The 266,534-nt window shown below is 43.0% G+C and overlaps 6 protein-coding genes, 1 non-coding gene and 2 pseudogenes across 11 annotated transcripts; 4 read left to right on the top strand and 5 right to left on the bottom strand.

The window, feature by feature from the left end:
* Positions 1–13,760: 13,760 nt before the first annotated feature.
* LOC120854751 lies at positions 13,761–15,011 on the bottom strand (annotated as a pseudogene).
* A 2,198-nt stretch (positions 15,012–17,209) lies between these two features.
* Positions 17,210–18,641, top strand: LOC120855144 (annotated as a pseudogene).
* A 54,030-nt stretch (positions 18,642–72,671) lies between these two features.
* EYA3 (EYA transcriptional coactivator and phosphatase 3) lies at positions 72,672–168,581 on the top strand. Of its 4 annotated transcripts, XM_040229777.1 has the most exons (18): positions 72,672–72,850; positions 94,307–94,407; positions 106,453–106,496; positions 111,154–111,233; positions 115,944–116,010; positions 118,538–118,674; positions 128,633–128,770; positions 135,260–135,345; positions 137,681–137,864; positions 140,968–141,107; positions 145,158–145,241; positions 146,379–146,468; positions 148,536–148,594; positions 150,840–151,000; positions 153,051–153,165; positions 154,135–154,256; positions 160,305–160,405; positions 164,728–168,581. In XM_040229777.1, exons 2-18 carry the CDS (start codon positions 94,375–94,377, stop codon positions 164,806–164,808), a joined length of 1,722 nt encoding a protein of 573 aa, XP_040085711.1. In that variant the 5' UTR covers positions 72,672–72,850; positions 94,307–94,374; the 3' UTR covers positions 164,809–168,581. The 4 variants fall into 4 exon arrangements, with proteins under 4 accessions (XP_040085711.1, XP_040085713.1, XP_040085712.1 ...); XM_040229779.1 differs by lacking the exon at positions 128,633–128,770; XM_040229778.1 differs by lacking the exon at positions 160,305–160,405.
* LOC120855131 (coronin-2A-like) lies at positions 101,476–103,225 on the bottom strand. Its single transcript, XM_040229792.1, has one exon. It carries the CDS (start codon positions 103,153–103,155, stop codon positions 101,578–101,580), a length of 1,578 nt encoding a protein of 525 aa, XP_040085726.1. The 5' UTR covers positions 103,156–103,225; the 3' UTR covers positions 101,476–101,577.
* A 2,427-nt stretch (positions 168,582–171,008) lies between the features above and the next one.
* Positions 171,009–178,082, bottom strand: XKR8 (XK related 8). The gene is made up of 3 exons (XM_040229811.1): positions 177,709–178,082; positions 175,028–175,224; positions 171,009–172,558 (listed from the first exon to the last, which is right to left on the bottom strand). The coding sequence occupies exons 1-3, from the start codon at positions 177,999–178,001 to the stop codon at positions 171,849–171,851; spliced, it is 1,200 nt and encodes a 399-aa protein (XP_040085745.1). The 5' UTR covers positions 178,002–178,082; the 3' UTR covers positions 171,009–171,848.
* Positions 178,083–178,483: 401 nt separating this feature from the next.
* SMPDL3B (sphingomyelin phosphodiesterase acid like 3B) lies at positions 178,484–211,245 on the bottom strand. 2 transcript variants are annotated; one of them, XM_040229803.1, is made up of 8 exons: positions 210,637–211,218; positions 196,397–196,610; positions 193,440–193,537; positions 185,476–185,619; positions 183,684–183,856; positions 181,844–182,024; positions 181,559–181,692; positions 178,487–179,220 (listed from the first exon to the last, which is right to left on the bottom strand). In XM_040229803.1, the coding sequence occupies exons 1-8, from the start codon at positions 210,695–210,697 to the stop codon at positions 178,855–178,857; spliced, it is 1,371 nt and encodes a 456-aa protein (XP_040085737.1). In that variant the 5' UTR covers positions 210,698–211,218; the 3' UTR covers positions 178,487–178,854. The 2 variants fall into 2 exon arrangements, with proteins under 2 accessions (XP_040085738.1, XP_040085737.1); XM_040229804.1 differs by lacking the exon at positions 185,476–185,619 and having other exon boundaries at positions 178,484–179,220; positions 210,637–211,245.
* A 12,620-nt stretch (positions 211,246–223,865) lies between these two features.
* TRNAG-GCC lies at positions 223,866–223,937 on the top strand. Its single transcript has one exon. It is a non-coding gene; the product is annotated as a tRNA-Gly (tRNA).
* A 2,289-nt stretch (positions 223,938–226,226) lies between these two features.
* RPA2 (replication protein A2) lies at positions 226,227–247,903 on the top strand. The gene is made up of 9 exons (XM_040229831.1): positions 226,227–226,600; positions 226,860–226,966; positions 231,637–231,738; positions 231,859–231,972; positions 238,258–238,332; positions 238,800–238,916; positions 244,480–244,587; positions 244,754–244,848; positions 246,974–247,903. Exons 1-9 carry the CDS (start codon positions 226,588–226,590, stop codon positions 247,056–247,058), a joined length of 816 nt encoding a protein of 271 aa, XP_040085765.1. The 5' UTR covers positions 226,227–226,587; the 3' UTR covers positions 247,059–247,903.
* A 996-nt stretch (positions 247,904–248,899) lies between these two features.
* On the bottom strand, positions 248,900–264,067 carry THEMIS2 (thymocyte selection associated family member 2). The gene is made up of 6 exons (XM_040229771.1): positions 263,957–264,067; positions 261,377–261,517; positions 257,654–258,064; positions 254,683–255,755; positions 251,190–251,348; positions 248,900–250,763 (listed from the first exon to the last, which is right to left on the bottom strand). The coding sequence occupies exons 1-6, from the start codon at positions 264,048–264,050 to the stop codon at positions 250,713–250,715; spliced, it is 1,929 nt and encodes a 642-aa protein (XP_040085705.1). The 5' UTR covers positions 264,051–264,067; the 3' UTR covers positions 248,900–250,712.
* Between the last annotated feature and the right edge of the window lie 2,467 nt (positions 264,068–266,534).

The raw sequence follows: 266,534 nt of genomic DNA, 5'->3' as shown, positions 1-266,534 counted from the left end.
CTGCATTTGCTAAGTGCTCAATAAAGACACAAATGTTTTTGAGGTGATAGCTTGTGATTGCCCCCTTGCTTCTCACAGAAAGTTGCCCCAACACAGAAGCCAGGACCTCACTCCCACCAAGGCTCAGGCCAGCAGTGGAGTATTTCAGGTTGTAGCTCATGCTATGACCCTGTTGATCATTATCTCTTACTCTGAACACAACCACCTTCCCCCACCGACCCCCCATGACCTCTGCCTGGTTGTGACCTTCTCAGATGCTTTCTCTCTTTTTGATCTAGCCCAGAACACCTCCTCCAGGTAGCCTTCCTGAATTCCTCCAGATGAGTTAATTGACCTAGCAGCACTTTAGGTCTAAGAGGGTGCAATTTTTTTTTATACCTTAATAACTATTGAAGTTTATCCATTTCAATGTATTCTTTCCTACCCTGGGGGCAGTAACTGAATCTCCTTCTATTGTTTTTTTTTTTTTTTTTAAAGATTGAAGTATAGTTGAAGGAATTGAATCTTAATCATCAGTGTATCCACATTTCTCACTCGAGGTCTAGAATGAGCTCTGTCTAAAAAGCATCCTGCTTCTCCAGGGTGTAACATGAACACACACTGAAACATACATGCACTTATTGTGAGAGAGTTTAAGAAGACTCCGTAGGGACACCTAAGAAAGGAATTTAATGTATATTTTCCCAAAGTTCTATTAATATATCTATATATTTTTTTAAGATGTCAAGGTTTTTCAGAGAATCGGAATTTTTGGAGATGGAAGGGTCCAATTCCTTCATCTTACAGAGAGGAACATGGGGCTCAGAGGTGCTACATGACTGTAGAAATTACATAGTGTGGAATGCATTTCTCGCAATGGTAACAGGGTTATGGAAAAAGCTGAGTTCTAATTCTTTCAATGAAATATCACCAGTCAGGATTTTCAAGCCGTGTTGCACATCAAGAAGTCCTCACCCTGCATTTCCCCCTGATCTCAGTCTTGACCCCAGGGAATTACCAGTGATCCCAGAGAACATTGGCTTAGGGAAGACCTGGCCCCTTACCGCATGCAGATGAATCATAGCCGCCAGAGTAGTAAGGGCAGGTCATAGCTGACTACAACGGGCACAGCTGTGCCTGTTTTTGCTCATTTCCATTACATCTGCGCTTAAGACCTGAGGCCACAAGCAGATATAATAAAACCCTCTTGTAAAACACTTGTTTTTTGAAAACTTGGTATTTCTGTAATACAAATCAAGATTCCCCTGACATATATATTTCAGTTCAGTTCAGTCGCTCAGTTGTATCCGACTCCTTGCCACCTCGTGAACTTCAGCATTCCAGGCTTCCCTGTCCATCACCAACTTCCAAAGCTTACTCAAACTCATGTCCACTGAGTTAGTGATGCCATCCAGTCATCTCATCCTCTGTCATCCCCGTCTCCTCCTGCCTTCAGTCTTTCCCAGCATCAGGGTCTTTTCAGATGAGTCAGTCCTTCACATCAGGTGGCCAAAGTATTGGAGTTTCAGCTTCAGCATCAGTCCTTCCAATGCATATTCGGGACTGATCTCCTTTAGGATGGACTGGTTGGGTCTCCTTGCTGTCCAAGGGACTCTCAAGAGTCTTCTCCAACACCACAGTTTAAAAGCATCAATTCTTCGGTGCTCAGCTTTCTTTAGAGTCCAACTCTCACATCCATACATGACCACTGGAAAAACCATAGCTTTGACTAGATGAACCTTTGTTGGCAAAGTAATGTCTCTGCTTTTTAACATGCTGTCTAGGTTGGTCAAAGGCTATGCCAAAGAATGCTCAAACTACCACACAACTGCACTCATCTCACATGCTAGTAAAGTAATGCTCAAAATTCTCCAAGCCAGGCTTCAGCAATACGTGAACTGTGAACTTCCTGATGGTCAAGCTGGTTTTAGAAAAGGCAGAGGAACCAGAGATCAAATTGCCAACATCCACTGGATCATGGAAAAAGCAAGAGAGTTCCAGAAAAACATCTATTTCTGCTTTATTGACTATGCCAAAGCCTTTGACTGTGTGGATCACAATCAACTGTGGGAAATTCTGAAAGAGATGGAAATACCAGACCACCTGACCTGCCTCTTGAGAAATCTGTATGCAGGTCAGGAAGCAACAGCTAGAACTGGACATGGAACAACAGACTGGTTTCAAACAGGAGAAAGAGTATGCCAAGGCTGTATCTTGTCACCCTTCTTATTTAACTTATATGCAGAGTACATCATGAGAAACACTGGGCTGGAAGAAGCACAAGCTGGAATCAAGATTGCAGGGAGAAATATCAATAACCTCAGACATGCAGATGACACCACTCTTATGGCAGAAAGTGAAGAAGAACTAAAAAGCCTCTTGATGAAAGTGAAAGAGGAGAGTGAAAAAGTTGGCTTAAAGCTTAACATTCAGAAAACGAAGATCATGGCATCTGGTCCCATCACTTCATGGGAAATAGATGGGGAAACAGTGGAAACAGTGTCAGACTTTATTTTCTTGGGCTCCAAAATCACTGCAGATGGTGACTGCAGTCATGAAATTAAAAGACGCTTACTCCTTGGAAAGAAAGCAGAGACGTTACATTGTGAACAAAGGTCCTTCTAGTCAAGGCTATGGTTTTCCCAGTGGTCATGTATGGATGTGAGAGTTAGACTGTGAAGAAAGCTGAGTGCCGAAGAATTGATGCTTTTGAACTGTGGTGTTGGAAAAGACTCTTGAGAGTCCCTTGGACAGCAAGGAGATCCAATCAGTCCATCCTAAAGGAGATTAGTCCTGGGTGGTCATTGCAAAGACTGATGCTAAAGCTGAAACTCCAATACTTTAGCCACTCATGCGAAGGGTTGACTCATTGGAAAAGACTCTGATGCTGGGAGGGGTTGGAGGCAGGAGGAGAAGGGGACGACAGAGGATGAGATGACTGGATGGCATCACTGACTTGATGGACAGGAGTTTGAGTGAACTCCAGGAGTTGGTGATGGACAGGGAGGCCTGGCGTTCTGTGTTTCATGGGGTCACAAAGAATCGGACACGACTGAGCGACTGAACTGAACTGAGGTTGGTCATAGCTTTTCTTCCAAGGAGTAGGTGTCTTTTAATTTCATGGCTGGAGTCACCATCTACAGTGATTTTGGAGGCCAAGAAAATAAAGCCTGTGTCTGTTTCCCCATCTATTTGCCGTGAAGTGATGGGACCAGATGCCATGATCTTAGTTTTCTGAATGTTCAGTTTTAGGCCAATTTTTTCACTCTCCTCTTTCACTTTCATCAAGAGGCTCTTTAGTTCTTCTTCACTTTCTGCCATAAACGTGGTGTTATCTGCATATCTGAGTTATTGATCTATCTCCCGGCAATCTTGATTCCAGCTTGTGTTTCATCCAGCCCAGCATTTTGCATGATGTACCCTGCATATAAGTTAAATAAGCAGGGTGACAATATACAGCCTTGACATAACTCCTTTCCTGATTTGGAACTAGTCTATTGTTTCACTCATGGTTTAACTGTTGCTTCCTGACCTGCATATAGATTTCTCAGGAGGCAAGTAAGGTGGTCTGCTATTCCCATCTCTTGAAGAATTTTCCAGAGTTTGTTGTGATCCACACAGTCAAAGACTTTAGCGTAGTTAATGAAGCAGAAGTAGATGTTTTCCTGGCATTCTCTTGCTTTTTCTATGATCCAGCAGATGTTGCCAATTTGATCTCTGGTTCCTCTGCCTTTTTAAAAATGAGATTGAACATCTGGAAGTTCATGGTTCACATACTGTTGAAGCCTGGCTTGGAGGATTTTGAGCATTACTAGTGTGTGAGATGAGTGCAATTTTCCAGTAGTTTGAACATTCTTTGGCATTGTCCTTCTTTGAGACTGGAATGAAAACTGACCTTTTCCAGTCCTGTGGCCGTTGCTGAGTTTTCCAAATTTGCTAGCATATTGAGTGTGGCACTTTCACAGCATCATCTTTAGGATTTGAAATAGCTCAACTGGAATTCCATCACCTCCATTAGCTTTGTTCATAGTGATGCTTTCTAAGACCCCTGACATAATTACCAGTAAACTGTCCTCCCATCTACCCAATCATCTGTCCATTTGTCCGTCCATCCATCTACTTATACATGTCTCCATTCACCCATCCATTCAGGTAACCAACAAACACTTATGGAATACCCATTTTGGTCCAGTAGTTATGCTAAGCAGTTTTTAATCTAATATCTCACTATAGCTTCACACCCTCCTTGAAAGGTAGGTGATTCAATTCAATCCCCATAGAAATGAACACAATAAATAAGGATCCAAGCTGACTAAACAAGACAGTGGATGCCTCCCAACTACTTGTCACAAAAGGAAGGGGCCTACTTTTTGTGAGCCCCAGATACTTGCTTGCCGCTTTCACAGATCTTATCTCACTGATTCTTCACAACCACTGTATAGATTTATTTATTTTCATGTCCATTTTCTAGATGGGGAAATTGAAGCTCAGAGGGCTTCAGGGATGTGTAAGTGTACTTGAGCTACTCAGTGGCAGAGTAATGTTCAAACCCAGATCTGCCTAAATAAATATGGGTCTGTTCCTTTTTCTCCTCTCCCATGTGACTGCACCCTGGCCCAAGCCCCTTTAGGCACTGTCCTAGCTTTGATGAGTGCTGGGGTAGGCATCTCATGAGGGGAAGAGTAGCTGGTGAGGTCCCTGCCTTTCTTCCTTGGGGCTTCTGTGCTCCCTATGAAAGCCCCCGTAGGGATGACTTTCCTGGGCTGAGGCTCCTGTGGTCTGTTAGGGAGGGCACTCCTGCAGTGCATGCAGGGCTCCAAAGAGCTTCTGAAGCCAGAGCGCCATTGTCACTGGAGCTAGAAGGTGACCTGGATCCTGATGTTTCTGCAGAAGGAGGGAAAGGGGTGAGTCAACAGCTGCTGAGCACAGAGCATGTGGCCGGCACTGTGAAGCGAATGTTAAGTCCTTACCTATGGATGGAATTGACTCTCCTCTGCGTGAATTACTTTGCCCCCAGATTTCTGTATAGCTCACTCCATTGCCTCCTACAAGACTTTGCTCAAATGTCCCCTTCTCAGTGAAGCCTGGGTTGACCAGTTCATTTAAAATAGAATCTGAGAGAGTCAAGTGCTTCCCCAAAGCCACTCAGTGATCAGCTGAGTCATGTCCAAAGGCCATGCACTTTCCTTTCTTCTGCGCTGACTTCCTCTGTCGACATCCTTCATGATATATGATGTGAAGGCTCATATCTTCCTATTTTCCTGATAAGAAAAACAAGTATCAAGGCATGAAATGACTTATCCAAGGTTATATAACAATACCTTGGTAGAACTGAGATGCAAAGACCCTTTTCTCACCTCCGTTTTTGCAAGATGCTGCTCTGGTCCACTTTTCCATCTGAATGCCAATCATTTTCCTTCATCTCCATTCTCCAAGCCCAACCCCCACAATAGTTCTAGTGTAGGCAACACATATCTTTGACTTTTATGTTCCCTTCAAAAATGTAGTGTAGTGTTATTTTCCATGCATATTGATTTTAAATTTACATAAAAGGCATGATTTACATAAACTGGGCTATGGGCCTCATTCTGGTTCTCATTTTTTGTTTTTTTCCCAAGCAGCATTGCTTTTTTAAAAAAACTTGCTTGCTTGGCTGCACTGGGTCTCTGTTGCTGCATGCAGTCTTCTCTAGTTGCCGTGAGCTAGGGCTACTCTCCAGCTGTGCTGCATGGAGTCTCTCATTTTGGTGGCTTCAGTAGCTGTGATACAGGGGCCTAGTTGCCCTGAGGCATGTGGAATCTCCTGAACTAGGGATCCAACCCACATCCTGTGCATTTGATTGGCAGGCAGATTCTCAACCACTGGGCCACCAGGGAAGTCCTCAGCATTGCTTTTATGATGTAACCTTGTTGAAGTGCTTGTATCTGGCTCATTGATGCAAACATCTGCCTGGCTCACCTCCATCAGGTGAATCTACATTTTTCTTACCTGTTCCCCTGACAATGGATACTTAGGTTACTCCTAAGTGTAAGGACATTTAGGTTACTCCTAAAAAAACTCCTTTTTCTCCAAACAATGATTTGAGGAGAGGCTTCCAGATATTCCCCTATGAACCAGTGTAAGAATTTCCCTGGAATGTATACCCAGGGAATAGCTAGGTCATAACCAGTGCTAGGTCATAAGCTACACCAAAACCTAACTGGGTGAAGAGCTGCCAAGTCAGTTCTGGAATGGCCTCACCAGGCTACATACCCACTCATGGTTACGGGAGAGTTTCTATTTCCCCAAATCTTCACTCACACTTGGCATTGTCCAACTTTCAAGCTGCTGTTAAGTATAAAGTAAAATCTTGTTTTTAGTTTGAATGTCTCTCAGATGACTAACGGGCAGTATTCTCGGGCTTCCCTTGTGACTCAGCTGGTAAGGAATCTGCTGGCAATGCGGGAGACATGGGTTTGATCCCTGGGTTGGGAAGATCCCTTGGAGAAGGGAAAGGCTACTCACTCCAGTATTCTGGCCTGGAGAATTCCATGGACTGTATAGCCCATGGTATTACAAAGAGTTGGACATGATTGAGCAACTTTCACTTTCTTTCTACTAACAGGCTTGTAATCATGTTCTCTTTAGTCATCTGAGTTTGTTACTTGCTCAGTCATGTCCGACTCTTTGTGACCACATGGACTGTAGCCTGCCAGGCTCTTCTGTCCATGTAATTCTCCAAGCAAGAATACTGAAGTGGGTAGCCATTCCCTTCTCCAGGGGATCTTCCCAACCTAGGAAAGTTTGCATTGCAGGGAGACTCTTTACTGTCTGAGCCACCAGAGAAGTCCATTCATTTGAGTTTGAATGCAGATAATTCCAAGTCCAAAGAATACACAGTGTCATATAATGATCAGTAAAGTAGCCAATGACACCCTACTCCAGTACTCTTGCCTGGAAAATCCCATGGATGGAGGAGCCTGGTGGGCTGCAGTCCACGGGGTCGCTAAGAGTCGGAAACGACTGAGTGACTTCACTTTCACTTTTCACTTTCATGCATTGGAGAAGGAAATGGCAACCCACACCAGTATTCTTGCCTGGAGAATCCCAGGGACGGGGGAGCCTGGCGGGCTGCCGTCTATGGGGTCGCACAGAGTCGGACACGACTGAAGTGACTTAGCAGCAGCAGCAGCAGCAAAGTAGCCTCAGGGTCCATATGAAGTGAAGTGAAACTCGTTCAGTCATGTCTGACTCTTTGTGACCCCATGGACTATACAGTCCATGGAATTCTCCAGGCCAGAATACTGGAGTGGGTAGCCTTTCCCTTCTCCAGGGGATCTTCCCAACCCAGGAATCGAACCCAGGTCTCCTGCATTGCAGGTGGATTCTTTACCAACTGAGCCACAAGGGAAGTCCTTGTGGGGTCCACATGGCCAGGGTTCAATTTCTGCCTCTGTTTCTTCATCTGTAAGATGGGAATAATTTTACTGTGAATGTAATAGTGTGATTTTCAGGATTTAAAGCTGCTTGGAACAGTGCCTGGCACAAAATAAAGGCTTACTAAAGGCCATGTCCTGCCCTGATAGAGTGCGTCATTCTCCACAGCCTCCTTTTCCACTCTAGGCCACAACCCCTTCTCCCTGGCTCCTTTTCATGAAGTTCAAATTGCATATTCATATGAATTTTCCTTAGAACTGTGAAACTGTGAAAGAGAGTATTAAAAACAAGGGCCAAAATGGAGTCACTTATGCTAAACCCCAAGTCACGAAACCAAGACCTAATACCTAACTTGATTGCAGGTTTAGCGTCTTCCAGTAATGGAATCTTAAACCAGTCCATCTGAAATCACCTGATTAGCAAGGTCATTAGCCTCATATACCCCTGCCTTCCCTGGCTCCTAAAGGAAGATGAACTTGCCACTACCAGTCAGTTTTTTGTTAGTAAAACTTCCTTGTCCTCACTCCCTTTTACCCATAAAAATCTTTCATTTTGTACTGCTCCTTTTTGCCTGTTAGATGTGATGTTGCCTGACTCATGAATTATTGAATAAAGCTAATAAGATCTTTAAAATCTACTTAGTTAAATTTTGTTTTTTAACAAGAAGAACAGAGTGTGATTAGTCTGACTTTCTTTTTAATATAAATTCCTGGGTCATTCTAAAATACATTCAGAGATGGGGTTTTTTTGTTTGTTTGTGTGTTTTTCGGTCCAACAAAAGTTTTCAAATATTTGTTATGGAACTGCATAGACGGCTAGTGAGGAAACACGAACCATCAGGAGCCAAGCATTCCATCTCTCCCATAAGCTGTTCAGACAGTTGTGATACGCTCAATACCGTGATTTGGTTAGTTAACATGCAAGTGACCTTAACACAGCATAAATGTGTGCCACTTCATATGTGAGGCTTCTTATAGACCCAGCTTGGTTCTTCTCCTGTGTCTTCTCTTGGAGTTGTACCTGGTATTATTACCAGTTTTCATTCAAATCCATTGAGGAATGGGATGATTCTGCTTTTGTTTTCTGGCCAGCTTGATCCTGAAAGTCTTGTGAGAAGACGTGGTGAAGAGCAAATTCAATGGTACATAGGATGGCAGAGAAGAGAAAAGAGGAGCTCAGAGAGGTTTTTAAGAAGAACTGCCACATACATGAGTCAGGGGTTTTGGCCTTTGGAAGGAAATGATGAATCAGTTCCTTAAAAGAAGGGATGGGACATTAAAGGACACTATCAACAGAGTTAAAAGGCAACCCATGAAAATTGCCTGGTGGTCCAGTGGTTGAGACTCTGTGCTCCTAACACAGGGGGCCCTGGTTTGATTCCTGGTTCCACATGCAATCAAGAGTTCAAATGCCACAACTAACAGATCCTGTATGCCATAACTATGAATAAAAGAACCCATGTGCCACAAGGAAGATCAAAGATCCTGAGTGCCACAACTAAGACCTGGTGCAGCCAAATAAATAAATATTTTTTAAAAAATGAAAGTGAAAAAAAAAAAACGAACAAAAAAATGAAAGTGACTCTTTCCACAGAGTCTGTCTTAAAAAAATAAAAGACAACCCATTGAATGGGAGAAATTATTTGCAAATCACATATCTGATGAGGGAGTGATATGCATTATATATAAAGAGCTTCTACAGCTCAACAATAAAAAACTAACAAGTCATTTAGGAGATGGGTAAAAGACTTGAATAGACATTCCTCCAAAGGAGATATATAGAAGGCCAACAAGCATATGAAAAAAATGCTCAGCGTCACTAATGATCAGGGAAATGCATATCAAAACCAAGATGAGGTGAAAACAGAAGGTAACAAGAGTGGGCAAGGCTGTGGAAAAATGGAATCCTTGTGCATTGCTGGTTGGAATGTAAAATAACACAGTTGCTATGGAAAACAGCATGAAGTTCCTCAAAAACTTAAACACAGAATTACCCTATGACCTCGTAATTCCACTTCTGGTTATATACCCAAAGGAACTGAAAGCAGGAACTTTAATGCCAAGGTTCACAGCAGCAGTATTCAGAATAACCAACCATGGAAGCAACCGAAGTGTCCATCGAGAGATGAATGGATAAACAAAACGCAGGTGTATACAAAACCAGGGGATATTATTCAGCCTTAAAAAAGTATGCTACATGCTACAGTATGAATTAACCTTGAGGACATCATGATAAGTGAAATAAGCCAGTCACAAAAATATGAATATTGTTTGATTCCACTTGTATAAGGTGCCCAGGGCAATAAATTTGTAGAAACAGAAAGCAGAATGGTGGTTATCAGGGTTGGGGGAGAGGTAATGGGGAGTGATCATTTGATGACTATGGAGGGTCAGTTGGGAAGATAAAAAAGTTTTAGAGATGGATGGTGATGATCATTGAGCAACAGTGGAAATACACTCAATGCCGCTAAACTATACCCTTAAAAATGGCTGTGAGAGTACATTTTATGTGAACACATACACACACATACCACTTGGGAAAATGGGAGGATTGGGTAGGAAGAAGTGGGGTGAAATGAGAGAAATTCAGCCTTCAAAGGAGCTTTTCTCACGGTGGGTTCATCATGTTCAAGGCGGGGTTGCCTGCTGTGGATTCATCAAACTCTGCTTGAGTTACTCTGTGTGAAAGGGCTGAGTCACTAAGATTCTATACACGTGATATTCTTGCTACATGTGACTATCTGAGGCAATGTGGCCTCGTGAAAAGAGAATGAGTGTCCTTCTTTCAGTCCCAACTTTTAGTGATTGCCTTTCGGTAGCCCTCTGCCACGTGCGGTGGGAGCAACAAAAGAAGTCTCTGCCCCTCACACTGTAGCAAAATGGCAGACATGTTAAAAACGCAGTGGCAGGTTGTGCTTGCTTTTCAGAGCTAAAGCCAGGTCATCCGGCTTGTGAGCGTCCACCGGGAGCATCTCTTCCCAGCTCTGTGTTCAGAGACGTCACCTTGCTAGCTTGACTGGGTATTTACACCACAGAAATCAGCACACGCTACAAATCTTTTGACTCTCAGCTCTGTCACTGGCTGTGCAGTCGCTTAGGCGAATCACTTAGCCTCCCCAGCCTCTGTTTCCTTATTTGAAAATGGCTACAGTAAACGTCGGTTCTTTTCTGTCTCCTAGGAAGAGAGCAGTTTGACACTCAGGATGCATCACTGCTTGTTCCTGGATGACAAGAGGCCTGTCTATCCTCAGACTAACAGCTGGTACCTTACCTCACCTCCTCAGTCGGCACCAATGCTGCCCCCCAGACTGAGGGTTGTCCAGAGGGGGCAGTAACTTACAGTGCCCGTGGGGTACACACTTATTATGTACCCAGGGGGCACTAAGGAGAGGGAGCGGGAGACTAGTAATGCAGGAGATGATAACTGCTTTGCGTAGTTCATTGTACCTTTACTTTTGGCTGTGCTGGGTCTTCGTGGCTGTGGGGGCTACTCTCTAGTTACGATCACCGTGGATCCTCTTGTGGCAGAATGCAGGCTCTATGGTGCGTGGGCCTCAGTAGTTGGGCCGCAGGGGCTCATCAGTTGTGGCTTTCAGGCCCTAGAGCGCGCAGGTTTCAGTAGTTCCGGCGCATGGACTTTGTTGCTCTGCAGCATGTGGAATCTTCCCCGACCAGGGTTTGAACACATGTCTCCTGCACTGGCAGGTTGATTCTTACCCACTGCACCACTAGAGAAGTCCCCATTGTTTCTTTTTTTAAATACATTTTTAAAAAATTGAAGTATAGTTGATTGACAATGTTGTATTAGTTTCAGGTATACAGCAAAGTGATTCATATATATATATATTCTTTTCCATTATAGGTTATTATAAGATAATCAATATACTTCCTTGTGCTATACAGTAGGTCCTTGTTGCTAATCTGTTTTTGTTGTTCAGTTGCCCGGTCATGTCCAACTCTTTGCGACCCTATGGAGTGCAGCACACTGGGCCTCCACATCCCTCATCATCTCCCGAAGTTTGCCCAAGTTCATGTCCATTGCATCGGTGGTGCCATCCAACCATCTCATCCTCTGACGTTCTCTTCTCTTTCTGCCCTTGTGTAAGTTTCTGCTGTACTATAAAGTGAAACAGCTATATGTACATATATATTACTTTCCTCTTGAAACTTCCTCCCACCCACTCTCATCCCACCCCTCTAGGTCATCACAGAACACCAATCTGAGCTCCCAGCGCTATACTACAGGTTCCCACTAGCTATCTGGTTTACACACAGCAGTGTGTGTATGTCAGGGCTTCCCCAGCAGCTCAGCAGAATCTGCCTGCAGTGCAGAAGACCCAGGTTCAATCCCTGGGTCAGGAAGATCCCCTGGAGGAGAGCATGGCGACCCACTCCAGTATTCTTGCCTAGAGAATTCCACAGACAGAGGAGCTTGACAAGCTACAGTCCATAGGGTTGCAAAGAATCAGACACGCTGAAGTTAGACACAACTTAGCATGCATGCACACAGTGTATAATGTCAGTCCTAACATCCCATTGCTTCATTGTTTATACTTGATCCCATGGCCTGCAATATCATGGATGTTTTACAACAACTGAATTTTAACTACAGTAGCAGCCAAAAATTGTTGAGAAAGGCAAGATGGGGCATGGGGAAGAACTCTGGCCTTGGAGTTATATCTGGATTTGTCTCCCAGTTCTGTCATCACTAGTGGTTTGGCGTTAGGTAACTGATTGCCCAAGTCCTAACTTCAGTTTCTCCCAACTGTAAAAATGGAGATGATGACAACTATTGCATAGATGTGTTAGATGGCAAGGGTGTTACAATGGAGACAATACCATTTGGCAATCTGTCAAGAACAATTATATGAACAATTATATGTGAGCACTGATATTGCCAGTTACCTAACATCTATTCTCTCCCTAGTCCAAAACAAAAGAACCTCTATTTTATTTGAAGTAAGGTTGCATCCAGCTCAGAGGCTACATTTCCAGGGCTTCCCTGGTGGTCCAGTGGTCCTGCCAATGCAGGAGACACAGGTGCGATCCCTGATCTCGGAGGATTCCCACGTGCTACCTGGCGACTAGGCTCCTGTGGCACAACTACTGAGACCATACGTGGCAACTACTGAAGTTCTCGGGCGTCCCTGTGGCTCAGTTGGTAAAGGATCCACCTGCAATGCAGGAGACCCCGGTTCAATCCCTGGGTCGAGAAGATCCCCTGGAGAAGGGAAAGGCTACCCACTCCAGTGTTCTGGCCTAGATAATTCCATGGACTGTACAGTCCATGGGGTCACAAAGAGTCAGGCACAACTGAACGACTTTCACTTTCAATGAAGCTCTCGTGCCTAGAGCCCATGCTCTGAAGCCACTGCAAAGAGAAGCTCGGGTACTGAAACTATAGAGAGTAGCCCCCACTCCCCACAACTAGAGAAAAAAGCCAGAGAGCAGCAGTGAAGACCCAGCATAGTCAAAAAATAAATAAATAAATCTTGAAAAAAAAGTAGTAAAAAAAGAAAGAAAAAAGACTACATTTCCTTACTGCTACAGGGAGCCAACCTTCTTTCTTTTTTGAAATTTTATTTTTTATTAGAACTCTTTAGAACCAGCCTTCTGACTAGGTTTTAGCCAATGAGGTGTAAGTGGAAGAGTTGAAAGGACTTCTGGAGACGTTACTTCAAGGGGTTGACTCAGTCAAATAAGCCTCTTTTGCTTTTCCCTCCTTTCTCTTCTCGCCTGGAATCTGATGCTCCAACAGCTGTATTTGGCCTTGAAGTGACCTTGAAAATAGAAGCTCTTAGCCATGATGGTAGAACAGTATGATACAAAGACCCTGGGTCCATGATATTGGTGGTGTACTATTCCTGCCCTTTTCTGCCTACCTCTGGACCACTTTTATTTGACAGAGAAACACAACTGTCTCTTGTTTAAGCTTCTGTTATTTGGGATTTTCTGTTACACACAGCTAAATCTAACCTGTATGAATACTGTTGAATGGAGCTGTGGGAGACACGAGGGGAGAGGGCCCATCTCATATGGACCACTTGCCTTGAGTTCAGATGTTTACATCTTTACGTGGTGTCAGTGTTCCCACTTGACTTCTCAGCGTTTGACTCTGTTAAGCATTCCTTTCTTCTTAAAACTCTCAGCCCCTGGCTTCTGTGACCTCACATTTCCCTGGTGTTTGCAGGGTCTCTCTCTCTCTCTCTTTTGAGTTTATATGCATTTTATTTTAGACAAACTACATGACGTATTTTTTCCCCTCAAAAACAATGCCTCCACTTCAAACAAATCAGCATCAAAATAAATGAAGAGCTCAAGATGACATCAGTCCCAGTGTTTTTGTGGATGAAAAACAGCAGCTGGTCAGTTATGACAACAGGTGATGGCTCCAAAGTCACTGCCAAGCTTGTTAACATTTTCCCACTTGTAAGCCATCCTTAAAATCATATATGGGGGAGTCACACCATCCTCATGGTAGTTGAACAGAGAAACCATGCCATCTGGATTCATGTTTTTGCTGATAAAAAATGGACAATCTAAAAAAATGTATTTATTTACTTATGTGGTGTTCTGGGTCTTCATTGCAGTGGCTTCTCTTGTTGCTGAGCACGGGCTGTAAATGCTCTGGCTTTAGTAGTTGCAGTTTGCAGGGTCTTGAGCTCCTACTGAGTAGTTGTGGCATGTGGGATCTCCCAAAGCAGGGATTGAACCCAGGACCCTTGCATTGGCAGGTGGATTCTTAACCACTGGACCACCAGGCAAGTCCCAAGAACTGATAGGTTTTGAAGTCAGCGAGGGTGTACTTGGTTTGTTCTGCAGCTCCTGTCATATAAAAGGTTTTACTCTTTCTGGTCTCTATTCTTCAAGTTTCCCTTTGATTGACTTCATGTCATCTTTGATGGACTTCTTGTAGGCTTCTTTCGTAAAGGTGGTTTCCTGCAAGTGATGGTTCATGACAATAGCGACATGAGTGATTACTGTGCTTTCAGTACCTTAGCCTTCCAAGCCTACAGTGAAAGCATTTCCACCAATGAGTGATTCATCAATGTTACCTTTTGTCCTGTTGATCACCTTCCCCTTCACCTCCAGACACAGCCCTCTGCGACCTCCCAGATCTTGTAGGTGTTGGAGAACATCTCATGAGGGCTGATGTGGTCCTGGTAGATGATCATGATGGCAACTGGAGGGACATGACTTCGTTGCTAGCTTCCTAGGAGCCTGGAGCTCAGAGTAAGCACTCCGAGCAGGTAGATTCTTAACCACTGGACCACCAGGTAAGTCCCAAGAACTGATAGGTTTTGAAGTTAGCAAGGATGTGCTTGGGGAGGCGGGGATGGGAGGAGAAAAGTGTGGGATCTCTTTTGATTATCAAGTGACAGAACCTTCTACTGGCTTCAACAACAACATCAAAAGAAGAGTCCAGGATTACATGTTCTGACCCAGTTGAATAGAGGGATTCAAACAATAGTATAGAGACAGAAGTGACATTTAAAATACTTAACAATTGGCATTGTGTTGTCATTGAACAGATGTCAGAGGAGGTGTCCTGGAAGTCTCCTGCTGAACCAAGCATTAACTCTTTAGTTACTGGATCATAGGGAAGTTCAGAGGTACCAGAAAGGTGACTAGGAGAAAGTAGGGGAAACTTTTACTTCCAAACAGAAATATTTCAACAATAATCAGCCATTCCAATGAGTACCGGATAAATAACAGCCCTGTGTTAGGATCTGGTTCAATTCAGTTCAGTTCAGTTGCTCAGTTGTGTCTGACTCTTTGCGAGCCCATGGACTGCAGCACACCAAGCTTCCTTGTCCATCACCAACTCCCAGAGCTTGCTCAAACTCATGTCCATCGAGCTGGTGATGTCATCCAACCATCTTGTCCTCTGTTGTCCCTTTTTCCTCCTGCCTTCAATCTTTCCAAGCACCAGGGTCTTTTCCAATGAGTCAGTTCTTCGCATCGGGTGGCCAAAGTATAGGAGCTTCAACTTCAGCATCCGTCCTTCCAATGAATATTCAGGACTGATTTCCTTGAGGGTTAACTGGTTTGATCTCCTTGCAGTCCAAGGAACTCTCAAGAGTCTCCTCCAACACCACAGTTCAAAAGCATTGATTCTTCGGTGCTCAGCTTTCTTTATGGTCCAGCTCTCATATCCATACATGACTACTGGAAAAACCATGGCTTTGACAAGATGGACCTGGTTACTCTTTTTTCCTTTTTTCTATCTCTCAGCTGTACTATCCCCTATAGACTATGTTCTCAGATAGTCTCTCTCCCCTGGCTGAGAGATGGCTGCCCAGTGACTCCCAGGGCTATGTTCTTCCTCATTCACATTCAGCAAAGACAAGTGAGGCTCTTTCCCCAGCAGCCCGAGCATGAAGTCTGAGATTTGCTCTGATGGAGCTGGCTGAGATCAAATGCACAATCTTGACTGATGAATGTGGCTTGGGGAGGCTTGGAATGGGAGACTGGCTTAGACAAGGTCTCCTACTCCACCACTGGTGCCTCAGCTTAGAAACAGCTTCCCTGGAGTAGGTAGGCTTAGAGTGGGGCTCTATCCCCCAGAGAAAAACTGGGTACTGTTGTCAGAAGAAGAGGGGGCATGTAACATGTAATGGCTTGTTACAGCACTAACAGGAAACTGCAAACACAGTGGCTTCAAACGACACAAATTATTCTGTTATAGTTCTGGAGGTCAGAAGTCTGAACTGAGACTTCGAGGCTGAGATCAAGGTGTTGGCAGAGTTGTGTTCCTTCAGGAGGTTCTGGGGCGAATCCTTTCCCTTCCTTTTTCTATCTCCTGGAGACTCCCTACTTTGCTTGGCTCATGATCATATCACTCTCACTTCTGGTTCTGTTGTTACATTTCTTTCTCTGACTCTGACCCTCCTTCCGCTCTTACATAAGGACCCTGTGATTTCACTGGAGCCGTCTGGATAATCCAGGCTAATTTCCCCATTTAAAAACCCTTGACTTAAGCATATCTGCAAAGTTCCTTTTACCATGTAAGGTAACATATTCACAGAGTCCAGGGATTAGAATGTGGGCATCTTTGGGCCAGAGGAACATGGTGAGAGGTAGACATTATTCTGCCTATCACAGAGTGGATTCTGGATCGTAAAGGTAATAAGTGTCTATTATCTCCTTTGCCTGCCAACTCTCTGACTACTCTTTTCTGTCTTTTGTAGATCTATCCTCTTTTACCTGACTTTGAATATTGGGTTTCTCAGCTCTCAGCTCTAGACCTCTTCTATCCTTGCTCTGTATTCTCTCCCCAGGCAAGCTCACTGAGTCCAGGGCGTGATTACCAACTATGGTTACATATTCACATTTCCAGCTCAAATATCTCTGAGTCCAGACCAGTATATCTAAATGTCCATTTAACACCTCCACTGGGCTGTCTTAATGGCCCACCAAATTCAAGATGTCTAAAACCTTGCCAAATCCAGCTCTAAGTCAGTAACTGGAGCCACCAACCCTCCAGTTATGGGAGTCCGAAACTTAGACAATCATCCTTAATTCCTCCTCCCAATCCAATCCTTCCCTGAGTCTTTTCGTTTTCCCTTAATACATGTTATCTACTTCTTTGACTGCAAGGTCTTGTCAGATCTGCACTGCAGCACGTGGAATCTTTTTGTTGTGACAATTTTACTCTCAGTTGCATCATGTGGGATCTAGTTCCTTGACCAGGGATTGAACTCAGGCCCTCTGCATTGGGAATGCAGATTTTAGTCACTGGACCACCAGGGAAGTCCTCTCTTTTTTATTTTTTAAATTATTTGATTGAATTTTATTTGTAGTAACAATAATCATTAAAACCAAACAAAAACAAACAAGCAAAAAACAAAACAAAAAAATCCTCCACACTGAATGGGAATAATACCCATTTCAAAACCCTTTGAAGTTTGATTGAGCTTTTTCAGTTTTACCTTCTTGATCTTAAACACGTCGACTTCTCTGTCTACTCATCTTTCACACCAAGCTACCACTTTTGTCTAAGCTCTTGTCTGGACTTCTGCACTGGCTGCCTAAACTAGTCTCTGGGTCCATTAGGATCCACCTCCAGTTTGTTTTCCACCCATTGCCAGGGTTATTTTTCCAAAATGCAAATCTGATCATTTAACTCACCCACTCAGAGCACATCACTGGCTTTCCATTGCCCTTAGGAGAGAGATCAAAATCCTTCCCCTGGTATCTCAGGGTTTACAGGGTCTGCTCCCTATCTGTTTCTCTAATCTTGCCTCCCTTCAAGAGTCTATTGGGTTTTCTGCCCCTATGGATGCCGCCGAGAAAGCATCGTTGACGTCTTCCCCAGCTCCACTGCTGCCATATCTATGTCACGGTCTCCCAAAGAGCCCTGAACAGCTGCGGAAGCTCTTCATCAGAGGACTGAGCTTTGAAACAACTGAAGAGAGTCTGAGGAGCCATTTTGAGCAATGAGGAACCCTCACATTTCCCATTGTGTGGTAATGCCGGATCCAAACACCAAGCGCTCCAGAGGCTTCCGGTTCGTTACGTATGCCACGGTGGAGGAGGCGGGTGCGGCCATGAACGCAAGGCCCCACGAGGTGGACCCAAGAGTTGTGGAACCAAAGCGGGGCGTCTCAAGAGAAGGTTCTCAAAGACCTGGTGCCCTCTTAACTGTGAAAAAGATTTTCGCTGGTGGCATTAAAGAAGACACCAAAGAACGTCACCTGGGAGATTATTTTGAAAATAATGGGAAAAAAGTCTGGGAAAATTGAAGTGATTGAAATCATCACTGACCAAGGCAGTGGCAAAAAGAGAGGCTTTGCTTTTGTAACCTTGGATGATCATGACTCCCGTAGACAAGACTGTCATTCAGAAATACCACACCGTGAATGGCCACAACTGTGAAGTGAGACAAGCCCTGTCTAAGCAACAGATGGCTAGTGCTTCATCCAGCCAGAGAGGCTGAAGCGGTTCTGGAAACTTTGGTGGCGGTCGTGGAGGTGGTTTCGGGGGGAATGACAACTTTGGTCACGGAGGAAACTTCAGTGGTTGAGGTGGCTCTGTTGGTGGCAGATATGGTGGCAAGTGGGGATGGTTATAAAGGGTTTGGAAATGATGGAAACAATTTTGGAGGTGGCAGAAGCTACAGTGATTCTGGCAATTACAACAATCGATCTTCAAATTTTGGACCCATGAAAGGCGGAAACTTTGGAGGCAGAAGTTCTGGCCCTGATGGTGGTAGATGCCAATACTGTGCCAAAGTATGAAACCAAGGTGGCTAAGGTGGTTTCAGCAGCAGCAGTATATGGCAGTGGCAGAAGGTTTTATTTACTGCCAGGAAAAAAAGCCAGAGAGGAGAGCCAGAGAAGTGGCAGAGACAGGTTACAACAGATTTGTGAATTCAGCCAAGCGCAGTGGTGGCAGGGCCTAGCTGCTACAAGGAAGACATGTTTTAGACAGTACTCATGTGTATGGGCAAAAAACTCAAGGACTGTACTTGAGACTAATTGTATAACAGGTTATTTTAGTTTCTGTTCTGTGGAAAGTGTAAAGCATTCCAACAAAGGGTTTTAATGTAGATTTTTTTTTTGGCGCCTATGCTGTTGATTGCTAAATGTAATAGTCTGATCATGACGCTGAATAAATGTCTTTTATTTTTTTAAGAGTCTATTTGTCTATTGGTCTCTCAATGCACAGATTGGGAGAAAATATTTGCAAATAATGTGACTGACAAGGGATTAGTCTCCAAAATTTACAAACAGTTCATGAGGCTTAATAGCATCAAAACAAACAACCCAATCAAAAAATGAGCAGAGTATCTAAATAGACATTTCTTCAAAGAAGACATACAGAGGGCTAAGAGGCACATGAAAAGAAGTTTAACATTGCTAATTACTAGAGAAATGTAAATCAAAACTAAACTGAGATATCACCTCACACCAGTCAAAATAGACATCATTTTAAAATCTACAAACAATAAATGTCTGAGAGGGTGTGGGGAGAAGGGAACCCTCCTACACTGTTGGTTGGAATGTAAATTAGTATAGCCAGTATGGAGAACAGTATGAAGTTTCCTTAAAAAAACTAAAACTAGAGCTACCAACAAAGAAGGAATTCACAGGGCCTGGACTCCATCTTAGGCCTGTTCATGCTGATCATGCTCAGCCACCTTTCCAATGGACTCTGAACTTTGTGTTTAGTGCCTATGAAGACAACAACAGAAGGATAAGACCCCCTCCAGACAGGGGAAACTTGAAGATCGTTATCTAGGTTACTGATTGCCTAAGAGAAAACATACACTAATCACCCCTTCCTCCACACAGGCCATAAATTTTTCTGTATCTATCTGAGTGTAACCTCAGGTTTATTGATTATTGGCTAATTGTTTGAGCACATGAGCACATAGCACGTGAATGATGGGGTTATGGGGATTGTATTTTCCTTGGTTTATGTAAGTCTCAAGGAATTTGGGGTGGTGGGTTCGGACACGTACTCATGGGGTATAAAAGATTTTCACAAATGCTGGTTGGGGTCCTTGGCTAAGAGGAGACTCTGCCTTGGGCCCGCCAGTGTAATAAACTGCACTCCACTATCTGCATTGTCCTTCTGAGTCAGTTTGTTTCCTGGAACGCATGACTACAACACCATCTGACCCTGTAATCCCACTCCTGGGCATATATCTGGAGAAAAATATGGTTCAAAAGGATACTTGCACCCCAACGTTCATTGGAGCACTGTTTCCAATAGCCAAGACAATGGAAGCAACCTAAATGGCCATCAGCAGAGGAATGGATAAAGAAGATGTGGTACATATACACATATTTTCATGGAATATTCAGTTCAGTTCAATTCAGTTCAATCGCTCAGTCGTGTCCGACTCTTTGTGACCCCATGAATCGCAGCACGCCAGGCCTCCCTGTCCATCACCAACTCCCGGAGTTCACTCAGACTCACGTCCATCGAATCCGTGATGCCATCCAGCCATCTTATCCTCTGTCGTCCCCTTCTCCTCCTGCCCCCAATCCCTCCCAGCATCAGAGTCTTTTCCAATGAGTCAACTCTACGCATGAGGTGGCCAAAGTACTGGAGCTTCAGCTTTAGCATCATTCCTTCCAAAGAAATCCCAGGGTTGATCTTCAGAATGGACTGGTTGAATCTCCCTGCAGTCCAAGGGACTCTCAAGAGTCTTCCCCAACACCACAGTTCAAAAGCATCAATTCTTTGGCGCTCAGCCTTCTTCACAGTCCAACTCTCATATCCATACATGACCACAGGGAAAACCATAGCCTTGACTAGACAGACTTTAGTAGGCAAAGTAATGTACTCTGCTTTTGAATATACTATATAGGTTGGTCATAACTTTTCTTCCAAGGAGTAAGCGTCTTTTGATTTCATGGCTGCAATCACCATCTGCAGTGATTTTGGAGCCCCCCAAAATAAAGTCTGACACTGTTTCTACTGTTTCCCCATCTATTTCCCATGAAGTGATGGGACGATCTTCGTTTTCTGAATGTTGAGCTTTAAGCCAACTTTTTCGCTCTCCTCTTTCACTTTCATCAAGAGGCTTTTTAGCTCCTCTTCACTTTCTGCCATAAAGGTGGTGTCATCTGCATATCTGAGGTTATTGATATTTTTCCCGGCAATCTTGATTCCAGCTTGTGTTTCTTCCAGTCCAGCGTTTCTCATGATGTACTCTGCATATAAGTTAAATAAGCAGGGTGACAATATACAGCCTTGACGTACTCCTTTTCCTATTTGGAACCAGTCTGTTTTTCCATGTCCAGTTCATATTACTCAGCTGTTAAAAAGAATGAAATAATACCATTTGCAGCAACATGGATATACCTAGAGATTGTCATACTGAGTGAAGTAAGTCAGAGAAGGAGAAATATTGTATGACAACCCTTATATGTGGAAACTAAAAAGAAATGATACAAATGAACTTATTTACAAAACAGAAACAGACTCACAGACTTAGAGAATGAACTTATGGTAGCTGGAGGTGGAGGATGGATGTGGGGAAGGGATAGTTAGGAAGTTTGGGATTGACATGTACATATGGCTATATTTAAAATGGATAACCAGCAGGGTCCTACGGTATGGCACACAGAACTCTGCTTAATGTTATGTGGCAGCCTGGATGAGAGGGAAGTTTAGCAGAGGGTGGATACATATATGTGTTTGGCTGAGGCCCTTTGCTGCGTACCTGAAACTATCACAGCATTGTTAATTGGCTATACGCCAATATAAAATAAAAAGTTTTTTTTTTTTACAAAAAAAAGTCTTTTGGTCTTTTATTTATTTTTTCCCCCTCAAACTTGCCATATTCTTCCTCATCATTTAACCATGGCATATTCTGTGTAGTCTGCTAGACCTCTAATTCATCTTTCCTATTTCCCTGGACCCTTTTCAATCTTCTGGACTAGATCAAATTCTCCCATTGTAAACTATCATTGATTTCCCTGATAGACTGTATATTTCACCTAGGTAGTGCTAACACAATTCTAATTTTCCATTTAGTTGTCTACTCATTTTATTAATTCTTGTTCTCCTCAACACAACCACTACGAGTCTGTAAGCTCCAGGGGAGCAAGGTCTCTGTGTCTGTTCACCATGAAATCCCAGCCCCTTGCTCTGGGTGCAGTTCTCATCTCTTAAAATCACAGATGCACATGCTTATCCTTGGATCAGGACACTAAGGTTTGTTCCGAGGTCATATACCCAGCAGGTGGGTAAATTCCAAATCTGACTCCCAAACCTGTCCTTTCTTCTTTACACTCTGCTGTCCTTTCAGGTGGGGGAAGGGTTGGGATTATGCCATTTTGGGGTGTGCAGTTCTAGAAACTTCATCTGCTTCCTGAAGTCTTTGAAAACGAATCTGAAAAAGGCTGACAGTTGGCCTGAACTCACAGGGCTGTGGGGTGGTGGTGGGGAGTTCTGCTTTCCCTTGTTCTTCCTTTTATGTTTTGGTTTCCACCCTCCTTCTGTTTTCTCCTTCCTTTCCTTTCCTCCTTCCCATTTTCCAAAATATGCACGAAGTTTCTGCTCATTGCCAGACTCTGTTCAGGAGGGTGATGACACAGAGGTGAATCAGCCAGAGTCTCTATCCTCAAAGAGCTCAAAGTCTAGTCTGTTAGAGTCTTGGTCAAGTAAATAAATTCCAATCCAGATTAATTTCCTCTTCTGTAAAACGGGCATTGTTCTTACTACACCAGAGTTTTTGGGTGCATGTAACTACACTCACTCTGGAATGAAATTTATTAGAAGGACACTGGATGGATCCCAGGATTGAAAAGAAAGCAGGAGAACCAGACCAGAAAACAGGAGGGTGGGCAGCTAATGGAGCCAAGGAACTTGCTTGTGAGGACAGTGCCCCAGCACCGTTCCCACTGTGACTGTCCCAGTTGTTCCCTTGTCTTTGCAACTGTCCCCCCAAATTCAAAGACCAGGTGGGAGCATCCCATGAAGCAAGCATGGGTCAGTCACCTAGCCAGACTCCAGATGCCTAGCTGTATGGACAAGAGAGAATTGCCCCCTTTCATGGAAGAATGGGAGTTGGCACTCAGAACCTCTGACACAGCTTCTCTCATTTCCCTGCGGTTCTTGGGTGACACCAGGGTCAAAGGATCTCTTGAGAGGTCATCTATCCAGCCAGTGTCCGGACAATGATCAGCTCTTAAGTAATAGGACTGGAACTTGAATTTGAGTCTAGCTGGCAGAGTAGCAGTTAGACCTTTTGGCTGCAAGCAACAGACACCACCTCTGCCAGTTTTCAGCAAAAGAGAATTTACTGGAGGGATGTGGTTGAGGCTCAAAGATTTATAGGTAGCTGGAGAAGTAAGTTAGGGGACAGACAGGAACCAAAGGAGAGACGGAGGGTCTAGGATCAGTGGGGAGACACACTGACACTTGAGTACTGCCACCACCAGTGTAATGAATGACCTCTAACAAGATCTCTTATCTTGGCTGCACTGTCTCTAAATTCAAATTCTCAGGAGAATGCGTTTGACAAGGTTAGTTTCCATCATGGACCTATCCTCCAGGGTGAGAAGAAGGATATGGTTTCTTTAGTGGCATGGGTCATTTGGAGTTACTTTTCCATCAAGGTCACAAAGAAAATTAATACATTGTTGAGGGGCATATCAGTTATCTATTACTGAAATGATAGTGCATAGCAAACAATCGCATGTTTCCAAAGCAAGCAACAATAAGCATATACTTCTGGTGGTCAGCTAGGCAGCGCCACTGATTTCGGTTGGACTTACATGTCTGGGGGCTTCCCTGATAGCTCAATTGGTAAAGAATCCACTTGCAATGCAGGAGAGTGGGTTCGGTCCCTGGGTTGGGAATATCTCCTGGAGAAGGGAAAGGCTACCCACTCCAGTATTCTGGCCTGGAGAATTCCACGGACTGTATAGTCCATGCACTTTCACTTTCACTACATGCCTGGAGGTTGCCTGGCTATTGGCTGATTTAGTCTGACCTTGTCTGACCTTGATTTAGTAACCAGTGGGTTACTTCTGATATGTTCTCGTGGGTAATGGCAGAGGCAGGAGAGGAGGCAAATCCTATCACACAAGTGTTTTTTAAGGCCCACCTTACATCACATTTGCTAATATCCTAGTGGCCAAAGCAAGACACGTGACTAAGACCATTTGAGTGAGCATTTGAGTGAGAGCACTGTGACATTTCATGGCAAAGGCTGTCGATACCGTTGCCTCTCTCTCCACGTCTGTATGTTCCACATTCACTGATTCAACTGACCATGGATCAAAAATGTTTGAAAAAAAGAATTTCAAAAAGGAAAATGACTTACATAGCAGTTACATTGTATTTACAAGTATTTAAACAGCATTTACAATGTATTAGAGATGATAAGTAATCTAGAGATGATTTAAAGTATAGCAGAGGATATGCATAGGTTGTGTGCAAATACCATGCAGATTTTGGTATCTGAATTGGGGGTGCAGAGTTGTGGTTGTCCTAGAACCAGTCCCCAGCAGACACTGAGGGAAGACTGTACTGGGAAAGGTGAAGAATTGGTGCCATTTTTGCAGTCCACTGGGAAATATGTCTAAAAGGAGCCAATGTCTGTGACAGACATCAAAGTCCACGTTCTTTCCATGTTCCACACCATCTGGGGCACCAACCAAAGGTGTTTTTCTCCAAGATGGGCCTCTGTCCTTATTCAATTGTATCACTTTGCACATCAGTTTCATGAGAACAGGGACGTCTATCTGTTTTATTTGCCGGTAACTCCATTGTCTAGAATAGTTCCTGATGCGTAGCGGGTGCTTAACAAATACTGGCCAAATGAAAATTACCTTGTAAATTTACCTTATGCATCTAACCAAGGTTTTTGCTTTTTTCAGGAGGCTGTGTATTATGGAGTAAAGGACTTAGATTTGGAGACAAACCAACCTGAGTTTTTATCTGGGCTTCATCCTTTTCTACCAGTGATCTTGGGCAAATTATTCAGTCTTCCTGAGCCTTATTTCCCTCTAGCAGAAACAATTTGGGTGGCTTTTCAGTGAAACTTCCTCATTTTCTGGTAATTTTCCCCCTCATCTTCACATATTTCCTGTGCTGGGGCTTCTATATTTTGTGACCCTGTCCCCCTCCTCCAACCCTAATTCAGCTGATTGGACAAAGGGAATGGATCTGAACTAAAATGGGCCAATTAGAGTCTGTCAGGAATTTGGAATTTCAGTCTTAGTCTGATTGCCCTCTTAAATGGAAGAGACAGGCACGCAGGAGCTGACTATGGCCACTTCACACCAGAGACAGCTGGTCTACAGCAGGAGAGAGGAATAAAGCCCTCATTCAAGATTTCTCAGGCCCAGTCAGCTATAAAACAGCTGGCTAGGCAGCTGGGGTAGTCTCTGGATCCAGACTGAACCTTGGTTCAGATTTTGGCTCTATCACTTACTAGCTGAGCCATTTCATTTCTCTGTGTCCTGGTTCTCATCTGTACAATGCGAATGATATTAATACCTACTTCATGAGGTTGCCGTAATGATTAAATAAAAGTGCACAGAAGAATATCTAATACATGAGAGTACTAATCCACATGCATGTATTCCAGATCATAGTTTCTGATTCTTAAAATTAATACTGCTTTCCCATCCCAACCCACCCCCTTTCAGGAAGCACTCATTTCAGTGGATTGCTGATTCCAGGGCAAAGAATCTGAAAGAATACCACTTTCACATGTGAAATGGGGAAAGTTAAGAATCTTCGAGTTCTTAGCGAGGATTCAATGAGATGAGCACAACTCTTGGCATACGTAGGTATTCAGCATTTGCAAGCTTCTCATCCTTCCTACTCTGCTTTCCTCAGGCTCCAACTGGGGCCAAGCACAGGAGACGGTGCTTCTTGTGTGGATGGTCTTGGCCACAGCTTGATTTGGCTCCTTTCTAAGGTGAGCCAGATCCGTTCTTACAAGATCCTTAGAACCACTGATCTCAATACCTCATTCTGCGCTCAGATGCATGACTCACCGATCCTCAGGTGCCTCCCCACAGAAGACTTCATCTCCGATGCACTCTAGATATTTTTCCTGCGGAGGAAGTGACCCAGGGCACAGCAGCTCTTGGTGGAGGCAGGGCTGGTGTGGGGAGCATGAGTAGACAGACAGGAAACTTACCTTGCTATTTGTCCTCTGCTGATACCATCTCTTTCCTGGTCTTTGGGAGCTACATGTTACTGTTTAGTTGCTAAGTCATGTCTGAGCCGCTAGACTGCTGGGGAAGTCCCTAGAAAGAGCTTCTTGATTCGTGTGATGGTGTTCCAGGGTGAACAAGTCCATGACAGGAGGGTTTTCTTCCTCTCGGCTGGCTTCCCCAGCCCTCCCAGTTCCTCCTTTTGAGGCCCCTACTCTATGACCACCCAGCTCAACACCTGCACCAAGGCAAGCAAAGGCAGAGTTATGGGGAAGTGTGGTGGGAGGTTCTAGGAACGTTTTTTTTAAAAATTGATGCATAGTTGCCTCACAATATTACGTTAGCTTCAGGTCAGCAAAATAGTAATCCAACAGTTAAATCCACTACACAATGGTCACCACAAGCCCAGTAACCATCTGGTACCATGCAAAATTATTACACTATTTTGACTATGTTTCTTAGGCTGCATATTACTTCCTTGTGGCTTATTTATTTTCTTAATATAATTGGAGGTTTGTATCTCTTAATTCCTTTCATTTGTTTTGCCCAACCTCCCACTCTTTCCTGGCAACCATCAGTTTGCCCTCTGTGTCAGCAACTCTATTTCTGTTTTGTTGTGTTTGTTACTGTATAAGTGACATCATACAATAATTGTTTTTCTCTATCTGACATGTCACTTAGCATAATATCCTCTAGGTCTGCCCATGTTGCTGTTAATGGTAGAATTCATTCTCTTTATGGATGTGTAATATTTCACTGGAGAAGAGCATGGTAACTCCAGTATTCTTGCCCAGAGATTCCATGGACAGAGGAGCCTGGCAGGCTACAGTCCATAAGGTCGTACAGACTTGGATATGACTGAAGCGACTTAGCAGAATATTCCATTGCATACATATATACTACATCTTTTATTATGCATTCTTCTACTGATGGACATTTAGGTTGCTTCCATATCTTGGCTATTATAGTGTTGCAATGAACCTAGGGGTGCATACATCTTTTTAGGATACTGTTTTTATTTTCTTTGGGTAAATACCCAGAAGTAGAATTGCTGGACCATATGGTAGATCCATGTTTAATTTTTTGAGGACCCTCCATACTGCTTTAAAGTGGCTGCACTAATTTACATTCCCAATAGCAGTACATAAGGTGGTCTTCTGCATCCATTTGCCTCTGGATTGGGGAGTGGGGGAGGAGAGCAGCAGGAGGGTGATTCCCCTGAGGTGAGACAGCAGTTGTCATCATCCCTGATCCTACCCCTTCTCTCCTGTTGGGGGGAAAAAGTTGTGGATGTGGAAAAGGCCATAAGGTTGGGAGATGCTGCCGGGGATCCATAAGTCCATGGTGCCGTGGGCTTCTTCTCCTGCTCATTGGCCCCAGTCCTTGACTGGGATTCTGCCTCCAATTCCCTACATAGTTCTCCACTTGCACATGAACATAGCTTCAGACTCTGCATATTACCTTCTCCTTAGTTGCACCAGTCAAGCATCTGCCAAGGCCACACCAAATCCCCACCCCTCCTTGAATCCCAGACCTGGCACTGCCTGACTTCCGGTACCGAATCTGCATGGAGCTGGGTCCGTGTTCTCCAGGCCCATCTACCAAACATCCTCCCCACCAGCGTCAGCCCAACATTTCACAAGCCTGAGTCCTCCACAGTGGTTATATTCTGAGTGTCTGTCAAACAGATAGCCTGGGGAGGAAGTGTAGGTCTTAGAATCAGACACCCTGGGCTAGGATTCTGGGCCCATTATCACTTATTTGCTGTGTGACCTTGAGCTGGTCACCTCCCCTCTCTGAGCTTCAGTGTCCATATCTGCCAAAGAGCCTAATGATGCCCTAACTTGGAGCTGACAGGTTCTAATGAGATGACCTATCTATAGACATCAGCACAACGTGGAGGCTTCAGACATGGTCGCCCTCAGCCTCTTCTCCACACAGCTCTGTAGAGAAGAAAGGAGCTGTATCATTGTTCAGTTCAGTTCAGTTCAGTCACTCAGTCGTGTTCGACTCTTTGTGACTCCATGAACTGCAGCACGCCAGGCCTCCCTGTCCATCACCAACTCCCGGAGTTCACTCAAACTCACGACCATCAAGTCGGTGATGCCACTCAGCCATCTCACCCTCTGTCTTCCCCTTCTCCTCCTGCCCCTTACCCCTCAGCTAAGTCATCCCTTGCACAAGCATTTCTTAAGCCTCTTATCAGATCAAGATAGCAGCATGGTGCTGAGGGTTGGGTCTGGGAACAGGAAGCAACCATGGAACAAAGGGTCACTAAGTCAGAGACCTGGCAGAAGCAGCTGGTAAAGCATGTGATTCCTGGGGGGAGGCCTATGGCCTGGGTGGAACCCCAGCTTTAACTCTGTTGAGCTCCACACGAGCCACAGTATTTCTTCCAGCCTCAGTTTCCCCATTTGGTATATGAGGGGTAAAATAGTATATACCACATCGGGCTTCCATGGTGGCTCAGGTGGTAAAGTTGGGAAGAGCCCCTGGAGAAGGAAATAGCAACCCACTCCAGTACTCTTGCCTAAAAAATTCCATAGACAGAGGAGCCTGGTGGGCTACAGTCTGTGGGGTCACAAAGAGTTGGACACTCACTCACTGAGTGACTTCACACTCACCTACAATTTTTTCTTTTTAAATTCTGGCTATGCTGGATCTTTGTTGCAGCGTGTGGGCCTAGTTGCCCCATGGCAATGTATGACCTTAGTTCCTGGGGCAGGGATCAAACCTGAGTCCCCTGCATTGAAAGGCAGATTCTTAATCCCTGGACTACCAGGGAAGCCCCGAGAATTGTTTCGAAAATTAAATGAGGAAATCTGTGTGGTGGGTATAACATGGGACCTGCCCCAAAGTGAGCACTCAAAACACCTTTGACAGGTAAGTCATTTTCAAGTTTTTGCTACTTTATTTTTTGTCTCTTTATATGATTGAATTACGGTAAAGTTCCAGGAGAGGAATTACAGCCTCCTAAAACAGATCGTCAAATTGCTTTTAAAAGGGCTGGGGTCTTTCAAAAGAGCCTGCCCTCTGTGGTCATGGGGTGGGGCGGGGAGGAAAGACGTAGGGGGAGGTGGGGAGGGCAGGAAGACGGGGGTTGGGGAGTGAAGGGTGAAAGGGTGGGGGTCGGGGGATGAGGGGTGAGGGGGTGGGGGAGTCGGCGGAGTCGCGGGGCTGGGAGGGAGGCAACAGGTGGTGAGAGGAAACGCGCAGCGGACTCGGTTGAGCAAAGCGGCCACAGCACAACCTCAGTTGGGCCGCGCTTCCTCCGCTGCGAACAGCAGCACTGGCGCGAGGTGTCTGGGCGGCGCTGATCCTGGGGACGCTGCAGGTTAGCGCTGTGGAAGGCCGGTGTAGACCGCGCAGGCCCAGTGGGTCTCCAGGCACAAGGAAGGCTGGCTCTAGAAAACTCCAGTGCTAACCCAACAGGGAAGACCCCAGGATGCACGTGGATCTTCCAACTGCGCGGTGAAACCAACAACTCTGGTTTCCTCCTCCGTTTCCAAGAATGGGACAGTCACCACCTGGAAACCTACAGCAGTCTTTAAAATGACAATATCCGGCATCTCAGTAGATACGACTTCCATCACCTTAGAGTCTACAATCCAATATAAGTGTTTCATTGTTGTTGTGCAGTGGCTAAGTCGTGTCTGACTTTTCTCCGACGTGGACTGCAGCACGCCAGGCTTTCCTGTCCTTGACTATCTCCTTGAGTTTGCTCAAAAGCATGTCCATTGAGTCGGTGATACCACCAAACATCTCATCCTCTGTCGTCCCCTTCTCCTTACGCCTTCAATCCTTCCCAGCATCGGGGTCCTTTCCAATGAGTAAAACATCCCAAATGTCACTGAACATCCACAATGACTGCAACCCACAATAGTTAGATGACATTTCTTTCTTCATTAGTAACAATTACAGCAAATTAATTTTAAAGAAAATAAAGGATTGGAAATTCTCTGGTGGTCCAGTGGTTAGGACTTGGCCTCGATTCAATCCCTGGTAGGGGAACTAAGATCCTAGAAGCCATGTGATGGGCACCCTCCCCCCCAAAAAAGGATTAAAATTTGATACTGGCAGTTTTGTTGGTGGTATTCTATTAAAATATGGAATTTAACCTATGCTTTACACTGGAATACAAACTGTACTCTTCAAGAAGAGGCATTGGTTACAGATTCATCTGTGAACGTGTTGCCGTCATTTAAGAAAATCCAGGGAACAATGGAAAGAAGAAAGGTTATGCAGCCCAGTCAATTAATTTAATATTCTCTTCTTGAAAATAGTATCAATAGGCCACTGCACACAATGTACAATGTATTCAGTTCAGTTCAGTTGCTCAGTCGTGTCCGACTCTTTGCGACCCCATGAATCGCAGCATGCCAGGCCTCCCTGTCCATCACCATCTCCCAGAGTTCACTCAGACTCGCATCCATCGAGTCAGTGATGCCATCCAGCCATCTTATCCTCTGTCGTCCCCTTCTCCTCCTGCCCCCAATCCCAGCATCAGAGTCTTTTCCAATGAGTCAACTCTTCGCATGAGGTGGCCAAAGTACTGGAGCTTCAGCTTTAGCATCATTCCTTCCAAAGAAATCCCGGGGTTGATCTCCTTCAGAATGGACTGGTTGAATCTCCCTGCAGTCCAAGGGACTCTCAAGAGTCTTCTCCAACACCACAGTTCAAAAGCATCAATTCTTCGGTGCTCAGCCTTCTTCACAGTCCAACTCTCACATCCATACATGACCACAGGAAAAACCATAGCCTTGTCTAGACAGACCTTAGTCGGCAAAGTAATGTCTCTGCTTTTCAATATGCTATCTAGGTTGGTCATAACTTTTCTTCCAAGGAGTAAGCGTCTTTTAATTTCATGGCTGCAATCACAACCTGCGGTGATTTTGGAGCTCCAAAAAATAAAGTCTGACACTGTTTCTACAGTTTCCCCATCTATTTCCCATGAAGTGATAGGACCAGATGCCATGATCTTCATTTTCTGAATGTTGAGCTTTAAGCCAACTTTTTCACTCTCCTCTTTCACTTTCATCAAGAGGCTTTTTAACTCCTCTTCACTTTCTGTCATAAGGGTGGTGTCATCTGCATATCTGCGGTTATTGATATTTCTCTCAGCAATCTTGATTCCAGCTTGTGTTTCTTCCAGTCCAGCGTTTCTCATGATGTACTCTGCATATAAGTTAAATAAGCAGGGTGACAATATACAGCCTTGACGTACTCCTTTTCCTATTTGGAACCAGTCTGTTGTTCCTTGTCCAGTTCTAACTGTTGCTTCCTGACCTGCATACAGATCTCTCAAGAGGCAGGTCAGGTTGTCTGGTATTTCCATCTCTTTCAGAATTTTCCACAGTTTATTGTGATCCACACAGTCAAAGGCTTTGGCATAGTCAATAAAGCAGAAATAGATGTTTTTCTGGAACTCTCTTGCTTTTTCCATGATCCAGCAGATGTTGGCAATTTGATCTCTGGTTCCTCTGCCTTTTCTAAAACCAGCTTGAACGTCAGGGAGTTCATGGTTCACGTATTGCTGAGGCCTGGCTTGGAGAATTTTGAGTATTACTTTACTAGCCTGTGAGATGAGTGCAATTGTCCGGTAGTTTGAGCATTCTTTGGCATTGCCTTTCTTTGGGATTGGAATGAAAACTGCCCTTTTCCAGTGCTGTGGCCACTGCTGAGTTTTCCAAATTTGCTGGCATATTGAGTGCAGCACTTTTACAGCATCATCTTTCAGGATTTGAAATAGCTCACCTGGAGTTCCATCACCTCCACTAGCTTTGTTCATAGTGATGCTTTCTAAGGCCCACTTGACTTCACATTCCAGGATGTCTGGCTCTAGATGAGTGATCACATCATCATGATTATCTGGGTCGTGAAGATATTTTTTGTACAGTTCTTCTGTGTATTCTTGCCACCTCTTCTTAATATCTTCTGCTTCTGTTAGGTCCATACCATTTCTGTCCTTTATCAAGCCCATCTTTGCCTGAAATGTTCCCTTGGTATCTCTAATTTTCTTGAAGAGATCTCTAGTCTTTCCCATTCTGTTGTTTTCCTCTATTTCTTTGCATTGATCGCTGAAGAAGGCTTTCTTATCTCTTCTTGCTATTCTTTGGAACTCTGCATTCAGATGCTTATATCTTTCCTTTTCTCCTTTGCTTTTTGCCTCTCTTCTTTTCACAGCTATTTGTAAGGCCTCCCCAGACAGCCATGTTGCTTTTTTGCATTTCTTTTCCATGGGGATGGTCTTGATCCCTGTCTCCTGTACAATGTCACCAACCCCAGTCCATAGTTCATCAGGCACTCTCTCTATCAGATCTAGGCCCTTAAATCTATTTCTCACTTCCACTGTATAATCATAAGGGATTTGATTTAGGTCATACCTGAATGGTCTAGCAGTTTTCCCTACTTTTTTCAATTTGAGTCTGAATTTGGCAATAAGGAGTTCATGATCTGAGCCACAGTCAGCTCCTGGTCTTGTTTTTGTTGCCAGTATAGAGCTTCTCCATCTTTGGGTGCAAAGAATATAATCAATCTGACTTCGGTGTTGACCATCTGGTGATGTCCATGTGTAGAGTCTTCTCTTATGTTGTTGGAAGAGGGTGTTTGCTATGACCAGTGCATTTTCTTGGCAAAACTCTATTAGTCTTTGCCCTGCTTCATTCCGCATTCCAAGGCCAAATTTGCCTGTTACTCCAGGTGTTTCTTGACTTCCTACTTTTGCATTCCAGTCCCCTATAATGAAAAGGACATCTTTTTTGGGTGTTAGTTCTAAAAGGTCTTGTAGGTCTTCATAAAACCGTTTAGCTTCAGTTTCTTCAGCGTTACTGGTTGGGGCATAGACTTGGATAACTGTGATATTGAATGGTTTGCCTTGGAGACGAACAGAGATCATTCTGTCATTTTTGAGACTGCATCCAAGTACTGCATTTTGGACTCTTTTGTTGACCATGATGGCTACTCCATTTCTTCTGAGGGATTCCTGCCCGCAGTAGTAGATATAATGGTCATCTGAGTTAAATTCACCCATTCCAGTCCATTTTAGTTCGCTGATTCTTAGAATGTCGACGTTCACCCTTGCTGTCTCTTGTTTGACCACTTCCGATTTCCCTTGATACATGGACCTGACATTCCAGGTTCCTATGCAATATTGCTCTTTACAGCATCGGATCTTGCTTCTATCACCAGTCACATTCACATCTGGGTATTGTTTTTGCTTTGGCTCCATCCCTTCATTCTTTCTGGAGTTATTTCTCCACTGATCTCCAGTAGCATATTGGATGTATTATGTACAATGTATTATAGGATTTTTTTTTTTTTTGGCTTGTCAGCATGTGGGATCTCAATTTCCCAAATTTCTGACCAAGGATGGAACTCTTGCCCTCTGCAGTGGAAGTTCAGAGTCCTCACCACTGTAGCTTAGCCAAGGAATTCCCGAAGCTTAGTAACATACGTGTTTTGTTTAGAAACAAAACATATCCCCCAAACAAAAACAACTCCCCCCCAAAACACACACACAAACAAAGCAATTAAACCTAGAAACAATACCTGGGCTTAACTCTTAGAAAGTTGTTGGAGAGTCTGTCTTTTTATTAATAACTTCTTTGGAGCATTCAATGGCAGTTGATATAATTATCTTATTTCTCTAATTTCAGTAAATTTCAATGTTTAACATGCTTATGTTTTAAGGACTTAGTTATCAGTTTTAAATAACAAGTTGGATTATTTACTACTGTGAGAATATTGTCACCACTGGCTATTGCTTCATTTCATATTTAGCTGTTAATTTTGTATTTGGCAACTATTTTTAAGACATGTACAGTTGTTTTCTATATATGGAAATGTTACAAATGATATGATGTAAACACACTGATAAGAATTCCCTGATGGCTCAGTGGTAAATAATCCGCCTGCCAGTGCCTGCCAATGCAGGAGACTTGGGTTCAACCTCTGGGTCAGGAAGCTCCCTGGAGTAGGAAATGGCAACACACTGTGGTATTCTTGGAGAACACTTTGGAGCCTGATAGGCTATAGTCCATGGGGTTGCAAAGAGTCAGACATGAGTTAGCAACTGAACACAGCAAACAAACTTAAAGAAAGAAAAAAAAGCCCATTATATCATTTCTAAAACTTCCAAAACAACGTTTAGAACTCTGAGCCATAGATGAATGCTGTGTTTATCAAACCAGGGTTTGTGGGGCTTCCTTTAGGCTACTGGGCTTCCCTGGTGGCTCAGAGGGTAAAGTGTCTGCCTGCAATGTGGGAGACCTGGGTTCGATCCCTGGGTTGGGAAGATACCCTGGAGAAGGAAATGACAACCCACTCCAGAACTCTTGCCTGGAAAATCCCATGGACGGAGGAGCCTGGTAGGTTACAGTCCATAGGGTGACAAAGAGTCGGACACGACTGAGCAACTTATGACTATGACTATGGTAGGCTACAGTCTATGGGGTTGCAAAGAGTCGGACACGACTGAGTGACTTCACTTAATTGTCTTTCTTTCCTTAGGCTACTACACCTACAGGATGAAAATGCTGCATTTTCATTCATGGTTCATTTTACTCAAAGATTTGGGGAGACAGCATTTTTATACTAAAACACCAATGTATCTTGGAATACATTCTTATGAAGTTTTGAGGCAGGAAGCATTCTACTTCCTTCTTTGGGTCTTCAGACTGCCCTTCTTCCTCCCTTGCTGAAGAGAAGGCACTTTCAGGTTTATTATGTTAATGGGGAGAAAAAGTACAGTATTGTAAGGACACTGGTACCAGCCAAAGTATTTTGCAGTGTTTTCAGTTTTATAGTTTATTTTGGAGCGTTGAAAACTCAGGGTCAAATTTTGAGAAAAGAAGTATTTAGTCACACTAAATACTAAGCTAGTGTATCTTCTATCTTAGGTCACGTCCAACTCTTTTGCGACCCCATAGACTGTATAACCTGCTAGGCTTCTCTGTCCATGTAATTCTCCAGGCAAGAATACTGGAGTGGGTTGCCATTTCCTTCTTCAGGGGATTTTTCCAACCCAGAGATTGAACCTGAGTCTCCTGCATTGCAGGCAGATTCTTTATTGTTTGAACCACCAGGGACGTCCCATGGTTAAAGCAAATCACACTAATTTCTGATAGCTTAACGATGAGCTAAGAATCCTAATGAAACTTCACCTATGTTTAACACGAATTAAATGTGACTCGTGATCACCTTTTAATTTTCACAGAATGCCATATGTCAAGAATTTTTATATAAAAGGATCATTTCTACTCACTATGCATTATGGCTGGTTGTGGTGATGAATATAGGTGATTAAAATATAGGTGATAAAGATATAGGTGATAAAAATATGGATATAATAGAATGCATGTGACGCATGTAGTGTGGAGGAAATAATATGCAACACACATGGTTTCCTTAGTTTGAAAGGAAATGTGACTGATAAGTTGCCCAAATTGATCTTTCAACCATTGCTTTCACTTATTTGCAAAATATACTTAAAATATATTGCAGAGTAATGTGGGCATCCGAAATCATTGTGGACGGTGACTGCAGCCATGAAATTAAAAGGCTCCTTTGAAGAAAAGCTATGACAAACCTAGATGGCATGTTAAAAAGCAGAGACATCACTTTGCTGACAGAGGCCTGTCTGAAAGTGAAAGTGAAAGTGAAAATGAAGTCGTGTCTGACTCTGCGACCCCATGGACTGTAGCCTATCAGGCTCCTCTGTCCATGGGATTTTCCAGGCAAGAGTACTGGAGTGGATTGCCATTTCCTTCTCCAAATCTTGTATGGTTGTGAGAGTTGGACCATAAAGAAGACCTAACGCCAAAGAATTGATGCTTTTGAACTGTGGTGCTGGAAAAGACTCTAGAGAATCCCCTGGATGGCAAGGAGATCAAACCAATCAATTCTAAAGGAAATTAATCCTGAATATTCATTGGGAGAACTGATGCTGAAGCTGAAGCTCCAATGCTTTGGCCACCTGATGGGAAGAACCGACTCACTGGAAAAGACCCTGACTCTGGGAAAGATTGAAGGCAGGAGGAGAAGGGGACGACAGAGGATGAGATGATTGGATGGCATCACCGATTCAATGGACATGAGTTTGAGCAAACTCCCGGAGATTGTGAAGGACAGGGAAGCCTGGAGTGCTGCAGTCCGTTGGGGTCACAAAGAGTCGGGGACACAGCTAAGTGACTAAACAACAACAAATGTGGGCCATTTAAATTTAACTTGATTTGTCTCCTGCATTCTTGATATTTTAGTACTTCAAATCAGTCAGAATATCGTGGATAGGGCTGCAGTTTTCTTGAATGCTTGTTTCTTTAGCATTTTAAAGATATAAAACCATTTTTTAATGCTAAATGTCATTATTTCCCTTTAAACTTTCTGTGGTTTGGGTTTGAAATAATCTTTTTTCTCTGCATATAGATTGTATAATTTGTTACTTTCAAATACCTTTTTTTTTTTTTGGTTATCTGCAAAAATTGGGAAAAACAGAGATGCAAACTAGAATTTCACTTTAGAGCACATTTCCTAAGCACGACTTTATCTTCCTAATTATGTTTATTTAAGCAAATGTTCTATTCTGTTTGCATTCTTTGAGAATGTGTTTACTTGAAGATAAAAACAATCTAGCTGTATGTCTAAATATTAGGCAGAATCCAATCTATGATTTTAAAATGTCCTAGGTAATCTATAAAATTAATAATTCAAAGACAGTTGGCAGTATATTATAATGGTAATTTTGTATTTTTAAGGAAAAAAATTAAAGCAAATTCTTGTTACCTTTTTTATTATAATGACCAGCTTTTGATATTTCATTGTTACTGAGATCTATTTTTAGAATAAAATTGTGTTCTCCATTAAAAAAGAAAATGCTTTTAAGAGGACTAAGTCAGTTACAACGTCACCAGCAAATTGTGTAAATACTAGTTTTGTCACACCTTTGCCAGCACTAACCATTATAATTACTTTAAGTTTTTACTAATATTTAAGGTGTCTCATAGTTGACTTAGTTTTTTTCTAGGTAAACAGGGTGTGCCAATAAGTAAAAGTTCATCAGAATAGAGAAGGGATCGCTTTTTGGAAGAGGGAACTTTGAAAGAAGAAAACAAACACACACTTTGTAGATATCTTGAAAATTGAGGATGTTGTTCTTCCTGTCAACTGTAGCTACTTCTTTATTCTGAGACATCTGTTTCTGTATAGCTTGTTCAGTTCCCTAGGCTTTGACACTTGTAGATGGAATGTGAAAGTACCCTGAATGATGATGACGATTTAACAGCTTGAGATAAACTTTTGATGAAGTGTCACATCAACTTCTATGCCTCTTTGATTATACATTTTCTCCTATGATAACTTTCCAATTCGGAGGAGAAGCTTAAATTTCTCTGGAAAATTATTGAAGATGATGAGACTCAGTTTCTGCATCTGTAAAATGGAAGAGGGCAGTTGGGAAGAGGTTGTCTTCAAAAAGCAACATCACAGGTTTGCAAAGACCTGCAAGGACTTGGTTGGCAAAACACGTCTTGAGAGGAGGAAGATTTAATTCAAGAACAAAATAGTATCGTGGTTCTTAATGTCCTGCTTGTTTGTCCCAGGAAATTTTTTAAATATAAATTTATTTATTTTAATTGGAGGCTGATTACTTTACAATATTGTATTGGTTTTGCCATACATCAACATGAATCCGCCATGGGTGTTCCCCATCCTGAACCCCCCTCCCACTTCCCTCCCCATGCCATCCCTCTGGGTCATCCCAGTGCACCAGCCCCTAGTATCCTGTATCATGCATCGAACGTGGACTGGCAACTCATTTCACATATGATATTATACATATTTCAATGCCATTCTTCCAAATCATCCCACCCTTGCCTTCTCCCTCCCAGGAAATTTTTGGATAACAAGGAGTTAAGTAACCAAGAGAAGGGAAGTGGAACTAGAGTAGACCAGAAGTCATAGGTCCTCTGTCCTCCACGCCAATCACATCTTTAGAGATACTGAGAGGAACTCTGAGTCACCCACTCTTCAGAATCTGGGAGTTCAAGTCAATCTTAACTTCCCAAGAATTACTGTTTGCTCCATTTCAACAATCTCTTGTTGTTGTTGTTTTCTCCTTCATTGAATTTATCATTTACATTATTTTGCATCCTTTGGCATTTTTACTTGTTACTATATGTCTCCCTTACTAGAATATAAATTATATGAAAGCAAGGAATACATCTGTCTCATTCATTACTGTATCTTCAGTTTTTGGAAGATGCTAGATGTTCAAGAAATATTAATGGAGTAAAAGGTGACCCTAGTGGGCTGGAGATGTGGGCTGCCATGCCTCTGGTTATGTACATTCATTTCCTGTCTAAAAATGGTCCTCTGCTAAGCTGCTGCTGCTAAGTCGCTTCAGTCGTGTCCGACTCTATGCAACCCCATAGACGGCAGCCCATCAGGCTCCGCCATCTCTGGGATTCTCCAGACAAGAACACTGGAGTGGGTTGCCATTTCCTTCTCCAATGCATGAAAGTGAAAGGTGAAAGTGAAGTCACTGAGTCGTGTCCAACTCTCAGCGACCCCATCGACTACAGCCTACCAGGCTCCTCCGTCCATGGGAGTTTCCAGGCAAGAGTACTGGAGTGGGGTGCCATTGCCGTCTCCGAAAAATGTCCTCTACCATATGTAATTGATTCCGGAATCCATGTGCTTAGCCATGGGACCTCTCGGCTATGCAGAGGAAGACCATGCAGCCGTTAGATCCACGTGGCAGAGGAATATTTATTGACATGGAAAAATAGTCACAATATGCTGGTGAATGAGAGCCTCAGGTTTCAAAATACAGAACGAACCATCCAGGGTGATTGGGAGGGTTAAATGAGTTAAGACATGTGAAGCACAGAAAACAGTGTCTCGGGACTTCCTGGTGGTCCAGTGGCTAAGACTCCATGCTCCCGATACAGGGGGTCTGGGTTTGATCCCTGGTCAGGGAACTAGATCCCTCATGCTGCAAGTAAGATGAGGCACATTCAGATAAACAGATACTAAATAAAAGGAAGACGACAGTGTCTAGCATATGGCAAGTTCTGGATAAGTGTTGCCCAAGTAGTTGATGAGCCATCTCTTGTCTTCATGGACTCTTAAGGAGAAATCAGGCCGCAGGCTACAGAATGGAGAAGCACCCTGCCGTCAGAGGACTGCCTCCCTAGGCTTGAAATAATGCCTGCTGTCCCTCTGCACCTCTCTCCCTTCCACTCCAGGCTGGTCAGATGGGGGAAACAGCAGTACAGACAACAACTCTTTCCAAGGATGTTGTTGTTCAGCTGCTAAATTGTGTCTGACTCTTTGTGACCCCACGGACTGCAGCACGCCAGGCTCCCCTGTCCACTACTTTCCAGAGTTTGCTCAGATTCATGTCCATTGAGTCGGTGATGCTATCTAACCATCTCATCCTCTGCTACCCTCTTCTCTGCCCATCCTCTCCAACGATATCTCTTCATCAAATCTCCCCTTTCTGCAGTCTGACAACTTTTTAATATCTTTGATCTGGCTGAGAGGTCTGCAAATGGGAAAGCTGGTTTGATACTTTTCTGCTGTGACTTCTACATAGGAGGTAGCCTCATGTTCAGTTTGGGATCGGATAACCATGCACTGACATCTCTGTAGAAACAGAGGAGAGGAGAAACCCCATGTCAACATCCTGTTACATGACTGCAATTATGACCTTGGGTTCTGGGAGACCCCTGAGTTCTCATAATAAATTCTTCCCTTTTAGTTTGAGTGGGTTCCTTCTATTAATACTTGCAAACGAGTAATTGCTCACTAAGGGACAGATCAGAAAGAACTGATCTTGGACGGGGTATTCCTCCTAAAGTGGGCAGGAATAAGAAGAACCAGAGCAGAGAATCTGAATCAAAATTCTCCACAAGTTCAAAGGCCTGAAATTGGGCAGAACATGGAAGTCAGAGTACAGGGTCAGGGCCAGGAGCCCAGAGCTGAACTGCAATTAGAGAGGAGGAGATCGAACTTGAAGTGAGGTGGTGTCCTGGGCAATGGCCCACTCCTGCTTTTCAGTTTTGCTTTTGGACTCCATAGTCTGTGATGTGTCAGAGAAGGCAACGGCACCCCACTCCAGTACTCTTGCCTAGGAAATCCCATGGACGGAGGAGCCTGGTAGGCTACGGTCCACGGGGTCGAGAAGAGTCGGACACGACTGATCGACTTCCCTTTCACTTTTCACTTTCATGCACTGGAGAAGGAAATGGCAACCCACTCCAGTATTCTTGCCTGGAGGATCCCAGGGATGGGAGCCTGGTGGGCTGCCATCTATGGGGTCGCACAGAGTCGGACACGACTGAAGCGACTTAGCAGCAGCAGCAGTCTGTGATGTGTAGTTGGCTTAAAGATACAAGGACAGGGACAGCAGCCACCAGTATCTCCAGGCCTCTGACTTTTGGTTTTGTCAGGTTATTTTGGAGTGGGATTATAGAGCCAGAAGTTTGACTTTTGGTATCAGCCACTGGTGACTTTATCTAAAACGGTGCTAATTAATCCCGCCATGAGCCACATGTGAGTGTATCTGGGCGTATGAAAGGGCAGAGTTATAGGCAAAGGACGGCCCAGGATGCTCCAGCAAGTTTATACCATGTTTTTCTTACTTCTTTGGACACACCGCACAGCATGTGAGATCTTAGTTCCCTCACCAGAGATCGAACCTATGCCCCCTTGCAGTAGAAGCATGGAGTCTTAACCACAGGACCACCAGGGAAGTCCCCACTTTCTAGCTTTAAGGGAAGGACCTGCTGCTGGTGGAGGAGCTGAAGAAGAAGCAAGTGGAGGGAGGCAGGCGCTTGCCCAGCAGTCGGCACTCCTGACATTACTTCGGCTTCCCTCTGCTGTGGATCTCTGATTCCTGCTTTGATTATTCCCAGTTCCTGGGCTGTGTCCTGTACAGGCTAGATTTTTTTCTAATCACATAAGGCTTTCCACCTTACCTGCTGGCCAGTACTCCATGAGGAAAGTTCACTGCTTCCTGCCCGTCTTTGCCTTGCCAGTTGGAAGTGGCTCCTTTGAGCTGCTGAGCCCATTCTAAAAGGGCCTGCTGGACTCTACTTGAAGGTACTATCTGGCTGGGCACCCCAAGCCTAGTCTAGTCTCTTAACTCTTAGGGAGGCAGAATAGAAAGACGGTTAAAAACCCCAGGACCTGGAGTCAGACTGCTTGGGTTCAAAGTCCCCTTGTTATGATCTGGGTAACTCAGGGGAAGCTATGAACCTCCCTGGGTCTCAGTTTTCTTTTCCACAGCATGGGGATGAGAATAACAGCACTTAACTCATAGGGGCGTCAATAGGGTTAAACTGAATTCATGTATACAGGGCCAGGGACGGTAAACTAACTATAAGAGTAAGATGGACAGTCCTGTACAACAAAGAACCATCCCACCTGTCATGACTTGTGGGCAGGTTGGAAAAGAATTTCTAGACAAGAGGCAGAATGAGAGGAGAATGAAGTTTATTAGAGTGGGAGACACTGTTAGAACAGTGGGCCAGCTCAAGGGAGAGTCGACCTCCTTGGCAAGCTGCTGCTGCTGCTAAATTGCTTCAGTTGTGTCCGACTCTGTGCGACCCCATAGACGGCAGCCCATCAGGCTCCCCCGTCCCTGGGATTCTCCAGGCAGGAACACTGGAGTGGGTTGCCATTTCCTTCTCCAGTGCATGAAAGTGAAAAGTGAAAGTGAAGTCGCTCAGTGGTGTCTGACTCTTCGCGACCCCATGGACTGCAGCCTACCAGGCTCCTCTGTCCATGGGATTTTCCACGCAAGAGTACTGGAGTGGGGTGCCATTGCCTTCTCCGTTGGCAAGCTAGTAACCAAATTTTATAGCCTCGAGACAGAGAAAATTCCTACTGGAAAGGTGGCAATAGGTAATTGTTTAGGATGCTATAGGGTGGGTATTTAACCTAATACGGGGTCAGAGAACAGAAAAGGTTTAGATCCTGAGGCTCATGGCAACAGTTGCTATGGGGCTTGATCAATTTCACTGATTTTCATCCTGTGACCTTGGTACAGGGCTCCACACCACTTAAAATACCATCAGTGCTCCTACTTGAGAAACCCTGGCTAAGAGCATGGAACTTGAATGCTTAGGTTGACTCACAGATCTACCATTTACTAGTTTGTGATCTCAGACACTTACTGAACCTTCTGTGCCTCAGTTTTTTAATCTGTAAAATGGGAGCAAACTATGATTTGTAAAATGAGAAAAATGACAGGTTGCTTTATAGGGTTGCCCTGAAGTTTAAAGGAGTTAATACGTACAAAGCTTTTAGGACAAGACCTGGAATAGAATCAGCTTTACACTTTAACAACTGTTACTATTATAGTGTGCCCTTATCCGATATTGTGGACATAACTTGGGGTGGCCTATGGTATAAGCATTTTTATCACATCAGAAAAAGTAAATCTCTGCTTCCTTTGAAAGTTCTCTGGAAGAAAAATTTCCCTTGGGAGGTTGTTTATTAATTTCTAGTATATTACTCACAAGGGAAAACACTTTCCTTAACACAGGGAAAATGTAACTGGTCATGTTCTAGATAGTGGTGAATTAGATCAGTCTGAAGAGCCAAGGTGTCTTAGTGAGGAACAGTTCAGTTGCAAATAACAGAAGCCTTCTCATACACTGGCTGAAGCAAGAAAAACATCATGGGGGTGGTCAAAAGGGGGGAATCTGGGTGAACATTTAGGGGCAGGAAGTAGACAGGTCTCATGAGGAACTAGAAACAGGAACTGGAAACTTCTAAATAGATCCAGACTCCCACTCTTGCTCACCATTCCTTCCATACCACCCTAGCCGAGCCATCATCAGCTCTCGCCTGGATGGTTGCGACATTCTCTCTTCATCCTCCCACGACTCATTCCTCACACAGCAGCCAGAGTGATCTTTTAAAAGTGTAATAAGATTGCATTGTTTCCCTGTACAAAGTCTTTCAGTGGTGTCCCTTTATACCTGAGGGCAGGCATTTGCCCCTCTGCTGTATCCCTTGGGTGTGGTACATGGTAGGGGCTCAACAGAAGTCTCGGGCTTCCCTGGTGGCTCAAATGGTAAAGCGTCTGTCTGCAATGCAGGAGACCCGGGTTCAATTCCTGGGTTGGGAAGATCTCCTGGAGAATCAATGGCAACCCACTCCAGTATTCTTGCCTGGAAAATCCCATGGGTGGAGGAGCCTGGTAGGCTATGGTCCATGGGGTCTCAAAGAGTCAGACACGACCGAGCGACTTCACGTTCACTTTCAACAAATGTGTTGACTGACTGAATGGAAAGGCACCAGTATTTGAGGCAGAACCCCTCTCTCCTTCTCCCTCTGAGGCAACAGGGTTTCTTGTCACTCTTTGTGAGTCTTCATGGTTCTCTTGGGTTCTCACCATTCCCATTCATATGACACAAAATGACTATCCAGTCTACAGCTATGTCATCTCTCAGCTTCAGCATCACCTGTTAACATATCCCAGAGTCCAAATTTCTGGAAGAGAGAAGTTGGTTCAACTTGGCTGAGGGGATCCACCCTATCCTTTCAGTTATGGCCGGGGACCGCTGACGCCCACTGCTATTGGAAAGGTGTTTTTAGAAAAGAGGAACATGGGCTGGCAGACCACTCTCAAAATTATGTTCCACCTCTAGGGCAAGGCTCAGGACCGGGGAATCCCCAGTCCTCAGGGAGTCCAGTACTAGGTTTGGGTGGGCAATTACACCTTGTCAAGAAGATCCCAAATATTAATACAATCCAGGATATGAAATACATATAATAAACTAGCTACAATCTTTATGAACAATTGAACCACATGCCAGGCATAGTTCTAAGAACTTTATAAGTATCACTTCTAGGTATCAAAACATATGATCTTCCCAACAACATTATGAAGAAGGTACTATTATCCCCATTAAACAGATGAGGAAATGGAGGTACAGAGAGATGGTCAGTGATGGAACCAGAATTCTAAGCTTTCCAACCACCAACTGCACCTGTTACTTCACCAGCTGAACAATACAAAGACATAATTCCCTTCTTACCATGAGGAAAATGAGGTTCAGAGAGATAAAGTTTAAAAATGTACATAAAGCCACCTGGCTATAAAGTAACAAACCCTTGATTGCAACAGATCTACAACTCTTAGGCCAAACTTCCTGCATCATCCTGCCTATGACAGTGGAAAAAAAAAAGCAGCTTTATTGAGATATAATTCACATTCACCTATTTAAGGTGTACAATTGAATGGTTTCTAGTATAGTCACAGATATATACAACTATCACCAAAGTCAATTTCCCCACTATAACTTTCTGCATACGGTAACTCTGTCCCTGAGAGGGGAAGTGACTAGCCAATAATCACACAGTGTATAGATGGCAGAACCCAGAATACTGTCACAACCATTACGACAATGTTTCTGGAAACCCCCATGTGAATAACAGTGTTTGTCAAAAAACGATGGCTCATTGTGGTGTGATGACATGGACAGCAGAGCTGGGAGGAGACAGGACAAGAAAGCCCCTAGCCCATGGAGACTGTGCAAAGCCTGAACTCTGGGCTCTGTGACCTCCCCTGCTTTGCCAGACAACCTCTTGTCTTGCTTCCCTTCTTTATTCCTCTGACAGATACCTACAGTCTTAAAAGCCTCAGTTCAGATATTTTCTCCTCCACAAAGACTTCCCTGATTCATACTCCAGGTTGGGCCAAATGCTCTGCCACGATGCCTGTTGGACAGCTTTCTCTATCTCAGTAGTATAGCTCGTCTCTGTCTTGGCCCCTCTGCTCTCTTCCCCTGGTGCTAAGTGCAATGACTTTGGAACTAAAAAGGCAAGGACTTAAAAATCCGTGCTCTGCCATGTCCTACCTAAGCAACCTCGGGAAAGCACATAGTAGGCCCTCTACAGTTCTCAGGTCCTTTTACCCTTCCCCTCTGGTTTCTCAGAGTGTGCTTATTAAGCCTTAGTTTGACTTAGAATCCCAGCGATCATGGCATCTGGTCCCATTACTTCATGGCAAGTAGATGGGGAAACTGGAAACGGTGACAGACTTTATTTTCTTGGGCTCCAAAATCACTGCAGAAGGTGACTGCAGTCATGAAATTAAAAGACGCTTGCTCCTTGGAAGAAAAGCTATGACAAACCTAGACAGCATATTAAAAAAGTAGAGACATTACTTTGCCAACAAAGGTCTGTCTAGTCAAAGTTATGGTTTTTCCAGTAATCATGTATGGATATAAGAGTTGGACCATAAAGAAGGCTGAATGCTGAAGAATTGATAGTTTTGAACTGTGGTGTTGGAGAAGACTCTTGTGAGCCCCTTGGACTGCAAGGAGATCCAACAAGTTCATCCTAAAGGAAATCAACCTTGAATATTCATTGGAAGAACTGATGCTGAAGCTGAAGCTCCAATACTTTGGCCTCCTGATGCAAAGAGTTGACTCATTAGAAAAGACCCTGATGCTGGGAAAGATTGAAGGCAGGAGGAGAAGGGGACGACAGAAGAGGAGGTGGCTGGATGGCATCACTGACTCAATGGACATGAGTTTGAGTACTGGGAGTTGGTGATGTACAGGGAATCCCAGTGTGCTGCAGTCCGTGGGGTCACAAAGAGTCAGACACGACTGAGCAACTGAACAAAAACAACCCCCAGGCTAGCCCAAGAAATAGTCCATTTTCCACTGTTACTCTTGTTTCTTTGGTGTTATTTTTTCTCACAGGCTCTCAAATTAGTGATTCCTTCAATTCTCCAAGTAGTCCTAACACTTAGCAGGTTTTACTGAGGTTTACTTCCCTGGTGGCTCAGATGGTAAAGTGTCTGTCTACGATGTGGGAGACCCGGGTTTGATCCCCGGGTGGGGAAGATCCCTTGGAGAAGGAAATGGCAATCCACTCCAGTACTCTTGCCTGGAAAATCCCATGGACAGAGGAGCCTGGTAGGCTACAGTCCATGGGGTCTCGAAGAGTCAGACACGACTGAGCGACTTCACGTTAGTGAAACAGAAGGAAAAGTTCAGCACAGTAGCATACCAACTTAAAGTTATTTATAAGACATCACTGTCCTAGAAGTTCATTGTCCATTACTGCCAAGAGGAACTTCTTTCTGGCTCTATCCTCCTTGGGAGTCAGCCTCACTCTAGCTTCATTCTAGTTTTCCATCTCCTCCAGCCTCTCTCTAGCTTCATTCTAGTCTCCAGCAGTCTATTCTAAAACTTTTCTTACTCTATAACTTGAAATATTTTCTTCTCTGCTCTAGATTAAGCCTCAGGGTGAAACTGACCCACTGAATACTCATTAAAGCGCTCTTTGAAGGAAAACCCTGGTTGTCCAGTAGTTAAGACTAGGTACTTTTACTGCCATGGGCCTAGGTTGAATCCTTGGTTGGGGAGCTGAGATTCCACAAGTTCCTTGGCATAGCAAAAAAAAAAAAAAAAAAAAAAGGCCCTTCGAAACAAAGGGTACTTGACAATTATAGAGTTCTTTTTTTGTTTTTCTTTAGCAAAATTAAATTCTTCAATTGGGCTCCCTTTCCACCAGTTTTAGGAAAGTTAAAGAGAATAAATAATTCTTCTGTTCCAAGCATTACTCAGGGATTATGGGATCCCTCCCACCACTTCCAGCTACACAATCACTAGCCGTCCCCACGTGTTTGTATACACACACACACACACACACACACACACACACACATACATAGGCCATGCCACGACACACGCAGGATCTTAGTTCTCTGAACAGGGATTGAACCTGAGTTCCTTGCAGTGGAAGCACAGAATTCTAACCACTGGACAACCAGGGAAGTTCTATATTTTCTAGTAACAATTTTATTTGAGATAAAATTCACATATCACAAAACTTACCATTTTAAAATGACTAATTCTGTGGTTTTTAGTACATCCACGCAAAGGTTGGCAACCATTGTTACTAACTTCAGAACATTTTTATCACCCCCCCAAAACCCTGTACCTGCTAGCAAATTCCTATTTCCCCCTCCCCCAGCCCCTGGAAAACAGTAATCTTAACAACTGATCTTAAGGTAAAACGTTCCATTTTTTACTGTTAACTACTATCGTGCTATCTGTGGGGCTTCTATAGATGACATTCATCAAGCTAAGAAAGAGCCTTTCTATTCCTAGTTTGTTGAGTGTTGGATTTTGTTAAATGTTGAATTTTGTCAAATTTTTTATGCATCTGCTGAGATAATCATATGTTTTTGTCCTTTATCTTGTTAATATGGCATATTACATTGACTGTTATGTAAATATGAGCATGTTTTTAACACACTCCATGTTGCTATGTTAAATCATCATATTGGCTTATAAGCTCAGGCAGTTGAACATAATTTAAAGAAAATTTGATAGATAATAATAGAGTTACACAATTATATGCTTGAGTACTTAGGTTACCTTTTTTTTTTTCGCCATAGTTTTTCTGAAGGAAAATGTTCACTGTGAAAGCATATAAAATATACTTCAAAAAAAGATATAAAATATCTTACAAACTATCTGTTGGTTTCTCTGATAGCTCAGTTGGTAAAGAATCCGCCTGCAATGCAGGAGACCCCAGTTTGATTCCTGGGTCAAGAAGATCCCCTGGAGAAGGGAAAGGCTACCCACTCAGGGATTTTGGCCTGGAGAATTCCATGGACTGTATAGTCCACGGGGTCGCAAAGAGTCAGACACAACTGAGCGACTTTGACTATCACTACACTATCACTGTCTGTTGATGTCAGTCTCTCTGCGGCTGAGGAAAGCCACAGCATGCATGATGACAGGTTGTCCTGGGCAAAATAGTCCCTAGTGCAAAGTCCACTGCCTCCGTGGGGCTTCTGCAAGTCACCAAGGCATCTGTGGAATATATTGCTGGCCTCTAGGGGGCAGGAGTCTCCTCTCTTGGGCTAGAAAATAGAATGAAGCTTGAATAAAGATAACAGGTCAAGAGTCTACATTCTCCTTCCGTCTTTTCTTTTAAAAAATTCTGTCTTCTGGGACTTCCCTGGCAGTCCAGTGGTTAAGAATCTGCCTTCCAATGCAGGGGACACGGGTTTGATCCCTGTTTGGGGAAACTAATCCCACAAGCTGTGGGGCGATTAAGTTCGTGCGTCACAACTACTGAGCCTGCACACTGCAACTAAGACCTGACACAGTCAAATAAATAAATAATTTAAATTTTCTCTTCTGGAACTTTCTGTGCTGAGAGAAGTCATTATAGCAGATCTTGGGGCAGATGGAGAGAGCAGTGCATTCAGCTTGGCCAGTTACCACGTTGAGGACATCTATTTTTGTCTGTCCATTGTTCTTTCCTTTGGGGAACTTCCCTCCCACCTCCACCCTATGTGACACTCACAGGGCTGCCAATCATAGCACTACCTCTCTGACCACAGGAGTGACTCAACTCTGAGTCAACTAGACTTTCTTAGGACTTTGCAACCTTGAGAGGAAACACTTGGGGATGGAAGGTAGTTGGTGCTGAATCATTTGATGTGTTTACCTGGAGAAGTAGTTCTTATATGTGGTCCCTAGAACACCAGCATCAGCATCTGGGAACTTGTCAGAAATACAAATTCCCGGACCCCACCCCACATCTTCTGAATCAGAAATTCTGGGTGGAGGCCCCAGCAATCTGTGTTTTAACAAGTCCTCCTGGTGATTCTGACCTAGAAGAGATGAGAGATTTCTGCTAGTGGGATTCCCAGAGTTGACCTGGATCTTGTCCTTTCCTAGAACTTGGCTGTAAGATCTTCCGTGGATGCTTTGATATCCTTGGTGTCCTTCTAATAAGTTTCTTTTTGGTTTTGCTGTGTTTAAGAGAGCCAGAGTTGCCTTCTGTCCAGGTTGCCTGCTTGGAACTTAAAGACTCTGACTGCTGGCCGTCTCACCTGATTCGTAGCAGCACAGACCCTTCTTCAACCATGGATCTTTGCGTCATATACAAGGTTGCATTGTTCAGTTTCATTTTGGTATTTGTGTTTAGCTGCAGCCCCAATTTTAGGCCAAAACAGAGCCCAGCAGGGCTTCTGACCGAGCTCTATCAATGCCCTGCCTGTTATAGTTCAGTTGCCTTCCCCAATAACACAGGCTTTTGTATTTTCCAAGAACTGTTTATAAAACCCTCTTCTCCCATTCCTGCACTTATTTGACCCCTCTCTTCTTTCATTTTAGCTCCTAACTCCCTTTCTAACTATTAATGACAACCATTAGTATCATGCAGTTTGTTTTCTATATTAGTTGAGGAATAGAATAGCTGTTTTAATAAAGAGATTACAAATACAGAATACTTTAAAATTATATACCTTGTTTAATAGTTGTTGCTGTTTTATCTTCTTTAAGCCTCTGAGTGGATCAGAGTGAATTCAGAGGTAAGTGGCTCTGCCCCAGGTGTCACTGAAGGACACCAGTTCCCTCTATCCTGTTGCTCTGCCTTTTCCTAGGACATTGTTATTTCTGTTTTTCTTTGTTTGTTTGTTATATATATATTTTCCTAGGACATTGCTGAAACAAGCTCTCTCTTGCTACATCTACATTCCCAGCCTGTGGGAAAGGGGGCAAAGAGGAAGTAGGTGGCTAACAATTTCCTTTTAGGACACGATGTAAAGAAGTGATGCTCACATCCATTCTAGTCACTTTGCAATGGTGAACACTTGCATGGCCACACCCATCTAGCTGCAAGGGAGGCTGGGAAATATGCTCTCGAGCTGGGCAACCATATTCCCTGCTAGTTCTTGGGGTGAAGCTTGCTTTGTTACCAGAAGAAAGAAGGAAATTATGGATAATGAAGGACAACTGGCAATTTCCTCACATTTTCTAACCCCAAGTTTTATAGTCATGTGTTGAATGCTCAGATGTCCTCATGGACTAGCAGATCATTGCTGAGAGAGCAATCCACGTGTAAGACTGGAAGGAGCAGGGTGACAGTGACTGTGATGAAGTGGGCAGCACCACGTCTTGTTTAAAGGCGGCAAGAGCTAGTTGCCTACTCAATGTCCCTGATCCTTTCTTTGCTAATAGACCTCCAAGTTTGGGTAGTTGTGCAACTAGGGCATATATCATGATTTTCAAAGCCAATCATGCAATTTCTGCTTCTTGTGTCCCCAGCCTCCCTCATAGCTGTGAATGTCCGTGTAACTCAGCCAATGAGAGAGTTAGAGAAGTATACTGGGGGACTTCTGGGAAAGCTCTTGCTTTCCTAGTAAAGAGTTAGCCATGACTGGAGCTTCCCCTTAGCTGTTCTTCCTTCTTTGAAAGTGCATGTGATGCCTGGAGCTGGGGCAATCATCTATGACTATGGGGTAGCAAGCATGAGGGGAAGGACAAAATTACTGCAGTGGTACTGAGCCAGAGAGAACCAAGGCCAGAGCTTACCTTAGCATCTTGTTATTTGAAAACAAGCAAACAAAAATCCCAGAAACACATACCTGCTTGTTTAAGCAATTTAAAATGTTCTTTTCACATCTTTTTTGATCCACTTCCTAGAGTAATGAAAATAAAAACAAAATAAAGAAGTGTGACCCAGTTAAACTTAAAAGGTTTTACATAGCAAAAGAAACCATAACCAAAATGAAAAGACAATCCACAGAATGGGAAAAAAATATTTGCAAATGAAGCAACTGACTGGGGATTAATCTCCAAAATACAGAAACTGCTCTCATAGCTCAATATCAAAAAAAAAAGCTGCCCAATCAAAAATGGGTGGAAGATCTAAAAAGACATTTCTCCTAAGGAGATATACAAATGGCCAAAAAACACATGAAAATATGCTCAATTTTTAGAGGAATGCAAATCAAATGGACTTCCCTGGTGACTCATACAGTAAGGAATCCGCCCACAATGCAGGAGACCTGGGTTCAATTCCTGGGTTAGGAAGATCCCCTGGAGAAGGAAATAGCAACCCACTCCATTATTCTTGTCTGGAAAACTCCATGGATGGAGAAGCCTGGCAGGCCCCAGTCCATGGGGGTCACAAAGAGTCAGACATGACTGAGTGGCTTCACAAATTTAAACTATAATGAGGTCAGAATGGCCATCATCAAAAAAAAAAAAAAATCTACAAGCAATAAATACTAGAGAGGGTATGGAGAAAAGGGAATCCTCCTACACCGTTGAATGTAAATTAGTACAACCATTATGGAGAACAGTATGGAGGTTCCTTAAAAAACTTAAAATAGGGCTACCATGTGATCCAGCAATCCTACTCCTGGGCATATATCCAGAGAAAACCATAATTCAAAAAGATACATGCATCCCAATGCACACTGCAGCACTATTTACAACGGCCAAGGCATGAAGCAACCTAATGTCCATCAGCAGAGGAATGGATGAATTGTACATATATACAATGGAATATTACTCAGCCATAAAAATTAAATAATGCCATTTGTAGCAACATGGATGGACCTAGAGATTGTCATACTGAGTGAAGTAAGTCAGACAGACAAATATGTGATATCACTTGTATGTGGAACCTAAAAAAAAAAAAACTTAAAAACTTAGAAACGGAGTCACAGATGTAGAAAACAAACATATAATTACCAGGAGAGAAATGGGGGGAAGGAATAAATTGGGAGATTGGGATTGACATATACACACTACTGTATATAAAATAGATAACTGGTAAGAACCTACTGTATAGCACAGGGAACTCTTACTCAATACTCTGTAATGACTGACTCTATGGGAAAAGAATCTAAAAAGAGTGGCTATGTGGATATGTATAATGGATTCACTTTATTGTACACCTGAAACTAACACAGCCTTGTAAATCAACTACACTCCAATAAGTTTTAAACAATCAGTTTATTTGAACCTCATGGCCATTCTGGAGAAGGCAATGGCACCCCACTCCAGTACTCTTGCCTGGAAAACCCCATGGACAGAGGAGCCTGGTAGGCTGCAGTCCAAGGGGTTTCGAAGAGTCGGACACGACTGAGCGACTTCACTTTCACTTTTCACTTTCATGCATTGGAGAAGGAAATGACAACCCACTCCAGTGTTTTTGCCTGGAGAATCCCAGGGACGGGGGAGCCTGATGGGCTGCCGTCTATGGGGTCGCACAGAGTCGGACACTACTGAAGTGACTTAGCAGCAGCAGCAGCATGGCCATTCAAAACTGATTAAATGCTTCCAGACTTTTTCTATATGTATATTTACTTTGTACAAATGTGAACTATATACACTATTCTGTAATCTGTAGATGTACAACAAATACTGTGCAATATTGTACAGTATTAAAATAATTGATGGTTTTGAACTGTGGTGCTGGAGAAGACTCTTGAGAGTCCCTTGGACTGCAAGGAGATCCAACCAGTCCATCCTAAGGGAAATCAGTCCTGAATATTCTTTGGAAGGACTGATGCTGAAGCTGAAACTCCAATAATTTGGCCACCTGATGTGAAGAGCTGACTCATTGGAAAAGACACTGCTGCTGGGAAAGATTGAAGGTGGGAGGAGAAGGGGATGGCAGAGGATGAGATGGTTGGATGGCATCACTGACTCAATGGGCATGGGTTTGAGTAAACTCCGGAAGTTGGTGATGGATAGGGAGGCCTGGTGTGCTGAAGTCCATGGGGTTGCCAGAGTCAGACACGACTGAGCGACTGAACTGAACTGAAACTGAAAATAATGTTCAACGTTGCAAGCGTCTTTTCCTGTCACTTACTATTGTTCCATATTTTTCACTTTTATGACAACAGATTCTCCACTGCAGAACTGTAGCATAATGCACTTAATCAACCTTTATTTATCACTGGACGTTCAGGTAGTTTACAGGTTAGCTGTTTTTGTTTCTGAGGAGGAGGTTTGCTATTATAAACAATTCTATAGAATATTCTTGCAACTAACTTACAAACTTCTGAACATATCCTTGTTATTATTTTTATGATTACTTCCTTAATTTTCTAGAAATGAAGTGATAGGGTGAAAGAGCAATAAATAGCACTCTTAAGAAATGTAATACCCTTGGCTTTGGTTCCATTTCTGCTACAGTGAGTAACCAGTCATTCATTTATTCATTATCCATTCACTTAACAAGTTTAAGAGGCCTGGGCTAGTCACTGAGGAGTACTAAGATATGAATAAATTGTGCTCCGCATCTTCAAGGCACTCATAAGGGTCTGGCAGAGACAGGCAGGGCAACAGGCAGTGACAGGAAGGAGTAGGAGTGATATTTGTAGTCGGCAGCTTCTGACAGGCTTCCAAATGATCCCCACCTCCTGGTATTTATGACCTTGTGTGACTCCCTACTTATGAGTATGAGCTGGACCTAGTCAGTTGCTTCTAATGAGTGGAATATGACCAAAGTGATGGGATGTCACCTCTGAGATTAGGTTACAAAGGACTGTGACTTCTGCTTTGCTGCCACTCTCTCTTTTGTCCTCTAATCTGCTTGCTCTGATGAAGCCAGCTGCCATGCTTGCTGGCTGGAGAGGTCTACATGGCAAGGAACCGAGGGAGGCCTCTGGCCAGCAGCTCTTCAGGAACCGAGGCCTAAGTCCAACAGCCTGTGAGGAACTGAATCTGCCAACAATCGTGTGAGCTGGGAAGCTGATCTCTTCCAGCTGAGACAAGACGAAACCATGCCCGGATGCTTGATCTACAGTGAGATAATGAGTATGGTTTTAAGCTGCTATATTTGGAGAAATGTATTATACAGCATCAGACAACTAATGCACAGGTGGAGCGGTCCATATAAGCACAGTGCACGAGTGAGAGGTGACAGGTGACAGGTGAGCCCCGGAACCACTGTGGCAGGGAAAAGCTGTATCTGGTGAGATGTCTAAGGAGAGAGCACACTGGTGTTGTTTTGCAGGCTAAAAAGGCATTAGGGGAAGAAGGCGTTGCCAGGCAGAGTTTGCAGAACAATCAAGCTTTGGGGCCATTTCCCAAATCTGTTAATAGCTCGCCTGTCTCACCATCGACTACAGGTAAATCTACTTGATAGAAGTGAAATCAATAGAGCTTCAGGGTCCCTCACCTGAAGTCCAGAAAGGGCCCTACTAGTTTTGTGGGGATAATTTAGCATTCTTTTAAATTTAACTTTATATTTATTTAGTTTTTTGGCTGTACCATGTGGCATGTGGGATCTTAGTTCCCCGACCAGGGATTGAAACCACACCCCCTGCATTGGAAGGCAGAGTGTTAACCTTTGGACCGCCAAGGAAGTCCCTTGCATCCTTTTTCATAAAGAAATTCCCCAACTTCAGGTTACTGCCTCGGTACTCTTGCCTGGAAAATCCCATGGATGGAGGAGCCTGGTAGGCTGCAGTCCATGGGGTCGTGAAGAGTCGGACACGACTGAGCAACTTCACTTAACTTTTCACTTTCATGCATTGGAGAAGGAAATGGCGACCCACTCCAGTGTTCTTGCCTGGGGAATCCCAGGGACGGGGGAGCCTGGTGGGCTGCCATCTACGGGGTCGCACAGAGTCGGACACGACTGAAGTGACTTAGCAGCAGCAGCAGACCTGCCAAGACCCATCCATTGCCCTCTCCCAGATTCATCCCTCCCTATCTATACCATCAATCTTCCACTATATATTTTTTGGTTTGTTTGTTTGGCTTCATCTCTTTGGAAACTGTTTTTCAGCAGCCCTGCCTTCCCCTCCTGCCCCCTGCCTTAATCCAGGTTCTGTAGTCTTTCCTCACAGGCCCTTTGCTCTAACTCTTTAATCATCTTTACTGCTGTCTTTTAAGTCTCTCAGAGTTTTCCCTTAGGTAGTGGTGCCCAGAACAGATGTGTTTTTCTAAGCAGCAAGTCTAGTTCCTGACCAGATGGCATCTAAGCAGGGCCACTTTGGGGCTGGCTGAGTCCCGGGACCACCTCTCTTTCCTGTGTTGCCCCACCCCCAACTGCAGAATGACTGAGTTTCAGAGAAACAAAAGGTGTAAGGAAGAGGTAGAAGATGCCAGAGGAGAGGGGGAGCCTTGCTATTTTCTTAGGAGTGGGACCTCTCTGTTAGGATCCTCATGGCAGTATTTTAAGATGGTGACGGGGCCTTCCCTGTGGTCCAGTGGTTGAGAATCTGCCTGCTATGGAGACACAAGTTCGATCCCTGGTCCTGGAAGATTCCATATACTGCGTGGGCAACACCTCATGGCCAGCAAGTGCAGGGTCAGGCCCCGCTGACTTGAGGCCTAGGCTCCAGCCCCACCTCATGACCCCTCCATCCTTTGCTAGTTCTCTTAGGGGCATAATCACCTACATTCAAGTTTTAGATAAAAACTGCTGGACATTGCAACAAAACTCTACCTGTGTGTGTTAGTTGCTCAGTCATCTCTGACTCTTTCTGACCCCACGGACTGTAGCCCATCAGGCTTCTCTGTCCATGTAATTCTCCAGGCAAGCATACTGGAGTAGGTATCCATTCTTTTCTCCAGGGGATCTTCCTCACCCAGGGATTGAATGCGGGTCTCCTGTGTTGCAAGCAAATTCTTTATCATTTGAGCCACCAGGGAAGCACAAACTCTACCTGGAAATAAGTTTTATAAATAAAAATGTCAGGCAGGCTAAATTCTTGTTCCTGAAGAACACCCACCAGTGAACTGGGACAAACCCGGGTTTGTATTCAATTCCAGAGAGAGAAAAAACAATTGACAAGAGAAGACAAGAGATTTCGGCCCCCAAAAATCAGAGTTGAGGGCTGGACAGATTACAATGTGGAGATAACAGTGAAAGTAAGAAAATAACAATTATTGTTTATAAAGTGCTTACAAAGTGCATTGCTTTTTATAGGTTAGTGCATCTTATTCTCACAACAGCTCTACTTTAAAGGTAGGGTTATCATCCCTAACTTTAGGTTAGAAGCCTGAAGATGAAGAAATTTACACACAGGTAGGAGCTGGCATCCTGCATACTTTAAAGGAGAACCCACTGAGGCTGTGCCACGCTCATCCATTGAGAGAGAGACTGCAGTCTGGCTGCCCAACACCCTGGTCTGCCTGTTGAAACGGGGATCACATTTACTTATGAAACAGATGTCATCTTAGCAAATTGCAGGTCTTTGCCTATGTTCACTTTATGCAGAAAGCTTATGGAAGAAAAATATGAAGAAAACAACAAACGAATGCAGGAACTGAGATCTCAGAACTTCCAGCGGCAGACTGTGGATGTGTTCCACGTGAGTGCGCTTCTGTTTTAAATTTTATGAAAGACCTTTTCTTGCCTCGGATTCTTCAGATTCATAGGGCCAATTGGGTAGGAAAGGGGGACAAGGTAGGGGAAAAAAACCATCCAGACCAACTTTGCCCAATTCCAGGATGTACTGAGATTTGTTTAGAGTGCTAACTGTAGGCCAAAAATTAGAGACAACACTATTTCACAGCAGCTGTACCAAGTACCTGCTGTTTAACAGTTACTTCATCAGGATGGAATGAACAGCTGAGTTAAAGGTATGACTTTGCAGAACAGATATATGTCTATCTAATTTTGAATTTCAGCCATGCTTTACCTCTCTAGTCCATTGTTCTTTTTGTCTTATTTTTTGTTCTTTCTCTCTTTATTTTCTGTCTCCTATCCATATCATCATACACTGTGTTAATAACTCCTTTGGCAAATTACCCTAGATATCCAATAATAAATAAGGTTGTAGACTCACATGAAATGCACCCCAGATTCATGTCCTCTGTATCCCAAGCACCTGAATAGCAAATACCATTCCCTAATGGTTAAACATAGGAGAAGGCAATGGCACCCCACTCCAGTACTCTTGCCTGGAAAATCCCATGGATGGAGAAGCCTGGTAGGCTTCAGTCCATGGGGTCGCTAAGAGTCAGGCACGACTTAGCGACTTCACTTCCACTTTTCACTTTCATGCATTGGGGAAGGAAATGGCAACCCACTCCAGTATTCTTGCCTGGAGAATCCCAGGGACAGAGGAGCCTAGTGGGTTGTCGTCTATGGGGTCGCACAGAGTCGGACACAACTGAAGTGACTTAGCAGCAACAGCAGCAGGCAGCTGTGACGAAGGCAATGGCACCCCACTCCAGTACTCTTGCCTGGAAAATCCCATGGGCGGAGGAGCCTGGTAGGCTGCAGTCCATGGGGTCTCTAAGAGTCGGACACCACTGAGAGACTTCACTTGCACTTTTCACTTTCATGCATTGGAGAAGGCAATGGCAATCCACTCCAGTGTTCTTGCCTGGAGAATCCCAGGACACGACTGAAGCGACTTAGCAGCAACAGCAGCAGGCAGCTGTGATGCAGGGACTTGAACAGTGGTATATCTGGCTCCAAAGCCATTGCTTTTATCCATTCAGCTTTACAAGGTAAAGGCAAATGGGAGCAGGAGGAACCTACTTTCTGTGGATGAAGTTAACATCCTAAAGCAGGGGTTAGTAGGTGCCATAACTTGGGAGGGTGTGGCACCCAGTTCTTGTGGGTAGCAGAAGTGACTCAGGAGACCCTGAAGAGCCAGGAATTGAGTGCTGTGGAAGACGTCCGCAGAGGAAGCTCCTGGTCCAGAGTGGGCAGAGAGGAGTGCAGTCTTTCAGTATCCATTGACTGCTCTCTGGATTGGCTCAGGAACTTGAAGGGGAGGGGCTTAGCCTGTGGGATGTAGATCTGAACCAGGAAGCTGGAGCTCACTTGCTCTCCTGGAGTTACTGCCCCTGAGCTGTAGTCACATGTCTGAGTTTGGATCCTGCTCCTCTTCCTGAGTCTTCAACTTAGAGATTTAACAATCTTGAGCCCCAGGTTTCCGTAAAGTGCAGATGATCAGAGTATATATAGTCAAATAACATATAATAATTTTGCCTCTCGGGATTCCTCTCCAGTCGGTGCCGGGGCCTAAGACCTCTTGTGGAGTCGAGGCCGGAACCTGAGGATTGCTCTCCAGTGCTGACATGGATCTTGGGGTACTTCTGGAGTCTCCACAGGGGAGTCAGTCCTCGTCTCGAGTGGGGACATGCACGTCCGCTTTCCTCCCGAGCTGGAGCAGCAGTGTCAGGCTTCCCGTCGCGTTGATACAGGGATCTGTGGCTTTCCCTCTAGGCTTTCCCACGAGGCTTTCCCACAGGGCTGTCACACGTGCCACCGTGGTGTGAGTCGATACTTGGCGTGAAAGTCGAGGCAGTGCAGGGAAATCAGGTTCCTCTGGAGTGGACTGAGACATTTGGGGGACTTTTGGAATGGTGGCACGATCCCTGGAGTTCCTCTCGACTTTCCTGTTGAGAGCGCCTCCTCTTGAGATGCGATGGGAACTCCGGAAATCCTTTCCCGACGAAGCAGGCAAAGGAACCCTCTCTCATGTTCAAATTCCCTCAGTTGATACAAGAATGCATTTTATAGATTTTTTTTCAGATCAAGATTGAATCAAATGTCACTCTGGTTTTAGGATCTTTTTATTCTCTTTTAATTTAGAGCTATTCCTCTACATTTTTATTTTTATTTTTCATGTCACTGACATTTTAATCCAGGCTAGTTGTGTTACAGAAAATTTTGCATTGTTTCCTCTGAATTGCTTTTTTTTTTGTATAGTATTTTTTTATTGTGGTAAAATATACATAACATAAAAGTTGTCATTTTAACTGTGTTTCAGTGTACAGTTCAGTGGCATTAACTATATTGGCAAGGTTGTACACCATCACAACTATTTCCAGAACTTTTTCATCATCCCAAACAGAAACTCTGTACCAATAAAGGTAACTCTCCACTCTCCTTTCCCCCAGCTCCTGGTAACCTTGGTAACCTCTATTCTGCTTTCTGTCTCTATGAATTTGCCTATTCTAGGTGCCTCACCAAGTGGAATCACACATTACTTGTCCTTTTGTGTTTGGCTTATTACTTGACATAATGCTTTCAAAGTTCCTCCATGTATCTGAATTTCATTCTTTGTATTGTTTTTTAAACTTAATCTGTTAGAATTTTATATTTAATTTTTTAATAAGATAACTTTTTATAACTTTTTCACATGAAGGAATATTTTTAGATGCATTATCAAATTTAAGAGAATTTGCCTAAACTATTATACTGGTCAAGTTAATTTAGATCTAGATTAGTGGGGTCATAGTCAGGTGGTTAGTTTATCACCAAACTGGAATAAAATTAAACCTTCTATAACAAACATAATTTACAGCTTAGATTAATAATCACTTGTTTTCTACAACAAACAGTTTTTAAAAGGTAGTTTTCTATAATAAGATTTATTATCTTCAGGGCTCTAACCACTTACTGAAATTATTAAAATAAACATTCCAATATTACACAAAAGCTGTTTGTCTTTTTAATTAAGAGATGTAGACAGTCTATTTTTATAATTACATGATTCAGAAGTCATATGGATCTGTTAAATTTTATGGTAACCCTTATGTAAAAATTCATTAGCCTTCTTCCTTATCTTTCTAAACAAAGGAAGATGGATAATCCAGTGCTTGGCATCCTCTAATGCACTTGGATTAATAGCTTCTCGTCTTCTCAAGTTTCCTGATAAAGATCAGGACTTTAGGGTTTATTATCGTTTTTGTTTCTCTATCTCTAAACTCCTGAAAGCTTCATAATGTACCTTCTATATCTTCATTCTATTCGGATTTTTAATCACTTATATAGATATGTACTATAATAATTCTAAGCCACTTTACATATTTAATCCTCATACAACCCTCTAAGGGCTTTCTTCTCTCTCTGTTTCCCTCTCCTCCTCCTTCTTCTTCGATAAGTATTCTTTCAAGTTTCCATTTTACCAGATGAGAAAAGTAAGACACTGAGAAAAAGTATTGATACTTGACCTGCCCAAAGTCACACGACAGTGGGAAAGCCAGGGAGTTCAGAGAGAGCAGACAAAATCTCCTTCCAGAGCCTTTGTTCGTAATCTCTACGCATTCTCACTGCTGCTGCTGCTGCTGCTAAGTCGCTTCAGTCGTGTCTGACTCTGTGCAACCCCAGAGATGGCAGCCCACCAGGCTCCCCTGTCCCTGGGATTCTCCAGGCAAGAACGCTAGAGTGGGTTGCCATTTCCTTCTCCAATGCATCAAAGTGAAAAGTGAAGGTGAAGTTGCTCAGTCGTGTCCGACTCTTCGAGACCCCATGGACTGCAGCCTACCAGGCTCCTCCGTCCATGGGATTTTCCAGGCGAGAGTACTAGAGATGCATTCTCACTAGAGTTAAAAAAAAAAAAAAAAAGCAAAGTTTACAGATACATATAACATAGAAATGAACAGTCTCTTTAATCCTACTCACAAGAAATATTCATTGCTAACAGTTTATGTTTATGTACTCAAATCTAGAGTACAAGTAACATAACTAACAACATTCTTGGGGGAAGGGATAACCATAATTAAAAGCAAAAAATTAATCCATTTTCTGGTTGGCAGGAAGCTTCCAAGAGGCTGCAGTTTGACCCAGCTCCAGCTCTCCAACTGGACAGGGCTAAGGGGTGGGGATGACTCAGCTTGGTTGTGGGTAGCTGGAAATGACCCTCACAGCAGGTGACCACCTGAACAGGAGGGGGACCACAAGTGGAAACAGGGGACCAAACTGGGTGAGATTAATGTTAAGTAGGGTGAAAGCAGGGGCAGAAACCAGGTATCCCAGGCAAGTCCAGCCAGAAAGAATGACCCAGCAGCAATAAAGCAAGGGACTGGATGGCTCTAGCATTGCCCATGAAGACAGTTCATAGTTATGTGGAGTCCCAAGGCTGTGCCAAGACAGCTGCTACTGGACATCTGTTCCAGAAGATACTGTCTCAAGCATGTTAGTCAAAATAGAAAGGCATCCTCGTAGATGAGTGTTGGACACAGCAGGGGTATGACCATGAGTGGGAATCAGGCATCTGGAAATTGTTAGAGTGGGAGCCATTATAGATAGCACCAGAATGGGTGTACACAACAGTTCTCAAATGTTTTTGCTTCAGTACTTAGCACTCCTAAAAATCATTGAGGACCCCAAAGAGCTTTTGTCTATTTGGGTTATAGCTATTAATATCTTCTTTTGTAGAGATTAAAACAGAATTTTAAAATGCTATGATTTTAAAAATAAAGAATATACCAGCACATATTCCATTAGCCATCAGGGCAATGATGGCATCACAGAGTCTCTGGAAAACATGTTTTTGAGAGAATAAGGGTGAAAAATTAAAATGTTGCATTAATATTATCATCACTATTGTTTAAATGGATTATAATTGCTTTACAAGGATGTGTTAGTTTCTGCTTACAATGAAGTGAATCAGCTATATCTATGCATATATCTCCACCCTCTTGGACCTCCCTCCCATGTCCCTCCCATCCCGCCCAACTAGGTCATCACAGAGCCCCGAGCTGAGCTCCTTGTGCTATACTGCAGGTTCCCTCTAGCTATTTATATTATGTATCTATATTATTTATGTCAAACTTGATCTCCCAATTCATCTTACCCTCCCCTTCCCCCCAATCCTGTGTCCACACATTTGCGTCACTGTTCTGCCCTCAAACAGTAAGTGATTTCACTTACTCCTTGATAGGGGCTTCCCTATAGCTCAGATGGTAAAGAATCTGCCTGCAATGCAGGAGACCTGGATTTGATTCCTGGGTCAGGAAGATCCCCTGCAGAAGGGAATGGCAGCCCACTCTGAGCTTCCCTAGTGGCTCAGAGGGTAAAGCGTCCACCTTCAATGCAGGTAGACCTGGGTTCGATCCCTGGGTCAGGAAGATCCTCTGGAGAAGGAAATGGCAACCCACTCCAGTACCTTTGTCCAGAAAATCCCATCGACGGAGGAGCCCAGTAGGCTACAGTCCATCGGGTCGCAAAGAGTCGGACATGATTGAGCGACTAACACTACTCCTCCTCCTCCTTGACAGAGTCTCAGAAAGCTCCACACCTTAAGAACAGCTAGTCTAGATACTAGATAGCATCTTATATTTGTGTAGTACTGAAGAAAGTAGGGAAAACCACTAGACCATTCAGGTATGACCTAAATCAAATCCCTTATGATTACACAGTGGAAGTGAGAAATAGATTTGAGGGACTAGATCTGATAGATAGAGTGCTGATGAACTATGGATGGAGGTTCGTGACATTGTACAGGAGACAGGGATCAAGACCATCCCCATGGAAAAGAAATGCAAAAAAGAAAAATGGCTGTCTGGGGAGGCCTTACAAATAGCTGTGAAAAGAAGAGAAGCGAAAAGCAAAGGAGAAAAGGAAAGATATAAGCATCTGAATGCAGAGTTCCAAAGAATAGCAAGAAGAGATAAGAAAGCCTTCCTCAGCGATCAGTGCAAAGAAATAGAGGAAAACAACAGAATGGGAAAGACTAGAGATCTCTTCAAGAAAATTAGAGATACCAAGGGAACATTTCATGCAAAGATGGGCTCGATAAAGGACAGAAATGGTCTGGACTTAACAGAAGCAGAAAATATTAAGAAGAGGTGGCAAGAATACACAGAACTGTACAAAAAAGATCTTCATGACCCAGATAATCATGATGGTATGATCACTCATCTAGAGCCAGACATCCTGAAATGTGAAGTCAAGTGGGCCTTAGAAAGCATCACTATGAACAAAGCTAGTGGAGGTGATGGAATTCCAGTTGAGTTATTTCAAATCCTGAAAGATGATACTGTGAAAGTGCTGCACTCAATATGCCACAAATTTGGAAAACTGAGCAGTGGCCACAGGACTGGAAAAGGTCAGTTTTCATTCCAATCCCAAAGAAAGGCAATGCCAAAGAATGCTCAAACTACCGCACAATTGCACTCATCTCACACACTAGCAAAGTAATGCTCAAAATTCACCAAGCCAGGCTTCAGCAATACGTGAACCATGAACTTCCTGATGTTCAAGCTGGTTTTAGAAAAGGCAGCGGAACCAGAGATCAAATTGTCAACATCCACTGGATCATCAAAAAAGCAAGAGAGTTCCAGAAAAAAAACATCTACTTCTGCTTTATTGACTATGCCAAAGCCTTTGACTGTGTGGATCACAAGAAACTGTGGGAAATTCTTAAAGAGATGGGAATACCAGACCACCTGACCTGCCTCTTGAGAAATCTGTATGCAGGTCAGGAAGCAACAGCTAGAACTGGACATGGAACAACAGACTGGTTCCAAATAGGAAAAAGAGTATGCCAAGGCTGTATGTTGTCACCCTGCTTATTTAACTCATATGCAGAGTAGATCATGAGAAACGCTGGACTGGAAGAAGCACAAGCTGTAATCAAGATTGCTGGGAGAAATATCAATCACCTCAGATATGTAGATGACACCACCCTTATGGCAGAAAGTGAAGAGGAACTCAAAAGCCTCTTGATGAAAGTGAAAGAGGAGAGTGAAAAAGTTGGCTTAAAGCTCAACATTCGGAAAACGAAGATCATGGCATCTGGTCCTATCACTTCATGGGAAATAGATGGGGAAACAGTGGAAACAGTGTCAGACTTTATCTTTTTGGGCTCCAAAATCACTGCAGATGATGATTGCAGCCATGAAATTAAAAGACGCTTACTCCTTGGAAGGAAAGTTATGACCAACCTAGATAGCATATTCAAAAGCAGAGACATTACTTTGCCAACAAAGGTCAGTCTAGTCAAGGCTATGGTTTTCCCAGTGGTCATGTATGGATGTGAGCATTGGACTGTGAAGAAAGCTGAGCGCCGAAGAATTGATACTTTTGAACTGTGGTGTTGGAGAAGACTCTTGAGAGTCCCTTGGACTGCAAGGAGATCCAACCAGTCCATTCTGAAGGAGATCAGCCCTGGGTGTTCTTTGGAAAGAATGACGCTAAAGCTGAAACTCCAGTACTTTGGCCACCTGATGCAAAGAGTTGACTCATTGGAAAAGACTCTGATGCTGGGAGGAATTGGGGGCAGGAGGAGAAGGGGACGACAGAGGATGAGATGGCTGGATGGCATCACGGACTCGATGGATGTGAGTCTGAGTGAACTCCGGGAGATGGTGATGGACAGGGAGGCCTGGCGTGCTGCGATTCATGGAGTGGCAAAGAGTCGGACACGACTGAGCAACTGAACTGAACTGAACTGTATAGTTTATGAAGTGCCTTGAATCAGGAAAAGTATTTTCATTCCCCTTTAATAGCTTTAAAGCACACTGCTGGGAATTCCCTTATGGTCCGGTGGTTAGGACTCTGCACTTTTACTGCTAAGCGTGTGGGTTCGATCGCTGGTAGGGGAACTAAGATCCCACAAGCAACAAAAAAGCAAAGAAAAGCACACTTCTGTGCAGCAAGGGAGGGACTAGGCTGGTCTGTTTCTCAAGATGAAATGCTTGGTGGTACCCTGAGATCCTTCGCGTCCGTGATCGCACTCCCCAAGCATCAAGTGATTCCTGGGGCTTGCTCTCTGCTCTTTTGGCATTCTGCTTTTGGCTTTCTCTCTGCCGGGAGCCAGATCAGGTTCACCCTGTGCCTAGGAAGCTGTAGAGCCTTCTGGGAGGCGTTAAAGGCAAGAACATCAGATGCTCAGATTCCCACTTGAGGGATACCAAGGCAACAAACAGATAAATACGGGGGGTCTACCTAGAAGGCAGAGACAGTGGGAACTGAGCATTTCAATTTTACTATCATACCTTTTCAGTCAGTTTTCAGCGTAGGCAACATAAATCTTTCTAGGTGTTTAGGACAGTGAAAGTGAAAGTATTTACCGCGGAGTTGGGTCCGACTCTTTGTGACCCCATGGAGTGTAGCCCACTAGGCTCCTCTGTCCATGGGATTCTCCAGGCAGGAATACTGGAGTGAATGACCATTTCCTTCTCCAGGGGATCTTCCCAACCCAGGGACAGAAACTGTGTCTCCTGCACTGCAGGCAGATTCTTTACCACTAGCGCCAATTAGTTTCAGGAAATTGAATGCTTACAAAATCATTGTAAATCATTGAAAATCTGGAGAAGAGAGAATCAGAGGTCAACTCAGGAATGACTAATTTTAAGAATATATCTCTATAACTAAGACTCAGGGGTCAAGGGGTCAGAGAGCTAGAATTGAGTAACTCTGCCTTAGTGGACACTGTGGCAGCCATTGCCTTTCCAGTTCATGAAGCTGGAGACTGGAAGCAGAAAGATTGCTGCAGGAGAAGTCCAGGTCTCCAGTGATGACCCTACTGGCCAGTAGAAATGGCCAAAGAGCAGGAAAATGGTCTCTTCCTCATTTCCATCTTATAAATCTTACCCAAGTGCATCTAATTGGAAATACCTAAATTTCATCCAAAATCTGAGTTGTAAGGGAGCCTGAGAAACGCCATCTTAATATTCCCATTTCTGCAACATGGGAAGTCTCACTAGGAGAAAGTGGAAATGGATGTTGAACCCCAAGTGAACATACTCTACAAACACAAAATTTTCTGACTATGTCTTGCTTGGAATGTGAGCTCCGTGAAGGGGGGGATTTTTCTCTCAATTTTTTTCTGCTGTGTCCTCAGAGTCTAGAATTTACAGAGTAGTTACTAAATAAACAGGTAGATACACATCAAAATGAATGTTTCCTCAGGAGTTCTTTGAGTGAACATCAGAAAGCTAACCATAGTAGCAAGAGGTCCAAGTAACTGTGACAATGTCTAGGGGCTTGGTTGCGTTCCTTGAATCTAGATGAGCTTTATGATTGCTTTGACCAATGGATACAAGTGATGCTGTGTCAGTTACCAGGCTGGCCTTAGAGGACTAGCAGCTTTCAAGACCTGTCTCTGCCATGTAAAAAATTTAACTACCCTGATGGAGAGACCATGTGGAGAGGCTCTGACACTACACGGAGGGCAGCTATACCCAGGCATTCCCACCAAGTGCCAGGCATATGAGTAAGGCTGTGTTGGACCCTCTAGACCAACATGCCAGTTACAACGTCATCAACTAACTCTGACTGATGCCATATAGAAGAAAGGAATCATCCAACTCAGGCCTGCCCAAATTCCTGACTCAAAACTTGTGAGATATGATACAGTGGTTGTTTTAAACCACGAGTTTTGGAATAGCTTGTTACATAGAAATAGAAAACCAGAATACACTTCACGTGTGATCTTAATGAATACATAGCTACCTGCAGTAAGGATGAAGAAAATGCTCCATTTACTTTGCTGCCAAAATCTTGGCTCCCTGTGCACTAATGACAAATAGAAATACGGAGACAGAGATCTAGAGGAGAGAGAAAGAGTAGCTATATTTCTTTGCCAGGCGAAGAGGGAATACAGCAAGCTAGCACCTCAAGAACTGTGCCCTACTCTCTTCCCTGGAGAATAGGGAGATAGTCTCAAAAGTAGGTGGTAAGTCTCAAAGTAATGAAGGTCTTGCATTTCTTTCATCCTGCAAATTTACAGCTAAGGCTGGCATCAAAGCTGGCATCAAGTGGCTCAGCAACCTGGTCTTGTGTCCCTGAGGTTCTCAGCCTATGACCTTCTTTCTGAAATGAAGAACGCTGCAAAGGAGAGTGGTGGTGGTGGTGGTGGGTTAGTTGCTAATTCGTGCCCGGCTGTTTGTGACCCCATGGACTGTAGCCTGTCAGGCTCCTCTGTCTGTGGAATTTTTCAGGCAAGAATACTGGAGTGGGTTGCCATTTCCTTCTGCAGGGAGTCTTCTCAACCCAGGGATCAAATCCGTGTCTCCTGCATTGGCAGTTGGATTCTTTACCGCTGAGACACCAGGGATTTCCCACAAAGGAGAGTAGGCGGAGGAGAATGCTGGGTGCAGAGTATAATTCATAAGGAGTGAGAGAGTAATTAGCTTTATGAAGGACAAGTCTAGCTACAAGTGGATTTTAGTGGTAACAGCTGAAGAATAACCAAGATTTGTTTAACTCTTTCGGGCTTGTTCATGCTCTTTCCCTAGCCTGTTCATCGTTTCTTTATTTTCTTTGTTTATTAGAAAAGTCTCATTTCCAATTTTGCTGCAGCACATTCCGCACTGCTAGTTCACTCCCTTCATTTCAATGGAGAAAGGGAATCAAGCATTGTTCTCATCTGGCTGAGGACAAAGCTTCAGTATTATTCCATTTGACAAATACCAGTTGTCTGGCCCAGGGCACATCTATCTCCTACTTCAAAATCTCATGTAGATTTCCAGGGCTGTAGTTTAAATTCTGCCTGGTGAGGTGTCCTGAAACACCTGAGCTTTGTTCGAGAGTCATTCTCTGTAGTGCAACAGATCCTGAGTGTTTCCAAATGATAATGATTTATTGGGGAGAAATATGAACAATAATAGTAACCATGTGGAAAAGATGTCTGTGGTTAAACTGAAGATAATATGCGCAGGAGGCTGGAAATGCTTTGCTCTAAAGATAGCAAAGGTTACTGCACATCTTGGAAATGTGAATTTATCCCACTCCAAAGGCTTCTTACCTGTGTAAATTTGGACAAAACTGTGAAAACGACTCTAATAATGTCCATTCAGGGCCAAGTAGGCATAAAATGACCCACATCATTATTACAGTAATGACTAGATTACTGTAGATTTCTTTTTAAAAATTAATTGTTGTGGTAAAAACATATAAAATTTACCAGCTAAGCCATTTTAAGGGCTTTGCCGGTGGCTCAGTGGTAAAGAATCCACCTGCCCATGCAGGAAGCCAAAGAGATGTGGATTCAGTCCCTGGGATGGGAAGATTTCCTGGAGAAGGAAGAGGCAACCCACTCCAATATTCTTACCTGGAAAATTCCATGGACAGAGGAGCCTGGTGGGGTACAGCCCATGGGGGTCACAAAGAGTTGGACACAACTGAAGCACACACACAAAACCATTTTAAGTGTGCTGTTCAGTGTACACTTAACAGTTGTTTGAAGTATATTGATGTTTTTGTGAAACAGGACTCCTAAATCTTTTTATCTTACAGATTTGAAACTCTATACCCATTAAATAATTCCCCTTTGTTCCCTCCCTCCAGCCACTGGTATATTTAGGCATTTGACTACTTTAGATACTTTAGATAAGTGGAATCACATAGTTTGTTCTTTTTGAAGAACAATTTGACTAACATTTCACTTAGCATAATGGCTTCAAAGTTCAGCCATATTATAGCATGTGACAGAATTTCCTTCCTTTTTAAGGTTGCAGAGTATTCTAAAGTATGCACATTCCATATTTTGCATATCCATTCATCTGTCAATGGATATTTGGGTTGCTTCCACCTCTTGGCTATTGTGAATAGTGCTGCTATAAACACGAGTGTGCCAATATCACTTTGAGACTGTGCTTTCAGTTCTTTTGGCATATACTCAGATGTAAGATTGCTGGATCATATAGTAGTTTGATGTTTAATTTTTTGAGGACTGGATATACTATTTTCATAGCAGTTGCACCATTTTGCAATCCCATCAACTATAGATTGCTTTTAGAGGCTCAACTATCACGTATGCAATGAGGTATTGCTTGAAGTACAATAGAGAAATAAACAGAAACAAAACCTAGACTATTATACTCTAAGATCAACCAGGAGGGTTTAAGTTGATAACTATTCAAAACACTGATTCATTTATGTCTTTTTTAATGGAAATATATAATTTAGAGACCTTATTTTTAGATAGTTTTAGTGTAATTAGGTTTGTGTTTTGATTTACAATTGGCTTTTGTTTAGAAAGACACGGCTATAATACTTTTGGACTGTTTTAATAGCCTTTCTTTTGTGTTAAAATTTGAATGAAATATTTCCAAATCTACAGAAAGAGTATAGCAAATATCTAAATAGTTATAACTAGGCTTGAACAAAATCATATTTTTTATCTATTTCTTGAGATCTGTCCCCAGGAGTAGTGGAGTAGGGCAGGAAATACAACTCAACAAACATATCCAGTCTTGCTGACCATCACAGCAAGTAAAATTGTCTGAAGTCAGAGAAAAGAAACTTGTAAGTAAATGAATTCATACTTGCTCTGGCTGTTATTTGAGAGGCATCATGGACTCTGAAGTCCTGCAGACCTGGACTAAACTCCTGGGTTTGCTTCTTGCCAGTTGGGTGGTCTTGAGCAAGTTGTTTAACCTACCCCTGCCTCAGTTTCCTCATCTATAAAATGGAGATAATCATAGTATTTTACAAGATCACCGGCAGGATTTAAAAGAGAAACAGGAGTATTTATATTTACTGTGTATGGTAAGTAACACATAGTAAAGCTTCAATAACTATTAGTAAATATTTGTTTTGTTTATTGAGCACCTACTGTATGCCATGAATCTTTCCGAGCATCAGGGTCTTTTCCAATGAGTCAGCTCTTGGCAAAAGAAGGGAGCGGTAGAGCTCAGATAGCATTACTGACTCAATGGACATGAATTTGAGCAAACTCTGGGAGATAGTGGAGGACAGAGGAGCCTGGCATGCTGCAGTCTATGAGGTTGAAAAGAGTCGGACACAACTTAGTGACCGAACGACAAGTCACACTTCTAGTGCTGTGCTGAGAATTCAGCAGTGAATAAGAGTGAAAAAAGACCCCTGGGGCGCTTACTTTCCAGTGACAGACAATAAATTTAAAAAGTCATTTCAGACTGCGAAAGGGACCCTGGAGAAAAGATAAGGGAATGCAGGAGCTGCTTCAGCAGGAAGAAGTGGTTATGGTTGCCGAGGAAGGGGGGACAGGCTGGAGTAGGAGCTGTATGAAACTTTCAGAAGTGTTATTTCACCGAGAGAAACAGAAGGAACCATTCATGGAAGGTTCGGAGAAGAGTGTTGGAGAGAGCAGGAATAGTATTTGTTTAGACCCTGAGGCAAGAAGGCTGGTTTCGTACAAGCAGCGGAAAGAAGAGCAGGCTGGCTGTACGTGAGGGTTGTTGCTGTTGCTCAGTTGTTAAGTCTACAACCCCATGGACGCCACACTCCTCTGTCCTCCACTATCTCCCAGAGTTTGGAAGTGGAAATTCAAGAGTAAGGGAGGCTGGAAATGACATCTGAGAGTTAGGAAGGGAAGGCCCATAGGGCCTTGCAGACCATAGTATAGAGCTTGGACCTTATTCTTAGGGGACTATGAAGACATTGGAGGGTTTTTATTAATAGTAGGTCCAGCACTCTTTGCTCTGGGGAGTAGTTGGTGTGCTTTCCAATAGCTGTGTTTTAGAGTTGCGTGGTGCATGTATGCTCAGTCGTGTCTGACTCTTCACAACCCTATGGGCCATAGCTCCCCAGGTTCCTCTGTCCATGGCATTCTCCAGGCAAGGATACTGGAGTGGTTGCCATTTCCTCCTCCAGGGGATCCTCCTGACCCAAGGATTGAACCCGAATCTCCTGCAACTCCTTGCACTGGCAAGTGGATTCTTTACTACTGAGCCACCTGGGAAGCCCCACGTTTTGGAATTATGTGTAACTATATGCTTTAGGAAGAACTTCTCTGGGAATACCACATTGGTTACTCATGGGCTCCCCCCTGGTGGAGCTGGTGGCTCAGGTTGTATGGTTTTGGATGAGCCAAAGCAAAGTAAATGAGCAATCTATCCTTTAAGTCAACAAACATTTACTGGGTGCCCTCAACATGCCAAATTCTCTTCTGGTGCTGGCGTTTCTTCTGAAATACATCTGTGAACAAAACAGGAGCTCACATTCTGGTGAGAGGAGAATGGGGAGAGGGAGACTGAGGGGTGGGAGTAGAGATGTCAAACCAAATTCACTAGCAAATTGTTAGACAGGATAGCTGTTATAGAATAATTAAGTGAGGGAACTGGGCTAGGAAGTTCAGGAAGGATGGTAATGCTTCAATTTTAAATACAGTGTCTGGAAGAGTTTTCATTTAGAGGATGACATCTGAACAAAGATGTAAAGGTAGCGAAAGTGTGAATGATGCTGTTATCTGGAGGAAAAGCATTCTAGGCAGAGGGATCAGCAACCACAAAGCCCCAGAGTGTATGTGCAGATTAGAGAAACAGCAAAGAGGCCAAGGTGTCTTGAGAGGAGGAATAATGGAGAAAGTCGGAGATAAGGTTACTTGTACTGGGCAGTGTCAAATCTTGAGGGTCCTCTCAGCTTATATAAGGATTTTGGTTTTCACTTTAAAATAGGGATTCACTGGAGGAGGGACCTGGTATGACTAAGGCTTTAACAGAAGCCCACTGCTGCTGTGTTAATAGATCCTGGAAGGCCAAGGGTATAAAAACAGCAAATGGTCACATATTGACTATAGCTTGTACCAATAGAGGCAGGAAATAGTCTGAATCTGGACATATTTTTAAGACAAATTCTGCAGAATTTACAGATGAATTAGGTGTAGGGTGTGAGAGACAGGAGTCAAGGATCTTGGTAAATGACATTCCTTAGTAAATTGCCATAAGAAAAGGAGATCAAAGAAGATACAGACAAAAAATGTAGCAAAAAAGTAGTTCAGACATGCACGTAATAGTACTTGTAGTGCTTAATTCTTCCGGACTTTGTGTTATTTACGAAATTTTTAAAACTTGTAATTTGAGATTTCTTTTCTCACATTAAACATTCACTTTTTATACCTAACATTGTTATTTGCAATTGTGGATTTCCCTAAAGAGAGCCCTCCAATTGAATAAACTTCAGTTCAGTTCAGTTCAGTGGCTCAGTCGTGTCCGACTCTTTGCGACCCCATGAATCACAGCACGCCAGGCCTCCCTGTCCATCACCATCTCCCAGAGTTCACTCAAACTCATGTCCATCGAGTCGGTGATGCCATCCAGCTATCTCATCCTCTGTCATCCCCTTCTCCTCCTGCCCCTAATCCCTCCCAGCATCAGAGTCTTTTCCAATGAGTCAACTCTTCGCATGAGGTGGCCAAAGTGTTGGAGCTTCAGCTTTAGCATCATTCCTTCCAAAGAACACCCAGGGCTGATCTCCTTTAGAATGGACTGATTGGATCTCCTTGCAGTCCAAGGGACTCTCAAGAGTCTTCTCCAACACCACAGTTCAAAAGCATCAATTCTTTGGCACTCAACTTTCTCCACAGTCCAACTCTCACATCCATACATGACATTGGGAAAACCATAGCCTTGACTAGACGTACCTTTGTTGGCAAAATAATGTCTCTGCTTTTGAATATGCTATCTAGGTTGGTCATAACTTTTCTTCCAAGGAGTAAACGTCTTTTAATTTCATGGCTGCAGTCACCATCTGCAGTGCTTTTGGAGCCCCCCAAAATAAAGTCTGACACTTGTTTCCACTGTTTCCCCATCTATTTCCCATGAAGTGATGGGACCAGATGCCATGATCTTCGTTTTCTGAATGTTGAGCTTTAAGCCAACTTTTTCACTCTCCTCTTTCACTTTCATCAGGCCCCAACAAAACCTGAAATTAACCGTGCTCCTTGCCCATGAAGGGGTAGTAATTTAAAGTTAACGAAGCATGTAAAAATTTTGTTTCTGATAAATTACATAAAATATTGTGCACAAAATAAAAATGAATTGTAACCTCAATACAATATTAGTAATAAACTGATACTGGTAATAAAACCATCCCCTTGGTCTAGCCTCAAAAGTGCCTTCCAGAACTTCCCAGCCATTCATCCTCCCACAATTTTTCTAAATCTACCAAATACATCCAATATTTCACGTTCGTTTTAGAGATAGAGGGATTGCACACATTTTAAAAGATCTTCTTGAAACCTGAGCGCTGAGTTGTTTTTTTTTTTAAGCGGGCAGCTTGTGCCTCAGTGGTACCTTGGCCTGGGAGCTGCATGAACCAGTCTATCCACACACCAAACACCACCGAGACGCCGGGCGGAGCGTAACCAGGGGCGGGGTTCCCAGGACGGCCGGTGGGCGGAGTCTAGGCGTTTTCCCTGCCCCGCCCCCTGAGGCCTGACACATGCGCCCGAAAGCTTCTGGTGGAACGAGGTGTGGATTGTGTGATGACCCTGACCGCCGACTTCCGGTTCCTAGGGATGCGCATCCGGGTCACACTAACGCCGCCGTTTCCTCCAGCCGCTTGGTATTCCTGTGTGTTTGGACCAGTCCCCATGTCCTACTCTGGGGCCTCTACAGCCTTTGGGTGAGTCTCCGCTGCCGACAGGGTCTGAGTGCAGCCGGTCAAGTAACAGCCTGTAGAGGGACGGTCAAGACTATGTCCCGGTCTCTGTGGGTGGGGGTTCTTTTTGCCTGTCCCTTGTCCCTGCAGAGCCTCCTGAGCTCATTTCGTTCCTTTCTCCCACGCCGGCCTCGCCTCTTTCACCTCAGTTTCAGCCTGTGTCGTCGCTGCTCACTTCTCGCCTTGCTTTTTTTCCTCCGCCTCATCCGCCTTTTAAAAACCTTGGTTTTCTTGCCTTTTGCTTCAGCGCTTCCCTAAGGCACTGCCTATCGGTTTTGCCCATATTCACTTCACACCTCTGCTCCCCGACCTGTGGTCTCAGGATCTTGCTGTGTTTTCACCCAGCAGGGCGGCCCACCTCCTCGTTGTGCTCACCTTACTCCAACTGCGAAACTGAGCCTCTCTCAAGGGTCCTGGGTCTAGTTCCCCAACTTTCTTCACCCTTGATGCCTAGCTCCTCCCGGGACGAGTAGGTGACATTTGTGTTTCGCTTGGGGTTCTCCCGCCTTTTCTTAACTAGAGAAGGTCTTTGCCCAAGTCACCATCTGGGCAGATTTACCCGGCCCGGGGGAAGTTTTCCTTAAGGCGCTAGGTTGAATTGAACTCTGGTAGCTTCCGTAGTTAGGAAACAACAAAGGCGTTCCCGGTTTTTCGCTGGAGCACAGTTTAGGGGGCTTCGCTAAAGCAGGCTAACAGGTGGCAAGCACGCGGAACTGCTGGCAGTAGGGCTTGTGTAATCTTGTTAATCGACAGGTCATCAGGACGTCCTGTCATTTTCGTGTTCTCTATCCCATGAGAATGGATATGTACAGCTGAGGCAGAAATGCGGATGTCTTTAGACGATCGGCTCTGTTTTCTGTATGAAATTTACTTATAGAACAATTGCTGTGACGGAGGACAGAGTTTCTTGGGAGATTATTAGCCCCAGATTTATAAGTTTATTGCCAAAAATTTGAGTGTGCTGTTACTGAAAAGTTTTATGCTTAAGAGTTCATTATAGTAATTTCAAAGTACCTTTTCTTTTTTTGAACTCAGCATGCATATATCTTTGTCTGTTGTATATTGTCTCTTCATTTTTACTGTATTGACAAGTTTTCTGTTTTTCTTCTTGTTTCTTCATAAACCAGACATTACAGTATTTGATTACTTAGCCTGTTCTATTTTGTCTTTACTGTTTTCACCATAAACCATCTAATTGGCTAAACTGTTTCAGCCTTAGAACCATCTTTTTCTCATTTTTGAGGCTAGAGTGTCTTGTAAATTTCTTAAATGACTCTGTAGGCTCTTAGTCATCTCTGAATTGAAGGGTTGGTTTTAATAATAATTGTGTGAAAAAAAAAAATAATTGTGTGGTGTTTTCCAAAATTTGTTATCTGAGGTATGTTTTGAGACAGTTGGATAATTTTTATTTTTGTCTTTCTAGTGTTTATGGTGTATGTCTCACACTTGATTGTAAATGTTTTTGTGTGATCAGTTTCTGTACTCATGTAAATTGTGCTCTCCAATTTAGTACTTCAGCAAACAGAATAAATACAGCATTTAGCATCTGCTTTTCTTGTGACTAATAAGTTGTAGAAAAGTGTCCCTCATTATATGAGACATATGCAAGCATAGCATAGGCCTTGGCTTATTCCAAAATTGGGCTGATCCCTTAAGCTATTTTTAGCAAAAGACTTTGGAGCTTGGCCATATTAGTCCTAGAAGCCACAGAGAAGGACCCTTCTGGTTGGCTTGCAGGACTTTTTTAAATACTGAGGAAAGCTCTTTTGAAAGCTCCTTACTGTTACCTCCTCCGCAGCACCTAACACTGGAAAACTCTAGCTTCTGATCATTCTGACCTCATCATTTCCCAGTCCTTAAAATCTAACCCCGGTGAGTCTGGTCTGACACTCTGTGTTTCCTGATCTCCAGGATGGTGGGCTCTTTTTTCTTTTGTACACACACATACCCATATTTGGATTGATGCAAGGCTCTCTTTCAACCTTTTTCATTTCTGAACTTTTTACATCTTCAGCATGTCTTGAGTTTAAAACCTTGATTGTTTACTGTAGTTTACAGCTGGAGGGAACCGTAGAGTTCAAAGTTAACCTTCATTTTACAAAATAAGGAAATTAGGGTTTATTGGTGACATTTTTTCCAAGGTCATTTTTCACAAAAGAAGTCCTCTTCAAGCAACTAGAGAAATGGGTTTTAGTTCTATCAAAGCTGTAAGCTGGAGAGCACAATATTGTATTTAGTGATTAATTTCAGTAAATTTATGTCATAAGAATAAAAGTTTGGGGATAAGAAATATACGATGTGGAATTTAAAATTCAAAGTGAAAGTTGCTATGTTGTCTCCGACTCTTTGCGACCCCATGGACTATACAGTCCATGGAATTCTCCAGGCCACAATACTGGAGTGGGTAGCCTTTCCCTTCTCCAGGAGATCTTCCCAACCCAGGGATTGAACCAGGTCTCCCACCTCGCAAGTGGATTCCTTACCAGCTGAGCCACAAAACTGAAGACTTAAGTCATTTTGCCTTCAAAGAGAGACTTCAGAAAGAAACTGTGTTGTATTGAAGTAGAGGTTGAAAAGTCTTAGGGAGTCCCTTTTTCTCTTTTTTTCTAAAATCACTTTGCCTTATTATGATATAAATTCTGCATGAAAGCCCTTACATAAAACGAACATCCTGTGGTCTCATTGGAGCAGTTGTGTTCATGGTCCTGTTCTTTGCACAGAATAGTGATAGACTTTCCATTTACTGAAAAGCCTGCCCCTCTTACCTGCCAAAGGGAAAAAAAAAACCACTGGAGACAACTTAGTGTATGTGTTTTTAAAGTTGAGGACAGGAGTCACTGTTGGTTTTCCATAAGACTTTCTGCTTTAGTTTGGCAAAGTCTTAGTTTGTCAGCCTGTTTGCTCAATTTACGATAACATTTCTACATTTAGTTTTTTGCCTGCAGGGTTTTTCTGTTTTGATTTTGTTTGACTCTTTTTTGATTTTGATATTTTGTCATTTTACCTGTTACTGCACTTTGTTTTACATACTTTAATTTTTATCCTTGAACCCTAGGATATGTTTTAAGGAAAATACAGTTTAAAATTTTTTTTACTTTTACAATGTCCTGGTGATTTGTACCTTGCAGTATGATGGTTCCTGTGATCTGCATAAGCCACCCCATGACTTCATTCTTTTTGTTTTGCTTACAGACAAAAGACTCATAGATCATCTTTTTTGGTAGTTGTCTAAAAGATTTTTGTGTTCTGCATATAATAGCAAGATATTTTAGCTTATGTGTGATTTAAATGGAGGAAGAATAAAAATAGTTCAACATAGAAATAGTTCAAAATGTATTTAAGGTTATTAGAAATAGTTTTTTTTTTTTTTTCCCCTACATTCATTTAATTGGTTTATACCACAGGACCAAATTGTTCTATTTATAGTAAAGTGAAAAAATAGGTGGACTTTCTGTCTGCTGATTAACTTAATATGGCTTAAGCTATAAATTGTCTTATTGATGTTTTATTTGCAGAGAACATAGCAAACAATGGAACAGCAGCAACATCATTATCTTGATATTTTTACTTGATCCCAGTAACCCAAGTTCTAGAGTATCTAATTATTAAATGTAGAAATAATAAGGATATTTTATCTATTATTTATAATATATTAAAAAAGATATTTGAAATATGGGCTTCATCAAATTTATCTTTGTGTTTTTCCCCTTTTAAATATGTGGTACTGTTCTAAATCAGAAGAGGAATAGTAGTTAGTGCTGACCTATTGTAAGTTAACAGATCGACCCAAGGCAGTCCGTGCTTAATATCTTAAAGATCTTGCTACAGATTGTGTTGGATGCACTTTAACTTATTAGCTTGGTTAATATTTGTACTAGGTAGATATGTTTTTATTCACCCTGGAAAATAGTGACAATCTTTGTAAGACATTCAGCAAAAACTTTTGATACCTACTGTATGCTGCTGCTGCTGCTGCTAAGTCGCTTCAGTCGTGTCCAACTCTGTGCGACCCCAGAGATGGCAGCCCACCAGGCTCCCCTGTCCCTGGGATTCTCCAGGCAAGAACACTGGAGTGGGTTGCCATTTCCTTCTCCAATGCATGAAAGTGAAAAGTGAAAGTGAAGTCGCTCAGTCGTGTCCGACCCTCAGCGACCCCATGGACTGCAGCCCACCAGGCTCCTCCATCCATGGGATTTTCCAGGCAGGAGTACTGGAGTGGGGTGCCATCTCCTTCTCCGTAGTACAGTTACATTACATATATAGACAGTTCATATGAAGTAGGTGACATTATACAAGGCTGACATTTACACTTAGATTCTGAATGTGACTTTATTTGTATATATCTGAATTAAAATATAAGAGTAAACATAACTTATGGTGTAGAGGGAAAAAAATATTAAAAATAAAATAAGCTTTAATCCATCTTAGGAAAGTGTCATTTCTTATTAGTGCAATGGCACATGATTTTTTTTTACGTATTTTTATTTATTTATTGGCTGTGCTGGGTCTTCATTGCTGTGAAGACTTTTCTTCCGTTATGGTCTCAAGGGCAAGCGGGCTTTAGTAGTTGGGGCTCCCAGGCTCTAAAGCACAGGCTCAGTAGTGGTGTATGAGCTTAGTTGCTCTACGGCATGGGTTATCTTCCAGGACCAGGGATCTATCCGGTGTCCAGCATTGGCGGGCAGATTCTTTACCACTGAGCCACCAGTGAAGCCCCTGATTTTTTAAACTAGGTTTTATGATTTTTAATTTTCAAAATACTCAGTGATTTCACTATTTGAGATTCTTGTATTAATCTTTATTACAGCTTAATATAAAGTCATGTTCTTTCTTTATACATATAATTAAATAATTTTCATTTGGGAAACTTTTTCCACAACTGAACTGTGAAAATCTGTAGTGTTAAAACAGTAATTTTTAAAAAAAAAACACATTTTATGTAGCGCTTACTCTGTGCCAGGAATTACCGAACGGTTTACTTATAGTATTAACTCTTTTATCGTTACAACACTGTGAAGTAAGTACTATATTTTTACAAATGAGAAAACCAAGACACAGAAGTAACATAATTTGCCCAAAGTAACACAGCTAGTTGGCAGGAGAGCTGGATTTGAATTTAGTTTTTGTAGCTCCAGAGTTCATGACCTTTTTGTACAAAGTTCCACTGGTTTAATGAGTTCTTCCTTCATAACAGTTAAAAAATCCAGTTTTTCTGAAACACAGAAGAATCCTGCTTTTGGTTGGGAACTTTAAGGGTGGTTTTACCTGGTCGTTTTATAAATGCTGGCTTAAGGAAAATTGCAGACCATTTACTAGCTAGGTTTTTTAGATGACAAAAACCACAAATTAAAGCAAATGATATCCTTATCCTTCCCTCTTAAAAAATTATCATATGGAAGTTAATTACTTTTTAGGTATTTGGAGAAAAGGGAGTTTAACAAAATGTATTCTCTGTTACTAAAATGTTTACCTCTTGACATTAATTTTTTCACTTTCTCTGATTTGCAGAATATTAAATAAATTCATGTAATAGTCTTGAACTTTGAAATCTTACTGACTACAATATGAACTTAACAACTTTGAAATATAAAACAGAAAACTAAAACTGAAATTTCTGACTTATCTCTAGTCTCATTTCCAGTCTCATTTGGAAATTTGTGCAAAATTAAATGCACCCATCTTTTCAGGACTACCATATTTAGAGTAATACATTTAAATTAGTGTTTTTATTTTTACTTTAGAAAACTGTTTCGTAAAACAGTTCCTTTTTTAATTGAAAATGCAAATAGTTATTTAGAATATTGTTAATCATATTACTGCTACTCTTTTGTGTGCTTTTATTATTTCCAAATTTAAAAATTTTGTTGCCTCTCTGAGGGAAGGAGATGATTTAATATTAGTTGAGGTGCATGTGAATGCCAGAGCCTGAAACTTACGTGTGATGAGAAGTTATTTTTCTGAGTATTTCGAATATAACTGAGAATCATGGGATCTGGTTAACAAAAAAACTACATTTGTTTCTGGTCAGAAGTGATGCTTGGTTACAGGTACTGCTTATTTTAATTCTTATGTATTAATCCCCCTTATTAATTCAGACATGTTAATTAAGTATACTGTTTTTCAGTGGTAGTTTTTGTCTTGATTTTTTTCCCCTCTTTGTCAGAAAAGTATTATTAAGTGAAAAGAATAAAAGTATAAAAGCATAGCATTGCTATGGTGATTTACTTACTGGTATTTAGAATGTTCTTTGATTTAAACGTTTGATTTTTATTTCAAAAGGGGCTCTCTTTTATATGTGGGTTTGATAATCAGTTTCTAAAATTTCAATAATTTTCTTTCACATGAAATTTAATAATGTAGCAATTACTGAATTTAGGAAAACTGGCAGTTTGTTGCTGTCAGCACTGTAACTATGGGAATAAATTAGAATGATTAGCTCTTAGGTGAAATTGAACTTATTCTTTAGTTTCCATAGTAGTTGAAGAAGATTTAGGTCAGATTCACCTGTTCCTTTTTTCAAAATAAGAGGGCATTTTAATTTAGCACAGTGATATTAATTTTTTCCTACTAGATTGATGATATTTATGATAATCGCACTCTCTTTACTGACAGCATAATCCAAAATGTGTGTGTGATTTTCTTTTTTCTTGAAATATTTCAGAATTTAGAGAACAAAAGGCAAAAGGAGAAGTGGGCAGCAGAGGATTAGATGGTTAGATAGTATCACCGACTCAGTGGACTTGAATCTGAGCAAACTCCGGGAGGTAGTGAAGGAAAGGGGAGCCTGGCATGCTGCAGTCCATGGGGTTACAAGAGTCAGACACGACTTAGAGACTGAACAACAACTTAGGATACAAAATAGTACGTGTATATCTTATTAAAAAACATACTCTAGTAATTAACGTATTACTTCACTGAATTTTTCAAATCTGTTTTTCCTTTTCACCAGTTCTCAACTTTGCTATAGGTTCAGTTCAGTTCAGTCGCTCAGTCTTGTCCGACTCTTTGCGACCCCATGGACTGCAGCATGCCAGGCCTCCCTGACCATCCCCAACTCCCAGAGTTTTCTCAAACTGAGGTCCATTGATTTGGTGATGCCATCCAACCATCTCATCCTCTGTTGTCCCCTTAGGAAGGAGTGATTAGATAACACTGAAAAATAAATGTTCTTGAGAGTGAGTTCTATAGCTTTTGCTTATCTGTCATATTGGTGTGGTATTTAATAACTAGACAAACTGAAACTATCTCATTTCTGTGTATCTCCTGTTAGTATATATTTATTCAGTGTTGGTACCTCTCATTCTGTGAAATTGTTGTTTATTTGGAACAATTACGGTAAACTATTGATTCTTACCCAGATGGTTCCTTTTCCCCTTTTCGTTCATTTTCAGAGGCTTGCCTTAAAAAAAAAACTAATTTAGAGAATCATTAAAATTTTGAATGTTTTATCATGCGTAGCTTGAAGTGGATATTTTTCTCCTTTTTGACTAGTTTTTTTTTTTTTCTTAATCTTTGGGTAAAATGGCATTCAAACTCTTTTGATCACAACCCACTATAAGATGCATTTTTCATTGTTATCCAGTACTTATACACATATATGTACATACTGATATTTAAAATTGAAAAAAGTTTCATGAAACAATATTTGTCTTTAATGTTGGTAATGCATTATAATGTTTAATTTTGTTTTAGTTTTGGTTAATTGCATTGGACTTCCTTAGTGGCTCAGTGGTAAAGAATTCGCCTGCAATGCAAGAGTCACAGGAGACACAGGTTCAATTCCTGGGTCGGGAAGATCCTCTGGAGAAGGAAATTGCAACCCATTCCAGTATTCTTGCCTGGAGAATCCCAGACAGAGGAACCTGTCAGGTTACCGTCCATGGGATTGCAAGAGTCAGACACAACTAAAACCACCACCAGTTGCATTTCACTCAAAACAAACTATTAAAATCCACTAAATGGACATGATAATCTAATAATGACTTGAACCTACAGTTTGAACAATTCTAGTGACTACTAGATTTTTTTACAAGTATAAAATTTTTTTGGAATTGAAGATGCTTGGATTTATTAGTTTTTTTTTTTTTTTTCACCAAAATGTAACTTAAATAATTGTGCAGAGCAGCTGATTGAAGGAGACCTTGTTTATTGTTTCTGTCACCTCTGTCTTAGGCACGTCATTTGAAAAAACTGTGGTAATATAGAACATGAGGTTGGCTCTGCTTTGGTAGAGCTTCCATCATTAGAATCCTTTTCTAGTTTCCATCTTAACAGTCAAAGTTTAGTTTGATTAAATTGCTTTTACAAACTTTACTTCTGCTCTTGGCAACTGGTCAGAAGGTTACAAAGCTGCTTTATTCTGGCCCCCATCCAGTCTTTGTAAACCAAGAACAGAGAATGGAGGAGTGAAGCAGTTTGCTCCTGTGTATGTAGTCATATGAAAGCAACATGACTGAAGAGTCTTTAGGGTTTGTTATAGTGGATTTATTTATTATCCCTATTCATTTCCTGTAATCATAAAGGGGAAATATGGTAGAGATATCAACAGTTCCTAGCATATCACAACTATTAGAATAAGGCAGGGTCAGCAGGCAGACTCTACTATTTTTACCATTATCTCTTCTTAGCTCATAATGAGCACTTACTATGTGCCAGGCACTATTTAAAGCACTTCACTTGTATTAACTCCTATTTACTTAGGAGGCCTTGGAGAAGAACAAGAATGAGAATGATAAAGAAGAAAACTGGCCGCCTTAGTATCTTCTTGTTACCTAACTTGTGAATTCTGGCTGTTTATGACTATAGCACAGCATAGCATACATTTTTAGCTTGACCAGCTTTTTAAAATCATTAGTCCTGTCTGTGGTGGTCCAAACTGAGGCACATAGCTGTGGTTTAAAACCTCAGGCTTTAAAGCTAGGCTGCCTGGGCTTGAATTCCAGGTTGATGAGTTACTGTCTGTGCTGCAGTTTTCTCATCTATTAAATGGTAATAATAATAAATAGTGCATATCTTAGAGACTTACTGAGAGGATTAAATGAGTTGATATACATTAAGTACTTAGAACAGTGCCTGACCCATAAAACAAATTACATAAATGTTAGCTATCAATAACACACAGTTGAATCTCCTGAAAGTGTTTGTGACCATGATGAGTTCATATCACTAACAGGACATGTTTGACATTCAGTGTTCTCTTGCCAAGGAGCTTGACAACAGCTTTCCTTGAGGACTTGGAAGTTCTTGTATGGTGTTGGAATCAAAGCCAGTGACAAAGGTTATGAGCTGCAGACCCATTCTGTTGCCTCTCTTGCAGGAATCTCTTGTTACATGGACCTTGCCTTTAATAATATTAATATTTTGCCCTTTGAAAAACTAAGAGAAACTAGTAATGAATTGACTTTCACTCAAGACCAGTTTTCTGTCCTGGGTCTGTTAAAAAACACTTTTTTCCTTCAACAGTTATATTATGCTAACTATGTGCCAGACACTGTTCTAAGAGTTTTACAGATATTAACTCATTTGAACTCACGACAAGCTTTTGAGAAAGACACATTAGTATTTTTCCCATTTTACAGATGAAGTAAATGAGGCTCAGGAAAGTTAAATAACTTGTCTAAGTTCCCACACCACTTATCAGTGCCAGAACTAGGATTTGAAGATAAGTAGTCAGACTCTTGCCTGGAAAATCCCATGGATGGAGGAGCCTGGTGGGCTGCAGTCCATGGGGTCGCTAAGAGTCAGACACGACTGAGCGACTTCACTTCCACTTTTCACTTTCATGCACTGGAGAAGGAAATGGCAACCCACTCCAGTGTTCTTGCCTGGAGAATCCCAGGGACAGGGGAGCCTGGTGGGCTGCCGTCTCTGGGGTCGCACAGAGTCAGACACGAATGAAGCGACTTAGCAGCAGCAGCAGCAGTCAGATTCCATGGAGAAGGAAATGGCAACCCACTCCAGTATTCTTGCCTGGAGAATCCCATGAACAGTGGAGCCTGGCAGGCCATGGTCCATAGGTTCGCAGAGTCAGACACAACTGAAGTGACTAAGCAGGCACAGTCAGACTCCTGAGGTCATGCTCCAAGCTTGCTAAACCTGCCTCTTACAGAGGTAAATTATGTTGAAAAAAGTAAAATAACAAGTGTTAAAACTTACTTCACTATTCTTTACTCTCCACACTGAATGATTGGGTGATGATACACTGGGATTATGGTTGATGATGTTTGGGCTGATGGATTTTTGAAGGGGCAAATAAATTTGAAGTAAAATATTAATAAAAGATCTGAACCTAGATTTTATAGTCCTGACAGCTAGACTTATGTTTCAAAAGACTCAGTTCTGTTTATACAATGTGTAGTGAATTTTGTTTGAATACTGGAGAGTTGATTAATAGATGTGATGGGTAGATACATAGACTGCTATATAGGGTTTTGAGTTTAGAAAATGGATAGTGTAAGGTATAAATTTTTCTATATACCTGGAAGCAACACATTTATAGAGCATTCATGTTGGAGAATACCATGGGTCAGGCCAGAGCACCTATAGAAAAATATATGATTCTCTTAGAAATGTTAACTTTAGATTAAAGGAGGGTAGAGATAAAGTGTTGGAGGCTGAGAGTTCTATGGAGTCTGGATCTCCACACATTAGAGAAACTCGTGCTTTGTGAATGACATGACATGTTACTGAAACTGAAGAGAGATTCAGAGAGGGTTGGAAGGAATGTAGACCTGTGGGATTATTATTAAGGTCACTTTGACACTAATTTAGGTTGTCTCATCCCTTCTCAATACTTTCTACTGTGGTTTTGGAATTTTTCCTGTGGAATACTATCTCCCAGTTTTATTGAAAGCTTGTGGGGAAGAGTTTGTGTTCATTTACAGACAACTTCAAAGGATGATTTTCCAAGAAGTAAGGTTAGAAATTGTAAAAACAATGTTTCTTAGAGAATCTGTTCCTGATAAAATGTTTTTCCTATTAAGAATTTGGTACAGCCTAAATGTGTGTGTGTTGTTGTTTTTTAATTCTTTCTCAGTAAGTTCTGATTAGTGTATTTAGTGTAAAGTTCCTATAAATATTCCTTCAGCTGATAATACCATGATACATTAGTCAGGCATGCCTCCCAATAAAGTAGCCAGAAGAATTCACCAGCTTTACCACAGTCAGTTGACTGGGCTGTTTTGTTTACAGAAGGAGTTAACCAACATGATGATGGCTTTTGTACGTCCACATAAAGTCCACAGGCAAGATGTAGTTGTTTCCAGTTTTTTTTGGCCACAGAAATGTGATTTGTGCTGATGCCTAAATTGTGAGAGCTGAAGGGCTCTCTTATGGTTACTTTAAAGGGAACCTTAAGGGCAGCTGAGTGTAGGTCTGCTGGATATTTATGTCTGCTTCAGCAGGCTCCAGGGTACAGAGGACTGTTGAGTGGTTGTGTTAATGGGTAAGATAGATAAGTATTTTTTTATGAGGTAGTACTTGAGAAAGGTTGCCATCAGCTGGTGAGACTTTAGTGAATTTCTAATTGGATTAATAGGAGAAGAAATCATGCCATAAAGTATATGCAGAAGTTCAGAAATATACCAGACTCCAAGTAAAAGAGTATGGAGAATGGAAGGGGGCCTGGAGGTTCATCAGTTTCTTGGCCCTTACTCTTGATTTTGAGCATCTGGTGTTCCTCTCCTGGATAAAACTGAGAAGTGCTTTCGAAACATAAAACAGTCTACCCAGGGAGGGCTTACTTTATAGTCTCTCTTCTCCCCATGGCATTTGGCATATATAAATCAAATCACATCATTCTCTTGCTTGAGGCACCCATTACCTCCCCAAACTGCTTATCATGTGTTACAAGGCTCTGTGTCATCTCCCTGGTTGCCTGCTTCTTGGGACTCATTTCCTGTTACTTACAACTTGCAAAAGTCAGCCTTTTTGCTATTTCTCAGAAGTGCTAGGTTGTTACTCTTTTAGTTTCTTTACATTTGTTTCCTTCTGAAAGCCTTCCTTTACATCTTTTTATAGCTTTCTGCTTTGCTTAAATGTTACTTCAGAGAAATTATCACCTAATCTGAAATAGTTCCCCTGCAGTCATGCTCTATACTTTACTTTGTTTTATTTTCCAAAGAATTATTACTTTGTGAAATTATATTACCTTATGTATTTGTTTTCTTTCTGTGAGAATACAAATTCCTTGAGCCTGGGGACTTTGTGTTCATCACTGAATTCCCAGTATCTAAATTAATGCCTGGCACTATAGTAGACACTCAATAATTATTTTATAAATGAATGAATGAATTTTGAAGTTAGAAAGAAGCAAGCACAGTCTGAAGCAGCTACAGACTTCCACAACAAAAGCAGCAGAAGCAAAAAGCAAAGTGAGTAGCTAATTCAGTGTTTCTCACCCAGATAAAGCTATGATAGGTATTCTCTAGAGCAGAGTCCTGGTGTGGGAGACCAGATATATCCGTGGTAATTTACGTGATATTCAGAAGAGGCAGAAATTCATATCCAGAAAGCAAGTGAGCTGCAGACACTGCCTGCCTGCCTCTTTCATAGTCACTAGAAGTCAGTGTATATAACTAGAACCTGTATATGATAATAGATGAACAAAGATTCTTGGCCACTCAGAAAAAAATGCTTAGTTGAAACTCCTAACTACAAATACGAACTAATAATAACCTAGATTTATCAGCCACTTAAGAAAAATTGATACTGTGAAAGAGGTACCACATGCATCCAGCACTAAAGGAAATAGTGAACAGTATGAATTTAGTATAACGTAGTATAAATTAGTATAAAATACTGAATTTAGTGTAATGTAATATAGATTTTAAAGGTAAGAATGATTAGTAATTTCAGAGGAAATATGAAAGGAAATAAATATTGACATTTTAAGAATCAAAAAGGGTGAATAGCACATTAATAAGTATAAAGATGGAGTGGGATTCAAATGCAGAGGATATCAACAATAATGGCAGAGTAAGAACCTCTGAAAATTCTCCATAAAAGCAATGAGGATACTGCCAAAAATAGTCAACTCTTTCAGGATTCTGAAAATTAACTTCGGGCTTGCAGCAATCTGAGTGTTTAGTCAAGAAAAATAGCTGAATCTCAGCAAAAGCAGTGAACTTTGTAGCATTTTAGCTTGTATTGTTCCCATTCTCCTCTCTCTAGCTCCAGCCTTGGAAACCAACAGCCCACAGTCATGGTGAAAACTAGCATCCTGGAAGCCACTGGAAGGGGCAGAGCAAGAATGGAGCTCCTTCAAAGCCCTCTTCCCAGAGAAACATTATTATTTGACCTTCTAGTGGTTCCTTGAAAGACCTCATTTGCAAGACTGTATTTGACCTGAATGGGAACTCACCCTGTACAAATAGCCTTTCCCCTCTCAAATTAGAGATAGTTATTGAACGTCATGGATTCAGTACCAGAAAACAGATTCAACAGTACGTTAAAATAATACTTTACAATGCAAGAGGTTCATCTCTGAACTAAGTGCATTATGTGGTTCAATATTCAGAAATCTAGTAACATACTATATTGGTAGTAAAGAGAAAAACCATATGGTCATTTTTGTGGATGGCAGAAAATCACTTCACCAGTGTCAAGCTTAGCAGTGGTATGCAAGATGTATTCTTATTAAGGTGAGGAACAGGAAAAGAATGCTCAACAGTTAGCACTGTTACTTACTATTATAGTTGAAGTGTAAGAATATTATTAGGCAAGCAGAAGAAATAAAGAGGCTAATATTGGGGAAGGAGGAAGAACTATTTTTATGCAGATGGGGAAAATATATACATGAAACTCAAGAATCAACCATCTTCCTATTCTCATTGTTAGGAACAATAAGAGACTTTGGTAACATGGGAGATTACAAAATTAATGTACCAATATTAACAACTTTCCTATATATAAAAAGTAACTTCTTTAGAAAATATAATGGAAAATATAACAAAGCAAAAAGATAAAATGCCAGCACAAAGAAATGTAGAGGATCTGCTAAGAGACTAAAAAAAATATTAAGTAACTGGAAATATATACTCTGTTCTTAGATAGAACTCAATATTGTAAACTCATCCTTAAATTAATTTGTGGTTTTAATGCAATTTAAATTACAATTTTTTATAAACAAAACTTTCATAATGTTATCCTGAAGTTTGTTTGGTAAGCATATATACTTTTCTTTTAGTGATTTAAGTTTAATTTGTGTATCATCCTTTTTAAGTTGCATTCAGAGAAGATTCCAGAGTTTGAGACTGCTTGCCTCTGTAGATTTGATTCCATCATTTTAGAACAACCAGAAAGTAATAGCCTCTGGGAAAATTATTTCAGTTAAGAGTTTATCCAGGAAAAGAGTAAATTCCTAAAATTTACTCTTGTTTACTTTGTTGCTTGAAGTTAACATTAACAGTTTTTACTGGTTCAATTAATGAAGACTTTATATTTTTACTCTGTCTGATATATACAATTTAGTGTTTAGTTAAATGGCATTTTCAACACTGACATGAATTTTTGAAAGCAGGCAAAACACCCTAGTAATTATGATTCCTTTCAGAATATGTCTTAAATACCAGCATATTCTATCCTGTGTTCTACTTCAGTATTTTTCTTCTGGTTTCAGATATTCAATGAATATTTTATGTTGAGAAAGAATTCTAAGGCTGTATCGAGGAAATACAAAAAAGAGAGTTCCAAAGAAAGAAATACATGCAAAAAAACTAAAAAGGTATTTACTAAGTCAGAAAAGTCACATTTTTCTAATGACAAAAATTTCTGATTATCTAGTATCATTCTGTATAACCTATTTAGTAATTTTCTTGTTACAGTGCTTAGCATAGTGTTACAAAATTTTAAATTAAATGTTTAGTAAATGCTTTTATGAAGAAGCATGCTGCTCTCTGGGCTTCCCAGGTGGCGCAGTGGTAAAGAATCCACCTGCCAGTGCAAGAGATGCAAGAGATGTGGGTTCAATCCCTGTGTCAGGAAGATCCCCTGGAAAATGGCAAATGGCAGCTGGCTCCAGTATTCTTACAGTTGTTATTTTTCATTGCATTAAAGTATTACCAAAAAAATTGTAATTTAAATTGCATTAAAACCACAAATTAATTTAAGGATGAATTTACAATATTGAGTTCTGTCTAAGAACAGAGTATATATTTCCAGTTACTCTAAAATTGCATGGACAGAGGTGCCTGACAGGCTACAGTTGATGGGGTTGCAGAGAGTCAGACACTGAATGAGCAACTAAGCAGACATGCACGCATGTACAAACCTTAAGACATCCAAATTGTATCCCTTTGTATCTGCTTTTGAGTCTTATTAAACTATTATTATAACCTATAATCAGTGTAAAATCTTACCTTTTTTTTTTTCACCTTTTAAATGGGCTTGTATTGAAATAGGTTACAGCAAAATCCTTGGTGGTCCATTGGTTAAGACTCTACCCTTCCACTTCAGGGGGGTGTGTGTTTGATTCCCAGTCAGGGAACTATTATAAGATCCACATGCCGCTTGGCACAGCTTAAAAAAAATTTACAATTTCATTTAATACAGAATGTAGAATTACAGCTTAGGTAAATCTCTCCACATGTTGACTGTTTCTAATTTTTCATTTCTGTGAGCAAGAAACACTCAATTTTTAAAATAGATTTAGCTTTTTACCCCTGTATTTAATTTTGGGAGGAAAATCCAAGAAAAATAAATCAGGCCATGGGCAATTTTATGACATCTTTTATACTCTAGCCAGAGAACAGTCTGAAGATACATACAGTTTTACAACAAGGGCCTGACTATTTCTTTTCTTATGTCTCAGATAACTTTAGGTTTTGTTGTTTAGATTATTTTTTGTAGTTTAATATGTGTGAAGTGGGTTTTTTTTTTAATATTAAAATTTATTCAGTTAGTAGTGAGAATCTTTTTTCCCTGAGTGCTGATTTGATCTTTGTTGTTACCTAAATTATCTGTATCCTTTTGCCCCATAATAGAAGATGGGTAAATGTTGTAGACATTAAGTTTTATCTGTCATAATTACTGCAGGTATTGCTTCCATTTGTTTTATATCCTTTTACTCTTACAGTTGTTATTTTTCATTGCATTAAAGTATGTTTTACAAAACCAGATCTGTTGATTTGTTGCTTATGCTTTCTTTTATTGACCCAAATTTAATCTCTTTCCCACAGATGAGATAAATAGGCTCTTCCGTTTTCTCCAGTATTATTTGAATGCTTAGTTCTTCATGTATTTAGAATTACTCATAATGTGTAGTGTGGATATGTTTTTCTCCACATTATCCTCAGTTTTTCTGACAATATTTAAATAAGGATTTTCTGCACTTTAAGCACTTTTGAGATTTGATCATTATTTTGGTCTTTCTAGTCTCGTGGATCTTCTTGTATTTTTTTTAAATTGTGGTAAATATACATAACAAAATTAATAATTTTAACCATTTTCAGTATATCATTCCATAGCATTAAGTACATTTACAATGTTGCACAGTCATCCTTCACCACTATCCTCTACTATCCTTATTTGATATAGTTCTACTTTAAGCTGAAACACGATTGCTATTAACCTCAGGTTGTTTAAATTTCTGAATTCCACTTGCCCTGTCCATAGGGGATATAAAGATATACCAGTTGTGTTTTAAGATGGTTGTGGAGATAAAATTAAGTAAGACAACGAATGTAAAAATATGTAGTGGGTTTTACATGCTCAGTAATCAATAGGTCTCTTATCCTTCCCACTGTAGTTAGTTTTCAAGACTGATGTAGGACTGATCTTCCTTAATTGACTTTGTTATTCTCCTCCAAGGTACCCATCATTATTTTTGTCTAATTTCAGTAAGAAGTTTGTACATATTAGAATAAACCTTTATTTATTTGAAACATCCTATATAGATTCTATAGATTATGATACCCAAATTAGCATTTAGTATCATCCCACTGATACTTACTACTAAGTACTGTTCTGCAAGAGACCATTGATATGTTTTCTTATGTTTCTGGAGCCATTTTCGTTACATCTTTTCTGATTTTGCTTTATGAGGCCTCCTAGTTTATAAATTTAATTTGAAGAGATATCGTTAGGCTTTATGTTGGTACTTTGGGTGTTAGGACACTTGTTTCTAAATTAATTGATAGATCCCCTTTAGAAGATTTCAGTTACTGTTGAATAATAGTACTTGAAGCAGTTTTCTTCAAGCCACATAGAAGAGGGTATTTTGCTATTTGTTTTCATTCTTCATTGTATATGTGTAATTATATTTGAGGACAGCATAGTAAACATTTGCCAGTTACCTACTTCTTGATAACTTCTTCAGGCTACTGATGCTTATAACTATCCTTGCTGAGGTTTATTTAATTTGGGGAAGCAGGCTGTTCATTTTCCCCGGGGAAACTTCGATAGCCTTTTCTCCTCCAGGGGATCTTCCCGACCCAGGGGTCGAACCTATGTCTCTTACGTCTCCTGAATTTGCAGGCAGGTTCTTTACCACTGGCACCACCTTTAGTTATAGTTTTTCCAGATTTCTGCCCATGAAGGCATGTGGATATAAACTCTCTCCAAAAATGGTAAAGAGGTTTAATTAAAAGTCAGTAGTAAGAATTGAAACTGGAAAATTATGAAAAACTGTTACTATCCAAATGCTTAAAAATGAAAGTACTTGAAACAAATGCTTGAAAGTACTTAAAACAAAAAATGCACTCAGGATTTATTTTGTTTGACTGTTTGAGTAAGTTGTAATTACATTCATTTACAGTACATTAAGAATCTGCTTTCCACTTCCAAGTCAAGCCATTGTATATTATTGGATATTTTAATTCAGAAGATATTGAATATTTCAAAAAATGAGATGGTTGGATAGCATCACTGACTCAATGGACATGAGTTTGACCAAGCCCTAGGAGTTGGTGATAGACAGGGAAGCCTGGCATGCTGCAGTCTTCCATGGGTTGGAAAGAGTCGGACACAACTGAGCGACTAAACTGAACTGAATTTAAAAAGATGAATCTCACTGATTGTAAAATAATGTCAGGTTATACTAATGGTTAAAAGAAACACCCCCAAAACAAAAAGACAAAATATGCAGTTAAACTTCAGAGCCAGTACACGAAAGTAAGAAAACTAAGATTTGTATGGTAATTCTGTACTTTTATTGTTATCAAGTACTGGAGCACCTTGTCTGTGTTATACAGCACTTTCATTTGGTGGTTAGTAAATGTGACTTTCTATTGTAAGCATGTGCCACTTGTAGAAAATGATGTAAGGTCTTAATAGTAAAAGTTTTATTAGCACATTGATAAATGCTAGGAACATGATAAATACTTGTGTTCTTTTTTAGTATAGTTCACGTATTTAACAAATTATTGGAAAGAAGGAAGAATACTATACTGATGGAAAGTATCTTACATGGGTCTCCCCTGGTACCTCAGCTGGTAAAGAATCCGCCTGCAATTCAGGAGACCCCCGTTTGATTCCTGGGTCAGGAAGATCCCCTGGAGAAGGGATAGGCTACCCACTCCAGGATTCTTGGGCTTCCCTGGTGGCTCCGACAGTGAAGAATCCACCTGCAGTGCGGGAGATCTGGGTTTGATCCTGGGGGTGGAAAGATCCCCTGGAGGAGGGCATGGAAACCCACTCCAGTATTCTTGCCTGGAGAATCCTCAGGGACAGAGGAGCCTTGCAGGTCACAAAGAGTTGGACACGACTGAGCAACTAACCACAGTACATCTCAGTATCTTACACGCATGCTGCGATGGAATCACATATGTTATAGTCATTATTAAGATATTTTATATACAAGTGTACCAGAGTATGTTTACAGACTTCACATATATCACATGCCAGCAGAATCCCAGAAATTCTGCAGCACTAAGTCCTATGCATCCTTTGTAGTTTGCTTTTTTTGTTCATTGTAAAATTATTGGTGTTCATAGATTACTTCATTTTTAAAGTTTTTTTAAATGTAAAAATTATCTATGATCCTTTATTCTTCTCAGTTGAAAAATGAAAAAGATAAAGGTAATTTTTAAGATGGAAACAACCAAGGGTACTTATTTTCAAAGAAAAAAGTAGAATTAGAAAGGATTGTCTTCCAGCTGTTCTCTTAACGAAAGTTTTCTTGCAACCTGCCATAGGATTTATCTCAAGAAAACTAGGAAGCTATTCCCTTTCTGTTGTAAAATCACTGTAGTATTACCATATTTCTAAAAAGCAAAATTCAAGATTTTACCATTTAGTTTTGTATGGCTTGAGAATTTATTTCCCTGCTATTAAGAGTAGTATCTCTTTTAAAACCCATGACCCCTTTGATCTATAAAAGAGATCTGTGTTCTTTAATATTGTTCATATTTTTAAAATAAAGAAAATAAGGAAAGCACATGTTATTGAGTACAGTACCCTCTTTTTTTTTTTTTTAACACTATTTTTCTTCCCTTCCTCTTGCTCAGGAGTAGATTTATAACCCTTCCTTCGAGAGGAAGACTATCCCTTTACTCTCCTTTGCTGAGAATCTACTGATTAGAGATTCAATCATTACAGTTACAGCCTTCAATTAAGTAAGACATAGAATATTATCACTTTTTGTTTAGGTGAGAGCTGATCACACAAAATTTTAACAAATAGGGTATTTAAAGGCATTACATTTCTCTAATGATTTGGTGCTATTTTCCTGTTTCAGGATAAAGTCATATATGTGCATTATGTACACTGGCTCTGTAAAAATCCCATAGAGACAAGACATTTCATTTTAAAACTAAAACAGATATAAGCTGGTAAAACATTAAAACGTTTCATCTTTCATAATTGTGAATCAGTTTCACGTCACGTTGGTTATGCTCTCCTGAGCAGAGCAAAACAAGTGCAGGGGAGACAGCTCCTGTGAGCTTTAGTTGTTGCGCACTGTGATTCTGCAGCACTAGTCATCTACGTCATGTAGTTTGAGAACTTAGCTTTTGAGGCTCTGTGGACGAGCTACACGTGAGTGCATTGAGCATCAAGTGCTTCTGACCTTCAAACTTTTTTTTCTTTTGACATTTTAGATCAGGGCAGGGAGGAAAGCTGTGTCAGAGCTGGACAGTTGCGCATCTGATTGTATCCCTTACACGTGTTCTCTCTCCTTTCCCCATTCTGGAGCCCCTAAAGTATGTTGTATTGTACCAGGATAGAGCAGTAGAAGTGGAGTGGTGGTAAATTGGCACGATTGAAGTTTTTCAGTTCCCTTTTTATTCATTACATCTGCAACAAGATTCTCTACTTGATTTATTTAGCTTTGTATGTTAAGTTGGTTAAAGTGGTTGGTAAAAAGTGAAAACAGGTGTGACCTTAATTAAAAGCAAAAACAATCACGTGTTTTGGAGAAGTAGTATTCTCATTTTTGTTAAATAGAAATGAGGAGTTTTTAGTTTCTATAATTATGTCGTTTTCTAACATCTTTCTGTTCTGGCAGCAGGACACAATAAGGTGTTCTTACCAGTAAGTGTGGGCTCCCCGGTGGCTTAGCTGGTAAAGAATCTGCCTGCAGCGCAGGGGACCCTGTTTGATCCCTGGGTCAGGAAGATCCCCTGGAGAAGGGAAAGGCTGCCCACTCCAGTGTTCTGGCCTGGAGAATTTCATAGACATAGACTCTTTGGGGTCGCAAAGAGTCGGACACGACTGAGCCACTTTCACTTTCTTTTTTTCATCAGTAAGCGTGGGGCTTAGAGCTCTGTTTTTCTTCTTAGTCTGGAAATCAGAACAGGAAGAGCAGGGGCTGAGAAAGGAAAGGCTTTACTTTAATAACTGATTAAGTAGTACATTTAGTGGGGCTCGTAATTTCAGGATAAAATGGATCCTAGCTCTCATTTTTATTCTCCTTAATTCTGTGATTCAATATTTCACTTTATTTATTTGCATTATTAAAACAGATCCAAAAGAGTTGAATTTTCCTTTATGTTAATTACATATATACAGATGGTTGTGAAAGTATTCACTCGATGTTTCGGTTTACCTTCTATTTAAAGTGATCCTGTGTATGTTAGCAGTTATGTAAATAGTCCATGTTAAAGCAGGCTGGATGTTATCATAAGTTGTTGACTGGGTCGGCTAATGTTTAAAATTTTTAATATAACCCAGATTTTTAAAAAATTGTGTCTTAGTTCATTAACATGGCTGTTATAGTGTTTAATGCCTTGGACACTATAGTAACCATGTTTTAAGTACAGCAGAAGTGGTTCCACGTGTTGGCTTTTGCAAGGTATTATAAAGTCGGGTAAACCTACCTGACTTGGTGCAGCATGTCAATTTTGAAAAGCCACGTGCAGATTTGAGATTAGAGCTCACGTAGAAAGATTGAGGTAACAAAATATTTTAAAAATTATTCTCTGATGGCCTCAATGATAATGCTGTAAGAGTACATAAAGAGTTGAATCCCCGTTCTTTTTAAAACAGATTGTGAAGACCGCTGGAAGACACTTGCGATTCAGTCACAAAAGTGTATTAAAGAAATATTGGTCCTGATGGAAGAAGAGCAAGATTTACCAGAGCAACCAGTAAGTGTTTCTTTTAACAATTTAAAATTGATTGTAGAAAGGCTAATTTTAAGAGACTTTAAATTTATTCAGTTATACTACAGATTCTAAGTTAGAAATAAAATTGAGGAAAGGACTCCTTAATAATATTCTAAGAAAACAGTGTTCTTAAATTTATATTTTGCTGACTTCATGCCAGAGTCTGCTTAGAAAATTCAGCTTTACAAAATAAGTATTGTATTTAGAAATGCCATTTTAAAAAAGCAGTGGCTAATTTGCAGCAATGGATGGACCTAGAGATTGTCAAATTGAGTGAAGTAAGTTGGACAAAGAAGAAATATTATGTGACATCCTTTTTGCTGCTGCTGCTAAAACATGACTGTCGCTTCAGTCATGTCTGACTCTTTGGGACCCTACAGACTGTAGCCTGTCAGGCTCCTCTGTCCATGGGATTCTCCACACAAGAATACTGGAACAGAGTTGTCCTGTCCTCCTCCAGGGGATCTTCCCGACCCAGAGATCGAACCCACATCTCTTACGTCTCCTGCTTTGGCAGGCAAATTCTTTACCACTAGCACCACCTGGGAAGCCCCAACAACCCTTATTTGTAAAATCTAAAAAGAAATGATACCAATGAACTTACTTATAAAACAAAACAGACTCACAGTCTTACGGTTGTCTGTAGAGAAAGAAGGTGTGAAGGGATAGTTAGGGAGTTTGGGATGGACGTGTACACACTTATATTTAAAATGGATAACCAACAAGGCTCCACTGTATAACTCAGGGAACTGTGCTCAGTGTTAGATGGGAGGGGATTTGGGGGAAGAATGGATGTGTCTATATGTATGGCTGAGTCCTTTTGTTGTCCACGTGAAACTATCACAGCATTGTTGATCAGCTATACTCCAATATAAAATAAATTGTTGTCGTTTTTAAAGCAATGGTATTCTTCAAGTTTTTAGAAAATAAAAGAGGACGTTTACCAAACAGTATATACCATTTCTGCTAGAAAATCTAGTTTTATTTTTGCCTAAATTTCCCAAAGTAGTAATAGTTGAAGAAAATATAATTTGACCACTGGCTAATTCTTTAAAATAGATAAGCCCCTTGAGAATAAGTTGAATTCTTAATTTCTTTTAAATATTTAAGATAAATTAATTTTAAATTACTTGAATGCCTCAGATTTATTGCCTTACCATGGTTTCTTTCTTTTTTTTTGGTCTTTTTAAGTTTTTTTTTTTTTTTTTTTAAACCCATAGCATTTAAAAAAGGAAGACATAGTAATCATTCTCTTAAAATACTTTTTTGTTAAAGAATTTTTTCCTTTTAGTTCAGCTTCTTTTTCTGAAATAAGATAAATACTGATTCAATTTGCTCTCCTAAATAAGCCTCTTGCATTTTATTTTAAGAGAATAGTGAGTGGTACATTTTTACCTCTCAGTAAAAGTCCAGCCTAAAAAACTTTGAATTTTGAAAGCAAATAACAGAGTATGTTTTTCATGTTCTAGATGTATTCTTTACATCAGTGGAAGATGATCACCTGCTTCCATTTAAATGATAAAGTCCTCTAATATATTTTAAGTATTTTACTTCATGTTGAGACACGCATATTAGTGATTCCTTTCCTATTACTCTTTTAGTCCCTTCATTTGAGTATAAAGCTAGGAAGACCTAAGCACTTGGTAAAATGACCTTTTGAAACATTTAAAATGTCATTCCCCTATACCTGGTGGAACATTAATAATCAGGGAAATGGTAGGGTTAAAAATCATCCTCAGCGATGTATCAAAGATACACACTGTAAGAACAAATAGCTAAATTAGAGACACTGAATGTACCAAGGAAGATTGTGTCATTGAGTTTTTAATGTTGTAAGAAAAACGTCTAGTCATAGTTTCAAAAGGCTTATGTAACTATTGACATGCTGCTGAAATGAGTATTGTTAGTTGCTCCTTACCTATTTAAGGTAGTGAGAATTGTGAAGCTGACCTGTTGGTGAGTCATTTTTCCCCCTTCTGCTTCATTTCCTTGTCGTTCTGTTCAGTTTCTATAACATGATGTGCAATACCTGATTGTTATTTCAGAGAGAGGTGAGAAATTAAAGTGGTTTAAAAGCAGATTTTCTGGGAATTCCTGGTGGTCCAGTGGCTGGGAATCTCCACTTCCACTAACAGGGGCGTGGGTGTGATACCTGAGACTAAGATCTCACAAGCCACGTGGTACAGCCAAAAAAAATTTTTTAATTAAAAAAATAAAAATTTTCTGCTGACTGTAAATGGTGATTGTCATGGGACATATATATATATATTTTCAGTTGGTTTGTACCTGGGTCTTAATTTATAGATGTGACTGAGTGACAACACAAAGAGGTCAGTGCCATTGAGAGAAGAGTTGACTGTTACAATTCTCTTAGAAATAAGAGACATAGCATGCCACAAAGGGTCCCAGGGAGAGCACCAGTGTCATTCAGGAGGCAGAGACGCATGGAGCAATCCTAGAATGTATCGTAGGGGAATGCATAGGCCACAGTCTTAATTGAGGTTTCTAAGGGCAAGGTACAAAAAAGATCTTATGAGCCAGATAATCACGATGATGTGATCACTCACCTAGAGCCAGACATCCTGAAATGTGAAGTCAAGTGGGCCTTAGAAAGCATCACTACGAACAAAGCTAGTGGAGGTGATGGAATTCCAGTTGAGCTATTTCAAATCCTGAAAGATGATGCTGTGAAAGTGCTACACTCAGTATGCCAGCAAATCTGGAAAACTCAGCAGTGGCCACAGCACTGGAAAAGGGCAGTTTTCATTCCAATCCCAAAGAAAGGCAATGCCAAAGAATACTCAAACTACTGCATAGTTGCACTCATCTCACACGCTAGTAAAGTAATGCTCAAAACTCTCCAAGCCAGGCTTCAGGAATACATGAACCGTGAGCTTCCAGATGTTCAAGCTGGTTTTAGAAAAGGCAGAGGAACCAGAGATCAAACTGTCAACATCTGCTGGATCATTGAGAAAGCAAGAGAGTTCCAGAAAAACATCTATTTCTGCTTTATTGACTATGCCAAAGCCTTTGACTGTGTGGATCACAATAAACTGTGGAAAATTCTAAAAGAGATGGGAATACCAGACCACCTGACCTGCCCCTTGAGAAACCTATATGCAGGTCAGGAAGCAACAGTTAGAACTGGACATGGAACAACAGACTGGTTCCAAATAGGAAAAGGAGTACGCCAAGGCTGTATCTTGTCATCCTGCTTATTTAACTTATATGCAGAGCACATTATGAGAAATGCTGGGCTGGAAGAAGCACAAGCTGGAGTCAGGATTGCTGGGAGAAATATCAATAACCTCAGATATGCAGATGACACCACCCTTATGGCAGAAAGTGAAGAGGAACTCAAAAGCCTCTCGATGAAAGTGAAAGAGGAGAGTGAAAAAGTTGGCTTAAAGCTCAACATTCAGAAAACGAAGATCATGGCATCTGGTCCCATCACTTCATAGAAAATAGATGGGGAAACAGTGAAAGCAGTGTCAGACTTTATTTTGGGGGGGGCTCCAAAATCACTGCAGATGATGATTGCAGCCATGAAATTAAAAGACGCTTACTCCTTGGAAGGAAAGTTATGACCAGCCTAGATAGCATATTAAAAAGCAGAGACATTACTTTGCTAACAATGGTCCGTCTAGTCAAGGCTATGGTTTTTCCAGTGGTCATGTATGGATGTGAGAGTTAGACTGTGAAGAAAGCTGAGCACTGAAGAATTGAACTGTGAACTGAGGAATTGATGTTTTTGAACTGTGGTGTTGGAGAAGACTCTTGAGAGTCCCTTGGACAGCAAGGAGGTCCAACCAGTCCATCCTAAAGGAGATCAGTCCTGAGTGTTCATTGGAAGGACTGATGCTGGAGCTGAAACTCCAATACTTTGGCCACTTCATGTGAAGAGTTGACTCATTGGAAAAGACTCTGATGCTGGGAGGGATTGGGGGCAGGAGAATGGGACGACAGAGGATGAGATGGCTGGATGGCATCACCGACTCGATGAGTTTGGGTAAACTCCGGGAGTTGGTAATGGACAGGGACGCTTGGCGTGCTGCAATTCAGCACGCCAGGGGTCACAAAGAGTCGGACACAACTGAGCGACTGAACTGAACAGGCAAGGTAAGGCAAGGTAATTGTTTATTTAGGATTGGAGGTTTGAGGTACAGAAACTATCACTAGGTATCTGGCCCTGGGTTTATTTAGAGCAGGGGAATATAGTTCAGAATATGGTTCAAAATATAGGCTCTGGATTGCAGGGGAGATGTAAGCAACTTTGGCTCTTAGTTTGGCCCTGTGATTAATGGGTGCAAAATAGATAAATACAGAAAATGTAGAACATGTATTAACTGTTAAAAATAACTAGGATAAGAAGAGTTAATGTCAGATGTTGAGGAAAATTTTCAGAGACTGTAGTAGAGATCTAAAGCTTCAGTGGAAAGAATGGTTCTATCCCAAGTTGATAATGATAAAGTCATGATTTTTTTAAATTTGATTTTATTGAGGTGTGGTTGGTACATAATGTGTTAGTTTCTGGTGTACTGCAAAGTGATTCAGTTATACATATGTATAATACTTTGCATCTGTTAATCACCAACTCCCAGTCCACCCCTCTTCCACTCCCCTCTCCCTTGGCAACCACAAGTCTGTGCTTTATGTTTGTGGGTCTGTTTCTGTTTCATAGATAAATTCATTTGTATCATGTTTTAGATTCCAAACATATAAGTGATTTGGTGTCTGGTAAGGGCCTGCTTCCACATCTGACATTAACTCTTCTTATCCTAGTTATTTTTAACAGTTAATACATGTTCTACATTTTCTGTATTTATCTATTTTGCACCCATTAATCACAGGGCCAAACTAAGAGCCAAAGTTGCTTACATCTCCCCTGCAATCCAGAGCCTATATTTTGAACCATATTCTGAACTATATTCCCCTGCTCTAAATAAACCCAGGGCCAGATACCTAGTGATAGTTTCTGTACCTCAAACCTCCAATCCTAAATAAACAATTACCCTGCCTTACCTTGCCTGTTCAGTTCAGTCGCTCAGTTGTGTCCGACTCTTCGTGACCCCGGCGTACTGAATTGCAGCACGCCAGGCCTCCCTGCTTCATAGACTGCTATATTTTTGCTGTATAGCAAAGGAGGTCTCCTTTATAAGGGCACTAATCGAATTCGTGAGGGCTTCACCCTCATAATCTTATCACCCCAAAAGTCCCACTTTCACATTTTATCATATTGGGGATAAAATTTCAAAATATGAATTGGTGGGGGAGGGGTGAGGGGAATACATTCAGTCTGCAGCATCCTGAACCAGGGAGGGGAAAAAGACTAGTGAATATTTGTGTGTGAATCTACCATAGTCTTTTCTTCGGTTCACCTATTTGATTTTCTGACGTAAAAAACAATATGTGACTCCTTTCCCCATACATTTCTCTTAAGAGAAACAGCCCCGAATTCCATCTATTGCCACATCCAGATCAAGTCCAGGATCTGATGCTCACTAGTTTCTACTGGATCCAGTTGTGACCTCTTTTGAACTGGTAGCCTGTGACCTTGAAAAGACATATTTCTTGCCTCCCATTGCAAGTCATGCTCCATATGCAGTGATGGAACAGGCAGTTGTCTCTGACCCAGGTATTTACCTTTCTAGTCATTTGAAATGCTTATTCTCACCCCCTATATGCTGATTTCCTTATGTCAAGTTCTGGAAGTCAAATTAATAATTAGATGACTATTGGTAAGGGCTTCCCTGGTGGCTCAGATGATAAAAAATCTGCCTGAAATGTAGGAGACCTGGGTTCGATCTCTGGGTTGGGAAGATCCCCTGGAGAAGGGAATGGCAACCCACTCCAGTATTCTTGCCTGAAGAATTCCATGGATAGAGAGCCCTGGCAGGCTGCAGTCCACGGGCTCGCAAAGAGTCAAACTCAACTGAGCCACTAACGTTGCCACTGCCCATTGGTAAGTATGATCAAAGAAAATAATATTAAATTTGTGTGTGTGTGTAATTTCATCTAGGTTATGATCAAACTCTTTCCCCTACTAGAACATACAGTATAACTTTCTAGTAAAGAGAATGATATGCTTTGTTGGACAGTGGTGGATAAATTTTGACACAGACGTCTTCCTTTTTAAGACTTCATGCAGACTTCTGTTGGATTTATTGTTCCCAAGATTACAGTTTATCAAGCTCTAGTATGACTTAGCCTCTTGTTAAAACTTAAGAAGCATAATAATTATATACTTGTAAGGCATCTCAGAATAATTCTGGAGTGACATTTGAGATCCATAATGTAATTTTCTTATCTAGAAAGTGGTATTTCTTAATATAACAATTGTATATCACTTTGTCTTTTCATAAACTGCTCGCTCATTCTTTCTCTCCCTATCCACTCCCCTTCACCAGTTTCATTTTCAGAGCAGGTCTTTGAAGTAGATAGTCACGTTTGATTTTCAGAGAGGTAGACACACAGTGAATTAACTCTCAGCACTGAGCCTTGAACCTGTATATTCTGAATTCATATGTTGTGTTATTTGTATTCCTTTGCTCTGCTATATTTAAAGCATGATTTTTATTGTTGTTGTTATGTTTTTAAGCAGAGGCACAAATAGAACTCTGATTCATGAATTTGTCAGTATATCTTCCTTTAGTAACCTTTAGTTATAACATGCCCATAAGATAATGTCATTTTTTTTTTCTTCGCAAACTTCTAATTTTTAGTAGGAGAATTATGTATTCCATAGAAGCCAATATTACAAAACAAAACAGCCCTCCTGGCTTAATCTTCCCCACCCTGCCTTGCTATGAACCACAGCTTGAAAACCAGAGGCAGCTTCACTTCCTAGGTCCTTCCAGCTCTAACTTTGTACAGCATTGTTTTCCCCTTGAGAAATTATCATGGACCCTTCAAAACAAGTAAACCGAAGGCAAGATATCATCTCTAAAGAGTCAGTTCAGACACCATTGTTTTAAGAAGGCAAGTGGAAAATCGGCAGCGTGTCCCACTGGAATCTTTCAGCTACCAAGAGTTTCATTTCTGGTAAAAAAATATAGAAACAGTAGCTGTTCTTGGAGGACCTGTGGTTTGGTTCTGGACCTCCTCGTGGAGCCGACTGGTGTCCCTGAGGACGAGGAGGACAGAGGACTCTGCTCAGAGCCTCGGTGAGCTCATACGCAAGTTTCTGATCTCCAGTTCCAACTGTTTGGCCTGGACCTCGCGCTGGGTCACCAGCTCCCGGAGCCTTCGGATCTCGTCTTGTTGCCGATAGAACATCTGCAGCAGCTCGTTCTCTGTCTTTGGTGGGGGGCATTCGAAGACGTCACAGCCATCTGAGAGCCAGGTTCTCTTCTCCTCCTGTTTGTATTCGGCCGCCCACCTGGGCGCCTTCTCCTCTAGCAGGGAGAAGGGTCTCCGGCCATCCTCTACAACCAGCCTTTCCGTCTGGTTGAAGAGATGAGGCGAGGTGGGGGCCGTGGGCACGGAGAGGGTTCTCTCGGAGGGCAGAGGCTGCGGGCTCAGAGGCTCGGCACCAGGCCTAAGGGACATCAGGACGGGCTCTTTATTCATCCCACTGAGCCACTCCTGGGCTGTCAGAGAGGGCTGGGCACTGGCCATGGGCGGGTAGATGTCCTCTTGGTAGGATTCTGACCGTCGGGGTACAATCATGGAAACGGGCTCGATGAGGCTTTTGGTTGTGATCAACTTGTAGAAACGGAACATCTCACAGGAGGACACGTCAAGACCTCTCTTTGGCATAACACCGATCCCCTTCTGTGGATTATAGGAGTGGTATTCCGTCAGGTAGTTCAGGTGAGGTTTGTTGGCACTGATCTCATAGTAGTGGATGTTCCTGTCTCCCTTCCCCACCACGTAGAGCATGTTGGTGTCTTCATCATAGAAGGGAAATAGCACACCTGAGGAGCCATCGAGGTCCACCTCTGTGACAGGCACAGAGAGGTCATCCTGGTCCCAGAGGGCCATCTGACAGTTGTTCCACCGGGATGTGCCTGTGGACAGCAGCTTCTTCAGGTTCCCCAGAAATAGCACTTTGTTGGCCCGGTGCCCTTTATAGTTGGCTTCCTGGAGGACGGACCCTGCTTGGGGGTCTAGAACCCGAATCTTACGGTCTTTACACGCGGTGGCCAGCAGGCTGCCGTTGGTGTTGAAGGACATGGAGAGGATCACGTCTTGGTGACAGTTAATTGTCTTCACGGGGCTCATGATTACAGACTCCTCTGAATCCAGGTTCCAGACCATCACCTTGTAGTCATAGCCGGAGCTGAAGAGGATGTTGGCAGCTGTGGGGTGCCACTCCACAAGGCCCACTTTGCGGGCATGGCCCACCAGCTCTTTCCTGAAGGCTGTGAGGTTCTTGGTCAGCAGCTGCTTGGGGATGTCCCAGATTTTAATCGTGGCATCTTCAGAACAGGAGGCGATCTCAAAGTCATTGAAAGGGTTCCATTTGACATCTAAGACATTCCCTCTGTGCCCACACACCTTTGGGTAGTGGGGGTCCAACTTTCCTGTCTGGTGCAAGGGGATGATGAGGAAGGCACCCCCACCAGTACACTCAGTCACGACTGCAATGATGTGGGGGTTCACAGCACAGAAATGATTGTCTTGGACGCTGTGGGTGATGGGCACAGAGTCGTAGCAGTTCTCCTTGCTGGCTGGTTTGCCAAAGACGTGGCGGAACTTGGAGCTCCGGTACTGGGGGTTCCATGACATCTGCCTGGTGAAGTGCGTGCGCAGAGCCAACCTCGGGAGCAGCGCTCGGTGAACCTGGGCTGGTGGAGTAATTCCTTAGGCTTCTCCAAGATAATGTCATTTTTTAAATGACAGCTGTATTCATTGAGATATAATTCACATCCATTTTAAAGTATCCAATAGGATGGTTTTTAGTATATTCACAGAGTTTTGCAGCTGTCACCAGAGTTGATCTTGGAACACTTTCATCACTCCAAAAAGAAACTGTACCCATTAGCAGTCACCCCTCAATTCTGCCCTCGCCCAAATCCTAGGCAACTACTAATTTACTTTCCTGTTGACCTTTTGTGAGTATTTCATATAAATGGAGTTATATAGTATGTGGTCCTTTGTGACTGGCTCCTTTCACTTGGCATGATCTTTTCAAAGTTTATCTGTGTTAGCACATGCAAGTATTGATACTTCATTCCCTTTTATTGCTGAATGTTTCGATATGGATTTATTTTATCATTCATCATTTTTATTTGTCATTATTGTGTTTATCCATTCATCTATTCATGGACACTGGGTTTCCCCTTTTTTGCTATTTTGAATAATGCTGATATGAACATTCATGTCCAGACCTTTGTGTGGATATATGTTTTCATTTCTCTTTGGTTATATAGTCAGGAATGGAATGGCTGGATTATATGTTAGCTTTATGTTTAACTGTTTGAGAAACTGCTAGACTGTTTTCCAAAGTAGCTGCACTGTTTTACTTTTTGTCCATTTCTGGATTGTATTATTTGAACCCATCCTTCTGTAATCCAATGAAATCTGTATCCTTTGAGTTAGTTTAAGGATAACTAATAGTTTATTAGTTTAGTTTAATAGGATAGTTTAATGCCTCTATGCCAAGGTACCATATTTCCTATCCCTGACTTACAGGAGGACAGAATTGCCTAAATCAAGGCGAACAGTGGGTCATGAAAGGTACAGAATTAGCTGGGAGCACATTTTCCACCCCCTGACTTCTTTGTTTGGTAGACAGGTCTTTAGGTTCATTTTCCCTGTTTCTATTTGTGTGTATGTACTTTACTGAGGGAGAAGGCAATGGCAACCCACTCCAGTACTCTTGCCTGGAAAATCCCACGGGTGGAGGAGCCTGGTGGGCTGCAGTCCATGGGGTCGCTAAGAGTCGGACACAACTGAGCGACTTCACTTTGACTTTTCACTTGCATGCACTGGAGAAGGAAATGGCAACCCACTCCAGTGTTCTTGCCTGGAGAATCCCAGGGACGGGGGAGCCTGGTGGATTGGCATCTCTGGGGTCGCGCAGAGTCGGACACGACTGAAGTGACTTAGCAGCAGCAGCAGCACTCTACTGAGCTGGCAGTGTAGTAGGTAAAAAATGAAAAAGCATAGTTCTTCCTTGAAGGCCATTATGAATATATTTTAAAATTTTGCTCCAGGGCTTTTTTTTTTTTTTTTTTTTTGAGAGTTTTCTAGCTAAATTTGTACTCTGTGGCTCTAATAAAATGAAGACTGTGATAAGTTAGATTCTTCATTGCTCCAGTTTTCTTTGTATGAGTTACTGTTTGTAAACCATAGACTGTTTTAACTTCATTTCTTTGACTGCAGAGAGTCTTTGGGTGAGCTAAGCATAAATTCATCACCACTATTGGAAAATTACTTTATTATCTGGCATTATGTAAATACTGTCATCTTCAGGTGGGAAGGATAGCACTTTTTCTTATAAGAGCCTGTATTAAGTTGAATTTTTCTTGTCTTAAGCCTTGCAGTTTCCAGTCAAAACAGTTTTCCAGCATTATTATATGAGTGCATTTTTCTCCCATACCTTTCATTGAGGTTATGTCACATATTTGTAATACAGTTAAATTCTTTTGTCACAGTGTATATACCGTCCTGTAATCGCTTTACCTCCTGGTTGGTTTATGGTTATCTTTTATCATATGGAAGTTTTGAATTTTTGTAAAATCAACCTATTTTCTCCTTTATGGCTTTTTAATTTAATATCATGTTTACTAAGGGTTTATCTACCTCAGAGGTTTTGTTTTTGTTTCCTTTTTCTTCATGTACTTTTGTAATTTTGTTTGTAAACATAGAGGATTTTTTAATACCCCTTATTAATTTTATCTTTATTGGCACCTATGGAAAGTTAAGGCATCATTATATAATGTCAGTTGATATGCCATAAGCAAGGATCCAAGAATATTTGGTTCTATTTATTTTGTCATGTTTTCTCATGAAGAATAGATGTCCATGAGAAATTGAATGGACCTGGGATTTATGTTGTATTTATTATTTACTTTGAAATTTTAAATTTAATCATATTTAATAGCTATATTCCCACCTAATATGTTTGTTTAAAATTGTTTATTAGCAGGGACTTCCCTGGTAGTCCGGCAGTTAAGACTCCCAATGCAGGGGGCGCAGGTTCAGTCCTTCGTTGGGAAACCAAGATCCTGCGTGCTGCACACCATGGCCTAAAAAAAAAATTGTTCAGCAGATTTTCTGCCTCGGTGCATACCTAACTCCTTGTAGTGGGTTGGCAGTACTCTCTGTACTTTGAGAACTTGAAATAACTTTTTTTAAGTATTCATAATTTGTATGGCTCAGCACACTAAGCTTACTTCTGTAACTAGTTATTGTAATTCAAAAACTCTAAAATCAGATTCTTTGTAATATTTAAAACAACAACAACAGGGAAAACCATTAGTAATGTTAACCATAGATCTTCCATTTGTGACTTCTTAAACTGTTTCAATGGAAATACTTTTACCTTAGAAGGATTTAGAGAAGATGAAAATATGGGAAAAAACAGAATAGTGTGAAGCATATTTTTTAAATTACTGGTAACCTGATAGGAATTTATTTTTATTTTTGGTATGTAAGTAATACAAAGATAAAGATATTTCTATTAAATAAATGGTTAGATGATTGCAAAATTACCATACTTACTGTTTGAAAATATATTTATGTGTCTGTTAAAATTTTAAAGTAACCGGTTTGATTTCAAGTTTGGATACCTTATCCTGGTAAACATTCTGTGTTGAGTAAAAATCCTGGTAAACCTTTTATTTTACCTTGAGTTTAGAAGACACTGTTTTCATTAAAAAGAAAAAAAAGAGCCCCATGTGAAAAACAAGTCCATCTTTAAAATATATCAGGGGTTAATGAAATAAATCTAAGTCTAAGCAAGACAAAAGGAAACAGTTACCCTGTAATTTATTAGTTAATCTGAGGCTGCCATTTGAGTAGCTAGATGATTTTAAAAACAGATCATGACATTGATGCTTTTGTGTATTTATTTTACAGGTGAAGAAAGCCAAGATGCAGGAATCAGGAGAGCAGACTTTAAGGTATACAAAGTTGAATTTCTTTTTAATGACCTACTTATAATTTGTTTTTACCTGCTGACCAGTATGTGGACATGATTTGGATTGACTTACCCTCATTTTGGTTTTCATCATCAGTTTTTATTGTTTTGAAATTATTTGATTTAAGGTGAAAATTATCCTCTTAAACTTTGTCCTTAAAGTTTGTTCTTGAAACACATAGTGCTGAATTTTTCTCCTTGTTTATTCATTATTTATTCAGCATGATGTACCAATCTCATGTTATCACTCAGATCCTGTGATATGTGAAGGAGACACAATGGTGAATATTCTTCAGTTATGTATACAGTATACATAATAGGAAAAATAGAAATAAAATCCAAGGAGTTAATCCTTAATTACCAAATGGACATGGAACACCTTAATCATTAGCTCTGCTCCCCTTCCAGAAAAGAGACAGCTTCTTTGCATGTCATACTCTGGCTTCCACAGCACCATGATTTTCAGTTGTCCACAGTTCTTACCTCTTGCTGTTTGTCTACCAGCCAGATGAACCAATAACCAATAGCCCTCTAACATCTTAATTTCAAGAATCCTAATCTTACACCTCACACACTAGCATTCCAGCTCATTTATTCTATTATCATACTAGCCCTGTGTCTTACTCTGCTGCTGCTGCTGCTAAGTCACTTTAGGTGTGTCCGACTCTGTGTGACCCCATAGACGGCAGCCCACCAGGCTCCCCTGTCCCTGGGATTCTCCAGGCAAGAACACTGGAGTGGGTTTCTATTTCCTTCTCCAGTGCATGAAAGTGAAAAGTGAAAGTGAAGTCGCTCAGTCGGGTGGACTCTTCACAGCCCCATGGACTGCAGCCTACCAGGCTCCTCTGCCCATGGGATTTTCCAGGCAAGAGTACTGGAGTGGGGTGCCATCGCCTTCTCCCGTGTCTTACTCTATACTTCCACTTATAATGACAATGATCTATCATATTTTCACTGTCAGGCATTGACCCTTCCCTCAAAAAAGACCTCCGTATCTTCCTGTGCTGCTCAAAAGATAAGATCTATTACTTTAATCAGTTTCTTAGAAACATTCGTAACCTCCTCTCCCTTTTCCCTGTCATCCTTCCCTAGCCTAACCTAGTGTTTTAAAACCCTAGTTAAACCCTCCTATTCACCTATTTCATACTTATTCCCAATCATCTGAACACTTTATAGGAAAACACAAAGCTGCTCACTGGTCAGTTTCCAGTCACGATTACATCTCAGTGGGCACTTAAACATTCTTGGTGATGCAGTCACTCTTCCTGGTTTATTTCACAGTGGTAAAATTGTTTCTCTCTCTCTCTCTTTTTTTTAAATGTATTTCCACCCCGGTAAGGGGCTGGAGCCGAGCTGTGTCTCGCGGGCCTTAAGGTCCGGAGCGGGCGAGGCGCGGCCGGGCCCCGCGGCCCGCCCTTCTCCCCCGCCATCCGCCAAAATTGTTTCTCTTTCCTCCTTACCTTCCTTCATTCCTTCTCTCCTTTCCTCCCTGCCTCTCAGCCTGCCTTCCTTTCTTCTTGCCTCCCTCCCTCCCTTTTTCCCTCCTGATGCTGCCTCTCCTCACCCCTCCCCTTCCATTTACTCAGCTGGGGATCTGGCTCCCTAACGCAAAGAGAAATCAGAAGTGGATAGGAACTGCCTTACTTGTCTTATCACCGAATCTACCCCCTTAACTGCTTCACTGCTTCTCTCTAATATTCTCTGCATCCCTTTTCTCTGAAGTTAATTCCCTTGCTCATCTCTCTCCAGTTGTACAATGGAGCCTATCAGCTTCATCTTTTCCTGCTATTATTCCTTCTGTCTCCTTCAGCAACTGCTTTATCGTGATAAAATACGAATAACCTAAACTTCACCGTTCCAGTCATTTTTCAGTGTATAACCCAGTGGCACTAAGTGCATTCACACTGTTGGGCAGTCATTACCATCTATCTCCAGAACTTTTTTTATCTTCTTAAACTGAAACTTTGTATTCATCAGACTCGCCATTTCCCCCTTGTTCTAGCTCCTGGCAACCATCGTTCTGTTCTGTCTCTACGATTTTGACTACTCTAAGTACCCTGTATTAGCAGGGTCATAAAGTATTTGTCTTTCTGTGACTTGTTTCATTTAGCCTGATGTCTTAATGGATTATCCATTTGTAGTGTGTGGCAGAGTTTCCTTCCTTATTAAAGCTGAATAATGTTCCGTAGTAGTCCATACCACGTTTTGTTTATCCATTCATTGCTTGATTGTGTTCATTATTGTCAAGAGTTTCACTGAATGAGAAAGAGGTATTTGTGATGCTTATTTTTAGAGTTTGGGTGTTTTTGCTCTTTTTTTGGAGGAGGGAAGTTTTATTTTGGAGCATTTTTGTTTCCATCATACACATGTTATTAAGTAAATTTTATATAATGAGGATAATCATATTTTGAGGTAGTAATTTTTCTAGATATAATTTCAAATATTTAACAAAGTGCTAGAGTTAATTCACTGTCTTGGTGCTTTTGTTTCTGTTCAATCTCTAGATACTTAGTTGAATACGTAGGAGATTTTGCTGTAAGAATCCAGGACCATGGGGTTTTAGGAACTTGTCCATTGTATACCAGACCGTACAAGATAATATTATCTTCTACAATACAAGATCTAGAAATAGTCTTTCAACAGTTGGTATAACAATGATCCCCAGACTTATTCAGACTAGTCTTACACATAGAAGACCAGTCATTATAGTCAGAAATGTGAAGTTCTTGTCTGGGTTTATACAGTTCTCCTTGGAATCCTATTTAATTAGGCATAAGATGGGGCTCAGAAGTCTGTATTTTTACCAATCATTCAGGTAATTATAAGAAATAAGCCATTTTGGGAAACAGTGATACAACTGCTTAGTATGATTTCTTACCCATACCTTTCAATTCCCATAGTCATATGTTGGTTACTATATTAAGTGCTGTTTTGAAAGTACAGACATTTGAGTAAATAGATTAAGATAAACTTCATCTGGAGATTTACTTTTTAAAATTAGTTACATCTGAGGAAAAATTGAACATTGAGAATATACCAGGGAAAAAACTTTCATTGATACTATGCTTGAATATTAGAGGTTCATTCAGAAAAGGTATGAGAGCTTTAAGAATTTTGGTGCTTTGTACTTTTTTTTATAAGTAACATTTCTTTTTAAATTTTTCTATGTAGAAACTATTCTTACTGTTTATTAGTCTTATCTTTCCAAAAAAAGAAAAACTGGAAAAAAAATTTTTTTGATGATGGCATAGTGTTCCCTTGTATGAGGATACTTTACATTACCCAGTTCTTTAACCAGTCGGACACTGGTTTCCAAAATTTTATATAACAAATCATGTTGCAATGAAAATACTTCTTGATTAGTTTATACACATTAGTTCCAGTTACTCACCCACCATGAATATGTAACCATAGTTCTTTTCATACTTCTCCAACATAGTGTCACAAACTTTTTGTCTTTGCTAACTTAATAAGTGAAAATAAAGTTTTATTCTAGTCTTTAAAAAAACTCATATCTTTCCCAGTATGTGGCGTATCTGCGACAGCGTTCTCCGCTTCTTCCTAGAGTATAGAACAGCAAAGCGGATTTCTTGCTGCGGGAACATGAATGTGGGAAGGATGCCTGAACTGGGGAGAAGCTGTATTATAATAGTACTGGCCACAGTTACATTGTGTTTACTCTCTTCTAGTCTTTGCTCTAAATACTTTTCCTATATTGACTCATTAATCCCTATGACAGCCTTGAAAGGTAGGTTCTATAATTATCCCTCATTGACAGTTGAAAAAACTGGAGTACAGAGAAGTTCAGTGACTTGCCTAAAGCCATAAAGCTAGTTTTAACAAAGTGCAATATGAGCTCAAGCAGTCTGGTTCCAGAGTCTGCACCCTTAAGTGCTGTACTATACTAGTGGTTGAGGGAATATGGGGAGAGATGGAAAGTAAGGTAAAGGAAGAAGGAGAACGTTGTGAAAGATCAAAGGGTAATCTCCATTTCAGAATCTCACTGAGGATCTTCCCAACACTCAAGTATCTAACATAATGATTTATCCTCCTAGTTTATATGACTTAGTCTTTTTCAGTTTTTCTTAATTTGTGTTGTAAGTTTTTAAAAAAAAGATTTTGCTAAGTTTGGGGTATAAGAACAAAAGTTTGTTTGTTTTTAATTGGGGGAAAACAGAAGTGCAGTGTAATGCACCATCTTAATGTTGAGAACCCCTTCTTGTGTAAGCATGTGTAATTTGAAAAAGCTTTTCAAGTGATTGTGAGGACCATTGTCTGAAGTTAGTCACCTCCCTACATTCCTTTGGTACTTTGGAAATAAAGTGAGAGCAGTTTTAGGTTGCTGTAGAGTTTTTCTTTTACCATGTGGTCTTTAGAGAAAATCTGAGTTGCCTGTTGCTTACCTGAAATTTCCACGTGGTATAAAAACAGTCATGGTCTAGGGATGTGACAAAGAACTGGAATGCTGAAGGTACTAGGCCTGGCCTTAGCTGTTAGGTAGCCGATAAAAACCAAAAATAAGGACTTCATGAAGTAGACTTACCTTGGCCCTTATCTGGGAAGAAATTGGTTTGATTGAATCACTTTTAGCAATGCAGCAGATCATCCAGAGGCTAATGTATTCATTTTGGTTTTCCCAGTCAAGTAAGCAACCCTGAAGTCAGTGATCAGAAACCTGAAACTTCAAGCCTTGCTTCAAACCTTACCATGTCAGAGGAAAGTAAGTACCATATTCTGTGCATCATGGACGTATTCCTGTGACCAGGTGATGCTGACCTTTTATAACTGGTTTTCACTGATTGCCTCACCTGTCTCAGAGTATCCAGAATCCTTTCATTGCCTTGTACGTGTGTTCATCCTTACGCCCTCCTATAAACCTTATTGCATACCAGCTAAGGAACAAAGTCACATGGGATCCACTCCTAGGGAATGGTGATTGTGTTTCTGTTTTGAGATTGAATGTTCTTCTAAAGGTAATAAATAGTGCTTTACTCAAAGTCAGAAAAATTTGTGGGCCAGCCTCTGACTGCTTCTCTGGATGGCTTGATGTGTTTCCAGCTTTCTAATAACCAAATGATTCTACCTATCCATCTAGACCAAAAAAAAGAAAAGTAGTCCCCCAAGAGCCCAAAACTGATACTGGGCCCTGAGGGAGACCCATCTGAATAGGATACACCCTCTGTTTACCAAACCTTAGCCAAAAATTTGTAGAATGTTCTTTTTTTTTTTCTTGTGGAGATCTAAGCTTTCTTTGGAATATCATGGTGGTATGCTCCATAGGGCAGTTAGTCCTCCTTGAAATTAAATAGCTATGCCCTTTCATATTATACCACACACTTCAGAAGAATAAATTTGTGTACGTTGCTTTATAAAAAGACATTTGTTTAGGACATACATATTAAGATGCTTAACCTTAACTTTATATAATTCCCATGTAATAAAAGATGATATGCCTTTTTTAAAAAAATGGTTATGTCTTGAGTTGTATATATTACTTCTTCAAAGATGCTGTTCCAGTAGTTCTCAAACGTTTAGCATACCTGAGAGTTAAGCTGGAGTGCTTATTTGTAAGGTAGCATTCTAGCCTCATCTTTAGTGATTATCATTAGTAGACCTGTTGTGGATGAAAATCTGCATTTTTCAGAAGATAGCTAGGTAACTCTGATACATATGGGAACTGCTCTAATCAACGAAAGGTGTCTCCTCTAATTTTTTTAATATCTCACTCCAGTATTCTTGGGCTTCCCTTGTGGCTCAGGGGTAAAGAATCTGCCCGCAATACTGGAAACCAGCGTTTGATCCCTGGGTTGGGAAGATCCCCTGGAGAAGGGAAAGGCTCCCCACTCCAGTATTCTGGCCTGGAGAATTCCATGGACTGTCTAGTCCGTGGAGTCTCAGAGTCAGACACGACTGAACGACTTTCACTTCACATCCCCAAGAAAAAGGTCTGTTCCTTACATACTTCAGGGCCCAGAAGTAAGTTGAGTCTTCTTGCTTCTTAAAAATTATTTCTCTTTTTTTCCTTCAAAAACTCTAGTTCCTTTGAAGTCTATATTTATGCCCCTTCCTCCAGCTTTCTTTTTACCTCAGACTGAACTCCTAGTCATTTTGCTCTTTAAAGACTAGATCTTTGTTTTCTTCTCCATCCAGACCTTTATTATTCTTGGTAATTTGGACATCCATGTAGATGACCTGTCCAACACCTATAATGTCCCTCTTCTTTTCCTATCCCTTTTTACTCTATATGGATTCTGCAGTTCTTTATTATAATTACTCCTTTACTAATACCTTTAATAATTTTGCCTCTTGAACTGTCCTTGCTAAACCCCAATCCTGATTTAATCCAACTGTCCACCTTCTCTGTAAGTATTACTTTAAATAGCTAAACATTACTAGGTAGTTTATACACTTAGCTGACTGTTTACTCACAGGGCCTTAAGTGGGCACCCTACTGCACTTTACTCATGAGTTTTACCTTTTACCATTTCTTTCCTCTCAGAGCACCCATACTGCTCACCTCTTTTCATATTTGACTGATGATTTCTTCTTGAATAGAAGCTGTCTGACAGGAGGTTCCCTTATTAACCTACCACCACCAAGTCTTCAGCCCTACTTGTGTTTGTACCCATGTTACCTTGTTTTATTCTTGTCAGAATGGAAATGGTATTCTTGTTCCTGTGAAAGGTAAGACCTTTTAATTGTGCTTCATATCCTGTCTGTTCTCACCTACCCCAAGGACTTTGGTACTGTGATTATCCTAATACCATTCTTGCATTGTCTTATTCTTCTCTTCTTAATCCATCTTGTCTGTGGAGACATGACCCAGTATCTTCCATCTTAAAGCACAAACAAAACCCTCCCTGAAGTCCATATTCCCTACCAGTTACAGACCTTCTCTTTGTCCCATGACCCACCTTGGAACCTCTGGAAAGAGTTGCCCTCACTTGTTTTGCCTCCTCCCATGCACTCTTCATCCCTCTCAAATTTAACTTTGTCACCATTCTTCCAGTGAAACTGCTTTTGTCAAGGTCATTAGTTCCTTTCAATAACTGAAAGTACTAGTTCCAGTGGGTATTTCTGTCTGCCTGTATCCTGCCTCTTACCACTCTTTCTCCCACCCTTCTTCTTTGCTGGCCTTTCTTCTGCTGTCTAATCTCTGAATGTTAGTGGGCCTCTGGGTTTGGTTCTAGTCCACCATCTTTGTTCTTTCTGTATTCTCTCACCCATTTCGTTACTTTAAATATTTGAAGCATAGTTAATAAATTCCAAATTTGTGTTCCTAGTCTGACTTCTTGCTCTAATTTCGTTTTTGTATCCTACTGCCTACTTGATATCTCCAGTTAGATATCTAAAAGGAAAGTCATACTTAAAATATGTAAAAAGCCTTTTCTGCCCTTAGCCCTCACCAAAGCTGTTCTCTTCCCCAACTTCTTCATCTTTGGAAGTATTTTCACTATCCCTCCAATTTCTCAAGCTGAAAACCTAGAAATTATCCTGTTTTCCGTGTTTTCCTCATTCCCTAATTCAAATTCATCAGAATGTCCTGTTAGTTTTACTTTCAGAGTATATTTCTAGATTTTTGCCTTGTTTCCACTGCTGTTACCTTTTTTTAAAAAACAGTGCAGTGTTGAACACATCCAAATTTATTTACACAATGCTAAAGAAATTTGAGTTCTATTTCCATTTTGTGGAATTTTATTCTGGGATCCAGCTTTGTTGTGTAACTGACATAGGTCATTGAAACTTGATTATCCCACCTCACATGCAATTTTCTGTCTCAAGGGAACAGAAAACTTGGGTTTTTAATGCACATACAGTAATGATCTTAATACTGCTTTACAATTTAGTAGGAAGGCAGCTGTCCCACAGCTTGAGGGGGAAGAAGGGCAGGCAGAGAAGTTATAATTAAGCAGATTATGCCTTGACTCTTTTTAATCTTTTCATAGTTCCCAAGTACCACAAAGATTAAGGCTTATTCATTCTCTAGAGAAGTAAAAATTGGCCTAGATCTCCTAGAATGTTTTGCGAATCTCTTCTAGAATTAAAGGAGAGAAGGAGAAGGATTTGGGTTTTTGAAAATACTTGTCAGCAGAGAAGGAACCATTATGTAGAAATCAAATGAACTTCCGTTCTATGTTATGGACGATAAGAACATTAGATCTAACTGAGATTCCTTTAATTTTTGTCAAAGAGATTAATGATTAGTATAATCTACAAATTGCTATGAATTACTTTTCAGAGACTGTGAACAGTGGCAATAGGCAAGATCCATGATAAGCTCATTCGCAGATGATTTGTGTTACTGTTGGGCATGAATTGACCCCACATCTGATCTCGATCAGTGTTCCCTTTTGGGGTAAGACACTCAGAAAACCCAGCTAGACATAAAATTAGTTGGTTCACCCTTAGTCCTTATTCACAATAGAGCAACCTCCCTTATAATAGATAGTGAAGGATGTTCTTGAACAATTTAGGAATCTGGTATAAGCTCTGTGTGTTGTATCTCTGTCTATAATTTGGACTGAAATACTGCTAATGAAAAGGATTCTGCTACCTGTCAAACTTGAGTTGAATATTTACAGTATTTATCCCAAATGAAAACATGAGGATTAAGCCTCATGACAGTATCTATTCTAGATGAAATCATGGAGGTCAAGAGGGCAGTAGCTGTGAAAGTCTCTTTACTTGATGGTTTATCAGAGCGTTACATCAGTTCCTCAGGTCTGTCTCTGCTTTACCAAACTTAAAGCTTTATTACAAAGCTGAAAAAAATAATAGTATAAAAGCATGCTTGCATCTTTCTGCTGCTGATTATATATAGCAGTAGCAACAGTTATTGGATACTTTTTCCAAATCTGTCTTCCTGCAGGTCATCCTTATGACCTTTTACTCAGAATAGGGTAAGCATCCAGAGAATGAATAAGCTTAAGAAGTATAATGTGGCTTCCTAGACATGGATCTTGCATTTTAACTTCACCTTTGAGCATAGACGAGAGCTTAAGAAGTTACTTCATTTATGGTTTTAGAACAGTGATGGTGATGGTAAATATCAATCAGTACTGGGAATTCCCTGGCGGTCCAGTGGTTAGGATTCCACACTTTTGCTGCTAAGGGCCCAGGTTTGATACCTGGTTGGGAAACTAAGATCCCACACGCCACACAGCACAGCCAAAAATAGAGATCAATTGGTACTGACCTTCAGCTCTTTTCTTTACTGCCTTCATTCCAGCTTCTTTTACTGTTTCTCAAAGTCTCTATAAACTCATTATTAGAAGAGTGAGGTATTTCTACTGTGTAGTCTTTTTAAATTTCTTGATGTCCAAGCTTTATTCTGTTCCTTAGTTTGAAAGACTGTACAGTGAGACATGAAATTTTCCCCTTTCATTTTTGAAATGTTCTAACTTTTTACCTGGCGATATCTTTCTTTCAGTTATGACATGCACCGATTACATCCCTCGCTCATCCAATGATTATACCTCACAAATGTATTCTGCAAAGTAAGTTGAATAATTGTTTCAAAATCTTTATGCTTTTCCTCTAGATTCCTTGCAAAATGTAACTTGATATTTAAGCTATTAAGTTGACATTTAACTTATTTTCGCCTCTCTTGTTCTCTCTGGCCCTACTCCAGTTTTTTTTTTCCATGTAAATATAGTCTAGGTATCGTCCTTTTAAAAAGTTAATGATTATCTGAAATAGATCACTGTTACCCAGGAGCTTTCTCAATGTGAATAGGCACTGAAAAGTGTAAGATACCATTAGTGATGAAAATATATCACTGCTTAACCTCTCATTATTCTCTCTTTGCTCCACTTTAAAAGAGAGATCAATTAAAAAAGCTAAAGCCAGCCTCAGACTGGGACTCCTGGGTCTAATCTGTGTTCATCTTATTGCTTTAGAAGCTTATTCTTTTAGAAGTGTCCTCAAGTAGAAAGTAGGCTTGAGGTTAGACAGATTTAGTGAGTTTAAATCACTCAGAGGCAATATTTTGGGCCTCATGAGATAAGATCAGCATTTAAGATCTACTAAGTTAATCATCTCCAAGATGATTAGGTGCAGAACAGTGTGTATATCAAGCTCCCAACTGCAGCTGATAAAAGTTGAGCCTGCGTACATAGATGTGTACAAGCGTGCTTTATTAACCTAGGATAAATTTTTACGTGCTTACATAGGCAAGTTACATAAAGAAATTGGTGACAGAGGTGAGTAATATGTCTGGGTCTCTTGTAAAAGAAAACTTTTCCTTTTTGTGCCCATTTGTATTAAGTGTCTTTTGAATTTTACATCAGTTTAAAAAAAAGGAGCTGATTGAAAAATCATCTCAGTGAATTCTCCAAATTCTAATCTGGTATTATCATTAACATTAATAACATCCTTGGGCCAGTCATTTTCCTTGTTTTTCTTCTGTGAAATGACTGAACCTGTTCCCTGAGGTCCTTATGAAGGTGATAAAATAATTTGAGCTATAAAGACACTAAATAAATATTTTATGATCTTTATCATATCTGGAGATTAATCCATTTGAAGTTACTAAGATTTTAAGTCATTCCCACATGATTTGATTGACGGCTACAGCCTGAGCTATTTTCTGGTCTCAGGTCTGGCTAAGAAGACTAGAAATTTTCAAATTCAGTCTTTTAGAGTCTACTGAGATGTGAATATAGCAAATTGCAAATTCATTCATTTATTCAAAAAAGTATTGTATACCTGTTGCACTCAGGACACCTTCTTAGCTTTCTACCTTAAAGTAGACCTCCTTACCACTGACCTAAACCACTGCATTTTTTAACTGCCTCTGTTTCAAGTCCCCTTCCCCCATCCATTTTACAAAGAAATGTCAAACTAATGTTTATTAAAGAACAGCTTTGATCTTGTCATCCTTTTCTCAACAATTTCAGTGACTCCTCATTGTTTCAGATTTGTCTGAACACTTTTAGCCTGGTATTCAAGGTCTTTGCTGTCTGTCTTATACTTTCCCTTAGTAAATCTCTGTTCCTTGTTGGCTGAAGTCCTGTCTGTACCCTTGGCAGAGGCTTTCTCTTTTTCTAGAACACCTTTTCTCTCTCTCATTTTTACACATTCTGTCTGCTCACAGATCACTTCTCTTTAGCTTTCCTTCATTTTATTCTCTCCAAAAACTGCAAAAAAAAAAAAAAAAAAAATTTCCCCTCTGAAACTACCTCCCCCCCATTATTTTATTGTTATGACCTGCATGGTACATGACACTTACTTTCTTACTTTATAAGTACAGGATAACTCACCAAATAAAATAACTCATATCTAAAAATTCAGTGCATAAAATGTGGCACCATCTTATTCCATGGATGAAATGAGCAGGTCAGCTAGCTGGTTTAAAATCCCTGAAGTTTCACTGTTGAATTCATCTCTAGCTAAACCAACTAGTGGCAGTATACTCTGGCTTAAATATCAGCGGGGCAAGCCAGTGTCCTGTCTAGGACTTCCCGGATTTTATTAGTCACTTGACTCTTGATTTTATAGGCTCGATCTAGGGACATTGGGCCACACTCCTGATCCTGGTTTTCTAATATGGTGGTTGCCTGCTTTTTCTCTGAAGGTCTCGCCCTCTTTTCCAAGTTCCACTTTCACTCTCTAAACTTTGCTTTGGCCTAGAGGGCTCAGTGGGGAATGGAGTCAGTTGCTAATCTGTTCTACCCAGTTGTCTGTCCTTTTAGGATTTTATTCTATATTTAGACATAAGGGTATAAATGAGTTTAGTCAGTACTTGTATCTCACATAGGGCCTTGCACATAGCACACCACAAATGTCTGTGGTGTGATTGGACCTTTGGAGGATATTTGAAACTGTTAATTTTTCTGTAAAATTGTTTGTTAGGTAGATGATAAGTAGACCTGAAAAGGAAAAAATAATTCTACTTTCTGACCATATTAAGAGACATTTTATGTGACAGGTTAGTCTACTCATTATTGATTCTTTGCTGTTAGTGATATTAGCTGTTTTTTGTTTTTCTTACGTGAAATTTTTTGTTTTCTTGAACTTTTCTAGACCTTATGCACATATCCTCTCAGTTCCTGTTTCGGAAACTGCTTACCCTGGACAGACTCAGTACCAGACCTTGCAGCAGTCTCAACCCTATGCTGTCTACCCTCAGGCAACCCAGACGTACGGACTACCTCCTTTCGGTAAGGCATCCTGTTGTAAGCAGTTTCTAAGAATATTGATTTTATCCCACAGAAATTTCCATCTTTCCCCTAAAAGCAAGCATGGCTAATCGGGAAGCTGAGAGAAAGCAAGTTGTTCTTGACAGCCTCTGCTTGTTAAAGGTGTGATAGAAGTTGGCTGTGCTTTTCCACAGTGTATTTGATGCATGTAATATAAAATCATAACTTTTCAGTACTCACTTGTTTATCTGCCATAATTTAGATATTTCCAAGATGCTAAGTCTTGACTGGAAAACTTGGAATCTTCAGGTTTTTGGAAATTCTTTGAGGAATTGCTATTGATTTGACTTACTTCGTGGAAAACATGGTACCATGACAAATATATTTTGAGGTGGCTAATTTCTTACTAAAATTAAGTAATCTACATATTCAGGTAAAATATACCTTATAGTTCTCTCTCTCTCTCTGTCAGTTTTTCTCCTTCCTTCTTATCCCATACTGCAAGATCAGTTGTTGCTCTGCTGAACCAAAAAGTCATCTTAGAGGGGGGGAAATCCCTGATTTTGTACAGCCTTATCTTGTGCATAGAGAGTTTTGTTCTTTGGTTTTAGGTATCTTGGACTGAATTATAAATTAGAATGATTTACTAAAAGTCAGTTTGAGGTTCTTTGAGCACTTAATACGTGCTGATTTTTCATTGTGTGTATTGATAGATATGTTCAGTGTGGTTTAGTGCTACTTTGCTAGAACTGATGTCAGGAAATTGAAAGAATACTGTATTTAAAAAAAAATATTTAGTATGTTAATAAAAGTATAACTTGGTAGCCCTTATTGCAACTAGCTGGGAATTAGAAAATCTTCCTAACAGATTGCCGCAGATTCTGGGTGTTGCTTGCTTTTGGTTTTGACATTCCTACTTTTCCTGGCCTATTTGGCTACTCTTAGCATTCCTTGGCTCTTGATAACTACTAGAAACAAAAATTGGAAGTTTGGTTTAATGGTAGTGGTAGCTGATAACTTCATGAAAGAAAAGAAACAGAAATGCTCTTGTTTTCCTGTTTGTATACCCACACCTCAGTGCCTGTCAGTATCAGCAAGTATACTAAAATCTTATGTTGCTGATATATTTAACCAGCCTACTTGAGCAGTCCTTTCAGATGCAGAACTCCCTGTGAATATGTTTGTGTTTATTTCTTTTTGTATATATTAAAGCTAATTTACCAGCAGCTGGCTAGTATCAACAATAGGCTAGTGAGTATAAAGTATTTCATGTTGTTTTTGTTTTTGTTTATTTTACTCTCTGTTTTGATTTAAATTCTTCATTGGAAAGCCAAAAGCCCTTTATGTCATTGTTGAACAACTGTTTATTCCTGCTGTTCAGTGTTAAGTAAAGCTCTTGTTATATCTCTCAACTCAGATTATGGAATACATAGCATAGTGCCATGTGCATGGAGGTAGGTCCTAGATATTATGGTATCTTTTATAATCACTGCATTTCCTCATATTAAGGAAAGAAAATTCTGTAAACTAGATCCCTGTTAAAAACTTGAAGGAGACAGTATTTTATAAAAAAAATATTGGTTATAACAGGCTCTTTTATTAATCTGTTTCTGTTTAATAATTGGGATGAAAGAAACTTGTTTCTTAAATTCTTATCAGTAGTTCAGAGAACTGTTCATTAGCTTAATTTGCCTTTGAATGATAGGTATGGCATATCCTCAAATTTCATAAAGGAAATTTCTAAGAAATACTTATAATACTTTTTATGTATGTGTGATAACTTTAAGTGACTATATTTTTAAAAGAGATTTTCTTATGTTTTACCACATGGCTTTTTTTGTTTTATAGCACTCAGATATAAAACACTCCACTTCTTCCTGTATAGCAGAGGACATTATATCCAATATCTTATAATAACCTGTGGTGGTGGTGGTGTAATTGCTAAGTTGTGTCCAACTCTTACTACCCTATGGTCTGTAGCCTGCCAGGCTCCTCTGTCCGTGGGATTTCCCAGGCAAGAATACTGGAGTGGGTTGCCATTTCCTTCTCCAGGGGATCTTTGCAGCCCAGGGATTGAACGCAGGTCTCCTGCATTGCAGGCGGATTCTTTACTGACTGAGCCACCAGGGAAGCAAAAAAATGGAATCACTATGCTGTACACTTGAAGCTAACATATATAGTAAGTCAGCTACCCTTCAGTTAAAAAAACAAAAAAACTCTTCATTCCTTTCCTTGTGAAAAAGTGAAGTGCAAGTTGCTCACTTATGTCTGACTCTTTGTGACTGCATGGACTATACAGTACATGGAATTCTCCAGGCCAGAACACTGGAGTGGGTAGTCTTTTCCTTCTCCAGGGGATTTTCCCAACCCAGGGCCCGAACCCAGATATCTCTCATTGCAGGCGGATTCTTTGCCATCTGAGCCACAAGGGAAGCCCAAGAATACTGGGGAGTAGGTAGCCTATCCTTTCTCCAGTGTATCTTCCTGACCCAGGAATCAAACCAGGGTCTACTGCATTTCAGGTGAATTCTTTACCAACTGAGCTCTCAGGGAAGACCTTATTCTTGTGAAGGTTTCAGTAATTTTATTCTCTTACTTTTAGCACTAACACTCAATTAGCTAGTCTGTTTTTTATTTCAGATGTAAACAGAGCTTTAGAAAATCTTATTGTAATAATATGACTTTATATTAATATATTTATGCAATAATAATAATAATCAGTTCAGTCGCTCAGTCATGTCCAACCCTTTGTGACTCCATGGACTACAGCACACCAGGCCTCCCTGTCCATCACCAACTCCTGGAGTTTACTCAAACTCATGTCCATTGAGTCGGTGATGCTGTCCAACCAGCTCATCCTCTGTCGTCCCCTTCTTCTCCTGCCTTCAGTCTTTCCCAGCATCAAGGTCTTTCCCAGAGAGTCAGTTCTTCACATCACGTGGCCAAAGAATTGGAGTTACAGCTTCAGCATCAGTCCTTCCAGTGAATATTCAGGACTGATTTCCTTTAGGATGGACTGGTTGGATCTCCTTGCAGTCCAAGGGACTCTCATGAGTCTTCTCCAATACCACACACAGTTCAAAAGCATCAATTCTTCGGCACTCAGCTTTCTTTCTGGTCCATCTCTCATATCTATACATGACTACTGGAAAAATCATAGCTTTGATTAGATGGACCTTTGTTGACAAAGTAATGTCTCTGCTTTTTAATATGCTGTCTAGGTTGGTCTTAACTTTTCTTCCAAGGAGCAAGCCTCTTATAATTTCGTGGCTGCAGTCACTATCTGCAGTGATTTTGGAGCCCCAAGAAAATAAAGTCTCACTCTTTCCATTGTTTCCCCATCTATTTCCCATGAAATGATGGGACCAGATGCCATGATCTTCGTTTTCTGAATGCTGACTTTTAAGCCAACTCTTTCACTCTCCTCTTTCACTTTCATCAAAAGGCTCTTTAGTTCTTCGCTTTCTGCCATAAGGGTGATGTCATCTGCCTATCTGAGGTTATTGATATTTCTCCCAACAATCTTGATTCCAGCTTGTCCTTCATCCAGCCTAGCGTTTCTCATGATGTACTCTGCGTTCAGTTCAGTTCAGTTCAGTTCAATCACTTAGTCATGTCCGACTCTTTGCGACCCCATGAATTGCAGCACGCCAGGCCTCATTGTCCATCACCAAGTCCCGGAGTTCACCCAAACTCACGTCAATTGAGTCGGTGATGCCATCCAGCCATCTCATCCTCTGTCGTCCCCTTCTCCTCCTGCCCCCAGTCCCTCCCAGCATCAGAGTCTTTTCCAATGAGTCACCTCTTCACATGAGGTGGTCAAAGTACTGGAGTTTCAGCTTTAGCATCATTCCTTCCAGAGAACACCCAGGGCTGATCTCCTTCAGAATGGACTGGTTGGATCTCTTTGCTGTCCAAGGGACTCTTAAGAGTCTTCTCCAACACCACAGTTCAAAAGCATCAATTCTTCGGCACTCAGCTTTCTTCACAGTCCAACTCTCACATCCTTATACATGACTACTGGAAAAACCATAGCCTTGACTAGACGGACCTTTATTGGCAAAGAAATGCCTCTGCTTTTGAATATGCTATCTAGGTTGGTCATAACTTTCCTCCCAGGGAGTAAGCATCTTTTAATTTCATGGCTGCAATCACCATTTGCAGTAATTTTGGAGCCCCCCAAAATAAAGTCTGACACTGTTTCTACTGTTTCCCCATCTATTTCCCATGAAGTGATGTGACCAGATGCCATGATCTTAGTAAGTTATCAAATAAGCAGGGTGACAATATATAGCCTTGATGTACTCCTTTCCCTATTTGGAACCAGTCTGTTGTCCCATGTCCAGTTCTAACTGTTGCTTCTTGACCTGCGTACAGATTTCTCAGGAGGCAGGTCAGGTGGTCTGGTATTCCCATCTCTTGAAGAATTCTCCACAATTTGTTGTGATCCACACAAAGGCTTTGGCATAGTCGGTAAAGCAGAAGTAGATGTTTTTCTGGCTCTCTTGCTTTTTCAGTGATCCAGCGGATGTTGGTCATTTGATCTCTGGTTCCTCTGCCTTTTCTAAAACCAGCTTGAACATCTGGAAGTTCTCGGTTCACATACCTGTAGAAGCCTGGCTTGGAGAATTTTGAGCATTACTTTGCTAGTGTGTGAGATGAGTGCAATTGTGTGGTAGTTTGAGCTTTCTTTGGCATTGCCATTGAAATAATAATGAGTGCTTACTGTGCCAAGCAATATGCTGAGAATAAGTACTTCACACTTTACATTATTTTCTTATTTAATCCAAACCAACAGTCATAAAAAATAAGTGGTAGCATTATCCCTGTTTATAGATGAGGAAACACATTTAGAAGGATTAAGTGACTAACCTGAGGTCATACAGTTAGTAGATGCCTTGGATTAGAATTGCACCCCAATCTGTTTAAATCCAGAAGTGCTCATAAATTTAGGTCTGTATGAAAAAGTTAATATTAGAGTTGACATGAAATTAAAGTTTCCTCCTTTTAAAGAAGTGAGAAAAGACGAAGGAAATCTAGGAAGCCCATATTATGACAGATATTTAAAAGTAAAGGAATAGTGGTCATCTTTCCACAGCTAAATAGAAATGATGAGATGGCAGAATAAAGATTTGAGGTTTAACTTCCAGTGATCTGATTGAATATGTGTGAGTGAAAGGGTACTTACTTATTTGTTTTTAGGAGCTCACAAAAGATTGGCTTAATCTCCATTGTTCTGCCTTCTTTTAAAAGAGGTTTAATATGAGATGGAGATTTGACAGTAGTATTAAGAGTCTTATGTTCATGTCATTTCCCTCAGTAATCCTTTCTAGGGATTTATCCTAGGAAATTAATTAGAAATAACCACAAAAAATTACTGCCGAGATACTCATCACAGCATTATTTACAATAGCAAAAGATTGGAAACAGCCGACTTATTGACTGGAAAGATGTGTGTTAAATTGCAGTAGATTCGTAGAACAGAAAACTGTGTAGCCATTATAAACCATATTCTTAAAGAATACTTAGTTGTTGAGGTCCTTTAGTGGACCGGAACCTGGCGGTCCAGAGTCGACCAGTTTACTTTAAGAAAGTAAAGGAGATAAAGAGGCTGATGTTCCTTGGTTTACGCAGAAAACCAATAAAGCTCCTGACACGAGGCTTGTGCTTTTCATGAAGGCACCTGGCGCCCTCTCCATAGGGTGAAGGCACAGAGCACCTTCTCGAAAGGGTCTTAGAAGCCCAGGCAGGAAAGTGAACACAGCGGGCTTCTGTGCTCCAGATATAGCCAGAGAGAGAGAGAGAGAGAAGACACGGGGACCCAGGCTCTGATGGAGCAAGGGTGTTTTATTCAAAATTGTGTGAGTATTTATACTGTCTTACAAGGTAGCTATTTTCAGCAGAGATAAAATCAAAACTTACAAGTTATCAAGGAATCATGAGGTCATCCATATGAAAGAGAGAGGGTTGTAAATAATCACTTTTACCATATGGAAAAACTAACGGAAGGAAATGCGTGCATTCCTAACCCCCACCTCCCCAACCCCCGCCCAGCAGTTTGCTGCTCCACTTAATTCCTGAATATTCAGGAATTAATAAGGGACAGAGGATTCTTGACAGATCCAAAACAGCACACAGGAAGCCTCCTGTTAAATGCTTCCTGACACTTAGTGTCTTGAAAACATAGCTCAGTATTAATTGATAAAAGCAGTATATCAAACTGAAAATATAATATAATACAACATAATATACTAAGTATTTTTTAAAAAATACTACATAAAGAATAATTTGGAAGAAGAACTGAATGTTAACAGAACAGGCAGTACAGGTTTGATCTCAGTTACTGAAGAAGCATGCAAAACGAGGACACAGTTCCACTGTGCACCGGTTTCAGTTAACACAGTCCCATGCAAAAGCGAGAACTGCCTGTAGTTTTTTCTATATGATGATATATGCAATATTTTTCTTTCCACTTTCTGTAGTTTCCCAATTTTCTATAATATACATCTACTTGTTTTATTATTAACAAAGTACTCAGATTATTTAGTATTTATAATAGCTCATCCTAGTGAGCTATTAAGTCAACCAGATATTTTTTCACATTTTTTTCCCAGCATTTACATGTACTTCAATTCTTAACCAGACTAATCTTCTCTAACCTGGAGAAGGAAATGGCAGCCCATTCCAGTATTCTTGACTGGGAAATCCGATGGACAGAGGAGCCTGGTGGGGTACAGGCCATCAGGTTGCAAAGAGTCGGACACAACTTAGCGACTGAGCTTGCACAGTCTTCTCTAAAGGTCCACTACTCTGATGCACGTTACTGCAAAGTGAGGTGCTCAGATCAGTTTGGTTAGTAACTAACCCATAGGGAAGTATTTGGGCTGAGAAACATGGGTAGAGTTAGTGAAAAGACCCCACTGTGGGGCAGCAGGAGCATAGCACTCAGAGACAAAAATTCCTTTGCCATTTTTTGATCAGTTATTGCTCTACATCAGGCTCTTGGTGCTTAAATGACTTGAGAAAGTCTGAACTTATGGGCAAAGAACAGTGGACTAGGTAGGAGTCAGGAAGCCAGGATTTTATTTCTTTGATAATAGTGCTCTACAGTCAGACTATTTGGTGGTCATGCTACTTGTTACTTGAAATTCTAGGAATAGCGCTTTTAAAGGAAGGGCTTAAAGAGCAGGGCTACAGTGATGCCGGATGGAGAAGGCAGTGGCACCCCACTCCAATACTCTTGCCCGGAAAATCCCATGGGCAGAGGAGCCTGGTGTAGGCTGCAGTCCGTGGGGTCGCTAAAAGTTGGACACGACTGAGCGACTTCACTTTGACTTTGCACTTTCCTGCATTGGAGAAGGAAATGGCAATCCACTCCAGTGTTCTTGCCTGGAAAATCCCAGGGACAGCGGAGCCTGGTGGGATCCGTCTAAGGGGTCACACAGAGTTGGACAGGACTGAAGCGACTTAGCAGCAGCAACAATGATGCCGGAAGCAGTGTCCCTGTTGTCTTTTATTCCTTTATTCTTTATAAAACAGTATTAAATATACTTCATGTTTATACTTCATGTTTCTGGCCCAGAACATTCAAAACTAGCTATTTCCTCTAACTTGTCTTGGACATTTTGCACTAATTTTTGACTTTATCAGAAAGACCAATTTATAGAAATAATACATTTTGAAACTTTTTAAGAATACATGCTAAATAATGAGACTAGCAAAACCCTCTCAGTTACTATTATTCTTATTAGTAAGATAGTATTTTAGTACAGTGTAATAATAAACATGTTCAGAAATCCAGCACCCCAGGTTCAGAACCTATTTGGGAAAAAAAAAAAATTGATTACAATAAATCTGAAAGTTACTGTGACGGGTGACGCTGGAATGGCAAGTTGTTTCTAAAAACTGTGATAGTCAATCACCAAGAGTCTAAGCACTGATTCAAATTTCACATCATGAATGTTTAAAAAACTACATTCTGAAGTATTTTTTATTGTTAAATGTCAACCATAGCAAGGACTTTAGCTGTGGCTTACCTGGACAAGACTTAAAATCATCATGAACTAAGTAAGGAGGGGGACGGCCCTTCTAATTCATGCTAAGATGTTGGTGTTTCTTAATCTCTTCAAATAAGTTATTTCATGTGTTTAATAGGTGAGAAAAAACTATGACTTTTTAATGCTTTAAGGGTTTGATAAATTAGGAGTTTGGGATTAACATATACCCACTACAATATATAAAATAGGTAAACAACAAGAACCTATACTGTATAGCACAAGAAACTATACTTCATATTTTATAATAACCTATAATGGAAAAGAATCTGCGTGTGTGTGTGTATATGTATATATACATGTATATATGAATCACCTTGTCATACAGCAGAAACTAGTACAACATTTTAACTGTACTTCAATTAAAAAAAAAAAAACAGTTTGAGACAAGGCAGTTACCATGTTCCATTGTCAGCCTTTTAAGATTTTCACATCTCCTTTTACTGTTCTTACATTTACTTATCAACAGATTTTATAGATCTCAGTTACACTAAGGTATCTGAATGCCATGGTGAAGCAGAGGTCTTTACTATCAAAGCATTATATATTTATACATTTCTTACCAGATTAAGAGTATGTGAAATAAGGTAATACTGAATTTGAAGCTGTGGCTGACCTTCATACTGATTTCCTATGGAATGTGTTTCATCGATGAATCTTCTTGGACCCACTTATCAGCTTCAACTATATTGATCCAATAGCCATAACTATTCAGAGCACAGTGAGGTTTTTCATAGACTTTTGCATAGCCAAAATTATGACAGAAACAATTCATTCATAAAGGATATCCTTAGACTCTCATGTAGAAGCATGCTTTTCTTACGGTTTCCTAGTTTACTGCAGATGAAAAAGGAGATACAACCAGAAACAGAGGATTGTCAAGAAGTGACAGATCACAGAGGAAAGGCAAAGAGATAAAGAACCTCCAAATCATAGAACTGTAATTGAGTTCTGCTTAGTGCTAAGCAGATGTTTTGACATACTGTAGTAGTCTCTGGGATGTTTCTGTAATGTACATAGCACAGCACAGAAGTGCTCTTGGAAACAATAATTCTGAAAAAAGGTATGTTCCCCCTGCTAAGAAGATAGGAAAGGGTATGAATATATTTTTAAAAGATTGCCACCTAGGAGCATTGTGATTGAAAAAAAAAAAGTGAATAGCTGTGATATCTGTCAGTGTGAGGTGGATTTTTATGTTCTGACAGGGAGAGATGTCTCTCAGATATTACATGGAAGAGTAAATTATGAACAGCAGGTAACATCCCATTTTTATTAAAAAGGAAAAACAAGATTGTAATCAGAAGAAATCTTAGTGGCTCTTATGCAAACTGTGAATAGTGGTTAAGTCTGGATGATGGGATTATATGTGACTTTATTTTTTCTAAAAATTAGGAATTACATATTTCTGTTAATGTTTTTAATTTATGAAAGTAAGCAGGTATATCTTTCCTAATCAGAAGAAACAAAGGTAACAAAATAACCAGCTTAAGGAGGCAGAGAAGTATATATACATTTTAGAAAAATCTGGTTCTTATTTAATGGGTAAGTGAATTTTAAATGTATGTGGAATATCTCCCACCTTGACAGTGCACACAAATAATTTGAATGTCAGACACTCTTTACAACAATGCTTGGGTGTCAGTAGCTCTTTTTCTGACTCCTGAACAATTTCCCCCAACCATTGAGGTGAACTTATATATGTATATTACTATTGGGGTTTTTGACAGGATTTTTATTTCTATGGCCCCACTCTCAATTCTTTGAAATTGTATTTGCTTGTGGTATATGATGAGTGGGAGATTCAGTAATTTTCTCTTACAAGCAAATTTATTATTGTTTTAAGATTTAGATTTTTAAACCTACTGGCTGATATGCTCCTCAGTCCCAGTGTATTGTTTGTAATTGGTCCAATTTATCTGATTCAGGTGCATTGTGGCCAGGTATGAAACCTGAAAGTGGTTTAATTCAGACTCCATCTCCAAGTCAACACAGTGTTCTTACCTGCACTACAGGGTTAACCACAAGCCAGCCAAGCCCAGCACATTATTCTTATCCCATTCAAGGTAAACAGGCATGGTTGTGTGTGTTTCATTTTTTTTTTTTATTACTGTTTTTTGTTTTTAATCTACCTGTATCTCCAAACATATTGGGTAATACAGGATATTTACATTTGTGCATGCTTTTTGTGTTAGACAAACCAGAACTTAGGAGTGAGGTTCATAAGTAGTTTAAGCCTTCGTGAACTGCTTAATAGAATTGAAGATTCCTCTTTTGCATGTTGGTGTCCAGAAGACCTGTCTGATTTTGTTCTAGTCTGTTTCCAGTGACATTTTGTCCTGTAAACGAGCAGAAGACTGTAGGTTAGAGCTCTGCTGCTTCTTTTCTGTGGAGTCCAAACAGAATGGAACATGAGATGAGTGCTGCTCTGTGAGGTGTGTGCTGCTTTTCTGCTGTGGTTTTTGTCGTACCTCCTCCCCCATTTTGTACTTCTTGGTAAGCATTTTTCTTGCGCCAAAATTCAGTCTTGTTTCTATTTTGTGATGAAAAGCATAGCATTAAAGCTTGAACTCTAAACCTCTCTGCCTTCCTGAATTTTTCTTCTGAAAAGTTAGAATTAAGACAGGACTATTAGAAATGAAGACAAAGAAACTTGAAAGGCACTATGGAGTTAATTCCCTCTCCTTTCAAGTCCAATGCAGGGAATTTGTCATTGCTCCAAGTGGGGAATTAATGTCCATCAACTTGGCTTCTCATCTGCCTCCTTTCTCCCAGCTTTTAAATATTATTCTTTATAAAATGGTGATGCTAGAGAGATGAAGTTAGGATAGCGACAGCTGGTCTGAGGTATTCTTAAGATACAAACTTTGAGGATAAAAAATGTTTTTATTTAGATTATATTAAACAAAATGTTTTGATTTTTGGTGTTAACTGTTTTCAATAAAATGATTAAGAACTACTTTTTTCTTGGCCTTTTGGGAACAGAACTGGTTACGTTCCTAAGACCTTACTCTGAGCTACCTCTATCTCCTATTGTTTAGCAAGTCTCCTCTTCTCTTAATTATTTTACCGTGTCTCCTCTTTTCTTATTCCCGCCCCACCCCCCCACCCCCCCGCTTTCCCCCTTCTTTCTTTCTAAAATAGGAACAAGCCAGAAGGGAAAAACTTAAGAGCATGACTTTATCTTCTCCTCTAACCCTCTTCATTTTTATAAAGTGTTTCTCTAGGTTGGTAGGCTTTGGGGTCCAACTACATCCAGGCAAGTCTAGTAGACAAGTCCCTCCAAAACATTTATATCTCTGATGACTACACCTTGGTCATGAAAGAAAAGCAAGTTCTCTTCTGTTATATTAATAATACTCTTCCAAGGTGTAGAACCACCACTCCTCCTCTGTACTTGTATCTTGAATTTGTGGAACCTGGTAGCTGAGCTTAACTTCTCCCTTCTTGTAAAACAAGAAGAACCACCTTGTGGGGGTCTTTTAAGACCCATTGCTTTAAAGAAAAAGTCACAAAGCCATTCTGTGACTTAATTTGCCATATCCTAATTTCTTTACCTTTTAGTACATTTTTTCCCTTTAGATCAGTTAACCCAGTTTCCTCCATTGTGCTAATGATTATTGTTGGTATTTATTAAGTTTGTATTACATGTTTAGCATTGTTTTAGCAGCAGATAAGTGTTACTCATGTAATCATAACACGCCTATGAGGGAAGTACTGTCACTAATCTCATTTTGCAGATTTGACACATAAGACACAGTGGATAAGTCAAGGATGTAAGCTGGGCAGTCTGGCCCTAGCACATGAGTGTAATGTGTATGATTTTCAGTATTGAAGTCATGGTATCAATATCAGCTCCCCAAACTGTGAACCTGTACTAGCAAGTATTCAAATTCATTTCCCTTCCCTTTTCTGGTTAATCTGTTGGCCCTTTATATCCTTCATTGCAGCTTTGGCACAGGGTAGAAATTAAGGCAGAAATTAACCATCAAGTTGTCCATTTTTGCCATTTATTCTGAGAAAAAGTTGGTAGAAAGAAGGTAGTAACAATTGGCTGAAATGAAATATGGATGTTTTGGGCACATTTGAGTACTTGAATTCTCCACTATCAGTATCACTCTTCTCACACCTACTTTTCATTTCCACTAGCTTGGCTAATGAATGTTATTTAGCTCTCCAGGGCTTCATCTCCCCCCACTCCCCACCCACTCCCGTGTAACTACCCAGTCACAGCATGGAATAAAAGCAAGGAGCATTGTACTGATTTTTTTTTTTTAAGTAATCAAGATGGCCCCTCATCCCCTCCAAAAGCTTTCAACAGTTGACAATAGTCCATCTTCCCTGGAGAAATTAGAGAAATTATAGCAAATTCCACTTCTGGCTTGATCAATTCTGATCAAAACCTTTTGTTTAGTTTCTACTTCAATGCTCATGAAAACTCTTTGATTAAATAGTTTTGGGTTCTTTATATCAACCTTTTCCTAGAGTGTCTGTGACTATGGCCAGATCTCTGGTTATTTTCTTGAGTTGAAATGGTTAAAATAATTAAAATTCAAATAGTAAAATTAGTTTTAGAATTTTCAAAATTAATTTTAACCCAGCCTTGATTTTCAGTGAATGTCTCTGGGATCGAATAGTGTTGGTGACACATAACAGTTTTTTGTTGACTAGATTTGTTTTGTATTTTCTTAGACTCTTATTTTTTATTGATGACAGATGATAGAGTTATATATCCCCTTCCCTACATGCAGTTTTCCTTATTACTAATATCTCACATTAGAATGGAACATTTGTTATGATTAATGAACTAATATTGGTACATTATTATTAATTAAATCATAGGTTTACTTAGGTTGCCTTAGTTTTTACCTGATGTCCTTTTTCTATTCCAGGATGTCATCCAAGACACCACATTTCATTTGATTGTCATGTTATTTTAGTCTTCTCTTGACTGCAGTTTTTCACACTTCGCTTGTTTCTGATAACCTTGACATGCTATTATTTATAAATCCCATGAGTATTTATTGAGCATCACTTATTACAGGCCAGGCATTTTGCTAGATGTTCAGTTCAGTCGCTCAGTTGTGTCCGACTCTTTGCGACCCCATGAATTGCAGCACGCCAGGCCTCCCTGTTTAGCAAGATTCTGCCTTCATGGAGCTTATGGACTAGGAGGGGAGGCAGAGGACAAAGAAGTAAAGGGAGAAATAAATTTTGAAAAGTGCTTTGAAAGGGGAAAAGAACTGGTTGTTGTGATTGGGAAGACAAGAAAGGAGTTTGTTCTAATAGAGGAGTCAGAGTCTCTGTGGATGTAGACATGCTGAGCGGGAACCATCAAGCTGGAGGGCAAGAGGGACAGGCCGGGGAGAACAATCGAGGCAGCAAGAGCGACATCGCAAAGGTCCTCAAGTGAGAAAGAGGGTCTTATTTTCAGTAACTCGAAAACTGGGGCGAGCAAGGGTGGTGGAGAGACATATATAAAATTAGTGAGGTGGGTAGGATCTAAATCTTGCACCAACTTCTATGTGCCATTAACGCTTGGGTTACCCTCCAGCTGTGGGCTAATGTCACATAACTATGCCTCTCACAGTTCTGTAACCACTGCCTTCTCATTAAAGCTGTCTGTGTATCCTGACTTGCAGGTGGACCTTGAGTGGGGTATGGTTCTCAGAAGCTTATCTTCCTATGATTTCACAGTTTCATTGTCAAAACAGGAGTGGAAACTATCCAAAAACAGTTGGCCATCCCATTGGCACTTGGGGAGCTAATAGTCTTTATATATATATATATATCAGTAGGAGTTATTGCTTGAGTTTTAAATGATCCTAGAAATTTATTCTTTTTGTTGCATATTTTATTGCTGCTGCTTCTGTTTTTTTAAGTCAGCAGTTGAATTTGTTGTTGTTGAGACCTACATACATATTTCTGTGGGATGATCAGTGCTTTTTTTTTTTTTTTTGAGATGCCTGACTTTTTGTCATAGTGCAGGAGGTGGGGCATGTAGTGATTGTGTATATTTTAAGGTGAGTTTAGCCTGAGTTCAATGCTGGTTACAAGAACCTAAATAAATATTACTTAATTGTCATCTGACTTATATCACTAGAATTTAAATAACATGAGGGCAGGCATTGTCTTCACTCCTCTATTCCCAGTGACTGGAACAGTTTCTGGGCACATAGTACACCCTGGTTTGATGAACAGATGAGTAAATGAATGACACTTCAGGAATGATTTGATTGAGTTGAGGAAAGAACTGTTATTAAGCAGCCCTGTAAACTTTCTAGGTTAGCAGACCAACATTTTCTATAATGGAAGCCACTATTGCCGAGAGAAATTTGTGATGTTTATAGTACTGTACTTGTTAAAAACTTGATATCAGCAACTAGCTAATCAAGACATTAAACTTCCTGTCATGGATATTAGAGTGTGTGGCCAGTTGTTTTCTAGGTCTACCTTTTTACCTCCAGTAAGCGATCTGAAAATTGTTAAATTTATAAAACTGCCTTATCAGAATACCTTTTTCCCTGTGTGTGTGTAGAGATCAGATATGAATAAGTTGAACCTCTAACCATTTATAAATTATTAAGAAGGTAGAACAGAATTAAAGGTAAATAGGAACAGATGGAGAAGGAAATGGCACCCCACTCCAGTACTCTTGCCTGGAAAATCCCATGGACGGAGGAGCCTGGTAGGCTGCAGTCCATGGGGTCGCGAAGAGTTGGACACGACTGAGCGACTTCACTTTCACTTTTCACTTTCATGCATTGAAAAGTGAAATGGCAACCCACTCCAGTGTTCTTGCCTGGAGCCATCTATGGGGTCGCACAGAATCGGACACGACTGAAGTGCCTTAGCAGCAGCAGCAGGAGGAACAGAGGAGTGTATGCTAGGACTAGAGCTAAAGAAAAATTGATCTAGAAACAGACTTTGCTGGAAGAGATAACCTTGAGAGATTAAGTAAATTCTTCATTTTCTTCCCCACATTAAATCACCTATGTTCAGCCAACAGGCCTGCCTAGCATAATGTACTAGTAATAGCATCTGGAATGTACCCAAAATTCTTTTCCTTCAAGAATAATTTAAAAGCTACTTACAGAATCATCTAGCTTATATACAGTAATTTCTTAGGACTTCCCCTTAGGGAGAAAAATATTGATGGGAAGAAAATATTATCTATAAGACTATAAAATCTGTTTCATTTAGTTGTTGGGTTTAAGAAAGTAAATAAGAATCCTTTCATTTACCTGGGGGAGGGAGTACCATAGAAAAGGAAATCTCCCTTAGAAGTGAGGAAATCTGATTCCTAACTCAGGAAAGAAAGGGCACTGAATGAAGAATTGGGAGATCCCAATTATCGTTTGGCTGTTTGCCTTTAACTCTGTGACTGTGGACAAATGAACTCTTCTTCTTTGTCCCAAGTCTTCTGAAGCTACTGTTGCATCAGTAGCTGTTCCCTACGTCTAACTTGCTTGAGTCTCTTCTGGACTTTAAGCAGAGTAGCCTTGAGGAAAGGGATAAACATTCCCTCTGATTTTGACCAGTACGCTCAAGTTTCTGCCACATTTGTTCACCTGCACTACTGTTAATGGAGATTTTCCTAATAACTTTCCCTCTGAGGACTTTGTCACCAGTGGGATAGGTAGTCAGACAGGCTGATCTACCTGATGGTGAACTTTTATTGTGTGTGTCACTGCAGTAGGAACCAAGTGTAAGTATGTTTATGATGAGTGAAGGAGAAGTTCAAGAGCAGTAAGTGCCTCACAATTTCACTTATATTGTCCACCTGGAAAAAAAAATCAATGTGGCAAATGCTAGTCACGGAGGATTTGATTAAAATGCGAGTGGAATTTGTGATAGAAGGGTGTGGAAAACTTAACCCAAATTCCTTGTCCTGACACAGGTAGCCTAAGTAGCTTAAAATTTTTTACCTGACCAGAATAGTATTGAATACTTTCTGAGTTTTCCTAAGCTCATTGGTGAAATCATTAAATGCCAGAACATGGTGTTTGTTGAAGCAACCCCAAATACTTTAGAATTTGGAGAGCTACCTCAGTTGCTCAAAGTAATTGTGTTGCATCAGAAAAGGCCTGATTTGGGGCAAGTGACAGTAAATATCACAGTATAGGAATTACATGTGGATTTGCCAGAGCTTTTGTTGTTTTTACTGGTGTCAGTAGGTCACACTGCAGGTGAGTTATTTTGCAGCTGCCAGAGAAGATGGACTGGAATGATTTGGTTTAGCTTCTGATTTCCTTAGTATCATTAGCATGAAGCAGGGCATTGTGTTGTGTCCTTCTAGGACTTTAGTAGGAATAGTGACTTTAGTAGGAATAGTTGAAGACTCAAGTTGAAACAGGAAAAATGTGTAAACTACTTTATTTCTAATTAAATCTCAATTAAGGTATAGCATGCAAAAGAGAAAAACTGGTATCTAGTATTTATTTCCTTTGCCAATGTTTCTTATCTCCTTGTCAATCTGTTTACTTAGGACAGAATATATTTTCAGTTTCTTTCAGCCTTTCCCATAATCTCTTTTAACACTTTCAATCTTATAGCTTCAAGCACAAACGCCAGCCTGATGCCCACTTCATCTGCTATTGCCAATGTTCCAACAGCAGCAGTTTCCAGCATCTCAAACCAGGTACGGTGCTCCTGTTCATCCTGTTTGATACTGTTCATCTCACTAGCTCTTCCTCCCTTCTTTTCATTACCAGTTTGCCATTTCTAAGAAACAACCAGTATGGGCCGTGGAGAGACCTTTTTCTGGATGCTCCCAGAGCAGGACCTAGGATGGTTTCTCAGGCCACTATCCAGTCTCTCTCACTCCTCTGCCAAGACTGAATGATGTGATTGTATCTGCTCCCTGTTTAGCCCCTCATTTTGTTGTAAATTCCTTGTGGTCTGGTCTTGATCACTGTTGTGCTAACTTTATGTTTAGATCACTGGTAACATATTCAGTGTTTTAGAAGTTTTTTGGTTTTGTTGTTATGTTTTTATTTGTTGTTGTTTTCTCTGTAGCAATTAATATTATCAACCAGTCTCCATGGATCTTTTCTCCTGGCTGCAGTTAACTATTCTGGTTCACATTTTATGTTTGACTCCTTTTGTATTTGTTCATTCTTCTAGTCCCCAAGTATTTATTGAGTTCCTGCTGTGTACCTGGAACTCTTCAGAGTAACGTCTCTCTCCCTTTCATATCCTGCCTTCGGTCATGGACAGTCTGTATTTAGTTTTCCACATGTTTACTGTTTCATCCCCAGGAATGTTTACACAGTCACAGTGTCCATTTACTACTTCCAAAATGAAGAGTCTAGTCCTGACCTCATGATATCTACAGGCTTCCTGCTGATTGATTGGCTTTTTTCCTTTAATATCCTGTTGTTTCCCTAAGTTAACCATATCTAAAACCAACGTTTCTTTCCACCCTTCCTGCTGTTCATTATCCTCCAAAAGGAATGCCGCTTTTTCCTACGGTGTCTCAATTCTTGTCAGTTATCTACCTGTCAATGCAGGAGACATAAGAGACACAGGTTTGATCCCTGGGTCGGGAAGATCCCCTGGAAGAGGGCATGGCAATCCACTCCGTATTCTTGCCCGGAGGAGCCTGTCAGGCTACAGTCCACAGGGTCATGAAGAGTTAGAAATGACTGAAGCGACTTAGAACGCACACTATTTTTTAATATACCTACACCTAAAAGCAGACCAGTCATCTTCTTTTTTTTTTTTCCCTTACCCAGCCCTGATCCAACCATTCCTGGAATTCTTTCTTGCTTTTATTTATTTATTTTTTTTGGCCACACCACACAGCCTATGGATCTCGGTCTAGGGATTGAACCATGCCCTCTGCAGTGGAAGCTCGGAGTTTTAACCACTGGACTGCCAGGGAAGTCTCTGCTTTTTCGTTTTTTATCGCTAACTGGTTGGAAGTATTTTTGCCTTATATCCTGCTGGATTTTTAACTCCCTGAGTTCAGCTAATATGACTTACTCTTTTCTTTAATATTTCTTTTTCCTGTCCATGCACCAACACCCACACCCACACACACACACACAGAATTATATTTGGCTTATGGTAGATGCTCAGTACTCTTTATAAATAATTGATCTGATCAATTAGCATCTTCCTACTTGTCACTAGTATCAATATCAGTGGAATTTTTTAAGATGTGTTTGAGCTGTGCATAATACCCATTCTTTACAGCTTTTTTAAGGTTTAATTGACATACAGTAAACCACACAGGTTCCAGTGTATGACCTGATAAATTTTGTCATGTGTGTGCCTATGTAACTACCAGAAGTTCCCCTGAGTTATTTTGAAATAACTTTATTTTTAAAGAAGATGTGATTTTTTTTTTTTTTAAAGAGAGATATACTCAGTTTTTGGAGAAGGAAATGGCAACCCACTCCAGTGTTCTTCCCTGGAGAATCCCAGGGATGGGGGGGAGCCTGGTGGGCTGCTGTCTCTGGGGTCGCACAGAGTCGGACACGACTGAAGCAGCTTAGCAGCAGCAGCATGCTGCTTTTAAACTGGGAAACTATGAAGGATATGTGCTTTTTTTGTTCACGCTCATCTGTCCTTAAAAGCACTGCCATCTAGTGCAGTGGTATATAAACTTCTTAAAGTGTAGAATCTTTCCTTACAAAATTCTGTGCAAAAATTTATGCAGAAATTCTGTACATAAAGTAGGAGAGAAAGAATATTATAGTAGAAAATGGACATTATGTGTACAATGCATGGGACGCTTCCCTCTCAGCCTTACTCTAGCATCTCCTCTTTACTCTTGGATGTCCACAGAATGCATTTTGAAAAATCATTGGCTTAGGTGGAAAACTACATAGGTGCGTAAACGAGAAGTCAAGTTAATGTTTTAAGGAAATAATTATGAGACAGAGGGACATGAAAGTCTTTGGTATTGAAATTCGTGTTTTTTTTCTTTCTGAGTCTTGTTTTCCTCCTTTATTCCCTTTGACCTACAGGACTATCCCACCTATACCATCCTTGGTCAGAGTCAGTACCAAGCTTGCTACCCCAGCTCCAGCTTTGGAGTCACAGGCCAGACTAACAGTGATGCTGAGAATACCACCTTAGCAGCAGCCACATACCAGACGGAGAAGCCCAGGGTCATGGTACCTGCAGCTGCAGCACCCAGACTTGCCTCTGGTAAGCTCTGCAGCTCTAAAAACTTTGGCTTAAGGGCATTTCATCCAGCCAGTGATGGTGAAGATTATTTTGATCTTATCTAAGTCGCTGTTACCATGCTCTTGGCTTTCCCTCTCAGTTGAGGGGTATTTTTAACACTGTATCCAGACTGTGATGAGTCATTGGCAGACTGAATATAAAACTTGATGTTGTGAACAGAAAAGGACCCAAGAATGAAAAGACTTTATTTCTGACTCCCACTCTACCCTCCCTGTAGCTTGTCACAGAGAACTTCAGAATCTCAGCACGTTTTGTAACAGTTGGAGAAGCCCAGTTTTAGTCTGTGCATCAGTTGGACTTCTGGTTACACCGCAGGGTGGTAGTTCTTAACTTTTCCTGTGTCATGGATCCCTTTAAGATTTTGAGAAAAGCTGTGGTCCTTTTCCCCCAAAGAAATACATAGAATTTAACCTACAAATTTAAACTTCTACCTTGGCAATGAATCAGTGAATTATGGTGTCCAGATTTTAATATCCTGACATAAAGACTTAAACTTTCAGTAAACATATGCACATACTTTTTATTTATCTCTATTTTTCATGAAAATTTGGTGTTTTGCTGTTACATTCTTTAACTTGAAGGAGGACTGTTTATCGTTAACACTGACGCATTTTTAAAAGCAGTGGTCTGCTGTTCTCTGTGCATCTTGCCTCTACTACTAGTCTTCTAAATAGATGGACATACAGATGGCCACTGCTTCAAACCTGCGTAACATTGAAATCACTATGTGCCTTAATACCTTAGTTTTTAATTCATTTCTCTAAATATCTTTGTCCTTCATAACAATTTTAACTTTTTAATAATGGAGAATTTCAAACATAGGCAGAAGTTGTCAGAATAGTATAGTGAACCCTTATATATCTGTCATCCAACTTCAACAGTTAACAACTTATAGGCAATCTTGTTTCAGCTGTGTGTGTGTACTAAGTCACTTCAGTCATGTCTGACTCTTTGTGACCCTATGGACTGTAACCCACCAGGCTCCTCTGTCCATGGGATTCTCTAGGCAAGAATAATGGAGTAGGTTGCCATTCCCTTCTCCAGAGGTCTTCCCGATGCAGGGATCAAACCTGTATCTCTTATATCTCCTGCATTGGCAGGCGGGCTCTTTACCATTAGCATTACCTGGTGACGTCAGTTCAGTTCAGTCGCTCAGTCATGTCCGACTCTTTGCAACCCCATGAATCACAGCACACCAGGCCTCCCTGTCCATCACCAACTCCTGGAGTTCACTCAAACTCATGTCCATCAAGTCGGTGATGCCATCCAGGCATCTCATCCTCTGTCGTCCCCAATCCCTCCAAGCATCAGGGTCTTTTCCAATGAGTCAACTCTTCACATGAGGTAGCCAAAGTATTGGAGCTTCAGCTTCAGCATCAGTCCTTGACCTGGTATGTTTCAACTATACTTCATCTAATTTCCTCCTCAAATTCCAGGTCTCATGTCTCTAAAAGATAAATGCTTGATAACATAACCACAATGCCATTATCCCATATAAAATAATTCAACAATAATTCCTTAATGCCTAAGGGTATTCATATTTCTAGTTTTTTCATAAAGTCCAAGTAAGGGCTTCCCTTGTGGCTCAGCTAGTAAAGAATCCACCTGCAATGCAGGAGACCTGGGTTCGATCCCTGGGTTGGGAAGATCCCCTGGAGAAGAGAAAGGCTACCCACTCCAGTATTCTATCCTGGAGAATTCCATGAACTGTATAGTCCATGGGGTTGCAAAGAGTCAGACACGACTGAGCGACTTTCACTTTCAAGGTCCATACATTGTGATTGGTGGATATATATTTTGTTCTAACCTATAAATTCCCCTCTCTCTTTTTCTTTCCTGTGTAATTTATTTGTTGAAGAAAGTAGACTGTTTTCTCAATATCAGTTCAGTTCAGTTCAGTCACTCAGTCCCGAGTCTTTGCAACCCCATGAACTGCAGCACACCAGGCCTCCCTGTCCATCACTAACTCCCGGAGTCCACCCAAACCCATGTCCATTGTGTCAGTGATACCATCCAGCCATCTCATCCTCTGTCATCCCCTTCTCCTCCTGCCCTCAATTTTCCCAGCATCAGGGTCTTTTCAAATGAGTCAGCTCTTCGCATCAGGTGGCCAAAGTATTGGAGTTTCAGCTTCAACATCAGTCCTTCGAATGAACACCCAGGACTGATCTCCTTTAGGATGGACTGGTTGGATCTCCTTGCAGTCCAAGAGACTCTCAAGAGTCTTTTCCAACACCACAGTTTGAAAGCATCAATTCTTTGGCACTCAATTTTCTTTATAGTCCAACTCTCACATCCATACATGACTACTGGAAAAACCATAGCCTTGACTAGACGGACCTTTGTTGACAAAGTAATGCCTCTGCTTTTTAATATACTATCTAGGTTAGTCATAACTTTCCTTCCAGGGAGCAAGCGACTTTTAATTTCATGGCTGCAGTCACCATCCACAGTGATTTTGGAGCCCAGAAAAATAAAGTCAGTATAAATTTCACCAATTATAAGTTTAGAGGGTAGCTTGCTGCAACCTACTGCTTTCTGTATTTTATTTAAGTTGGTAAATAAATCTAGGGTGGTGGTTTTCAACTGGAGGTAGTTTTGTGCCTCCTGCTTCCACCCTAAGGCCCCCACACCCAGGGATATTTGGCAATGTATGGAAGCATTTTTGGTTGTCACACTGGGAAGGGGGTGCTACTGGCATCTAATGGGTAGAGGCCGATACTGCTTAACCAAACATTCTAAAACGTACAGGATGTCCCCTCACAACAAAAATTGTCTGAACCAAAACGTCAGTTGTACCAAGTTGAGAAAGTGATTGCAGGCTTAATTTTTTGGGTGTGGGCAAAATGACTTTATAGGTAAGTTTTTTCATTGTGGAGGCAAGCATACAAATTCTAGTTATGACTCTTCATGCTGTTAGGTCTGAGTTTCCAAATTCCTTAAGTAAAGTTTGGTTTCCCAGCCTTTATCCCTGCAACATGATTCTTAAAGGCAGAGACCCTGCTCTGGTCCTTATAGCCTGTGACTACACTGGCAATACCAATGTCTTACTTTTCCTTTTCAGGAGACCCTTCTCCAAGCCCATCTTTGACCCAGACCACACCAAGTAAAGATGCTGATGACCAGTCCAGGAAAAATATGACTGGCAAGAACCGGGGCAAGAGGAAAGCTGACGCCAGCTCTTCCCAGGACAGTGAATTAGAAGTATGGGAAGAAACTCATTTGAGTTACCACCTGCTTTTTTCTTTTCTCTTAAGTTTGTCAGATATATTTCTGAAACTCATGGATATTATGGGGTTCTATGTTGTGTACCGTTTAATTCCTGAGCAGTAGAAAATGAATTGGCCAAGTGTGAAAAGAGAAGTGTAAAAACACATTTCTCTGTACCCACATTTTACCATATCACTTTCAGATCCTTTTTACCAACAAATTTGAAAAAGCTTTTTCAAATTTAGGTAGGTAACTTTTTAAGGGAAAGAACGATCTGTTCTGTATTCCAGAGGCAAACAGAAAGAACAGTGCATCATATTGAAAAAGCAGAGGGTATCACAAGCAATGCCATCCTGTTCTCCATTTCAGAATCTTAGAGTAAAATGACAGAGCTGAAGTGCTTTAGGCCAAGTTTCTGTGAAACCTGCAACCAGATCTGGTAACTTGTAAATAAGATTGGCTCTCACTTACTCTGTAAACCCTAATAAATTTATTATGGATGTACATTTGGCTTCATTATTAAAAAGACTAGCAAGCCATACAAAATTCTAATAATAATGGAGTTTTGATACTAGTCTTTTGTTTTCTTTAATTTTTCTATAATGTGATCATTTAATGAGAAGAAAAGGCCATATTTAAAAATGAGTCCATTGACAGTTGTTCATAAGACATTGGTAAATTGAGGCAATGTTTGGAACCTCCTTTCCCTTTTGTTACTTGCAGGATGGGAATGGGCTGGGAGAGAAAGACAGAAAATCTAAAGACCTGATATATTTCATGGGAAAAACTGAGAATTCACTTGTTTTTTTAAATTGTGATAAAGTATATATAAAATTTACCATTTTATAAGTGTGCAGTTTTAAGTACATTCACAGTGTTGTTCAGAAGTTTTTCATGATTACAAACTGTGTACTCATTAAGCAATAACTTCCTATTCTCCCCTTCTATTAGTCCTTGGTAACCTTTGTTCTACTTTCTGTCACTATAAATTTGCCTGTTCTAGGCATTTCATATAAATGGCATCATACAAAATCTTTCCTTCTGTGTCAGGCTTATTACTTCACCTAGCATAATATTTTCAAGGTTCATCTATTCTGTAGCATGTTTCAGAACTTCATTCCTTTTTATGGCTGCATAACTCCATTGTGTACATATAGCACATCTTATTTATCCATTCATCTGTGATGGACACTTGGGGTTTTCCACCTTTGAGCTATTGTGAATAAAGCTGCTGTGAACACTGCTATACTCAAAAATACCACTTGGAGCCCCTCTTTTCAATTATTTTGGGTATAAACCTAGGAGTAGAATTGGTAGGCCATATAGTAGTTCTGTGTTCAGCTTTTTGAGGAACCACCAAAATGTTTTCCAAATGACTACACCATTTTACATTCCTACCAGCTCTATACGAGGGTTCCGGTTGCTTCCGTCTTCTTCGTATTCCATCCTAATGGGAATGATATGGTGTTTTGTGGTTTTGATTTGCATTTCCTTAATGACTAATAATATAGAACATCTTTTCATGTGTGAATTGGTCATTTGTCTATTTTATTGGAAGTAATGTCTAAATCCTTTGCCCATTCTTTAAATTAGGGGGTTTTGTTTGTTTTTGAATCTTAGGAGTTCTTTATTCTAGATTTTAATCCCTTAGCAGAATATGATGTGCAAATATTTTCTGTGCACTGTCTTTTCACTCTCTTGATGGTTTCCTTTGATGGTTAACAGTTTTAAATTTTGAAGTTCTGTTTTGATTACTTGTGCTTTTGGTATTATACTTAAGGATTTAAGGTTATGAAAACACCTGTATTTCTTCTAAGCATTTTATTGTTTCAGCTCTTAAGTTTAGGTCCTTGATCCATATTGAGTTAATTTGTACATAGTGTGAAGTAAGGATCTAATTTTTTTTTTTTCTGCACATGGATATTCAGTTCCCTTAGGACCTTGTTTTGGAAACGCTTTCTTTTCCCCTATGTTCGTGGTATCCTTGCAGAAATAATAATCGACTCTCTCTCTTTTTATATATATATATATGGATATATATACATACACATATACATATATGGGTTTATTTCTGGGCTCTCTCTGTTCCATTGGTCTGTGTGTCTGTCTTTATGCTACTACCACACTATTTTGATTACTGTAGCTTTGTAGTAAGTTTTAATATTAGGAAACATGAGTCATCCAACTTTGTTCTTTTTCAAGACTATTTTGGCTCTTTAGGGTCCCTTGAGATTTCGTACAAACTTTAGGTTAGTTTTTCTATCTCTTTAAAAAAGTGTTGGAAAACAACAACAACAAAAAACAGTGTTGGGATTTTGATAGGGATTTAGTATATAAGTCCTGAACTATCAGTTAAGTTTATTCCTAAATATTTTATTATTTTTTATGCTTTTGTTTAATTCCTTTTAGGATTATTCATTTCAAGCTTATAGAAACAGCTGATTTCTGAATTCATTTTATTAGCTCTCAGTAATTTTTTTGGGTTCTTAAAGGTTTTCTTTGTATAAGATCACATCATCTGTGAACAGAGGTAATTTTACTTCTTTCTTTCCAGTTTGGGTACCCTTTTTACCCTTTTCTTGGGTATTTCTTTTACCCTTATTCTGGCTAGAATTTCCAGTACCATGTTTGAATAGAAGTGATGAAAACAGAGACATACTTCTTTTATTCCTAATCTCAGGGGTAATACTTCCAGTTTTCCACCATTGAGTATGATATTAGCTGAAGGTTTTTCATATATGACCTTTATCATGATAAGGAAGTTGCTAGTATATTGAGTGTTTTTATAATGAAAGTGTGCTAAATTTTGTCAAATGCTTTTTCTACATCAGTTGAGATGACCATGTGAGTTTTTTCCTCTGTTCAGTTAGTACAGTATATTACATTGATTTTTTTTTTTTTTTCCTTCATTGAACCATTGCATTCTGGGAACAAATCCCACTTGGTCTTGATGTATAATTCAATACGCTGCTGAACTTTGTTTGCCACTGTTCTGTTGAGGTTTTTGAGTCAGTGTTCAGATGAGAGATTGGTCTGTAGTTTTCTTGTCTTGTCTTTATCTGACTTCAGTATCAGGGAATTGCTGGCTTCATAGAGTGAATTAGGAAGTGTTTCTGCCTATTGAGTTGTTTGGAAGGTTTGAAGGATTTTGGTGTTGGGTAGAATTCACCAGTGAAACCGTCTGACCCTGGCCTTTTCTTTTCTTGGGATGTTTTTTATTATTGATTCAGTTAAAGGTCTATTCAGATTTTCTTTTCCTATATGAATCAGTTTGGGCACATTGTATATTTCTAGGGATTTGTTGTTTCATCTAGATTATTTATTGGTGTATAACTCTTCATAGTGTAAAGGATTATAAAATCCTTTTTATTTCTTTAAAATTGGTATTAATATCCCCACTTTCATTTCTGATTTTATTAATTTATGTCGTCTGTCTTTTTTCTTAGCTAGTCTGACTAGACCTTGTCAATTATATAGATCTCGTCTAAGAACCAACTTTTGGTTTTATTGATTTTCTCTATTTTTTTCCTACCTTCTGCTTTTTCCTACCCTTTTCTAACCTTTATTTTTTCCTTCCTTCTACTGGCTTTGTCTAGCAGCGTAAATTGTGCAGTTTGGTTATTGATTGAGATCTTTTTTAAGGTACACATTTGTAGCTATAAATTTCCTTTGGGACTTTCTTGGTGGTCCAGTGGTTAAAACTCCCTACTTCCAATGCAGGGGGCGTGGGTTTGATCCCTGGTTGGTTGGGGGACTAAGATTCCACATGCTGTGCAGTGTGGCCTTAAAAAGAAAAGAAAAAAGCCTTCTTAACTGTTTCCACAGCCTCCCATAAATTATGGTATGTTGTTTTTTGGTCTTCATTCCAAGGTATTTTCTAATTTCACTTGTTATTTCTTTTTTATCCATTGGTTGTTTAAGATTATATTAATTTTTACATATGTGTGAATATCCCAGTTTTTCTTCTGTTATTGATTACTTGTTTCATTCTACTATGATTTTAAAAGATGTTCACTCATTTTTTAAAATATTTCCCTCATTCAGCGGGTATTTCTGTGGGACTTAGATGAAACCATCATCATCTTCCACTCCCTTCTTACTGGATCCTATGCCCAGAAGTATGGAAAGGTAATTTGAGTCTTTCTTCCTTTGTTATAACTGTCCCTCTCTGTGCGTGCAGGTAACCAAGATCACTGTCTCTGTTCTCTCCATCTTAACCTATTGACCTTTCACCTTTTACATAAAACTTCACCTGGTGGCTTATACCAGGCAGACTACATGGTCAGGCAGAGTTGATAAAGCTGGGAACTAGACCTCGGACTAGTACTGAAAGCTGAAGTTGGTAGAGGGTGGCAAAGACTAAGTATGGGACTGGACTCAAAATAGAGTGGAGTCTCAGGGTAACCTGCTCCAAAGACTGATCTGTCACACATGACAGTCCAAACTGAGCATTTCATTTAGCTGAGAATCTGTGAGATCTATACATTTAAAATATTAAATAACTTTCTAAAATAGATTGTATAGCTTCTTAAATGAAGATGCACCAAGCAGAATTTAAGTTTAGTCGTCAGTAGTAACATCAGTTTTGACAGAGGGATGAGGTATTGTCTGTATATTTCTAGACTGAATTACCTCCAGGTTCCTTTTTGTTTGTTTGTTTCCGTGAATAAATTTTATAAAAATATCTGCCTCATTTACCATCCTACTTTATCTACTCCTAATTATTTCTTATTGTCACTCTTTGTTTCTATTAGAAGTATTTTCCATAGGCTTTTAGTATCTAGGCGGGTAAACTAACATAAGTTTATGAAAGTATACAAAATAAGATCATACCACCTCTAAGTGAAGGTCTGATTGTTCCTTTTAAAGCTACGTGCATTGGTTTTCCTACAAGTATTTCTTTATTGATTTTCTGGTTGTTTAGATTGTCAGATTACTGACTTCCAGAGTTATACTGTGTATGTGTGTAAGATAATGAGTATTACAATAGCAATATTTTAGCAATAGTTAGAATTTCTGCTGAAGCAGGGAATTTTTCCAAAAATTGTTTTGTTTTTTTTTCAAGTGGGTTAAAGTCCTGAAATTTTTAACTTTGCACAATCTAAGCTTCTTACAACTGTGAATGAAATTGCATCAGTAATAGTGAGAAGCACTATTGTGGACCAGTGTTGTTTTGGCCTTGACTTCAAATAATTTTGAAACAGTTAGAGGTAAGAACTGGTGCTGTAAGTGCCAAGTCAAACAAATTCTCTTATTGCCTTTCAGGACCCAACAGTAGTGATTGGCTCAGGTTTAACAATGGAAGAAATGATTTTTGAAGTGGCTGACACACATCTATTTTTCAATGACCTAGAGGTAGGCATTTTAAATTGTTGCTGTGCTTCAGTGAAACACTTTGTTCCATAACTTATTTATTTAGACTGTGACTTTTGTGTTTAGAGGAAGTGTGGTTAAACAGGGTAGGTATGGGAAGGCCAGCTGGGCACTTAGGTATACATAGTCTTGAAGAAATAGTTCCTTGGTTAGGTCAGCACAGTCTTGTTTCTGGGCTTCAGTTTTATTGGCTCAAAAATTTGATTTTGTTATCATATTTGGAAGTAATCTAGCTCTTGGGGCAGTACCATCCCATCAGGTAAAGCACTGATACATAAACCAACATTCTAATTTACTCATCTACATTAAATAATATATAGAAAGTGGCACTGGTTGTACTCTTAATTATATTTTAACTGTTCTTCGGTTTTACCTTCTTAAAAGATAGTCGCTTGATTTGTCAGATCTGTAGAGGGCTACTCTTAACTTGTTGTATTTTGTACCTGCTTATTGTCCGTGTATAGGTAAGCCGTGAAGTCCAGATCATTTTATATTTAGGTGGAGGGAAACCTGGGAACACTGAGAGCTTCTTGGTTAATTGTTTTGGCTTTGACATTTGAGTTCATCTTTGAGGTAAACATGATGTAGTGGAGAGAGCACGGGACTGGGAGTCAGAGGACCAGACTCGAGTACCAAATTAGGAAAGTTATCTCCCCATTCTGGGCCTCAGTTAAGCAGTTATCCTACACAAGGAACTAGCAACAGTTGTTCTGTTTGAAGATGGGAATGCCTTCCCAAGACACTGAGGTGGGAAGGAGTAAATTTGTCATTTAATGTCCTTTTGAATTTTGAACTCTGTATGACATGTATTACCTACTTTTTTAAATAGTGAAAATTTTAAAGTAAAATAAACACAAAGTAATCCTCTTTCTTTTCAAACACAGTCTAGTTCTACTCAGCAGTTCTCCAACAAGTTAAATTAGTAGGGCTGTAAACTCCAATACTTTTATGTCAGCTCCACAGTGCTTTAATCTTCCATCAACTTCACATGTTGATAAATTGGAACATTATAGTTTTTATTCAGCAAACATTTATTGAAAACCTACTGTGTGCCAGTAATTGTTGCCAAATTGTATTTGTAATGATTTTCTAGACATAGTCCTCACTCAGGACTGAAAGTTCTGTGAAGAATTTGACCTGAATGTGTTCCTGCCCCCCAGGTCAGTGGTTCTCAACTTTAGGGGGCATAAGAATCGCCTGGGGAGCTTGTTAAAAATGAAGACTCTAGGACTTCACTCACAGAAATTCTATTCAAAAATACACATTTAAAAAAATCTTCCCCAGAGGATTCTGATGCAGGTGGACACCATGGCACCGCCCTAGGTGGTGTCAGAGGCATAAATCAGGCAGTGGGTGGCATTTTACCTCAGTAGTAGTGTGGGCTTAGAGTAAAGAACTCGTGGATTCGAATTGAAAGACCTAAGCTGCTTCTCGTTTCTTTCTACCACTCACTAGTTTTATGACCTTGGGCCAATCATTTTATCTCACTTTTAAAATATGAGGAGATTGACTTAGGTGACCTCTTCTAATTCGTAAGTTTGAATTTACAAATTTCTCTTTCAGTCATTCTCGGTTTTGATACTGCACACACTCTACCAGCATCTTTTTTGTCTGCAAAAACTTACTGAGTACATGCTACATAAGGGCACTGGACTAGACTGAAGGGTTCAAAAGGAGGTGTGAGATATGGTTGTGCCATAAGAGGCCTACACTGTGATAGAACTTAGAGGCTAATGTAGGACGTAAGCACACCTCACAATATAAGGGAGCGCCTGCTTATACCCATGGGCTGTGGGGAAAGTGCACTGTTGAGATAAGAGCATAACTGCGGGCTGGTATGGCTGAGGAAGATTTCATGAAGACTGAGGAATGCAAATTAGGCCTTTAAAGAAGTTGGACAGCAACGGGGGTGAGACTGATCCTCCACACATAAGAAACCATAAGGTATTTCATCATCCTGCCGTTGTTTGTGGTATTTTTACAATATATCATGGAGATAATAAAACTGCTCTCTGGGATGAAATAATGGGTGGCTTTGTCTTTTAACAGGAGTGTGACCAGGTGCATGTGGAAGACGTGGCTTCTGATGACAACGGCCAAGACTTGAGGTAGGAAACACTGAGACCTTAGACATCAGTGTACCGGTTACGCACGAGACACTGACCAGGTTGCGAGGAAAACAAGCTGGTTAAGACATGGCCCTAAGTCCATTAGAGAAGACAGAAACAAAGACAGTTGATGATGGCATGCGGTGTGAGAAGGTGACCGTAGAAAATGTGATGGGATATAGAGTAGAAAGTAATTCCGATGGTTGTGGGGAGCCAGTGGTGCCAGCACTGGAGTGCCCTTCTCAACACAGTAGACTTTGAAGTATAATCTTGGAGATTGGGTAGCATGATGGAATGAGACAAAACCATTCCAAAGTAAAGGATATACTAGTTTCTCTTTGGCCAGATTTTCAGTCAAGAAAAGTGTGCTTCCAAGGTTGGTTAGTCTCAGATAGAAATAAGCACCAAGGAAGTTATATGGTGGGGGTCTGGTGGTGTCAAATGACCGTATGGAAGACAATCTTAAACATTAATATCACAGTGAACGCTAAACCAGGGAGGTCTCCGTGGCAAAATGCTTGCTCAGTCCCCTCCTGTCTCTCTTGGCTATGGTCTTCTAGTCTTAGCTAAGAATAATCCAAAAATTTGTCTCCCTTATATCTAAAGACTTTTAGAAAAACAAAATTGTCACATCTTTTCATGTTAACTTATTTTATTAATGTTTATCCCTTTCCATAGGCAAAAAGGTTTTCCATGTGTCTACCCTAAAATTGTCTCCTCTGAATTCTCAACTCTAGAGCAGATCTGGACACATCACTTAGTAAGGACACAGACAGCCCCGCGGCACTGAGGAGGAGAGGTTTCCCTTCGCTAGCAGCATCCAGCCGTGCATGTTACATAGCTGTGAAGGGCAGCATTCTTAAGAGATTTTACTCACCTTAGGAAAAAGCTTGCTCTGAAGCAGTTTACGATCCCCTCTGAGCACTAGTGCTCTTTTGTTTCTTGTATACGTATGTCGGCTTCCCTGGTGGCTCAGACGGTAAAGAATCTACCCGCAGTATAGGAGACCCTGGTTCAGTCCTTGGGTGGGGAAGATCCCCTGGAGAAGGGAATGGTAGCCCACTCTGGTATTCTTGCCTGGAGAATTCCATAGACAGAGGAGCCTGGTGGGCTCCAGTCCATGGGGGTCACAAAGAGTCAGATAACGACTGAGCAGCTAAGCACAGCACATATAGATGGCTAACTAGTAATGGCCTCTCTTTTTATTGGCAGCTTTTTCTTAAATATAGAATCTCACACTTGTGGAATTCTGTTTTGATTTTTGAACCAAGTTGTCCCTAATTCCGTCAGTCATTTTTAAATCTTGACTTAGGAAGTAGTCATCCCGCCCAGGCTGTTTAACTGTAATAGTTATCTATTGCTGTGTAACAAATTACTCCCAAGCCTAGTAGTTTAAAGCAATTACCATTTATCATCTCATTGTTTCTGTAGTTTGGGAACTTGAAAGTAACTTAGCTGGGTAGTTCTGAATCAGGGTCTTTGAGATTAAAATCAAGATAGCTAAAATCATCTGAAGGCTTGAGTGGAGCCAAGGACCTGCTTCCAGCCTGTCGTGTGTGGCTGATAGCAGGAGGCCTCAGGCCTCACTGTGCCCCTTCACGGAGCAGCTTGAGTGTTCTCACATGACAGCTGACACTTAGAGCAAGCCCTGTAAGAGAAGTCTGGTCTCTAAAGCCTGACACCATCAGTTCCACCACATTCTGTTTGCATTCAAATACAGTCTGTACCCGAAGGGAGTGGAGTTAGAAGAGAGGAGGAGTGGCCCATGAACTTAACAAACGAGTCAACAGATCTCTGAAGGAAAACATTCCCATTTTCTTACTGTTATTAGAACTTGGGGTTCATTCCTCCCATTATTTTTTCACATTTCTCCTTTTTACATAGTTGCAATCATATCGTGGGTGTGTACAAAAAATTTTATATTCTGAAGGCTTTTTTTCACTGTAAGATGTCATCTATCGTTAGTGAAAGGATGGTCTGTCTGAAGCCAGCCTCTAGGGGATGCTGACGCTCGAATTGTTCCTGCCCCTCTTGGGCTCCCTTTCCATCCTTTGTTTGATAGAAGTAACGGGGTGAGATGGTGGACCGATGGAAGATAGCCTCTGACATACAGAGATTAAGGAAGAAGAGTCTCACGGCTTTGATATCAGATGCCTGTGGAATAGGGCAAAGAATCTCAGATGGCCTTCAGCCGAAAACTCTGTGCGGTATAGATCTTCATTTTCATCATCTTCTCTCTCTGCAGCAACTACAGTTTCTCGACAGACGGTTTCAGTGGCTCAGGAGGCAGTGGCAGCCATGGTTCCTCTGTGGGTGTCCAGGGAGGTGTGGACTGGATGAGGAAATTGGCTTTCCGTTACCGAAAAGTGAGAGAAATCTATGATAAGCATAAAAGCAACGTGGGTGGTAAGTGTGGCATATAACCAGCTAATTTTCTCTTTTGTTCTAATTTCCTGTTTTCCTTTCCAGGGTTTACCTTAAAGCTCCTGGATTATGAATTTGTGACACAGTGACATTTTAACTCTGTATTTTAAAAATGGGGTTTGATTGAAACCCTGTGGGGAGGAAACTCTGCATTCCTCATGGACTCTTCTTAGCATAACTTCACCAAGTTCCCTTGTTCTTTTTAGACAGCTTTCCTTTTTAGGAAATGTGTTCCATAGATTATGTTTAATGGCATGTGTTTTTTTGGACTCACGACTACTGTCAGTAATATTTAAGAGGTTGCCATATTTTGACAGATTTATCTAGCCATCAGGACAAGTCAGGTAGAATTAGCGACCAGGTTTATAGTGGATGGAAAACTAGGTCCAGCTTGATAGGTTGGCAGTATCCATGCATTGTGATTTGAAGGACCTTGGACTTGCTTTCCGCCCAGATATGTCTCACATATCAGGTGCTATTATGCCTAAAATTTATATATTTGGAATTAATTAGCCATAGATTGTTCAAATGAGAAGAGACTTTAGTAGAAAACAAATCTAAATCCTTCATTTTGCATTTGAGAAAACTGATGGTCCATCATGAGGATCACAAGGGCGGGTCATATAGCAAGTTAGTGACCACACCACAGGTGGACTCTTGGTCCAGTGCACTTTACATTCATACAGACCCCTCTTTAGTGACGTGCCCTTGTGAGAAAATATTAAAAACTCTGAACCATCACCCTCAAACACCTACATCCACACAGAACGTTGCGTGAAGTTTCAGGGATTCTCTGGACTGCCTAGAAATATATGACCCTGGGTCAAGAGAGGCTTCAGAGCCAGTACTTTTTATTTTGGCAACCAGGTCATTTTCTTTTTTCTCTCTCACAGATATTAGGCTTTCTTTTGTTAGTTTTCATATGCAACCTATGTGTCTGGTCCATTTTCTGCCCAGTAAGTGTCTCGACCTGGTTTCCTGAAGAGAGTGCTTTATAACCCTCTTTGAGAATCCTTGGAGCCTACCCTGGGAAACATATTAAAAGTAATATCTGCCTGTATTTTTTTTTAAGTGAATTAACAAAAGTGCTACATCATAGTAGTTCAATCTATGACATAGGCATGCTTGTGTATGTCATACATGACATATATTTGTTTGGTTTTTGTTTTATCAGAAATGTTGAGAGTCCTCAAATTGCTTACATTGTGAAACCATCTGTCTGAAAATAAATTATAAACAGTTCTACTTGATTTCTGTTTTTATGGCTTATTGGTAGTAGAATTTCTTTTACCTTCACTATAGAAAAATTAAAGGCAGATTTATTGTCTGAATATTCTAACTCAGGCATCTGATAACATGCTCCAATCAGATGAACTCTTTTTTTGTTTTGTGCTTAGTTATCTGATCTTAAAGCAGTGCTTCAGTCTTTCATCAGCTGGAGTTGTTTCAGAAGTAAGTACAGATGATCAGAATTTGGTGATTCAACCTGGAATCCCAGGTTGATGTGTTCTGAAGAAGGTGAAAGCACCATCATCGCCTTGGGAGCAGTGTATGTCAGTGGGAAGATTTCTGAGACCGAAAGACACCAATTGCTGTGTATTCTTAGGCAGCCTCCTTTCCTCCCTGAGCTTTGTTTTCTTTAGAAAGAGACTAGAAATGCCGTGGGCTTTTCCATCCGTAATTGTTCCCCCTTTTTTGGTTCTTGATGTCACATCTGTAGCAGTGCTACTCAAAGTATGGTCCACCAGTCTGCAAATGATGTTACTGGTTGATTAATGAAAGAACGAGGTCGAGCCAGATCCTAATCACAGTGTTTCTCTCAGCTGATTTTGTTGTGGTTATGCCCCACCAAGCGAAAGACTCAGGTGGAAAGAGTCAAAAAGGCATGTTGAGTAGGCTACTCAAGGAGAGAGGTGTTAGCTCAGTAGATATTTCAGTAACACGCTATTTCCAAATTGAATTTAGAAGTTGCTTTCTAGATGCCAGCATGGATCTTGTCAAATGATGACTGTGTCTTCTTTTATTCCCAAAGGGCTCCTCAGTCCCCAGAGAAAGGAAGCACTGCAGAGACTAAGAGCAGAAATTGAAGTTTTAACTGATTCCTGGTTAGGAACTGCCTTGAAATCTTTACTTCTCATCCAGTCCAGGTATAGAAATGCTTTTTCTAGGTTTCATCCTCTCAGAGAGATTCTTTCTCCCACCCTGGTCCAGGATAAGGCCATTCCCGAAAACAGGCTGTGGGGAAGGGCGAGAGGAGTTCAGTGATGCATGCAAGGATTCATAGGTGGGAGGCAAGGCCATTTTACTCTTAACAGCATGCCTTTGAACATCTTTTTCTTTTCTCTGACTTTTTGCTCACAAAATTATACTCAGTAACCCAGAGTGTCCAGCACTGGAGGTGGATGGGCCTGATAACATTGAAGAATACATGGAGGAGACTTTACAAATACCCTAAATACAGGAAGCTCCAAAGAAATGTAGCACAGCCTACTCAGGAAGACAGGATTCAAAAGAAAAATGGTACATTAAGCAGATTAAGGAGATTTGAGCTCAAAGCTTAGAATGGGAAATAAAAACATAGCCTTATTTATCCCTCCTTCAAAGCAAGAATTCCAGACGTACAGCCTAGTAGAGTAAACAGAAACTGACACCCACGGATGGATATCTGTGAAGGAAAAGACTTGTGAAAAGAATGTACATTCTGACCTGTGTGTTGCCGCTGTGTGACGAGCAGAGAGGACTGAAGTCGATCTCCCTTAAGGGCTGAGGCTGCACTGAGATGAAGTGCTGCCGCAGCTGAAAGCCTCATCATGCTCCTGAAGTGTGGTGTCAGTCCCGTGGGCTCATGGCGTTTGCCGGCAGTGCACTGAGCTAGAATGCAGATGAGGGGAGAGCAGGGTGCTGCTCTGTGTCCACCACAGAATCTCTGCCTTTTAATTTGGAAGGTGAGTAAACCTGAGCTGGAGCAGGAGCTGAACGTTGGCGCTAAGCAAATGCCACACCAGGAGCTTTGAGGTTCATTTTGCACAAGTAGATCCTACAGAGAAGACTCATTTGAGTTCTTGTTCCCAGGTTGGTTTGATTGCACTTTTTTATTGTCTTTTTCTCCCTTGCAGAAAGAATTGTGTAAATGTTCTGATCACTACAACCCAACTGGTTCCAGCTCTGGCCAAGGTTCTCCTATATGGGCTAGGAGAAATATTTCCTATTGAAAACATCTACAGTGCTACCAAAATTGGTATGGCGTCAATTCTGTTTCTTGTGACTGGCCTTACAGTAATACTTGCTACTTAGGATGCTCTTATTATTTACCAGTCCTGCTGTTAGACACTTTACATATGGGTATATCTATAATCGTCTGCATTCTTCTCCTGACATTACTGATGAGGCAGTTCAGGTTGACTCAGGACTTCACAGCTTCACAGGATTCAAATCCAAGTCTGTCAGACTTAAAATGTATTGTGCTCTTTTCTTTTCCATTTGAAAGAACATAATACCTAGTTTAGAAATCTACTTGTGCCTCATTTCAGATTTATCTTTCATAGAGTGCTGCAGTATAGTATAGTATAATCAAAAACCACCAGATTAAAAAGACTAAGCTATGTACTTTAAAATGATTAAATCCCTCACACCTGTTAGGATGGTTGCTATTAAAAAAACAAACAGAAAATAACAAGTGTTGGCAAGAATGCAGAAAATTTGGAACCCGTGTGCACTTGTGGTGGGATTGTAAAATGGTGCAACTGCTGTGGAAAACAGTATGGCTGTTGCACAGAAAATTTTAAAATCAAACTGTCAGGTGATCCGGCAGCCCCATTGCTGGGCATATAGCCAGAAGGATCCAAAGCAGATCCCAAAGAAATATGTGCAAGCCTATGTTCATAGCAGCATTATTCTCAAAAGCCGCAAGGTGGAAGCAACCCCAGATGTCCGTCAAATGGGTGGATAAATGAAAGGTGGGATATACGCACAGTGGGGTAGTGGCCAGTCTCAAGAGGGAGGACAGTCCTGTCACATGGTGCCTCGTGTATGAACCGTGAAGACATTACGCTAATAAGCCAATCACAAGAAGATAGATACTGTATATTTCCACTTATATATAAGGTTCCTAGAGTAGTTCGATTCATAGAAACATAAAGTAGAATGGCAGTTAACAGAAGCTTGGGGAAAGGGGAAATAGGGAGTTGTTGCTTGGTGGGTATAGAATTTTAATTTTGTAAAATGAAAAGTTCTGGAGAACTGTTGCTCAACAATGTGAGTACACTTATTATTACTGAAAAATAAATTTTTAGATGGTTAGAAAAAGAAAAAAAAATGAGGACCAGGATAGAGTCCTAATTCCCCTGCTTATTAGCTCTTCAGGAAATGACTATATCTCCTGAGCCTCAGTTTTCTCATGTAAGATGAGAAACTACCAGAGAGGTTTAGAAAATCAAATCAGACTATGTATGAGAAGATATTTTTTATCCGCTAAAAATGTATTCAGTACTAAATATATGAAATAGACTTCCCTGGTGGCTCAGATGGTAAAGTGTCTGTCTACAATGCAGGAGACCCGGGTTCGAGCCCTGGTTTGGGAAGATCCCCTGGAGAAGGAAATGGCAATCCACTCCAGTACTATTGCCTGGAAAATCCCATGGCCGGAGGAGCCTGGCAGGCTTCAGTCTATGGGGTCGCAAAGAGTTGGACACGACTGAGCGACTTCACTTCAAGTACTTGATAAGTATGTGCTGGATTGATAAACTAATTGGCACCAGGCTTCCCTGGTGGCTTAGAGGGTAAAGCGTCTGCCTGCAATGCAGAAGACCCGGGTTCAATCCCTGAGTTGGGAAGATCCTCTGGAGAAGGAAACGGCAACCCACTCCAGTACTCTTGCCTGGAAAATCCCATAGACAGAAGAGCCTGGGAGGCTGCAGTCCATGGGGTTGCAAAGAGTCGGACACGACTGAGCGACTTCACTTTGACTCTTTGACTTTATATAAAACCAACTTGTTCTACTGACAAGGCACCAGAAGGCAGCACACTCTAATCGTATGTGCTGTACAAGGTCCAGTGACAACTGTCTCCTGCCCCCTCCAGACGCTTTAGTCTGTCTCTACAGTTCCTGCTTCCCTGTCGCAGCAGAGGAGACAGCTCTAGTGTGAAGGTGAACTCTAGGTATCCACTAGATTAAAAGGTGTCAGGCATTGCCAGGGCACTAGGAATATAGCCGTGACAGAATCCTCTGTCCTCATGGGACTTACCCTCAGTCAGTGATGCTAGAATAATTGATTTTCTGTATGAGGGAAAAAGCAGAATTGGATTTCTTCTTTATGCTATTTGCAAAACTAAAATTCCAGGTAGATAAAAAATGTAACATGAAAAGCAAAAGTTGCAATTTTGAAGAGAAATATAAAACTATCTGTATGACGTTGAGGTAGGGAGGGATTTCATTTAAGAGAACCCAAAAATAGTGTTTAAAAAAAACAATCATTTTGGTTGCATGAAACTTTTATATACAGTGAAAGATGACATAAAGTGACAAGCCAAGTCACAGACTGAGAGAAGATATTTGTAATACATGTACTTGTTAATTAGTAAAGAACTCCTGCAAATCAGTAAGCAACATAATGTAAAAAAAAAAAAAAGTAGGCACAAACCTGTAACAGCCAATTTGCAGAAAAAGAAACCCAAATTGTTAGTAAATGCATGAGAAGTTTTTTGACCTCGTCGATTAAGGATCTGCAAATTAAGAAAATGCAAATTAAAATGTGATACATAGCCCATTTATTAGGTTGACAAAAACTATTTTGAGGGTCTCAGACTATAGCTACATACCGAATTCTGCCCACTGCCTGTTTCTTAAAGTTTTATTGAAACAGAAGCCATGCTTGATCATTTCCATAGCTGCTTTCACATGACAGTAGCAGACTTGAATAGTTGCAACAGAGATCGTATGACCTGCAAAGCCTAAAATATGCCAGCTCCTTCCCTGGAGTAATTCTCATTTGCAAAAGGAGGTACATGTAAGGACTTTTTTTAATGGAGTCTTATTCATAGTAAAAGATAATGAGAAACAGCAGGTAAACCTGTCTGTGAACAGAAAATAGACATGAAATAATGGAACACTATAAAGCCCTTGTAAGTAAGCTATATGTATCCCTAAAGATTAGTATTAAAAAGTATTGAACATAAAAAAAAACACATTGCAAATAGTATGTACAATATGCAAAATTTACATAAAAGTAAAAAAAAATATTCACAATAATAACCATACATTGTTTATAGATATATAGACTCATGGGGAGAAGGGAGGAGGAAGAATAGCATCAAGTAGGCATACATCAAAAATTTCAAATTGTATGATCTCATTCTTATTTCTTTATATATATAATTCTTTTTACTTTTGGCTGTGCTGGGTCTTGGTTGCTGTGTGGGCTTTGCTCTGGTTGCGGCCAGCAAGTCTCCTCTGTAGTTGTGGTGCTCAGGCTTCTCATTGCAGTGACTTCTCTTGGTGTGGAGCACAGGCTCTAGAACACAGCCTCAATAGTTGTGGTGTGCAGGCTTAGTTGCTTTGCAGTATGTGGGATCTTCCCAAACAGGGATTGAACCCATGTCTCCTGCATTGGCAGGCAGATTCTTTACCACTGATCCACCAGGGAAACCCTCATTCTTATATATTTTTTTTCATCTAAAGCAACTCTAAAGTGTTAAGGTTTGACAAAGCTGGGTTGGTGATAGGTATACAGGGATTTGTTTTTATTGTTCTTTTTTTGTGTGGTCTTTACATTTACAAGGGATTTGATAGGGGAGATATATCAGAAACCTTCCCTTCAGATTTTGCTCCTGCTGCCACTGCTTTACTGTGCCTTTTGAAAGAATTCTGATCATTCACTTAGGTTCCCACACCTGAAAGGTAGATTTCTGTGGTGCTTGATTCGGCTTCCTGGCACTCATAGGCTCATCAAACTAATGGATGTGAGTTTATTCCTTCTGACAGTAAGTGTGCTTATTTGGTGATTTTCTCATTTCGTCCAGAGCTCATTAGCTGAGCTCCAGTGGTACCTGACACCATGGTAACCACAGTGAGAGGCTTGAGGCTTTCCTTCACAGAGCTGTAAGATGAGAGTGGGCAGAAGAAATGTTTGTTTAGTTCCTCTGAAATTATTTCAGAACTGCAGTTCTCTGCACTGCCACTCTGTGATCTGGACGTTAAAGAGAATTCTCAAGATCATTTCTGAAAATGGCAGCAGTGTTTCTAATAGAGGAAGCCCAGGAACTTGAATCTTCTCCACAGGACTGGGTGTCTTGCAGTTACAGCTTCTATTGCTTGACATTTGGTAAGCTTACCACTCACTGGTCTCATCCTCCCAAACAGGAAAGCTCATCTCTAGGATTGTTTTAACAGTATAAAATGAAAGTGTATTTACCAAGTATGTTGGAATTATTTTTTCAGATGGCTACTACTTTACTCTGAGCTGTTAATAACTCATTCTTAATCCTTTTAGAGGAGACATTCCTAATTGTATTTCTTCCTTGATCATTGCAGGCCAGGACAATGAAAACATCTCAGTGTCTCTGTCTTCTAAATATAAGACTTACCCTTTGTTAGGTCTTAGGAGAAATTTCTAAAATCCTACTGATTTAGGATCCTACTAAAAGTTTTTTCTCTAAATTGTAAATTTGACTGTGGCTCTAGCAGGGGTTGGATTAGGTAGTAAGGACATAATGGTCGGAGTGGATTAGACACACAACTTTTAACACTTAATAAGAACATAAATTAACTCATTATTAGTTGAATTATTTAATGCTTAAATTGGGGCTGAAGATCTGGACTAATGTCATCCCCTGAATCATTTATGAAATTAATATGTATTTACTCAGCAAACATGGTTTGAATGCTTGATATCAGTGTAAGGCGTGACAGTGCTGTTGTAAAGTGGGAGCGCTGAAAAGGACCTAAGTGCATCTAAACCAAGCCTTGTATTGAGTGGGAGATTGAAGCCCCTTGTATTAAGAGTGCACTAGAGTCTGGTCCAGGTTTGAGGTGCCACCTGAGCTAGGCTTGTCACAGACTTGGGAGTTGCTCAGCTGTACCACCTAGGACTTGAGTATGGGTGTAAGGTTCTTGTTACTTATGTTATAGTCATCTGAGATTTGTGTATTTCCTATAGTTGTATATTTTATTACAACAGTTTTCCAGCAGATGGCATTCAGGTGCCTTGAGGAAGAGGCACCTTTTTCTTATTCACACAGGAGCCCTGGTATGAAGTCACTTGAATCAGGAAAGACAAGAAGGTTAATGGAGCAGAATGAAAAAAGGAAGCAGAGTTAGGGCCTTGCTTAACTGAAGAATATGGCAGAACAGAAATAAAGCCTAAGAGATGGTGAAGGAAGAGCAAGAGAAATAATTTTATTTACTTGTGCAAATAGTGTCTGCCACAGCAGTGTTATGTGTGAGCGTTTAGATTTAGATGTTGGTTCCAGGTGGGATTTGAGCTCTGATACATTGCTGTGTTTCCAAGAACTGTCTGCAGTGGTTTTAAATCGTCCATTTCCCAAGGTCACTGAAAGTGATACAGGATCTCAGTTGTAGTTACACAGATGAGGGAGGGAATTCCAACTGTGACACAGGTCGCTGCCATATTCATCAGTACTCTGGCTCCTCCCATCCTGAGAGACATAATGCCCATGCCTAGAACTATTTCTCTCGGAAATGTAGAGTTGGAAGGAAATGCCTGTTTGTTCCCAGTTACTCACCAGGAATCAGGGACTTCCTCATCTTTTTCTTTCACTAATAGTTTCCCCTCAAAAATCATCCTTTCTTCATGGCACAGTGACCAGAGCCTAGACTTAGAGTCAGAGGCTCAGAGTCTGGCTACTGGCTTGTTTGTAATCTGGGGCAAGTTTGGGTGTATTTCCATCTACTGAAAGAGAGGATGGATCTCATCTCACCAGATTATCTTAAGCAGAAGAATTACTTGAAGACTCCTCTGTATGCCATGAACTCCAGGAGCTGTGGAAGAGGGAGGAAGAGTGCACAGGTCTCACACTGTGTTTATAGAAACCCCCGCGCTAAGATCTTCGGGACTTCCCCCTCACTGCTAAAGTAAGAGCCCAGGGAGCCAGTGCCGAAAACGTCTGTGGTGTGAATGGAACAGTTTCACGTTCTTTGGGCAGAGGGCCTGCTGGCTCTCCAGCTGCTGCCCTGATTTTAAGCACAGGCAGGTGAACCGAGCAGCATCCCTTTTCTTTGATATTGAAAAAAGAAGGAATGTCTTAAGAGAAAATGTCTTTTTCTTATCAGGTAAGGAGAGCTGCTTCGAGAGAATTGTGTCGAGGTTTGGAAAAAAAGTCACATATGTAGTGATTGGAGATGGACGAGATGAAGAAATTGCAGCCAAACAGGTAACCATGGCAAAAAACATAGTCTATATGCGAATACATTGAGCAATTAGAAGAGTCGTAAAACTCGGAAATTATAGCAATCTATTGTGCATTTACACTGTTTTCCCTTCCTCTCCCATTTTTTCTTTCTTTTTTAAAAAATGTATTTGGCTGTGCTGGGTCTTAGTTGCGGCATACAGGGTCTTTTAGTTGTGGCATGCAGACTCCTATTTGTGGCTTGTGGGATTTAGTTCCCTGACCAGGGATTGAACCCAGGCCCCTGCATTGGGAGCATGGAGTTTTAGCCACTGAACCACAGGGAAGCCCCCATTTTTCTCTTACCAAAAAAAGCAAAAGGGTCATTTCCCCACCCCTACCCCCCTGTGCAGTTTTCCTTGTAAGTTATTAGATCCTCCCCTTCTCTCTCCTCCCTGCCATGCTAAAAATCTTAAAATCTTTGAGCCCTCCTACAAGGAGCCCACATGATTAAACCTGATGTGGGCCTCATCTTCATCTTAGAGGGCAGTGCTTTCTCAAGAGGGTGAGACTCCACTACCAAAAAGACCAATCATTCAGACTTTCCTAGGGTTTGGATTCTCAAAACACCAGTGCGATCAACTGGGAGTTGTTTAGAGAAAGTCCTGCCTGCTCCTGAGCCCTGGAAAAATTATCCCGATGTTAACCTCCTTGCTAAGCACTCCCAACTCCAGGTCATCCCTTTTTAATACAGGGAACAGCAGATGAAAAAGTCTTGGCTATGAAGACACGTTCACGTCTCATTGCATCCATTTATTAGCTCTGTGACTTTGGACAGTTTACTTACTCTCTTTGAGAGTCTACATCTGCTAAATGGACCTACAGAAGCTCTTTCCCTCTCTACCTCAGTTTTCTTTCAGCAGTTTCTTAGACATGGAGGCACTGGGTTGCCAGCTAGAACCATCTGCCCTGGTTTTTTTCCATCTAGTTAACACACAAACCTTCGGCAGCTGTTAATGAACTACGTTTGGTAGTCAGTGGCATTAATACCTAATTATGTTTTCATTTGCCACTCTAGATAGCAATTCAAGGACTTTCTTCAAGGGTTTGTTTTTGGGGGTTTTTTTTCAGATGTTATCTCCAAAACTTTAATTTTAAAGTGCTTGTTGCCCTCTGGGGAAGTCACTAGTGGATGTAGGCGCTGCTGCTTCTTGGTCTAAAGAAGGGAGTGGGGAAGATAACAACTCAAATATTATCAGACTTCATGTCTCCAAGTAGATGCCGTAGACTATAGCCACTGGCAAATGTCTTAGCGCTCCATCCAGGTCAGTCTCCTCCCTGTGAGGGATCTTTTCTACAGCTTCTTTGCCAGACTTTCTGTCAAGTCCTTGCTTGAGTATACCTAAGGATGAGGAAACTGCTTCTCAGGTATCCTGTTCCACTATGGAGTCTCAGGTTCTTAGAATGTTCCTCCTTCCATTGAACTTAACATGTCTCCTTTGCTTCCTGGTCTTAATCTCGTACTGCTGAGCACAAGTCTTCTTCCTCTCTTTTTTCTTTTTCTTCTTTTTCGGCTGTGATGGGTATTTTTGTTGAAGTGTGCAAGGGCTTCTCTGTAGGTGCGATACTTAGGCTTCTCTTAATTGCTGAGCACAGGCTCTAGAGGGCACAGGCTTTAGTACTGGAGCATTGGGGATCTTAGTTCCCTCACCAGGGATCACATTGGAAGGTAGATTCCTAACCACTGGACACCAGGGAAGCCCTCCTCTTCTGTATATTAAAGACCTTTAAAACTGTTATATGTGAGCAGTAGGCTTGAAAAAGCACTGAGCTCCATGCCAAAAGAACTGTGTTCTCGGGACTTTCAGTATTCCAGGTAGCTTGCAACCAGTCTGAACAAGATGATTGGTAAAGCTAACCTCCATCGACTTGATAGAACATGTTTTCCACCACTCACGTTTTTCAAAGCTTTTCTTTAAAATGTGGCTTCCAGAATGGCACACAGTATTCTGTACATGACTGATCACCTAAGATAGTGGGATTATTATTTCCTTTTTTTAAAATATAAATTTATTTATTTTAATTGGAGGCTAATTACTTTTCAATATTGTATTGGTTTTGCCATACATCAACATGAATCCGCCACGGGTGTTCACGTGTTCCCCATCCTGAACCCCCACTCCCACCTCCCGCCCCGTACCATCCCTCTGGGTCATCCCAGTGCACCAGCCCCAAGCATCCTGTATCCTGCATCGAACCTGGACTATTATTTCCTTGATCTCTATGTTGTGCATCTTGGTCATGAACAAGATTTGGGCCTGCAGCTCTGCACCTAATAGAAAATAGACTATTTGTAAGAAAATGTTCAGTTCAGTCGCTCAGTCGTGTCCAATTTTTTGCGACCCCATGAACTGCAGCACGCCAGGCCTCCCTGTCACCAATTTCCAGAGTCCACCCAAACCCATGTCCATTGAGTCGATGATGCCATCCAACCATCTCATCCTCTGTCATCCCCTTCTCCTCCTGCCCTCAGTCTTTCCCAGCATCAGGGTCTTTTCAGATGAGTCAGCTCTTCGCATCAAGTGGCCAAAGTATTAGAGTTTCAGCTTCAACATCAGTCCTTCCAGTGAACACCCAGGACTGATCTCCTTTAGAATGGACTGGTTGTTTCTCCTTGCAATCCAAGGGACTCTCAAGAGTCTTCTCCAACACCGCAGTTCAAAAGCATCAATTCTTTAGCGCTCAGCTTTCTTAACAGTCCAACTCTCACATCCATACATGACCACTGGAAAAACCATAGCCTTGACTAGATGGACCTTTGTTGGCAAAGTGATGTCTCTGCTTTTTAATATGCTGTCTAGGTTGGTCATAACTCTCCTTCCAAGGAGTAAGCGTCTTTTAATTTCATGGCTGCAATCATCATCTGCAGTGATTTTAGAGCCTAGAAAAATAAAAAGTCAGCCACTGTTTCCACTGTTTCCCCATCTATTTCCCATGAAGTGATGGGACCGGATGCCATGATCTTAGTTTTCTGAATGTTGAATATAAAAGCCAACTTTTTCACTCTCCTCTTTCACTTTCATCAAGAGGCTCTTTAGTTCTTCTTCACTTTCTGCCATAAGGATGGTATCATCTGCATATCTGAGGTGATTGATATTTCTCCCAGCAATCTTGATTCCAGCTTGTGCTTCTTCCAGCCCAGCGTTTCTCATGATATACTCTGCATATAAGTTAAATAAGCAGGGTGACAATATATAGCCTTGACGTACTCCTTTTCCTATTTGGAAGCAGTCTGTTGTTCCATGTCCAGTTCTAACCGTTGCTTCCTGACCTGCGTACAGGTTTCTCAAGAGGCAGGTCAGGTGGTCTGGTATTCCCATCTCTTTCAGAATTTTCCACAGTTTATTGTGATCCACAAAGTCAAAGGCTTTGGCATAGTCAATAAAGCAGAAATAGATGTTTTTTCTGAAACTCTCTTGCTTTCTCAATGATCCAGCAGACGTTGACAGTTTGATCTCTGGTTCCTCTGCCTTTTCTAAAACCAGCTTGAACATCTGGAAGTTCATGGTTCATGTATTGCTGAAGCCTAGGCTTGGAGAAGTTTGAGCATTCTTTGGCATTGCCTTTCTTTGGGATTGGAATGAAAACTGCCCTTTTCCAGTCCTGTGGCCACTGCTGAGTTTTCCAAATTTGCTGACATATTGAGTGCAGCACTTTCACAGCATCATCTTTTAGGATTTGAAATAGCTCAACTGGAATTCCATCATCTCCACTAGCTTTGTTCATAGTGATGCTTCCTTCCTAAGGCCCACTTGACTTCACATTCCAGGATCTATGTGAAAATGTAATATTACAAAATAATATTATATTAATATGATTTCTTACATGGGTTATCTTACTTGATCTGAGTATCCTACATAGTATCTAGAACAAGTATATCTCAAAGCACAGAGTTGCCACTGAAACCTAATTAAAATCACTCACATATGTTAAGTGTATACAAAGTCCTTATGTGCACGCGCAGTCGCTCACTCATGTCCAACTCTTTGCAAGCCGTGGACTGCATGCAGCCCACCAGACTCCTCTGTCCAAGTAAGAATATTGGAGTGGGTTGCCATTTCTTACTCCAGAGTATCTTCCCAACACAGGGATCAAACCCATGTATCCTACATTGGCAGGTGGATTCCTGACCACAGGGGAAGTACAAAGTCCTTACACATATTTAATCAGTATAATGATCTTAAAATGTAGGTAGCAGTAGAGAGGGTTCCAAGTACTTTGGGGAGAGGTCTGTGGAGGAAGGGGTATGAATGAATATGAGCTCCCAGAAGAATTGAGTTAACCAGTTACCCCTGCTCCCCTTCCAGCACAACATGCCCTTCTGGAGGATCACAAACCACGGAGACCTGGTGTCCCTCCACCAGGCTTTGGAGCTTGATTTTCTCTAAAAACTGGAATGAAGAGCCTTCCCCATGAGCTCCTTTTCACTCCTTGAAGGGAGCCGGAGACCGGAACCAACTGGGAATTCTCTCTCTCTTTCTCCGTGGAATGCTGGCGAGAACACAATCAAAACCAACAGCTGCAAGAGATGAAGCTGATTTTTGCTATGTGTGAGCTGCAGCCCCGTGTTCATCCTCGCACAGGAGCGGGAGATAGTTGGATTGAGAGAACAATAGACTCACCGCAGCTACAGTGCTTTTAATTCTTTTGGTTTTTTGTTTGTTTGTTTTATTTTGTTTCAAAAAATGAAGAAAAAGAAAAGGAAATCCTTGGGGCAGAGTTGCACTCTGCATCCATGACCAGATTGAGAACTGCTATTAACTTGTGGTGATAGGATAAACGCAGCAGACTTTTATAATAACATCTCTTGCAGTCTTTGTATCTCCTTAGCTGTAGAACATACTCCCAGTGAACGTGTATGTTGTTTGTATGGGTAAGGCTGGTCTCTCTGAAGCAGATTCCCCTCCCCCTTTCTTTTTCTAGCAAGAAAGGGTTGGGTAAAGTCTCCTTGGAAAATCGTAACTGAAATGTCTGAGATACCTCTCTGTGACAGTAGCACCTCCTCAGCTGCTCCAGTGGTCTGCTCACGAGGCTGGGCTCCTTCCCGCTCTTCCACCTCCTGGTTGGCTGAACTGTGGGGCCTGGGACACTGAGTAATTTTAGACTTCGCTGTTTCCCATCCTAGAAGCCTTAGCCCCCTTCCCAGTCCCTCTCCCTTTTTGACCAAATGGCGCAACCCTAGAAACTCTTCTTAGTAAATTTTCAGCCTTCAGCTTGACTGTTCATCAAAGGTAACGAGGGCTTACCTTCAAACTGGAGAGAAGACCTAAGGCTTCTTAGGAATTTCCACTTCTTTGGCCCTTGAAACAGGAAGATTCCAACTTTTCCTCCTGCAGAGAAGTGCCCTTCCCCAGCAGAGGCCATCCCCACCGGGCCTCCCCCTTCTTAGCCATCAGTGCCAGGCCAGTCTACCCTCTGCACCTCATATCCACCCCCACACACAGCTCTGGCCAGTCCCCAGGCTTTGGACCCAAGTAGTCAAAATCAAGTCTGAGAAAAGGCTCATAACCGCATTTTGGCCAAAACTACTAAGGGATTTGACTTCATGCTCTGAATCCTTTAAGCCCTGTGAGTGGTGCCCTGGGCATGTATTTACCCAGATCTCGGCCTGAAACTGAAGACCAAATGGCTGTGATCAAAGCCCAGTTTTCCCATGGGATCCGCTTCCCACTTGTCAAGTCCCTTTCTAAAATGGGAAACTTGAAAGCCAGAAAAACTCACCTGATTTAAATGAGGTTGTAGATCCTCTACACCATGCCTGAAAACTCAACCGTGGGCCAAATGCAGGAACATCTCCCTACCGGACCTCTGGGAAGTTGGGTGGGTGCCCAGGCATGAGTCACAACCTTCAGTCCAGCTATATTTGTGGATGCCCCACCCTCCATGAGCAGCCTGGGCACGTGCTCAGGCCGCATAAACTTCTTAGAGCTCAGGAAGTTTAGCCTCTCCCAGGTTGCATGGAGAGAGGTGATTTTATAAGCACCTCAGAGAGATGCAGTCGGTCCTTAGCAGGTGGCATCCTTGACCAACCACAGCCATCACTCCTTACACTCAGAGGTTCAGCGTATCCACTTGGGGATGCTCCCAGCACAAAAGGGGCCAGATTCCCTCTAATGCCAGATCACCCAGAGAAAGGCTGGTGTACACATTCCTTCAGAACAGATTGAGAAAGTGCTTCATAACTCAGTTGTCGGGAAGAGGTGTTTGGAGAGGAACTCAAATCAGTGCTCATCACCAAGCTGCCTCTTCGGCCTGTTTCCTTTGGACGGGGGAGGATATATAGTCTGAGGCGGACCTGCTTGGTCCGAGTTCACCATAGTTTCCCAGATGCTGCTCTGTCTTGCTTGATAATTGATCTTAGCGTGCTCTAGGATGCATGGTGGATCTTTACTTCCAGGCCCCTCCACGCCCACCCCATCCTGCCAGTAGAGCTGTTGGTTTCTTGCCCTGCACATAGGCCACCCAGTTGGTGCTGTGCTTCAGGCTGGTGAGACTGCAGAGCGGTCCACGCATCATACCCACAAGTACACACGCACACACACTCACACACTTTCCTCTGCTTGCCTGCTGGGAGCTCTTTGTTCCTAGAGTATGACTTGGGACTCCTTTTCCTATGGCCTTTTCACTCCTGCTCTGACTGCACAGCTTAGGTCTTTGCAAAAGGAACTTGAAACTGGCTAAGAGAGGTGAGGACGCTCCCTGGGCAGTGCCGTCTTTGCTCTTTTCTGGTTGTTCAGAGGGCAGACAGAAAATGGGAGCTTCCTGGCTCCTCTTTGCCAAAATGAATTGTCCAGGGAACCCAGTGCTCTTCAGTAAATCTGCTTTCCTCCTCCATGGCACAGAGATCCGGAGAGGAAAGCAAGTGGGCAGCGCAGCAAGCTGTTGGAGGCTGAGGTCCAAAGGACACTGTGGGTCCTTCTCGTTTAGGGGGAAGCCCTCTACTAGAAAAAGTCCCCACCTGATGAGTCCCTTTCCCAGCTGGGCACCGTGGGTTCTGTAAGATGGGTCTGCACGTTTCATGGTGAGGGCTGGGCCATCTCTAGTAAGGGATCCGGAATTGTAGCCGTGTCCTGGGTCTAAGAGGTGGTTTTCCTTTCGAATGTAAAACTGACTGTGCCTTAGCATCACCCTGTCCGGTGCCCCTGGGGCACCAGGTGGTGGCCAGGAGAGTAGATGCCTGCTCCAGATGTAGATGCCTAGTGGGGCTTTTATTTGGTTTGGGGTATTTCTGTCTTCTGCTCTGCAACTGGGGGGAGCAAACCTAGTGTCCCAGGAGACTTTGTGCCACAGCTTGTTCGCAGTTTACACAAACTTGTTCGCGTTAAAGATCCAAGCGGAATCTGATGGGCCAACGCCAGCTGCAGCATATGGAGCTTCTCAGTGCTCACTGCCTTGAATGGGTGTCGGTGCCACTGACCCAAGGGGGGAGAGGGGTTAGGGGGTGGAGCCACACACTCCCTCTCCCTGGGGGAGCGATGGCTGAAACCATGGGGTGGTGAGCTTCGGGCCTTCCTCTCCTTGCTCCTGCAGAAGGGGGCATTAGGACCCCTCTTAAGCCAAGCTTCTGTTTCTCACCACTAAATCAGTTTCCCTTTTCATTCAAAAGTTGAAACTCCCCAAATACTCAAGCTATAGAAGCCAAATTGAAATTCTTAGATTTTGAAATATCTTAAGATAACCATGAGACAACATCTAATTCTGGCCCACCTCTGATCAGCAGGCCCTGTCCCTTCCTCTCCTGAGTCAGAGAGCTCTAGCACACAAGGTTACTTGGCTAGTTCCTAATGCACTGATGGGAGCCATCCCATTAAGGACGACTTCTACTCGAAACATGACCCTCTGGACTTCAGGTGCCTCATTTATCAGGAAAAGGCATTGATTGGTTATATTTATGTGACTGCGGGCATTTGTGGCTGTCAAGTCCTTGACCATAATGTTATATGTAATGGGAACTATCTTATAAACTTGAAAAAATAAAGTTTTTATTTTCTATATGGTTTGCTCCTGTGTCTTTTCTGAGTAGGATCAACCCAGTTGCCTAGCTGAGTAGGCTCCTGAGTCTGGCTTCAAAAAAAATATGCAGAGCTCATTAGAAAGATGGCACTCTCTCAGTAACTTCATCATTAATTTCACAAAAACAACAACAACAAAACTAGCCGTTCAGTACAGATAAATGAGAAAATAAATATTTTAAAATAATTTTCAAGGGAAAGTTTCTCAATTCTTTCGAAAAATATTGCTTTTCAAAGTTTAGGACTGGAATGCCAAGAGATTTCATTTGCTGTCAAATGTGCTGAAATTTAATTACTAAAAAATCAATACCTTGCTGTGCTGAGCTTAAAATGCAAAAGCAATAAAGCCGACAAATTGATATCAAACTGTTTGATTGGCTTGTTTTCATGTTACATTAGCTAATTTTTTCTCTTTTCATTTTTTTTAGATTTGAGTCGGACTTTTCATTGGTCTGGAAAATGAGTCCTTTTGCCTTTTATTCCAAATAAGATTAGAATTGGATTCTAGCTTCCAAATACCATCCATGTCAGACTATAAGATATATTTTTCCCCAAATAAATTCCCCCAGAGAAGACGTTTTCTTGTATACTGGGGCATTAAATCTTTTGCTCAGAAGGTGCATATTTTGAGCTGAGCCACATTGTGTAGTTGAAGTAAACTTGTTCATTGGTCAGAAGTACCTCAGAGTATCAATTACCTTTCGAGCCCAAAGAGCAAAGCATCTCTTCCAAAAGGTATAATATCTGCACATTTCTCAAGAACCTTTCCAGTGGCAAGTTAAAATGAGCAAATCGAGTTTCTTTATTCTTCAAAAACAAGGTTCTTAACATTTAAAAAAAAATAGAAGTCTTCGAAAGAAATTTTTAATTGCAAGTAATATCGCTGTCATCTTTTTAAAATTCTTGATTCTGTACTTATTTACAAATGAAACCCCTCGATTCCACAGCTTTTTTATCCTCATTTGAGTTTCATCTAAAGGGAGTCTGTGTAGATGAGAGCTTAGCCAAGATGATCTCCCCTGAGCCTAGTCTTCCACATATCACAGGAAGAAGTAGAGAAAAGTAAATGTAGGAAATATTTCTATTTTACTGAAGTATAATTGATAGCAAGTATTCGTTTGAGTGGACTCCTTAAGAACCTCTTATGTTTGCGGCTAGGTTGGCCACTAAGACCAGGGATTTCTAAAGGTCAGGCCTGCCCTCCTGAGGTCTCAACCCTTGATATTCCCTCTGAATTGAGAAGAAAAACAATTTTGCTTTTGTGTGTATGTTTAAATATATTCAATTGAATGGTCTTTTTTTGAAGTTACGTATCCTTTCATAAGGTGATAGAGATAATAGATGGTGGTAGTTCTTACTGCCCTTTTCTATATATATATATATATACACATATATACTAATACAGACATAGTATTTTTAAAATATTATTTCTTATGTATTTGGCTGTGCCAGGTCTTAGTTGCATGAGGGATCTTCAGTTTTCATTGTGGCATGTAGACTCTTAGTTGAGGCATGTGGTCTAGTTCCCTGACCACAGATCGAACCCAGGCAGGCCCTCTGCTTTGGGAGCACGGAGTCAGCCACAGGACCACCAGAGAAGTCCTTACTACCCTTTTTTATTAAAATTAACTTGGCAAACATGTTGGCCATTTTACTGGTTCATGAAATTCAAATGTCTGGAAATCATTGAACTAAGTGATCCTGGAGATGCTTTCTGCCTCTACCATTCTGTGTGTATAAAAAGCACCAGCATCATCTTCCCACAGCCTCTCTGCTCCCAGCCCTCATCTCTGTCAGCCTTGGCCCCAGGCCAACATGACTGCTAGAAGCCCTCCTTCATCCAGGCACTGCTGACTTGGCGTCCAGGATAAAGCACATGTCACCCTCACCTCCTTGAGGGCTCATCACTTTCTCAGGGAGGCCTTGCCAGCCATTCTGTATAAAATTATATCAATAACTCCCACCCCTAACACACACACTTCCCCTACCTTCTTTTTCTTTGAGCACTTAACACTGTCTGATAGACTCTCTGTTTATTGTGTCTCCACCAGATGAATGAATAATAGACTCTCCTGGGTCCCCTCCCAGTGGTGATGAACCTTTCCTTCTGTCTCCAGCACCCTTTTCCTGCTCCTTGTTTCTCCAAACCACAGACCTCCCAAAACAGCAAAAAGTTCCACCTCCCCAACACCATAGCCCAAATCCACATCCCCTGTCATCACTACCACACTCCCACTGAGCTCCCAGCAAAAAGGCCTTTCTTCATCTGCGCTCCTGTATTCACTTCCTGGTACCAAGTGTTGTGGCTACTCCTCCAGGCCCAGCAGCAGAGCTGGTTAAGAGTACACACTACAGTCAGCCCAGATCTGGGTTCTGATGCTCACCTAAATGGTCATCCCCACACTGGCTCACCAGTTCTTGATGCTCAGAAGACAAGATGGAGAAGTCTTAGCTCAGCCAGCCCTCTTCTCTGGCTCCAGGGGCTTTACCATCTTTGAGCGGTGGATTATGTGTCCCTGACCCCTTTTTTCCAGGCAGCTTTGAACTTGGCAGTAGATTCAATGACACAATTAGGCTGGAGGATACCATGAGGTTTTAATAATAATCTAATAACACTGTTCAACAAAAACAACATACACGTGTCTCTCACAGAGACATAGAAACACACACCTCTTCCTCCTGCATAGACTCTGAGGTAGAAAATAACACCGCCTGAAGTATAAAAAAATACTCAATAGGCTGAGCCATGGCCCAGACCATAGGTTCACAAGGCACCTGGCTGAAAGGTCGCCCTTGAGAGCAGGGGCAGAGGCTGGGCCAGCTGTACTCCAGGCAGCTGGGCAACCCTGGCTTCTAGCATGAAAGCCTGCTCTCGGGTAGCTGGAGAGGATAGGGGCTGAAACAAATGGCAGCTGATCTGCGAAAAACAGAATGATGCTCCTGGCACGTAGAAGGCCTTTGGTAAAAATCTGCTGAATGAATTGAATGACTGGAGGGGGACAATTCCAAAGAAACATCCTGGAGGTTCTGGGGCCTTTCAGCCCTGGGCAAGGCAACCAAGGGTGAAAGAGCACCCCCACCAGTTATTTCAGAGGTAGCCAAGGAGGTAGAAATGCCAGCACTGGGATGCTCTGGCGTATGTGGGTGGGGGATGCAGTAGAAGGTCTCTTCTTTCCTCCCAAAGTGTTTCACACATACCTGGGGCCCTCGACCCAGCAGGGCCCAGCCCTTCTCATCTAGTTCTCCTCCTTGATGGCGGACCTCTGTCTTAACTCTCGTCTCCAGTACCTGGCACAGATCAGGCATCAAGGGCTCATTGAGTGAATCAAGGCCCATAGCAGCATTAGTAGCTTATCTTCATTCTACCAACCGATTCCATCTGGCCTCAAGTCTCCCTGGCTGGGTCTGACCCTGCCTCAAAGGACACCATTCACCTCTCCCTTCCATGGCAAAACAACTTCATCTCTTGGCTTGGGGAAAAAGTTCTTAGCCAGGTGGGCCATGCGTCTGTTCTGCGGGAGCTGACGTTCCTCAAGGGAGCGGAGACCCCTGGTCCCGTCCACCTGGTCAGGCTCCCAGCGGCGGCTAGGGTGCAGCCAGCAGTAGTAGGCCAGCCGCAGAGCCAGCCCCAGAAGGAAGCAGACGCCGGCCGCAGGCAGCAGGCTCTGCAGCAGGTGCCCGCTGGGCAGCCAGGCACTCTGAGTCGCCCAGGCCACCACCAGGAGAAGGCTGTCATTCAGCAGGAACACCAGGTGGATGGTGGCGCGGCCTCGGGTGTGACCCTCAGCCACGTTGAACCAGGAGAAATACAGGATGGTGGCCACAGTCGCCCGGTACAGCCACTCAGAGTGGGGACCTGGCATAAAGTCCGTGCCCTGCAGCCAGACCCAGAAGAGGAACACCAGCCACAGGCCCAAGAAGTGCAGGGCCACGTAGCGGGGGAAGAGGGCTGAGAAGAGGGCCACGACCAGCACCCGGGGCCACAGCAGCAGCAGGTTCCACAGGAAGTAGATCACGGAGGCGCCCACTCCCAGGAGAGGCTTGGCGGGGAGGCAAGTGCGCAGGGCCCGGTGGTAGTCGAGCAGCGCCCACGAGATACCCACAAAGGACGTACAGATGCTGACCCCTGTGAAGAAGAGTAGACAGGTGAGCCCTGCGGGCAGCCTGCAGGCGCTCCCCCGAGGTGGTGGGCACTGCGGAGGGCTTGTAGCCACGCTGCGGTGGGTATTAGAGCTCCCAGTTTGTTGAAAAGTACAGCTGGAGCACAGTAAGTTCACACAACCCTACCAGAGCTCCCATCCATATGGAGTCTGTCCTTCACCACAAACCTTTCAAGTGCTACCCCTGTTACATTTTTCAAGGATGAGACTGTGTGACTTAACACTCTCATCAGCACTCGTCGCCCAGCATCGGGTACCCCCTGGGCCTTGGCCCCACCCTGAGCACATTCCGAAATCCTTCCTTTCCTTGAAGAGTCCGTGTCTTTCTTGAATCAGAACCCCAGCAGTCCAGTTCCCCTTTTCTTAATCTCAGAAAGGGAAGCAGGAAATCCCACAGGGTGACGACAAGCCTCTAGCTGAAGCCGCCTCCTGGGGACCAAAACGGATGTCCCTGCTACGTGGCTGGAACAGCCCCTACCCACCTCCCTTCCACCCTCAGACCAGGCCCTGGTTTTGATTTTCCAAGACATCCGCCTCCCACCTCCTGGTTGCCCATCCTAAACTAGAAGCACCAGGCCCTCCAAGGAGGGCTGGAAGCATCTCTAGACAGCTTCCTCCCTGCCCCCCTTCCTACCTCATTCGGTCAACAGATGTTCTCTGGGAACCTGCTGAGGGTCGGGAACCCACTCCCAGCATGGAATCAGCCCTGTGGCCTCTCTAACTACCCCACCCTCAGGGTCTCTGCCGGCCTGATGTTCCTCCAGCTGCCCCCACGTGCTGCAGTCTCTGACCCGACAAGCTGTGCCCTTGCTTATTAGGGAGACCCCCTCCCTATTTCCTCTGGCCTACTCCTCCTTACCCGCAAGTTCTGGCTTGACTGTCCCCTACAGTCACCCATCCTGACACCATCCCACCCATCTCCGCCATGCAGGTCCTATAATACCCCACCTCTGTCTGGAGTCTTATTTCCTTATCTCTGAGCTCCTTCAGGGTAGAAAACAGATTTTGCCCCCCGGGGAACTCAGCAGCCTAGTAGCTGGCATATAGCAGCAGCTGAAGAAATGTTTGCTAAACAAAAGTTGGGAAAATCCACTTCTTCCCTCAGTTTCCCATCCCCGCCAGTGCATACACACAGGGCAGATGGTCTCCACTTAGCCCTGGTCCTGGATACCCACTGGTCTCACACAGACAAAAACATAGCCATCCCTCAGAATCCACAGGGGATTGGTTCCCCAAATCCACAGGCGCTCAAGTCCCTAATATAAAATGGGGTAATAGGGTTGGCCCTCGGAATCTGCGAGAGCAGAATCCACCGAGAGGGCTGACGGTATGTGCCCAATGAGTGCTGTGCGTCCCAGGGAGAATCACGTCACCTTTCAGCCCCTTTCCTCACGTGTAAAATGGAGATAGAAGGTGCTGTGAATGTAACGACGACGACGTAGCACTTTGCACCGTGCTGACCAACAGCAGGGGCTCAACCATGACAGCTGCTAGTGCTGTTTTGTTTTTCCCCAATTAATACTGCAGAACCAGATGAGCAAATGGAAAGGACCCTTGAAGATGGAGTCCAACTCCCCAACTTGTACGACCGTGGAAACTGAGGCCAGAGAGGGAAAGACTCTCCAAGTCCCGCAGCGAGCCGGGGCAGAGCCGGGACTGGCTCCTCGGGAGGCTGTGTCACGCGCAGCAGCAGGTGTGCGAGGGTGGAGACGGGAAATGGAGATCCTGAATCAGATGTGAGCTGGAGTCCTAACTTGGCGGCCAGCTGGCATGTGACCTTGGGCAACTCACCCTCTCAAAGCTGCTCATTGCACAAACCTCTCCTGTGGTTTAGGAAGCCACCTGCTTTCTTCCTTTTCAGATCTACCGGCTTCACTGTAACTGCATGCTTTACAGGCTGTGGTCCTGGCAGGCCAGGGGCTGTGTCTGTCTGCTTATTCACTGCGGTGTCTCTAACACACGGACAGGCACAGAGGTGCTCCATAGAGACTTAAGTGTACAAAGGTGCTCAATAATTTCTCTGTTGATTAACTGATTCCTTATTAGACATTAGGCACCCAGCATATATTATCTGTTATGTTCAAACTAGTAAAAATAGTAAAAATACTATAGACTTATTAGGCACTAGGCCTTCTATGCATCACTTCTCTTAACAACTTTTCATTCACCTTATGAGGAAGGATCATCGACTTTGTCCATTTTACAGATGAGAATAATAGCTCAGAGAGAGAGTCCTCTTCGTCCAAACTCAAGGCTGGAGCATGACTTTAGATTGGAACCCAGACCTGCCTCTCTAAAGGACATTCCCCTATTTTCTAAACAGCCTTTATGAAAAAGAGAAAACCTTTCTGACGTTTGTGGGCAACTTTCCCAAGGCATGAAGGTGTGGGGGGGGTGTCGGGGCAGGGGTGGCTGGCCTTGGGCCTGACACTCACACTGGTAGTACTCAGCGCTGCCGCTCTGCAGTATGATGGCCAGCACCAGGGTGAGCTGCGGTGTCGTCTCCAGGAAGGTCTCGAAGAGTCGCAGCATGCTGATATCCAGGGAGAGGAAGTCAGCGTAGGCCAGGTCAAACTCAGAGGGGATCTCTTGCCGCCATACCAGCAGCCCCTGCTGCAGCCCCTGCACACACCTAGGCAGCACACACGATGCCCCAAGGGGCCCGGTTAGCATCCAGTGGCATTCTTCCTTCTCTCCCCACTGAATAGATGCAGACAGGCTCCAATCCTGGCTTGTCACGCACACGCAATGGGACCTTGGGCGAGCGACTTAACCTCACTGAATTTGTTTCTTCCTCTGTGAAATGCGGGTAGATTACTACTCCTGCTCCTGCAGTAGCCACCATTCCAAGCTCAAAACTAACCTTGTCCCATTTCCTCCTTTACAACATCCCCATTTTACAGATGGGGAAACAGGACCAAAGAGCGAATGAGCAGTGGAAACAGGATTTGGACTCCAAGCTGTCTGAATTTGAAAGCTGTACCATGAAAGTACCTAAAGGGATTGTTCTCAAATTTCAGCAAGCCTAAGAATTTCTCATTGGAAAAGACCCTGATGCTGGGAGGGATTGGGGGCAGGAGGAGAAGGGGACGACAGAGGATGAGATGGCTGGATGGCATCACCGACTCGATGGACATGAGTTTGGGTAAACTCCGGGAGTTGGTGATGGACAGGGAGGCCTGGTGTGCTGCAGATTCATGGGGTCGCAAAGAGTCAGACACGACTGAGCAACTGAACTGAACTGAACTGAAGAATTTCTTAGGCTCCTGTGGGGAAGGGAAGCCGTGGAGAGAGATGAGACAGGTCCTACTGTGCTATAGAAAGAGCACCCAGGGATCCATTGGAGAGGCCTGCCCAGAGTGATGGGAGTAAAGACGGGGCAGAGTTAAGAGGGTCCAGAGAGGTCTTCCCTGGTGGTCCAGTGGCTAAGAATCCACCTGCCAATGCAGGGGATACAGGTTCGATCTCTGGTCCGAGGGAAGATGTCATATGCCCTGGGGCCCACGCCCTGCAACTACTGAAGCCTGTTTGCCTAGAGCCCGTGCTCCACAACAAGAGACGCCACTGCAATGAGAAGGTTGTGCACCACAACAAAGAGCAGCCCCTGCTCGCTGCAACTAGAGAAAACCCACACAGCAAGGAAGGCCCAGCACAGCCAAAAATAAATAAAAATTTTTTTAATGAGAGAGAAGGTCCAGAGGTTGGACAGACAGACCTGAGTGACCCACTGGCCTGAGGGAGGTGGAGGACGCACCAGGATCTCGCATGCCCAGAACTGGTCTCAGCTGGCTCTTGGGAGGTGAACCCACTCACTCATTTCGAATTCATTCATTAGACATTTAGCCTCGCTTCCCCTGGATGGTCTTGACAACATGCTAAGAGAACAGACAGGCATGCCCAGGTTGGGGGTTGTTCCCCAGTACCCTGGCAGAGGCCTCGGCCTAATCACAGGCTGGAACAGAGACCCTGTTTTCTCAAGTAAAGCTCAATACAGTCTGTCCGACTCATGCTCAGCAAAAATAGAAGATGCATGATGCAGTTATCGATTCAGGGCTCACTGCAGGCTGCCAGGACCGTAATATCTGTGCCCCTCCATGTTCCTCAGGGGTGTTATTGATGCCTGGCCAGTCCCTCAGGCGAAACTGAAACATTCAAAGCTCCTCTCGCCCACTCCTGGAGACTCAAGGCAAGATCTGGACATCCTGACTTTGTCACATGACTCTGACCCCTTCGTTTCACTTTCCCCATCTCCAGATGGTCCTGCCACTTCTGAAAAGCAGGACAGCCCACACACTGATTTTGTAGGTTCCCCCCACCCCCGCAACCCCTGCACCCAGCCCTGTCTGGCTCCAGGAACATACATGGGTCAGGGTGCATCTCTGCCCTCTTGCTTGGCCCTGGGGGTGAGGGGGTGGGTTGGGGAGCAAGTGCTCATGGAGAAGGCAGCTGGGGAAGATAAGGCGGGGGCACTGGCCGTGAGGGACCAAGTGTTGCTCTGGGGGTCAGGGCTGCTCAAACTGCTAGGCGACCCAGCTAGCTGATCATGAAGCGAGCTGAGGCTGCTGCTCACCCTGCACGGGGGCAATTTACAGGTCTCATTCCATTAAATCCTTACACTGGGAGCCTCTGGAACACTGAGTAAACTGAGATCTGGAGGGGGGTTAAGTGACTTGCCCAAGGCTCCGACCACAGCTAAAAAGAACTGCTGGGTCCCGTTGCCATTAGAACAGAGTCCGCCCCGGCCAGGCGCTGCGCCCTTCACGACGGGTTTCTCGCCACACCCACCTCCGGATGACAACCTGCTTTTAACAGAGGAGGGAACTGAGGCTCTGAAAAAGCCTGGAAGGAGGCCACAGGTGGTAAAGCCAGGAGTGGGTCCCAAAGGGCCTGACTCCAAGTCGTGTGCCTCAGTTTCCTCTCTGGGTCCCCGTTTCTTCACTTGTGCCAGGAGTTCACCTTGTGGGAGGGGCGCCCTCTAAACTAGCAGGGGCTTAGTTTCCTCTCCTGGGTCGCAATCCTCTCCTCTCCGCGCCCCCGTGTCCCAGAGTCAGCCCAGCAGCAGGAGGTGACGTGACCTCCGTTCCCCCCTCTCGCTCCCCAGGAGCGGGGCGCTCACCTGTACAGGTAACCCAGCTGGAGGAGATGCAACAGCGCCAGGTGCCGGCCAGGGGGCTTCGGCGCGAGCGGACTGGAGACGTCGGAGCGCAGCCAGATCCAGCTGAAGAGCTGCAGCGCGACCGAGGCGAGGCCCAACAGCGCCAGCACCAGCGCGGCCCACAGGTAGCGACCGCTGAGCACATACTGGCTCGCGGCCCACAAATCGGCGCCCAGGTCGATCAGGAAGGCGAGGGTGCCCAATATTCCAAGGACTAGGTCCCTTAAGAGCACGGCGCGGGGCGACCAGGGCATGACCCGCGAACCTCTCCCTCCTCTATTTGTCTGGGCTCAGGCCCGCCCTCCCGGCCCAGGGTCGCAACCCGCCCAGATGCGCAGTGGCAGGAAGGAGGCGTGCACAGCCCTCGGGGCCGCCCAGGACCGGACCGCTGGGCGGGACTTCCCTGTCCCGCCCCGTCCGGGGAGGAGCGAGGCCAGGAGACCCCGCGGCTGGGGCACCCGCCGTCTCGGTGCTCGCTGGCCGGGCAAGCTGCCTAGGGGTTCCCCGCCCCGCCCCCTCCAGGCCCCGCTGAGCCCAGAGGGCCCCGAGAACCGCTAGGCCCGAAGACGCACCGTCCGAGGTGCAGTGTAGCAGGCTTGTTTTACCCTGGAGGCCCAAGGCGGAGAATATGGCCCGCAGATGAGCGCAGATGAGCGCCCAGGTTAGAACTGCCTTGTCTCACGTCCGCACTGCTGCAAGACCAAACGCCAAAGCCCGATCCGATCCCTGACTGGATACCTCGAGGCCGGGCCATGTGCCAGGGGAGACCGAGGGCACTGGGTCAACCAGGCGCATCTTCCTGGCATCTTATTTTACTCGGATTATCCGAATAGGAGGAAGGGAGGACGTTCAATAACGGGGCAAGGGAGTTTTATAAACATGATTTATAAATTAATAACATGCATGACGAGCAGAGTGTTTTGGATAAAACATGAAACGTGACAGAAATGTGCTCCTGGTGGGACCTTCGGGGCTTCATTTCCTGGTCGTCTGTCCAGTCCCAGTTCATTCTGCTGTCGCGGGGAAGGGAAAGGGTGGAAGAGTCCAGCTCTCAGGGCTGATGCTGCCTCCATTTTACCAAGCGCGTAGGCCGTTGGTCCCCCAAGGTCAGGACACGAGCAGCGCGCGCAGGCCCAGCAGCGCCGCGGGCAGGAGCGCGAGGCAGGGCGCGGGCGCGACGCCGGGGGCGCGCAGGCAAGCGGCGTACCGGTCGAAGGCCACCTCGCGCAGCGCGCACACGTGTTCGGCGCGGCACGCCCCGTCGCAGGCCCGAGTGTCGTAACTGACCGAGTTGTAGACGTAGTAGCGCTGTAGCGCGCCCTGGTCGCTGGCGATGCGGCCTAGCGCCGCGTGCATGGAGCGGGCCCCTGCGTCCGGCACCCCGTAGGCCTCGGTCACCCGGTACTCGAGCTCCCAGCGTGGCGCCCCCAGCGCGTTCGCCTGGCTCAGGTTCAAGAAGTAGGTCACCATGTCCTGCAGAGGGGGCGCGAGGCGGGCGGGCCGTGAGCAGCTGTCCACTTCCGCCCCCAACCCTCCACCTTGCATTTGATCCCGGATGCTAACAGCTGTAATCACGACCACTCGTAGTATGCTTGGCAGACATCAGCTGGTCCAAACTCCTGAGGTAACTGCATTATCATTCCCATTTCACACGTGAGGAAACTGAGTCTTAAAGAGGTTAATTCATTTGGCCAGAGTCTCACAGGTGCCTGAGCAGGATTGGAACCCAAGTTGTTTACTCCATGGCCTGTGTATTTTCTGTTCCCGGGTGCACAGAAGAATCTCAGTAAGTATTTGCAGAAAGAATGGATAAAATGCAATCTAAAAGTAGTGGAATGCCTGACTGAGAGAGGTTATAGAATTGTGTTTTGATGGGGGCTTGGGATGCACCCAAGACATCTAGAACTCAGGTGCATTTTCTGGACTAGAATGTGGAAGGCTTACCTCTCCAGTGCTTTCCACCCAAGTTTGAGGATCTGCTTCAGATCAGGAGAGGTGGGGTAAGAGGGGCTGCCGTGTATGGATGCCAACTTTCTGCTAGGCATCTACATTATTTCATTTCACACCACCTGCGGGCCAAGTGCCCATGTGGCCAACAGACCATACTCTTAAAAATCCTCAGCCTGCTTCTACTCTAGAGTCAAGGACCTAGTGTCTCAGGCAGTCCCTGGTTTTGAATAGCCAAGGTTAAGTCTCTGCACCCACCTCTTTCTGGAACTCCAACTCCAACTTGAACATTCAGCTGCCTCCTCCCTTGGCCTTTTCACTTGGATGCCATATAGACATCCCAAAGTTAACAGGAAAACCAGGCTGCTGATCTTCCCTCCAAAACCTGCTCCTCCCGCAGTGATCCTGTTTCAGTAAATGGCAACCTCATCCTTTTAGGTGCTCCATTCAAAGCCTTGGAGCCCTCGTTGCCTCCTGACTTTCTCTTCCACCCCTCATCCAGTCCACCAGCAAATCCTGTCCACTCTGCCTTCAAAATACAGCCAGGACTTCCTTGGTGGTCCAGTGGGTAAGACTCCGTGCTCCCAATTAAGGGTCCCTGGGTTCAATCCCTGGTCAGGGAATTAGATCCTACATGGAGCAGCTGAGAGTTTCTCCCATGCCCCAACTAGAGATCCTGCATGCCACAACTAGAACCTGACATAGCCAAATAATAAAATTAATGCTTTGAAAAATAAACCCATCCAGGATCTAGCTCTCCTCATGAGCTGCTGCAGGCACCTGGCTCACACCACTGCCACCTCTCAGTGGTTGTAGTCGCCTCCTCACTGATCCCCACGTTTCCACCCTTGCCCCCTACAGCCTGTTCTTCACCCAGCAGAATAGTGATATATTTTTTTTAATTCCAGAGTCTTACTCACAGCCTATGTGACATGACCTCCACTGTGACCCCGCAGGCCTTCTTGCCCCTCCCCCCCAACACACCCAGCCTTCCCCCTCATTCGGCAGACACTCACGTGGCTCACTCCCTGACTTGACTCAGAGTTCAGATGTCACCCTATCAGTGACACTTCCTCACCCCATCTACCTGACACCACACACATATGCACGTGCCCCGTAACTGTCACCCACTGCCTCCTCACCCTCTTCTCTCCTTAGCACTGATTTCACGCCGCACTTTAACTTCACTGTGTTTGTTTACTGACTGTCTCCCTCCGGTAAGGATGTTGGCTCCAGGAGAGCGGTGACTTTTGTTCACCTCTTGTCTCTTGAGCTTAGCACAGGGCCTGGCACATGGCAGGTGCTTAACATATTTTGTTGCCTACATTAAGGAATCGTACTCCTTTGTCATTTCTATAGTCACCAGCACATCCCAGGAGGTGTGGGATTGCTCGATGAGTAGGGGCCTGCCTGGCTGCAATCCAGTCAGTGTAGAGAAGACATGGGCAGCGGGCCTGCGGTCACACTGTAAGAGACTGACTGCCAGGCCAAAGAGATCCACCTTGTCTGGGGGGCACTGGGGAGCCACTGAAGGTTTTTGAGCAGGAGAGAGACAAGAAGTGCTTAAGAAAGATTAATCCCTTCTGCTCTGCTGTACCAGATGAGCTCCAGTGGGGCTGGGCGGGAGGCAGGGAGACCAAATAGGAGGCCCCGACAATGACTGGGGCAAAGGGAGATTTGGGGGAGAATTGATCTAACCTGGTAGCAGGATTTGGAGGTAGCTCCAGGGTTCTAATGCTGAGCTCTCAAAGGGTGGAAGTAACTTGCCCTTCCTGAGGCTCGGGTGGATTAGCTGGGGAAGGGGGTGATCCATTTAGGTCCCTCCCCCACCTTCTCTGGCCCCAGCAGACCCAAGGCTCCTGACCTGCAGGCTCAGCGTAGCTCGGTCGTATTCAAACACCCGGATGCCTGGATTGTTGGCTCCGTTGACGACTCCAGGTAACGTGGTTTTCCACGGGGTGACCCCAGGTGTAAGGAACATGACACTGATGGGGGCACCTTCCAGGAGAGACAGTGGAGCTGAGAGAGTTTGATAAAACCTTCAGCGGCTCCCCAGTGCCCCCCAGACAAGTTGGATCTCTTTGGCCTGGCAGTCAGTCTCTTACAGAGGGAGGAAAGTGGGCTAGCCATTGCCCTCCAGGGTGCGTACCTGCACCGTCATAGAACATCCGAAAGCTGTCGGTGTGGTGGTGCCCGAAGAACTGCCCTGCGATGACTCGATGATGCCTCTGGACCACCTTCAGGTACTCCTCATTGAAGCCCTCCCGGAACCACGCTTTGTTCCGTGTTTTCTCAAAGAAGCCCGGGGGCACGTGGCCGATGATGTACACCTATGAAGAAGGGGTACCCAGCGGGGGTTCAGAGCTGCTTTCCCCAACTCCTCTCCACCCCTCATAGTCTACCCATCTCCCCAAGAGCAAGCAACAGGCTCCAAGGTACCTCCTCCCCCTTCCCTCTCCCAGGTCATTCTGGCATCTCTCTGTACTCAGCAGTGAAGGTGCTGCATTTGCCCATACTATGCCTGCCACCCAAACCACCCTTCTCCTGTTCACTTCTGTAAATTCTGATGTTACTATTTAGTCGCTCAGTCATGTCCAGTTCTTTGTGACCCCAAAGACTGCGTAGTTTGCCAGACTCCTTTTTCCGTGGGATTGCCCAGGCAAGAATACTGGAGTGGGTTGCTATTTCCTCCTCTAGGGGACCTTCCCGACCCAGGGATCGAACCCATGTCTCCTGCACTGGCAGGCGGATTCTTTACCGTTGAGCCATCTGGGAAAGCGAAAGTGAAAGTTGCTCAGTCATGTCTGACTCTTTGCAATCCCATGGGCTATACGGTCTATGAAATACTCCAGGGCAGAATAGTGGAGTGGGTTGCCATTTCCTTCTCTAGGAGCCATCTGGGAAGCCCTCTGTAACTCCTGCCCATGCTTCAAAACCCTTCTTATGAAATCTTTCTGATCCTTCAGATGAGTCTCCTCCTGTTGGAGAGCTCAGGCACTGTCACCAAAACTTCCTTACTTGATTTATAACCTCTGCTGTGTAGTAGTAACGTGTGTTCACATCTTGCATTCACTGAGTCACTCAGCTATAATGACTCAGTGAATAGTCACTCAGCTATAGTGCCTGGGCCCTCGGCCCCCACTGCGAGAGGTAGAATGGTGGGGTGGGGCAGTGGTGGCTGGTAAGCAGGGCAGTGAAGAGTGTGAGCTTTGGAGACAAGCCACTGTTGGATACCAGATGTGTGTGACCTCTCTGAGCTTCAGTTTTCTCATCAGGAAGGCTACCTAACTGGTGTGGTTTTGAGAGTTCATATATCCATATAAAGCACTTAGCAACTTATCTGATGCATAGTGAGGACTCAAAAGCACCAGCCATGAGATCCGGCCAGGATGCACTGGCCAGAGCAGGGACTCAGGCAAATGTCAAGGCCATTCATCGGGGGCTGCCAGCCCAGCAGACTAGAGGGACACACCTCACAGAGGACAAAATGGATACACCTCACAGCGGACTAGATGGACACGCCTCAAGGGCAAGGCATATCTCTGAGGTCTGGCCCACACTGTGGCTGCAGCTGTGCCGGACTTGGCCTCTGGAGACTGGGGTCTAGTCTCAGTGAGTGAATGACAGTCTCTCAGGCGTGTCCGACTCTGCGACCCCATGGGCTGTAGCCTGGCAGGCTCCTCTGTCCATGGAATTCTCCAGGCAGGAATAGTAGAGTGAGGAGCCATTTCCTACTCCAGGGGATCTCAGCCCCACCACTCATTGTGTGACCTGAGACCGTCACTGCTCCACCAGGAGCCTCGCAGCACGATGGGTCCCAGCCTCACAGGCTGTTGTGAGGATGGAAGAAGCCCTCTCGGGTGCCAAGATGATGAGGGACCCTCTGTGTCATGAGCATCTTGAGTGAGTGGGTGTGAGTCTGTGCCAAAGTGGGGGACTTGTTCAGGAAGAGACCCCAGGGAGGGAGGAGAGGAGCAGGGAGCCCTTACCATTTCCCCAGCCTGGGATGCCTTGGTCAGCACTTCGTCCAGCCACTGGAACTGCTGGCTGGGGTCCGCCATGCTGGCCGTCTGCTCATTGCTGCTGTAGTACAGGTTGGTGTTGAGGACCACGATTCGCCCAGCCCCGCTCAGCCCTGGCAGTTTCTCAGAATAGAAGGCACCTAGGACATCACGGCCATGAGGGATCTGAAGGGGTCTCTTGCCTCCAGGCAGACACACTCTGTGCCCTGTTACTTCACTTGCCCACCTTCTCCTTCCTTGGCATCCCCCCTTCCCTTTTTTCCCACAGGATGAGCATCGTGGGTAGGACCAAAGGCTCTGGAGCCAGGCTGCCTGGGTTCAAGTCCTGGTTCTATCCCTTACTACCTGTGCCACTTGGGGAAAGTTCCTTAAGGTCTTGATGCCTCAGTTTCCCCCTCCATAGAATGGGAATAACATGGGGGTGTGTTTATCCCTCTGGATTCACTGTCAGCCCTTCTCCACTCAGCTCTCTGCCCCAGGGGCAGTGGATTAAATCAATGGGCTTCTGTGCTACTGAGGGAAGGAATGAGAGGAGGTCGGGTCTCCTTGGGATGCTGTGTCCCCCATACCAGTGATTCTCAACCTGGTGATTTTGTCCCCAAGGAGACACTTGGCAATGTCTGGAGATATTTTTGGTTTTCACAATGGGAGATATTACTTGCAAATAGTGGATAAAGGCCAGCGATGCTGCTGAACACCCTACAATGTACAGGACAGCCCCCCCCCCAACAAATTACCCCTCCCCAAATGTCAACAGTGGCAAGGTTCAGAAACCTGGCTTGAACCAAAGGTCACTGCCCCTGCAAGGGCTGTTGTGAGGAATCTAGCAGTGGACTGAGGGCAGTGCCAGGCACACAGAAAGTGCTCGAGGAATATTCACTTCTGATTCTCATTAGTGCTGTGTGGTTAAGAAGATGGGCATTGGGATCCTGCTCCTGAGGTTGCCTCCTCTGTTGCCCTAATGGTCCAGGAGCAACGAGAATGAAGACAGAACACAAAATCTGGCGCAATGGCTCAGGGGACCTGCAGCCTCTATTGGACTGAGGTGCAGAGTCCACTCTGAGTCCAGTTTTTAATCCTGACTGCAGACTACAAGACTTTCTCAGATCTTATCTTTCTCAAGACACATGCCATATCAGTTGAAAGTGAAAGAAAGTGAAGTCACTCAGTGGTGTCCGACTCTTTGTGACCCCATGGACTGTAGCCTACCAGGCTCCTCCATCCGTCCATGGGATTTTCCAGGCGAGAGTACTGGAGTGCCATTTCCTTCTCCAATATCAGTTACATACTCCTAAATATCATGGACTACACTGATATAGTCCAGATCTCCTTGTGTTTACCCCAGGCCATTCCCTTCTGAGCTAGTCTCGGGAACAATTAGCAAGTGCCTAGACAGCATTCATGCCTGACAACGAGCATTCCAAGGTCCATGCTTTTATGATCCTAGTCATAATCCCTTCTGGGTCTGGGCCTGGCATTTTTAACAAGGCTATAATTCTAAGAAAGACATGAAAAATAATCATCAGTATAGTTTCTCTGTGAAGTTTCTCAAGGCTGTGAAAGTACATTATTAGGAATTCCCACTGCATCCTCTAAGTTAGGTGACCTTGGCCAAGTGACTTAGTATATTCAAGCCTCAGTCTCCTAATGTGTAAAATGGGGATAAAATCAGTTCCTATTTCATGGGGGTGTTGTGAAAATGAAATTAGATCAGACTTTGGCATAAAGGGCTCCTTACAGTAGCACATGATGTTAGTACCTTCTTTGAAGAGAGTGACAGATTCGTTACTGAGCCAGGGTCGCCACAGCTCTGCTACCTGGTTGTAGATATTGTTGCTCCCTGCAGGTAATTGGTTTTTGGGGTGAAAGTCATGATTTCCCAAAGCAGCGTAGACTTTAGTATCTGGGAAGAAAAAAAGAAATATAAAAATATATATGGGGGACTTTCCTGGTGGTCCATTGGCTAAGATTCCACGCTCCCAATGCAGAAGGCTGAGGTTCAATCTCTGGTCAAGGACCTAGATTTCACATGCCTCAACTAAAAAAATCCTTCATGCTGCAACTTAAGATCCCACGTGCCGCGATCAAGATCAAAGATCCCTCATGCTGCAACTAAGACCCAACGCAGCCAAATAAAATCTGGAAACGCTGAGCTCTGCCAAAGGAGGAGGTCGTAGAATTCCTGTGAGGAATTGTCCACAGAGCCAGAAGTCATAACTATAACTGCCTGGGAAAAGAAACTCCTCTGTAATATAGATACAAGCAGCCATAAGCATTCATTTAAGAGAAAACACAGATCCTTGGAATCCCAAAGACAGATGAGAAGGGAGGGACCCTGTCCCAGTTTATAATCAGATAAGGTAGGGGTTCCCAGAGAAACAGGACCAGACTTGGCTTTCTTGACCTAAAGTGAAAGTGAAGTCATCTTTGTGACCCCATGGACTGTAGCCCACCAGGCTCCTCTGTCCATGGGAGTGGATTGCCATTCCCTTCTCCAGGGGATCTTCCCAACCCAGAGATTGAACCCGGTTCTCCCACATTGTAGACAGACACTTTACTGTCTGAGCCACCAGGGAAGTCCTGTTTCTTGACCTAAGAGAAGGTACTTTGGGCCTAAGCCATTCAGGGATTTAAGCCTGGCTCAAAAATAAAGATCTTAAGGGAGCGAAAGGACAGACCCTGTTAGGGAAGAGAAAAAACAAGAGCAAGATAATGAATCAGTTGTAAAGACTCTTAGTTCTGTTTCAAAGGTAAACACTAGCCTGAAGCACTTTCGTGAGCTGTTTTATAGAATTTAACCCCTGCAATGGCAAAAATGACAGAGTGATCTCTGTTCATTTCCAAGGCAAACCATTCAATATCACTGTAATCCAAGTCTATGCCCCGACCAGTAACGCTGAAGAAGCTGAAGTTGAACAGTTCTATGAAGACCTATAAGACCTTTTAGAACTAACACCCCAAAAAGATGTCTTTTTCATTATAGGGGACTGGAATGCGGTCCAGAATGTGGTCCACTGGAGAAGGGAATGGCAAACCACTTCAGTATTCTTGCCTTGAGAACCCCATGAACAGTATGTAAAGGCAAAATGATAGGATACCGAAAGAGAAACTCCCCAGGTCAGTAGGTGCCCAGTATGCTACTGGAAATCAGTGGAGAAATAACTCCAGAAAGAATGAAGGGATGGAGCCAAAGCAAAAACAGTACCCAGCTGTGGATGTGACTGGTGATAGAAGCAAGGTCCAATGCTGTAAAGAGCAATATTGCATAGGAACCTGGAATGTCAGGTCCATGAATCAAGGCAAATTGGAAGTGGTCAAACAAGAGATGGCAAGAGTGAACGTTGTCATTCTAGGAATCAGTGAACTAAAATGGACTGGAATGGGTGAATTTAACTCAGATGACCATTATATCTACTACTGCGGGCAGGAATCCCTCAGAAGAAATGGAGTAGCCATCATGGTCAACAAAAGAGTCCGAAATGCAGTACTTGGATGCAATCTTAAAAACGACAGAATGATCTCTGTCTCCAAGGCAAACCATTCAATATCACAGTTATCCAAGTCTATGCCCCAACCAGTAATGCTGAAGAAACTGAAGTTTTATGAAGACCTACAAGACCTTTTAGAACTAATACCCAAAAAAGATGTCCTTTTCATTATAGGGGACTGGAATGCAAAAGTAGGAAGTCAAGAAACACCTGGAGTAACAGGCAAATTTGGCCTTGGAATGCAGAATGAAGCAGGGCAAAGACTAATAAAGAGTTTTGCCAAGAAAATACACTGGTCATAGCAAACACCCTCTTCCAACAACACAAGAGAGACTCTACACATGGACGTCACCAGATGGTCAACACCGAAATCAGATTGATTATATTCTTTGCACCCAAAGATGGAGAAGCTCTATACAGTCAACAAAAACAAGATCGGGAGCTGACTATGGCTCAGATCATGAACTCCTTATTACCAAATTCAGACTCAAATTGAAGAAAGTAGGGAAAACCTCTAGACCATTCAGGTATGACCTAAATCAAATCCCTTATGATTATACAGTGGAAGTGAGAAATAGATTTAAGGGCCTAGATCTGATAGATAGAGTGCCTGATGAATTATGGAATGAGGTTTGTGACATTGTACAGGAGACAGGGATCAAGACCATCCCCATGGAAAAGAAATGCAAAAAAGCAACATGGCTGTCTGGGGAGGCCTTACAAATAGCTGTGAAAAGAAGAGAGGCGAAAAGCAAAGGAGAAAAGGAAAGATATAAGCATCTGAATGCAGAGTTCCAAAGAATAGCAAGAAGAGATAAGAAAGCCTTCTTCAGCGATCAATGCAAAGAAATAGAGGAAAACAACAGAATGGGGAAGACTAGAGATCTCTTCAAGAAAATTAGAGATACCAAGGGAACATTTCATGCAAGGATGGGCTTGATAAAGGACAGAAATGGTATGGACCTAACAGAAGCAGAAAATATTAAGAAGAGGTGGCAAGAATACACAGAAGAACTGTACAAAAAAAGATCTTCACGACCCAGATAATCATGATGGGGAGATCACTAATCTAGAGCCAGACATCCTGGAATGAGAAGTCAAGTGGGCCTTGGAAAGCATCGCTATGAACAAAGCTAGTGGAGGTGATGGAATTCCAATTGAGCTATTTCAAATCCTGAAAGATGATGCTGTGAAAGTGCTGTACTCAATATGCCAGCAAATTTGGAAAACTCAACAGTGGCCACAGGACTGGAAAAGGTCAGTTTTCATTCCAATTCCAAAGAAAGGCAATGCCAAAGAATGCTCAAACTACCGGACAGTTGCACTCATCTCACATGCTAGTAAAGTAATGCTCAAAATTCTCCAAGCCAGACTTCAGCAATACGTGAACCGTGAACTTCCTGACGTACAAGCTGGTTTTAGAAAAGGCAGAGGAACCAGAGATCAAATTGCCAACATCCGCTGGATCATGGAAAAAGCAAGAGAGTTCCAGAAAAACATCTATTTCTGCTTTATTGACTATGCCAAACCCTTTGACTGTGTGGATCACAATCAACTGTGGAAAATTCTGAAAGAGATGGAAATACCAGACCACCTGACTTGCCTCTTGAGAAACCTGTATGCAGGTCAGGAAGCAATGGTTAGAGCTGGACATGGAACAACAGACTGGTTCCAAATAGGAAAAGGAATACATCAAGGCTGTATATTGTCACCCTGCTTATTTAACTTTTATGCAGAGTACATCATGAGAAACACTGGGCTGGAAGAAGCACAAGCTGGAATCAAGATTGCTGAGAGAAATATCAATAACCTCAGATATGCAGATGACACCACCCTTATGGCAGAAAGTGAAGAAGAACTAAAGAGCCTCTTGATGAAAGTGAAAGACGAGAGTCAAAAGGTTGGCTTAAGGCTCAACATTCAGAAAACTAAGATCATGGCATCTGGTCCCATCACTTCATGGGAAATAGATGGGGAAACAGTGGCTGACTATTTTTTGGCCTCTAAAATCACTGCAGATGGCAATTGCAGCCATGAAATTAAAAGACGCTTACTCTTTGGAAGGAAAGTTATGACCAACCTAGATATCATATTAAAAAGCAGAGACATTACTTTGTCAGCAAAAGTCCATCTAGTCAAGGCTATGGTTTTTCCAGTGGTCATGTATGGATGTGAGAGTTGGATTATAAAGAAAGTTGAGCACTGTAGAACTGATGGTTTTGAACTGTGGTGTTGAAGACTCTTGAAAGTCCCTTGGACTGCAAGGAGATCCAACCAGTCCATCCTAAAGAAGATCAGTCCTGAATATTTATTGGAAGGACTAATGCTGCAGCTGAACTCCAATACTTTGGCCACCTGATGCAAAGAGCTGACTCATTTGAAAAGACCCTGATGCTGGGCAAGATTGAGGGCAGGAGGAGAAGGGGACGACAGAGGATGATATGGTTGGATGGCAACTCCGACTCAATGGACCTGAATTTGGGTAAATTCCAGGAGTTGATGATGGACTAGGAGGCTTGGCATGCTGCAGTTCGTGGGGGTAGCAAAGTGTCAGACACAGCTGAGTGACTGAACTGAACTGAACTGAACCCCTGCAACCACTAGGTCATGGGGTCACAAAGAGTCACCTGTCACTAAGACAGGACCTAGCACTGAACAACAACAACGCTCACCATATCTACTGAAACCTAAGGGATGATAATATTGACCTTTTCTGACCCTCATGACTTCAGTCAACCAAAGCATGGACTCTGTCAACTTTGCCCTAATTCTATATTGAATTCTCCTGCTCAGGCCGCTTCATGAATATATGCATATATATGAATATATGCATATATCCCTCCCTAGCTTAAAACTGCCCCAACTTTACTGTTCAGGGAACCACTGATTTAGGAAAGATTCCTGGTGTTCTCCTTATTTGTTGCAAGTAGTAAATCTTTCCTTCTCCTGATATTTGGCTTGGTTGTGTCTTTTGGCCTAACACCCACCAAGAGTCAAACCTAGTTTTGGGGTAATAGGTTTTTGCTGTGTCTATGTGCTGGGCACTTCTACAAGCATAAACTCCATGAGGGCACCACCTGGCATCATGTTCATGACTAAGTCCCCTATCCCTAGAATGCTGTCTCTCCCATAGGAGACACATTTGTTGACGGACTAAATGAATGAATGGGTTACCTTATTTAATCCTCATAACAGCCCTCCGGGCAGGTACCATTATTTGCCTCGTGTTGCACAGGGAGAACACCGAGCGTCCAGGGCATGGCCCACCTGGAGAGTGGCAGAGCCTGAACTGGGGCCCGAATCAGTTTGCCTTGCACACCCATGTGCACCATCGGCCACAGTGGAGAGGCAGGGGCCAGTGTCCACAGCGACTCTGATGAGGAACCCAGGTGCACGTGGCAAGAAGGACTCACAACATGGAACCAGAATCTCAAATTTGAGCCTCTTCCTCCTCTCCAACTTGTTGCTTCAACTTATTTATCCTTATAATGGGGAGTGTTCTGCTTGACCCATGTTGCTACCATTCTCAAATAAGATTAGGCCTTGTTTCACCTCTTCCAGTTTGTTCTCATTTTAACATCTCTACAAGTGGGCCGTGTCTTACCATTGAGGCCAGGAGAAAGTGCTGTGTCATACTTTAATGGACAGAGTTTTTTTTTTTTTTTCCTTAACACTACATAAAAGAATGAAACATCTTACAGTCAATGGTATCTCAGATTTAGGAAATTCAATACTTGTACAAGCATGCTATGAACTATAAAATCTTATCATTTACACTTATACGTTAAATCATAATAATAAAGCATTTTCTTATCCATTATTTCACTTTTATTCCTGAAGCTGCATGTGGAACAAAGAAAAGAGTGCTCAGAGTAAGATCTGAGTTTGAGTCCCTCCCTAGGAACTGACTAGCTTTGCCCCATAGATTTGTTATCTATACACTGGGAATAATACCTGTTATTAAAGTGCCCTGGTTTGAGCCTGTGTGGCTGTGTGTTAGTCACTCAGTCATATCCGACTCTTTGCAACCCCATGGACTGTAGCCTGCCAGAATCCTCTGTCCATGGAATTCTCCAGGCAAGAATACTGCAGTGGGTTGCTGTTCTCTTCTCCAGGGGATCTTCCTGACCCAGGGGTCAAACCTGGGTCTCCTGCATCGCAGGCAGATTTTGTTTTTACCGTCTGAGCCACCAGGAAAGCCCCAGTGATTTCTGCTGGAAGATTAGCCCAAGCAGGTCTGCGTTGGTTGAGTTGAGGTACGTAGACTAGAAGTGCCCAGTCAGCTTCTCTGCACAAATTGATTTACATTGAGTGAAGGAGGTGTCAGAAAGGAGGTTGCCTCAAGGACAGATGTGAGAATTGTGGGGCAGTGGGGGGGTCCCTCCTGGAGTGAGAGTGGTAGGTATGAGAAGTCCTCAAACCAGGATCTGCATCCCAAACCTTGCCTGTTTCCTTAACCACAAGGGTTACATTTGTCTTCAGTAAAACTGAGGCAGTAATAACACCTCTCTCTAGGATTATCCTGACAGTGAAGGAACTAAGGCATATATACAATATTCTCAGAGGAGGGCCTGACACAGCACTTGATACATAGATACAGGACTTCCCAGGTGGCGCTAGTGTTAAAGAACCCGCCTGCCAGTGCAGGAGACTGTGAGAAACACGGGTTTGAGAAACGTGGGTTTGATCCTTGGGTCAGGAAGAGCCCCTGGAGGAGGGCATGGCAACCCACTCCAGTATTCTTGGCTGGAGAATCCCCATGGACAGAAGCGCCTGGGGGGCTACAGTCCCTGGGGTCCCAGAGAGTCGGACATGACTGAAGCAACTTAGCACACACACATAGATACATATAATTGTTCTTGCTGCTATTACCTATTCTTGTTATCACTATTCTGTAGCTGGGTCCTGAGAGACCCATGATGAAGACCTCCAGAGGAAACAGCTGTACCAGAACCCCAGGGCGATTGGGGTAGGGATGGGGGTTGGGACCTAGGCTTTGCTTTCACAGGCCTCCCGCCGGCAGGCCGAGAGCCTGACTCAGACTCCAGGATCTTGTGTTTGGCACTGCCTGCTTAAAGCCATTTTTAAGGACCATTAGATGGGGGCCCCCACCACAGCCTTCATGTCCTGCAGGGCTGCGGCCGTAATCACTCACAGTCCTGGCTGCTCGCCCAGGCTCGGAAGGCCTTGGATGCACCACAAAACAGCACTTTGGCCGAAAATCTGCATCTCCCAGAAGTCCCAGCAGCCAAGATGGTTTGAGAAGAGTAGATGGCGATTCCAGGGCCATAGCAGGACGCAAAGGCTGTGTGCAAGCCCACGTGAGACCTACCCAGGGACAATGCCTAAAAGTAACTGTAGACGCCTTGAGAAGGGGCTGTAAGTCTGGTGTTATACAGGCAGGACAGAAACCAGTGAAATGTCAGGCATTTCCATTAATAAAAAAGAAACAGGTCCGAAATGGAGTTACTTGTGCTAAACCCTAGGTCAGCAAACCAAATGTTAACCAAGTTAATACCTAACCTAATTGAAGTTTCAGCCTCTCCCAAGAATGTGACCTTTAAACAGTCAATATGGAATTAACATAGGGGGTGCTAATGAGGAAATCTGTTTGACAGATCCCACCTTTCCCCTAAAGGAAGGTAACCTTGCCCGAAACAATCCCTTTTTGCTAGAATCTTTCTTTCTCCACCCTCTTCTGTCTGTAAAACCTTCCATTTGTACAGCTCCTAGGAACCCCTTTCCTTTTTTTTTTTTTTTTTTCCCATCTTTTTTCTCTTTTTGGCTGTACCACACACCATGTGGGATCTTACTTCCCCAATCAGGGATCGAACCTGGGGCCCCTGCATTGGAAGCACAGAATCTTAACCACTGGACTGCCAGGGAAGTCCCTGGAGCTCCTTTCTGTTTTCTAGGTGGGATGCTGCCTGAGTCATGAATTCTTGAATAAAGTCAAATAGATTTTCAGATTTACTCAGTTGAATTTGGTTTTTAACACCATTAATAGGATTCTGTGTGTATTCACAAGCGGACAAGCTCTCATTCATGTTCCTTACAGTGTTCCTGGAAGGTAAGACCTGATTGCTGTGAAGCGCCTGGTGCGGGACCTGGCCGGCAGCCATCATCATCATGGGGGAAGGTCATTCCTTTGCACTTTGGTGCTGTTTTCCTCCCGCTGTGCCAAGCACTGCCTGGGTGTCAGGGAACATTATGGGGACCCAGGACACAATCTTACCTGGAAAGGCCTCCCTGATGAGCTGAGTCAGCTGCTTCACAATTTGTAGCACGGCCACCTCACTCAGCCTCTCGTTGGGCACGTGTGGTGTGTCATCACTGCAAAACACAAGCAGCTCGGGAAGTGGCACAAGGAAAAGAAGGGACAGCGCCACCAGCCCCTGCCCCAGATGCAGGACTGGGCCTCAGACAGCTACTGAGAGGGAGGGACCGGGCTGGAGTTGGGAGTCACACCGGACAGAGTTCAAGCCCTGGCTCTGCCATGAACCTGCTGTGGGTCCCTGGGCTGGTTGTTTAACCTCTCTGAACTTCCATGAGCTCATCTGTAAAATAGGGACAATATGGAACTTCAGAGTATCTGTGGGGCTTCAACAAAGAAGGTTCCAAAATCTCTGTGCTGAGTGACTGCAGCCATGAAGTTAAAAGATGAATGCTCTTATGAAGAAAAGCCATGACAAACCTACACAGAGTATTAAAAAGTAGAGACTTCACTTTACTGGCAAAGATCCATATACTCAGAGCTATGGTTTAGTCATGTACTGATGTGACAGTTGGACCATAAAGAAGGCTAAGGGCCAAAGAATTAATACTTTTGATTTGTGGTGTTGGAGAAGACTCTTGAGAGTCCCTTGGACTGCAAGGAGATCAAACTAGTCCATCCTAAAGGAAATCAACCCTGAATATTCATTGGAAGGACTGCTGCTGCAGCTGAAGCTCCAGTACTTTGGCCACCTGATGCGAAGAGCCGACTCATTGGAAAAGATCTTGATGCTGGGAAAGATTGAGGGCTAAAGGAGAAGGCAACAGAGGATGAGATGGTTGGATAGTGTCATTGACTCAGTGGGGTGGAGAAGCCGATCTGAGTTCATTCCTTGCCCCAAGAGTTCTAAGGAGTTTGGATCTGCCTTCATAATAAAGCATCTGGATGTACTCTAGCAGGTCCAGGACCTGCCCCAGGACCATTTAGCCCCCACCCGACCCCTCATTTGACAGACCTAAATTCCTGGATCCATCTTAGAAAGGTGCAGCAAGAAGGAGGAAGAAGAGGGAAGGGAGGTTTGGGGAAAGAAGGAGGAAGGGAGGTTTGGGAGTGATAGGAGCCCCCACAATCTAAAGCCTGCGGACTCTGCTGGACTGAGCGCAGCAACTGTGCCCCGAGACTCCCTGGGGAAGTTAACTAGCTGAATCATACGGAGACCCCCACCAGCAGTCCACACTGGCTCACTTTGTGCCGGGTACCTGCCGTGTGTTGAACCCATATCCACTCATTTATTCTTCATAATAACCCTACAGTGGAGCTTCTATTGTTATCCCATTTGACAGATAAAGAAACCAAGGCACAGAAAGGTGAAGAGTCCTGCCTAAGAGTATACAACCAGTCAGTGGTGGAGCCAGGGTTTGAACCAGTCAGCCCGGCTCCGGAGTTTATGCTCACATCCATTATATTCTACAGTGTCTCTGATACCCTCATGAGGATAGCAGGAGGGGCCTTGGAGCCCCGTCCTCCCTGGGGACAGGCTAGGAATCTGAAGATATCAGAACAAAATTCCATTTTCCCCTAGTCTGGAGGATTTAATTCTGTGTGATAGAAAACATATTCAATTGCTACAGGTTAATCCCCAGGGGATTGCGATTCTCCCAGGAGAGGCCAAATTTCTTAGAAACTGAAGAATTAAAAGGGGCCCTAGAGGTCCTGTCATCCAATGTCATAACCTCTGCAAGTCCCAGAGATTTCCCAGAAAAATCATACTTTTCTGTTAAAGGATGGTGAATTTCTTAGAGGGATCATGTCTCTTAGAATGTTACTCATTTCTCAGGGAGCAGGGGGCCAGAGTCATGGCCTAAAACTCACTTTCTCCTTAGATTGATTCCTGAGCCCCGGGAAACCAGAACTGCCCAGGCTTCATTGGGAGATGGTCACATTTCTTAAGGGTCCAGCCTTACTCCACCCACTACTGTCCATGTGAGGGTCATTCCGGTCACTCCCATGTCACAGTGAGAGACAGCTAGGGCTGTCGTGGGTTTGCTCCACCTTATGGAAGTGTCTATAGAGGCTAGAAGAGGGCGGAGGAAGCCAGAGCTCCAGCCAGCCCTCTTCACCTGCTCGCTAGCTCACCACTTCCTACAGGAATTCCTCCCAGTTTTACCAGAGGGAGTCAGGTGCCCTGTGAAACTCCCCAACCTGCTCGGTGCCCCTTGCTCCTTGCTAGGATATCATGGTCAGTGACCTCGTCTATATCACCCAGGAAACCTTGAGTTCCCTGAAGGAGGGTCGGGGTCCCTTTTATCTCTGTTCCCCCATGTCTGCCCAGGGGTGAGCACAGGGCAGGCTGATCTACCAAGAGAGGGAGGGAAGGATCAAGTGAGTCAAGGGGGGACCACGAGTGCTGAGGGAAGTTGAAGGACTTACAGCAGTATCCTTGGAGGAGTAGCAGAAATGGCATCGCTATGGCTGAGCTGAAATTACCCCTCAAGTCCTCTCTTTGCAGGCCAAGCTCTGACCAGGGAGGACCCCCAAGGCCAAGCAGCCAGGGGTGGCCCACAGCTGGCCAGGACACTTGGTCCCAATGTTGACCCACCTTCAGCCCTCCTAACTTTCTCCTCTCCCTGCATTTGGGTCCCTGGGGCTTGCAGTCCCTAAACTCTGGTGGGAGTGGCAGCAGGGTTCATCCCTCAACTTGAAATCCAGGACTTCCCCACATGCCCAAACATGCCATGACCGTGTCCCCAACCTCAGTGAGTGCCAAGTTCTGCTGAGTCTGGGAGACACGAGGTCAAGGGCACAGACCCTGGAATCAGCCAGGCTCAGGCTCCCATGGACAAGCTCTCAGTTTCAGGTTCATCCTCTCTGCAACAGGGCTGTTGTGAGGACTAAGGGAGATGGTTTGGTGTAGGTGCCAGGAGGGCAGAGGGCACTCGCAGTGGCCAGGGAAGGGTAGCTGCGGTGACGGCTCTCACCCAGTCCAGAGGATGAAGTCTGGCTCTGGCTCGATCTCCTTCATGGCGTAGATGGAGGAGTTGATGAGGATCCAGGGAGAATCACAGAGATAGTTGCCCCAGGGGCCTGCGTTGGGCACTGGCTGGGAGCCTGCAGACGGGCATACCTGGAGAGGGTCTTCAGACACCTTGTAGTCAGGGTCCAGGTGCAGGTCAGAGATGTGCCAGAACTTTCCTGCAGGGACAAGGAGACCTCTCTAGTATGGGTTCCTCCCTGAGCCTGGCTGGGGAGGGATCAGGGGAACCCTGGGGTAGGAGAGGGGAGTTTACACAGGTGAAAGGAAGTTTTCTCCAAATCCAGGGCTGGGCTTTGCCCAGGGAGGCGCTGAGCAGAACAGAAAATAGGCTTGGTTCTGTCCCTGACCTCTGACCTTTGACAAGACCCTTTCTATCTCCCTACCTCAGTGTTCCCAGTAGCAGCAGGAGGGATTGGACTGTATGATCTTCAGGAATCCTTCAGGAGTTCTGTGTAGAGTGCTTGTTTTAAAGCAAAGATTAGTTAAATACCCAGGCTTTGGAACCACATACTAGCTGTGCGACTCTGGGTGAGATGCTTCACTTCTCTGAGCCAATAACTAGAGCTAAATGTTATGCTCTAGGGAAATATATACAAAAATCTGGGAGAAGGCTTACACACCAAAGGCATCATAAGATCTTGCTAATTAATACCAGCAAAAAGCTGGGGAATATGTGTGGAAATAAAAAGGAGAGAAGGCTGAGCACCGAAGAATTGATGTGTTTGAACTGTGGTGTTGGAGAAGACTCTTGGACTGCAAGGATATCAAACCAGTCAATCCTAAAGGAAACCAACCCTGAATATTCATGGGAAGGACTAATGCTGAAGCTGAAGCTCCAATACTATGGCCACCTGTACAAAGAGCTGACTCATTAGAACAGACCCTGATGCTGGGAAAAACTGAAGGCAGGAGAAGGGGATGACAGAGGGTGAGATGGTTGGATGGCATCACCGACTCAATGGACATGAGTTTGAGCAGGGTCCCAGAGATAGTGATGGACAGGGCAGCCTGGCGTGCTGCTGTCCATGGGGTTGCAAAGAGTCAGACATGATTGAGCTACTGAACGACAAAAATGTGTGGAAATGGTGTTTATGAGTAGTAGACCAGAAAAGGTGGAATGTCATTTCAGACTGGCTTGAATTTCTCATTGTGGGCCTACTTGTTAGTGACTCTGGATGTAAGGTGAAATGCCAAAAATCTCTAGGTGTAACACAAAGAAGGGAATCTAAAGAAATGGGCTTTGGAGTGGCTTTCTCATCTGCATCCAGCACAGGGCCTGGTGTAAGTGGTTTCAACGATGCCTATTGAAGGAGAGGTTGAACAGGTTTGGCCTCTCGCCTAATTCCTGTTTCCAGAGTTTCCTCACTTTCCACCATTGCCCTCACTTCCTCCTCCACTTCCTGTGTCGCTCAGCACCAACAGTCAACACCCACCCATCCCAGTACAATGGGCCTGGGCCTGGGAGTCTGCCTTCTATTGCTTTCAGGGTTGGCTAGCCAGTCCCCGACTCTTTCCACCCTCCCTCCCTCCCTCCCCCAGTAACTCTAAAACCAAAGGTAAAGTCTGAACCCTTATCTCACTCCTTGATGCTTCTGAGCTTTGGCCCTCCTCTCCTGATCTAAACCTGGTCTCCGGAAAGAATCAGAAACTTGTTCATACCAAGGTGCACACGACTGATTAAACAAACCATGGTCCCTCCCATGATCATTATATAATCATCCTCCTCACAGCCCTGAAGGGATTGATCATTATCCCCTTTCCATTTTGGTGATAAGGAAATGAAAGTTCAGAGGTCAACATGCTTGAGATCACATGGTAAATGCTGGGGGCCAGCGGCAGGGGCGGGGAGAGAGGGAGTCCTCTGGCTCCCTAATCACTCCCAGGAAAATGATTGCTAAGGGGGTAAAATCAATGCCTTTTATTTTAACTCTTTTTGTAGATCATCTATGCCTGCATTTTAAGTTTTTACCCTAACTGAGAGTCTCTGTTTATAATGGGGGGAAGTAAAACTTTTCACACGGATAGTGATCACTAACATATTTGAAATTACACCTACAGGGGCAACATCCTAACGCAGAGAAAAGAAAGTAGCCATCCCATTTCATCAAGAAAGTGGGCAGAGGTGGGGGGCTTTCCTGCCAGTGGCGGTATGTGGGTCGCACCTGCTTCCAGTCAGGCCGGCCAGGTTGGCTATGGAAGCTTGAGAAACTTTTCCCTTCTGTCTGGCACCTGGGGCCCTTGCTTCCTCTGCAGACCATACAGAGGTCATCCGTTTGCCTCAGGCAGGCACTTTCTCAGCAAACCTCAAACGTGGAGCAGCTCTTCCCCTTTGATGTCAGCCCTCAAAGTTCTCAATGAGCATTTCTTCACTTCAGAAACTCCTTCTCTGCGGCTCGAGTGTCAGCTGTTGGTGTTTCTCTCTTCTGGCAAGTTCCAGACTAGTCAGTGTAGAACTGGAACTCCTTCCAGTCTCCCTTGCGCTTCCTATGACCTCTCTGTGCAAACGTGAGTGTGCGTGTGCGTGTGTGTGCAGATGCTTGCCTTTATGCCCACGGCCTCAAAGGCCTGACTTTGGGAGAGGTCAGGAGAGTGGAAAGAATGGCAGAGAGGGCCGGAGGTTCAGACACGGGCAGACCTTAGGCTCCAGTCTCCTCACTGTGGCGCCGACCATAGACCCCTCCTCTTCTCCTTGGCCCAACCCCGCCCACTCGCTCTCCTCAGGAGGCCTCTTTCCTGACTCCTCTGCCGCTTTCCCCAGTCATCTCGGGTCATTGCATGGCTGCCTTCTCTTCTTCTTTGAGGTCTCAGATGGAGAATCATCTCCTTATATAAGACTTCTCTGACTGCCTTTGCTCAAGTTCCACTTCTTCCCACCCATCTGGTCTCTAGCTGGGTGACTCCAAATGACTCTCCCATTTTATTTTTTCAGAGCACTCTCACACATGAAATTATCTTGTTGACTTGGCTGTTGGACATCTGCCCTGTCTACAGTGTCAGAGTGCTTGATCCCAGAATGCTTTCATAATACATCTGTGCTACCCATAAGGGAACGGAGCCACAGGCTTCTGTGGAATTAGTCACAGACTATAAGGAATTGAGGTCTAATTATCATGTCATGGAGAAGAAGGTGAGCACAAGGGCCCTGAAGAGGGAGGCAGGTTACTGGGTTTCCTCATCCCAGGCCCCTTGGACTGCAAGGAGATCAAACCAGTCAATCCTAAAGGAAATCAATCCTGAATATTCATTAGAAGGACTGATGTTGCAGCTGAAGCTCCCATACTTTGGCCACCTAATGCAAAGAGCCAACTCATTAGAAAAGACCCTGATTCTGGGAAAGATTGAAGGCAGGAGGAGAAGGGGACGACAGAGGGTGAGATGGTTGGATGGCATCACTGACTCAATGGATATGAGTTTGAGCCAGCTCCGGGATATAGTGAAAGACAGGGAAGCCTGGCGTGCTGCAGTCCATGGGGTTGCAAAGAGCTGGAGATGACTGAGTGACTGAACAACAGCAACAACCTAGGCTGAGGACTCTGAGCAAGCCAGTTGGGCTGAGGGTGTTTGACATCTGGCCTACTTCTCTATAACCATCAAATAAGACACTGTCCAAAGCACATGAAAAGATGCTCAACATCACTGATTACTAGAGAAATGCAAATAAAAACTGGTCACAGCAGTCAGAAGGGCCATCATCAAAAAGCCTACAAACAATAAATGTTGGTGAGGGTGTGGAGAAAAGGAAACCCTCATACACTGTTGGTGGGAATGCAAACTGGTACAGCCACTGTGGAGTAGAGTTTGGAAGTTCCTTAAAAAACTGAAAATAGAACTATTATATGATCCAGCAGCCCCACTCCTGGGCATATACCCAGAAAAAGAAAGATAATTTGAAAGATACATGCACTCCCATGTTTATTGCAGCACTATTCACAAATGGCCAGGACATAGAAGCAACCTAAACGTCCACCAACAGAGGACTGGATAAAGAAGATGTGGTATATATACAATGAACTATTACTCGGCCATTAAAAAGAACAAATGCCACTTGCAGCAACATGGATGGACCTAGAGATTCTTGTTGGAGAAAGAAATGGCACCCCACTCCAGTAATCTTGCCTGAAAAATCCCATGGATGGAGGAGCCTGGTGGGCTAAACCTCTTGGGGTTGCTAAGAGTGGGACACGACTGAGGGACTAACACACAGAGATTCTCATACTGAGTGAAGTCAGATAGAGAAAGACAAATATCATATGATATCACTTATATGTGGAATCTAAAAAAAAAGCGGGGGGTACAAATGAACTTATCTACAAAACAGAAATAGATTTACACAGGTAGAAAATAAACTTATGGTTGGGGGGAGGTAGTGAGGGGGGAGGGATAAACTGGAAGATTGGGAATTGACACACACACTATCGTATACAAAATAGATACTAATAAGGGCCTACTGTGTAGCACAAGGAACTCTACTCACTGCTCTGTGATGGCCTGTGTGGTAGGGAAATCTAAAAAGGAGTGGATTTATGTGTTTGTACAGCAGTTTCACTTTTTCCCAGATTCACACCTGGGATTGGCACAACACTGTAGATAGATCATACTTCAACAAAAATTTTAAAAAAGGAAAATATGATGTTTAATTTCTGTACATATTTTATTCATGTGAAAGTCAGTGGTGTCCACTCTTTGTGACCCCATGGACTATACAGTCCATGGAATTCTCCAGGCCAGAATACTGGAGTGGGTAGCCTTTCCCTTCTCCAGGGGTTTTCCCAACCCAGCGATCAAACCCAGGTCTCCCGCATTGTAGGCGGATTCTTTACCAGCTGAACCACAAGGAAATCTCAAGAATACTGGATTGGGTAGCCTATCCCTTCTCCAGCGGGTCTTCCCAAACCAGGAATCTAACTGGAGTCTCCTGCATTGCAGGTGGATTCTTTACCAACTGAGCTATCAGGGAAGCCCACTGATGAATATACAATAATTTAATCAATGCTACTGATGGACTGATGTTGAAGCCGAAACTCCAGTACTTTGGCCACCTAATTTGAAGAACTGACTCACTGGAAAAGATCCTGATGCTGGTCAAGATTGAAGGCAGGAGGAGAAGGGGATGACAGAGGATGAGATCATTGGATAGCATTACCGACTTAATGGACATGAGTTTGGGCAAGTTCCAGGAGTTAGTGATATACAAGGAAGCCTGGCGTGCTGCAGTCCTTGGGGTTGCATAGAGTCGGACACGACTGAGTGACTGAACTCAACTGAATCAATGCTACATAATATTTACATTGCTTTCAGGTGTTTTTTTTTGTACCTATTGTAAATTATAATGCTTTTTTTCTTCTTTACTTTTTAAAAACATTTTTTGGAGCATAAGTTGATTTACAATGTTGCATCTGTTTCTGCTAGACCACAAAGCGAGTCAGTTGTGCATACGCATGTATCCACCTTTTTTGGATTCTTATCCCATGTGAGTCATTGCAGAGTGTTGAAGGGAGTTCCCTGTGCTCGCCTATAGATTATAGTGCTTTTTCTCTTAAGAATAAAAAGTCCAGTAGAGAAAGATGTGAATATTTCAAGGCTTTTATTCATGTACTAGATATCCCACTAAAGATGTGAATATTATAAAAAATGTTTGCCAATTTGGTTGGTGAAAAATGAGATCTCATTAGTTATTTTGCATTTCCTTAATTTCTAGTGAATCTGAATATTTTAAATATGTTGATTGGCCACTTGTATTTCTTTTTTGGTGACTTTTCTACTTGTGTGTTCTTTGCCCGTTTCTATTGAAAGAAAGAAAGTGAATGTCAGTCAGTCATGTTTGACTCTTTGTGACCTCATGGGCTATCCATGGAATTCTCCAGGCCAGAACACTGGAGTAGCCTTTCCCTTCTCCAGGGGATCTTCCCAACCCAGGGATTGAACCCAGGGTCTCCTGTATTGCAGGCAGATTCTTTATTTCTACTGAGGTGTTCCATTATTTTTCTTAGTTTGTAAGAGCCCTTGTCTGTATAATATTAACCCTTTATCTATCATATATGCTGTAACATTGGAAGGGGGAATAAAGACTTCCTTTTCTGCTTCTCCTGGTAAGTAAAATTAAGTCAAAGAAGCAGACTACAAAACTATGTGTCGTGTGGTAGTCATTTTATTTTTAAAAGCACATAAAAATGAAGAGAAACATTTATAAGGAACTCGATGAAAAAGTTAATGATTTTTTAAATACTTTTTTCTATTTTTCCTTTTTTTTAAAATCAGTGAAGATATTTAAATTACAACTGGTGTGTGCTTTTCCTCCCAATTAGATTTTAAAAGTTCCTAGGGGACAGAGATAACGATACTTCACTTGTCCCCTGCAGTGGCTTACAATTGTCTGATAAATAAATACAATGGTGAATTAGCATTTTTATTTTATTTGACTGTAAGAGTTTTACTCTCAGAGGTATTTTCTTGTTACTTTCACTGTGGTCTTGGTTGGTTGCCCTGGGAAGCAGAGGAATGAAATAGTTGTTTAAGAGACTAATTATAGAAGAGGCAGTGTGTGGTGCTCAGCTTATAGCTATAGGAAGCAACCTTGGAAGCTGTCAATTAACATCTTCGGTTAACCTCCTTGCCTGGTCCCTCAAGCTCTCTCCGAGTCTTGTTCATGAAGTATAGAAACCCACTGACACCAGCCAGATACAGGTATATCTGTGTCACTGTGTCACTCAGACCCCATTGTTAGACAAAGTTCTACTAAAATGAAAACTTCCTTCTCTACTTTTCTTTTCCCCAAGAGATCTTTTTTAAAATATTTATTTATTTGGCTGCATCACGTCTTAGCTGTGGCACACGGGAACGCTCTGAGGCATGTGGGATCCTAGTTCCCCGACCAGGGATCAAACCCATGTTCTCTGCATAGCAAGGCGGATTCTTAACCACTGGACTACCAGGGAAGTCCCTTTACTTTTTAATTAAAAAAAAAAAAAAATCAGTCTCAGAGGCATCCCTGTAGTCACTAATGATCTAATGATGAAAAAACACAGGACTTTAGGTTTGTGGTCTCAGCAGCTAGAGAAATTGGTACTTGACACCACCACCCTCCTGGTTTCCCATTGTTACATGGTGTTTCCAATACAAGGTAAAAAAGGGCATTTCTGGGATTATTTTGCACCTAGGCTTGGTACAAGTGCAGCAAATAGCATCCCATCATAGTCTGAGGAGGCACTGTGTTATTGCAGGGGGTGGTCAGTGTTGGTTTCAACTGAGTTTCCTGCAAAAGGGGAAAAGCTAACTAAGGTTAAGTAATATGGCAAAGTAGCTGGGAAATGGTATTTCATTTCATAAAGTTGGGGTTCACAGTTGCTAGCATACTAGGATCTACCCTCCTAATGTTTTTGCCTCAAATGAAAACGAGTTAGAAGTCAAGCTCTTTGAGGATAAGCTCCAAGTGAGGACAGTGAGCTGTTGGATGTTCAGTGCCCTTTGTGCTTTAGGCAGCAAAGCTGATCATTGGAAGACTGGTGAATGGCTTCACCTGGAAGAGCCATCAGCCCTGAATAACAGATTATGGCCCTGGTAGAAAAGTCCTCCTTGGGACTCCCCTGGTGGTCCAGTGGATAAGACTCCACACTCAGGGGGCCCGAGTTCAATCCCTGGCCAGGGAACTAAGATCCCACATACCACAATTAAGCCCATGTGCCACAACTACTGAGCCTGTGTGTGCCAACAAAGACCCAGCACAGCCAAAATAGATTTAAAAAAAACTAAGTAGTTTTTTTAAATGGAAGAAAGAAAAGTGCTCCTTGACGTTATTATTGGTCAACTCACAAAAACAGAGTAGCGTGGTGGGGAAGAGAGGTGGAGCCTAGACAACTTCAGAGGCAGTTGGGGACTTCTCCAAGTGCGCCATTCAGCAGGGAGAGGCCCTGTTTATCTACTTTCAATTTTTAAAAAAATTTTTGGCCACGTTCCACAGCATGTGAGACCTTAGTTCCCCGACTAGGGATTGAACCCACACCCTCCACATTAAAAGGCAGAGTTTTAACCACTGGACAACTGGGGAAGTCCCTGCATGCTGGTAAGCTGCTTCAGAATGTGTCTGACTCTTTGCACCCCTATGAACTGTAGCCCGTCAGGTTCCTCTGACCATGGGATTCTCCAGGCAAGAATACTGGAGTGTGTTGCCATTTCCTCCTCCAGGGGATCTTCCCAAACTAGGTATCCAACTCAAGTCTCTTATGTCTCCTCCATAGGCAGGTGGGTTCTTTACTACTAGCGCCCCCTGGGGGAAGTCCCTATCCACCTTCAGTTCTAATGACACACAATATGGTTGCCTGACCCTTCTGGTGGGCTTCCCATAATGTTTTTCCTCCTTCTCCTCCTACACTCTCCCCTCAACATCTCCCTCCATAGGACTTGCTGGAACCCCTTCTATTACTGTATTTGAAAAAAAAAGTATAATATTTTCAAATAAATCACTGTGTTCAACCAGAAAAAAAGTGGGGAGGGGTGTTTGTCCAGAGGACTCTCCACACACCACTGTCCCTGGCAATTACCCCCAGAACCCAGAGTGAGACTGGGAGGGTGTGGGGAGGTGGGCACTTTAACACTTTATCCTTTGGACCAGAGATTCTCAAACATTACCATGGAGACACCTCATCTGGGGAAATCTCATGAAAATTAAGAAACTCTATATCCATACTGCTTGGATCTTTTACAGTAAGAATGTATTCTCAAAATCCTTGAGTTTTAAGAAAAGGTACCAATCTTAGCTATCATTATTATTCATTAATCATTGAGACTATAAATAAACTTGGCATCAAGTACAGTGAGTGTTGAGGGCACAGACCTGTTTGGAATTCCAGCTCCAGTGCTCACTAGCTGGGTGAACTGACTCTGTGCCAATTTCTTCATCTGTAAAATGGCGACAACAGCGCCCCCTACCTTTTACAGTTATTGTGAGGTTTAAAACAAGAGAATATGAGAGAATGCATAGCAGCAATTACTCTGAATTTGATCACTGGGGATCCTGCAGTTCTGCTTTCTCCACGGAAGGGAGATGGGATGAGGGGGGTGGCTGTGTCCTTCTCCTGCCTGCTCCAGCATCCACTCAGCTGCTGTCCTCTGCCGGTGAAGGTCCAGGGCCAGGAACAATGTGAAGACAAATGCTGTCCTCTCTGGGCTGGTTCTACTTGAGCAGAAGGCTGGCGGGCACAGCGTACCCTCTAGCTTTAATTCTGAGAGCTCAACTCTGCTCTCTGTGCCTGGGCAGGCAAAACAGTCTCTTGGCCCTCCTTCTTCACCAAGGTGTCACCAGGCTAACTTTGTACACTGGGGACAACAGATACAGAACCCAGAGCCTAATCCCTCTGTAAGGCCCATGGAAATGTCTGAGACCTGGAAAAAAAAATGCATTGGTTCCAAAGTTCAAGGGGAAAAATCTGTGCCATCAAAACCAACAATATATTTCAAATGCAATATTTTTAAATGTCATTAAAAAGTAGGGACTTCCTAAGACTCTGAGCTCCCAATGCAGGCGGCCAAGGTTCAATCCTTGGTCAAGGAATGAGATCCCACGTGCCACAACCAAGAGTTCACCTGCCACAACTAAAGATCCTGCATGCTACGACAAAGAACACAGATCCCCTGTGCTGCAGCTAGGACCTGGGGCAGCCAAATAAATAAACAAAATTAATATAGCTAATATATTTTAAAAATTATTTTTAGAAGTCATTAAAAATCATATATAATGTGAGATCTTTTTACTGATTCATGTTGGGGTGGAGGAGACGAAAAAATCATTCCTAGAGTCTAAGATAGTCTTAAAATGTCTGAACGGTGAGTTTGCTTATGGTCAGAGACAAGAAGAGGAAGGCAGGAAAACACCTGCCATTTATTTAGCACCTACTGAAGGCCGGATGCTGTGCCAAGCCCTCTGCCTATGTAGCCTCACAGCAAAATGATGAAATACGTTCTATTATCATACCCATTTTACAGATGAGGAAACTGAGCTAGTTAGTGGCAGACCTATGATTCATACTGTACATGAAAAGAAATGATCACAGTGCACTTTGCCACTAGCTAGCCAGGTGACTTTAGATATTAAAAAAAAAAAAGGTCTCAACTTTTATAGCACATCGCAGTGTAAGTGCATGAGCTCAGCTTATTTCATCTCTCCTCCTATAGTATTACCCTTATTTTACAGATAGTGAAATAGAGACTCAAGGTCGCATAGATATCAAAAGGTAGTACATAGGTTTTCTGGCTTAAGGCAGTGGATTATTTTTGAAAGGACATGCATGAAATTTGAAATCAGAGAAACCTTGTTTTGAATCCTGGGTACACTTTCAATGGCAACTTGAACAAGAGATTTCCTCAGCTGAGCCTCAGTGTCCCCACTTCCGTAAAATGGGGATAACGATACTAGTAGAAAAGGGGTGGATGGCCATGGAGTGGACAAACCAGCCTGAGTGCTTAATCCCTGGGCTGCTCTGCCCCTTGGATCTCAGGTTTTCTTCTCTTCTGGAGCCTCTTTTTTCTGAAGCATAACATTTGTGTATTGCACAAAGCTTATCTGTTTTATCAGTTTTAACTGCCTGTGATTCCGTGACTTATCTGTTATGCATACAACCCACCATAAAGCAATATTATTTGGTGGCTCAGAGGTTAAAGTGTCTGCCTGGAATGCAGGAGACCTGGGTTCGATCCCTGGGTTGGGAAGATCCCCTGGAGAAGGAAATGGCAACCCACTCCAGTACTCTTGCCTGGAGAATCCCATGGAGGGAGGAGCCTGGTAGGCTACAGTCCATGGGGTCGCAAAGAGTCGGACACGACTGAGCGACTTTACTTACCTTACTTCAGTCCTTTGTGGGGATTTTTGTTGTTGTTATTGTTTTCTGATTTGGCTTGGTTTTACAGTAGGTCCTTGCTAGTTATCCATTTTATTTATTATTTTTATTTTATTATTATTATATATATATATATATTGGCTGTGCCACACAAGATCTTAGTTCCTTGACCAGGGATCAAATTCATGACCCCTGCATTGGAAGCACAGAGCCTTAACCACTTGACTGCCAGGGAAGTCTGTGATTTTCTGTTTTAAAAACAGCAGTGTGTATATGTCAATCCCAAACTCTCAATCTATCCCCCCCCCTTTCCCCTGGTAACCATAAATCTGTTCTCTGTGAGTTTGTTATTGTTTTGTAAATAAGTTCATTTGGACTTTTCTTTTTTTTTAGATTTGCATACAAGCTATCAGAGAAGCAAATGGCAACCCACTCCAGTAGTCTTGCCTGGAGAATCCCAGGGACAGAGGAGCCTGGTGGGCTATAGTCCATGGGATCGCAAAGAGTTGGACACAACTGAGTGACTAAATAACAATAACAATAATAAGCTATCATTTTTGATGCTAAGCAATGATCCCAAACACTTCAGTTATAACTCCTCCTCTGTAAACCACTGCCCTACAAAACACAAAGGGTTAACTTGTTAAAACCGACTCCTTGTGTTAGCTGGTAAATCCACCACCAAAGAAGGGATAGAAGAAGGGATAGGCTACCCACTCCAGTATTCTTGGGCTTCCCTTGTAGCTTAGCTGGTAAAGAATCTGCCTGTAATGTGGGAGACCTGGGTTTGATCCCTGGGTTGGGAAGATCCCCTGGAGAAGGGAAAGGTTACCCACTCTAGTATTTTGGCCTGGAGAATTCCATGGACTATATAGTCCACGGGGTTGCAAAACGTGAGACACGACTGAACGCATTTCACTTCACTTCACTTGTGTTAGCTGTGTGGATTGCCATCGCCTCACAGCAGCTCCAAGAGGCAGGCTCGTCATTCTTCAGGGAAATGTTTGCCTCCCACACTGGCTCCCACAGAAAGAACTTGTAGGCTTGTCTGCAGTTAGAGGCTGAGGGATAAATGCTGTGTAGCCTCCGGTTTGTGTGGGAGGAGATGAAACCAGCAAGTTGGCGCCCCACCCAAGTTCTTGGCTAAGGATGGTGCAGGTAGAAACTCCATGGCTTTATGCAAAGCAAGGGTGATGGCTATCTGACTGGGTGTCTCAAAAGTCTGCACTTCAGGAAGAGACTCAGATTCTGAAAAAACTGACAGTTGTTATGGAATTCTTTCTAAATTTATCTCCAGTTTTAGATTATAGATGTATACAGTCCAGAAAAGTTTGAAGAAAAGAGGAGGGGGAAAAGTAGTACCCACAATCCCAAGAGGATCCATCAAAGTGTATGGTGGAAAGGTGGCTGAGCATGAACTTGGTCTTGCCACTTCCCAGCTGTGGGATCTTGAGGAGTTTTGTGTCCCCTCTGGGTCTCATTTTCCTCATCCACAAAATGGATATAACGCTAATAGTACCTACTTTACAGGACTATGGTAAACAATCTCCCTGCGGTGCAGGAGACCCGGGTTTGATCCCTGGGTCGGGAAGATCCCCTGGAGAAGGAAATGGGAACCCACTCCAGTATTCTTACCTGGAGAATGCCATGGACACAGGAGCCTGGCGGGCTACAGTCCGTGGGGTTGCAAGAGTTGGACACAACTTAGCAACTAAACCACCACTACAGGGACTATAAAAATCAGAGGAGGTGTTTTCACTTCATTTTTCAAATGGGTTTTAAAAGGACAATATATGTCAAGCACAAAGCATAAGCACAGTATATAGTAAGTACTCAGAAAATAAATGTTAGCTCTTCTTGACTATTTTCCTTTGTTTGCATGTTTTATATACTTTTTCTTTTTTCTTTTTGGCTGCACCTCCCAGCCTGTGGGATCCTAGTTCCCTGACCAGGGAATGAACCCGGGCAGTGAAAGCATGGAGTTCTAACCACCAAACAGCCCATGAATTCCCTCACTTGGCATTCTTAAAATTGTCTACAAGTTTACACATGAGCTGGCACCAGCCCCTGGCCCCACCCCCGTGATCTCTCAACATCCATATCCCTCTACCCCACCATCCCCCCATTCTCTGAGCTCCAGCCACACTGGCCTCATGCTTTTGCTCCCACACATGTCCTGTGCATCCAGCTCAGGGCCTGTGAACTTTTTGTCCTTTGCTGCTGGAATGTTCTTCTGGACATCCATATAGCTCTCTCCCATGCTGCCTTAGGTCTCTAGTCAAATGTCACTTTATTTGACAGTTCTCTGCTACCCGTTAAGTAATCTTTCTCCCTCATCCTCTCTACTCCTTTATTCTGCTTTGTTATTCTCTGTAACGCTTGTTATTTCCTGGAATATGTATTTCTTTGTCCATGTGTCTTTTAGTCTGTTTCTCCTGAGGTGAAGGGAGGCTTCACCAGCACTGGAATTTTGTTTCTTCTCTGCCACATCCCTGGTTCCAAGAATAGTGCATGATTCATTTTTTTTGGTTCAAAATAACTTTTTATTGCTCAGGACATTTTAGTTCTCAGGTCTTGTTTTTGTTTTGAAGAACTATAAATTCAAGCTTAGGAAAGCGTGCCTTTGTCTTAAACAAAACAACAAAGCTTTTGTATCATTTGCTAATCTAATGTCCTTTTAAGAGAGAGATGGGAGTAGTCTAGCAAGGATAAAATTTATACCATGAATGATGAGGATCCATGTAGTGTGTGCATACACACTGTTAAAATGATAATCTGCTGGTGGCATTTGCAGAAAAGAAACCCTTGCAGATCTCTGGGGTTGTGGTTTATTCTCAAAGTCGTGTCTGACTCTTTGCAACCCCATGGTCTATAACCACCAAGCTCCTCTGTCCATGGGATTCTCCAGGCAAGAATACTGGAGTGGGTTGCCATGCCCTTCTCCAGTTGCAGATTTCTAAACAACAGTGAACTCTGTTAGGAAATTCTAAAATGTGTTCCAGATCCAAAAACCAATGAGGTTAGTAAAATGCCTCAACAGAGTTCCAATAAAATACGAGATTTGAGAGCTACTCAACCAATATTTGTTGAATGAATTCATGAATCTGCCTGCTACCTTCTACCTCTACCAGCTGGCTGGCTCTTAGATACCGACAGCTCTGAACAATGTCCGTGTTCCTCCCATGGCCAGCCGTCACCTCCACTTAACAATCTTAGGCTCAACAGCACACCCTCCACCCACTAACTCTCTCACCCAGCTGAGCTCCCTGTCTTGCTATTCTTAGCTTTCCCTGAGCAGCTTCCAGCAGCTCTCGATTCTGAGTTCACAGCGATCCCAAGCGTCCTCAGTGCCTACCTGGTGCAGCTCTGGCGACTCCCCAGGAGGCCAGGAAAATCAGCACCTCCGGCAGCCTCATCCTGGGGTTTCGTCTGATGGGAGCTTTTGTTCGAGCCACAGACTTCCTAGCTAGGTGTTGATGGCCGCGTGTCAGAGCAGAACTTCCCGTCCAGTCACCGGCTGTTCCCAGACACTCAGGGCTTCTGGCTCCTCTGGCTTTTCTTCCTTTGCCCAGGGGGGTGTGAGCAGGGTTTGCCCCGGGAGCTGCACTTGCCAGGCCTTTGGACTCTCACGTAAGAAGCAGCACCAGTCCTGCCAGTTCCTCAGAGCGTGTCGGTCAGTCCAGTCAGCAACTGGAAACTCACTCAGCCGCAGTCACCGACCAGCAAATATCCACTTTCGGAGTTTTCATGCTGCCCCACCCCAGGAGAACAAACAGACTGTAGAAAATGTCCGGCTTTTGCCATCAAAGGAACTTAAGTGCTTGTTGAAGTGTTGAAGATTGAGCTGTTTGACCACAAATGAACCCAGACCAAGAGTCATCTGCTCTTTCATGCGGAAACCGTGTCCTGGGGAGATAAGAGCCACCCAAGGCCATCACTCTGCCCTCTAGAGGAAGAAGCAGGCCACTGGACTGCAGTTCTGTGTGACAGGTGGCTTGATAAGCCCAGAGGAGGGAGCTCACCCTCTGAGGAAACTGAGAGGGCCTCTGGGAGGAGGTGACATGGCTTCATCTCTTCTTTGATTGTGAAAATTTGCCAACATAAACAGAAGTAGAGAGAACGATGTAAGGAGCCGCCGTATCCATCCTCCCACAAGAGCAATTATGAACTCACAGCCAATCTTACTTCATCTTTACTCCCACCCCAACCCCAAAGGATTATTTTTAAATTCCAGAGATCATATCATTTTGCCCATAAACAATGTAGTATACATCTCTAAAAGATAAGAATTTTTTTTTTTTAGAATTTTTTAAGAACAGCATAGAGGATCTAAAAACAATTAATAGTGTTACTGACCCTCCTCCTTGGACTCATTTTTCTTTTTTTAAATTTATTTATTTTAATCCGAGGGTAATTGTTTTACAACATTGTGATGGGTTTTGCCACACATTAGTATGAATCGGCCATAGGCATACATGTGTCCCCTCCTTCCTGATCCCCGCTCCCACCTTCCTCCCTTGCTGTTCATTGTTCAGTCACTAAGCCATGTCTGACTCTGCAACTCCGTGGAGTAAAAGCATGCCAGGCTTCCCTGTCCTTCACTATCTCTCTGAGTTTTCTCAGCTTTAGCAGCAGTCCTTCCAATGAATATTCAGGGTTGATTTCCTTTAGGATGAACTGGTTGGATCTCCTTGCCGTCCAAGGGACTCTCAAGAGTCTTATTCAGCACCACAATTTGAAAGAATCAATTCTTTGGCACTCAGCCTTCTTTATGGTTCAACTCTCACATCCATACATGACTATTGGGAATACTATAGCTTTGACTACATGGACCTTTGTTGGTAAAGTGATGTCTCTGCTTTTTAATACGCTGTCTAGGTCTGTCATAGCTTTTCCTCCAAGGAGCAGGTGTCTTTTAATTTAATAGAAATTGATAAGGGACCAGACGAGAGATTCAAGCAAGGCTTTACTGGGACTTGTGCTGCATCACAACAGAATGAAAGCAAGACACTGGCGCCCTGGCTCACTCTCCCAGGAGGGTGGGCTGGTTCTTTAAGTGGGATGAGGATAGGAGCAGATGGTTGGACTGGGGGGGTAGCTTAGACAGTCTCCCCACCCCTTGGTGGGGCTGTACACAGTACCCATCTTTTGCTCCCAGCACCTCAGAAGTTTGTGGCCTTTTTGTATCTTATTTTTCATAATTGGCCCAACTGTTCATGCTTGCAGTTATTTTTAGTCGCTTATAGTTTCTTTGTATTCTGTTACTCAAGGAGGCATTTACCCAGGTGAAAGTGCAAGCACTCCAGTAGAGGGTCCCAGGTCCCAGCCTATCTCAGTAGTAAATCCTAGTAACTATACCAACCAGGGAGATGCTTGGTCAGTGTTTAAACTTTCCTGATTTTCTCATAGAATTTTTTTTTATTTAATTAAATTTTTTTTAATTTATGGAAAAACTGGAACAAACTTTTTGGCTAACCAAATACAATTGATTTGCTCAAATCAAGATCCAAATCAGGCCCACATGTTGCATGCAGTTGATCTGTCTCTTTAAGTATCTCTTAATTTTAGACATTTCCCCCCTCCCCACTTTTCTCTTTTTCCTTGTTGGGAAACTAGGTCATTCGTCTTGTGAAATTTCCCACATTCTGGAGTGTTTGGCTGATTGCCTCTTGGTGGTGTCATTTAAGTTGTTCTTCTGTTCTCCATATTGCCTATAAACTGGTAGCTAGATCTAAAGTTTTGATGACATTTAGCTTTGAATTTTTTGGCAAGATGACATCGCATGTGGTCTTGTGTCCTACCTGCTGCATTGCAGAGCAAAGGCGCATAGTTGTATGGCTGTCCCACCAGCCTAATCTTAATGTGCAGGCACGCCTGCGTGCTCAGTTGCTCAGTCAGACTCTTTGGGCTTTCCAGGTGGCTCTAGTGGTAAAGAACCCGCCTGCCAATGCAAGAGATGTAACAGATGTGGGTTTGATCCCTGAGCTGGGAAGATCCCCTGGAAGAGAGCACTGCAACCCACTGCAGTATTCTTGCTGGGATAATCCCATAGACAGAGGACCTGGCGTGCTGCAGCCCATAGGGTCACAAAGAGTAAGAGACGACTGAAGCTACTTAGCACACATGCACGCCCGACTCTGAGACTCCGTGGACTGTGCCACCCAGGCCTCCTCTGTCCATGGGCTTATCCCAGCAAGAATACTAGAGTGGGTTGCCATTTCCTCCTCCAGAGGATCCTCCCAACCCAGGGACGGAACCTGTATCCCTTGTGTCTCCTGCATTGGCAGGTGGGTTCTTTTTTTTTTTAAACCTTATTGAGAATATTTATTAGAACTGCATAAAACCTATGGGCCAATTCTTCTCAACTTGATATTTTTATGATATTGAATTTTTCTGCCCATGAGTACAATCTATTTCTTTATGTATTTAGATCTTCAATGTTTTCCTCCTTTTAAGTGAAGTATTGTTGGTTTACCATGGTGTGTTAGTTGTAGGTATATGGCACAGTGATTCAGTTATGCAGACATATATTCTTTTTCAGATTCTCTTCCCTTATAGCTTATCACAAGATATTGAGTATAGTTCCCTGAACTATGCAGGAGGTGCTTGTTGATTATCTATTTTATATATAGTAGTGTGTTTATGTTAATTGGAACTCTTACTTTAGCCCTTCCCTGCCCTTTTCTCTTTGGTAACCATAAGTTTGTTTTCTAGGTATGTGAGTCTGTTTCTGTTTTGTAAATTAGTTCATTTGTATCTTTTTTTAAAGGGTCCATATATAAGCTATATCACAATACTTGTCTGTCTCTGACTTACTTCACTTAGTATGATAACCTCTAGGCCCATCCATGTTGCTGCAAATGGCATTATTTCATTCTTTTTTATGGCTGTGTAGTATTCCATTGTGGGGGTGTCTGTGTGTGTGTGTGTGTGCGTGTGTGACATCTTTCTCCATTTATCTGTCGATGAATATGTAGGTTGCTTCCATTTATTGTCTATTGTAAATAGTGCTGCAATGAACCCAGGGCACTCTTTAAAATTGTGACTAGGTTTTGGCTCAGACGGTAAAGCGTCTGTCTACAACGCAGGAAACCTGGGTTCAATCCCTGGGTTGGGAAGATCTCCTGGAGAAGGAAATGGCAATCCACTCCAGGACTATTGCCTGGAAAATCCCATGGACAGAGGAGCCTGGTAGGCTACAGTCCATGGGGTCGCAAAGAGTCGGACATGACTGAGCGATTTTACTTTCACTCTGGAGAAAAACAAGAATGCCTTTCCCCTCCGTTTGTTTAATGTGACTAGACCATCAAAGCACTAAGCATCTTAGGGTAAAGAAGAGCTGAAAGGGTGAGGGAATGGGCAATAAGGATGATTAAGAGCTGGGCTCAGGAGTCACATAGAACTGGGTTCAATTTGGTTTCTCTTTTTACTAGCTCTGCAACCTCAGGCTGATTACTGAGCCTCGCATGGAATATCCAGACACATCAGTATCTCACTAACAGGTCACAGGAGCAAGGAGCTATTCATACATAGGTCAGGCAGGCAGGCTGGGCTTGACCAGAGACCTCTGAAGCATGATTAAGCATCTTGGTTTCACTGAGACTGGAAGGGTTTCCAAGACAAGAGACCTTTAATTTTAAAAATGGGAAATTCTTGTGACACCCCTGGCAGTCCAGTGGTTAAGACTCCATGCTCCCAATGTAGGGGACACAGGATTCATCCCTGGTCGGGGAACTAAGATTCCACATGCTGTGTAGCCAAAAAAATGGGAAAGTCCTGAGCAAACTGGGATGAGTGCCCCTTTAGCTTCTGTACCTTTGGTGCCTACCAGCCCTATGTGTTTAGTCCAGCACATCACACAGGCCTTATTTTCTTCATATGTCTATGACATAAAAGTAGGTTGGGAAGCTCAGTTTCCTCATCTGTAAAATGGGGATGACAACAGCGCTTACCTCACTTGGTGGTTGTGAAGATGAAGTGACTAAAGCAGGATATTTGATCCTGCCCTCCCAATCCAGAGGCACACCCAGGTCCTTTGTCTTTCCCAATCTAATGCCTTTTGGTGTGCCAAGGCATCAAAAAACAAAACAAAACAAAACTATCCACAATGTATTTGTCAGCATAACAAATGTAAGGTACAGCAACAAGCTCTGCTGGAAAAATAAATGTTAACTCCTAACTTGAAGAGAGAAATGTTTCCATTCATAAATGACTACTAAGAGGGCTCTAACAGCAGGGTCCCTCTGTATCCTTCTCCATGCAAAGGAGGAGAAGTGAGTCTGTGTCTTGGGAAAAGAAAATAGTCAGACTGGATGAGGTGGAATGTCCTCCTGCTGCCAGAACACCTGAAGGCTTTAAGAAGCATCAGCAGCACTGGTATGTCTAAGGAAACAACCTCTAATTGGCCAAGGTGTGACAACTGCAGCATTAATAATAACATGATAATTATTTTCCTATTGTTATTGTCACAATTATTGGAGCAAGTTGCATCTCTGAAAGGCCATGAGTTCATGTTGTTGTTTAGTCGTTAAGTCATGTCCAACTTTATAACCCCATGGGCTGCAGCACGCTAAGCTTCCCTTCACTATCTTCCAGAGTTTGTTCAAAATCATGTCCATTGAGTCGCTGATGCCATCCAACCATCTCATCCTCTGTTGCCCCCTTCTCCTCCTGCCCTTAGTCTCTCCCAGCGTCAGGGTCTTCTGCAATGAGTCAGCTCTTCCCATCAGGTGGCCAAAGTATTGGAGCTCCATCTTCAGCATCAGTCCTTCTAATGAATACTCAGGGTTGATTTTCTTTAAGATTGACTGGTTTGATCTCCTTGCAGTTAAAGGGACTCTCAAAAGTCTTCTCAAGCATCACAATTTGAAAGAATCAATTCTTCATCGTTCAGCCTTCTTTATGGTCCAACTCTCACATCCATACATGACTAATGGAATAACCATAGCTTTGATTATATGGACCTTTGTAGGGAAAGTGATGTTTCTGCTTTTTAATATGCTGTCTATATTTGTTACAGCTTTCCTTCCGAGGAGTGTCTTTTAATTTCATGGCTGCAGTCACTGTCTGCAGTGATTTTGGAGCCCAAGAAAAGAAAATCTATCAGTTTCCACTTTTCCTCCTTCTATTTGCTGTGAAGTGATGGAATTAGATGCCATGATCTTAGGTTTTTGAATGTTGAATTTTTAAGCCAGCTTTTTCACTCTCGTCTTTCATCCTCACCAAGAGGCTCTTCAGTACCTCTTTCCAAATAGAAAAAGAGCACAAAAAGTTAGTTAAAACACACAAGAATGGTGACTAGTACAGGATATGTTTTTTTATTTTCATAAGAAAAATCAACACATGGATACGTTGCTTCTTTTATTAACTAAATTCTTATTTATAAAATATACATATATACTATGCCCACTTGGGTATAAAAGCAATTTACTGACCTGTGAGGAGTCAAATAGTCCCACACAATGGGAATTGTGTGAAGAAGAAGATAGGTTGACAGGCTGGATTGCTCACACACAATAATCAAGAACAAGATAGGCTGACAGGCTGGATCACTCACACACAATAATCAAGAAGGGGCTCCAAGAGCTAATTAGCCAACCAGAGTCTTCTAACCCCAAAGACTCTATTCCTCCTCCTCTAGGAAGTGCAAATTTCAGGTGGCCCGATGAATATCACAAAATAATATATCAGTAGGAATACATGAACTTGCAAAAATCCCCATCAATGTATCAAACAGGACATGTGTGAATATGTGTTCACTCAGTGGTGTCCAACTCTTTGCAATCCTGCCAGACTCCTCTGGCCGTGGGATTTTCCAGGGAAAAATACTGGAGTGGGTTGCCATTTCCTCCCTCAGGGGATGTTCCCAACCCAGGGACCGAACCCACGTCTCCTGCATCTCATGCTTTGGGCAGGCAGATTCTTTACCACTGAGCCACCTGGGAAGCCCGTGAGACAGGACAGCAGTTTATATAATGCCACCCAAGTGAGACTGAAAGCTTACGATTTTGAGGGACAGTATCACATTACAAACAATGAAAACCTAAGAGAAAGGTATGATTTTAAAACTCTTACAGACATTATAAAAAGGGAGCTCAGCTTGATCATCAGTGGCCTGGTGACAATCCCCTTGGACTACACAAGCAGATCTTAAGACTGACCAAGAATCAGTTGACTGAAGACCCAGATCTAATTACCTCAGCTGGACTAAGATGACATTTCTCTTTCTTTCCAGTCTGATCGGATTTTTGAAAGCCCAGAAAGGAATATGAATAATATTATAGAAACTATAGGATGATAACAAAAGAAAGCAATGGTCCAAGAAAGCAGGGGGCAAGAAGCTCCAGATTTTGTGGGGCCCATGGCTGAAACAATTTGTGTGGCCCTACTTAAGAAAAAAAATGCATAGTACGGTATTAAAGAGGCATACAGACAAAAGAAGGGCCTTGGAAGAGGCCATGCAAGCAAAGAGCACTGAAATTTAAACTTCATTACTTTCAGTTATCATTTTTATTTCTGATCTGCTCTTGAAGATATTTGAAGAATTCATAAGCATCAGCCAAACCAGCACTTTAATTACAGTTTAAAATTTTAAGGAGGATTTCCCTGGTGGCAGAGTAGATAAGAAGTTGCCTGCCAAGGCAGGTGACACAGGTTCGATCCCTGGTCCAGGAAGATTCCTCATGCCTTGGACTACTGAGCCCACTCTCTAGAGCCTGAGAGCCGTGCTACTGAAGCCTGTGTGCCCTAGAAACTGTGCTCTTAACAAGAGAAGCCATCGCAATCAGAAGCCAATGCACCCTGACGGAAGAGTAGCCCCAGGCTCAGCACAGCTAGAGAAAGCCCGTGTGCAGCAATGAAGACCCAGTGCCATCAAAAATAAATCAATAAATAAAAATTTAAAAAGGATCCTGCAAGCTGAGTGGCACAGCCCACTAAAAAAAATATTTTAAAAATTTAAGAATAGTTAATTAAGTTTGTAAAAGATGATGCTGTGAAAGTGCTGCACTTAATATGCCAGCCAATTTGGAAAACTCAGCAGTGGCCACAGGACTGGAAAAGGTCAGTTTTCATTCCAATCCCAAAGAAAGGCAATGCCAAAGAATGCTCAAATTACTTCACAATTGAACTCATCTCACACGCTGGTAAAGTAATGCTCAAAATTCTCCAAGCCAGGCTTCAACAATGCGTGAACCGTGAACTTCCAGATGTTCAAGCTGGTTTTAGAAAAGGCAGAGGAACCAGAGATCAAATTGCCAACATCTGCTGGATCATCAAAAAAGCAAGAGAGTTCCAGAAAAACATCTATTTCTGCTTTACTGACTATGCCAAAGCCTGTGACTGTGTGGATCACAATAAATTGTGGAAAATTCTGAAAGAGATGGGAATACCAGACCACCTGACCTGCCTCTTGAGAAACCTGTATGCAGGTCAGGAAGCAACAGTTAGAACTGGACATGGAACAACAGACTGGTTCCAAACAGGGAAAGGAGTACATCAAGGCTGTATATTGTCACCCTGCTTATTTAACTTACATGCAGGTTGTGTGTGCGTGTGTGTGTTAGTCGTCAGTCATTTCTGACTCTTTGCGACTCCACGGACTGTAACCCACCAGGCTTCACGGTCCATGGAATTCTCCAGGCAAGAATACTGGAGTGGATTGCCATTCCCTTCTCCATATATGCAGGGTGAAAAGAAAGTGAAGTCGCTCAGTCGTGTCCGACTCTTTGCGACCCCATGGACTGTAGCCTACCAAGCTCCTCCATCCATGGGAATTTCCAGGCAAGAGTACTGGAGTGGGTTGCCATTTCCTTCTCCAGGGGATCTTCCCAACCCAGGGATCAAACTTGGGTCTCCCACATTGCAGGTAGACGCTTTATCCTCTAAGCCATGCTGGGCTGGACGAAGCACAGACTGGAATCAAGATTGCCAGGAGAAATATCAATAACCTCAGATATGCAGATGATACCACCCTTATGGCAGAAAGTGAAGAAGAACTAAAGAGACTCTTGATGAAAGTGAAAGAGGAGAATGAAAAAGTTGGCTTGAAGCTCAACACTCAGAAAACTAAGATCATGGCATCCGGTCCCATCACTTCATGGAAAATAGATGAGAAAACAGTGGAAACAGTGTCAGCCTTTATTTTCTTGGGCTCCAAAATCACTGCAAATGATGACTGCAGCCATGAAATTAAAAGACGTTTACTCCTTGGAAGGAAAGTTATGATCAACCTAGACAGCATATTAAAAAGCAGAGACATTATTTTGTCAACAAAGATCCATCTAGTCAAGGCTATGGTTTTTCCAGTGGTCATGTATGGATGTGAGAGTTGGAGTATAAAGAAAGCTGAGTGCAGAAGAATTGATGTTTTTGAACTGTGGTGTTGGAGAAGATTCTTGAGAGTCCCTTGGACTGCAAGGAGATCCAACCTGTCCATCCTAGAGGAAATAGGTCCTGAATATTCATTAGAAGGACTGATGTTGAAGCTGACACTCCAATACTTTGGCCACCTGATTTAAAGAGCTGACTCATTTGAAAAGACCCTGATGCTGGGAAAGATTGAAGACAGGAGGAGAAGGAGACGATGGAGGATGAGATGATTGGATGGCATCACTCAATGGACATGAGTTTGAGCAAACTCCGGGAGTTGGTGATGGACTGGGAGCCCTGGCGTGATGCAGTCCATGGGGTCACAAAGAGTCAGACATGACTTACCGACTGAACTGAACTGAAACAGTGTTTAAATACCAAAAAAGTTGACTTCAAGGTTTATCACCTGTAAGACTTTGATAAATTGAGCATTAAACAAATAATTCTAAGTGTTCTGCTTCACTTATAAAAGCCTCTTTAATATGAAAATGAAGCTGTTAGTGTCATTTCCAGGGCTCCAAAGAGCTCTGGTACCACAGTCCTCTATGTCTCAACACAGAAATGAATTCTGCAAGAGGCAAAGTGATGGAAAAGAAGTGATTTGTTAGACTAGGATGCTTGTAAGTTTCACAAGGGCTTCTCTGGTGGCTTAGACAGTAAAGAATCTGTCTGCAATGTGGGGACCTGGGTTCGATCTCTGGGTTGGGAAGATCTCCTGGAGAAGGGAAAGGCTACCCCTCCAGTATTCTTGCCTGGAGAATCCCCATGAACAGAGGAGCAGGCAGACAAATGTTGCACTGCCCGGAGTACTCAGTGGGTTACATTTTTATAATCAAAGGAAGAGAGGGAAAGGGGAGAAGATCTTTGTCTTTCTTAAATAGATGTTAGGTTTCCTTTATCAGTTCCTCCCCCAAGTAAGGCAGGGAAGTTTTCTTGTCACTCTATAGTCAGGCCAAGACTGTTATAACATTTTGGAATAATATTTTCAGGTCTCAGTACAATGAAGGCGTTTCATTTTGAAAATTCACCTTTCCATAAATGATTGTTTTTTGTGGGCACAGGGCATATTTTGGGAGTCATTAACTTGATAACACCACTGGGCAGGTTGTAGGCCTTATTCTCTACTATTGTTTTATTGTTTGGGGGGCATTGTGCAAAGAACACGTCTTCGGGGCCAAAGGGCATGTTTTGGAGGTTATTAACTTACTGAACTCACTGGGCAGAATGCAGGTCTCAGGCCACCATTGTTGTATTGTTTTGGGGCATGTCTCGTGCTTCTATTGCGTGGCTTTGTCGCTAAGCAAAGTTAGCTTGATTTTATTGTTAAGCCAGCCAATCTGGCTTTGATGCTAAGCGACTTGTTTTGCTTCATGAGTCAAGCAAGCCCACATTGTTTCAGAATATTCTCATTACTTTCTTGAGTGATCATTAGTCTTATTGTGGTCTCCCAACCCCACTAAAGTTCCCTGTCTATCTACAATTCCCTAATGGGGTTTCTAAGCTATTTGATTATCCTATGCTATTCCTGCTTATTTATGCAGAGTACATCATGCAACATGCTGGACTGGATGAAGCACTAGCTGGAATCAAGATTGCCAGGAGAAATATCATTAACCTCAGATATGCAGATGATACCACCTTTATGGCAGAAAGCAAAGAGTAACTAAAGAGACTCTTGATGAAGGTGAAAGAGGAGACTGAAAAAGCTGGTTTAAAACTCAACATTAAAAAATCAAAGATCATGGCATCTGGTCTCATCACTTCATGGCAAATAGATGGGGAAACAACAGAAACTTTTTATTTCCTTGGGCTCCAAAATCACTGCAGATTGTGACTGGAGTCATGAAATTAAAAGACACTCACTCCTTAGAAGAAAAACTGTAACAAATCTAGACAGCATATTAAAAATCAAGACATCGCTTTGCTAACAAAAAGGTCCATATAGTCAAAGCTATGGTTTTTCCAGTAGTCATGTATGGATGTGAGAATTGGACCATAAAGAACGCTGAATGCCAAAGAATTGATGCTTTCAAATCGTGGTGCTGGAGAAGACTTTTGAGAGTCCCTTGGACTGCAAGGAGATCAAAACAGTAATCCTAAAGGGAATCAACTCTGAATATTCATTAGAAGGACTGATGCTGAAGCTGAAGCTCCAATACTTTGGCCACCTGGGAAAAACTGAAGGCAGGAGGAGAAGGGGACAACAGGGGATAAGATGGTTGATGGCATCACTGACTCAATGGACATGAGTTTGAGCAAACTCCAGGAGATGCTTGAAGGACAGGTAAGCCTGGTGTGCTGCAGCCCATGGGGTCTGAAAGAGTCGGACATGACTGAGTGACTGAAGGACAATTAATAGTAGAAATACTCAGTACGATATAAAACTGAAAATGACTACTCCATCCAGTAAAATTATCTTAGAAAAAAAGAATCATATTTTGCATATAACATTGAAAACTACCAGGAATCCCCTTAGTCAAATTGTATTCAATAGAAATAAGCACCCATGAAACTATAGCAGCAGATGTGAAAAAAAATTAAAATTTGGTATGGATCAAATTTGAAAGACAAATTTAACCCTCATTGTAAAGTTTACCCAGGAAAGAACTGATTCACAGTGATTTCTGCAAAATTGAAAATAGAAAAAAATTAGAAATGGCTAAATCTCACTGTACAAAAAATTGAACAGGAAATCAAGTCTAAATGAAAGTTCACTGATGTTGAGACAGTTCTGATCAAAATATGTTTATTTATGATGTGGAGGAAAAATGAACTTGGAGGTTAAAATGGCAGGTCAAAAACTTTGGGAGATAATGCATATGAAGCATTTAGTAGAGATAATGTACATATCTGGCATGTGGTATGTACTCAAGAAATACTAGGGTTGATTAATTTTTTTAAATTGTGGTAAAATAGAAACAACATAAAACTTACCATTTTCAAGTATAGTTCCGTGGCATTAGCTACGTTCCTGTTATTGTGCAACCATCACCACTATCCATCTCCAGACCTTTTTAATCTTCCCAAATGGCAACCACACCCATTAAATGATAACTTCCCATTTCTCTCTCTCTCCAGCCCCTGATAACTGCCATTTACTTAGCCGTTCATGTCCCTGTGAATTTGATTACTCTATGTACATCATATAAGTGGAATCATAAAATATTTGTCCTTTGTGACTGGCTCATTTCATAATGTCTTTTATGAAAGACATAATGCCATTTTTGTCATTAGCATAGTCTCCTACGTTCATTCATGCTGTAGCATGCATGTATCAGAGTTTTCTTCAAGACTAAATAATATTCCATTGTATATTCATACCACATTTTGTTTATCAATTCATTTGTCAATAGAGACTTGGTTTGCTTCCACTTTTGACTTTTGTGAATAATGTTGGCTATGAACACTGGTGTAGAATTATCTGTTTGAGTCCCTAATTTCAGTTCTTTGGGTTATATGCTCAGAAATGGAACTGCCAGATCAACCAGGGATTGAACCTGTGCCCTCTGCATTGGAAGGGTGGAGTCTTAACACCTGCACAACCAATGAGGTCCCAACCAGATTGTTTTTAAACTGTAGTTTTTCCTTTGCTCAATCTTGCTGTGGAGTTCCCTGATAGCAGTCTACCTGGAGAGGGAAATGAAAGACTTCTCAGAAATCCCTTCCATCTGACAGGAAGACTTCAACTTGATAAAACAAAACCTTGACAGATGAATTCACTGCCCCCCACGCACAAACAGAAAGTAAATACTAATCATTTTATTGATAATTGAGAACTGAGCCCTCTGCTCAGTTTATCAGATCATCAAGCTCTTGAAAAGAAGTGCAAATATCTTAGTTTGACATTTTGCATTCTTATATTTGAAACAGTAATATTTCATTGTATTTATTTAATTATTTTGATTGCTCTGGGTTTTTGTTGCTGCACATGGGCTTTCTCCAGTTGTCACAAACAAGGACCCTTTGTTGTGGTGCATGGGCTTCTTGTTGCGGGGATTTCTCGTCGCTGAGCACAGGCTCTAGGCTCACTGGCTTCAGCAGTTGCAGCACACAGGCTCAGTAGTTGTGACGCATGACTCAGTCGCTCCGCAGCATGTAGAATCTTCACAGGCCGGGGATTAAATTCACATTCTCCAGCATTGGCAGGTGGATTCTTACCCACTGTACCACCAGAGAAGTCCATTTTATTTATTTTTAAAAATATGACTTTAGGCTTCCCTGGTGGCTCAGTGGTAAAGTATCTGCCTGCCAATGCAGGGGACCCGGGTTCAATCCCCGGTGTGGGAAGATCCCATATGCCTTGGAGTAACTAAACTCGTAAGCCACAACTACTGAGTCTGTGCTGTAGAGCCCAGGAGCTGCAACTACTGAAGCCTGCTCATGCTATGGCCTGCACTCTGCAACAAGAGAAGCCACCTCAATGAGAAGCCCATGCTCTGCAACTAAAGAAAAGCCCTCACAGCGCGAAGACCCAGCACAGCCAAATATAAATAAATTTAAAAAAATTTTTAAGTATGATCTTCTCAGTTGAATTTATAACCAGTTGCACCGCAAATGAGGGTGACTACCCCAAATGAACCCACATCTTAATTTTTCCAAATACTCTTATTTGCAAACATGTTATTCTACATATCATAAATATGTTCTTCCTTGTTACACTAAGTTTCAGTCACCTGAAGCTTAACAATAATGTTATCTTGGTATGACTTTTGTTCTTGGCTGTATCTTGTGTATTTCTCAGCAATGACTTTGAGGCTAACAGAATTTACATAGGAAAGAAATGGCACACAAGCAACATCTGGCCCACAGATACCTTTTCTTTGACCTAGGTAGCATTTTGCAATTTTTAAATTACTTACAAACACTCAACATTTGCAAATATTTACATAAAGTCACAGGCTTCTGGTACCTACTTAAAAAACTTAAAGGACCTGGCAATGCTGAGCCCTGAGTCTTTGTTGCTGCCTGCAGGCTTTCTCTAGTTGCAGTGCAGGGGCTTTTCGGTGGGCTTCTCTTGTTGTGGAGCACAGGCTCTAAGCAACTGAGCTTCAGTATTTGAAGCGCATGGGCTCAGTAGTTGCGGTTCCCGGGCTCTAGAGCACAGGCTCGGTAGTTGTAGTGCACAGGTGTAGATGCCCTGGAGCATGTGGAATCTTAGACCAGGGATCCAACCCGTGTCCCCTGCATTGGCAGGTGGATTCCCAACCACTGGATTACCAGGGAAGTCCCACTGAGCCCATATTCTTTATGTCAGTCGATATTTATCATTATGCTTGTGTGGTTGTTTTGGTTACTATAAAGAAAAAGTTTTTAAAATCCTACTCTATTATCCAATCTATTATGGTTACAGTTTTCCTGCCTGATCCCGTTATCCAATTGAGTTTGTGCCCCAATTCTAGGATGTCCAGGAAGGTATACTAACTACTTTGGTTGATGGAATCAGACGTCCTGGACTTGAACGTAGACTCACAACTGAGTTTCAGTTTTTCATCTGTAAAGCGAGGACAACAGCAATATTTACCTACCTCATAGGACTGAGTTAATAAATGTAAAATGCTTAAGACAGTCCCAGCAGTTTTATCAAAAGGAAATACAATGGCCCAGAAGCCCAGGGACTATGACTGTCTTATTTACCACTGAATACCAGTGGCCAGCACAGAGCTTGGAAGGTCAACGCTGCTGCTGCTGCTAAGTCACTTCAGTCGTGTCCGACTCTGTGCGACCCCATAGACGACGGCCCACCAGGCTCCTCTGTCCCTGGGATTCTCCAGGCAAGAATACTGGAGTGGGTTGCCATTTCCTTCTTCGTGAAAGTCAATAAATATTTTTAAATAACTGGGGGCGGGGAGATGGGGGAGGAGGGAGGAGGCCTTCTAACAACGTAGTAGTACATAAGGCAGAAGACTGCCACTCTCTTTGGTAGGCACACAACCACGTTATACGGAGCACTTGAAGTAACCGAGGACACTGAGCTGAATCAGATCAGGGTGAGGAAAGGCTGGTTGGGGGGATGTCATTCTCATATTTTTTGCCATTCTGGGAAAGTGTAGTTTTCTCACAGCCTCACTGGGGAAAGTAAGGACGAGGAGATAGCAATAAGAAATGAACTTGGCTCTTTATGGAAAGGTCTTCCCTAGCAGCTCTGGTAAAGGATCCGCCCGCAATGCAGGAGACCCCGGTTCGACTCCTGGGTTGGGAAGATCCCCTGGAGAAGGGAAAGAATACCGACTCCAGTAATCTGACCTTAAGAATTCCATGGACAGAGGAGCCTGGCAGGCTACGGTCCATGGGGCCGTAGAGTCGGACACGACTGAGCTACTAACACTTTATGGAAAAGGATACGCAACCCTACTAAGTACCGTGAAACTAGTACTGTGACTTTCCCGGATGCGCAAATGAAGCGAGATCACCAGACGGAGACGCAGAAGCAGGAATTATATCATAACGCTTTAGGCTGGTGCTTCTTTTGATTAGTGAGAGTTTGGCGGGAGAGGAGGAGGCCGTACAAAGGAAGCGATGTAAGGTGTCACTCACTTGACGGGGGTGGGATTACACGGTCTGAGATGCAGAAGTATCATCTTGATTGGTTATTTCCTTGAGACATCGTCCTATCTCAGTGGTTCTCAGCCTTACTTTCGCTTGCGCAGTTTGTTTTGCCCTTTGTAATGATGGCCGCCGGGGCTTCTGGGCCTCACGCGATCAGAGTGCGAGTTTTCAGGAGCTTGGCCCGAGAAGACAGGAAAAGGCGTAGATTCGTGAGCACTGATTGGCTGAAGCCCGAAGCGTTCTTGTTGCTGATTGGCTCTGTCCTTCGCGGGAAGGAGTTTGTGGCGCCAGCGGAAAAAAAAATACAGCGCAGCAGGAGCGGCAAGGGTCTTGAGGGGGTTCGGCGAACCCTACATCGGGAACCTTCTGGAACTCTGAGGGAATCGTGTCGATGATGTGGAATAGTATGATGAGCGGGGCGCGTGATGAGAATCGCGGGAAAGATTTAGCAAGGAGCGGGGTGGGCGAGGCCTGTGGCTGCGAGGGTCTGGGGGGAGCTGGGGGCCGGCTGAGGGGACGTGTGGGCCGGGGGTGGTGGGATGGGGCGGGGGACGGTTAGGGAGACGCTGAGAGTGGTTAGAGCGAAGTCTGGGGTGGGGGTCCGGTGGGTTTTTCAGAGGCTTGGAGGGCAGCACAGATGTTTATAGCGTTGTTTAAAACCAGGTGGATTTGAAAGCTATAGCTCCTCCTCTTTCGGGGGAGCCAGCAGCTACACACAGTCCCCTGGGGGCTTTGGATCTCCGACAGCTTCCCAGGCCGAAAAGAAATCGGTAGGTTGAAAGCGTACTTCGTTTTATGTTATCCTTTCCTGAAGCTCTTAACTCATCTGTGAGAGAAAATTTGTGAAACGAAGGAAGGGTGTTAAACCTGAGCTGTAATTGTCAGTTATTATCGAATTTTATAATTGAATGCTGTTAGTATTGAAAAGTGATGTTTTCCCTAATTTTGCATCCACTGTTAACTTGGCTTTATTTTGAAATTTACCAGTAGAACTAATGAGTCAGTCTTGTGGGGAAAAAAAAACTTGTTTGTATAGCCTAGTTTGCATTCTTCATGTACTGAAAGTCAGTTTTCAATGAAATGTAATGAGGTACCCTGAAAAGTGAAAGTGAAAGTTGATCTGTCCTGTCTGACTTCTTGCGACTCCATGCTGTATACAGTCCTTGGAATTCTCCAGGCCAGAATACTGGAGTGGGTAGCCTTTCCCTTCTCCAGGGGATCTTCCCAAGCCAGGGATCGAACCCCCAGGTCTCCACATTGCAGGCTGATTCTTTATCAGCTGAGCCTCTAGGGAAGCCGCAATGAGGTGCTTCCCTGATAGCTCAGTTGGTAAAGAATCTGCCTGCAATGCAGGAGACCCGGGTTGATTCCTGGGTCCGGAAGATCCGCTGGAGAAGGGATAGGCTACCTACTCCAGTGTTCTTGGGCTTCCCTGGCGGGTCAGCTGGTAAAGAATCCGCCTGCCATGTGGGAGATCTGGGTTTGATCCCTGGGTTGGGAAGATCCCCTGGAGAAGGGAAAGGCTACCCACTCCAGTATTCTGGCCTGGAGAATTCTATGGACTGTATAGTTCATGGACTATTCTGTATAATCCATGGGGTTGCAAAGAGTCGGACGAGTGAGGTGCTCTAATGCAGTGGAAAGAGCTTGGTCTTTGAAGTCTAGTGGATATATTACATGTTGAACCGTTGCTCTGCCACTCCTTGTAGAGTATCATTGGACAAATTTCTTAAAATTGGGAGTCCGTTTTGCACCTGCTAAATGGGATTAATAGTACAAAGTTGGTGTGAGACTTAATATTATAATAATATAATTATGCCTATCCCAGAATTGCTTTCAATAAATGGTCCCAGAGAGTATTACTGAAAACAACTTGAGTTTTGGAGCCAGAATACATGGTGTCCAGAATCGACTTTGCCTTTTAACTGTTGGTGTGAGTTTAGTGAAGCAACTTACAGCCTTAGTTTTGGTGGCCTTTGGTTTTTCTCATCAGATAATAGTACTAGTACTACTTGTGTCACAGGGTGGTTCTGAGACTTGATAAAATAATGTATAGGAAAGTGATTTGTAAAAAGCTACCCAAATGCTTGTTATTCACTCTTTCAGAAATAAGTTTGCATTTAATAGCTGCTGTTGATTTCATCTTTTTAAAAATATAGAATTTGGTGTTAAGATTCAGTATTAGTCGGTTCTGTGTTTTTTGTTCAGGTTGATAAGCTTTTTACCTGAGCTGTTGATTCACAGGTGTGTATCAGTAGGAGAGAATTCATTGATAATTCCCATATATTTGGGCATTGCTTTATTTTTTCATATGATTATTTTATATAATCCTGTAAGAGACTTCTTATTTACTCCATTGTACAACATAGGCTCAAGGTGATTAAGGGACACCTGAACTCGCATAGCTAGTAAGACAGTGCACATATGATGCTGCACAAATCCAAAATCTGGTGAGCAACTTCTGTCTATTATATCTTTCTTTTTCCCAGGAAGACCAGAGGGAACTCCAAGTCCTTTAAATTTGTCTTCTTTGAGGCTGTAAAGGAGAAAATGAAAGATAGACCATTGGTTCTCATCTTTTCTTCTTAATATTTTTCTTCATTTCCAGCTGTTAGAATTTTTATCTCAGAATCTCCACCTGACTGGGGCTGTGTATTAAGACACTTCTCAGAGAAGTGATGGATGTAAGCTGGAGTCTCAAACCCAGGTTTTTTGTGTTTAAATCCAGTGTCTTCTCCATACTAAATTAGGTTAACACTCTGTCTAAAACGTTTCCTATTGATTATAAACCTGTTATGTTTGATCAATTCATGTGAAATTTCCAAAATTGATCATGTTTTGCCTTTTAAAATGATGGGGTATTTTTGTTTTTTGGATTTTTTTACAGTACTGTCAGAGTAGCCAGTGATTCATAGTCAACTAAAAAATACTTTTTTTTTTTTTCAAAATTAAACATACTTGTGCTTGCACTTTCTCTGAAACTCTTTGGAACAAACCGGGAACTCTTTGTGATCAGTTCCTGGTACATAATAGGTGCTCGTTCAAACACAAGAGGGCTTCACAGGTGGTTCAGATGGTGAAGAATCTGCCTGCAATGCAGGGGACCAGGGTTGGGAAGATCCCCCGGAGGAAAGAATGACTACCCACTCCAGTATTCTTGCCTGGAGAATTCCATGGACTGAGAAGTCTGGTGGGCTACAGTCCGTGGGGTCACAGAGTTGGACACTACTGACTGACTGACTAACAAAACACAAGAATCCTCTGTGATTTGAGGTGAATTTGAAGGTATTACTGCTGCCCACTTAGAGAATGTTGCTGCTGCTGCTGCTAAATCGCTTCAGTTGTGTCTGACTCGGTGCGACCCCATAGACGGCAGCCTACCAGGCTCCCCCGTCCTTGGGATTTTCCAGGCAAGAACACGAGTGGGTTGCCATTTCCTTCTCCAATGCATGAAAGTGAAAAGTGAAAGTGAAGTTGCTCAGTTGTGTCCGACTCTCAGCGACCCCAGGGACTGCAGCCTTCCAGGCTCCTCCGTCCATGGGATTTTCCAGGCAAGAGTACTGGAGTGGGGTGCCATTGCCTTCTCTGGAAGGTATTACTAATACCTCAATAATTACTCATATATAACGTTTTTACCTGAGGAATAATAATTTTTATTGAATACATATGACGATATATAGAAATTGATATTAGCAGTTTATATAGAGTATATATTTTGTTTACAGCTCCACAGGTTGATATCCTCATTTTACAGAATAGGTGGCATTGTGTCCAGGGCTATGGAGCGGGGGTTTGAACACAGGTTTATAGGACTATCTGGCTCCAAAGCCGTGTTCTTGCTGCTCTTTCCATAGTGGCTCTTAGTTTTCTTCTGCTGAAGATACAGTGAAAATCTCAAGTGTGATAGGTGAAAACAGAACCTCAACAGATTTTAAATGTATAAATATTAATATAGCATATAAGTTCATTTACCAATACCATAAAATTGGAAAACATAGTTGGTTCCTTTACATCCTTATTAAAAGCTATTGCAGATAGAAAGAGTAAGGAACAATAGCTGGCCTAATAATTGCTGATATTTCTTGAGTGTTTATAGTGTGCCAGATAGTCTAGGTACTTCACCATATATTTACTTCCCATTTGATTTTTAGTGATTTTATCATTCCTTGTTTTATAGATGAGGAAACAGAGGTAAACAGATGAGTAGAGAAATGTGATCCAGGGCACACTACTCCTGAGTGGTGGAGCTATAATCTTTACCCTCAAGCTTGGCTGCCACCTGTGTGACATATGTGCTGGTAGTTGGCTGGGCTTACTTTCTACTATCTTGGCAGTACTCACCATTCAAAATTATGCTTCGGTAAAGTGAAATGTTGCTAGTATCATGGACCTTCAGAGATAAGCTTTGACTTTTAAATCAGTTTTACATATAGAACAGTTACTGGGTTTACATCTTATTGATTTCCAACAGGAAGAACCCTCATCTTTAATGCACCATGCTTTTTCTGTCTTGTACATAGTCCTTCCTAAGAGTCTATGAAAGTGCATATTTGCTCTCAGTCTATAATGCATGTTCCTTACCCACTGTTTTTTCACCATCAAAATTTTTGTGCTTCAAGGTCCACCCTAAATGCTCCCTCTTCTTGAAATTTCCAATAAATTTTTCTGAGATTCCACATAGAGTTTCTCATTCTGTAGTGTACAAAAATCAAGATTGTTGCTTACATTTGTACCTCCCCTAAGTTAGGAGTATGTTGAGGGCAAATCCTATTCCATTATACTCATCTTTATGTCCTCTGACCAGAGGTAGGCAAAATAAGAGTTTACACTGTTGTTAGGTTGCTTCTGGATATGAGTTGGGTGTCTGTCCTCTTCTGCCCATTGCCTCTTGTCCCTTTCCTTTAGGATGTCCAGTGTGACCAAGGCTTTATCCCATTTCCCCCATACTCGTGTTTGATTGTCAGAACATCTATCCTAAAGCTATATGTCTAAATTTCTGTTGTCATTTATCATGAGACTTAGAGCAACTCCAGAGTTCTCTCTCTGCTGACCATTTCTCAGACCCCTTCCAGTACCCATCTCATCAGTGATGAAAATCCAGCTCCAGCTTGCCTTCATCCTAAAGGTGGAGTTTCTTCTTAAAAGTCTGTTCCAGAAGCAGGTCCTTATGCTGTCCACAATCTGGCCTACTCATTTTGGTGATCTCTAGTACAGCACAGGCTTATCCATTCTTCAGGAACTTTGGAGTCAGACAAACCTGGGTTTGAAATCTAAAGTATGGCATTTGTTAACTATATAATCTTGGTTTTCACCTGTATGAAGTAGAGATAGGATCATATTGAAGATTCAGTGTTATATGTATAGTGCTTGGCACATAGCAGGTGCTAAATGAACAGTGGTTAATTATTTTCTTGACTGAATTTATGAATACTTTTTTCAGAGAGCTCGAGCTCAGCACATTGTACCCTGTACCATATCTCAGCTGCTTTCTGCTACTCTGGTTGATGAAGTATTCAGAATTGGAAATGTTGAGATTTCACAGGTATGGAAGAGTGCAAGAGTCACTTAACATGAAGAATGAAATAAAACTAACATCATTTAAAAATATATAAATGTTACTTTGGTTTTCAAGAAAACTGAACTTCTTTCCCCTCTGGTCTAGGTCACTATTGTGGGGATTATCAGGAATGCAGAGAAGGCTGCAACCAACATCGTTTACAAGGTAGATGACATGACAGCCGCACCCATGGATGTTCGCCAGTGGGTTGACACAGATGTAAGTAGTCACTTTGGCATCAGGGTGGGGTTACTTTGGGACTTTGGAGATGTCGAACTTGTTTAGTTTTACTTTTTAAAGGTGGGTCTTATAAAAATAAAACATAAGCAAGACGTCAAACACAGAAACCCTAACATGAAAGGCCAGTACATTTATTTTCATAAAAATTTAAAATCTTTGAAACTTCCCCAAATACTATAAACAGAGTTAAAGGGCAAGTAACAGGACATACTAGAATGTACTTTGTGAGTACAAAGATTTTTTATGTTGGCATTGTATCGCCAGCACCTAGAATAATGCCACTTACATAGTGGGCCCTGAGTAAATATTATTCAAATGAGTGGGGAAATTTTTTGTAACTTATTACAAACATTTTGAATTTTTAATTAATGAAAGTTCTTACAAAGGAAAAAACAACTGTACCTTAGGAAAACAAGAAATGCACAAGTAATTCATAATAGGTGAAATACAAATTGCAACAACAATAAGAAAAGCAGGTTTACTAAACATTGAGATACGATTTTTAACTTATTAAATCAACAACAACAAAAAAGAACAGCAACGCTTACTTCTATTGAGAGCAGGAGGCACTTAATTTGGGGAATGGTTTGTCAGTGTTTGTCTGGGAAAGCAAACATCCTACCTTGATGTTATGAGTATAACCTTTCTCAAAAATCAGCCGATAATCAAGATCCCATCACAGAAATATTGATCTAGCAGTCCACTGCTGGAAATTTACATTAAGGAGATAAAGATGTGTGCAAAGATTCAGTTGTAAGATTGTTGATCATCACATTATTTATCATAATGGAAAACTAAAAGGAATCTTGATGTTAGCAATAGGATATTATTCATTAAACCATGGTATATTTTTAAAATACTGCAAATGATGTAGAAATACATGGATTGTCACAAAAAAGTGTTTACCATAAATGTTGAGGAAAAGAGGTTGTTAAAGATAGTATGCGTGATGTGGCCCCATTTTTGCAAAACACCATGTATATGAGTATATGTATAAACATGGAGAAAATAGACCGAAAGAAAATATGTGCTGGTTACCCTTTTATTTTTTAGTTGGGCAGAAGGTCTCTTTGGTTTTTGTTTTTTCTGCACTGTGCAGCCTTTGGGATCTTTGTTCCCTGACCAGAAATCAAGCTGTGCCTCCTACAGTGGAAGCATGAAGTCCTAACCACTGGACCTCCAGGAAATTGCCAGCTGCTTCTTTTTTTAATGTTTTTAAAGTGTGTTCATTTTAGAAAATTTGGATAATACTTTGTATGCTATTTTCACTTCAAAAACCACAGTCATCTGTGAAGAGTTAACTTGATAGTTATGCGTTCTTTATTTTTTGCACCTCAGAAAAATATAGAATTTATTGAACAGTTATAATTGGAATACCAGTTGAAACAGTTATAATTGGAATTCTGAACTAGACTGCTTGATTCCAGGTAGACGAAGAATGTAACCACACAGTCCCTGCCATTAAGTGGGGAGGTAATTACTAGAGATGCCTAATACTACATACTCATGCAGAATGTATGGTGCTTACTTTTATAATAAGTGAGCATTTAAAGATTACCTGAAATCCCACATCTCAAAGATGATTACTATTACAGTACGTTTTGATAAATACCCTTTTAGACATTTCTCTCTGCATATTTGTACATTTAATGAGGGGGATGCCTACAGTTTTACATAAAGGATGATATGATATGCAACTGCTTCATAATCTGCCCTTTTCACTCAGAACTCTCCCATTTCTTGTGACCACCTGTTCCATCATAAGGATACATCATCCCTTGCTTCTAGACCCAATCAGGGAACGTTTGGATTTGTTATTATAGAATATGCCCCAGTGAGCATCTGTGTGTACATCTCTTCATGATTGTGGGATAATCTCTTTAAGAGGAATTAAACTAGGCTTTCTGGAGGAAACATACATTTAAAAATACTTTCTTTTTTGGTTGTTTTTCCACTTACGATTTTACATTTTTTTATTTAAATTAGTGTGTGAGAATGCCCAGTTAGTTCCCCACACCCTAACCGTAGGTTTTATGAGTCTTAAGTTTTTGTATGATGGTTTAAAAAATACAATCTTGTCATTGAGAATGTTATTTTTTATAGGTAATTTGGTTTTAGTGACACTGAATATTTTTAAACTATATTTAAACAAGACTGGGAGCTGACTGTGGCTCAGATCATGAACTCCTTATTGCCGTATTGAGACTTAAATTGAAGAAAGTAGGGAAAACCATTAGGCCATTCAGGTATGATCTAAATCATATCCCTTATGATTATACAGTGGAAGTGACAAATAGATTCAAGGGATTAGATCTGATATAGTGCCTGAAAATCTCTGGATGGAGGTTCATGACATTGTACAGGAGGCGATGATCATAACCATCCCCAAGAAGAAGAAATGGAAAAGGCAAAATGGTTTTCTGGGGAGGCTGTTTGTAAGAATAGCTGAGAAAAGAAGAGATTCAAAAGGCAAAGGAGAAAAAGAAAGATACCCATCTGAATGCAGAGTTCCAAAGGATAGCAAGGAGAGATTAGAAAGCCTTTCTAAGTGAACAATGCAAAGAAATAAAGGAAAACAACAGAATGGGAAAGACTAGAGATCTCTTCAAGAAAATTAGAGATACCAAGATGGGCAATTAGAGATGCAAAGATGGGAACAATAAAGGAAAGAAACTGTATGGACCTAATAGAAGCAGAAGATATTAATCAGAGATGGCAAGAATACACAGGAGAACTACACAAAAAAGATCTTAATGACCCAGATAACCACAATGATACGATCACTCACCTAGAGCCAGACATCCTGGAATGCGAAGTAAAGTGGTCCTTAAGAAGCATCACTACTAACAAAGCTAGTGGAGGTGATGGAATTCCAGCTGAGCTGTTTCAAATCCTAAAAGATAATGCTGTGAAAGTGCTGCACTCAGTGTGCCAGCAAATTTGGAAAACTCAGCCACAGAACTGGAAAAGGTCAATTTTCATTCCAGTCCCAAAGAAGGGCAATGCCAAATAATGTTCAAACTACTGCACAGTTGCATTCATCTCACAAGCTAGCAAAGTAATGCTCAGAATTCTCCAAGCTAGGCTTCAAGAGTACATGAACCGAAAACTCCCAGATGTTCAAGCTGGTTTTAGAAAAGGCAGAGGAACCAGAGATCAAATTGCCAACATCCATTGGATCATAGAAAAAACAAGAGAATTACAGAAAAACATCTACTTATGTTTCATTGTGGGTCGGGAAGATCCCCTGGAGAAGGAAATGGCAATGCACTCCAGTACTATTGCCTGGAAAATCCCATGGACAGAGGAGCCTGGTAGGCTAAATGTAGAGTCCATGGGGTCGCAAAGAGTCGGACACGACTGAGCGACTTCATTTCACTTCACTTATGTGTCATTGACTATGCTAAAGTCTTTGACTGTATGGATCACAGCAAACTGTGGAAAATTCTTAGAGAGGTGGGAATATCAGACCACCTTACCTGCCTCCTGCACAACCTGTATGCAGGTCAAGAAGCAACAGTTAGAACCAGACATGGAGCAGCGGACTGGTTCCAGATTGGGAAAGGAGTATGTCGAGGCTGTATACTGTCACCCTGTATATGTATATGCTGAGTACATCATGAGAAATGCTGGGTGGGATGAAGCACAAGGTGGAATCAAGATTGCTGGGAGAAATATCAATAACCTTATATATGCAGATGACACCACATCTATGGCAGAAAGCAAAGAAGAATTAAAGAGTCTCTTGATGAAGGTGAAAGAGGAAAGTGAAAATGCTGGCTTAAAACTCAACATTCAGAAAACTTAAGACCATGGCATCTGGTCTCATCACTTCATGGCAAATAGATGGGGACACAGTGGACACACGAGAGACTTTATTTTCTTGGGCTGCAAAATCACTGCAGATCGTGACTGCAGCCTTGAAATTAAAAGATGCTATGACAAATCTAGACAGCGAATTAAAAAACAGAGACATTACTTTTGCTGGCAAAGGTCCATCCAGTCAAAGCTATGTTTTCTTCCAGTAGTCACGTATGGATGTGAGAGTTGGACCATAAAGAAAGCTGAGTGCCAAAGAATTGATGCTTTTGAACTGTGTTGGGTAAGACTCTTGAGAGTCCCTTGGATGGCAAAGAGATCAAACCAGTCAATCCTAAAGGATATCAATCCTGAATAATCACTGGAAAGACTGATGCTAAAACTGAAACTCCAATATTTTGGCTGCCTGATTGGAAGAGCCGACTCATTAGAAAAGACCCTGATCCTGGGAAAGATTGAGGCAGGAGGAGAAGGAGACGACAGAGGACAAGATGATTGGATGGCGTCGCCAACTCAATGGACATTAGTTTGAGCAAACTGTGAGAGATAGTGAAGGATAGGGAGTCCTGGTATGCTGCAGTCCTTGGTGTCACCAACAGTCGGACACGTCTGAACAATAACAACAAAATGTTAATTTATGGGAAGATTTTTTAGTTGTCTAAGTGCTTTGATTCCCTAGGAGTGTTTACTTTTGTTTGTAAGAACCTGAAAAGTAGTAATCTCTTTATCATATTATTTCTCTAGTTTGTCTACTGACTTTGAAAAGCTTTTCCTTGTTTCAAATTACTGTTTTTTAATTGTTTGTGTTTCCTTCTATAATTTCTGTGGTTTTTCTTTTCATATTTCTATATATGACTAAGCCTTTGTATAAATTTTGATGAAAGAAGTATAGATCCAGCTTTGCTTTTTCCAAGTGGTTTTAAAATGTTCTTTGTGGGAATACAGAGTTTTATCTGTGGTATAGATTCAGCTGTGTAAAGTAATAGAATGAAATGCAAATAGTTGATAACCTCCAGGTGATGGGAATTGGAATGCTTTTTATTTTTAAACATCCAGATTTTCTATTCTAGCTTTTTATACTCATGTATTCTCTAAGTTGGAGAAGGCAATGGCACCCCGCTCCAGTACTGTTGCCTGGAAAATCCCATGGATGGAGGAGCCTGGTGGGCTGCAGTCCATGGGGTCGCTAAGAGTCAGACACGACTAGGCGACTTCACTTTCACTTTTCACTTTTATGCATTGGAGAAGGAAATGGCAACCCACTCCAGTGTTCTTGCCTGGAGAATCCCAGGGACGGGGGAGCCTGGTGGGCTGCCGTCTCTGGGGTTGCACAGAGTCAGACACGACTGAAGTGACTTAGCAGCAGCAGCAGCAGCAGTCTCTAAGTGGGCTTCCCAGATGGCACTAGTAGTAAAGAACTCCCCTACCAGGAGACATGAGAGATGTGGGCTTGATCCCTGGGTGGGGAAGATCCCCTCAGGAGAGCATGGCAGCCCACTGCAATATTCTTGCCTGGAGGATCCCATGGACAGACAAGCCTGGTGGGCCATAGACCATAGGATCACAAGGAGTTGGACACAGTTGAAGCAATTTAGGACACACACACATATCCTATAAACAGAAAAGAATTTTGAGTCAGTTTATATGTTTTTCTTATAAATAATAGGTACATAGTCTAGAAAACCCACAAAGAAATATTAAAATCATTTATAATTATCCCAGTTAACTTTTGTTAATATTTTGACATGTATGTTTCCCCTCATGGGAAATAAGCTTTTTCCATGAGTCACAACTGATATTCACAGACAATAAATAGAATTCTCCATTTATCCTTTGTAGCAGTGTAAAGTATCCCATTGTATGAATGTATACTTTTTGTTGGATATTTAGGTTGCTTTGGCACCCCACTCTAGTACTCTTGCCTAGAAAATCCCATGGACAGAGGAGCCTGGAAGGCTGCAGTCCATGGGGTCGCAAAGAGTCGGACACGACTGAGCGACTTCACTTCACTTTAAATGTTTTAGTAGTATTCAGAACTGCTGAGATGACTGCTCTTAAAGCTAAATCTTGATTACATGTTCTCAGTAATTTTCTTAACTTTCTGAAAGCAGAGTTGCTGTACTGAGAAGTGCGTCCACCAGAAAGCTATGTGCCTAAGAGCACTGCATCAGAGTGCCAGAATTGTTAGCTGGGTGTGTTGCTTCTTTTCCTGTGATATGCACGATGTAGAACTTGGAACTAGAACTTACTTTTAGAGATATTACCCTAATTTCTGATTTTATTTTTAAAAATATTAAATTCTAAAAGGCAGGGAGAGCTAGTCAGTGCTACGTTAGGATCCTTTAGCTCTTACTTTGTAACTTTCTCTACATAAATTAGAAATTTTAAAGAGGCTTTCACCAACATCACTAAGACCTAAGTGTGTGTTTGTATTTTTTCTGTTAGGATGCCAGTGGTGAAAACACTGTGGTCCCTCCAGAAACATATGTGAAAGTAGCTGGTCATCTGAGATCTTTCCAGGTAAAGTCGGAAAAAAACAACAACAGTTAAAATGTATTTGCATGAAGCAGTTTCTGGAGTCATGCCTACATTTGGGATACTTAAGACTTAACTAAGTCTCTATGTTTAATGGGAATTATATTGAAGTTATTTCATTTTCTTCTTTAGAAGGAAATAGAAAGAACAAGATCTCAGCCTACAGTTGCCAGCTATGGCATTCATTAGATGTGGAAGGGCAAACACTGGATTTAGAGACTAGACTGTTTAACCTTGGGAAAATCATTGAACATCTCTGAGCTAGTTTTGTTTTTTTGACTATATTTCATTGACTATATTTGAATTAACTTTGAGTTGAAATTTTTCAATATATAGCACATTTTCCTCGTTTAATAAAATACTGTAACCAAGAAAAGAGCTGTAATGTTTTGGCCTGAAATTGACTTGAATGTACTTATCCTTTGTTCACATATTTCTATTTATTTTAATAGAACAAGAAAAGCCTGGTAGCCTTTAAGATCATGCCCCTGGAGGATATGAATGAGTTCACCACACATATTCTGGAAGTAGTCAATGCACACATGATGCTGAGCAAGTCGAACAGCCAGGTGAGCAGTTTGACTCTCTTCGTTTTTTTCTCTTCCCTGGAGGAACTGCTTCTGTGCTCAAGCTTTGATTTCCTTAACATTTTGCAGATCGAGCCAGAAGACAGGCATCATTCAATCCTCAAAAAATTTTCTCCATGAGCTTTGTCATGTTACTTTATTCCAGATGAAACACTCATATTCCTCTCATAATACCTCTCCACTGTCTTGAATGGCTGAGGCCCAGACAGACTTCAAGTGTAGACTCATCATTATAGGCTGAGCTTTTACTTCAGGATTTTCAGTCCATATTCAGAGAAAAACCCCAACTAAGACAGCATTTTGCTGCTTCCCTTTCAAGCTACTGGCTAAATGAGAAAATTTATTCACCATTATTTTGTCCTGAAATTATACTTCTTGTTTCATGTTGAAGTTTCTCAACATCTTTTTCTGTAGTATGAATTTAGTTTGACAAGTCCATCTAGGACCACACAAAAGATTTGTTGATCTGAGTATTAGAATGCCCTTAGATGATTCTGGTAGCAAGGTGGAGGCCTGGTTACAGTAGGAGGGACTGGAAAACTGATTTGCTTTTGCATCCTGTTCTTTGCCAAGCACTTTGCTAAGCACTGAGGATACAAAGAGAAATTCATTCAATTTATTGAGCGTAGCATATGCAAATCATTATTCAAGGTCCTAGGAATACAGCAGTGAACAAGATGGATAAAGTGTCTGCACTCAAACTTACATTCTTGAGAGAGATGGATCATAAACAAGAAAATAAATATTGTTATAGATACTCTAGTGGAGGTGATGGAATTCCAGTTGAGCTGTTTCAAATTCTGAAAGATGATGCTGTGAAAGTGCTGCACTCAATATGCCAGCAAATCTGGAAAACTCAGCAGTGGCCACAGGACTGGAAAAGGTCAGTTTTCATTCCAAGCCCAAAGAACGGCAATGCCAAAGAATGCTCAAACTACTGAACAATTGCACTTATCTCACATGCTAGTAAAGTAATGCTCAAAATTCTCCAAGCCAAGCTTCAGCAATACATGAACCGTGAACTTCCAGATGTTCAAGCTGGTTTTAGAAAAGGCAGAGGAACCAGAGATCAAATTGCCAACATCCTCTGCGTCATCGAAAAAGCAAGAGAGTTCCAGAAAAACATCTATTTCTGCTTTATTGGCTATGCCAAAGCCTTTGACTATGTGGATCACAGTAAACTGGAAAATTCTGAAAGAGATGGGAATACCAGACCACCTGACTTGCCTCTTGAGAAACCTGTATTCAGGTCAGGAAGCAACAGTTAGAACTGGACATGGAACAACAGACTGGTTCCAAATAGGAAAAGGAGTATATCAAGACTGTATATTGTCACCCTGCTTATTTGACTTATATGCAGAGTACATCATGAGAAATGCTGGGCTGGAGGAAGTACAAGCTGGAATCAAGATTGCCGGGAGAAATATCAATAACCTCAGATATCCAGATGACACCCCCCATGGCAGAAAGTGAAGAAGAACTAAAGAGCCTCTTGATGAAAGTGAAACAGGAGAGTGAAAAGGTTGGCTTCAAGCTCAACATTCAGTAAACGAAGATCATGGCATCCAGTCCCATCACGTCATGGCAGACAGATGGGGAAACGGTGGCTGACTTTATTTTTCTGGGCTCCAAAATCACTGCAGATGGCAACTGCAGCCATGACATTAAAAGACGCTTGCTCCTTGGAAAGTTACGACCAACCTAGACAGTATATTAAAAAGCAGGGACATTACTTTGCCAACAAAGGTCCATCTAGTCAAGGCTATGGTTTTTCCAGTAATCATGTATGGATGTGAGAGTTTGAGTATGAAAAAAGCTGAGCACCGAAGAATTGATGCTTTTGAACTGTGGTGTTGGAGAAGACTCTTGAGCGTCCCTTGGACTGCAAGGAGATCCAACCAGTCCATCCTAAAGGAGATCAGCCCTCGGTGTTCATTAGAAGGAGTGATGTTTAAGCTGAAACTCTAATACTTTGGCCACCTGATGTGAAGAGTTGACTCATTGGAAAAGACCCTGATGCTGGGAAGGATTGAGGGCAGGAGGAGAAGGGGACGACAGAGGGTGAGATGATTGGATGGCATCACTGACACAATGGATATGGGTTTGGGTGGACTCCAGATGTTGGTGATGGACAGGGAGGCCTGGCATGCTGCAGTTCATGGGGTCACAAGGAGTCTGACACGACTGAGCGACTGAACTGATAGATACTCTGCAGTAAAGCAGAATAGGACAGGACAGTGATGGAGAAAAATGTATGGTATAATTTTAGATGAGAAAAGAACATTCGAAGCTGAGGAAATAAAAAATGAGAAACCACAAGATTGGAACAAGCTTGGCATATCTGAGAACATTAAAAAGCCACACTGTCTGGAGTGAAGCAAATGACAGGAAGATGGTAGAGGGGTATAGACAAGGAAGTGGGACCCAGAGGAGGTAGGGCTTCATAGGCTGTGGTAAGAATTACTTTCTTCTCACTGATAGTAAACTTTTAGAAGATTTTGACTAGGGAGTGTTGGGCTGTGATTTACCGTTGCAAAAGCTAATTTGAGCTCTTGTATGGAGAGAGATCGAGGCTCCAGCAATAGCAACAGCAGTAATTTGGGGGAATGGTAGTAGGAACTGGGAGAAGAGGTTGGATTCTAACCTATTTTGAAGGTAGAGCTGCAGAACCTATTGATAGTTTAGAAACAGGATATAAAGAAAAGGGAGGGTTCAGATATAACTCCTAGGTTTGGGGCTTGAGTAACTAGATGAAGCTAGCAGGTTTTGAGGCTAAAATCCCGAATTCTGTTTTGGACTTAACAAATGTGACGTGCCAGTTAGATACCCAAATGGAGACCGGAGTGGAAGGTCGACTGTCTAAGGCTGGGACTCGAGGGAGGGATTAGGGCTAGAGAAAGCACTTTGGGAGTCATTGTGTGGATGGTATTTAAAGCTTCGGAAGAGATGAGATAACTAGTGAGCTCTGGAACACTAACCTTTAGGAGTGTGGAGGCACAGGAACCAGAGAAAGTCAAAAAAGTTGTCAGCTGGACAGGAAGAAAATTGGGGAACGTGATTCCATAGGATATTCTGAAAAGAGTATTTCAAGGACGGGATGGAGTTCAACTGGAGAATGCTGCCCAGAAGTCAAGTAAGATGATGAGAGGGGGCTGTTGAATTTGGAAACATGGATCTCCAAAAGAGCGGCTTTAGTAACAGGTAGGGGGAACATGGGTTAGAAAGAATGGGATTGGATAGAAAGTTTAGGGTGTTTATTTTATGACTGTGCTTCATAACATATACATATGTATCAAATGTTCTATGATAAAAATGGTTTAAAGTGAGAATAGGTGGAAGCTGTGAGCATAGACAGTTATATTGAGGAGTAAATAAAATAATCCTTTCTCTCACTGAGTTGCCTCAAGCATTGCCGGGGTGGGGTTCAGATCACTTAAGTAGTGGAAGCAGCAATGAGTGGCAAGTGCAGTACACCGTGGAACCACAGAGAGGAGTTGGGCATCCTGACCCAGACATCAGGAGGGGCCTGCTGGAGGAGATGATGCCTAAACCAGGTCGTAAAATTTACATGGGAGGTAGGGGGATACATGAAGCAGGTCGTATCAGCAGAGATATCCAGAGAAAAAATAGTGTTCAGGTCAGTATTATCATAACTTGAGATTTCTGTTTTACCAGAAAGCAGTGTGAAGGCATCTAGCTTGAAAACAAGAGGATCATGACTGATTTTTGTTGTTTATTTTTTTTATGACCTCAAAGCATTGGCATTTAATGGATAAATGTTGAAGGAATGAGTCTCCTGCCTGGATGGGAGTTCCCCTGATGAGCTTCCACAATGCTCTTTTACTTGTAATGAGTACTCAACATATTTGAGCTTTTGTCGTCTTTATTCAGTTCAATAAACATTGACTGAGCACCTGCTGCCCACCAGGCACTGCAGAGCTGAAGGGAAGTGACAAACCGTGATGGCTGCTGTGGGCGGGAATGGAGTGAGCGCTGTGAGACCAGAAAGAGCACAACTAACCTGGCCTGGGAGGGTGTCAGGGATGGCTTCTTGAAGGCAGTGGCAGTTAAGTTGGGCTTTGAAGGATAAGAAGAGTGTTTCCCAGGCAGATGATGAGAGGAGCATTCCAGACCTGGAATAAAGTGTCAGAGGCTTGTGTGAATGGCCAGAAGTCTCTGTGTTAAAACCTAGTGGTCAAGAATTAAAAAAAAAAAAAGACTCTGATGTCTAATTGTGGTAGGTCTTGACTGTCCAGGAATTTTCATATTATTTTCACAGGCAGGGGGAGCCACCTGAAAACGTTTAAGTGGAGGAGAGACATGATCAGAAATTATTACTTGGAGCAATAAGGAAGGTTGGTTGACATAGGAGACTTCCAGCTGAGACACTAGTCAGGAGACTAGGGGTGATGAGGATGGACTGGAACTGTTGAAGATCATATTAATAGGGTGTGGTGCAGACTATGGGAGATGAGTGACTGGAGACACAGATGGCTGACTTCTGCAGGACTGGGCTTGGGCTTGCTAACTGAGATGGAATACATAGCCAGTAGGCCAGTTTGGGGAGGAAAGTAGTGAACTTTATTTTGAAGTGCATGGGACATCTAAGTGGTGGTCTTCAGCTGATGGTTGGGGACAAGGATTTGTGGTCTCAAAGGAAGTCTGGGATGAAATCCTGGGGGAACTATCAGCCTTCTGGAAGACAGGTAGACGAGGAGACTGAGGAGATACTGAGAAGGCAGAGTTCATTAAGTGGACAGCTAGAAGAATATGGTGCTAAGAAGCCCAGGGATAGGTCCATTTCAAGAGGAGTGTTGTCAACAGTGTCTGCTTCTGAGAGGTCAAGTGTTATGAGGGACTGAAAGGGATTACTGGCTGTGTTGGTTGAAAAGCATTGGTGACTTTGGTGGGAACAGTTTCAGGGGTATATTTGAGGGGAATGCAAATAGGGGAGAAGTGAAAATAGTGACTATTATTGTTTTTTAAAAGTTTGGTTAAAAAAAAAAAGTGGGTGATGAGAATTGCGTCTTCTTTTCCCTCCTCATAATGCTTAATGCCTAGCTGATGCTTGGTAAGTGCTTGCATGATTTAGCACCAAAGATAGATACCACTATAGCAGAACTCATTAATTTTCTTTGTGCTCTTTTTCCTCTGGTTCCTCTCCCATCGCAAAGAAAAGGGGAAGCCAGGAAGTACCTTTTTCTCTGTTTGATATGATATATATATTTCAGAGAATGACTTTATCTTATGAAATACTCATTAGATAATAGCTGTCCTTTCCAGTCTAAGTAATTGTTATTTGGAAAATTCTGCTTAGAACATTCCCTGGCGATGCAGTGGTTAGTATTCAGTACTTTCACTACCGTAGCCTGGATTCAATCTCTGGTTGGAAAACTAAGATCCAATAAGCCATACGTTGTGGTCAGAAAAACAAAAAAAAATTTGCTTAAATTGTTTTTTGTAAACTACTTATTAAGATATTTAAAAGAGCAAGAACTGTGTTTAAATTGGTAAACTTATTACTGTTGTGAACTTCTTAATTCAGCCTTCAGTAGGGAGAGCACCTATCAGCAATCCAGGAATGGGTGAAGCTGGGAACTTCGGTGGGAATAACTTCATACCAGCAAATGGCCTCACTGTGGCCCAGAACCAGGTAAACACTGGAGTGGCTCCAGATTTTGTAAGACACAGAGCTGTAAATTGTTACTTTCTTAATGGTGCTAAGTATCTGACTCATTTCTTTCTTCTAAAGAGATTCTTGCTTGATAGGGGAGCTGATTCATAGTAGTTACTGAAATCTTTCTGATTTGAATATTCAGGTGCTGAATTTGATCAAGGCTTGCCCAAGACCTGAAGGATTAAACTTTCAGGATCTCAAGAACCAACTCCAACACATGTCCGTAGCCTCAATCAAGTGAGTATTTGGTTTCTGTGAGCTAGGGTTCTAGAATTGTACCCATTTCACCTCACCAAGGTTTCCTTTAATGAGAAGTGAGTTAAAAAAAGAACAACTGTTGACTGTTAAAAGGAAAGTTGTTCAGTCATGGAAAAATAGAAAAAGGATTCATAAAGATGGTGCTGCTTGTCACTTCCCTCATTCATTTTTTCATTCAACAAATAGTAAGTCCAGTTAAGTGTGAAGTATGTAATTTTGAGCAAAAATTGACATGATACCTCTTGTGGAATTTAGTCTAGAGGAATGAGATCCTTACTCCTGGTCCTCAAGTATACACTCTCATTGGTGTTACTGTCCCAAATGTGGAGAGTGTGCCTCACACTATCTGGACCTAAAGCCGTTAGACAGTCCTTCTAGCATCATTGTCCTGATAACCTGTTAGATGAGCAGCTTCCTGATTCTGATGAACTCGTATTGTGTTCAAACAAACAGAGTATTGTGTTTGTGATAGCTATTACTATAAATCAGTTGAAATTCTAGATCTCAGTAGAGAAGAATGCTCATGTCTCATTCTATTTCCTGTCCTATAAGATGAGGATAATAATTCCTGTCTTAAAAGTTACTGTTATGATGAGGTGCAGAATGGTGGTCACAATAGTAGGTGCTTTCTAAGTTGTTACTATTATTAAATATGATACTGACACTGACCCAGTTCAGTGCAGTTCAGTCGCTCAGTCGTGTCTGACTCTTTGCGACCCCATGAATCACAGCATGCCAGCCGTCCCTGTCCATCAACTCCCCAAGTTTACTCAAACTCATGTCCATTGAATCAGTGTTGCCATCCAGCCATCTCATCCTCTGTCGTCCCCTTCTCCTTCTGCCCTCAATCTTCCCAGCATTAGGGTCTTTTCTAGTGAGTCAACTCTTCATATCAGGTGGCCAAAGCATTGGAGTTTCAGCTTCAGCATCAGTTCTTCCAATGAACACCCAGGGCTGATCTCCTTTAGGATGGACTGGTTGGATCTCCTTGCAGTCCAAGGGATTCTCAAGAGTCTTCTCCAACACCACAGTTCAAAAGCATCAATTCTTCAGCACTCAGCTTTCTTCACAGTCCAACTCTCACATCCATACATGATCACTGGAAAAACCATAGCCTTGACTAGATGGACCTTTGTTGGCAAAGTAATGTCTCTGCTTTTTAATATGCTATCTAGGTTGGTCATAACTTTCCTTCCAAGGAGTAAGCGTTTTTTAATTTCATGGCTGCAGTCACCATCTGCAGTGATTTTGGAGCCCCCAAAAATAAAGTCTGACACTGTTTCCACTGTTTACCCATCTGTTTCCCATGAAGTGATGGGACCAGATGCCATGATCTTGTTAGTTTTCTGAATGTTGAGCTTTAAGCCAACTTTCACTCTCCTCTTTCACTTTCATCAAGAGGTTTTTTAGTTCCTCTTCACTCTGCCATAAGGGTAGTGTCATCTGCATATTTGAGGTTATTGATATTTCTTCCTGAAGGCCTTAAAACCATTTCTGGAAGACCTTTTCTTTCCTTCCTGCAACTTTATTTCCCAGAGGGAAATTGGAGGGCCCATGGATGGATGAGAAGCTTTTTTTTTTAATAGCTATTTCTACTAGGAAACATTATGTGCAAGCTAAACGACAGCTTTAGATCCTAGTTTCAGATGCTTGTTTAGACTGGTATTTAAGTGAGGTCCTACTTTCTTTGCTTTATACAGTCTTGGAGAGGGATCCAAGAACCATTGTCTCCATGGATACCTCAATTTTGCAATTTAACTGATGTTTCTCCCTGCAAGAGCCTTCTATGAGCAAAATGGCTGTGAATTGGTGACTCAGTGATAAAGAATCCGCCTGCCAAAGCAGGAGACACACGTTTGATCCCTGAGTCAGGAACATCCCCTGGAGAAGGGCATGGCAACCCACTCCGGTATTCTTGCCTGGGAAATCCCATGAACAGAGGAGCCTGGTGGGCTACAGTCCATAGGGTCACAAAAGAGACAGGACCTAGTGACTAAAACAACAAGAAGATAGAAAGTTGGGAAATGAGGGAAGTTTACATTTTCAGCCGTATCTAAAAGGCAGCTTCCTATCTTCTGCATTTGGGTGTTTTTTTTCTTTCTAGGCTAGCTGTGGATTTTCTAAGCAACGAGGGACACATCTATTCCACTGTGGATGATGATCATTTTAAATCCACAGACGCAGAATAACTGGATCTAATTGGGTACCCGAGATATTTTCCAGTTGGACCTTTTTTTGCAGCCTCTTGTCTCCAGCTGTGCATATAATTGGCAAGTTGACTTCTAGGAAGTAGATTTCATCTATAAAAGATCTCAACTGACATCCTTTTGAAACTTACTACTACTCTTCTGTGTTTTTGATGGACTTCCCTGGTGGCTCAGACGGTAAAGCATCTGCCTACAATGCGGGAGACCCAGGTTCGATCCCTGGGTCAGGAAGATCCCCTGGAGAAGGAAACGGTAACCCACTCCAGTATTCATGCCTGGAAAATACCATGGGCCGAGGAGCCTGGTGGGCTACAATCCATGGGGTCGCAAAGAGTCGGACACGACTGAGCGACTTCTGTGTTTTTGAAGCTCAAAGGGATATGGGCCACTGAAAAAGATATAAAAAGAGCAGAATTTCTTAAAGAAGTAACAGATTAAAAAAAAAAAAAGTAACAGATTAGTTAGTTACAACATCAAGATAAATGGAATTGAAAGAGAGATGCTACCAAGAGAGTTGAGCAGTACTGCTTAAATAATGCTCAAGAGTTTCTATTCTTAAATTGTTTCCTCTTGAGAGAAGAGGAGCAGCACTGGGCCCACTCACCTCTGCCTTTTTTTGTTCCCCACTTTGGTTATGTGTTGTTACTTTCAGAATCACACTTTTTTTTACCTTGTCATAATAGCTGCCAAAAGTGTGTTTTTATAAACATGGGGTTCTAGAGTGCTGGCTTCCTGGGGCAGAGCAAAGAAAGAAATGCATGTTGTACAAATTAAGTACGTTCATATGTTTAATAAAATAGTTCTATTATTAAAGTAACTTGTAAAAATGTTATTTCTTTATGCTGCAATAATTTAATACTTTATCATCTCAACTCAATTCTTAGATAAGTTAATGAGGTGTAACATGCAAACAGAAGTTCTGGAGCTGCTTTAAGTGTGTTTCTAAATGAGACCTACCAGCAGCTGTGTGGAGAAGGCCCCACCCCGCCGTGGTTTCTGACAGCGAACAACAATGTGGGTTGCTCTCTGTCCTCGCAGGATGCTTCCCACCTGGGGAGCTGTGCAGATGCTTACAAGCCAGTCAGCCAGTGTGCTTATTTGCAAGCGTGTCCATTCTTGTTTCCTAAAAGAACAGTGGCTAAAAACAGGTTTTAAAAAATGTATTCATTTGAATATGGAACCACGATAGAATACTTTCATGGGTGGTAGACTTCTCTTTCTAGTTACCATGCTGACGCCCTCAAATGGGCAAGGCGACAAGAGCAGCGGTTCGGGTTTTTTTTCTTCTTTTGATTTTGAATTTGACTTAGCAATCAAAAACTGCTTGCCCATTAACCCAGCGAGTGTTTATTGAATACCTACTGTGTCGGCCCATTTGCCACCTTCAGGAGTATAAAGCAAGAGACTGGTGTCCCAGGTGTTGCCGACTCCACATTCCCAGTAACAGAGTAGCTGCCCAGTGATAGAGTTCCCTGCCATCTTGGCATTGACATGATCTTACAGGAGTCCTGCGGTTCCCGGGCACTACAGAGGCCCTTGGGACTGAGCAGAGGCAGGCCGCTCCTCAGCAGAATGAAACCCCAGCCTCTCGGCTTCTGCCCGCTCAGGCCGGGGGGATGGGCACTTCTGGATGTTTGTGGTCACCTGGGCAGCCGGGTATGCAGTGTTCTCTTGGCACACTGTTGAGACAGCGGAACAGCACTGTGACCAAGCTCTCAGAAATACCCAATGTCACGGCCAAGCCAGGAGTCCAGCCTCCTCTCAGGAAGGTCTTTCTAGGTGTACAGGTGGGAAATGTTGAGAAATTAAAAACTCGTGATACATTTTTGAGCATGCACCTCCAAGTTACAGTCCTTTATTTAACAGTTATTTATATCTGTTACTATGTTAGTTTGTTACGTATATTATAAAACATTCAAAAATTTAAAATGAAAAGGATATTAAAAATAAATATGAAGGGTTACTAATACAGAACATCACAGTTTGAACTGGGCGGGTCCACTTATACTCAGATTTTTTTCAATAAGTACATACTACACAATCCACAGTTGGTTGAATCTGCATGTACAGAGGGCCAGCTGTAAAGTTATCTGAGGATTTTTTGACTGGGGGCGGTGAGCGCGCTAACCCCCTTGTTCCAGGGTCAGCTGTAATTCTGTTTCCCAGTCAGTCATCATGTGCGCTCACTTTGGAGATCAGCTGGGGGATGGGGGGGACTCTAATCTCATTATAATACCCTCCCCCCGCCCCGTGGTTTATCATGGAGGGAAGAAGACACAAGCACCCTGAGGGTGGTGTCTGCCTTTGGTCCGTTCCCTGCCTGCCCCCGTTGCTCTGGTAAGACATTCAGTGTGGTTTTCAAGCATGTTTTCCTTGTAAGCCCAGCTTTCCCTACTGGGAAATCACTGCCTTTCTCCTCGTGGTAGCATTTGGCCACTCAGAAATCCCCTTTTGTGGAAACTGGTGGTCATCTCTGCTTCCCTTTTGTGACCTTACTCAGTTTGGTGCCAAAATCCAATGCAGACATGAAAGTGAAAACTGTTGCCATTTTGCATGTGGTCCTGACCCCTAGGGGTTCTGTACCCAGGAGGAACTTTTTTTGCTTACTGCTTTTCCCAGAGTGCTCTCTTCCTCAGGATCCACTGTGTAGTAGAGACTGTGTCTGCGGAGGAGGGCATGGGAACTGGCGTGAAGACAAGGATGAATGCCAGGTACTGGATGGAGACTGGCCCAGCAGCAATAGTCCCCATGCAGTGGCCACCTGGAGAGCTCCATGCTGGGGTGTGGCATGGGTCCAGAGCACCAGAGGGATGGTAGCAGGCAAAGGAAGGACACTCAGGTGTAATACCTAGAATCCAGGAGTGGAAACTGGACCTTCTATTCAGCTCCCACCTCAGCTGGAGACTCCTACCATCTATTTGTCTATCCTGTCCTCTGCTGACAATCCTGCCATTGTCTACCTCAGAGAGTTGAGAATTTAGATAGGGCTTATAAACAGTCTGGCACACAGATGCAACTTAATAAGCGATCATGATTATCATTCTTCTGGAAGCTCAGATGTAATTTTTATTCTCTGGTTTTATAAAATAATATTGGATAGTCACCTCTAGCTGTTCGTGTGCTGGGTGCTGTAGAGATGAGGAAGACAGTCCTGGTCCCTCAGAGGCTCAGAGCTGGGGATGGGGAGGGGGAGACGAGAGTGGATCAGGGTGGTACATGTTTTAAAAAACTCCCACTGCAGCATGTGGTCAGGATTGAGTCCCCAGAGGCAGGAGGCACTGCTGCCAGCATCAAGGTGGGCAGTCTCTTGGATTCCTTCCTGCACTAACTAGTGGGGCGGCTGGTATCGCGGATGCAGGATTGAGTAGAACCCAGTCAGCTACTTGATATCAAAGCTCTGAGGCTGAGAGAGCCGAATGCAAGATGCTGGGCCCAGAGAAGCCAGCTCTGGGCGGCAAGAACCTGGAACTGAGGGGAGCTGGTGCAGGTTTCCAGTCAGTCCCCAGATGGCCATTCCTTGTCCACAGTCTGATTTCTGAGAGGTCTTGTCCAAGGTCCTCTAAAAGTCTGTAACTGTCAGCTGGTATCTCAGATTCCCTGAGAAGCAGCAGTTAGGACGTAAGCTTCCTCCAGTGCCTAGAGGGTTTTCGAAAACCGCTCAAGTATTTCTTCGTAATCGTGTTCATCTGCAAAAGAATCCCAGTCAGTAAGGCTCTTCCACCTCAGGTTGCTTCCCCTCTTTAGGGCACTTCCACCCCCTAGACAGGGGACGGTTTGGTCTGGATGCTCTAAGGTCCTTGCTAGCCCAGAAGCCACAATTGGTTGTGTTTGCACACTTTGCCAACCTTGCCGTGTGCCTCGGGGAGGGTAGTTGGGGGGTGAAGTCATTTTGCTTGCCAGGGCCCTGGAGCCCCTAGGAGAAAGACAGTAAGGATCCTTCAGCCTAAGCTCACCCCATACAGGCCTGTGCATCCAACTAGGACTGCAGAAGGGTCTGCCCACAGGCAGGGCCCTGCTGAGGGTATGGCTGGTGCCATCAGGCAAAGCAGCTGCAGAATGGTGTGGGGGGTGGGGGAGAAGCAAGGATTGGATGACTAGGGGCTGAGGGAACTCACCCGAATCTTCAGTGATGGGCATAGCGGTCCTGCGGCCCTTCTTGCGGCCAGGAACCTCACTGTATAAATCAGAGCTGTCCTGGGTGACCTTCGGCAAGGACTTCGTCCTGAGTTTAGGCAGCAGAGGTGGTTCCTGCAATTCTGAGACTTGAGAGGACTACGTGGGAGAAAAAGCAGAAGTCAGCAGGGTCTCAAGACATGGGGTGGCAGAGTCCACGAAACGCAATTTCCTCCAAATATCACTTCCTCTGCTCCCCTCTGAACTTCCCTCTCAGGGTAGCACATCTCAGAACACCAAGAGTTTTTGCTACAAGGATTTGAAATGTTCTTTGGCAGGGGAAAGGGGGGTCAGGATTAGGGATAATGGGATTGGGGGCCAGACGGGAAAATGTCCCTGCGTTTTTCCATGGGGATTCGGTCACTGTCCTTCAGATCTGTCGCTGAAGGAACAAAACGTAGTCACGAAGCCTCAGAACAAGAGTGCAGGGCTGAGACGTCCCAGGAGGAAGAGGACTTTTACTGAACCCTTCCTCCCATGTGCCAAACATACCATGTGCCAAACACTGTATGCATGTCAGCCCATTTCACTCTCTGAGGAGCTGTTTGAGTCCCCAGTTTGTAGGTAAGGAACCAGGCTCAGTGAAAGTGTGCCGCACCACGCCTCACACGGGATCGCTGGACAGGTCAAGCTTGGGACCCAGAACAGGTCTGTGACCTCTAAAAAGCTGCTGCTTGAGACATCCCTGGCGGTCCAGTGGTTAATAATCTGCCTGCTAGTGCAGGGGACACGGGTTCGATCCCTGGCCTGGGAGGATCCCACATGCCACAGGGCAACTATGCTTGTGTGCCACAACTACTGAGTCTGCTCTAGAGCCCACGTGCCGCAACAAGAGATGCCACTGCAGCTGCAATGAGGAGCAAGCACACCGCAGCTAGAGAAAGCCCACGCCCGGCAGTGAAGACCCAGCGCAGCCAAAAATAAGCAGAACAAAAATAAAGCCACTGCTTTTTCCACCATGCTTTCAAGAGCAAACAGTACAGCTCCCTGGTGAGCAGCAGAGAACACTCGTGCCCAGGGAAGGAAAGTTGCTGGTTCCAGGACAACAAGCAGGAAACGGGCCCAAAGAAACCAAGGCTGGGGTGGAGGTCCCAGCTCTGGACCGCATTCTTTCCAGCACTGTCACAGACCTGTGTTTCAGATGTCCTAGTCTATCCTTGATTCTTGGCAGAAAACAGCTACCCTACCCACTGCCCCACAGGTATGAGTCCCTTCTAGGGCTGAGATGGCTTGGGGTTGTTTTTTAACTTCCACCACCATCCCACTACCTCCCCCATAGTACAAATACAAGTCTCTCCACATCCCAAAATAAAAGGCTTGTTAACAGTTTACAAAGTGCTTTTTATACAACTCATTCTCCCCTGTGCCCCAACACCCGTTCTCAGCAAAGCATGGCAGGTAGGTGCTCAGGCCATGTAGTCAGACCCAGTTTCAGCCCCCAGCCTGCCACTTGCCAGCTGTGTGTGTGTGCGCGTGTGTGTGCTTAGTCGCTCAGTCATGTCCAACCCTTCGTGACCCTTTTGGCTGTAGCCCTCCAGGCTCCTCTGTCCATGGGATTTTTCAGGCAAGAATACTGAAGTGGGTTGCCATGCCCTCCTCCAGGGGATCTCCCCAATCTCCCCAAACCAGAGTCTCCTATGTCTCCTGCATGGCCAGTGGGTTCCTTACCTGCTGAGTCACTGGGGAAGCTCTAACCGTGTGATCTCAGGTAAACTCCTTCACCTCTCTGTGCCTCTTGTTTTCTCAACCGTAAAAAGAACTGCCAGTGCCCACCTCAGGCAGGTCATGAGGGCTGGGTGGGGCTGCATACAAGGTGCCTGCCCCAGAGTAAGCGCCCAACGAGTGAAAGTGAAAGTGGCTCAGTGGTGTCTGACTGTCTGTGACCCCATGGACTATACAGTCCATGGAATTCTCCAAGCCAGAATACTGGAGTGGGTAGCCTTTCCCTTCTCCAGGGGATCTTCCCAAACTAGGGAATCGAACCCGGATCTCTGCATTGCAGGTGGATTCTTTACCAGCTGAGCCACAGGGAAACCCAAGAATACCGGAGCGGGTAGCCTATCCCTTCTCCAGTGGATCTTCCCGACCCCGGAATCAAACCAGGGTCTTCTGCATTGCAGGCGGATTCTTTACCAACTGAGGCTAACAAAACCGCACTGAGAATTAGCAGCGTTCTCTCAGGCTCACTGGTGAGGAAACGTGCCCAGAGCAGGGGTACAGGCCGCAGAGTGAGGAAGCTGGGATGTGAACTTAGTGTTTCTGACTCTGCGGTTCTTTCCCCCTTGTGATTCAGTCTGGTTCCGTTCAGACTCACTGGCAGTGAGTTTTTGTCTGGAGAAAGTTTTTCTCACTTTCTCAGCCTGCCTTGCAGTCGGCGGAGCCTGCCCCACAGAACTGTTGTTCTAGCCCAAGAGACCAAATACAACTGAGTAAAACTTCATGACTGGACGTCCCTGGTGGTCCAGTGGTTAAGAATCAGCCTCCAACGCAGGGGACATGGGTTCAATCCCTGGTCTGGGAAGATTCCACAGACTGAAAGATGGCTAAGCCTGGAGCCCATGCTTGGCAACAAGAGAAACCCACACACCACAACTCGAGTAGCCCCTGCTCGCTGCAACTAGAGCGAGTGCGCACAGCAGTGAAGACCCAGTGCAGCCAAAGAAACAAAAAACGACACGCCCCCCCAACCTCCAGGCTACATACAGCATGCAGTGTGCATACAGTCAAGGAAGGACTGTCACTGCCTTGGAAGAAATCTAAGCGGAGCCTTGCCCAGGAGTCTGAAAGGAGGAAGAACGTTCCTGGCAAAAAGACTGGCTTGCATGAAGTGCTGAGGTGTGTATCTTGGCATATTGAGGGAGCGTCAGGAGTTGGAGCGTGGGCTGCTGACAGGGAAAACAGGCCTGGGAAGGCGAGGCTGAAGTCAGCTCTAAAGGACCCTGGATACCACGTCAAGAGATTCCATCACCCCCAGCAACGGGGAGCCACTGAAGGGTTCAGAAGATGGGGCTGAGCCCCCTCACCGACCAGATGTGGGAGGCCATTCCGATATCAGTGGGGAGGGGTTGAGAGGCTGTTCTAATGGTTCAGGTGAAAAATGCTGCAGCATGAGCTGGGGAGTGACAGCAGGGCCAGCAGAGACAGGAAGAGCCCCGTGCACTTGGAGTCGCAATGCTATACTCCGGTTCAGGGCCCCTGAACTGTGTAACTTGGGGCGCATCTCAGAGTCTCTGAGACCTCATTTTCTCAACCGTAAAATACAGATAATCACACTGATGTCAGGATGGAACAGTAGGTAGCAGGTGTGCATGTTTATAAACCGCAGGTTCCCTACGACTGGAAGAGAAGCGCGACGCCAGACAAAGAGGGGACAGCAGGACTCGAATGATCCCAACAGAGGGCCCCTCCCCGCCTGCTGGGGCTCTCTTGGTACCTTGAAGCCTTTCTCCTTGGGCATCTGTTTCTTCTGCTCACTGAGGCCCTTACTCTTTGGAGGCCTGGGCGGGGGAGCTTGACTCTCGAAGGCTGGTAGCTTCCGCAAGCTATAGTAGAAGGCCTCCGTCAGCTCCTCCACTGTGGCCGTGGGGAGGGCCCCAGACGGCTGGCCTGGCAGCTCCTCGACCTCCACGACAGTCAGGTCCAGCCACCGAGGAGGGATCTCGAAGCACATCTCGGGGTTGGAGTCCAGGCTGACCACCAAGAAGGGTTCCAGGATCTTCTCTTCCAGCTGCAGGCCCGGGAAGGAGGGCAGAGGGTCGGCGGGGTGCCTGGGGTCCTTGGCCACCACCTTGACCTCACAGGGCAGTGAGAACTGGGCAGTCAGGTCCTGCAGGCTGTAGCGCCGGGCATCGCTCAGCTCCTCCACAAAGCCGCCAGAGAAGTAGAGGGGCAGCAGAATCTGTTCTTGGTCCTCCACCTCTTCATCCTCCCAAGCCTCTTCCTCCCCAGTCTGCTCACCTAGCCGCTGACACACCAAGACATCTAGGTCCCTCTCATGTTGCCCAAGGGCCTGGCCAGACCCCAGCACCTCCAGCCTGTCACCCACAGCCAGGGACGCAAACCCCAGGTTCTCCAGCTCATCTCCCTCACAGTCCTTTGTGGTCACGACCCGGAGCGGCTGGCCCGGCTGGAGAGCACCCAGGAGGTCGTAGGCGGTGGGGAACTCTCTCGGCCGCCGCCGCAGCTTGCCCCGGTAGGCCCCGGAGATCATGAAGTGTCTGGGCACCTTCCGGCCCCTGGTCGAGGCCAGGAACCGCCAGGGCGGCGAAGCCACGCCATGGAGGCAGAGCCTCTGGCCCTTATGTAAGGAGCTCAGCCACGGGCTGAGGAAGTTTGGGGACCCCTGCGGAACTTCCAGGATCTCTGTGGCCAGGGGGAAGGGGCCTCCCCGGGCCAGAGCCTCGCTCAGCAGCAGCGGTTGTATGAAGTGAATGTGCTGCGAGGAGACGGTGACGTCCTCCACGTCGACCTCCAGGGTGGAGGGGATCTTGACGACGGTCCTGCGCACTGTGGAGGGGAGAGGTCAGCCCGGGCCCACGCCCTCCTCCCCCCAGAGGTCTGGGCCTGCTGACCTCCTGCCTGTCTCCGTCTTTTCCTTCCTACCAGCATTTTCCTATTGTGCCAGCTTCCTCGCCCACTCCTTTCCTTCTACCTCTTTTGAAAAAGTTATTATAGGGACTTCCCTGGTGGCCCAGTGGTTAAGACTTCGCCTTCCAATACAGGGGGGTGTGCGTTTGACCCCTGGTTGGGGAACTAAGACCCCTACATGCATGCCTAGTGGCCGAAAAAAGCAAAACATAAAGCAGAAGCAATATTGTAACCAATTCAATAAAGACTTTTTAAATGGTCTACATTAAAAAAAACTCTTTAAAAAATTAATAAAAAGTTATTATAGAAAGTGTTAAATGTTTACAAAAGTAGAATAGTATTGTGAACCCTTATGTACCTATCACCCAGCTTCAACATTTAAACCCGTGGCTCATCTTCTTTCATTTATACCCCCTTCTATCCATTCCCCCTCCACTGGGTTACTTTGAATCAGAATAATCATATCTTGCCATCTGTGACCATTTCAGTGTGTATTGCTAAAAGAAGGGATAATTAAAATTTTAATAACAACTAGGCAATGATCACATTGAAATAATAATTTGGTAATTCCTTAATATCACTGAATATCCAGTCAGTTTACTTTTAAAATTTTAATTGAATTTTTGAATATAATTGTATATAACTGAATATATACAAACTATATATTCAAATTGTATATAATTTGAAGATAATTTTGAATATAAACTGTCCTTCCAAATCCTTCCTGGATTTGAATAGATAAAGTCAAATCAAGAAAAACACTGACTGCATGACTTTGGACAACATCCTGCCCTGGTGCTGAAAGTGCCAAGTGCATCAACTCTGAGAATGAGGAAAACTGGCCTACCCACTGTGTTGTGTGAGTCATACCACATGGAAGTCGGAACAGGGAATGTTCCCATTTTGCAGATGGGAACACTGAGACTCCGAGGAGTGGTGGTGACTTCCCTCGGGTTACATGGTTGGGATTTTTGCTCTGTGCCAGACGAGCTGATAATTGGTTGAAGCTGGGAGATGGGCAGATATGGGCTCATTTTATATATATTTTTTTTTTCTTTCCTTTAGAATGTTTTCTAGATTACCTGAACTGCCTTATTCTCCAGGGCAGCCAACTCGTTATTAAAACAAACAAACAAACAAAAGGTTGTCTCTTAAGACAGTCCTCAGTGAAGCTTCTGGTAGCATCCAAAGCAGGGTTGATGAGGCACAGGTCTGCCCAGTTGCAGGCCAAGCCTGAATGGAGGTAGAAGAATGGGGTGGGGGTGCCCTGGGAACATCGACATATACACCCATTCTTCTGCCTTTGCTCCAGCGTGGCCGCCGACCAGCCAGACCTGGCAGGTTCTGCCTCTGCTTCACCAACCCTCTTGTGTGCAGCCACCAGCCCGCCTAAGAAGTGATCTATGAAACAGCCAGGGGACTCAGCCAGACAGTGCCTTCCCAGACTGGAGGCCCTTCACCAACAATCCTGCCCTCCCCAGAAACAGGAAAATACATTTCTCCAGAGCAAAGGCTCAAGGTTTCACTTTGTAACACTCTTTCTTTGTCCTAGCAGTGGACAAGCGCACAACCCAACTTTTGCCCAATTTTATAAACTATATGGGATCTCACTCAAGTTACCCTGTTTTCCTATCTCCTTTTGCACCCAACTTCCACTGCTGGGGAATCTTTACTCCGTTACACTGTATATACCAGGTAAACCACCCAGAATCCCTGGTTTATCCATAGGGAGGGGGGCATCATCCATCAAAGCAGCCCCCCTGGGACCCCTCTGTCCCTCCCGCCTCCCACCCCCATCCTCCTGCCAGGGAACTCACAGTGCATGATGGCTTCGACCTCATACTGGGGCTTCAAGATCAGGGAGCGCCAGGGGAAGGCGGAGCAGGTGAGGAGGGTGTCCCTCACGGTGGGGTCGTGCAGCACCTGGAGCAGGGTCCGAGGGGGCCCGGGCTCCAGTTTCCAGAAAGGCCCCTTCTGGGACAAGGGCAGGTGCAGAAAGACCTGCTGGGCCCCCGAGTCCAGCACGCAGCGGGCACAGCAGGCCCCCTGGTGCATCTCCACGGCCTCCAGCTTGAGGGGCTGCTCTTGAGGCACCACCCTGGCCTTGGTGGCGATTCTGTGGGTCGACATGAAGCGGATGGGCAGTGACTTGGAGCTCTGGGTTGCAGCATAGACCAGCTCCTCCAGGGTTCCATAGCTCTGGCGGCCGGTGAGGGGGCTGAAGTGGCCTGTGGGGGCACAGCAGGGGATGTCAGGGTGGGGCAGGCTTTTGCTCAGCTTAGGGCCGTGAACCCCACACCCAGGTCTGGCTGCAGAGAACCAGGCAGAATCCCAAGGACAGGGGTCAAAGGTGGGCCAGCGTTGGCATATCTGGGCTGCAAGGCTGAGGGACTAGAGGCAGCAAGGGACCGTGTGTGAATGGACAGCGAGAGCCAGGGCTGGGGACGGTTCCTTCCAACACAGACACAGAGGGATTGTCACTAGGGACGGAACAGGACAGACACACTGACTGCCACATTGTCCCGCCTCCCAGCCCCTCCTGCCTCTAAAGGTTTCCATCTTTGCCCCCAGACACCTCAGCACTGCTGTTTCCACACGCCAGCTCCCATCACCCTGTCCTGGGCGGGCGAGCGCCACTGTCCCTCCCAAACTAGAAACCCAAGAGCTACTGGTCAAATGACCTCTGACCACCCTTTTCCCCTTCCTCCCGCCACCCTGTCCATTCTTCTGCTACCAGGCTGGCCTAAGATACCCCATGTCCGGAGGTAATATCACTTCTAGCGTTTTCCTGCCCAAAACCCTCCACACAAATCTATTCAAGGAAACACCAAACAAACTCGGTTTGAAGGACATTCTGCAAAAGTACTGATCTGGACTGTTCAAAAAACATTGATATCAAGGCAAAGGCAGGTGGAGGAACTATTTCAGCCTGAAGGAGACTAAAGGAGGCCAAACTGAATGTCATGTGTGATCTGGGGCTTGATTCTGAATCAAGGCAAACACCAGGCTATCAAGGATATTATTATAGGGCAGCTGGTGAAATTTGAATACAGACTGTGGGTTAAACAGTAGTATTGTATCAATACTAGATTTTCTGAATTTAATCACTCAACTACAGCTTTGTGAGTGAATGCCTTTGTTTTCTAGGAAATATATTTAGATGTAATGGGGCATCATGTCTGTAACTTACTCTCAAATGGTTCAGAAAAAAAAAAATATATATATACATGCAGAGTACCTCATGAGAAACGCTGGACTGGAAGAAACACAAGCTGGAATCAAGATTGCCAGGAGAAATATCAATAACCTCAGATATGCAGATGACACCACCCTTATGGCAAAAAGCGAAGAGGAGCTCAAAAGCCTCTTGATGTAAGTGAAAGAGGAGAGCGAAAAAGTTGGCTTAAAGCTCAACATTCAGAAAACGAAGATCATGGCATCCGGTCCCATCACTTCATGGGCAATAGATGGAGAAACAGTGTCAGACTTCATTTTTGGGGGCTCCAAAATCACTGCAGATGGTGACTGCAGCCATGAAATTAAAAGACGCTTACTCCTTGGAAGAAAAGTTATGACCAACCTAGACAGCATATTGAAAAGTAGAGACACTACTTTGCCAACAAAGGTCTGTCTAGTCAAGTCTATGGTTTTTCCTGTGGTCATGTATGGATGTGAGAGTTGGACTGTGAAGAAGGCTGAGCGCCGAAGAATTGATGCTTTTGAACTGTGGTGTTAGAGAAGACTCTCGAGAGTCCCTTGGACTGCAAGGAGATCCAACCAGTCCATTCTGAAGGAGATCAACCCTGGGATTTCTTTGGAAGGAATGATGCTAAAGCTGAAGCTCCAGTACTTTGACCACCTCATGTGAAGAGTTGACTCATTGGAAAACACTCTGATGCTGGGAGGGATTGGGGGCAGGAGGAGAAGGGGACGACCGAGGATGAGATGGCTGGATGGCATCACGGACTCGATGGATGTGAGTCTGAGTGAACTCCAGGAGCTGGTGATGGACAGGGAGGCCTGCGATTCATGGGGTCGCAAAGAGTCGGACACGACTGAGCGACTGAACTGAACTGAACTGAACACAGATAGATATATAAAAAGATTATACATATACACATATAATAGTAATATATGTTCATATGTATGTATATGTATATATAATATACAGAGAGAGAAAACAAATGTAACAAAAAATGCTTAATAATTGGTGAATCTGGATCAACAGTATATAGGAATTCTAGAAAGTCTTCTGCAAGTCTGAAATTATTTCAGGTTTTTAAAAAATCCTCAAAATAGAAAACAAAACATATCACTTCCCTTTTTAAAACCCTCTTTGGCTGCTTAATGCCTTCAAAATAAAGACTGAAATGGATCGGTGCCCCACACAAGCGCCCCCCAGTGGTCTGCCTTCCACTCATCTCCCCACCTCTTGCCCCTCACCCGGAACCCACGCCCTCACCAGGCCCCTTATAGACCTGATGCCCCGTTATATCTAAATATTACTCCTAATATTTGGTGCATCTCCTAAGAAACAAAAACATTCACTCACAAAACTGTACTTCAGGGATTAAAATCAGGAAAGCATACTGAGAACAAGCCCTCAGAGGGCACCTGCTCTGAGCCCAGCCCTGTTCTCATCGCATCGTACGTGGCAACTCATTTAGTGCTCACATCAACCTTGCTGTTGTTCAGTCGCTCAGTCGTGTCTGACTCTGTGCCGCTCCCGTGGACTGCAGCATGCCAGGCTTTCCTGTCCTTCACTATCTCCCGGAGTTTGCTCAAACTCATGTCCATTGAGTAGGTGATGCCATCAAGCCTGATTGCCTCATTACAGAAGACAGAGCTGAGGCAGAAAGACCATGGGAACTCACCACGACCACGGCTAGTAGCTGGCAGACCTGGGAATTCCCATCCAGGCTGCTGATTTTAGCGTCTGGGCCTGTGGTCCACCACGCTACACGCCTCCTGCAGTGACTATGCTATGTGAACATGCCATTCCCTCTAGCTGGGATCCTTGGTCCAGCTCAGGTGTCACCTCCCCCAGGAAGCCTGCACAGACCTCTGAGGCAGGTCCCTCGCGCCCAGGGCCCTCTCTAAATGGGTGCCTACCTCTGCTGTCCTCCTCCCTGCCATCCTGGAAGCTCCCCTGGAGGAGGCTGTATCTAATTCATCCTGAGTGCACAGCCCCCACCCCCTAGCACAAGGCCTGGTGCGCAGCAAGGGTCAATAAATGTTTGATGAGTCAATGTGGGAACAAAGATGAAAACAGGCACATGGACAAAGACACAAAACAGGAAAAGTCCTCGCCAAGAGGCAGACGTCATCAGAGATGGACAAGGAGAGCACACAGCCACGCCGGCTCGGGGCACTGTCAGAGTGCTCAGGGGTCATGTACGCCTCAGGGCTGTGTGGCGGTGGATGTGAGGGCCGTGGGGGGCAACCCAGAAGGCTGGGGGTTTGTGCGGGGGATCCAGTGGGTCTGAGAGTGTGCCTGGAGGGTTCCGGGGCACTCAGGGAGGCAGAGGTGCCCGCCTTACCCTGGAAATTGGGAGCGAGCTCGGTCGTCTGGCCTGTCTCCGGGTTCTCACAGACCACCTTTTGGAGGCGAATATGCGTGACCTTGATCAAGTCTCCTGTGGAGAGGCAGCACTCGTTCCCAGAGATCTCGTAGATGGAGCCTGCGGAGACACAGCAAGCTCGGTTTCGCCCATTCAGCAAATGCCAGGCACTGGGGGCCAGGGCTCTGTTCCCCCAAGACGCCACTCACCACACCTTTGCCCACACTGTTCTCGCCACCTGGAATGCCCTTCCCTGTCTTCCCTGCCCAGCACCCATGGGCTCAGCTGTCCTCAGGCAGCATCGATGCCGCTTTGCCTGCATTTAGAACTGACTGTACCCCTCTGTGGTCACAGCCCCCAGCCTCTGGAACTTAACTCATACAGCAGGACTGATCCAACCTACCCAGCACAGGCCCAGCCTCGAACAGGGTGTGTAAGTCATGAATGAATAAACCACCCAGTAAATCCCAATTCCCTTATTGTGTGGTAAGTCGCTTCAGTCGTGTCCAACCCTTTGGGACCCTATAGACTGTTAGCCTGCCCGGCTCCTCTGTCCATGAGATTCTCCAGGCAAGAAAACTGGAGTGGGTTGCCATGCCCTCCTCCAGGGGATCTTCCCCACCCAGGGATCGAACTCAGGTCTCCTGCACTGCAGGTGGATTCTTTACCATCTGAGCCACTAGAGAAGCCCAATTCCCTTATTAGACAGCTGCAAAGTCAAGCCCAGAGAGGCTCTGAGATCACACAGAGCCAAACACCCACCCTGGCACTTTCTTCTTCAAATGACTTATTTTTAAAGGAAGCACAGGAGAGAATGGCGGTCCACTGAAAGGGTGGGCCTTGTAGGCAGGGTTCTGGGTCCCCACTTTCAAGCACAGTAGCCCCACTTTTCCTGGTTTCAAGAGCTTAAAGCAGCATCCAGAACATGGAAGGTGCTCGATAAAGATCTCTCGGGCAGTACCTAGGCCCCCACCCCGCCATCCTGCTGAACGAAGGACAGACCAGTGCAGGTGGGCAAAGCTCGCGGCCACCTGACTCTACCACACACCGAGGGCAGCCCCGGCAGGGCCCCCAGGAAAATACACTCAGGCTCCAACACACAGTCCAGGCTCCAGACCCTCGGGGCTGGTCAGAACAGCCTTGGTGCTGGAGATGGACTCGATGCCCGCTGCTGTGCCCAGTACTACAGGGGTATCACCGTGCTCAAGACCCATGACTGTCTTGGAGGGAAGGACTTTCTTGTTCCTATATAAGGACTTGCCAAGACTTGGCAAGGATGAATGGGCAGCCCAAGATGATCAGGTAATCAAAGGCATTACCAGGACTCAGGCCCGGATGTCTGCCTCCAACCTGGGGCTTCGAACCTCGAAGAGACCAGAACCACCTGTCCCACCAAGATTACCGTCGGCCCTTCTCCAGCTCATCCCCACCCCCACGCTGTCACCTTGTCAGGCTCTTCTCTTACTTCCTCCACTTCCCGTCTCCCGGGGCGGGGCTGGGGAAGCAGAATGAGGAAACACAAATATTGTGACACAGTCGGGGGTGGGGAGGGAGTCCAGAGGAGAATAAACAGCACAGATGCCTGCAGGAAGCCCCCAGAGACAAGAGCGACATTTGAACCCAGATCCCTCAGAGTCCCAAGCGGGCCTGGCTGCGGGTCCTGCCCCCGGTGGCCCTCCACGTGTCTCACCCTTGATCTGTGACCCCACTTGGAGCCTCAGAACGCTTTCCTATGCGGAGCAAGGGAGCAGGTGGAAACAGGATGGGTCAGCAAACTCGGGCAGAGTTTGCTCTCTAAGGAAGGAGTCTCCCCTACTCCACCCAGATTCTCGCTTCCCTCTCTCCGCCGCCGCCTCCTTCCCGACTCAGCCGCCCACAGTTCCTCCCGCCCGCCCCCGCCCCCGCTCAGCCTCTCTCTGCACCTTCACGGCCTGTCAGTTCTTCCCCTGTAGATCTTTCGAGCAATGACTATTGAGGACACCCCAGCTGTGCGCCACCCCTGTGAACCAGGCGGGCTGCGGCCAGGTGGGCAAATGTGCGGGAGTGCAAGAAGCCAGGAGGGCTTCCCGGAGGAGGGGTCATTTCCGCTGCGAACCGAAGAGCTGGTGGAATCAAGTACTGCCCAGTGCCGAGCAGAGGGGCAAAGGCGGGACTGGAGGGGCCGAAGAATAGGACGCGTAGACAGGTGTCAAGGTGGGGCAGCGGAGGGCACACGGAGGGGACGGCTGACCTGGCGCTTCAGAATCATCAAGCAACAGCTCCGCGTCGCCAGCGCCTGAGTGCTGAGACCCCGCACGGTCGGACCTCCTGCAAGGCTCCCGACGGTTCCAGCCCAGCTTGGCTCGGTTCCACCCACCTGAGTATCTGAGCTCCGTGACTTCCCATCGCCACCCTGCGAGGCAATCAGCGACCCCCCACCCCCCACCCCGCCTCCACTCCACGGAGGCAAAAGCCGTAGCCCGGAGAAGTTGGCGAACAGGCCCCAGGTTTCCAACGTCCCGGTCGGAGCTGGTCCGCGGCGGGGCCGTGGGGTCGGAGGGGTCTCGGCCCTTCACTCACCCTGGAAGTAGACCCCCGAGCAGACCCGCAGCACACGCGGGAGGGAGGCGGGGTCCAGGGCGCACACGAAGTCCTGCAGCGACACCGGCTCCATGGCCCCTGCGGCTCGCTGGACGCGGACTGAGCTGCCGGCGCGCGGTCCAGCCCGGGCCGGCCCAGCGGGGTGGGGTAAGCCGGAGGCCCCGCCCAGGGGCGTTCCAGGACGCCCACCCTCCCCTGCCGGCCCTAGTTCCCGGGTCTCTACACGGGGGTTGCAGTACCCACCTCTCACACTCGTGGCGCTATTGTAGAAGGTCAAGACCAGGACCTGACACCGGGGAGTTCAGTTTCAGTTCAGTCGCTCACACGTGTCTCTTTGCGATCCCATGGACTGCAGCACGCCAGGCTTCCCTGTCCATCACCAACCCCCGGAGCTTACTCAAACTCATGTCCATCGCGTCCGTGATGCCATCCAGCCATCTCATCCTCTGTCGTCCCCTTCCCCCTCAACCTTCAATCTTTCCCAGCATCAAGGTCTTTGCAAATGAGTCAGTTCTTCGCATCAGGTGGCCAAAGTATTGGAGTTTCAGCTTCAACATCAGTGCTTCCAATGAATATTCAGGACTGATTTGCTTTAGGATGCACTGATTGGATCTCCTTGCAGTCCAAGGGACTCTCAAGACTCTTCTCCAATGCCACAGTTCAAAAGCATCAATTCCGTGCTCAGCTTTCTTTATAGTCCAACTCGGACATCCATACATGACTACTGGAAAAACAATAGCTTTGACTAGAGGGGCTCTTGTCAGTAAAGTAATGTCTCTGCTTTTTAATATGTTGTCTAGGTTGGTCATAGCTTTTCTTCCAAGGAGCGTCTTTTAATTTCATGGCTTCAGTCACCATCTGCAGTGATTTTGGAGCCCCCCCAAAATAAAGTCTCTCATGTATCCACTGTTTCCCCATCTATTTGCCATGGAGTGATGGGACTGGATGCCATGATCTTAGTTTTCTGTATGTTGAGTTTTAAGCCAACTTTTTCACTCTCCTCTTTCATTTTCAAGAGGCTCGTCATTTTCTGCCATACCGGTGGTCATCTGCATATCCGAGGTTATTGATATTTCTCCCAGCAATCTTGATTCCAGCTTGTGCTTCATCCAGCCCAGCATTTCTCATGATGTACCCTGCATATAAGTTAAATAAGCAGGGTGACAATACACAGCCTTGATGTACTCCTTTCCCTGTTTGGAAGCAGTCTTTTGTTCCATGTCCAGTTCTAACTGTTGCTTCTTGACCTGCATACAGATTTCTCAGGTCAGGTGGTCTGGTATTCCCATCTCTTTAAGAATTTTTCAGATTTTGTTGTGGTCCACACAAAGGCTTTGGCATAGTCAATAAAGCAGAAGTAGATGTTTTTCTGGAACTCTCTTGCATTTTTGATGATCCAGCAGATGTTGGCAATTTGATTTCTGGTTCCTCTGCCTTTTCTAAATCCAGCTTGAATATCTGGAAGTTCACGGTTCATGCTTTGTTGAAGCCTGGCTTGGAGAATTTTGAGCATTACTTTGCTAGTGTGTGAGATGAGCACAATTGTTCAGTAGTTTGAACAATCTTTGGCATTGCCTTTCTTTGGGATTGGATTGGAAACTGACCTTTTCCAGTCCTGTGGCCACTGCTGACTTTTCCAAATTTGCTGGCATATTGAGTGCAGCACTTTCACAGCATCATCTTTCAGGATCTGAAATAGCTCAACTGAAATTCCATCACCTCCACTAGCTTTGTTCGTAGTGATGCTTTCTAAGGCCCACTTGACTTCACATTCCAGGATGTCTGGCTCTAGGTGAGTGATCACACCATCATGGTTATCTGGGTCATGAAGATCTTTTTTGTATAGCTCTTCTGTGTATTCTTGCCACTTCTTAATATCTTCTGCTTCTGTTGCTGCTGCTGCTGCTAAGTCACTTCAGTCGTGTCCGACTCTGTGTAACCCCATAGATTAGGTCCATACCATTTCTGTCCTTTATCAAGCCCATCTTTGCATGAAATGTTCCCTTGGTATCTCTGATTTTCTTGAAGAGATCTCTAGTTTTTCCCATCCTATTATTTTCCTCTATTTCTTTGCATTGATCACTGAGGAAGGCTTTCTTATCTCTCCTTGCTATTCTTTGAAACTCTGCATTCAAATGGGTATATCTTTCCTTTTCTCCTTTGCCTTTAGCTTCTCTTCTTTTCTCAGCTATTTGTAAGGCCTTGTCAGACTACCATTTTGCCTTTTCGCCTTTCTTTTCCTTGGGGATGGTCTTGATCACTGCCTCCTGTATAATGTCATGAACTTCCATCCTGGGAGGCTCTGAGTAAATAAAAGCTGGTCCCCATGTGCCTAGGCTTCAGTGATGTACTCTGTTGTGGAGAGGGGAAGGAGGATGAAGATGAAAGAGAAGTCTGCTACTTCCCCCCACCCCCACACCCTCGTTATTCCACCACACCACCCCACCCCCCCCAATATCCCCTGCCCTGGTCAATTAGAACTCCTAGTCCAGTTCTGAGTCTCACAAGGGGGACACAGCCCCACCTTTTGGGTTTGAGAAGAAAGATAAAGTATCAG

Source organism: Oryx dammah, unplaced genomic scaffold (assembly GCF_014754425.2).
Source record: "Oryx dammah isolate SB20612 unplaced genomic scaffold, SCBI_Odam_1.1 HiC_scaffold_27, whole genome shotgun sequence".
Classification (NCBI taxonomy): Eukaryota; Metazoa; Chordata; class Mammalia; order Artiodactyla; family Bovidae; genus Oryx; species Oryx dammah.
This window is presented reverse-complemented; position numbering and strand designations above follow the sequence as displayed.

Bases quoted from the DNA above. Each gene is read 5' to 3' on its own strand.
- EYA3 (XM_040229777.1), top strand. From the start codon at position 94,375: ATGGAAGAAGAGCAAGATTTACCAGAGCAACCA. The intron at 128,771-135,259 runs GTAAACAGGCAT...TCAATCTTATAG, and splicing joins TTATTCTTATCCCATTCAAG to CTTCAAGCACAAACGCCAGC. The intron at 145,242-146,378 runs GTAATTTGAGTC...ATTGCCTTTCAG, and splicing joins ATGCCCAGAAGTATGGAAAG to GACCCAACAGTAGTGATTGG.
- RPA2 (XM_040229831.1), top strand. The intron at 231,973-238,257 runs GTAAGTAGTCAC...TTTTTCTGTTAG, and splicing joins GCCAGTGGGTTGACACAGAT to GATGCCAGTGGTGAAAACAC. The intron at 238,917-244,479 runs GTGAGCAGTTTG...TTCTTAATTCAG, and splicing joins TGAGCAAGTCGAACAGCCAG to CCTTCAGTAGGGAGAGCACC.
- LOC120855131 (XM_040229792.1), bottom strand. From the start codon at position 103,155: ATGTCATGGAACCCCCAGTACCGGAGCTCCAAGTTCCGCCACGTCTTT.
- THEMIS2 (XM_040229771.1), bottom strand. From the start codon at position 264,050: ATGGAGCCGGTGTCGCTGCAGGACTTCGTGTGCGCCCTGGACCCCGCC. The intron at 258,065-261,376 runs GTAAGGCGGGCA...GTGCCCCCACAG, and splicing joins GCTCGCTCCCAATTTCCAGG to GCCACTTCAGCCCCCTCACC. The intron at 251,349-254,682 runs GTACCAAGAGAG...TCTCCCACGTAG, and splicing joins CCAAGGAGAAAGGCTTCAAG to TCCTCTCAAGTCTCAGAATT.
- XKR8 (XM_040229811.1), bottom strand. From the start codon at position 178,001: ATGCCCTGGTCGCCCCGCGCCGTGCTCTTAAGGGACCTAGTCCTTGGA. The intron at 175,225-177,708 runs GTGAGCGCCCCG...TGTGCTGCCTAG, and splicing joins CAGCTGGGTTACCTGTACAG to GTGTGTGCAGGGGCTGCAGC. The intron at 172,559-175,027 runs GTGAGTGTCAGG...TCTTCTTCACAG, and splicing joins CAGCGCTGAGTACTACCAGT to GGGTCAGCATCTGTACGTCC.
- SMPDL3B (XM_040229803.1), bottom strand. From the start codon at position 210,697: ATGAGGCTGCCGGAGGTGCTGATTTTCCTGGCCTCCTGGGGAGTCGCC. The intron at 196,611-210,636 runs GTAGGCACTGAG...TTGTCCCTGCAG, and splicing joins AGTCGCCAGAGCTGCACCAG to GAAAGTTCTGGCACATCTCT. The intron at 185,620-193,439 runs GTAAGATTGTGT...TTTTCTTCCCAG, and splicing joins CATCAGGGAGGCCTTTCCAG to ATACTAAAGTCTACGCTGCT.